Raw genomic sequence first — 288,358 nt, 5'->3', positions numbered from 1 at the left:
ACCCAGGCAAGTCCAGCTCACACAGACACGGGATCTCCCTGGCCTCCTGACTCCCTGATTAGCCTGTCCACGCTGTCATTCAGGCTGACCTGGAGCATTGGCCTCTCCCCATTGTTCCTGGGGGCTGTCAGTCTCAGGGTCCTGATTCCCCATCGAGCCTTCCCCCTTTTTAGTACTGGGAGCTAGCAACTAAAACACCCCCACTGAATGTTAGTAAGGGGGCAACAGTCCCCTTACACTAACAAACCTGAAGAAACCCTTCTTGTTACTCTTAACATCTCTTGCTAGCTGCAACTCCAAGTGTGATTTGGCCTTCCTGATTTCACTCCTGCATGCCTGAGCAATATTTTTATACTTCTCCCTGGTCATTTGTCCAGTCTTCCACTTCTCGTAAGCTTCTTTTTTGTGTTTAAGATCAGCAAGGATTTCACTGTTAAGCCAAGCTGGTCACTTGCTATATTTACTATTCTTTCTACACATCGGGATGGTTTGTTCCTGCAACCTCAATAAGGATTCTTTAAAATACCTTTAAAATTCTTCCTGTGGGAGCTTACCTACCAGTTCACTGAGTTGGTTAAAGTCTGCTTTTCTGAAATCTGTTGTCCTTTCTCTGCTGCTCTCACTCCTCCCTTTCCTTAGAATCATGATGTCTGCTCACAGCGCCCTGTCCCCTGACCGCCCCGGACCCCTGCCACCTGCCTAATTGCCCCCTGCCACCCCATCCAACCCCTCCTTTCATTCCTGACTGCCGCCCCATAAACCCTGCCCCATGGTCACTCTCACCCAAATTGCCTTCCACCTTCAGATCCACAACCAGTTCCTCCCAGTTTATCAAAATCAAGTCTGAAAGGGCTGTTCCCCTGGTTACTTCCTCCATTTTCAGGGGGTGGGGGAGGAATTGTCCACAGTACATCCCAACAACTTACTGGAAATAGTGTGGTTTGCCGTATTACCTTTCCAACAGATATCTGGGTGGTTTATGTCCCGCATTACTACCAGATCTTGTGTTTGGATACTTCTGTTGTTTGTTCTGGAAATGCCTCATCCATCTCCTTGGGCTCTGAAGGCAGTGAAACTACAGAGCTTCCTGGAGCTGGGGAGGCTCCCGGATGTGGGTCAGACCAGGCCCTGGGAGCAGCCTATGCAGGGGAAGAGGAAGTCCCGTCCCTCCCCAGCCCACCAAGACTAGCAGCTAGAGCAGGGGCGGGCAAACTTTTTGTCCTGAGGGCCGCATCGGGTTTCAGAAATTGTATGGAGGGCCAGTTAGGGAAGGGGGTCATGGCCCGGGCCCCACCTCCTATCCACCCCCCCCCCACTTCCCATGACTCCTGCACCATCCAACCCCCCCATTCCCTGACAGCCCCCCGGGGACCCCTGCCCCATTCACACACCCCTGTTCCCTGTCCCCTGACCACCCCAGACCCCTGCCACCTGCCTAATTGCCCCCTGCCACCGCATCCAACCCCTCCTCTCATTCGTGACTGCCCCCCCGTAAACCCTGCCCCATCCAACCACCCCTTCTCCCTGTCCCCTGACTGCCCCCGGAACCCATGCCCCTGACTGTCCCCTGCTGCCCCATCCAACCACCCCTTCTCCCTGTCCTCTGACTGCCTCTGGAACCTCTGCCCCTGACTGTCCCCTGCTGCCCCATCCAACCACCCTCTCCTTCCTGACTGTCCCCCCCCCCGGGAACCTTGCCGCCATTCAACCCCCTGTTCCCATCCCAACCCCTACCCATACTCCCGCCCTTTGACCACCACCCTGAACTCCCCTGCCCTCTAGCCAAACCCCCACTCCCTGTCCCCTTACCGCGCTGCCTGGAGCATCGGTAGCTGGCAGCGCTTCAGCCGCACCGCACGGCTGGAGCCAGGCCATGCTGCCACCACCACCATGCAGCACAGAGCACCAGGTCAGGCTGGGCTATGCAGCTGCGCTGCCCCAGGAGCTCACAGCCCCACCACCCAGAGTATTGCGCCAGCAGCGGAGCGAGCTGAGGCTGCGGGGGGAGGGGGGACAGCAGGGGAGGGGCCAGAGGCGAGCCTCTCAGGGAAGGAGCTCAGGGGCTGGGCAGGAGGATCCCATAGGCTGGATGTGGCCTGTGGGCTGTAGTTTGCCCACCTCTGAACTAGAGCCCAGCACCACGATAGACATTCCTGGGTGGGTTGCCCCCAGCCCTGCCCCTCCCTGGTTCCAGACCCAGTGCTCAGGGGTTAAAGAGGTCTTGGACTGGCTGGGGGGGGGGAGACCACATTGCCCCCCTGACCAGTTGCCTCCCAGAAGGCCTCCTCCCCAAAGTCATGACCCCCCCATACTCTGCAACCTTCACTTCTGTGCTGCTGGTGGTGGCAGTGCTGGCTTTAGAGCTGGGCGCTGCCCAACTCTGAAAGCAGCACCCCCACCAACAGCCACACAGAAGTAAGGGTGGCAATCCTGTGACCCCTTTACAATAGCTTTGTCACATCCCCCTGCCTCCTTTTGAGTCAAGACCCCCACAGTTACAACACTGTGAAATTTCAGAGCTAAACATCTGAAACTGTGAAATTGACTCTTCTTAAAATCCTATGACTGTAAAATTGGCCAAAATGGACTATGAATTTTGTCTGTCTATATATCTATTATCTGTAGTAGACCTACTACCATGACATCACCCCTATTTTTTACCGCTTTATCTTTACCCAGAGACTGTCAAATAGTCTGTTTCTCCCTTCTCCTTGTCCTCAGAACAAGGGTATACATTCTTGATATTTAATGCAACACCTCCTCCCTTGTTATCCTGCCTGTATTTCCTGAACTAGCCATACCCCTTTATACCAATATTCCAGTCATGAAACTTATCCCGTCAAGTCTCTGTGATGCCAATTGATTCATAATTTGGCTTATGGGGTAATACTTCCAGTTCTTCTTATTTATTCCCCATATTTCTTGCATTTGTGTATGGACAGGTACGATGTTGAGCAGTTGAGCACTGATTTCTCTTGTTGCTCCAATGATTCTATTGTAATTTTCCTTGTCTCCCTCTCCTCCCCCTGCCCAAACATCTAGTGCTCTATTAAGGTTGCCTTTTTATGCTTACCTCTGGGTTTTTGCCCTCTGTCCCTTTTGAACCTAGTTTAAAATCCTCCTTACTTGATTGGTGAGTCGGTGCACGAAGATGGTCTTCCCCTGCTTGGTTAGGTGGACCCCATCTCTACCCGTACTGAATCAAATCCCACATTTTGTCATGTGATCTGATTCAATAAAGCACTTAAGCACATGCTTAGCTTTAAGTACATGCTTAAGTCACACTGACTTCAAGTTAATGCATAAAATTAAGCATGTGCCCAAAGTGCTTTCATGAATATGGGACAAGGAACTGGACTTGAAACCAGCAGACTAATGTCCACTAGGTAAAGATACTTTCCATTATACAAGTGTGCTATGCTTCAGTGCTTCCAATATGTGTGTTAAAAATGAAAATCTGCCATAAAGGAAGGTGCACAAGTGAAGGCTGCCCCCAGGCAACTTAATTTAAAGGCTGAAAAGTAATGCATACTTTCTTGCTTACTAATTTCTTCAGTGAAAAGGTGTACTGATCATGGTAACTCTTTTATCATTCAGCACACATGGATAATCCTGTGCATAAAATAAAATTCATAAGCTCTGTCCTTATGCACTTTTTCATGATTCGGTTTCACCGTAATTTCAGATATGCAATGCAATAAATGATTATACATTTTCTCAAGATTAGTTCATGGGTGTACAAATACAATTTAGCAATACTCAAGATAGATAAAAGAGTAGTGCAAGCAGCATGCAAGGCTCCTTTAACAGCACACAGCAGTGAAGAAATAAAAGTAGAACAATCTATATACTAGGGTTTCTCTTGACAGATAATTGCCTCCCCAACCTTTGTTGTGTCATTCAAGCCACAAAAATATTACAGGCCAGAGCAGGAAAGAGAGTAATATTAGGTGTTCACATGAATCTGTTAGCCACATATTCTTCCTTTTAAGTACATATATGGTAATACTGTGATAATTTGGGAAGGAAAAAAGAAAAGTAGTGGCTAGGAGGATGATAGAGAAAGACTATTGCTAAGCAAGAAATAAGCATGTTTCCTATTATGGGTTAAGAAATAATCTTTGTTTAATATGTAAAATAATATTACATCACTTAACTGAGACAGAACACTCTTCTGTTCCTTTACTAAGTCCTTGATGGTTTTCCATCTTAGAACTGAGCAAGGATGCTGTTGATAAGGCTCTGAGCAGTATTCTGGGAGCCCGTAGCTGGCACTTAAAAGAGGCTAGTCTCTGGAAAACAGATAGAGGGTATTAGGCTGCAGGAAATCACCATTAGAATACAGCCTTCAGAAGAAGGCCAGTGAATTCCTTCAGTGGTTTCCACAGACTCGTAGGCACTCTGGGATCCCAGGCCCTGCACACTGGAAGCTGGCTTTTTGGTTTAGGACAATAGGGAGAACCTGCACTCTGATACTATTACTTTAATATAAGAAGCAGGAGGTCACAGGAAAGTGGCTGGACAGAAATTTCCTTTGCTCCTATTCCCAGATCATTGGCTGTAGAAAGAGTAGAACTTGTATTGCTGTCCTTGAATCACTGCCTGTACGCAGAAAGTCCACGGACACAGGAGTCTTCAAACATCTGGTGAGGGAGAGAGGGCTATGTTGTGCATAACTAGTGGCAAGACAGCTCTTCCAGCTTTGGGGATTTTTAACTGCTGGGGGCTGTGGAGAATGGGGGAGAGTGAAGGGCTCAGGGAGAGGTCCGGACATGAGTTCCCTTAAAAAATACAATGTCCAAAGAATTATTAAAAATAATGGCATTGAACAAACAAATATACATTGTGATTGGAAATATAAAACAGGAGCAGCAAGCCTATACACCAGAAAATAAAGATAGTCCTGTTTTAATTTGACCAGTGATTTAGTTGGATTATGCTGAAAGCATTTTGAACTGATGGTTCTCTTAAAAGGCCAAACCACTTCTTATTACTTTGAATTCATTGGAAAAGCTTCTAGAATTGACTTCTGGTGCTATACTAGTAACAAATAAAAATAATTAATAGGGGAACTAATTACTTAGAAGGTTCTTAAAGTTCTCAGCTTTGATGGAGGACTAAAGAGGTTTTATATTATCCTTCCCTGGATTTATGGAAGAGCTGCTGTTAATGTCAATGGGAGCTCTGTGCAGAGAAGAAAGGGGAAACTATGCCCCTTATTAGATTTCTTTACCAGACACCTAGGAATAGGTTTTCAAAGTAATATGTGGATATTTCATAATGTGAGTGCTATTAATATTAATACTAACATGGCTGCTACTCTGAAACTTATTAATATTAATGAGAATCATGTATCTAAATCCCCATATAGACTTTGAAAATATATCCTCTGCGCTATCAAGTGAAGAACTCTTAGTAACTACAACCACACAACCGACTGCTAAATCATAGAAATATAGTGCTGGAAGGGACCTTGAGAGGTCAGCTAGTCCAACTCCTTGCACTGAGACTGGACCATCCCTGGCAGGCATTTACCTAACCCAGTGGCTCTCAACCTTTCCAGACTACTGTATCCCTTTCAAGAGTCTTTGCCTTGTGTAACCCCCAAGTTACACCTCACTTAAAAACTACTTCCTTAAAAATCAGACATAAAATACAAAAGTTTCACAGCACACTAGTGCTGAAAAATTGCTCACTTTCTCATTTTTACCATATAATTATAAAATAAATCAATTGGAATATAAATATTATACTTGCATTTCAGTGTATAGTATATAGAACAGTATAAACAAGTCGTATGAAATTTGAGTTTGTATTGACTTCACTAGTGCTTTTTAAGTAGTCTGTTGTAAAACTAGGCAAATATCTAGATGAGTTGTTGTACCCCCTGGAAGACCTCTGTGTATCCTCAGGGGTACACATATCCCTGGTTGAGAACCACTGGCCTAACCTGTTCTTAAAAACCTCCTATAATGGGGGTTTCCACAATCTCCCTTGGAAACTTTATTCCAGAATTTAACTGCCCTTATGGTTAAAGTCTTCCTAATATCTATCCTAAATCTCCCTTGTTACAGAGTAAGGCAATTACTTTTTATTCTGCCTTCACTGGACATGGAGAACAACTGAGCATCCTCTTTACACAGCCCTTAATAAATTTGAAGACTATTGTCAGGTCCCCATTCCGTCTTCTTTTCTCAAGACTAACCATGCTGGTTTTTAACCTTTCCTCATAGTTCAGGTTTTCTAAACCTTATATCATTTTTGTTGCTCTCCTCTGGACTCCCTCCAAATGGTCCATATCTTTCTTAAAGTGTGGTGCCCAGAACTAGACACAATACTCCAGCTGAGGTCTCACCAGTGCTGAATAGAATGGGACAATTACCTCCGATGTCTTACACTCGACCGTCCTCTTAATATACTCCAGAATGACAGTAGCCTTTTTTTGCAGCTGCATCACATTGTTGATTCATATTAATTTGTGATCCACTATAAGCCCAGCTACTTTTCACCAGTACTACCATTATTCCCCATTTTGTAGTTGTGAATTTGATTTTTCCTTCCAAAGTGCAGGACTTTGTATTTATTAATTTTGAATTTTATCTTGTTGAATTCAGACCAATCTGTCAAGACTGTTTCAAATGCTGAACCTGTTCTCCAAAGTGCTCGCAACCCAACTGGAGTCACCCACAATTTGTATGAGCATATTTTCCACTCCATTATCCAAAAAGAAAAAGGAGTACTTGTGGCACCTTAGAGACTAACAAATTTATTAGAGCATAAGCTTTCGTGAGCTACAGCTCACTTCATCGGATGCATCCGATGAAGTGAGCTGTAGCTCATGAAAGCTTATGCTCTAATAAATTTGTTAGTCTCTAAGGTGCCACAAGTACTCCTTTTTCTTTTTGCGAATACAGACTAACACGGCTGCTACTCTGAAATCCATTATCCAAGTCATTAATGAAAAGTCGAATAGTACTGGACTCAGAAGAGACCCCTACCGGATTCCACTAAATACATCCTCCCAGTTTGACAGTAAACCATTGGCAAGTGCTCTTTGAATAGTCTTTCAGCCAGTGATGCACCCATCTTATAGTAGTATTATCTGGACCACATTTCCCTAGTTTTCTTATGAGAATGTCATGTGGGGATGTGTCAAAAGCCTTACTAAAGTTGTGTGTCTAACTATTTGACTTAGGAGCGTAATCTTCTTAGGCACTTCTGAAAGTTCCTCTAGGCGCCTGTCTGCATCTTTAGTTGCCTAAATAACATTGAAAATCTGGGCCTGAGACCTTGAATTTGAAAGGTATTCTATGGGAAGCCAGTGTAGAGTGGAGGACCAGTTTGATGTGCTCATGGTATATGGAAACAAAAGTTAAGTTAACCCAACATTAACTCAGCCACATGATATAGATAGCTTTTTTTTAAAATGACTCCTATTTTTCTGGTGGTATGAGTTAATATTACCGAGGGTCTGATCCAAACCCTATTGAAATCAATGGGAGTATTTTCATTGACTTCAATGAGCTTTGGATCTGATCCTTAGTTCGCTATGAAGTTATGTATTTGACTAATAAAGCAACATTATAATCACTTATGGAACAGTCTCAAAGTTGTTTATAGAAAGACATTAAAGCTGTCAAGACTATATTGTAGCTTAAAGGTAGGTGTCACCAGCCTGAACCAGCCTCTGATGGAATATATTTACATTGCAAAGTAAAGACAACAATGTAGATCAAAGGAAGTCACTCTGGAAGAGATTTCTGACATTATTTGCAGAAATGATTGCTAGTAAATAGATTTTTCATATAAATATGATTTATAAAAATCACATCTATGGAACAGTTTGTGGTTTCAACATCCCTTCCCCCCTCCCCCCGCCATTAATGGCTTTAGAAATGTTGGTTTATACCAACAAAATAATAATAATTCAGAGCACTAATTTTGTTTCCAAGGAGAGAAAAATCTAAAAGGCTTGTGTACAGGAGATAATTGCCAATATACTAGTCTCTCCTTCACACTTGTCTGCTTGCAAGTTTATATGTTCAATAATGATTGATTGATTGTTGGTCGTATATTCTATGGTCTAGTGGTGTCAGCACAAGATTGGGAGTTTCTGAATTTGTCTCCCTGGGGCCCAGATTCCAAAGAATTTTAGGAATCTCAGTTCCATTCAAATCAATGAGACACCTAAATACTTTTGAGGATCTGGGACCCTGTCACTTAGCAGTCTGCCTTTTTTTTTCCCATTTGTATGTCTATTTCTACTAATAATACAGTTGCATAAGGATGTCACGGGAGTGAATTAATTAATGTTTTTAAGCTCTTTCAAGAGGAAAAGCCTTATATAAGTGTTGTTTATTATTACTGTAGGTACTGTACTGCTTTAGTGCTTCTCTGTTAATTTATATTAAAGGACATTACTGGTTCCCAAATTACAAGTAAATCCTTCTTCTATCATGAGACATTGTTTTAGACTTTTTCGCCCCCCAAAAAGTCTACATGCTGTAATAGAAGAAAACATCATTGTTTTTGAGGCTGTTGTTGGGCACATGTAACAGATTACAAGTTTCAGAGTAGCAGCCGTGTTAGTCTGTATCCGTAAAAAGAACAGGAGGACTTGTGGCACCTTAGAGACTAACACATTTATTTACAAGGCGACACAGCACAGCAGCAGTAAAACTAAACAAATCAGTGCATTTTCACCAGGCAATGCCATCTAGTCGTGCAGTGTCCCATTCCTTGTTTCTGCCCGTAGAATCCAACCAAAGAAATCAGCAACCTCACATGTGTTCTGTTGCTACAGTTCTGTCAGTTCCTTTCTTTACAAAGGATAGAGACCCTGTTGCAGGGCTGTGATATTTTTCACTAGCTATTGAACCCAGGTGTCAGAACACTTAGTTGTTCATGACTTTGAATGAACAAAGTTTGAATATCTTATATTTCCATGAAGTCTGCTCACAGTCATGCAACTACATGGAAACACCTTTTATCCTCCTGGGTAGCTGGGCATGGGGAGTCGGAGGGCAGGGCCGGGGTGTGAACAGAGCCTTGCCTTTCCACTCACCACATGACAGCCAGCACAGCTGAGCCAATGCCAAGGGGGGAAAAGCAGTGCCTGGTAAAAGGCTAGCACTGCTTGCTTCCATATGGAGCAAGAGGAAAGCAGGGAACTGGAGTCACAGTACTTTCCCAGGTCTGCGCCTTACTACAGGCTCTTGGTAACTCCACAATCTAGCCCTTATAATTGATGATGAAATAACCCCCCAAGTTATAGAGTAGTTATAAATATTTCTTCTTTTGAAGTTATGGTTTGTGTGGACATAAGGCCAAATTCTGCCCCTTGCACTGATGGCAATTCAGAGCAATTGCACTGATCTCAGCTGAGTTATTCTGGACGTGTGTTGATGTAACTGACAGATGACCACTTGTTTCACTTCCATGATACATAAATGAAACCAAAACTTTTCATATGCTGCAATAAAGGGAAGTTAAATCAGTGGCAATCACCTCCATATTCCAAGTGGGTGGCCATTCATCAATGTGATGTGGAAGGTGGAATAATTTCTGCCAGTTACACTGTAATCTGGAAACATTTTTTAACTTTCCAGCATTTCCTTCAGTACAGAGTAGTAATGAAATGCTTCAGCCAACTCTAGAGTTGTTATAACAAATTATTTCTTACTGACAATCATGGTCCATTAGGATTAATGGCTACATTTAATTACTGCAAACTTATCTTTATAATAAAAAAAAGTGCAAACTTGATCAAGTTGTATTACTTTAAGTTTCATTTTAATACTTCTGTAACTTTCAAATAGTTTTGGACCAGATCCTCAGCAGTCTAAGTCGGCATAACTTCTGCAAAATCAGTGATACTACACTGCATTAAACCAGCTGAGTATCTGGCCCATAGTTGCTTTAAATATAATTTTTCTAGCTACTTAGTCACGACCCATTAAATCTTCCATTTACCACTTTGTCCTGCTGTGCCCTTTATCACTGCAAACAGAAATGATAGTCCAGGTCTTTTTTGACTGTTCATTACATTGATGCTCTTTAGCTTTCTTGGCAAGGTTCTTTATAGGGCCAAGCAGGTTCAGAAGGCATCAGTAAGATGTATCACTCAAAGTAAACATTCAAAGCATATTTCCTTGGTGATGAAAGATTTATACTAGTTCCCTGTTAAACAGCATATCAATCACAATGTTGCATTTCCACATTTCCCCTTCCATGTCATTCAGGCTGTCTTACTGAAGTTAATGCTCGGATGTTATAGATGGCAAGATTTGGTCCCATTTTTTTTAACTATCAGTCTTTTAAATCAATTGGGTGAAATCCTGGTTGCATTGAAATCAATGGGAGTTTTGCCATTGATTTCAGGGAAGCCAGGATTTCAGCCCTTATGTCTTATGAGCCAGACTGTGATCCCCTTACTCACCATACTCCACAAATGATCTCAAATTGACTTCAGTAGGATTGTTTTTTAAGTAAGGTGCTGTTCGATCTGTCTAAGAATCTGGCCCTATCTGCTTAGACCTCCCCTGATTGTAATAGATGTGAAATGAGGAGACACAGCCACTCTTCAGTCAGGCACAGTTAATCAACCCCTTCTCTATCCAACTCAAAGCTATTTATCTATCTTAGGTACCTAACATCTCACAATCTGTAATGGATTTATCCTCCCAACAACCCTTTGAGGTAGAGAGAGAGCCTCATTTTGCTGATGAGGAACTGAAGCACAGAGGCACTAAGTGACTTGCTCAAGGTGACATGCAGGAAGGGCTATGTTCACAATGAAATTTAGGCATGGAGAGGGTAAGGGGAGAGAAAGGTGCCCGAGAATGGGACTCTCAAAAGCCAGCATGCTAGCCAATAGCAGATAACAAGGCAAGGTGCAGCGCCTAAATCCAGGCTGCAGGGAGGTCCTTCCCTCTGCTTGGGATTGTCAGCTGCAAACCCTTTCTTGGAGTTAGGCACCTGTCCAGTTTTTGCAAGAAGCTGGGGGAAGGGATAACCTTGCTCATAAATTTGAGTCCAATTGTTAGGGGATACGGGAGACCTGGGGGGCAGAAGGGATTTAAACACAGATCTGCCATCTCTCAGGTGAGGGCCCTAGCCACTGGGCTAGGGGATATTCTGTTATGGGGCTCCCTCCGTCTCTTCTGTTGATGCTGTTCCACTGTGGACAAATAATGAAAGAATCATTGGAGCAGGGGGACTGGACCCTGGGTCCCTCACCTCCCAGGTGAGAGCCGAAATCACTGGGCTAAAAGTTGAGGGAGGTCCTCCTTCCCCTCTCCTCCCCTCCCTACCCCATCCTTCCGCAGATGTTCTGTGTAGGCTTGCCTATAGGGGCCTGATCCAATAGGAGAGCTCTGAGCATGCTTACCAGATCGGGCTCTTCAGGTGAATTAGGTGGAGGAACGCCTATCGTTCCCCAGGTCATGCACCATTCCGGGGCTTAGGCACCTAGATACCTGGCAAGGGACTGCCATGGGCATGTGCAGAGGTGCCAACGGGGTTCAGCAGCCACTAAGTGGGGGTTTTGTGAATCCCAGTGGGGCCTGATTCTGGAATTTTGGCTCCTAAGTCCTCCTGTGAATTGAGCCCAAAGACTGTTCCAGAGCAGAGACTTAAACCTGTTCCTGCCCTAACGACTGGGCCATTCTTCTCCAAGTGGCAAATCTAGCATATTACTAGAGATGAGCAAAGCTTTCAAAATAGTTTGGGGGCTAACAGAATGAGTCTGAGCTTGTGAACTTTAATTCCCTGTCATTTAAACCTGTTTTTTCCAAGAGCGCTTCAAATTTTTAAAAAACAAAATGTGTTTTTCTAGCTGAAGGAGAGGGGGGGCCTGTGCTATGTAACAAGGACAGAAGAGCCTACTCCTCACCCCTTAAACTAGCACAAACGAATGCACTTTATGACATCCTCTGTCACAAAACTTTTTTTTCTGACCCTCTCTACTTCATTTTTCACCTATCCTTTTCGTAAGATTATTTTTCTTGTTCCTCTTTAACAGCTTTTGCCAAGCAGAACATGAGAACTATGTCTTAAGTTCAAAGCAAGCTTTCAAATGGCAAGATGTTCTAGGGAGATCAAGTGATGCAAATCAAGTTCACCTATCCCTGAGTATATTACTGTTTGGCTAACGCCAACTAATCACAACTCCTTTTGTTCTTATTTGCCATGTCTATGTATAGATCTGAGATGTTATCCCTAATCTAGAGCTGCCATTCTTAAGGTTTGTAGCACTAGGTGTCATGGAGCTTTTCATTAAATTTTACATTTCACCTTTTGGGTATGGATTCCGACCAGGCATGTAGAACCTATAAAGCATTAGCAGAAAGGTGCATATAAATGTAATTAAAATGTGTGTATTATTTTACTGTATTAGAAAATTACATTTAGACCAGTGCACTTGCTTCTCCCATACTATTATCATGTTAGCGTCCAGGAGTCCCATATCAGGAGTGAAGTCCTATTGAGTTGGGCAGTATACAAAGAAACAGTCATTGCCCTAAAGAGCTTGCAGTCTAAATATTATATTTCACCTAATGAATAGGAATTGAAATATTTTCTCATGTTTCTAAGTATTACATCCTCAAGTAGGCACTGAACAAAGTAATAATTCAGGTAGTATGTTTACTGATACAGAAGCTGAGAATAAAGCTCTGTTTTAGATATTTGATTCTTCAACCAGCAGTATGTTTCCCTTGGAGAAGATTGATTAATAATTCTCTATACAATCTCAGCCGTGAGAGATCAGTAAGATTTCTCAGGGAATAAGGTACTACTCAGCCTTAATAAAGCTCTCAGAATCTGGCCCATAAGGTTTAAACTAGAGTATTTCTGTCATTTTAGTTTACATTTTAACACTCATGGGAGTTAAGGTTATAATTATGCTGGCTAAAATGGGAGCTGGTGCTGTGAAACATCCCCACAGAGCTCTACCAATGTGCCTCAGTTCTGACCTTCAAAGCTCTTGTCACTGATCTGCAAAGATGAGAAATTAACACTAGTCCTCCCAGTTCTGCCACCTTTATGTTAATTAATGTTAACCTCATACCGTGAGTATTCCAGTCTGCTTTGGTGGGGCTAGCCACAGGAAAAGGGAATACTCCTGAGCCAGGCTGGCAGAATCTAGCCCTCTGTGAGGTTGAAAATTATATGGTAGGAACTAGGCTAAGACCGTCAAACCTCATTTTCTCTCACGATAACACTCAGCTTCTCGCAAATGAATGGCTGTTGGTGGAAGACCGGGAAGGGCCTCAGTATCAGGGAAGCATGTGGACCAGCAGTGATGTCAGCGGGGATTTCCCTACACCCCCCCAGGAAGGGTATACACCCCCAATGAATTTCCCCAGTAACCCCCACCACCACCACCAGTTTTGTGAACTAGTTACATGCAGTGTTGACAATTTAGTGATTGTTTGGCCATTTGAATTGAAACTGAAACATTAATACACACTTTGAAAGCCTATAAAGTGTATGATAAAATACGTGTATCTGAAAAAGTATAATAGATTTGAAAAGTATGAACATAGACTAGCTTTCTTATACAGCTTTTGTTTTTATGACGTCAGTGCATTAATTTCAGTGATGTTGGCCAACCTAATAATTTCAAATGATGATTTGTAAGCAAAGTCTAAATGAGCTCTCCCTGACAGCTAGTGATGAGCTGGGAACTGGGGGGAAAGGCTTCAGGACCAGATTGTATTTACATTCACACCTAATCTACCTAGGTATCCACAAACAAAGCTGTGTTGCCAAATTATATATTTTGTCTGGAGTTGGGTTACAAATCACTTGAATGCATGGAGGCGGGGGGATAATGAAATGTTGTTATTCTTATTGTATGAGTAAAGGGCAGTAGAACTGTACTTAACCTGTGCTAATTGAGGGCATAAAGAGAGAGGGTGGGGACAGGTGTTTTGCTTGATGGTCTGCCTGAGTCACAAGTACTATTTGACCTGCCCCTCTCCACTGTTTAAAGGCAGAGCTGATTAGGCTCCATAGATAGTTTTTTGTTTTGTTAAGTGACCACAACAGCTGAAATCACTGATAATCAGGTTTAAGTGCTTAGACCTGTTGTGGTGACAGTGTTTCTGTGGAAGAGATGGCCCAGCCTGCACTAGCAGCAAGGTTCCCACACTGAGACATCAGCTGAAATCACTGAGAGCTCGTTGGAACCTCAAGAGATCAACTCGCATAGGTCACAGTGGCAGGTGGCAGCAGAAGGTGATGGCGCAGGGCCATTGGCAACAGAGGGATGGAGTAAACAGTGGCACAATGAACAACAGTGGACAGAGTGAACAGTGAGCAGCTGGAGGAATGAGCAAGGTGCCTTCTTGCCCCCACCTGGGAGGTGAACTCATGTGAAAGCACGTCTGAACTCTGAGTCTCCACTGACCAAGGACAACACCGGTGAGTGTTAATGAGGCTGTTAAGAATGCTGGAGACACAACACAGTTCATGCAAACAAACATGGCTGTGGCATCAGACTTCCTATTTAAGCAAGAGATACCACATACTACAAACTGGAGGCCAATGTTAAGTGCATTGTCACTTGTTCATCCTGAAGTTAAACACTGGTTCTGAACAAGACCAGCAAATGCTCACTATCTTTCTGCAAGAAACTCAACTGACTGGCTAGAAACATGTGGTGCAACAGTGAAAGACTCAACAGCTGGAAAAGGGAAGAACTCTCTCTCCACATTCAAAACATTTACATACATGGCTGATGAATGCACCGATGCAAATGGGCATCAAGTATTAAGTCATTGTGGATGTTATTTTGATGTCAATGGTAGGCTAGTAGATGCATTTCTAGATGTTGAAGTTATAGAAGACACATCGGCTGCATCTGTGACAACCCACATCTTAGAAGAGTTAAATGCATGTCAATTGGATCCCAGACAGATGGCTGCTTGTGCATTTGATGGAGCTGCAAACTTCTCTGCAAGACATGGTGGAGTACAAGCTTTGCTCAGAGAAAAGTGTAACCCTAATCTCTCCTACACACACTGCAGAGGCCATCTACTCCAACTAGTGCTAGTACAAGCTGCAGACTCTTCAAAAGACATTAAAAAGCTATAAATTTAATGACAGGTTTCAGAGTAGCAGCCGTGTTAGTCTGTATTCGCAAAAAGAAAAGAAGTACTTGTGGCACCTTAGAGACTAACAAATTTATTTGAGCATAAGCTTTCGTGAGCTCAGCTTATGCTCAAATAACTTTGTTAGTCTCTAAGGTGCCACAAGTACTCCTTTTCTTTTTATAAATTTAATGTCTTCATTATATTCTTTTTTCAGCAAGAGTCCAAAAAGACTGACCATCTTGGAAAATATAGATACACTGGGACTGAAGTTCAAATTAGTCCAACTTGGGAAAACTCTCTGTCTTTCTCATGAGCAATCCTTGGCTGTTGTCTTAAAATTACTCCAGCCATTATTACTGACTTTGGAAAGTGTCTACCAAGATGGGATGGATCTAAGTAGTGAGGCTGGTGGATTACTTTTGCTACTACGTTCAGAGAAGACTATTGCCATTCTCTCTCTTGTAAGTCTACTGTTGAAACCACTTGGGTCATTAAACAATGCCATCCAGGCATCTGCTACAACAGTAGTAAATCTTTGTCTAGCAGTAGAAGCTACATTTGGATCAATCAGAGAGCTGTCCATTGAAAAAGTACTGGAAGCAAAGGCTTCAGTCCAGAAGTTGACTAATGAAGGCATTTATATTGAATCCTTAAGTGAAGAGGACAAGAAGTGTTTGTTAAGACAACTGAAAAAGTGCACAGACTTGATTCTTAAAAATCTACAACAGCGACTTCTAGATTCTACTCAACCTCTAGGTAACTTTTACAGATCCCTGCCCTATAAAATACCGACAGTTGAGTGGAGTGAGGCACTCCCAGCAATGGGGTTTCCATGTGCTCAGGACAGAATAGAGAATTTGAACACAGAGTAGAATATCATATGACAAGTGAATGAAGATTTCACTTCAACTTCTTTTTTATCATCACTAGTGGCTCGACCCAATCTTTATACTATGTTTCCTGGGATGAAAGGAATAGGAATTCATCTCTTGCTACTCCCAGTCACAACAGCTACAGTTGAGTGTTCTTTTTCATCATTGAATAGAATTTTGTGTTTTGAAAGAAGTCACCTTTTGCCTGATCATGTGAATGAACTAATGAGCATATCAGTTGAAGGAATGGAAGTACCAGACACAGGAGAAGCCATCAAAGATGAACGCACTGCATTCAAAAAGTTCATTAACAGAGTTGTGCAAAATTATAACAAGAAACCAAGAAGGATGTAGATGTAGTGCTTCTTAGAAGGCTTGAGTAGCCAACTTTAATTTGTGTGATGATTTTAAAACATGAGTTAAATCTAATAAAATGGTTATGAAACATCTTTCAGTTTTTACTGTGGTGCCATATAGCCACCTTCACCCTCACGGTCTCATTCCTCATTGGCCCTGACCACCCCAGCATCCCTCCCCCATAAATTCGAACACACCCGCCCGTAATTTCAATTCCTGGGGAAAACACTGGATGTCAGGATTGTAATGAAAGGGTAGAGACTGGCAGCACCTGAAAGCAAGAACGCCTGGGAGCAGAAAGAGGAGTTGTCCCCATAAAGAGAGAGAGAGAGAAAAGACATACAGGTCTGAAAAATGAGAGAGCTTCCTTGCTATGAGAGGTGGAGTGTGCTGCCTTTGTCAACAGTGCACTTGGATTGTTCCCACATGAGTCAGCATCTTGATCATGTGGGATTCGATGTACTTTTAAACTTCTTCCATGGTCCCAGGGTCTTATGGTGATTGAGATCTGAGAAATAAATATATCTCCTAATAAGCCTGCAAAAATCCTGAACTGCTTCAGCCGCTCCACCTAGTGGGAAAGAAACAGGAAGTGCTGTGAGAGATCAGAGAGTCTAGAGATGGCCACCAGACACAGCAGACTCCTGGTTGTGCTGCTCTTGTATCAACGCTGGGGACTTCCTGAGCCTCCAAAGCCTTCAGAAGAGGTAAGAGCCTACCGCAAGTATAGTTAGTCTTCTCATCCTGTAGTAGCAAATACTGTCCCTTAGCTTCAGGAGATGTAAACTATAAATCTGCAAGCCAACCACCTGTTTCTTTGTTTGAGGTGTTCCCTTGGGTTTATCACGTATCGCTCTGAACAGTACAGCTCATTAGCACCTCCTTGTGTCAGCTTATCTTTGCTGGCTAGCTAAGGGTGGAAATCAGAGGCAAGGCACCTCTCCCCTACCTGCAGTGTATATGTGAGGCCATGCAGAAGGGAAAGCTGTTACACTCTTCCCAGTTCTACTGTCCACTACGCAGGCCAGCCCATAATCTGGCTCTGCTAATCACAAAACTCTTTGCTCCTCAACAAAATGGGGAGATCTGCCTTAAATAGGCATTTCCATTGAAAAATGGTAAGAGCTGAGCTATCTGTGCCCTGCGAACGTTTGATTCTACTTAGGGTTGGAATGTGTAGCAAAAGCCTGGATCATTTAAATGGAATTTTTTAAGATCAGTTATAAAATGGGTACTTCAATAGTTATGGGCTCGACTGAAAGTTACTTTCAGCTCTGTGTACTGTGCTTTAGAGCCCATCACTGGAATATGCTTTTCACACAACCTCTCATCCCAGTGTAGCATGAGCAGCCCTTGCTACATGGTTTTTGTGCAGTTACAATATAAAGGAGTTAGGCTTGTTATGAGCCGTCTACCTCACTCCTTGCACCTGTGTAAAACTGGAGTAATGTAGGAGTGAATCAAGCCCTTAATTTCCATTGCACACATACCAAGGTGGAAGGTTAAGCTAAAGTCTATCAAACCAGCTGCTGTTTGATATGCTAATTGTCTATTGATTTGCTCTAATATTTTTAGTTTGGCATTCTATCCTAAACAGCTTACTGGTTGTAACAGAACTGCAGTTTACCAGCTTATTCAGACTTATTTAATTATTTTGATCTACCTTAATCAAAATCTCTGTGTAATCTGTCTAGACCCTTGGCAAATGTACCCACCAAATGTACTAAAATGTTGATGTATGTAGCGTTCATATATGTAGTGCTATCTCATTTTCAGAAGCTGCAATAGAAACTTTATTTATTAGACCATTATTTCATATGGCCTGAATTCTATCCTTATTTGATCCCATGCAACCTATTGACTTCACTGGTGTGACATGGGTAGGAATGAAGGCAGAAAATGCTACAAACTGAGCAATTTGAAATGATTCTCTGAATTTCCTTTGCATTGAGATGGATATGGAGTAGTTATTACTCGCCGCTGAGTGTGCTGTCAGAAGGGTGCCTATTCTAAGAGCCTCTTCACCATCAGTAGGTTACATTGTTGTTTGTGAACCAGAAAAACAGCAAAGAATAAAATGAAACTGAGAACAGTATCTCTACACAGCAGTTAAAATGACAAGATCTTCATTCCCCTCAGCTCAAAAACTTGTGAGGGCCCACTTTTTCCCCATACATATTGTGTTTTGCTAGAAAATGAACTTCACTTTCTAAAGTTAATTCTCATATAAGGTGGTTATGTTAAAAAAATTATTGTGGAAGATGCCAATCCATTGTTCTCTCCATTGTTTCTAAAAGGAAAATGGGCTTTTCCCCTTGAATTCATGAATAAAAATATTTTGCCTGTATCCCTGTTGAAAAGCCTGAGGTGCTGGGACACATATTGGTATCTGCAGTAGCTAGATGTCCATTCTCAGCTGAATGTTGAGGCAAAGGTTTAGAGTCAAGCTCCATTTCTGATGGAAATCGCCTTTCCAATCTATTGGTAATTCCAATCTAATGGTAATTCATTGTCATTTTTGTATTTCTGTTTCAAAAAGCAGAAAAACAATTGAGCTTTAGCAAAAAGTAAATTAATAAACTGCTACATGACAAAATAACTTTTAGATTATAGGAACAATGTTTAAATGAGTCAAAGTTATGACATTAGAACTTGCTCCTACTCCCATTGGAATTCTGGACAAAACTCCTACAGACTCCAAGAGGAGCAGGATTAGAATGACTTTAGAATGACTCAACAACAAATGCATTTTGGGCCATGTCCTGCTCTTGTTGCTCACATGAATAGCCCCCACCCCATCACCACCACCCCGAGGCCCAGGGAATCAGTAATGTCAGGAAGGTGAGCAGGATTTAAATTTCTTTCTGGTCTCTGAGAAATTTAATGAAATCCTAGGTCAAAAATTGCCTTGTGATAAAACAGCGATACAGCGGAGCATTAGACAGCATTAGCTCTGGTTTATTGTGTTTAATTTTTTTTAACGGTCAGACATGGTAAAATAAAACTGGGACAGTTAAATATGACTCCGCCGCATCATTGTTTATGATGGATATGTTATTTTTACTGTATCAGTCCTGTGTGCTTGTCTTCTCATGTGCTATTATTTTATGTGTATAAGATATCAGCAATCCCAGCTGACAGGGTGGATCTCTTACAATAATATCACAATTAGCATTCAAGCCAAATTGAAATAGTTCTATGAGATGGCAGCTAGAAAGGGACTTTGCTGGAGATACTTAGTGAATTCCATTAGCAAAAGCCATATTATTTAGTATTGATGGCTCCTCAGACTATAAACATATTGCTTATAAAGAAAAGGAGTACTTGTGGCACCTTAGAGACTAACAAATTTATTAGAGCATAAGCTTTCGTGAGCTACAGCTCACTTCATCGGATGCATCCGATGAAGTGAGCTGTAGCTCACGAAAGCTTATGCTCTAATAAATTTGTTAGTCTCTAAGGTGCCACAAGTACTCCTTTTCTTTTTGCGAATACAGACTAACACGGCTGCTACTCTGAAACCTGTCATATTGCTTATAGGCAATGAGAGATTGACTGAATGTAATGCACCCTTGTTACTTCACATAAATGTGAATTAAAGCATCCAAGTTTTTCATGGACTTTAGTTTTGCTAACAATGCTTACAAAAAAGATTTCAATATAAAAATCATGTGTTAATTTCCAGCTTCCCAACTGTATAGCAGAAATGAGCACCATTAAAGGAAAAAGCAACTCTTTTAAAAAATCATTACACAGAATGATATGCTTTGTACAGTTTAAACAAAGCTCCTTCATTACCTACTCAGTAAAATAGCTTTCTTAGGTAACTGCTATTATTACAGGATTCTGTTCTTTCCTGAGTAACAAAGAATCAAGCAAACACTGTTCCTAAAAAGAGATTTCAAAAAGAATATTTTTACTTCTCCCAAATGTATTTACATGTGCCCTTTTGCAAAATAAATGGATTAAAAGTTTTGGAAATGAAAACTTTCCCTTTCATTCTTCATGTGAAATTTACTTAGAACCTCATGGTGCTTGTCAACCAATGACGAACTAATATAAAGCATTTGAGCAAGAGATCTAGACAATGGTTTAGGCTGGAACTGTCTGAGTTAGGTTTTAAAAGCTTTGGGGGAACTGTGAGGAGAAGCCTACATTCTACCAAAACTTTTGTACATGAGTCAAGTTTTGCTTGTCTGAAACATGAGAGTCAGCCCATTTACTTTGATTGGTTGACTCCCTTAACTAAGTCAAGCAAGATTTGGCACATTGAGGATTTTTCCCTCTATTAAAAGCAACAGACTTAATCCAGCACAATCTTTGGCTTCCATTTTGTATAGGACAGGAAACAAATGGACATGATAGCACTTTGGTTTTTCAGCAATGCTAGTAATATGTGTTTTAATAGGGACCTTGGAAACTAAACCACCACATTCGAATATAGATGTATGTTTAATACAGCTCGTTTATAATTGCCAGTTGCCTAGAGAGTCATGACAAACAAAATCCTTAATGTAAGAGAAAAAGTGTAGGCTGTCACTTTCCATTCCAAACTGTAATTTCAATTGTATGAGCAGGAGCAGCTGCATGCTGCTATCACGCGTAAGAAGTTTTTAGTGCTAAAAAGGCAGCTGGGCTGGAAATACCCCACAAGTGCACATCCATTTGTCTGGTTAACTTCAGCACTTAGACTATCAATCAGGGAAGCCTAAAGAAAAATGAATGACATCAGTCAAAACAAGAGGATACACATATCTCTTTGCAGTGATTAGCCCCATGTAGAACAAAAACTTAAATAATTTGTGCTTTGAAAATGTGGTGATTGATTGGCTTCCATTAGGCTTGGGTTTTAAAACATTCCATGAACTCTCAGATAAAATGGCACTAAAATGTTATTGCTATAATCAAATAAATCATATTAGACTATGGTGTATATAAGTACTTTAAAACATTATAGAGTCTAGCATTCTGTGTATAATAAAAAGGTAAAGAATGTAATCCCACTGGCTCTGTTCACTATGTGGCTGGAATCCTAGCCAAAGAAGTTCTAGCCAAAGAACCTCCGTGACATTTAAGGATGATTTGCTGTGAATCCAATGTACAGAGACAGAACAAAAAGTCAGACCTCCTTTTCATACCCACAGTTTTAAGCGGGCAGCATTACCAGCTCTCATAGTGTTATTGTTGTTGACAGTATTTCATGTTTATCTTAAAACCCAGCTCCTAGAGGCAAGTAGTTATGTGAGAATCTCAGTTTACTTTTTTTAAAAGAGCAAGTTGCTAGCACTTATGGTTGTAGAGAGAAGCCTAAAACAGTGAATCCTAAATGCTCAGAACCAGAAGGCAAATAAAAAGAATCTCCTCTTCTGACCTATTTTTAAAAATCTCATGATTTTTAAGTCCTTCTCATGATTTGGGGGGACCTGACTTATCATTTCTGAACACTTTGGGGTTAGCAATACAGTACTGATGCCATAGTAAAACTTAGAGGAATCAAAGAGATACAAATTGATATTCAGAAATTGGATATGTGGTTGTCTTTAAAGGCAAACAGACAAATATCTTGCTGATATAGCATGTACAAGCTTTCATGAATTCTTTTGAAACTAGTGAAAGCTAAATGGATCAGGAAACTCCAGGTACTCCTCCAAAATCATCTCTGGGAAATTTATATATTTGACTATATCACTTATCTCCTCCAAACAGCAGTCCTTCCTTCTAGGATGTCACTGCACCACAGGAAGTACTAGCCACAAACCCTATCATTCACAGTTTTGTACTTAACAAGCTGTCATTGATTGGAAGCACCATCATGTCCTGGAAGCTGCCTCAGGTACCGATGTCTTCATTCGTATGTCAGGTATATGTAAAATAATCAAGAGTAACATACTGGGTCCCTCTATATCTGTTTAAAAACTCATTGTTACTAGCAATCTAGAGCCAAGTACAGCTCAGTTTCACATACACACATCCCATTGAATTCAATGAGAAATGCCCACATATAAATAATATGTATAATTAACATTTATGTACATCTCCTGATTTCCACTTAGGTGATATATTGCATTATACAAAACACACATTGCTGCAGTATCACAAAACCAAAGTGGCCATTTGTTATTACCTGATATTTACAAACCATTATTACCTGGGATTGTAATTTAGGCTGGGCAGGAGAATTGATGCATCATTCTTTGTGCAGTAAAGCTGAAATTGACCCATGGTGCAGAGAGACAGCACAAAGCCTATGCATCATTTTAGTCCCACATTAGCCTTCAAATTAGGGTTTAACTGGGATTTAAGAGATGCATAGGCCTGGACTGGTCCTCTGCTCAAGAAGCAATTTTACCCAAAGCCCATATTGTTTGTGGAAAAGGCTATATGGGAGCTTATAAAATGAGGGCTTCTATTTTAGAGCGCTATGTGTATTTATAAGCAATCTTACACTTTATTTAATGTAGGGTTTGGGATTTTTTTGGTCTTTTTAGTACTTTGTATAGCTGGAGGGTGTCTAAAGGTCCATCTAGACCTAAGGCAGGTGAACCTCAGAAACTGGCAAAATCCAACCTAGATCTTGGGTTCTGTTGCATTTGCAGTTGCTTTCTCCTTCAGTGTATCCATTGTTGCTTGTTGACTTTTTTCTTATATTTGTGTTTCTATATTAGGATGATTTTTCTTGTCTTATTGGAAGCCAAAAGAGCCTGTGAAATCCTCATCTCCCATGATTCCACTGTTCAAGTATTCTTTCTGGGATATGAGTATCAACAGGTGTGGTTTGAGTGCTTGCAGATAAGATTCAGATTGAGTGTGATGCAGCACTCTGAGTTTGATCTGTAACCTGCTACTCCCTCAGTAATGCATAACATGCATAACTTCCATTCCTGACAAAGGGGGAAAGTAATTTTGCCAGTGAAAACTGTTTTTGCTCTAGAAGAAACCAGAAAAAGTGATTGCCACAAGGTCATCATGTTGCTGGTTCAGACAGGCTGCCACATCTGTGACAGCAGGGGCTCAGAGAAGGGTGAGGTAGCCCGCTCCTTAGCAGGGGATAGGTTTCAGTGCTAAGGTTTTGTGTGGTTTTTTGGCTGTGTATAAACAGTTTAATTATGTTCCCCCATCAGTCTATTGTCTTCTTTGGTTATTGTCTTATTATTATTTGTTTATGTTTATTGTGGTAGCACCTAGGAGCCCCAGCCATGGACCAGGACTCCATTGTGCTAGGCACTGTACAAATACAGAACCAAAAGATGGCCCCTGCCCCAAGGAGCTTGCAATCTAAGTATAAGACAAGAGACACAGCTGGATACAGGAGTATGTGATAGGGGCTCCTAGGTGGTACTGCAAAACAAATAATAAATAATATAATAATGTACTTTAGTGCCACATGATATGGAGAAGGCAGGAGTTGTGTATAGACTGGGAGTTGTGTGGTACTACAATAGTGTGAATTCTCTAATAATCAACCTGTCTCCCACTTTGTCTCAACGAGTCCCCAACTCTTCCAACTTAATAGGAAACTTTTACTCTATTTAAACAAAACTTTTGTAATAAATAACAAACAAAATGTTCCTTATAAAACATAAACATGTATAAAATAATACTTATTTATAGGTGAAACAAATAAAAACCTTGTAAATAAGTACACCATAAGCACTACAACATATTGGCAAATGAAATTATATCTAAATTAAGCTCAAATACAGGTCCTGTGTTTTTGTCAATGTCTGTGTCCTCTGAATGTGTAAGTAATAGATTCTAAGACAATATATACATTCACATGCAGAACCTATTCTGATACTGGAGTTACAGACTACTTTGTCCAACGTCTCAGTGTAAACATTCTTGCTATTGATAAGGTTAAAATTTAGATACAATAGAATGGGGTAAAGTAATGAAGGGAAATTGACTTTTGTGGGGAGGGGAGGCTGAAGACGACAAATGCTTACTGATTCTGACTATTAGGTGAGTGGTAAAGCTGGGAGGACAGATTTTTATCAGTTCTTCCCTACCCATTCTCCCAGCCCGCACAATTCTGACCTCCTCTATGGGATTGACTCCCCCACAGACGACATAGCAGAGCAGTTTGAGGCAGGCCAAGGTTTGTGCAATGAATTCTGAAATTTGCAGCCAGGTCTTCAGGTTTTGCAAAGGGTTCAAAAGCTGCTTGAACTGTCTCTGCTCATCAGTTTCTGAAGACAACCAGCTGGGTTCTTGCAGAGAGGGGTAGGATGTCAGACAACTTTATCTGGACTGTGTGCTGGTCTGCACCTGCCAACACTTGGATTTCTAATGGAGATAGTTGTGAAGGGTGCTGGTGTTTTGCAGGAGAAAAGGGTTTTTTTCACTTTAGAAAACTGCTTTTGATTTAAGTCTCTTGAAGTAGAATCTATGTGCCAGAAAAGCAAGTGTGCATGTGCACACACACAACAACACACCAAACTTTCATTTTGATCTAAGTGGGTGTTTTGTTTTGTTATTTTAGAAATATGAAATGCAAAGGCTCAGTTCTCTGAGGAATTCTTTGGAAAACTCAACCTGCTGGTAATCTCTCACTTTGTAATCCAGTGCATTGCCAACAGGTAAAACATACTCATGAGCTGGTGAGGGAAATTTAAGGGTGTGTCTAGAAGAGGTTTCACCAACACATCAGTTATGAACTTAATGAACCCTCCATCTTTTGAGAAACGTTACTAAAAGCTAGAGCACTTTAGTTGTCCCCAAATGGAAAATATTTTGGCCAGTCTGTAAACAAGTATATTTTCTTGAAAATGAGGCTCCTTTTTTGCTGTTTAGCTTCTTCTTTCAGTTCACTCAAATTATCTCAAATTTCAATTTACATTATTGTAATTTGGAATATTGCAAAGGTTCAGGTAAGGTAAGTTTGAATTTCCACTAATTTTTCTCATGCTTGTAACTTTCTCAAATAGTATTCTTTTGGAATGAAAATGTCCATGCTTGGTTTCAGCTCAGAATATTTTTGGAAGGAGTTGGAGGGGGAAGGTTTGCTTACAAAATAAGACCCAAAGTTTGTAGGTATTTCTCCTGCCGTAACCATTTTCATTAATTACTTTTTTCTACTTCTCTTAAAAACTATTTCCATATCAAAATAGATCAACATAGTTTATGGCTGCACTTATTGGTCTTTAAAACTACTTTTTAATGTCATCGTTTCATTATTAGATGGATGCACAATCCATAAAAATTTCTAACAGATCCTTTTTACTTCATCAGTTACGCGTTTGTATCTTTCCTCCAGGCCTCCTAGTGAAAATTGTGCTTACTCTCATTTTTCCCTGCACGTTAATACTAATGAAGCTTAATTGGAACAGAAGTAGTATAAGGGGCTAGGCAGAAAAGCAACCCCAAATCCCTTTCTTTTTTTAAATCAGCCCTAGTATTTTTCAAGCCACACCAAGGCAAGGACTTCAGCCAGAACGTTTACTATCAGGTTTCCAGAACCATCAAAAAATGGACTTTTTTTTTTATCCTCAGTGCATTTTCTTGTTGTCCTTTCCAGTATTGATTTCAGCTATGTACCTGAACAGTGAGTGCTTTCGGGACAGGAAAACTCCTTTTCTTCTCCTATAATTAAAACTTGGATTGCATGGAGGTATACACATTTGTATTTAGGATGGTGCTTTATTGTTTAACTTCACTTTCACTGTAACTTTTTCTCTTCAGCATGATGTTTATTTTGCAGCTGGGATGTTCTTGCATTCACCTCCTAGGGCAGTGATCCCATCCGGAAAAATGAGAGAATAAAATCAGAACTAAGTATACTTTCATTCCAGTTCTGTGTGCCCAACATAGCTGTGATTTGAGAGCTTCAAACCCCTTTTTCACAGGTTTTGAGCTCCCACAACTCCCACTGACTTCAATGCCTTTGAAAATCAGCCCCATGGTGTCCTAGCCTTTGAGACAAAGGATCAACTTCTAGACAGCTGTTCCCAAACCCAACTTATGTAGTGCACATTCCAACAGAGAATTTTACAGTAACTGCAGAAGGACTTAAATTGAGGGCACCTGCACATCACAGAAAAGAACTGAGAGATGCTTGAAAGGTGGCCTTAATTGTGTACATATGCTGCTGTAGAGGGTTCAGCTCCTCATCTAATGTTTGTACTTAGAGCTGTCACCCCTTTGTTACTTGATCCGGGTACAGTAACCTCCTCCAGCCGGGTACTGTGCATTCAGATTCTGAAGGAGAGACACAACACATGATTGCAGTGTCTTGGGGGAAGAATGCAATGCTGTTTCTCTGCTATAATGAGGGGAACTCCAGGGGTTGCCTAATGTAGTAAGCATATTCCTTAAAAGTCAGAGCATCTGTTTACACTTTTACAGCACGTTCTGCATCACAGCATGCTTTGTGAGGCCCCACTGGTTTGACTATTTACAGTCCGTTTAAGGTTTGATGGAATTTTAGCTGGTTTTAATATAAGGTGCTCAGTCCTGCCGGACATTTAAAACTACAGCAGTGTTGCTTTGTACTGATTCTTTCATCCCAAAGAACACCTTAACATTTACCATGTGGCTGTTTCCCTGCCCCCAATCTAATCATGCCATCTATACTTTACAAATTTAGAGAGGGATAAAATTCTCAAAGGCACCTAAATGACTTAAATGCCCAAAGGCCATTGACTTGAATGGGACCTCAGTCATGTAGGCATTTTTGGAAATATTACCCAGAGACATTAGCTGTTTGTCTCTCCCTAAAGGGCTGCTCCTGCTCCCAGCAAAGTAATTTAAATTACCAGAAGGTGATCCAGCAGATCAAGCATAGTAGTTAGAAATGGTGGTTTACTTACTACTTGTACCTCCAGGTGGCTAATACTGATCTACTACCTACTACAGGGGGAGACAGTGTTCCCTAGTGGGTTAGGACTCAGGAGATCTACATTTAGTTCCTGGCTCTGCCACTCACACACTGGGTGACCTTGGGCAAGTCACTTCAGCCTCTCTCTTGCCTCAGTTTCCCAATCTGTGAAATGGGATAATGATACTGATGTCCTTGGTAAAGCACTTTGACACTGATGGGTGAAAAGCACTATACAAGAGCTAGGTGCTGGTGTTTTCCACTGTGAAGTATAAGGACAATACTAGCTTTTTGCATGACATTTCATGTGCCTAATATACCTCTCATGGCAACATAAAATAGCAAAGAAAACCGGAACAAGTCCCTGGTGATACAAACACATGGAGCTGACATAGTATTTATTGAAATGTTTCAAAAGTTTAAGGAAGGGTCCAGAAATGCAATTAAGCCATTGGTCAGGGCTTTATCTACATAGCTGATTCCATCTGCCCTGAGTGTGTAAAGGTGCTCAGCACTTGGCTGAGGGTACATCCACACTGCAAAAAAATCCTCACAGCAACAAGTCTCAGAGCCCAGCTCAACTGACTTGGGCTTGTGCTTTGGGGCTAAAAACAGCAGTGTAGAATTCCCTCTCTGGCAGGAGCCTAGGCTTTGAGACACTCCATCCTCACCGGGTTTCAGAGCCTGGGCTTCAGCCTAAGCATGTCCACACTGCTATTTTTAGAACCAAGTTAGTTGACCTGGACTCTGAGACTTGCTGCTGCAGGGAGGTGGGGTTGCAGTGTAGACATACCCTGAATGGGCTTCGTCAGTGCTCAGCACTTCTGGAAAGCCAATAGTGAACGGTCATCCCTTTGCTAGGAAAGGGAAACTCAGATGCCCTTTCAGGGCAGAACACAGCAAGTGCTATCTCTCCTATACTAACCACAAATTACTACTCTTTCCCGCCTGTCTGCATCTTGTACATGACAGGGCAATTCAATGAGTGTACATGGGTTGACCTACTTCAAGTCGGTGGATCAAATTCACCCAGCCCACCCCACGTTCTCTGCACAAATAACAAGCACTTCCCCAGCTATTTCCCCTTTGATCCAGAGTGTGATCCAATTCTAGCCTGGTGAAATATGTTACAATCCTGGCAATTCTAGTTTTCCCAGTAAAATTGGAGCTCTCCATTTTAATGAAGAGGGGGGAAAATGCCAATTACCACACCTCTCCTTTATTATGTCACAGTTGGGCCACTCACCTGCAGTGTACCCAGTTATCATAGTTGTTGGGTTTTTTTGTGGGGTGGGGAAGTTGTGTATCCAACTTTTTTTGTACATCAGGGGAATCCAAGATCTGTAGCAAACAGAGCTGACTGTTCGGAAAGAAACTAGAAAAAAAGGTTGATTGACCTGTTTGGATGAAAAGAAAGCAGAAGAATCAGACACACACGGGTACTTTCATATCTGAAGTTACTATGAGACTTGTATCAACGTTTATCCATTTAATTTCAACTTCACAATTGTAGTCCACCTTCTATTTCTCTACACCCACCAATGGCATCATTACAGCCATGGAGTAAATTGGCCCTGCCATGCAATACTCACCCTCGGGCGGGGTGGAGGAAAATCAGATTTTTATACTTGAGTGTATTATGTTTAAAAACATCACATTTGTGTTAAGAGTGCTAGGCTGACACATCATTAGGCATATGTGCAGCACCGATAGTGGCGATGTATGGTATCCAGGATCAGTGGGGGAAAACACAGCTATATATGATGTGGAATGTCATTGCTTGAAAATATGCAGTTCCTGTAAAAATAATAGTAATGGAAGCAACATTGTATCTGTTAGTGTTTTCCCTTCTGGGACTTATTTTTCAAGAACAACAGTGTGTGAATACCATCTCCATTACAATTTTACTGCTGCAGGCTACATCTTAAAACTGCATAATAAACCACTTCTGCTTGGAATTAGCTGAATCTGTTCATAACAGATTACCATCAATTGCTTTATAGAGGTGATTATCAGTTCCAATTGTCTGCCAAGTGGCATTAGGTTTAGTGTTTCCATCCGCCTAGTCATTAAGCACATGTCAAACTCAAAGTAACTGCGGTAATTTCTGCAATTAAGGCCACCATTATTGTTTCCTTTACTTAAATTGGGAGTCCAAATTACATGGTTAAATGTAACCACCAGTTGCTCCCCACACACTTAAGCCCTGCACTGCAGAAGAGTCTTAAACCCATGGGAATACACAATTAATACACTGACTGCAGATTAAGTTTGCTGCTGACAGACAGTTTGAGCCTTAAAGGATCACACCCTACTGCCGACATATAATTAAGGCAAATCTCACAGAGGGGTCAAGGAAATGACCTGCGATCTGAAGAATAAATATAAGCTTGAAATTACTGAAGAAGTTGCCTGAAAATTCAAAAATGTCCCCATTTCCACAAACTGGATTAGCTAAATTCAAAGCAAAACAGGTATTTGACAACAGGATTTTTATTTTTATTTTTTTGCTGCAGATATTTATTAGAACTGACTCTTCACTAGGTCCAATGAAATATCCTTCAACTAAAGAGTTTGGTTTGGTTTTGTTTGTTTGCAGTTAGGTTTCTTAAAGGCGTTACCAAAGCTCATTGAACTTAATGGAAAGACTCCTAATTGATTTAAAGGGACTTTAGATCAGGCCCTGTGTTGACGTAGTGATTGCGACTGGTACCTGTTGGAGTTCTCGTGGAGCCCGAAGTCCTCTGCTGTTCCACAAAGAGAAGGAAGAGGTGAAAAGCAGGGTGGACAGTGTGCAGTAATCTCACATTGGATCCCTATGTGGAGTGGATTGCAGGATTCTGTGGGAGCCTCACAGATTGCATACCCTGCAGCGTGCAGTCTCACAGTCTGCATGAGTTTGTCACTCTCAGGGGCGGCCCTAGACTAGCTGCCAGCAACTGGCACCCTAGACGAACCATGCAATCAGTGCCCTCCACTCCCAAACCCCAAGGGCAGACCTAGGCTGAGGTTTTTGGGAAACTGGGAAACATTTTGCTCCTTTTTTCCTTTTAATGTTTTTTAAGCATTTTTTTTTAAAAAAACAGAGGCTTAATTATTCAGTTTGTCCGTCCATCCATCTGTCCAACCAATGTTTCTGAGATCAGATAAAATAGAGACACAAAATTTTCAGAATTGATTTGTACACGACAGCTAGATGATATTTCAGTCTGATTTAAAACAAAAATGCATTAAAATGTTAATTATAATTTTTATTATTACAAATCCAAAATCATCCATGATGCTATCCTGCTTTAACTACCATTACCACCACATCCAATATAGAAAGAAATAAGAAAACTCTTCAGGGAATTTTAACCTGTATTTACAAAACAATCCAAATAAAAAACACTCTGTGCTCTTAAAACATGACTTTTCTTGCTTTAAATTTTGAAAATTCAGTCACTAGTTCTTTTAGATCCAGTTTTCCAGCTATTTCATGCTCTATTGACATTGTGGTAAGTCCAACAAGTCTCTCTTGCACCATTGTTGAACACAGATATGTTTTTATCAATTTTAACTTTGAGAAGCTACGTTCCCCACTAGCCACGGAAACTGGCAAAGTTAAAAGTATGTGTAGAGCTATAAAAATGTTTGGAAAACTGTCTGTTAGTTTATTTTCACAAACAAAGTTCAGTAGTGGAATGTTTCTTAAGTCGTCTTGAAAAAGCCTGAAGCTCACTACACAAATCTGTAGCATCAAAGTCTTGAATTTTCATGAGTCAATGCTGACTCCAGTTTTATACAAAATTATCTTAGCTGTTTTGCTGTTTTCTTTTACAAGCTGTGGATATCATATAGAAAGCCAAATACTGACTCTAACTAATGGATCTGGTGAAATCTCTCATGAACCTAGTGAATAGCAGTATCAAGGACTTCACTTTGAAGAAATTCACTTTGAATCTTTGTTTTGGGTTCTAAATGGGGGTGTCTCGTCCTTCATACAAAAACTGCTGTTTCTTTTGCCGAATGTGAACTGGCTGTGGTTCAAATTCTGTCAGAAAATCTATTTCTTCAGCAAGCTCGAGAGAATCTACCAATGTTCTTTTGAACCCTTCATCACTTCTAAATTAGTCCAGAATATTTTTAGTTTGCTGCAGTTTTTGAATTGCAGAATGTATGGTCAAGTTCTTTTCCTGAAGCTGCTTACTAGTGAGGTTAATCTCGAAAAGGATATTATACCACAAAAAGAGTGAAGTCACAAATTTGAACTTGGAAAGGCCATTTGCAAGAGCTTCTGCATCTGAATGTGCCGTATTGCCAGATGATCCAGTAAAGATAGTATCATCAGAAATTTCAATTAGGGCATCATAAATGTTTCCAAGATCATAGTGAAGAGGCTTCAAAGCATCAGTGCAACTCTCCCATCTTGTCTGACTAAGTGGTTTCACAGTTAGAGAATTCACATTGCAAGTCAGACTCTCCCAATGGCATGCTGAACCTGAGAAAAACACATAAACATGTTTCACCAGGTCAAAGAAACTGCTTGCCTCCAAACCACATCTAGCAGCATCATTTGACAACCAAATTCAGAGAATGTGCACTGAAAGGGCCCCCAGGATTGATTTCCATCATTCTCATTTGCACACCATTGTCTTTACCCTTCATATTACTCCCATTATCATAGCCTTGGCCCCGTAAGTTTTCAACAGATAATGACATTGTTTCAAGCTCTTGTAGAATAGTTTCAGTCATAAATGTTCCAGTCATCTCCTTCAGTGGTATGAAACCCAAAAAATGTTCCTTTATGAGCACTTCAGCATTATCTTTGTCTGCAGACTTTTCCATATCCACAAAATGAATGATTATCATAATTTGTTCAACATGACTCACATCTGGTGTACAGTCTAATATTATTGAAAAATATTTTTCAGAATGGGCAGCTTCTACAATTTTCTTTTTAATGGCATTTGCTAGGATTTGAATCATTTCATTCTGCATATTTTTTCCTAAGTAATGAACCTGTGTTTCATGATCTGTTATTTTACGTAGATGTTCCTTCATGACTGGATCAAACAAAGCTAGGTATTCAACAAATTTTAAAAAGTTTCCATTACCTGGAGTGTATAATTTTTCATTTCTACCGCGGAATGCTAAATTTTGCCCACTCTCACTAAAACAATCAGACCCTCTAATATTTGTTGCCAATATTCTTCTTTTTCCTTGATCACATGTAAATTTTCTTCATCAATAGTTTTTCCTTTTTACAATCAAAATTTCAAGTCCTTTCCAATTTTGAAAACATTCCAAATGTTCTGTACTTCTTTCATGTGAAGAGAGAATTGAAGATATGTTTTTCCAATCCTTCGAACTATTTTCAGTAAGGGATGTACCAATTGCTTGATTTCTAAACAACTTGCAGCAAAAGCAAAACACAGAGTCCTTCAACACTGAATAATGTAACCAGTTTTGATGAATTTCTTTCCCATTAATGAGTTTTCTTTTGTAATGCTGAGCAGAGAATTTTCTTTTATTTCCATCCTTAGGGAGGGGAAATTCATGAACTTGTTTGGGTCCATGTTCCACAAGAATTTGCCGCACACTGTCATCACATCTGGGCCATTAAGTTGGGTCCCCATACTGCAGCTTGTTTGTAACTTCATCATCTTTTCTTCCTTCTTCTTCATTTACTTCAATTTTTGCATCTCTCTCTGAAGGTGAATAAATTTTCTCCACTTCCATATCAGTCTGGTGCTGTGAGCTGCCTTCATCTAGAAGTAAGTTTCCATCATCTTGAGTTTCCAAACTGCTTTTTTGTGGATGTGAGCTACCCTCATAAAAATTCCTTCATCTGGATGGTGTGAACTGTTTCCATCTTCATTTGGATTAAAGAGAAGATATTTCAGGAAGGATCCCTGCTGTTTTGCTTGGTCCTTTTCCTTCTCAGCCTTTCGTTTACGATACTCAGCTCCTGAGGGTTTTCTTTTTCCTCTTTCTGCCACAGGGCATTTGAATATTGTTGTGTACTGTGCTCCCGACTGGAAGCATGATAGCGTTAAGGATGGCTGACACACCCACCATATGGCTGGCAATTTAAACCACATTGCAGCCATCCCAACATGTCTTTTCACTGCTTAAATGTTCAATGATTAGTAACATACACTCACTTACATATTAAAACAGTTAGTTACAGCATTTACATGGAAACAAAATGACCTTTTTCAACGTTATAACCCGACACTGGTTGTTTGGAAAGTAATCCCCTTCCTCATGGTTACCCGCTTGGAGTGTGACGTCATCACTTCCGTAGTCTATTAAGCTTTAAAATGCTATTACTTTTCTTTTATGGATCTTATTTATTACATGTGAACCAGTTATAACAAAGAAAAGTTCATCATTATACAGCACAATTATAACACTAAGGTTTAATAACGCTTAAAGATATTTGCATTTTGGATTTATAATGCTGAAAGACATTATTCTTTATTCTTTGGCACCAAGAAACACAGTTTTCCACAGTATTCACTTGATTCTTAACCATCTACCTGTGATGTGTGTTAAAATGACTGTTTGACATGTATCAACTCGCTCTACATGAATTTCCGGCTATGCAACCTTGATGTATATTCAAGTTAGGTGTCACTAGCATTGCAGTTCTTGCCGCTGGCAGATGTGTTTCATTGTGGCTGAGTTATTGCTTATCAAAATTGCAGAGTGGGTCATCTTGACCCTATGTCGCAAATTGAAAAAAAATTCACTATAATATTATTTATTTTTTGCAGTAAATAAAAGATTTGACATATTAATAAATTCTCAGAAATGTAGAGAAATGAATTATAATTCATATTCCCTCCGTACGCGCATGGGAATTGAAATAATGACATCTTCATTATTTTATTTGTATTTTTTTCATTTTTCCTTTTTTTTCATTTTATTTTTTTATTTGAATTTTTTCCTCGAATTTGGCATCCCATTTAACTTGGCACCCTAGGTGACCGCCTAGTTCACCTATTTGGACAGGCCGCCCCGGTCACTTTTCTCAACAGGCTGTGGATTAGTTACAACAGCTATGTGAGTATCTCAAAAAATAATCTACAAATATTTGTTTGAATTTGAAAAAAAGAAGTTTCCTGTGAGTGTGTTCCCCTTCCATGAATATTCTAGTAATGAATGAGTTCACAAGAAAGTTAGTTTATGGAAACAGCAGAATTAGGCCCTGATGCTGCAATTTACAAGTAGGTCTCATGTGCTCACATGGAGCTCCAATAATGTCTGGGGGGAGGGGCTCCACAGAGATGCAGGGGGTCCTCCCACACATTGTAAATTGTTGTTAAAATTAAAAGAAACAGTCACAATGGTGAAATGCCTGCAAACTGAATGGAGACTTTTTAAAAACACCATAATAGAGGCTCAAATTAAATATATCCCCCCAAATTAAAAAAAAAAACAGTAAGAGGACCAAAAAAAAGCCACCCTGGCTAAATAGCAGAGTAAAAGCAGAAGTTAGAGACAAAAAGGCACCCTTTAAAAATTGGAAGTCAAACCCGAGTGAGGAAAATAGAAAGGAACATAAACTCTGGCAAGTCAAGTGTTAACATATAATAAGGTAGGCCAAGAAAGAATTTGAAGAGCAGCTAGCTAAAGGCACAAAACTAACAGCACACAAAAAAATTTAAGTGCATCAGAAGCAGGAATCCTGGCAAACAGTCCGTGGGGACACTGGAGGACTGAGGTGCTAAAAGAAAAGGAGTACTTGTGGCACCTTAAAGACTAACAAATTTATTAGAGCATAAGCTTTCATGAGCTACAGCTCACTTCATTGGATGCATCCGATGAAGTGAGCTGTAGCTCATGAAAGCTTATGCTCTAATAAATTTGTTAGTCTCTAAGGTGCCACAAGTACTCCTTTTCTTTTTGCGAATGCAGACTAACACGGCTGCTACTCTGAAACCTGAGGTGCTAAAGGAGCTCTCAAGGAAGAAAAGGTCATTGCAGAGAAACTAAATGAATTCTTTGCATCAGTCATCACTGCAGAGGATTTGGGGGACATCTCCCCACCCAAGCCATTCTTCTTAGATGGCAAATGTGAAGAACTCTCCCAGATTGAGGTGTCCATAGAGGAGGTTTTGGAACAAATTGAATAATTTTAAACAGTAATAAGTCACCAGGAGCAGATGCTATTCATGACAAAGTTCTGAAGGAACTCAGATGTGAAATTGTAGAACTACTAACTGGGGTATGTAACCTATCACTTAAATCAGCTGCTGTACCAGATGACTGGATCCGATGAAGTGAGCTGTAGCTCATGAAAGCTTATGCTCAAATAAATTTCTTAGTCTCTAAGGTGCCACAAATCCTCCTTTTCTTTTTTGCGAATACAGACTAACACGACTGCTACTCTGAAAAATGTAATGCTGATTTTTTTAAAAGGCTGAAGAAGCAATCCTGGCAATTGCAGGCTGGTAAACCTAATTTCAGTACCAGGCAAATTGATTGAAACTATAGTAAAGAACAATATTATCAGACACATAGATAAACATGATATGTTGGGGAAGAGTCAACACAGCTTTTGTGAAGGGAAAACATGCCTCACCAATCTAATAGAATTCTTTGAGAGTGTCAAAAAAGGGTGATCCAGTGGATATAGTGGACTTGGACTATCAGAAAACCTTTGGCAAGGTCCTTCACAAAGCTTTTAAGCAAACTAAGCAGTCGTGGGACAAGAGGGAAGGTCCTCTTATAGATCAGCAATTAAAAGATAGGAAACAAAGGGTAGGAATAAACGGTCAGTTTTCACTATGAAGAGAGGTAAACAGCGGTTCCTCCAAGGATCTGTACAGGGACCTGTTCTGGTAAACATATTCATAAACAATCTGGAAAAGAGGGTGAACAGTGAGGTGGCAAAATCTGCAGACAATACAAAATTACTCAAGATGGTTAAGTCCAGAGCTGAGTATGAAGAGTGACAAAGGGATCTCACAAAACTGTGGGACTAGGCAACAAACTGGCAGATGAAATTCAATGTTAATAAATGCAAAGAAGTGCACATTGGAAAAAATACTCCCAACTATACATACACAGTGATGTGATCTGCTGTTACCACTCAAAAAAGGGATCTTGGAGACTTCGTGGATAGTTCTCTGAAAACATCCACTCACTGAGCAGCAGCAGTCAAAAAGATATATTAGAATTGGAAAAGGTTCAGAAAAGGACAACAACAATGATCAAGGGTACGGAACAGCTTCCATACAATTAGGGGGATGGAACAGCTTCCAAGTGAGGAGAGATTTTTTTAAAATTTAGGATGGTTCAGTTTAGAAAAGGGACAACTAAGGGGGGATAAGATAGAAGTCTATGAAATGATGTAGGGTATGGAGAAAATGAATAGGGAAGTGTTATTTACCTTTTCACATAAGAGAAGAACTAAGGGTCATCCCATGAAATTAGCAGGCAGCTGGTTTAAAACAAACAAAAGGAAGAACTTCTTCACACAATGCACAGTGAGTCTGTGGAACTCATTTTCATGGGATGCTGTGAAGGCCAAAAGTATAACTGGGTTCCATAAAGAATTAAATAAGTTCAAGGGAGATGGATCCATCAATAGTTATTAACCAAGATGATCAGGGACACAACCCTATGCTTGTGGTGTCCCTACACCTCCGGCTGCCAGAAGCTGGGGCTCGGCAACAGGGATGGATCACTCAAAATTGCCTGGTTCTGTTCATTCTCTCTGAAGTATCTTGCACTGGCCACTGTCAGAAGACAGGATACTGAGCTAGATGGACCTATGCTCCAATCCAGTATGGCCTTTCTTATGTTTTTAAGATTGGGACCTTACTGTGAGTATTCTTGGAAATTTAATTCCTGGAATTTAATCTTGAACTCATAAATTCACACTGGAAATATGATTCTAAGAGAGACACTCAGCCAATTGCATAGCAGAAACAATATCATGCTACTTGTGTTGGTTAGTTTTTATTGGGCACACAGTTTAACTATCACATGTTCCCAAAAAACTGCTTGCAGGGAATCTACAGACACACAATTATTCATAGAAATATTTAGTGAATAATGAACAAAACAGAAAATCATAATTTGTGAGCAGTGAAAAAAAATATCTATGCATTATTTGTTCAGTTCTTAAAGAGCCTGATCGAAAGCCTCTTTGATTTCAATGAGTTTGGGTCAGGGCCTTAATTCTTATTTTTCTGAGAGTCTATCGTAGGTGGATCCCAGATCACTGGCTCAAAATATTCCTTTGAAATAAGGGACTAATTTAGGGCCTGATTCAAAGACACCAGAAATCCATTTAGTAATTTTTCCACTTCTGTGATGCAGTTCCTCTCTGATAGACTTTCTCCCAACTCTTCAGTTCACTGTCCAGTATGTGAGAAGGTTTTTTCTCATGTTATTCTCCAGTACAGTTTGTGTTTTCAAGTAGAACCTTTATCTCATTCAATTTTTCTTGTTTGTCATGCTCCCAGGAGGTGCGTGGATTTCATATCTAGACAAGAGTCCCACAACTGGCTGAGTGGGTCCACAGGGAGCCCCCTTGATTTCAGTTGGGTTCTTTGTGGATGCAGGTGAACCCAGTTGTAGGATCGATGCCCTAGTTATCAGCATTATGTTTTCCAAGCCACTGATTTATATTTCTTCATAAAATAAACACCTCAAAATGTTCTCAAAAGTACAACCATGCAAATTACTTGAGTCTAAGCAACTGTTGCATGAGCAATACAGATCTAGCTTTACTGTTTTCAGAGGATGCATTCCTCTGTCCCAGTTGAACAAATTGGGATCCTCCAAGTCCCAATATTGGATTGTTATTTTAGGACGTGAGTCAAGACACACATTCACTGCAAGACACATCCTCTACCACTGGGCAACACCTGAATAAATGAGCTATATTCAGGGGCCTGAAAATCTCCTGAGGGCTGCAGTAGCACCCACATTCCCACTACATGGAGTGGGTTGCTTTGTGTACTCTAGACCCACTGACCATGTCCTTAGCCCTCTCTGAGCCCATCCCACCCCTAATATGCCCCAGACTTCGCTCCCTCCACACTGGATGCAGCAACGAGATGGACTTGGTGGACCAGAAGTCTGTCCTGTAGACTTTGTTATATATAAAAAAAATGACCTAAACTGTACTTGTATGAGAGACTACACACACAGCTACTATAGTTTAATGGGTAAAACATTAGCCTGCCATGAAATCACGTGTACAAAAAAATTGGATTTGCCAGATAATTGTGATGGCTTTGAAAGAGAAAGTGTTTGTTAATCACCAAATACCCAATAATCAGTATGCTGATTACTTGGCATATATTAACAACAACAAATCTGTATTTACTTTAAAGGTTGATAACTGTTTTTAATAAGTTTTCTGAAATAGTTTGTTTTTCCTTCCAGTTTCTCACATCCAAGCAAGGAAGTCTGATACAATAAACAGCTTAAATAGCAACAAGAGCCCAGTACAAGCTGTCAAAAGCCCCAGACTGAATCACAAGTTAAAGCTGATATTCTGTTTTTGTTTTACAGCAGTGCCATTTTTTCTTTACAAAACAGGGCTATCTAAGAACATAGTGTTGCTCCCTCCCTTTGAATTTTTCTGGCTTTTGTTGGTTTAAGCTGGAGCTGTAAGTTATTTAAATGTAAGTTTCTGTATTTAACTGAATGGGCCTTTAATGAGAGAAGTAATGTTTTCATATGAGTGTGACACTATTTTTCCAAGGGAAAACAAATCTATTAAATTCATTAAAACATATGTGTAAAAGCCACAGTGATTCTAATTTAATCTGAGTATTTGCAACCAAAGGTATATTTAATAGTTTTTAAAGCTCTTAAGGGATTTTGTGTTTTGTTTTGTTTTATTTTTAAACAGAGGGGTTTTTTATGGACAAAATATTATATCACCAGCTCTGACCACTGAATTCTATTCCATGAATTGAAAAAAACTCTTCAAATTAAGGATAAATATTTTGGGTCTATCCCCCTCTCCACAGGCTGAATCCAGAAATCTGTAGAAGTGGCAAGATGGGGCATTTACACTCCAGAAGGTCTCATAACTTGGCTGCATACTCAACACACACACCCATAAGGAAGGTAGGTTTGAGCTGGGAAGAGAAGGGGGATGCACTGGCTATGCAGAGTGCTGGAGCAGTCATTCAGAGATGGGCAGTTCATGTAAACAAGTTCCCTGCTTCCCACGCAGCTATCCCCCTATCCTGATTCATCTCTCTTCCTTCATGGGACTACTGTCATATCCCCCTGACTGAGTTGTGTTTCTGAACTGTCAGTTCAGGGAATGCCGTCATTCACTGTAAGGCTACTTCACTGTGGAGAAGGGATCCCTGAACGCATATGGAGAATGTTTTCAACTGAATGTGTGTGACATTTATGTCGGCTTCATCCTCCCTTAGTACCTTTAAAAATCTGGCCCTGAGTGCTTTGCTGTACTGGGGAGAAGAGCTGGATTCTGCTCCCATTCAGTGTTTTCCTCTGACTTCAGTCGGAGCAGGATTGGTACCAAGAAAGTGACCTTATCCAGGGGGTGGGTGGAATTCTGGTCCCTTTGAATTCTGTGGAAAATCTCTCATTGAATGTAATCAGGCCAGGATTTCACCTGACGTATTTTGATGAAGATATTGTCCCTGAACTCAAGGAAGAGGAAACTTGGAGCCAACCCTGCCTCAACGGAAGTCAGTAGAAATTTTGCTAAGATGCTGAGTAGAAAATATCCCCCTCCCTAAAGACACAGCAATATAATACCTCCCTTAAAACACAACCACATCTCTCTACCTTGAGGATAAATATTGATAAAGCTACTCTGGCAACTAGAGATGTGTAAGTGTACTAAAGAACTGGAGTGGGAGGGGAACATATGAGAGCAATCCAAATTCTTGACAAACTGCAGACATAACAGTCCACTCAGGCACTTGTTACAAGCACATAAACACTTGCTGTTTCAAGATATGAGAGAAGGGCAGCAGCTGAAAACAAGCTAAATCAGAGGGCCTGTGTGACTCTGCTATTTATCAACTCCTAATTAACTGTTAATTTGCCGGTCTCTGAGTTCAAGCACAGCCCTAATTTATCACAAGCTATAATGGCAGTGTCAAAGCCTGGGGGATGCTCTGCACAGCACTTTAGCTGTGCACTCTTTTCATTAAGAAAAAAACATTATTTGAATCAATTCATACGGCTGTCCAAGGCAGAGATAGCAGACTGGATGTAAAACATGGACATAAACCTCTGTTGCTTGCAGTCTTAATATAAATGTACACTGGTTAGTTACTGAGCTCCCTGTCCTGGCATCAGTTATATTTTAGTCTTTGAGATAAAAACCATGGCCCCAGTTCTGCATGTGACATCACATCAGAGGAGCTATGCACAATAGTGCTTGCAGGATCAGGGCATATGGAGGTAATGGTTTGTGAGGTTCATTGAAATTCTTTTTCTTCTTTCCATTTTTCTTCCTTCCATTGTTTTCCTTCTTTCCATTTTAAAAATCTTTAAAATAAAACCTTCTCAACATGAAAGAAATGCCATGGAATAGCAACTAAAATAGTATATAATAAAACTACTACCAAAAATCCAGTCTTTGAAAATAAGGTTTAAAGTCTGCCTCTACCCACAATAAGACTGAAGTCAACTTCTTAGGCCCATATTTTAAATTTGGAATTAGCTCATCTGCCAGATCCCTTTCTGAGTCCCATCTTCAGCTACTAACTATTTAACTCCATTTCTTCTCCATCAGACCGCCTTGGTCAGGAATACTTACTAACCAATCATGTTCCTCCCCTGAACTTTTGTCCCATCTCTTGTGTTCACCTGGTCTGTCCTAGGGCTTCATCCTGCAATCGCTACTGAGGGTCAAGCTTAGTGCCGTGATCAGCCACAGGGAGTAACAACCAGTGGACAGTGTTTCAGGACTGGGCCCAGAGACCCAAGTTCTGCAGATGCTTATCCACAAATTTAGCTCCATTGAACTGCTTATGTAGATAACGTTAAATTCGTATGCTTGTGTAGAATTGGGCCCTTAGATTGTAAATGCTCATGGAAGGGAATGTCTCATATTATGTTTGCAAAGCATATATTTGTGGCACTCTAAATTAACTTTTATTATAATAATTGTTTGCTTTTGTCATTGGCCCCAGTTTCTCTCATTCTCACTGGTACTGTCTGAGCTGTCACCATACCATACCGCTATTGTGTGCAATGTTAGAATGATCAACTTCACTCTTTTATCAACATATTTTAAAATGAAGGGGGGGGGGATGCTTCATACAGAGAGGGGAGTATAAGAGAGACTTTTAATGCAGAGGCCTCTTGGAGAGCACCTGACATTTACACAACTTGTGCCACCTCATATTCCCTTGTTATAACACCTAGTTAACATTTCCCCTTTATGGTCTTCCAAGCCTAGAACACCTTATTAATGTCAGGCAACATGCTCTCCCTTACTAAGGTTGGCTGCTGTTTGTTTAAATGAGCTCTCCCTGCCAGAGGATAATGATTTTGGTTGGGGTTTTGAATTAAGGCTGGGGGTGGGAAATTACTAGTTATAGTGCTTTTCATGCTCTGATAACCTAAAACTGCATGATCATTTATGCGGAGGCCAGGTCTACAGTACAGACCTATACTGGTAGAACTATGTCACTCAGGGGTGTGAGAAACCCACACCCCTGCACAATGTAGTTACATCAACCTAACCCCCCGCGTTGACAGCACTAGATCAGCTCTCCCGTTGGCGTCAGAGTGTCTTCACTAACAAGCTGCAGCATTGTACGTGAACACAAGCCCTGAAACTTGGCAATAGTGAGATTCTGAAGAAGACCCTGTTGGGGAAAATTCATCTTTATTACACAGGTAGCTATGAATTTATACAATAAAGAATATAATGCATGTATTTATGTTGTTTACATCAACTCCAATGCAGATTTCTGCCAGGATTTATTTATATATATATATATATTTTTTTTTTCAGGGAGTGGGTTCAAAATATGTGCCCCCTGCCCACACACACACACAATCAATAGTTACACATCACTTCTGTGCCAATGGAGCTATTCTGTCCATGGCATGACCTCCTTCTTCTATGAGTGTTTGGTTAGACCACCATTTAAAATGTGTTGCCTGTTAGGTCCCATTTACAGTGTAAATCTTACCATATTACGGGACCTGGTTACAACCTTGGAGCCCCTGGGGACAGTTACAACACTGCTGGGGCTTGTAGCATAGATGGGGCTGAACAGGGCATAGCTTGTATTCCTTAACTGTACTACAGCTCCCCCCAAAAAGTCCAGTGGAACTGGACACAACAGCAGACTTATACGGTGGTACATGCATGGGTAATTCAGGGCTGGTTATGGGCCAGAACCTGGGTTCCGTGGTCCATAGAAGCTTGTCCTTTCTTTCCTTCCCATATGAGATTGCTATTGAGCTCAGCCACCAATTTTCAGCTAGCTGAGCTTGATGAGACGTCAAGAGATGGAAAAGACAAAATACTGTGAAAAATTGAAATTCTTCCTTGGAATCAAGGAATCCTGTAAAACTTTGATTATACAGTATGTGAAGTACCGCAGTTACAGCTAGTATTTCAGTGAAATTTCAGGTCTGTGCGCAGTGGGTCGAAACATTTGTGCTACAGTCAATGGTTTTTAAAAGGAACATTTCTCCCTTTTAGGATGGTGGGAGTGCAGTATGGATTTTCAGCACAAAAAAGGGCGAACAGACCTTTCTTCCATGATAGCCTCCTTTTTGGCTCCTTTTGGTGGGGGGAAGGGCAGGGGAGTATAGGTGCTGTTTTGTACTCTCCTGAAAGTGATGAATGGCCTCACACCTTTAAAGGAAGGAAATGTATTGACTCTGTGGAATCACTCCTCGGCAGCAAATCTCAAGTGATTTATGCAATGGTAAATACTTGGTCTGCTCAGTGTGCAGACAGAACGCTGGCAGCGCTTTATAATCCTGGTTGTGCTGGGCGCTAGGATGTTAAACTTGGGCACAGTCAGAGAAGCTCAGCCTCCTCAGACCACAATAAAGAGAAGAACAGGTTTGCTCTTTGGGCACTTCTTTCTCTCATCACTCCACACTTGCAGGCAATTTCTTAGTAGATACTCCACCCATTGCCAATTCCAGGTTGCCAGATAATGCATACGCAAAGAGCGACCACCCACAAAACTTCCTCCAAACCCTCAGAGCAGTAACAGAATCTAAGAAGCTTATTTAAAGTTCTAAAGAACTATTTACAGTGTGATGCTGTTGGCCAGATTTGTCTTTATGACCAGCCTTTTTGCACCACTGAGATCCCTCCAAGTGGCCAGATTCTGCTCAGAACTTGCCAGTAGAGAATTCCCTAGTAGAGAAGAAGTCCTGTGTGCCAGCTGTCCCACCCTCACCCCATCAAAGGGGGCATGTTGTAAGCAGAGTGGCTCTGCTTTGTCAATCCTCTCCTGGTGGTGGCATATGTTCCTCTAGTCCCTAGACTGCTTTAACTCATGCTGGGGCAGGAGTTAATGTAAACCAGCTCACAGGAGCAGAGAACCACAACATTGGAAACTCCACTGGCTTCTTTCACATGACTCCTAATTTTTCTCCTCCCTCCCTTCCTCCCAGTGTGCATTGAGAGAAGAATCAGCTCCATAGTAAACATTTGTATTTTATAATCACCCTGCACTGGTGTTATGTGCTCATTTACTGACTTTTTTTTTTTAAATGTAGGTACAAAATTGGAGGTACATTTATTTGCAGTTGCTGTTAAATCAGTTTAGCCGTCTGCTTGTGAGATTATAGTTAATTCATAGCTATTAATTTTACCTTCAGGTTTGGGCCCACATTTAATTGAGAGTGTAGGCATGTGGCCATCCTGTCCTCCAGTACTGGCAATTTTATTGGCAATTTAGGGTGTGCATGATATTGTCTCTTTCTTCTTTACAATGACCATGAACAGTTAAAATAATTCATTTCTGATTTAAAAAACAAAACAAACCCACAAGCTGTAGTCAGTGTAAAAGTAAGTGTGTTGCTGAGCTGCTAGTGCACACTTTTCCCATCATGCCATTCACTAATGAGCTAGGCCGACACTGAACTGCAGACAGAATGTGAAAGGTAGCTATGGTCAAATAAGCCCCTAACTCACTTTGATGACAGCTGCAGTCACCTTAATGGGTGCAGCCCACCTAAATGGGGCTGTTGACAGATGAGTACTATGAATGGAGTGGGAACAATGGGGCCTCTGGATATGCTCATTTTCTACAGGATAAATCATCTTTTATTTGAATGAATGTGGAAAATTTTCCACAATGTGCAAATATTCTGTTGCAAGGCTATTCTCTGCAGTATGTGTCTGCATGAAGCAAAGTAAGTTACTGAAGCTTGGTTTCCTATCAGAAGTGCAATGAATAACCATGAGCAGCAAACACTTGAGCTATGCGTGTGAACTTGAAACACATCCTGAGGAGTTAGTATCACTTTTGATGGATGTTTCCTAAAAGGAATTTTCCATCATCTTCTAGTCCCTTAGCTGTTGTGCCATCTGTGATTTATTTCTGCATCTGTGAGAAGCAAACCTCAGATGGCATTTATTACATACATTACCTATATGATGATGATGATGATGATTAGGGATAGAGACTCTCCATAATGGCTGTAGAAGAGGAATGATGATCTGTGGTTAAAGCACTAGGCTGGGACCCAGAAGATCAGGGTTCCATTCTCAGTTCTGCCACAGACTTCTTCTGTAATGTGAGGAAAGTCACCTAGGCTTGGTCTACACTACAGAGTTAGGAGAACAGGAGTACTTGTGGCACTTTAGGGACTAACAAATTTATTTGAGCATAAGATTTTGGGAGCTACAGCTTACTTCATTGGATGGATGCAGTGGAAAATACAGTAGGGAAATTTTATATACACAGATATCATGAAACAATGGGTGTTACCATACACAATGTAACAAGAGTGATCAGATAAGGTGAGCTATTACTAGCAGGAGAGAAAAAAAAACCTTTTGTAGTGATAATCAAGATGGACCATTTCCAGCAGTTGACAAGAACGTGTGAGGAACAATAGGGGGAAAAATAAACATGGGGAAATAGTTTTACTTTCTGTAATGACACATCCACTCCCAATCTTTATTCAAGCCTAATTTAATGGTGTCCAGTGTGCAAATTAATTCCAATTAAGCAGTCTCTCACTGGAGTCTGGTTTTGAAGTTTTTTTTGTTGAAGAATTGCGACTTTTAGGTCCGTAATCGAGTGACCAGAGAGATTGAAGTGTTCTCTGACCGGTTTTTGAATGTTATAATTCTTGACATCTGATTTGTGTCCATTTATTCTTTTACGTAGAGACTGTCCAGTTTGGCCAATGTACATGGCAGAGGGACATTGCTGGCACATGATGGCATATATCACTTTGGTAGATGTGCAGGTGAACGAGCCTCTGATAGTGTGGCTGATGTGATTAGGCTCTATGATGGTGTCCCCTGAATAGATATGTGGGCACAGTTGGCAACGGGCTTTGTTGCAAGGATAGGTTCCTGGGTTAGTGTTTTTGTTGTGTGATTGCTGGTGAGTATTTGCTTCAGGTTGGGGGGCTGTCTGTCAGCAAGGACTGGCCTGTCTCCTAAGATCTGAGAGAGTGATGGATCGTCCTTCAGAATAGGTTGTAGATCCTTGATAATGCGCTGGAGAGGTTTTATTTGGGGGCTGAAGGTGAGTCCAGATGATGAAGATGTCATCAATGTAGCACAAGTAGAGTAGGGGCATTAGGGGATGACATCATCATCTGGACCCATGAAAAAGAAGCCCTTGAGGAATTCCACCATGATTTCAAAAATTTCCATCCCACCATCAACCTCAGCCTGGACCATCCACACAAGAGAGCTACTTCCTGGACACTACAGTGCTAATAAGCGATGGTCACATAAACACCACCCTATACCCGAAACCTACTGACCGCTATACTTACCTACATGCCTCCAGCTTTCATCCAGACCACATGACACGATCCACTGTCTAGAGCCAAGCTCTACGATACAACCACATTTGCTCCAACCCCTCAGACAGAGACAAACACCTACAAGATCTCTATCAAGCATTCATACAACTACAATATCCACCTGCTGAAGTGAAGAAACAGATTGACAGAGCCAGAAGAATATCCAGAATTCACCGACTACAACACAGGTCCAACAAAGAAAGTAACAGAACACCACTAGCCATCACCTTCAGCCCCCAGCTAAAACCTCTCCAGCGCATCATCAAGGATCTACAACCTATCCTGAAGGACGACCCATCACTCTCTCAGATCTTGGGAGACAGGCCAGTCCTTGCTTACAGACAGCCCCCAAACCTGAAGCAAATACTCACCAGCAACCACACAACAAAAACACTAACCCAGGAACCTACCCTTGAAACAAAACCTGATGCCAACTGTGCCCACATATCTATTCAGGGGACACCATCATAGGGCCTAATCACATCAGCCACACTATCAGAGGCTCGTTCACCTGCACATCTACCAATGTGATATACGACATCATGTGCCAGCAATGTCCCTCTGCCATGTACATTGGCCAAACCGGACAGTCTCTATGTAAAAGAATAAATGGACACAAATCAGATGTCAAGAATTATAACATTCAAAAACCAGTTGGAGAACACTTCAATCTCTCTGGTCACTCGATTACAGACCTAAAAGTCACAATATTACAACAACAAAAACTTCAAAACCAGACTCCAACGAGAGACTGCTGAATTGGAATTAATTTGCACTGTATAAGCTTATGCTCAAATAAATGTGTTAGTCTCTAAGGTGCCACAAGTACTCCTTTTTGTGGATACAGACTAACACGGCTGCTACTCTGAAACCTGACTACAGAGTTAGGTTGACATAAGGCAGCTTATGTCAACCTAATTATGTCAGTGTACACACTATGACCTTGATCCTGCTGATGAAAATGCTCTACTACACCGACATAACTTCACCGCCACAAGAGGCGTAGGGCTTATTGCGGTGTAGTTAGGGTGACTCTCAGTGTTCCTGTAGACACTGTGTTACTTATATCAGCTGTTGGCTGTCATTCCCTAGTGGAGCTGTGAAATTGACAAGAAAGCTGGGTTGTCATCAGAGCAGGGGACGGGGCTCTAAATAGAACCTGGCTGCTCCAGGGTTGCTCAGTCCCAGCTGGGCTGCACTCACTCAGCTATCAGCTGCGCTGCTGCCTGTAGGATTCTGGCTCCCCGCGTGGAGCCCTGGTGCTGCACAGAGGTTCCTGTCTCCCCAACATATGTCAATTTATGTTTCCAGTGTAGATATGCCCTTAATCTCTGCTTTTCTCAGTTGCTCATCTGAGAAGTAAGGATAAATATACACGTTTTCCTACCCTTTGGAATGTCAATTGTCTGTTTAAGTTGTAAACTCCTCAGGCACGGAGGTTTCTTACTATGTGTATATACGGTGTCTAGCACAATCTTGGTTGAGGCCTCTAGGTGTTACTTGAATGCTACTTCTTCTAATAATATCATCATCAGAGTAAAAATATAACTAGTCTAAAGATCAGCAGCTCCACTCTGGCTTTGGATATGAAGTCAGTGAGAACTATGAATGTACTGCAGTTCAAATATCACCCTAAAGAAGTACAATAGGCACCATTAAAATCTTATGTAACTTTCACCACAGATACATTTAGAACCATTTCCCCATTCTAATTACTAAGAACACTGCAAATCCCATGATGCAGTAAATGCCCACATTTTAAATGGTGCCCACTGTTCACTGAGAAATTAAAACAGAGGACGACCAGTCAGTACTGCCCACCTTTTAATGGCTACAGCTACTACACCTCAACCTTTACTAAATACATACTGTTTAAAAAGGCTTTGTAACCTCTTTAAGTTCTGTGACCCAAGTCCCCAGATGACAGGCATACTTAATCCTGCCTTCATGTGGGGATGGACTAGATGACCTCTTGAGGTCCTTTCCAACCCTATATTTCTATGGTTCTATGGCCCTTATTTGCAAAGCTATTCAGGCTTAGTGACAAACAGGACAGTTTCAGTGTTTTGCTGAGTGATGTTTTATTTGGCATTTAGGCTATATGGGAAGCTGGGTTGTGTGTAGAAATGTTTTCTTCCCCCCTAATTTAGAGTGCATGCACACCTCTCTCTGGAGGGTGAGACACTGTTTCATGTCACTACTGTATAGATTTTCTCTGAAGTTCTATACATTACATAGGGCACCTATAGACGAAGCTTCTTAGTTGCTAAGCTATTTTTTCTAGATTCTAGTGAAGGAGATTGAGTATTAAAATTGGACAAAATATTTAGTTTGGTTAAATGAAAATTAGTTCACTTAAGGAAACTGTAAGCTCTGGTTTTAAAAAGGAAGAATCTTCAACCACTAAGAAAAGTACAATGACCAAAAATGGAGAGGGGGAAAAGAAATTAAAGCTACCAATTAAATCCTTTACTTGCAATATCTTAAGTGATACTTCATTTTCTCTAGATCTTCTTTAGAGTGACACTTAAATATATCAAAATGATTTAAGACATATTTCATCAATGCATTAGTCTTTCACTTTAACCAGTGCTGGAGCCTTAACCACTAATCTATTTGTCTGCTAAGGGACAGGAAGAGTCCTCTAGGTTTCCTTATCTCTCCCCGCTTTAAAGTTCTGCAGTAAAGTAGAATTCCCAAAGGCTCTCATTGTGAATGAGTAATCGAGCTAGCTCTGGGGATGAAAGTGTGAACTGCGGGGCGCTCCCTAACTCCTCCTAACGTCAATGATTTGAAGAGAGGCAGCTTCTCACAGAATTGATTCCCTAAAACAGGGGAAAGAAAGTGTGGGTTCCACTCCTAAGTAAAGGGATATTGGTTTTAGTTTAATTAAAGGAAAGGTGGGCAATTTTTCCTGTATATTTTTAATAAATAGTAGTTAAATCTCTGAGATGCTGGTAGCTGTTGAACTGGTTATTACGTCAATACTGTATACTCTGTATACTCACTCACAAGATCTGTATAAAGAAAAAGGAGTACTTGTGGATCTGTATACTATCTCACAGGATCTAAATTGGAACACTTGCTCTCCACTCTTCCTCTAGCCTTATCTCCATCTCAGCCAAGGCTAGAACTCATCACCTTTTCTAATCAAAGCATACTATCTAGGCAGTGGGGTTAGAAAACACTCCTGCATTGAGGTTCCTATGTGGGACCCTGGAATTTGAGCCAGTACATATGAATTTGGGAAACATGGATTGGAAACCAAGAATTATTTAAAAGGAGAGAGATTTCTGAATCTGGACTTTTCCATATCTAGAATATATTTGATTTGAGTCCATGTCCCACCCCTAAGCAGAAAGGTTATGCAAAGTCCAGGCCCAGAGACAATGTTAAAAAATGCTTTTCTGTGAAGCCTGTTCTCTGACTCACCCAGACCAACCTCTCATTAATCTTTTTCTCACATGGAAACTTATCTCGGAGGGGCAAGGGATGGGCGGAGGGTAGTGGGGAAGGCTAGGAGGATTGTGAATCTTTCACTCCTGCCCCCTCTAAGCCCCTCCCCCCCCAGAAAATCAAACCCAAATAGGAATCCAGTATAAATGAATGTACTCTAAACAAACCTGAGATAATTTCTGTGAAGTTCCCCTTTCACCTGAAGTCCCAGGGCAGTTGTTAGCTTAGGATTCCTTGGCAACTTGACTCCAATAGAATATGGACATCATGGCTGCATGTGTGGTGTATATTTAATTATTATAATAGGGATTAGCAAGATTAGTGGTAATTTAATTTTAACTGAAAGGATTGTTTACACCAGTGGTCTCCAAACTTTTTTGATCATGCACCCCTATCAGTAAAAAATTTGAGTATGCACCCCTAATATAGGTATATTTATGTATAAATTATATAAATGTACTACTGTACTAATATATTATGTACATTATAAAACATCACAAAAATAGAAATTAAAAAAGAATGAGATAAAATAAAAAATTTAAAAATAGTTTCATCTTTATTAATGGTACAAAAAACTTTGCTCTCACTAAAAATTTTATTAATTTTTTTTAGTGAGAGCAAATGTGATTGAATATGCTTCATTATTTTTGAAAATCTTGGTTTAACACTTTGTGATACAGCGATTCGAAGATCTGGTTCTAAGTTCAGCTTATTTCGCACCTTAGTTTTAATGTCTGTCATAGCGGAAAAAGATGCCTCACAAAGATACTTCTTCCATTTGGATCTATGTAAGCACAGCCAATGATGCACTAAATCATGATACTCATTTTTCAATCCCATCCACTAATTATGCAAAGTTTTTGTTGAAATTCGGCTAGTAAATTTCCATCTTCCCTGATGTCAATCAGTTGTTCTTGCAAACTAATTGGAAGGTGTTGCATTTTTATATATTTTTAAAAAATGGATTCAAAACCCACTGAAACTCTTCGTTGGGAAGATTTTTAAACAGGTTAGAAAATTCTGTTTCCAAGCTTTTTAAGTGGGCAGATATGAGAGTTTTATAGGTGACACACTTACATTGTTTTCAGGAACAAAAATCACATAATGAAAGAAACATTTCCAAACATCCGTTTTCAAAATGCTCTCTCCATAGCATGAGTTTCTTTCGAAAAGCATTTACTGTCTCACTCATTGTTAAAACATCACCTTTACCTTGAAGGGACAGATTAAGTGTGTTTATTTTTTAAAAAAATATCTGCTAGGTAGCATACTACTGACAGCCTCTTGTCATCACAGAAAAGGTCAGCATAGAACACTTGTCTTTTTGTAAAAGAAAAATGTGTAACTCATCTTTAAGTTCAACAACTCTTTTAAGCACTTTACCACGAAATAACCAGCGAACTTCTGTGTGGTACAAGAGATTTCCATGGTCACTCCCCACCTCATTACAAAGTATTATAAAGATTTTACTATTTAAAGGTCTTGTTTTTATAAAATTAACCACATTGATGACATCCTGTAGCACTTTGTGCACTCCTGGCTCCAACTTCTTTGCTGCAATAGCTTGCCTATGACTGGTGCAGTGAATGAATTTCACGTGTGGTGCTATCTCTGTAACCTTACCCCAGAATCCTCTCTTTATTCCAGTCAAAGCAGCCACTCCATCACTGATTACACTCACACAATTTTTCCATAAAACATTGTTTTTATTAAAGAAGTCATTTACCGTTGAGAATATATCTTCTCCAGTACATCTTTCCTTTAGTGGCTCACAAAAAAGTAGTTCGTGTATTTCATTATTGAAACAGAATCTAGCAAATACCATAAGCTGACACGTTAGAAACATCTGTACTTTCATCCAACTGTATAGCAAACCTCCCACACTGCGTAATTTGTTCTAATACTTGTTTCTTCAAATCTTCAGCAATGTCTTCTATGCGTTTTTCAACAGTATTTGTTGACAAAGGAATGCATTTTAGTTTGTCACCATATTGTTTTCTGTGTATTATTTCATCCATTTTTACCGCGGCAGGAAGAACAACTGTTTCCCCAATGGTATGTGGCTCTTTATCTTTCGCTATTAAGTAAGAAACCTCAAAAGAGGCTTCTAAACATTTAACATTAAGTTTAGTGAAATTTTGTAAAGTACTGGATTAAGTATGGCATGACTTTAAACATCGCTGAAAAAAATTGTAGAGGTTTGTCTTCATGTTCTGGATGCTTAGTTTTTAAATGTCTTGCTAATCGTGATGGCTTCATACCATCATTAGCTAATATCTGAAGGCACAATATGCACTTAGGGTGAGGTTCATAGTTAACAATAGTGGATGTAAATCCATATTTCAAATAGTCTTCTTGATCATTTCGAATTTTTTTGGCCGACCTCTTGTCAGATCTGATTAGATAGTCATTGTTTTTACCTCGTAATGTGGCTGTTGAAGAGCTCGTACTAGGAGTAGGAGAACTGTCAGCTCTGCCCTTTTCTTGTTGTTCGCTTGTGCTCGCATTATTAGTATTATCTTCAATCCGCGGTTTCTTTGCAGGAATCTTTTTAAGCCACTTGTCTATTTTGTGAGGGTTAGTTTACTTAAAACTAGATAATATAATCCGTAACTTACCCGGGCACACGTAAACTGCAATATGTCGCAATACGCTGACAGCAAACAAAAGAGTGAGGGAGCCACGGTCAACCCCACTGTGTTGTGAACTCCCACTCTTCCCTCAGGATACCTCGCAGGGCTGGCTCCAGGCACCAGCATAGGAAGCACGTGCCTAGGGTGGCACACTGTAACGGGCAACATTCCAGCCAACCTTAGGGTAGCTGCCCTTTTTTTTCCTCCCCCCCCCAACCCCCACGGCGCTCCTCCTGCCGCGCTGCCCTTTTTTTCCTCCCCCCACCCCCTTCGGCGGCACTGCTCCTGCCGTGCTGCTCTTTTTTCCTCCTCCACCCCCTTCCGGCGGCACCCCTCTGTCACGTTGCCCTTTTTTTTCTTCCCCCCCGGCGGTGCTCCTCCTGCCACCCCCCCATGGATTGCTTTGCGCACCCCACTTTGGAGACAACTGGTTTACACTATAGCATCTAAACGATACAAATAGCTATAAATATTATCTGCCTTTATTTACTTCTTGATAAATCAATATTTTCTTACACTGCACCAGATTATAACAAGTAAAAAAATCTTGTTTATACCAACAATATTTAGCCAAATGTAGAATGTTTATAACAGTAATCCAGCAGTGTTTTTCATGTACTATAAACAACCACGATGAACATTCAGGATGGCTCCCCACTCCTGCCATTGGCCACGAGTCCAAGAATAAAATATGTTTAGTGATTTTAAAAATAAATGAGGCTCTCTAACTCACGTTGCAGGTAAAAGGTGGCATTGCTGGAAGGAAACATGGATAATTATAGCAACAAAGTATTCATTTGGGTAGTTGAAGATGAACTTTCCACCCTGTTCTAAACAGAATCTCACACATCATTTGTAGTCCAAACATACCAATAAAATTAAAACCCCAGGAAAAGTGTAATTTAAATAACCACAAAATGAACTGCACCTTCAATTTTCTCCTCAGGATTGGCTGTTCCTAGGACGACTCCACCCTTAACCCTGTAGAAGCAGATTTAATAATTTTATTAAGATAATGTTGAAGTAAAAAGAAAACGGTACAGAGTTTAGGCATAGAAGTTTCTGGTTATCAGGGAATAAGGTACAGATTATCAAGGGGTGCAAAATTCAGTTTAGGAGTGGGTGGCGTAAGGAATACATAATCTGCAGTCTCCCCGATTGGGGGTAAAAGTTTAATGGGTCAAAGTACAGACATTGAAATATGGGGGTATGTTGTCCATATAAGGGCTATGTTCAGGTGTGGAGTATAATGAGCGGATGCCATGATGAGGATGGATCTACCCTCATTTGGTGGGATTTAATGTTCAGTGAGTTTATGGTTCCAGTTCATATGGTCCAATGAAAAAAAAAGTCTCAGTCCCTTTCCCATGGTTGATGCACGATGTTGTACCGGCTCACACCTCCTGGTACTGTCGGTGGCCGGTGATGTGTTCGATGTAGATGTCCCTGGACCATCGGATTGTGTCCGAGACCACGAGGCGCCGCATGAGCCGTGCGTACCGTCGACCGATCCCGCGGGTCCGCAGCACACGCTCGTTGCAGGGGTCCCAAGCGCCCAGGGCTCCGACAATCAGGGCATCCACCTGCACCTCGTAGCCCTTCGCTCTCAGGGTGTCGGCCGGGGGGGCATATTTTTCCAGTTTACGAGCTCGGGATTCGCGGAAGGCCAGGGTCCTGTTCTCAAAGGAGACCGTGATGTCAATGAGGATGATCTTTTTCTGGTCCTCATCAGGTCACAACTGGCTGTTCATCCAGGGGATGGTGGAGTTCATGGTGACCTCCCCCAGGCACGGTGCGATGGCTTTCACCAGGCGATTCTGGATGGTGTTGTGGCGCAGCTGCCAGGCTCTGGAGTGGGGCTTGCAGCTGCACAGGACATGGGGCAGGGTCTCGTTGGAATAACTGCACTTCCTGCAACGCTTGTCTCGGTTCCCGTGGCGGATGGCTCCGTTGAGCGGGATGCAGTTGAGCTGGGTGTGGTGGATGAACCGCCAGTTGGCGAAACGGGTGAAGCTGCCCCCGGCGAGGAAGTGGTTGCTGGCATCCCTCTTGCTGGTCACTTTGAAGACTTTACCCTGGTCTGGTTTACGCTTCAGGGTTTCCATGTACAACGAGTGGATGGCCGCCTTCAGGGTCCTCTCCAGCATGCCCCTGGCGCTCGGGGAGACGATGGTGTTGTCGTCGGACCTGATCTGCGACACCAGGACTCCCAGCTCCTGGCGCTGCTCGCACCACTCCTAGCACCAGCCGATACAACCCTCTTTTATCCTGGTTGGCACTAACAAGGTCCATCTGGAAGCATGAACTAGCAGAGAGCATTGTGCATTTGAATTCAATATTCTACTATCTGAATAAAGAATGACTCAAAGAGTCCTCATGTCCTGTGACCTGCTCGTATCTGAGTGTTTCAGAATCACCTGTTTGAGAGAACCCAGCTGAATGGAAATTGTGTATCCAGCCTGTGAGAAGATATGGGAATACCATGTGTTGTTCTCTCAAGGTCACACACTCTTTGGGGGTGGAGGTGGATTGTTTCTACTGAGCCATGTCACCTGTAAGCTGTCGAATGTCACTGAAAGAAAGCCAGTTGGCAGGCAAAATGCCTCCAGCTTTACAGAGAGCCAGGCCATATACCATGAAATGCCACAACCTTGACTGCACATTGCTGGCCAGGTACATAGTATTATTGGCTACAGGTAACCTGGGATTTGAACAGTAACTACAGATTTAATATATGTGCGTGCTGTATTTCCTGCTCGTCCACATCATTCTGCTGACTATACTGACAGGACTCTGTGGGTTCAACTCAAGATATGTTTATTCATCACATGATGCTAATCATATTACCACTGGGATGAGTGTAGCGAGGTAATGACTCACCAGTGCAGCGCTTCCTGCTGGTCATCTGGGAATTAGCTCTTTTCCAGCATACAGAGCGCCCTCTGCAGGCCTGTGTCTCGACTGCTGCTGCCCCCGTGTCCCTCCCAGACCCCGGTGCCTCTTTACCTCAGGGTTCTGCCCCCAGCAGTACCCCCGCACTCTGGGTCTCCCCTCCCAGGGGAACTCCACCCTCTATCCCCACCTTGCCTCAGTGGCTACTGCCAGTCCTCACCTAGCCCCCACTCACTGGGGCAGACTGCAGTCTGTAATGGCCACTCATCATTGGCAAGGGATTAGGACCTGCTGCCTTTGCCTATCCCCAGGCGGCCCCTCTGCAGTTCCAGTACCTTTTGGCCTTCAACAAGGCCTGGGGGTTTACCAGGCTGGAGCTCCGCAGCACAGTTTGTTCCCAGGCAGCTAGCCCTTCCCACTCCAGGGCTAGAGTGAGACTCCTCCAGCTCCTGGCCCCCAGCCCTCTTATCAGGGCCAGCTGGGCCCTGATTGAGCTGGCCACAGCTGTGGCTGCTTCCCCAATCAGCCTAGCTTGGCTGCTTTCAATCCCTGTTCTCCAGGAGTGGGGCAGCCACCCCACTACAATGAGGTTGAGCAAAATGCTTTGGTCCATCCTTGGGCAAAGCGCTCACTAACTATAGCGGTGGCTTAGCTTGGTTAAGGACAGATGGTTTCTGCCAGGGCCCCAGAGCCTGTGAGGTGGCATAGACATTCTGTATTGACCACCTACAGATCCTCCAGGACCCATAGTGTTTGGGAGATGGCCCCTCAGCCTGTTCTTTGGGGGGAAACTTAGCCCTTGCCAACAGACCAATGCTGGGGAAATTGAGGTAACCCTCAGTGTTTTCTGCCCCTTTCCTGATCTGTAAGGACAGCTGGAAGGGTTGTTTTTATAGATGATGCAACCTGAAGTGCCTGGAGAGGGGCTGCACAAAACCTTTCAAGTGCTGTACAGTTAAAGATATCACAAGTCAAGCAATAAAATATTTTACCAGAGTGGGGAGAGGCCTAATATGGTAGTCCAAATTATGTTGGATTGGGCAGCTGGAGAGAGACACCCATTACAGAGTGAAAACCCACATATTTGATGATACAAATATGGATAGTGCTCATCCAGTATATGAGAAGCACAGCTACGGAAACCTTACACACAGTCTAACATACTGTGACTGAATGCACCCCTTGTATTTGCACCCTATGCACTATTGGAATAATTTTAGTATAAAATATGCCCTGAAAGATATCCTATGAAAATGAATAACTGGCTGGTCAATAATGTCATGTATGGAGCAACATTATATGCAGAGTTATGGACATAAGCTGAAATTATGACTGAAGTGTGTTTACCAGGCAAGTCTTGGAAGTGTGTAAGCCTGTTTTTCAAAGACAAAGGATAAGTTGATGTCCAAAGCCAGGTGTCATCAAAGCTGTTGAGCCATCATCTATCAAGAGGCCATTCTTTGATAAGGAAGGAGGGGAAAGGCAAGAGACAAACAGATCTGCATCTTAGCAAACAGCTGTGAAAAGCAACAGAATAACACCTTTTCCCCACCAGATTCCATGTCTTCTTGCTCTCAGCTGGAAAGAACTTTATGTAGGGATCACTCACAGGAAAATGCATTTCAAAGGGTGACTGACCTAGAAAAGCGAGGGGAAAAAACACCCCCAAGGTATCTCTTCCTATCCACCTTTGTCTTTTCACTTAAGAAGACAAAAGAAATAGCCATTGGATCTTGGGAGCAGATCCTGGCCTGAGAGTTTGATCAGCAATGCGCTGGAAACGTGGAAAGAATTTCACCTTGAACCAATTGACAGGTTTCAGAGTAGCAGCCGTGTTAGTCTGTATTTGCAAAAAGAAAAGGAGTACTTGTGGCACCTTAGAGACTAACAAATTTATTTGAGCATAAGCTTTCGTGAGCTACAGCTCACTTCATGCATCCGATGAAGTGAGCTGTAGCTCACGAAAGCTTATGCTCAAATAAATTTGTTAGTCTCTAAGGTGCCATAAATACTCCTTTACCTTGAACCAAGTTGACTTTGTTAAGTTTAGTACTAGGAAGCATCGTTATTTTTCTTGTATCCATTTCTGACTTTAATGCTTTAATACTTGTACACACTTAAAACCTATCTCTTTGTAGTTAAATAAACTTGTTTTATTCTTTAATCAAAACCAGTCCAGTGTTGTGAACTGTGTGGGTAATTCCATTAAAAGTGGCAAATTGTTATATACTGACCCCTTAGAGGGCTGGACAGTGCAGAACACATATTTTGGGGAAAATCAAGGACTGAAAATGTGTTGGGGTCATCCTGCAAGTGGTACCAAGGCTGGTGGAAGCCGGAGTGTGACTGGAGTGTGCTGGCAGGCTGTGAGCTATGCACAGACACTCATGGTGTGATCTGCATACTGGCAGGCTGTTTGTGAGCAGCCCAGGTGGGAGCTGAACAGCGAAGCATTGTGAGGCACCCAAGGTTGCTGGGGTGACACAGCCCCTCACTGGTCTGAGTTGCCCCCGGAATGCTGTACATGAATACACGGACTGTCCAAAACAAAGAGAGCACTGTTTACTGTAAGCTTTGCTGTCCTTACAGTGAAGAGAGATGCCCCCTAAGTCTTCCAACTCTCAAGTTCTTTTTCAAGAAGGTCAGAATCAATCCTTGGCTATAGATTTAGTCGAAGGCTGGAACATCTCAGATACAGCTGTGTGGTTTTGAACAAAAAATTGAATTTTGTCCAAAATTGTTCATCTTTACATCCCTGGTTCTTGTTTCCCAAACCAGATACCTGACTGATATGATTTTGCAATCTCAAAGGCACCCCTGGTTTTGTCTGGCTCTGTAAATAATTACACATTTCATACCTTTGAAAAATAAACCCTACAATATAATTCTTCTTTTAATGAAAACAAACAAGGGAATTAAATATGCAATAGTTTGTGATTAGAGCTAAGCAAAGAATTTCTAGCAAACACCATTTTTATTGAATTTTGTGTTGATCTTTGTGATTTTGTGTGAGCACTCTACAAATGCCTTGAATGTACTTATTTATTTTCATGGGGAATATTCTATATTTGAGATTCAGGCAGTTTTTATTGATACAGAAGTCACATGATATTATTTCTATTATTTGATTGGATGAGCATGACTCTTTTTTAGAGTAGACTTTCTATGCATATGCTTACGTTTATGAATTAAAAATTCCATTTAAGCAAATATTTTCAAATACTCAGTTTAAATTCACTGCTTCCCTGAACATTCCTGCCACTCAGGATGTTTACCCTTAAAGTATCTGAAGAAAGTGAATTCAAAAAGGAGACAACCGAAAATGAAGTGGTTTGGTTTAAAAATTTTAATATCCATGTAAAATTTTTAACAGCATTCATCCAGCTCTATTCATAATGTTAAGCAACAGTAGTCACTGTGTTCAGAACTAAAGTAACACTCCATTAGCCCATGCTGTGTGTACTTTTTGTTACACTGCACCATGAATTAAGACTGGAGTTCTAGCTCAGCCTTAACCTTTGTTTCTGGGCAGTTTAAAGCAGCCCTTAATGTTAGTTCAGTGTACCAGAAGTTCTTACATTTAATAGCATAATGTCTATGTTTGATCAACATTAGCCACTTTTATGCTGTTTTTGCAAACTGCCATCTTACAGTGTACCCTTTCAGGGGAAAGTGCTTTTGTAAGGACAGTATTCACCACCTATGAGAATTATTTTTCTCTCTTCATCATAAAGAAAAGGAGTACTTGTGGCACCTTAGAGACTAACAAATTTATTAGAGCATAAGCTTTCGTGAGCTACAGCTCACTTCATCGGATGCATGTGATGAAGTGAGCTGTAGCTCACGAAAGCTTATGCTCTAATAAATTTGTTAGTCTCTAAGGTGCCACAAGTACTCCTTTTCTTTTTGCGAATACAGACTAACACGGATGCTACTCTGAAACATCTCTTCATCATGTTTCTGTTTGATATTTTCACTCTCCAAAGCAACTTGAATGAAACCCGAAGAGAAAGGGGGCACAGGTTTTTTTTTTAAATAAATCAAAATTGAATATAAATAACACTTTGCAATTATGAGTGTTTAAATTCCAAATTTTTTAGGCTAATCACTTTCAGAAACAAACAAGAGATTGAATTTATATCGCCTGCAGTTGTTGTTGGAAAGGTATGCCCAGAGATTGCTAAATGAAGTTAGTCCCAGTGCAATTATGATCACTCAAGCATGCTTTCAACGTATCGTGCCAAATTATGTAGATTTGAGCAATTTGACTTCCTGTAACAAATCTCTAGGGTACTTTTGAGAAAGTACAGACTGTTTACAAACACTCTCAGATTTCATGAGTAACTCTCTGCAACAGCAGTTCTAGCAGCACACACCTGTCAAACCGTGACAGCATGGACTTTTCATGCCACATGTGCTGGAGAAAGACCCCAGTTCTCTAGGTTTTGTTATCCTTTATTTGCAATTTTAAAATTGAAAGGCCACCAAAGTTTTAATTACCTTGGACTGAGTCTTTTGAAAATCAAAGTGCTACAATCTGTTAAACGTAAATATTGTCGGCCTCCAGTATTACATTTTATATTTGAATTAAATTTGGTTACTGGAGTCAAGCTTTTGCTTACTTTCTAAAATGAATAAGCAGAGACTAAGCACCGTGGAACAGATCCTCAGTTGGAAGTCAGTGGAGCTAGGACAATTTATCCAATATTTTTCAAAAGAGCTTCACTCCCAAAAGCTCCCATTGAGTCAGCTTCTTAAGAAGATGAAACTGAAGTTTGCAGAAGGGAATCAAATTGCAATAGCATCTATAGTCCCCAAGTTTTAATGTTGCATGCTTTTCAAGATGGAAATCAAATTGCTGTGAAGAATCCAGAAGCAAGCAGTGAATAACATTTTTTTTCCTACTAAATAATAATTATAAATTTTTCTGGATACTCAGTCTCCTGGATCAGGGCCATACTGCTCAATCCTCTAACTACTTAGTAGTGAGTAAAGTGTTTACTACTCTGTAGTGGGTGTTTTCATGTTCAATCCCTTAGGGCATGAGTCAATAGGACCACTCACATGCTTAAAGTTAGGCATGTGCCTAAGTGTTTTCCTGGATCAGGGCCAGAGTGCTCAGCATCTTAATGATCAAGCACCTAAGGAGGTGATGAAGTGCTTACTCTGCCGTAAGCATACAGCATTTTAATGAATATATAGTCTTTTTCCTAATTGCAGTGTATAGCATGCAGCTTCTGCAACACTGCTGGTGTAACCAAGCTGAACAATAAGTATTACTGTCCTGTTCATCATTAAAAGTTGCAGTAAAATCCCACAATTGTTGGCTCAACGTGTATTGCAAACAAAGCACTGCTCCTACAAGTGCTTTTCTTTTGGGGAAGATGGTGTACCAAGCAGCTGGACTGAGCTAATGGGGTTGATGAGGCAGAATAACCATGTCTACACTTTCCCTTGTGCAGAATGCCTGAGTGGAAGTAGAGTCCAATTAGACTTTAACACTTTCCAGTGGCAACTTTTCCTGCAGACCACTGTAGGAAATAAAAGAACAACCCAGTATGTAGTATTAACAGTTAGAAGTGCTACCACTAAGTGCAGGGCAATAGTTTTGTCAAAACATGATAATCCCATTTTTATGCTTATATCTTCCTATTCTGATAACTGGATTACTGAAAATCAGCATTGGTCCTTACAGCTTCTTTATTATTTATAAGTAGTCTTTTTTCCACCTCTTTCCTCCACATTTAGCTTACAGGTTGTTTTTTAACTAAATGTTAATTGATTTGCCCTGCCAGCCATATTTTCTCCATAGCTTTATACCTAAGGTGAAATCCTGGTCCCATTGAAGTCAATGAGGTTTTTCCCAATGACTTTAATATAGGCAGGATTTCACCTCTTGTGTATATGGAAGCAGCTCCAATGCTACCCTGGCCTCCTACTGAGCCACTCCATTAATCCACTAATGGGCTCCCTGTCTACTCTGTGTTGACCGAACTGTTCTCTCCCCTATCCTTTGTTTCTTTAGCTACAACTATGCTTCCCCTGGGATATATGCTGCTCCTTTGATTCTCTCCATGGAACTTGCAAACCCTTTGCCGTTGTCAAATCATCTTCTTCTGAACCCCAACACGCCTACTCTTCACGCATACCTTGCTCTTCCATCAAACTCTGCCAAATTCCAAATGGACAATGTCATGCTTCCTGGGGTAGTGTAAACTGAATAACGTATCTCTTGCCTTCTGCCCTATGTTCTGCAGTTTTGCTGTGGACTATATAATGGACGTTACCCTGTTTAGAGAGGTATACAACGTTTTTGTTTCGGTCATGGGCAGAATGAGCTCTTCCTAATTGGTTTGTAAAGTTTCTAGAGATCCTTTAGATCTCTGATTAAGACATATAATATAAATGCTAGTTATTTACTATCATTTCATTCTTCAGGGCAAACTTTCTCTGTCAAGTGTAGTATTAGTAATGGCCTACCATGTTTGTTGTCCATTCCTGGTCTATACATGAAAGGTTCATAGAGCCGGAATGTAACATGTGAGTAATGTGATATGTTGGTCCCAGCATCCTCACCCACAGAAAGCCTGAATAAGTGGGCTTTGCACAGGGGACTTCAATGGGGGGATGTGGCTACTACTGAAATTCATGACTGTAAAAGTACCCACTGTGGGCCTCCCATGCTTAGGGTGTTTTAGTCAGTGGGTTGGCATAGTTGCAGAACCATTAGCTAAATCATTTTTAATCAATTAATTTCAAGCTGATAATTTCCCTTTTAACTATGCAACTGTAACGTTCATGTTAACAAACTTCTTCCCTCCCGCCACCACCCCATAAATCATTTTATAACATCTACAGCAACACGCAGCTTGTGGACCCAGAGACACATGTTATCCATCATGCCTAATGAATATGTGGCCCTGAGCGTGCTGTGCTAGAACCATGGCACTTAAGGGATAAAGAACAGGAGGACTTGTGGCACCGTAGAGACTAACACATTTATTGGAGCATAAGCTTTCCTGAGCTACAGCTCACTTCATCGGATGCATTCGGTGGAAAATACAGCAGGGAGATTTATATACACAGAGAACATGAAACAATGGGTGTTACCATACACACTGTAATGAGAGTGATCACTTAAGGTGAAAAGAAAAGGAGGACTTGTGGCACCTTAGAGACTAACTCTACAGTGCCACAAGTACTCCTTTTCTTTTTGCAAATACAGACTAACACAGCTGCTACTCTGAAACCTGTCACTTAAGGTGAGCTATTACCAGCAGGAGAGCGGGGGGAAAAAACCTTTCCATGCAGCTAATTGATATCAACAGCTTTGTATTCTGTGGCTGGTATAGCCTTAGCAGCTGAAGCTTGAGAATATATTTTTGTGGACCAGAACTAAGCATTACGCTGATTTTGGAGGGCCTGATCCTGCATTCCTAACATACCCAAATCTCCCACTGTGTTAAATGGGAGGGTTTACAATGGAAACAGGATGGTTGCATGAATACATGTCAGGTTTCAGAGTAGCAGCCGTGTTAGTCTGTATCCACAAAAAGAACAGGAGTTCTAGTGGCACCTTAGCGACTAACACATTTATTTAAGCATAAGCTTATACAGCGTATGTATATAAAATCGTCCTACTGTATTTTCCACTGCATGCATCCGATGAAGTGGGCTGTAGCAATAAACAATAATAGAATACCATTTATTTCAATATTTTTGTATGTTTTCTACATTTTCAAATATATTAATTTCAATTGCAACAGAGAATACAAAGTGTGCAGTGCTAACTTTATATTTATTTTGGATTACAAATATTTGCACTGTAAAAACAAAAGAAATAGTATTTTTCAATTCATCTAATACAAATAATGTAATGCAATCTCTTTAGCATAAAAGCTGAACTTAAAAATGTAGAATTATGTACAAAAAAAGCCTGCATTCAAAAATAAAACAATGTAAAACTTTAGATCCTACAAGTCCACTCAGTCCTACTTCAGCCAATCGCTCAGACAAACAAGTTTGTTTACATTTGCAGGAGATAATGCTGCCTATTTCTGGTTTATAATGTCATCTGAAAGTGAGAGCAGGCATTTGCATTGCACTGTTGTAGCCAGCGTTGCAAGATATTTACATTCCAGATCTGCTAAAGATTCATATGTCCCTTCATGCTTCAACCACCATTCCGGAGAACATGCGTCCATGCTGATGACAGGTTCTGCTCAATAATGATCCAAAGCAATGTGGACTGATGCAGTTTCATTTTCAACATGAGTCAGATGCCACCAGCAGAAGGTTGATTTTATTTTTTGGTGATTCGGGTTCTGTAGTTTCTGCAACAGAGTGTTGCTCTTTTAAGACTTCTGAAAGCATGCTCCACACCCTATCCCTCTCAGATTTTGGAAGGCACTTTAGATTCTTAAATCTTGGGTGGAGTGCTGTCACTATTTTTAGAAATCTCACATCGGTATCTTCTTTGCGTTTTGTCAAATCTGCAGTGAAAGTGTTCTTAAAACGAGCATGTGCTAGGTCATCATCCAAGACTGCTATAACATGAAATATATGGCAGAATGCGGTTAAAATAGAACAGGAAACATACAATTCTCCCCCCAAGGAGTTCAGTCACAAATTTAATTAAAGCATTATTTTTTTAACGAGCATCATCAGCATGGAAGCAAGTCTTCTGGAACGATGGCTGAAGCATGAAGAGGCATATGAATCTTTAGTGCATCTGGCACATAAATATCTCGCAACACCAGCTACAACAGTGCCATGCAAAGGCCTATTCTCACTTTCAGGTGACGTAATAAAGACGTGCGCAACATTATCTCTAATAAATGTAAACAAACTTGTTTCTCTTAGAGACTGGCTGAACAAGAAGTAGGATTGAGTGGACTTGTAGGCTCTAATATTTCACATTGTTTTGTTTTTGAGTGCAATTATGTAACAAAAAAAACCTACATTCACAAGCTGCACTTTCATAATAAAGATTGCACTACAGTACTTGTATGAGGTGAATTGAAAAATACTATTTCTTTTGTTTATCATTTTTACAGTGCAAATATTTGTAATAAAAATAATATAAAGTGAGCACTGTACACTTTGTATTCTGTGTTGTAATTGAAATTGATATATTTGAAAATGTAGAAAAACATCCACAAATATGTAATAAATTTCAATTGGTATTCTATTGTTTAACAGTGCAATTAATCATGATTAATTTTTTAATCACAATTAATTTTTTTGAATTAATCGCATGAGTTAATTGCAATTAATCAACAGCCCTACATCTTACTGCTATTTGTATTTCTTACTGTGATTATTGGGGTTCATGAGTTTCTCCTTTTGGGAGAAAAGAGTATCATTTGGCATGTTATGAAAAAGTTTACATCTTATATAACTTAACTTTTACAAATTTTTTTAAAATATTTTCTGAGGTAATTTCCATGGGGGGAGAGGGGGTTGTAGCTAATATGTAAACATTTACCTTGCAGAGTCATTTCTCAGTTTTGCCATTTGTTCCAATGATACTAAACACTCTATTTCAGTGACAATCTAACTCTCTTCTGCAGGAGGCTGGCAATTCATCATCTAAATGCATTTGTTCTCAGTCTGTTGTTTTTCCAAAATATACCTGCTGTGCCTTTAACGTATTTTTATGTTAAATTGTAAAACAAAGAAAATATTGATCGTGTGTTTCTTAAAGCCAATTATTCCAGTTATTTTGGTTTGCAAATATTTATTGGCTTCTATTTCACTGTGTTTATGCAATACTAATCTGGCTTGTTTTATTGGAGATAATTATGTAGTAACATGTTTTAAAATTAAAATAGCAGATATGTGTTCCCTGTAAATCTATCATCTGATATGATTGCATTAGATGCAACCCAAACAGAAATAGAAGGGCTTGATTCATCACTCACTGATATTAGATTAACTCCACTGTTTTCTGTGAAGATACTCCTTATTTAGGCTAATGTAACGGAGCAAAGTATCAGGACCCAAGTGCTTGAAACAACTTTAGTTTTGTTTAACTCTTTGTTGCCTTACTTGGTTTCTTTGTATAACTGCAGGTATCAATTCAGCAAAATATTTAAGCGCATGAGCTTTAACTTCAGTGGGAAGCTCAATAGTGCTTAAAGTTGAACTCATGCATAAGTGCTTTGTTTAATTGAGGCCCTTGTCTCGAAGATCAATCTTGTCATAGTCATCAGCGTTGCTCAGCATGTTCATCATAGCAGCGACATTGTCATATCTGAGATGAATCTCGTAGTGAGCAGACTGTAGCTAAAGGGTAAGCAGAAAGGCGCTGAAGAGTCTAACAGCGCCACTGTTAGTTTTCAGAACTGTATCATGTGCAAAACTGTGTTGTGTATGAACAAAGAGCATGCTAATGAGTCTGTTATAAAACAGAGGTAACGATGTGCAAAGTAGTTCCAGTCTAGTTGCTACTGCCGTGGCTAGCCCTCAAGCTCCTTCCCATGCAGACTTCCCAGGCAGACCAGCAATTCTGAGCTCAGGAGGGCTTATGGAGCTCTGTGGATTCCAAACCCTCTCTAGGAGACCCTTAAAAGGTTATTTTAGCATTTGTGGAGTGAAGGGGTTGCCACAGGAGTGAGAAGTAGGTTGGAACTATGCTTTCCCCAGGAGCAGGAACTAAGGGATGGATTGGGGGCTGCAGAAGTACTCTAACCTGTGACAAGGAAATGGAGGGACTGAGAAGCAGGTTGAGGTGTAGAGCGATGGCCCTCAATGAATGAGGGAGCAGGTGGGAGTGGGACCCTGACTTACCTTTATTCAAACAGTACCCTCTGGGGCCATGGATGCCTAGTGACCCTCCAGACCTCTGCCTTATTTAGTGAACTGTTCTTTGAAGGCTATTTTAAACCCTGAGGACATTGCCTGGACCCCAGCACAAACAGCTGGCTCTGCTTCCATTGCAGGAGAGGAAGTTGTCTGTGGCCCCAGCATTCCACCCTCCCACCTTCTGTTTTTATTTAAAAAGGGAATTTTAGTTTGTGGAGACCATAAAGCGTTCTTGTTTTGGGATAGGGCACAAAATGCAGTCTGCTGGGCCACCCAGAACTCTAAAGACTGGCTCGTCAGCCCAAGTTACTGAACAATGTCCCTGTAATATATTTGATAATCGACTTAGATTGCAAACACTTTAGGGCAGGGACCATGTTTTTGTTGTGTTTGTACAGTGCCTAGCACAATGGGGCCCTTTTTCATGACTACTAGGCACTGCCACAATACAAATAATAATAATACAGTAAATATAAATAAAGTTGTATCTGTTATCACAGTAGGGCCTGGATACTAGCTCTCAGTGCTAGTTTCACGGTTCTACTATGCTCACAGCTCCATAACAGCTCTTCATCTCTCTGATTTTTTCTGTTTTAGTTCAAATTTAGGATTCTGAGTATAGCAGATGATTACTAACAGATAACATCAAGAGGTTTTTCTAATTTCTGAATGTTTTGCCAAGAATTAGAAAGGTCAAGTAGGGCAGAAAAAAAGTTATCAACAAAACTGATTTCAGGTTCAAATTATCCTCTGGATCAAGGAGTGGACTGGTAGCTTGAAGTCTTACTCCAAGTGTTCCATTTATGTTCAGCATCATCATTTCTTAATTTCTTCTGATAAATAGATTTTAGAGAATACATTTAACAGGCATCCCACTAAGGCACAAAAAAACCCCACATACATTATTTAAAAACATTAACTTTTATAGTATCCAGTAAAAGTTATAGATTTCATTAACTAGTAGACACATTATCTGTAATGACAATCTGAAAGACAAGCAGAAAATATTTTCCTTTGAATTAATGAGCTAATTTATGGATTACACTCACAGCTGTTATTACATAGACTGGTTTTGGTCATTATAATATGTTCTGATAGTACGCATAGCAACAAGTAAAGCAGTTCCACAAGCTACAAAAAGTTCAAAGCTTTTGATTACCCCCAGGTCCTTGAAACTTCCAATCAACCACTTTCTAGCATGAATGCATTGGTTCTGAAGCAGCACCCAAATGACAGACGGCTAACTTCAGACTTGCAAGAAGGCCTGCTTGAGCAATTCGTTCAAGATGTCTGTAATCAGCTACCAGCAGACATTCCAAGCACCGTACTGCAGCCTTTGCCATACAGGTTTCAGGATTGCTGTGTTTCTTCATGAATCATTAAACTTAATCTCGATAATTTAGAACCATCAAAAAGAGATCCAGACTTGTCATACGTCACATTCTTTTCTCAAGACAGGAGTAAATATCTTTTTCTTCAGCCTCTAACTTTTGTTTTGAATTATATGAGAGCCCTAACTTAGTATATTGGCAGAACCTAACCCTGTTCTCCTTACACAACTAAAACTTTAAATGAGAATTTGGCCCAAGTGAGAGCTGCAACATTGGCCTCATTGTTGTATTGACCTCCTAAATGACTAGAGTTCATATTTCTTTGCTAAACCTGTACTTCTGTGGGGCTTCAGGTCCCCTTCATTCTTTGTGTATTATACACTTTCCATTAACGGACACCACATGTTAACTGCTTTAATAGAGCTTATTAGATTTAACAGGATGATGAGGAACTGAGGGCAAGTAGTAAGCAGTATGATGGATAGTTTTTCATCCATTAAGAAAGCTTACTTTAAAAGTCTTTGTCGGTGTTTCACCTGTGTTTAAATCATCTCTAAAATGATCAATTAGCTAAGACCCTTTAAACACTTTTAAACCTGACTTGCTGCCTAACAAAAAGTTCCTATGAAAGATAAATGACTTTTGTAAAGCATCAGCATTTATACTAGCTAAAATACCAGAGGGTGAGTGCATCATTTTATAGTTTTTCTCACACATAAAAAGGAAATCAATTGTTTAAGTGTAGCAAAGTTAAGTTGGACATAACAGCAGTTTGCTGTACTCTGCTCTAATAAAATGTCATTTGCTTAGAATAATTTATTCATGAAACAGTTGTGTTCATGAACCATGAATATAAGCAAAGGAAAATATTTTATGATCTGTTCTTTTTCTCATTCATTCCAAATGCTACGTGTGCTACAGTTAACTTTGTCATAAAGTGGTCTGGCTTATAAATTTATAATTTAAAATAAAATCAAACCAGAAGTCTACCATGCAACCAGCTTTTTCCTCTTGCTCTTCATGGGATTATAAACCCTGGGAGACAAGGATCTTGTCTTTATATCAGACAGTAAAGCATCACAAACACTTGCAGGGCTTGTACACATAGTAATTAAAGCAGTCTGTTTAACTTTCAGATTTTAACATTTTAAAATACTTTGCACCGTTTTTTCCACCAATGTTTCTCTGAGTTATTCTAGGAAATCTGAGAGACGGCAGTAATTGTTACCCATTGATTGGTGAATCTAAACATTCAGGAACTGCGCTGATTCCAAAGGGGTCTGCTAGTGGCTTAGAACAAAGATGATTCACCACCTTAATGGTATTTATCAGTAATACAATGTTGGGTTGCAGACTGATAAATTCTAAACCAGCATCTCATTCTTGGGCAAATAATCTGACAGTTTTTTACTGAGCTATACTGTATATTAGTTCACTGTGATGCCAGGTGATTATCCTCACATTTTTATGTACTGAATGAATCTTTCTGTGGGTTAGATTGTGACGTATGAGCCCCTGCATGAAACGGGGAATCTACGGAGGCCCAAATCCTAGCATATCTCAGAAATACTGTGCCTGAGAAAGGCAAAGAAGGCCAGATTTCGAAGGTATTCAGTGTGTACAGTTGGGGTCAGATTTTTGAGAGCTCAGTACGCAGTATAGTGGAGGGAGGGGGGGAATTTCCAGATGAAGATTGAAGTTGACTGAAATATTTCCCAAATTCATGTCAACTTCACCACATTGTTTTGGTTAACAAAAATTATTTTTTTTAAAGTTCTGAAGCAATCAAAATGTTTTGTTTCAATATTTTCTTAACAAAAAGGTTCAATTTAAAACTTTTAGTTTCAAATTTTCCTTTATTTTTATTTTCAAAAATTAAAAAAGCTTGAAATTGAAACAAAATGTTTCATTTCAGATCAAATAAAATGTTTCATTTGACCCTTTTTTTTAACTGCCAGCAAACAAAGGAAAAAAACAGTTATTTTCACAGCTATAGTGATGAGCACTTTGCAAATATCAAATCCTTAAGGAACAAACACAACTGGGTATTGGCCAGGGCTCCTAGACCCTGATTCAGCATTCTGCAAGTATGTGACCCAAAGTCTGTAAATTTAGGGGGAGTTTGGGTAAAAATTCAAACTTAAAAGCCAAATCCCGAGATCCAAATGTGGGAAAGGTTTGGACCTAGATCCAAACTCTAAGGCCTGGGCTCTATCTCTAATTTTTCATCTTTTTAGATACTTGTTGACTCTTTGAGCCAAACTTTTAATAACAGCCTCAGAACTTTCACTAATAGTTTCACACACTCATCTGCATCCTGTAAAAGCCAAAGTGTGTGTGTGTGTGTGTGTGTGTGTGTGTGTGTGTGTGTGTGTGAAAGAGAGAGACCACAATCAGCTTCAACAATGGAACGCTACAGACAAGCATATTCAAGAAACCCACAGATCACCACACCTACCTTCATAGATCCAGTAACCACCCCTAACACACCGAGAAATCTGTTCTCTACAGCCAGAAACTCAGATACCACAGAATATGCTTCAAGGAGGAATTCTGGGATATACAATTTAATACACTCAAAACTGCCTTCACCAAACAAGGATGTTCCACCAGAGACGTAGATTGCATAAGGGAACAGGCCATCCGAATACCACAAGAGAACCTGCTTCAATACAGAAATAAACCTCACTCTGAGTGTATACCCCTTGTTGTCAACCTACCACCCCACACTGGAACCAATGCTGGGTATCATCAAACAACTACAACCCATACTCGATGGGATCCCCATCCTGAAATAAATCTTTCCTGAACCCACACTTCTGGCCTTCAAACACCCCCCAATCTCTCCAAGATCATCATCAAAAGCAAGCTTCTCACTGACCAGGACACACCAACTCCCAGCGGCACCAGACCTTGCCAGAAAAACAGATGCAAAACTCCACAGCACACATTTCAAGATCCATGGATCCTACACATGCCTTTCATAATGATAAACCTCATCCAGTGCACTAAATGCTCCAATAACATCTATGTGGGTGAAACTACACAATCATTACGCTCTCGAATAAACTCACTTCGGAAAATGATAAAAGACACAAACACCACATCACCTGCGATTGCTCTATAGCTGACCTATCGGTCATCATCCTCAAAGGAAAACTGCACAATGCTTTCAAAAGATGAGCCTGGGAGCATAAATTCATTACTCTGCTGGACACTAAAAATCATGACCTGAACACAGACACTGGATTTAACTGATGACTGCAGAGGTGTTAATGAGCCACTCTGCCTTGAATGGTCCCTGTGACTGTCCATCCGTATGTCCATCCCTTTTTCATGATTATGATAAATTTTATATAAACTATGCCTTGTAAGGTATCATCTGAAAACTCATGACTTGCTGATCATTATTGTCCTGGTAAAATAGGTGTGGTAACATTGTATGTAAAGTTATAAGATTCTACTTTATGATGTTGTTAAGACATATTCCAAATCTGGGGAAGCAGCCACAAATCCGTTCCTCAAAGACAAAAGGCAAACTGACTCCTCAGACAGGTGTCAATGAAATCATATGGACCATCTCTTGGTTAAGTGGCCATTCTGTGGCAGGAAAAAGGTTGTGAGGGAGAAATTCACATCTTGGCAAAGAAACAGATGGAGGTTCCCACCCCCACAGACTTTCTATCTCCTGAACCCCAGCTGGAGATGATTCTTAAAGAAGAGGAAAAAGTATAAGAATATGCTGCCAGCAAACAAAGAATGAACTGATGCCCCAAAATATCCCTCCCTTTCTCTCTACCCATGGCAGCCACAACACCTGAGGAACAAAGAAACAGCTTTGGACTGAGGGAGGGATCCTGACTGAAAGATTCAAACAGTAAAATTGTTAGAACATGTGGAGAGAGAGACTTTTGCTTTGAATTCACTTAGCTTGTTAAGTTAGATATGAGTTGTATTTTACCTTTTATTTCTTTGTAAACAGTTATGACTTTTATGCCTCATTACTTGTAGTCACTTAAATTCTTGCTTTCTGTGGTTAATAAACTTGTTTTATTCTTTTATCTAAACCAGTGTGCTTGGACTGAAGTGTTTGGGAAACTCCATTTGAAATAACAAGATTTGTGCATATCATTTTCTATTAATAAAATGACGGACATTATATGAGCTTGTGTTGTCCAGGAGAGAGCTGGGCAGTACAAGAGGCATATTTCAGAGGGAAGGACTGGGATTGGGAATTTGCTGGCGCTCTGCAGTGTAATTCAAGAGTGGCTGGCCAAAGCACCGATACGGTATAGCTAATTTACTTGCTGGAGGCTGGGTGTGAACAGACCAAGTGTGGTTACTCTCACAGCAAAGCAGTGTAAAAGGTACTCCAGGCTGGAGAACTAAGGGGACACAGCGGTCCAACAGTCCAGATTGTACCCTGGATAATGTCCCAGTCCTTTCCAATATGTGCTAACTACTTATGCTAAACAATCTGTTCCACTTTGCATTTTGCTGTGATGCTGGAGTAGCTTTCCCCTATCTGAACAAGAGCTCTGTGGGTATGTCTACACAGCAAAGAAAAACCCACAGCTGGCCCAAGGTAGTTAACTCAAACTCACAGGGCTTGGGCTGAGGGGTTGTTTCATTGCTGTGCAGATTTCCAGGTGCAGGCTGTGGGGTGGGAGGGTCCCAGAGCTTGGCTCCAGGACAGGCCAGTTGTGGATTTTTCTTTTGCTGTGCACACATACCCCTGTGTGGCTCAGAAGCTTGTCTCTGTCATCAACAGAACTTGGTCCAATAAAAGATATTACCTCACCCACCTTGTGTCTCTGAAAGAGGGAGATATTTGGCTGCACAAATTCTCTCTCTTTCTGGCACATGTGATCATTTGCATGTATGCAAAAAGCAGAATTATGGTCCTTTGAAAAAAACAGTCCCTTTGAAAAAGTGTTCATAGTAGAAATGGCCTCAAGCTGCATCATACTGATCCGGATCAGAAGTTTCCCAAAATTCAGGGGGTGTTAAGACCCAAGGAATTAATTTAAGTCCATATCTATTTAATACGCTTTTCATAAATTGGCAGCTTCAGTACTAATTACTACGTGCATCAGAATTTACGTCTAATTCTTGAGGTTCCCCTTTGAAGGCAACTTTGTATTTGCTCTTTTTCTGAAAGTATCATTCATTATCCCAGTTAAGAATGATTCTTCTTTAAATCACAGAGTCTGAGCAAGCGTTTTTTTATATTGGGTCAGTTACTTGCATGGAAAACAATGCACTTGTGTTTGTTCTAATGCATTATTAATTTCTGTCTGCTGGATTTCTTTTCTTCTGGACCATGAACCAATTGTCAGGAAATATAGGGGGAATGTTGTATATATTTTAATGTATACACATTCTTGGAAAGTTTGAAATAATATGATTTGTATTATTTCCAGTATATTTACCCAGGAAAGCTTGGCTCACATACAGCATCTGGTTTTCTGGGTGTTGCTAATTTTTAACTTAGCTGAGCTGATTGAGACATAAGGAGACCAAGTGACATAAGGTTATATGTTGGGTCTGTGACTCAGCTGGAATGAAGAACCAAGATTCTCCTGTTGCCTTTTGCTGTCTGTGTGAGAGCCAGAACCCCTTTGTCCCATTGATGAGCAATTATTTGCACATGTTGTCCCCCTGAAGTCCATGGAACTATTCTTGTAAGTGACAGCTCACCAATGAAAGTCCAAGAGTCACAAACTGGCCCTAAACCCCATAATTTGTGTCAATCCAAACTGTCTCTTAGAATAGAAGGACACAGTAGCTTATGGATACAGCAGTACTTTCTAACCTTTTCCATACTAAGACTCTCTTCCATACTAGGACCCCTCTCCCATCTACTTGGGATGTAGCTGGGACACCCTTTCCATTCAGCAATATGGGGAAGGGCAGGATGGTTGTCCTTCTGACACCTGTTTGTGACCATACGTTGACAGCTCCTATACACACACACAAATGTAACGTGCAGATCTTCTATACACAGAGATTCTGAACCTGGTGACCACAAGTTGAATCACTAACAAGTTTCCTTGGAGTCGCAAGGTCACTTCTAGACCTGGTGATCTGCTCTCTGCCTGATCTTAGCCAGAGAAAGTGGAATGCTGCTCTAATGTGTTTGTAGACAGACCTGGAGTTCCTATCTTCCCACAGCCCAGTAACCACTCACCTCGCACTAAGAGAATTAGCGACCAAGACCCCTTGAAGTGGGAGAAGAGAAACTCACTGCAAATGAGCTTCCTTTCCTAGCAGCTGTGACAGATGGAAGAAAGTGTAGCATGGTTTCTCTTTCCCAGGAACCTGTAGAGAGGAAGAGAAAGAGAGCGCCACTTTTCTAGCAACCAGGAGGAAGAGAGTGACTTCCTGCATCCTAGGAACAGTGGTAGGGATGCTCCCCATCATAAGCTAGCTAACCTGGATTCAAGAGGAACAAGAGACAACGGTTTTCAGCCTAGTCTAGGCAGCTAGACTGGATGGAGAGTGAGATCTGATGAGATGAGATCTCCCCCCATCCCACCCGCCCTCACCACCACCACACAGCCAGGAATCTTTTGAAATGCAAAGGAAATTGCCACTTCTCTTGAAATGTTGTGGGATCTAATGCAAAAGATTCTGTAAGGTGGGTTTGTGGGAGGAAAAGTGGTTGAACTGAGGCCTTGTCTGCAGGGGGAGGTTTTACCAGTTAAACTAGTGTATAGTGATATTGGTAAAAAGAAAAGGAATACTTGTGGCACCTTAGAGACTAACAAATTTATTAGAGCATAAGCTTTCGTGAGCTACAGCTCAATTCATCGGATGCATGAAGTGAGCTGTAGCTCACAAAAGCTTATGCTCTAATAAATTTGTTAGTCTCTAAGATGCCACAAGTACTCCTTTTCTTTTTGCAAATACAGACTAACATGGCTGCTACTCTGAAACCAGTGATATTGGTATAACTCACCATGTGAACACTCTTATCCTGGTATAAGGGTGCCTTTTTCAGGTTAGTTTGAGTCCATTCCCAGGTGACATAAGCTAAACTGAAAAATGCTTTCTTATACCAAGACAAGAAAGCCCTCCCAGAGGTTATAGTGGTAGAACTTATTGGTTTAAATTCACACCGTAGTTTATACTGGTATATCTTGCCCACATAAACAAGGTTTGGCTTTTTGCTTGATGTTTTACGCCAGATTCAGAGGGTTCATGTTACACTTCAGTAAGTAATTGTAAGGGTGTCTGAGTCTAAGGGATCAGAGTCCAAAGGTAAGTCTAAGTTGATTTTACATATTAATGAGCTGGACAAAAGCAAATATTAAAGCAGGAAGTGGCCTACTTCAATTTAAACATACTGTGAGTAACTTGCTTTTTCTGCTTATACTTTTATGTCAACCCCTTGGCCTGTGGGTTACCTCATGTTAGGCTCCCTTGGCCCGCTGAGCCTAGCCAAGCCTAAGCTCAGAGATGATGTATAGAAAGGAGTAAGTTATTTGTTGGGAAATGGCTGAGAGTCTAAAGATATAACGCACACACGGTGTGTTCTAAGATCATGTAATATGCAGGTTGAGGGGGCTGGAAGAAGGTATACACCAGCTTGAATACTCACCTCTGAATTTAGCCCTAGGTGCTTTGTACCAATTTCTTTACATTTTAAAGTACTGTTCTGTTTTTCATGCTTGACTTTCGGTGGCATACAGAACATTCCAATTATTAACTAAATGATTTAGCTCAGTGATTTAAAGGCCAAGGGCCTGATTCTCATCTGACATATACTTGTTTACCCTAGGTAGAACTCCACTGACTTCAGTACAGTTATTACCTGGTTTACTCCAGAGTAAATGAGAGGAGACTCGAGCGTCCAGTCTTAAAAAAGACTTTCACTGGGTCTGATTCTCAGCTGGTATAAATAGGTGTAGCTTCCAATTACATCAATGTAATTGGGCAGTTTTACACTAGCTGAGGATCTGACCATTAATTTTTCGGCTACATTTAACCTAGAAACCTACCGACTGTACAATAAAAATCATGCTACATTTTCAAAGCAACACATTCAGTTTCTATGCTATATCTGCTACCAATTAGAGAAACATGGTACTTATTTGAACTAGAATAATTTTAATCTTCCTATGCTAGTAAATTCCTAAATCCTGATCCAACATTTTGACAGTTCATTTATTGTTTGTTTTTTTTATAACAGGCATTCTGTAGAACATCACTGCTTAGGACATGCACTTTTCTTTAATCAAAAACAGGGCTGGAAGTAGAAATTGTAGCTGTATCAACCTCATAATTGATGGGAAATAGGTAATCAAACTGATTTCATCATAGAAAATATTGAGACAATATGACCACTTTCCTAGAGTGATTAGGAAGATCCCCACCCACACAGCCACTTAAAGAAGTCTATGCCCTTATTTCAATTTCTTCCCACTTCAGCTTGCAGTATGGAATCTTGTTTTGTAGGAGGGGAGAATGGGGCGATGAACAACTAGGGGAAATTGTGGATTCAGTCATTGTTTTTATCATCCTTCCTCGTCCTTTTCCTTTTGTCTGTATTATCCATCCTTTTCCACACACATTTATATAGTCTCTATTCTGTTGAGATTTTAACTTGCTTTTTACTGAGGGGTAGATTCTGTCTCTTTCATATCCTATGTGTGGAGATGATATCTGTGTGATACCTTGCATAGTCAGGTAATTAGATGCAGAATTGTCCAATAAACTGAAGAGCCCTATAACAACATTATCATGAACCTGGGATATACCCACTAATTTAGTGTTTCTCAACCTTTTTGATATGAGGGACTGGCTTGATGCCTTCCTAAACTGTGTCAGGGAGATGTCAGGGACCTGTGCTGGTCATTGAGAAATGCTGCACGAATCTGTCTTCTCTGGGATTTATTCTAACACTCCAAACTCATGAGCAATTTCAGATACACGTGCAGTTTTTTTGGTTTGTTTTAATCAACCTGCCAGAGAAATATTTCCTTCTTCCATTCCCACATTACACCAGCCCAAGGCCCAAATCAGTATTTGAGTAACTCAGGCAGCATAGGTGGTATTTGAACCTAGGCCAGTGACAACTTTACTGTACATAAAAATTCATGGCTTTAGAGTGGCAAGGTGGGTGAGGTCATCTCTTTTATTGAACCAACTTCTGTTGGTGAGAGAGACAAGCTTTCGAGCTACAGAGCTCTCTTCTTCAGGTCTGGGAAATATACTTAGAGTGCCACAGCCAAACACAAGGTGGGCATTGACTTTAAAGACCAAAGTCTTGTGACACTGCAGAGCTAGGACATTGTTATATCTGTGGAAAGGGGAAAATTACCAGCACCCATTTCTTGGGGAAGCCCCAAGATGTTGGATTTTAAAATTGTGCCAATTTTATGCATTGAAAAGCTATTTTAGATGTTTTTATTCCTTTCTGAGCTCTCATGGAACAACAGCACATGGCTTTAGAGGTAGAAGGATTTTTTTTAAAAAAATCTCAATAATTAATTATTTTTAAAACTCTGTAAAACATTCCTAAAATATAGTTTTTCTGTAATATATAGGCCACACAAGGAGTTCAAGAGAAAGTGGTATAAAGTTTATTGGCATGAATTTGGGATTACTCCTGAGTTATGAAGACCTGAGTGAATTATTGAGAACAGGTTTTTTTGCTTTTGGATTCCTGGTTGGTGGATGTGTAACATTTGCTGTCTAGTATCCTGTTTAGTAGGATGGGAGAAGAGGAGAGTCTATGACAAACACAATTACCAGCACAGAAATTGCCTATTATGTAGAACTATTGACCACATCAGTAGCAATATCTCATATTCAGTTCTGTGTTGATGGTAAAAACAATATGCTGGTTTTAGGCTTTATTTCTCTCATTTTTTTCTTCAGATGTGAACATCTAAAACTGGGTACCATTTAACTTGCCGCACTCCCTGAGATGTGTGCTTGATTAAACTCAGGAAAACATGCAAAAGAAAGACAAGGCCTGTATTTGGAACAGTTCTGGCAGTAAGCTTGTTACAAGTTTTCTTTGTAAGGCTGTTGAAATTTACCTGTTTGTTTTTTAATTAGGAATCTTAAATTATCTGTGAAATATGACTAACATAATTTCTAACAATGTCCTTTAGACATACATAATACTATCCCCAGATTATATGTTGTGTGAGAGAGATATAATATATATACAATATAGTGTATATAATGTACATAGTATTCAGGATCCCATGTAAACAAATTTAACAGTTATTTGAAATTTTAGACTTGTACCCCAATAACTGTGAGGAAATAGTTCTTTCTGCAAATCTCTTCATCTTTGCTTAACTTTAACATGGCTGACACCATTCCTTTAATCACAACCACCCATGCTTAGACACATTACGAGGCCTCTGTTTCTTAGCAGATGCCACAGTCAACTATCAGAGTGTGAGAGTAATTGACATGGGCTGTGCATCTTTGCTTTGTTCTTCCTTTTAACTTTGCAGTCCCCATTCCCCCTCCTCCTCTCTCTCTGTGAGGACTGAAAGTAAAGTTGTGAGGCCACCTGATCAGCTAATTAACTGATTTAACATACATTATATTTTTAGCATTTAAAAGGTTCTTTAAAGTTATAAGAAGTGTTAAAGCTATGATTGATTGATTGTAAAAAAACTGACTTGGGCCCTGATCCAGAAAAGCACTTAAACACAAGCTTAACTTTAAGCATATGATTTCAGTGGGTCTATTCAGGGGTTAAAATTAATCATGTGCTTACATGCTTTGTTGGTTCAGAGCTTTAATGCTTAAACAGCTAAGCAAGGAAATAGTGAGAGGCAACAAACTACAGATTCAGTATGCCTCATTCTTCTCTGGAATCTCCATACATCATTTCACAGAATTAAGAACAAACCCCTGGATTTTGACTCCCTGGAATATACTGTTTCTTTAAAATCCAAATCTTGCAAATGGACCCTGTCTTTGTGATGGTCTGACGCAGCACCTCAGATCAGAGGGCTCAGACGTTGGGATGTATATAACCTGGATCTGAATTTTGCAGCTTGAGCCGGTCTCTATTCATACAAAACCTGAGTCCTACCAGCATAAAGCCTTGGTCTGGATTTCCAGGACGACAGGGCACTGCAGTGATACAGAGCCACACTCCTGTTCTAGTTCTGTCTATGGACCTGGAAATCAAAGTTGTCAAATTAATGTTTTTTGGGGGGGTGGGTCCAAAAAGAGGTACGCATCCACAGACCTATCCTCAAACAAGTCACAGGTGACACACAATATTTTATACTATTTTTGGAATCAATTTTCTGTAGGCTTCACAGTAATGTCTTTTTTTTTTGTATTCTCTGCCAAGATCCCTCATAAATTTCAGTAACACATTTATGTTCCAAATCTGCATTTAATTTAGATTTAATAAGACGTTTATAGTACAGCATATTCACTAAATACTAAGTGATTATTAAAAGCTGTTGAGGATTAGCAACTTTGTAACCAATACTGGAGATACCCTATAAACTATTTAACTTGCTTACGTATATACCACCACAGTTGGAGTTCAGCTGAGGCCCTTAAGCTAACAATTCTCCGGTTTAAGGAGCAAGGAACTGATAGAGACCGTCCCCAGTGAGGGGCTCTTGATTCCAAAATTCTCTTCCTCTTTGGACCAAAAGAACCAGAGTGAAATTCAGGCCCTGTTGAAGACAATGGGAGTTTTGCCATTGAATTCAGTGGAGCCAGGATTTTACCCCTAGACTTTGCTGAATTTCTGTCTTCCTCAGTAAATAAGTAATGAACTAATCTTTTTAAATCTTTTTATTACTGACCTTGGCACAAAAAGTGGGAGTGTGCTAATAAAGTTTGCGGATGATACAAAGCTGGGAGGTATTGCCAATTCGGAGAAGAATCGGGATATTATACAGGAGGATCTGGATGACCTTGTAAACTGGAGTAATAGTAATAGGATGAAATTTAATAGTGAGAAGTGTAAGGTTATGCATTTAGGGATTAATAACAAGAATTTTAGTTATAAGCTGGGGACGCATCAATTAGAAGTAAAGGAAGAGGAGAAGAACCTTGGAGTATTGGTTGATCATAGGATGACTATGAGCTGCCAATGTGATATGGCTGTGAAAAAAGCTAATGCGGTTTTGGGATGCATCAGGAGAGGCATTTCCAGTAGGGATAAGGAGGTTTTAGTACCATTATACAAGGCACTGGTGAGACCTCACCTAGAATACTGTGTGCAGTTCTGGTCTCCCATGTTTAAAAAGGATGAATTCAAACTGGAGCAGGTACAGAGAAGGGCTACTAGGATGATCCGAGGAATGGAAAACTTGTCTTATGAAAGGAGACTTAAGGAGCTTGGCTTGTTTAGCCTAACTAAAAGAAGGTTGAGGGGAGATATGATTGCTCTCTATAAATATATCAGAGGGATAAATACAGGAGAGGGAGAGGAATTATTTCAGCTCAGCACCAATGTGGACACAAGAACAAATGGGTATAAACTGGCCGCCAGGAAGTTTAGACTTGAAATCAGACGAAGGTTTTTAACCATCAGAGGAGTGAAGTTTTGGAATAGCCTTCCAAGGGAAGCAGTGGGGGCAAAAGATCTATCTGGTTTTAAGATTCTACTTGATAAGTTTATGGAGGAGATGGTATGATGGGATAATGGGATTTTGGTAAGTAATTGATCTTTAAATATTCAGGGTAAATAGGCCAAATCCCCTGAGATGGGATATTAGATGGATGGGATCTGAGTTACCCAGGAAAGAATTTTCTGTAGTATCTGGCTGGTGAATCTTGCCCATATGCTCAGGGTTTAGCTGATTGCCATATTTGGGGTCGGGAGGAATTTTCCTCCAGGGCAGATTGGAGACGCCCTGGAGGTTTTTCGCCTTCCTCTGTAGCATGGGGCATGGTTGACTTGAGGGAGGCTTCTCTGCTCCTTGAAGTCTTTAAACCATGATTTAAGGACTTCAATAGCTCAGACATGGGTGAGGTTTTTCATAGGAGTGGGTGGGTGAGATTCTGTGGCCTGCGCTGTGCAGGAGGTCGGACTAGATGATCAGAATGGTCCCTTCTGACCTTAGTATCTATGAATCTATAGAGTACTCAGAAGTCTGTGGCTTATATGTATACAGTGGATTAAGTAAAAATGGATACAGTTCATGTGATCTGTATCTGGAGGGTCAGGGTCTCTGATTTGCATTGAGCGGCTAAATAGGGAAGATGTAGTGGAATTTCCAATATGTAGAGGGAGGGTAGATGGGGCAGATTGTGCTTTGAACCTCAAACTGGAATAACGTTTGGGAAAGAGCTGAATCTCTGGTCATTATGAGGGTAAAAGGTAAAATATTGGTGCTTCTAGTCCATAATGGATGGGTAAACTGAAATATGGCCTTTGTCATATGAATAGTGGGTTGTTAGTAATGAGTCTGAAGTCCTTATTTGTAATTCAATTTGGGTGGCTGTAAAGAGGGTCTCTGTTCTATAAATTGAGGCTGGGCAGGAATATAAAGTAAAAGTTAAGGTTGTTCTTGGAATGTGGGATTTTTTTACATGTGTACATTTATTAGAGAATTGTTTGAACTATGAGAATATTTGAAATATTTATCTATCTTTGTTTAGTGCTTAAGTTTTATTTAATGTAGGTTTTAGTAAACTATCACCTTCCTTGATCTAATGTCTACTAGAAATCTTAGTTAATTCAGATTTCATCTATTTATAATGCACATGCCCATTTCAACTCACAAATCCACTGCTTATAGGTTCCCTTACTGACTTTTGGCCCCTGCCCTCCTTGACCCCAAATTCCCAGAGGGCGTCTGCTTCGTGCCATGGCTACTTTCTCGTGCCACAAAGGCCTGATGATTCCTGCTCTCTCTTTGCAGATGTTGGTCTTGTGGATCAGACTACAGACGTGGAGGAGGAGCTCACACTATGAAGAGCTCTGTGTCAGAAGTAAATCAATTCAATACTTTTCTGGCAGCCTGTGCAAAGACTCCAAAACAAGCATCCCAGCTAGACAGACAGAAGACCTTCTAGCTAAGTAAGAGTAATGTAGTTTCAAAATAGTGACAGTTAACTATTGCTGTTCAAGATAAAGATAAATCTTTTGACTGTTCAACAGTCAGGTTACAATAGCCACGTATATTTTATTCTTGTTTTAGGAGACCTACAATATGATAGACAAAACATTAATAATATTAGACAAAACAAAGGGGCAAAAACTTAAATTTCCCTTTCAAAATATCTATTTTCATTGTTCATTCTAGCTTGACAACTTCTTTTAGTTTGCTGCATGAAAAATGAAGATTATTTCTCTCAGCACTGAAACCAGGATACAGTGCTTCAGTAAATCAAATCAGTCACAACATGCAGAGTTCGGTATTACAATTTGATAACATCGAGCCATTAAATCTTTCAAAATACCTGCTAACAAGTCAGTAACAGGAAGCAGCTGAAATGTTGATCGACTGATAGCATCGCAACATTCTGTTCATAAAAGCACAATAAATTTATTTTTTACGTGACCTAGGTAGTAAGTGGCATTTTACTAGCCAAACTGTAAAAGAAGCCTTTGTTTAAAAACTGGAACAAAGTGCTTAAATCATTCTTAAATTAGTACCTGATTTTGGCAGGTTTATCTAGTACTATGTCTGAGGTCTTCAACAACGGTGTCTCTATGTTTAAAAATAATAGTGTGGGTGGGGAGACCAGGCTTTTATGTGCAGTTGAATATATAATTATTTAAGGCATTAATAACAATCTGACTTGATACTCTCATGCTGTCTCTTCTGAACTTTTAACCACATCTGAATATTTGCTATGTTACTAAAACCCCTGTCTTGCCTGCAAGTACAGGTTGTTATTTAGAGAGCTATATATAATTTAATAAGGTTTCAGCTCAGAATTGGAGTAACAATAGAGAGGAAGAAAATGATTCAGCTGGAGTTTGAAAGGAAGCTCAGTTTAAAAACTACTATACCAAGAATGGCATGAGAAGTACGTGACTGCTGTTCATATAGGCCCCACTTCAACTTCCATGGAAATCAAGGGAGAGACATGCGGTGACTTTAAAGAGAATTGGATCAGAATCCTCTTTAACACTCTCATACAAAATTAAGCTATGGAAAAAGAGAACAAATAGCTAGCATTGGTGAGATAAATTTATACTTCTGAAGACATGGTCAAACCGGACTGATGTCCCATTAAAATGAGTTTGGTTGTCTCATTTGTGTCCCCATTTGTCCCTATTTAAAGCTATTATACAGTTAGTCTCCATTGCTTGTCATTGTTTAGGATAGGAAGGATGGTGTAATGAATGTGGTACTGGACTGGGAGTCAAGAGGTGTGGATTCATTTCCCAGCTCAGTCACAGACTTGCTGTGTGACGTTGAGCAAGTCACTTAATCTACCATTTGCCTCAGTTCATCATCTGTAAGATGAGGAAAATTCTTTCCTAACTCACAGACATGTTGTGAGGTTAAATCAATGAACGATGCTGAGGTGCTCAAATATTGTGGTGATGACAACCATATCCACCCCTAAGAATAAAAAAAATCCAGGAAAGGCCCCGAAGTGGAATAGGTTCTGTATTTTAGCAATTATCTGGAGAAGTTTGCAAAAAGCCTGCCAGAACTTTATTTGGATCTAGCCCAGTGCTATTATGCTTTCCTGAACACTTAATTTCCCCAGATTTCAAATAAAGAAAACTACCATTCTTCTAGTTGTGGTGACCTGGTAACAGCAGGTTAATTGGTGAATACAGTCTGTGACATAAAAAGTTCTGGCCCTTGTCTCTAATGTCTGATCAGCCACAATTTTTGCACAGACTTGCAGAGCCATGAGGAGAAATTTCTGTCAGTGCCCCATTAGTGTCCTGGATATATTGATGGGAAGGCAGGTATCCAGGGGCCCATGAATAAGCTATATAAATAATGCATTTTTGAGCAAAAGCCAATAAGGAATGTTAATGAACAAGTGTCACAAAATCAGGGGGAGTCAGAAAAGCTGAAATGGACCCAATAGCTGTCAGGACTGGCAGTGCTAATAGATGGTTCGCAAAGTACGTCATCTGACTGGAGTGTGTTGATGCTACTGAACAATAATGCTGCCACTTTAGGAATCAGTTCTTTAACATGACTAGAACCTTAATGGTCAAATTTTCAAAGGGCTTCAACTCCTGTTTTGCAGGTACAGTCAAATAGCTAGACTCCTAAATACCTATCTTTGTGTCTGCAATTAATTACGTGTACAAAGTTGCACCCACAAAAGATGTTCAAATATCAGACCATAAATGCTACTCATCAGCAGCCATAACCAAAAGCTGAGATGCATTCCTCAGGCACTGAACGCAGGCAATTTGATAGGTTTATTGTGATCTGTTTGGAGGAAGAACTAATATTAAAGGAATTCTTTTCATTATCAAATCTTTCTAGTCTGTTAGGATTTATTCCGGCATTTAACTTTCATTATTGTATATGGTTACATTCCCATGTGTCATGCCGTTCTGGAATTTCATTCTTGGATTTTCTGTAAACCATTCGTGAACTGTTGGACAAGAGAAGGGGGTAGTGGGGGAGAAATGCTACTATCTTTTAGCCGGGATTTTTTTTTCTTTAAAAACAGAAATTGTACCATTAAGTAACATGCCAGAAATTAGGAAGTCTTGAGGCTTGGAACAAACCAATTCAGCCTTTTAACAACAGATTTCTTTCATTGCTTTGGCATGTCAGTGATTATTCTAATGCAGAGCCTTGATGGAGACAGAATAATGACAGCAGGTACCCGCTGGAGGCAGTGATTTTCCTAAAACAGGCCCCCAATTAATTATGCTTAACAAGTTCAAAGGTCAAAAGCACGGATCTCTGTGATTGGGCACCTTACGTAGAGTGCACAATCCGGGGAGGGGCCGTTGACATCTTTGATTTTTCCCACACACAAACTGTTGGTACAAGATGTAATCTGTGGAATGAAAGGGCACTGGGCAGGATGATTGGGGACAGCTGCTCCCCAGAGGCCTTGAACTGCAGAGTCCTGCTACACTAATAATAATGCTCACTTTCCATGGCCCCAGGACAGGAGAGGTGTCAGGCTACAAAGAGACCCAGATGGGAGTGAATAGGATTAAGCGGCACTGATTACATATAAGTATTTTTTCACTAATATAATGGCAACACTTTAAAAAAAAAAGTTAGCCCTCTCAAAGCTGGTCCGTTTGTTTAAATAATTACAAGGCCAAGTCTGAAAACCTCTCCCCTGTCTGGAGTCTCATCCCCCACTGGATCCTATTTTGAGTCCAAAGAAAATGAATATTTCAACAGATGTTTTTCCCTTTTATTTTTGATAACTGAGATAAATGGGCTGCGATTTTGATTCTGATATTTGTGTGACTACAAGGCCTGATCCACAACCCACTGAAATAAATGGTCTGACCCCAATTGACTTTAATTGGCTTTGTGCCTGGCCTGCAGTGTGCAAAAACTTCCAGTTCTTTAACTTTTATATAAAGGGCAATTCCACTTTTTATTTGATCTAAGGGAAGAGCAAGTAAAAAAATCTGAATATATTACTGCATGTATTTATTGATTCTCTCTTGTTCCCAACTTGATAATCTAGTTACTTAGTGCTAGGGTTGATGTTGTACATACAGACACATCCTGCTGATTTCTTACTGGGAAGGCATTTTGTTTACTTCATGCAATTTGCCTGACACTGAGTTTCTGGAACAAAGCCATAGATATGGCAGAAAGAGCTGAATAGCAAGTGTAGTTTTCTCTTGATTCCATCGTTTGCTTTGGTGGAAACAGATGGGTTTGTTTGCCGTGCCCGTCACTGTAGTATCTCAGTGCCTTCCAGTAGTTCATTAAGTGTCGTTATTGATATAGTTTGGATATGCAGCATCAACTTCTTTCATACCCATAATCAGTTTATCTGTTGCACAACTTGAAATTTTGCAATGTACTTGCTGCTTTAAAATGACAGATTTCCTATTTTATTATTGCATTCAATGTGAAAAGTGTAACTTTACATTTTGTTAATCAGCCTTTGCCATGGCATACATAGAAGCAAGTGATCAAGTAGAATAGTTACATATAGCCTGAAAATTCCATTATCAGCATTTTTTGAACCTCACTGGCCATCCAACTACAATGACACTCATCTCTCTCTCTCTTAGCCTAATTTAGAAATCCTTATCTGGATGACATTGTATTGTATTGAGTGCAGTACGATCTGTTTGGTTGTTTTCAGATATAAATTTTACAGAAGAAGAAAGAATATTGGCCTGCAAGATTCTTCCAAGTTGTGTTAAATTGTGTTCAGGTGGAATTTAAGAGAAGGAGCTGATTTTACAACTCTCAGTGCTGTGTTAGCTAATGTATGTAAAAAGAAAAGGAGTACTTGTGGCACCTTAGAGACTAACAAATTTATTTGAGCATAAGCTTTCGTGATGAAGTGAGCTGTAGCTCATGAAAGCTTATGCTCTAATAAATTTGTTAATCTCTAAGGTACCACAAGTACTCCTTTTCTTTTTGCGAATACAGACTAACACGGCTTCTACTCTGAAACTTAATGTATGTAGTGATTCAGTTTGATTCCTGCGTTGCATGTTAATCTTGCTAACAGTGTGAATGGAGCATTGCTCAAGCCAGGTATGGAGCATTCCCCTGGAATCTATTTAGTCACAACTCTTTCATTCTCCCATAATGATTCTATTTTCTCGGGTATTTTATTATAGGAAACAGCAGGAGGATTTTCAATCTGTTCTTTGAATAGTTCATAACAAACAGTATGCTAGTACAAAATCTCCTTGTGTGTGAGTAGTTACTATCAGAGTCTATTATGTGGTTGGCTTTACACCAACTTGGGTGAAAGTAGGAATGGGAAGTTTCATTTAAACTGTATGTGTAGAGCTAATGGTATCAGCGTGAACCAAACCCAGAGCAGAACATTCATAAACTTTAAGGGAGCAGAGTTCTATATTCATATCCAAACTTGGTGGCTTATATACATCTCTCAGTAAGAACGACAGACTTATTAAGGCATCAGGATTATAGATCAAAGACTTTATTGCGACTCTAGTGAAAATTACTTCACAAATTATATTAGGTAGGACCCTCACCTTCAAATAGTTTGTGGTCCAAAGCAACTGTTCATGTACTAAAATTTCCAGATTATTATGACATGAAGGTCACACACTAGATCTAAGATCTTATTCAAAATTTAGGGCAACATACATTTCTGATTGATTAGGAGTCCATATTTTGACTCTTTATACATTCATATATATGGTACTGTCTGAATCCCAAAATTACTACTGCAATTCCCCAGGAATTAGCAACCAATCCAGTTGGAAAATACATTTTCAATTGGATTATTTGGCAAGATTTCCATCTGGAATTGTGATTGTTTTGTCTTTATTATATCAGGCCCAATGATAATTTTCCATTTGGAAATCACAATTACTTTGGCATTTAGAGCTATGGAAATTGCTGGCCTTATTTCTCTCTCAAAGTATCTTTCACTTTGTTTTGCCTCCTTATTGGAAATGCCATTGCACTGAACATGCAGATGATTTTAATGCAGACTGGGTTTCAAAAGGCAATAGTCCAATCATTGAGTCCATACAGCATCTGAGTAAGAGCCAGACCAAGAGGATAAGCGCACTGGAACAATTTGGTATGCTTGGTGCCTTCACTATTTTAATACAGCTATACTACAGTACAAAAAAAGATGAAGGAAATCTCCCACTGCACAGTACATGATATTTACATTAACATAAACAATTAAAAAGAATAGAAAAACAAAATGGTCCTAATCAGATAGGTCAACATATAAGAGTTCCAGCCTTCAGGCAAACAATCTTGTAACAATCATTCAGTTATTACTGTTGTATAATACAATAAAATCATTGGTTAAAGATGTATGTCAAGCACCATTACAACTGCAAACTATAACAATTAAGTACATCTGGGCAATAACAATTCCTGGATTTCATTAAAATATCGGGTGATCTAGCTAAATGAATGTAACATTAATTCTTATACCTTCTTGCATCTTTCTTTGGATATAAGAGTTGCATACTGTAGCAGTGTCTTAAGAACTAATGACTTGAAATGACTTGGAGGTTTGCTTAAATAATCACAAGTTGGAGTGCTTTTCTGAATCCACTCTGAACTTCCTAAGTCTGGCAGTCTTGGAAGAACAGGTATTCTTGTGCTATTTCTGGAATCATAAGGCTAGAAGCAAACAAGGATAGCATTTCTCGTAATTATTTGTTTCTTCTGCTTCTATGCCCAGTTGGAACTTTGCAATGTAGAAGCACAAGAAAATGAAAATAATGGGCCTGATTCGCCACTCTATTACTTGGTTTTGTGTTGGTGAAAGTCCATTGCCTTCAGTGCAGTTACAGTGGCATAAAAACTTGAATAGCTTTGTAGCACCTATTTAAACCTCAAAAAAAATGTGTTGGGTTTGGTTTGAGTTTTGAAAAGTTCGGTTTGGTTCTCATTTTATCTAAACTGGTTGAGTAATTTTGTCTTCATTGTATGGGGTAGTATTTTGTTTTGTTTGTTTGGAAATGGTTTAAATTTTTCTATATCTGAAAAGAGGAGAATGAGTGATTTGATTTGTTAATAAGAAAATTACATTTTACATTGCATTACAAATGAATTGTGCAATATCTGTCCATTCCCACTACTGAATCAGCACTTTGCCCCCACAGCCTGACTGTAGCCTCAAAAGTGATGGGACATTGATTCTGTCAAGCTGTATATTTTGTGTGATTTGAGTGAGATTTTTAAATAAGACAATACCAAGACACATCAGGTATAAGCAGTGGCGATTTCATGGGCACATGGCTTGCTTTTCTGACATAGGCAAACACTGACAAGCTGCCAGTCTTACCATATTTATTTAGGTAACCTGCAATGCTGTAGTATCCCAAACTTCATAGGGAGTTTTAGCTTCAAGCACACATACAATTTATTACTTTGTTCCTGCAATCAGATCTACCTGGGCCAGCCCTTACATCTGTGAAGAGCCTCTAAAGAGAATGGGACTCTGCACAGGTGAAACAGCCCACCTGTGTGTACCCAATGGCAGGACTGGAGCCTCTCTTTAGATTCCCTCTCAACACCCCTCCCAGAGTACGCCTGTACTGCCATCATGGGGTGTGGTTGCAGTTTATATAGACGTACTCAAGCTAGCGTTAATCTGGCTATCTCAGTTACCGAGCAATGAAGTTGTGGCAGCACACACTTCAGCACGGGCTATACAAGCTTACCTTGAATCCTGGGCTAGCTTGTGCTGCTGCAGCCTCACTGCTCTCGTACCCACGCTAGCTAGATGAAAGCTAGTTTGGGAATGTCTGTTTAAGCTACCCTGTGATTGCAATATAGACATACCCTCAGAAACTATTGCCATTTCAGCTCCTTCTACCCTTTGGCCTTTGCACTCTACTGTCTCCTTGTCTACGTGCTATTGCTCTTAACTGCTCACAACTGCATACCACATATGAGGGTTTGTCTACATGGCGCCCGCAGTGTGGACTACCGGAGCATGAATTGCTGTGTGCAATGAAGTGCTGTGCTGTAACTATCCTGTGCATATCTTGCTAGCGCAGACTAAAAGGTACATAAATTTCAAATGGGGCTATGTTAATATGAACTAGGTACCATTTTGTTCATGCTAGCAGGGTCTACACCACGTAGTAACACTTCAGTGCACATTCCAACTCTCACACACTGCAGAACTGTGTAGAGAAGCCTTAAGAAGCTGACAAAGGTATGCTAAGCCTGTGTGGTTCTGGATATTTACCTCTCCTAGTGTCCACTCAGTGTTGTGATGCTAAATTGAATGGGAAAAGCTGTTGTTTTGGAAAGTGACTGGAGAGCAGATTTCTGTGTGAATTACTAATTGTTATTGAATGAGTGCTTGTGACTGATTGACAACACTGCCTGGCTCTGTCCTCAAAGGACATACACCACTGGCAATTGCAGTTCAGTCTTACCCAAAGTCTGTCTCTCTCTGGGGTACTTATAGGCCCATCAGCATAGTACCTGGGTGCCTCACACTGTTTAATGTATTTATCCCCCTGCCCTGTGAGTCAGCACAGTGGTATTATCCCCATTTTACCAAGAAGGAACTGAGGCACAGAGAGGCTAGATGACTTGTCTAAGGTCACACAGTAAGTGTGTTGCAGAACAGGGAAATGAATCAAGGTCTCCCAAGTCCTAGGCTAGTGCCCTATCCATTGGACAGTCTTTCCCCACCTCCTTCCTTCTTACGTCGCCAACTCAATTGATTACTGGAGGGACTGCCTGTAATGGTGAGAGCACAGTTCACCCTTTGTGCGCATCCAGCCCTTGGGATGTTGAAGGTGCCAGGTGCAATGGTAGACTTTTTTGTGATGAGGAAATATGTCCACTACTAACTGGACTGAGATCATCAATTCATTTCAGAAGCCTCTTAACAGCCAAAGAGTAGAAGTTTCACATTCCATTACTAGTCATCCAAATCTGGTTTTATATCTAAGTTTAATAGAGACATAATTGCCCTGTTTTTTACAAATAAAGCATAAAAAGTTCAAATTCTTTCTCCACTAGCCATTTTTAATAATAATAAAAAAGACATAATCTCTCTTTGATGGAAGATTTTATTTGTGCTTCTTTCTTACCGCTTGCTCTATACTTTGCCTGAAATGAAACCAACACTATTGAAGTTTAGAAGTGTGTGCAACAAGAGTGATGTCATGGTGGGAGTCTGCTATAGACCACCGGACCAGGGGGATGAGGTGGATGAGGCTTTCTTCCGGCAACTCACGGAAGCTACTAGATCGCATGCCCTGATTCTCATGGGTGACTTTAATTTTCCTGATATCTGCTGGGAGAGCAATACAGCGGTGCATAGACAATCCAGGAAGTTTTTGGAAAGCGTAGGGGACAATTTCCTGGTGCAAGTGCTAGGGGAGCCAACTAGGGGGAGCGCTTTTCTTGACCTGCTGCTCACAAACCGGGTAGAATTAGTGGGGGAAGCAAAAGTGGATGGGAATCTGGGAGGCAGTGACCATGAGTTGGTTGAGTTCAGGATCCTGACGCAGGGAAGAAAGATAAGCAGCAGGATACGGACCCTGGACTTCAGGAAAGCAGACTTTGACTCCCTCAGGGAACAGATGGCCAGGATCCCCTGGGGGACTAACATGAAAGGGAAGGGAGTCCAGGAGAGCTGGCTGTATTTCAAGGAATCCCTGTTGAGGTTACAGGGACAAACCATCCCGATGAGTCGAAAGAATAGTAAATATGGCAGGCGACCAGCTTGGCTTAATGGTGAAATCCTAGCGGATCTTAAACATAAAAAAGAAGCTTACAAGAAGTGGAAGCTTGGACATATGACCAGGGAAGAGTATAAAAATATTGCTCGGGCATGTAGGAAAGATATCAGGAGGGCCAAATCGCACCTGGAGCTGCAGCTAGCAAGAGATGTCAAGAGTAACAAGAAGGGTTTCTTCAGGTATGTTGGCAACAAGAAGAAAGCCAAGGAAAGTGTGGGCCCCTTACTGAATGAGGGAGGCAAGCTAGTGACAGAGGATGTGGAAAAAGCTAATGTACTCAATGCTTTTTTTGCCTCTGTTTTCACTAACAAGGTCAGCTCCCAGACTGCTGTGCTGGGCAACACAAAATGGGGAAGAGATGGCCAGCCCTCTGTAGAGATAGAGGTGGTTAGGGACTATTTAGAAAAGCTGGACGTGCACAAGTCCATGGGGCCGGACGAATTGCATCCGAGAGTGCTGAAGGAATTGGCGGCTGTGATTGCAGAGCCCTTGGCCATTATCTTTGAAAACTCGTGGCGAACGGGGGAAGTCCCGGATGACTGGAAAAAGGCTAATGTAGTGCCCATCTTTAAAAAAGGGAAGAAGGAGGATCCTGGGAACTACAGGCCGGTCAGCCTCACCTCAGTCCCTGGAAAAATCATGGAGCAGGTCCTCAAAGAATCAATCCTGAAGCACTTAGAGGAGAGGAAAGTGATCAGGAACAGTCAGCATGGATTCACCAAGGGAAGGTCATGCCTGACTAATCTAATCGCCTTTTATGATGAGATTACTGGTTCTGTGGATGAAGGGAAAGCAGTGGATGTATTGTTTCTTGACTTTAGCAAAGCTTTTGACACGGTCTCCCACAGCATTCTTGTCAGCAAGTTAAGGAAGTATGGGCTGGATGAATGCACTATAAGGTGGGTAGAAAGCTGGCTAGATTGTCGGGCTCAACGGGTAGTGATCAATGGCTCCATGTCTAGTTGGCAGCCGGTGTCAAGTGGAGTGCCCCAGGGGTCGGTCCTGGGGCCCGTTTTGTTCAATATCTTCATAAATGATCTGGAGGATGGTGTGGATTGCACTCTCAGCAAATTTGCGGATGATACTAAACTGGGAGGAGTGGTAGATACGCTGGAGGGGAGGGATAGGATACAGAAGGACCTAGACAAATTGGAGGATTGGGCCAAAAGAAATCTAATGAGGTTCAATAAGGATAAATGCAGGGTCCTGCACTTAGGATGGAAGAATCCAATGCACCGCTACAGACTAGGGACCGAATGGCTCGGCAGCAGTTCTGCGGAAAAGGACCTAGGGGTGACAGTGGACGAGAAGCTGGATATGAGTCAGCAGTGTGCCCTTGTTGCCAAGAAGGCCAATGGCATTTTGGGTTGTATAAGTAGGGGCATAGCGAGCAGATCGAGGGACGTGATCGTTCCCCTCTATTCGACACTGGTGAGGCCTCATCTGGAGTACTGTGTCCAGTTTTGGGCCCCACACTACAGGAAGGATGTGGATAAATTGGAAAGAGTACAACGAAGGGCAACGAAAATGATTAGGGGTCTAGAGCACATGACTTATGAGGAGAGGCTGAGGGAGCTGGGATTGTTTAGTCTGCAGAAGAGAAGAATGAGGGGGATTTGATAGCTGCTTTCAACTACCTGAAAGGGGGTTTCAAAGAGGATGGCTCTAGACTGTTCTCAATGGTAGCAGATGACAGAACGAGGAGTAATGGTCTCAAGTTGCAATGGGGGAGGTTTAGATTGGATATTAGGAAAAACTTTTTCACTAAGAGAGTGGTGAAACACTGGAATGCGTTACCTAGGGAGGTGGTAGAATCTCCTTCCTTAGAGGTTTTTAAGGTCAGGCTTGACAAAGCCCTAGCTGGGATGATTTAACTGGGACTTGGTCCTGCTTTGAGCAGGGGGTTGGACTAGATGACCTTCTGGGGTCCCTTCCAACCCTGATATTCTATGATTCTATGATTCTATGAAGTCTCATTTGCAATTCATGCAGACATGTAAATCACCTTCTGGTTAGGCAATGGATCTGGGATTGAAGTAAACACTGCATAGAATTATGCCAGTGTAAACTTTTCCATTACACATCAAATAATAATTTTAAGCATTGTCAAATATAATGGAAAATAGAAATAAGATACCCTGATAGGTCATTGGTATGCAAAATGTTCCCTTTGGCATCCCATCTGCAGACAAACACAACTAAATGCTAATTTACACATGTTCCTAAAGACAAATTGCAAAGCATCTGATATCAGCAATCTTGCAATATTTCTCAGAAGAAGGCTTTTATATCACAGGTGGGTCCCAGGCATTTCTCATGTAGGTCACCAGGGAGATTGTATTTCAGGTCAACATCTTAATGACTAGTTGCTTTGCCATGCTAAAGAATTCCATATGTCACTTCTTTCCTACTTAATGCTTTATGAAAACTGTCAGAAACATCTCTTGGAATTTTTCAGAACTGTTGAGGGTTTGCAGAGGTAAATAACTGTAATTGTACTACACAGTTTGTGAACAAGCACTAGCAATAATTATTTTTGTATAGTGCAGTGCAGCTTTTCTGCCATTTGAAGAGAAATTGACAAGTTATTATTTTACATATTTTGGTAGCGTATGAAAAGATTTTCCATAAACACAGCCTCACTTAATTGTTTACCAGAATCTCCTATTTTGTTTAATGTAAGTACAAGCAGCTACCACATTTGTTCTTCCAAATCAAGAAGCCACTGAAATGAGGATGATGGGCTGGTCTTCCACTTATTTCCCGGGAAGCCAGTCACCCGCACCACATTGGGAGCTAATTGTGAATATATTGTGATCAAAGAGCTATAAATCTGGTGCACAGGTGCTGCACATTTTAACTACAGGAACAACTACCTAACATTTGAAAGTATGAAGAATTCACTTGATGACATGTTTTTGAGACTACTTTGAGTTTTGTTTGGCTAATGTTAGTGACTGACAAAATATTAATGCCAAAAAATTTGCTGGCACAATTTTTTTTCTTTTCTGTTTTCTTTTTGGATTTGGGGCTGAGGGGAGTTTAGAAGGGATAGACTCCAGATGTCAGCTGGAAAAAAAATTCCAAGCTGATCCCAACAGAGAATGCTCTGAATCAATAGACTTTATATTCTAACAGTGTATGAGGTTCAAACCAGACTTTCAGTTCTGTTTAAGAAGGGCATTATCTGTGCCAGGAGCTATTCTGTTTTCTGACTGTATTTGTATTACAAGCTTATTCATATTCAGAGGAAATGCCCTAGGTCAGCAAGTGTTCAGCTAGGTAACCCTGAGGTCAGGTTTAATTGCCCTAAAAGGTGGCACATGGCAATGAATGAGCTGTAATGATTTAGATAGTATCTATTTCACATCAAGAAGTTTCCACTCTGAAGAGACCTAATCGAAAGTAATCTGAAAATTAGGGAAAATAAAAACCATGCCCACAGTTACCTAAATACCTATTTCCTTGCATTTTATGCCCTAAATAACCTCATTCCTGAGAAGTTTAATTTTTCCCGTCTGTCAATATGCAATTGCCTGGGAGAAATGTTTGATCAGAATCAAGCATTTTAAAAGCTGTGACTGTTAAAATATTATTGTTCCAATGAAGAATATCAGAGGGAAAAGTGTCAAATAAAAAGGAAGGGAAGCTAGCAAAGGCTAGCAAAGAAAACATTATATGCATGTTCCATGGGAGTTCTACTCATGCACTATTACTTTAGTTCTTATTAAAATACACCTAAAGATATAAGACATCCAGTAGCCTTCATTTAACCACCTTCCACTCTCACAAATAAATAATAATATATACTTATAGGCAAATTTTTTATTTTTTTTAGCTACATTTAAATAGGGCTTGTGAAAAGCTAGCGAAAAGCCTCCTGAACTGGATCTGGACTCTGCCAAAATTTGAGGTGTATAATTCTGAGTATTGGCTTGATCTGTCTCTAATAAGAAGCGATGTAGCTCTTCTCATCCTTATTACTCCTAGGAATCAGACAGTGTGTATTTATCTCCATTTTTACATCTATGTATGTTTAATTCCGCTTCACATCATTCTCCTCTTCTTCTTTCAGGTGTGAGAACAGGGAGAGGTGGTAGTATGTATGACACAGTCGTGATCATGTAAAGTACAAGTTGCTAGCACTTAGTGTATTTGATTTGGAAAGCTGATCATTTCTTCTTTATGGCTCTGATTCATCAGCCTTTAAGCATGTGCTTAAATTTAACTGCAATGGGACTTTAACATGCTAAAGTGCTTTGATGAATTGGGGCCTAGTAGAAACAAATTTTGAAAACAAAAATATGTGTATAGTTGGGGGGAAAGGAGCAATTTGGTTTCTGTCTTGTCATTCATGACATTTTTCTTTAATATAGCTAGACGGGTAGCTGTTTAGCTATGTAACAACTCATCATATGTTCAAAGGTATATGAAGAAAGCTAACATATAAACTTATGGCTGCTTTATAACACCAGCAATTTATAAAATAAGGTAGGATTATATTAACCCTTGGAGTGCCATGCCTGCAAGGAGAGCATAGTTTGATATATGGGAACTGGGTGAATTTTCAGACGTAGGAACCAGTATTAAGCTAATGTGGGCTATAAACAAATGTGTTACTGGTTTAAATTCCAGAATAAAATCTACCGGCTGAAGACTGTAGTTATACTCTTCAAATTTAATTTATAGTGTACTGTCAACAACATTTATTTAAGTTTGTGTTTTGGGACCAGACAGGAAAAGCTCCTGTCAATGATGTCTTACCTCTCAAATTTAATAGAAGGGCAAGCTATTTTTATTTGGAGGCAGACATAATTATCCAGCAGTCATTGTTTGGCCAGCTAATTAAATTAATCCCTTTTTTTAAACTTTAAGGGATCACTTAAAAAGTAAAAAGTACTAAATAAGTAGAAAGAGAATAGAAACTTGGGGGGGGAGGATCGAGGTATTTCTAATGTACTGGGGAATTGATAAACAGCTACTGATTTTCTTGGTGTCTGAGTATTTGTTTCTTTTATCAGTTTAAACCAAACCATATTTTTAGCCTTTTGTTAATCAGTCCAGTTTATTGACATAACTATTTTATTTCACCAGCAACCATAATTTTTTATCTTCTTAAATAATTGCAGCCTAACACTTTTAGTCACACTTGGCCATGAGGGTTCTTTATGGTATGTATAGTGTACATGTTTCTAGAATTTGAAATCCCAAATTCATCGTGCTAGCTGGGAAGTCGTTATTGTGTACTGAAAGAAACAGGACCATTTCTGGTCTTATTTACACCAGTCACCAGTGAGATCAGTGGAGTTACTCCACATTTGGCTTATAAACTTTGAATGGTGACTCTGTATACTAAAAGACAATTTAAATCCTCAAACTGAATTAAACCAGGAGATAGACTCACCAGGTCTGTACAGGATGGTATAAATTATGCCTCTCTGTGTCAGCTGATACCCCTGCAGCCTCAAGGGGGTGGGGTTCAAGCCAAGAGAGAGCAGGTGGTGTTCCTGCCACCTGTCCTCCTATCGGGTTTCTACTAGGAGAAAGAGCTTTAAGTAGCAGTCAAGGACCTCTAGGAACTTTGCCAGTAGAGACTGTTTAGGTGATGTACTAAACTAGGGAATCCCATGCCCTTCCAGACCACTGCTGCCCATATTATGGGCTGTGCTATTCCCTTGAAGGTTCACCAACAGAAGGGAGGTTTGTGGCAGCAAGTGTATTTGGGGTGTTGCAGGTAGCAAAGTGTCCTCTGATATTTCAGTGTAAGACTATCAGCCATCATGCAGATAATGGAGCACATGCCGGATGCTCTAACTCAGAAATGATCATTACAGTATTGACCAGAATTCTTCCACATGCCACTTTGACTCTAGCTCCAAAACAATTGCACTAGAAATCACTACATTTCTAAGTTTCACTAGGTCAAAGGTTTCTCCTTCACTTCCTCCCTCCCCTGTTCAGAACCACATTATATCCTTGAAAATTCCTGTGTAATCTAATGGGTTTTACAACTGTTATTCTAGAAACCAATAGAATCTGCCTTTCTGCTAATTTTACGGAAGCCCCAGCAATGCTGAATAATGGGAGAGTCCCATCATGCAATTTATACTCGTACAAAAATAAAACATGGCTCTCTTGGTTATTCGTTTATTAAGCCGCAGGAACAAAATATTAATTCCCATTCCCTCACAAATATGTGGTTGTTACACAAGATTACATTAAAGAAAAGAAGAGAATATTGAATATCAGAACCACTCAGATAATTTTATGTGCTTGAATGAGAGCTGGACCCTCAAGCTTAAAATAAAAGGGGGGCCTGGGAGTGGTTTAAGTAATAACCTGAAAATTCTTTGAAGGTCTTCCAAGAAGTATTGAAGATAAGAAAATGGAAATAGTCTAAGACATGCTGGATACTTGTTGCAGAAAGGAAAAGAAAAGTATCAGAATATTTCTACAGAAAAAGTCACTGGCTGTACAGTATGCAAGATGATTAGCTTCTTTTCATTCTGAAATAATCTTTTTGTCATGTTTCTTCTTTAATTTTATCTTTGTTGTATCTCTTAGGACAAATGTCAGGAAGGGCTGGTGGCTTTAAGGAGTTCTGTGTTTAAGGAAACCAGGGAGTTTGTGGCTACCAGCAAGTCCCTCCCTTCACTCAGCTGCTTGAATTCAGCCAGTTAAAGAGAGGTCAGTTAGGCTTGTAAAGCACATAGAGTGGAAGAGGCCTTCTGTGCAGACAGTGTGAGGAACTTGATGGGGAACAGCATCAGCTACTAGTTGGTTCTAAACCTATTTTATGCTTACATGAGGGAGCAGAATTTGACCTGGTGAATGGTAGTATGTTATTTTTTGTGACACACACAAAAAAATGGTGGAGTTAAGCTTGCACGCTGGCTTGTCATTTTTTGATGTCCCCCTGAGTGCTTTTGTCAAAGCAGCATTGCAGTATGTGTGCACATTTTAAATTATTTAAATCATTTGTGGTTCAACAAATATTCAGCTTTTATCTTTTTATGTAAAACAGGCACAAATAGTTTCCAAATAGGGACTATGAGTCCTTGCTGTGTTATAAGGACATGAATGAATTTAGAGTTATTGAAATCCCCTTCACTTAGCACCTGAACACAAGGATTCTTCCGGGCTTTAAAAAATGCTGCCCTTACACTGCTTACACTGCTTGTTTCCTTCAAGCCTTCAATGAAATTTATCTTTTTATATCACATCACTGTGCAACTTCTTTCTCAGTGGGTCAATAGATACCATTCTGTAGATGTAACCATAGCTATTGCTTTCAGAGCCGGCCCTAGACCAAATGGCGCCCCAGATGAGGAGCATCTTCGGTGACCCCCCACCTTCATTTGTTAAACTCTTGAATGCCTTATTTTTATTGCATTTGTAGCCCATTTCATGACTTTGATGCACAATTTGCATGCAGTATTTATCCCTGTCATATAAGATGATAGATTTGCACACTAGGATCTGTAAATCTGTATTTATTCATTCAACACAGAGGTCTTTGTCACTGATGTCCGAACATTCCCCATGTGTCAGCATCCGGTGAAGGTCAATACAATTGTTCAAGAGTGTTTTCCTCTCCACCAGCTGCTTATTAAGCAGCTTACCCAGATCTTTTTGTGGTGCTTCATTTGTCCAAAACTTTCTTCAGTGGACACTCAAGCAGTGTCAATAAGTGAGCAAAAAAACTCGGTCTTGAATTTTTCTTCCAAGCTTCTCATCACCTCATCTCTGCCCTTGTAATCAAACTCTCTTCTTCTGATGAATACGAGTTTCCTTGAAGACAGGCTCAACTCCTAAGTTTTCCACCATTTCTTTGGCTGTAGTGATGGTATATACAAATCCGCTTTCTCTGTAGGCCACAACAAAATCAAGGCAGCTTCTCATCAAAGTAGGAGCAATCGTGATGTCCAGTGACTGAATTTGTAACACCTTGCTTACAACGATTACTTGAAACAGACAAACCACAATTGAGAGCAGAAATTTGAGGTAAGTGATCTGGTTTGCCAGGCTTTGTGCCTCGTGTCAGATTCCAGCCTCAGCTTTATTTGACTGCACCAGTTCCATCAGGGCATTGTAAACCTCAGTCACTTGGAACCTCACTGGCCTTACGCTGTTAATGTAGCTCTCCCAGCAAGTGTCACTTAGCAGCTTCACAGTCAGTTTTGTAACATTGTCCATGAGGATCTTCCACCTGATAGCTCATGCTGAAAACAGGACATATCTCCTTTGTAGGACTCCAAAGAGAGATATTGAATCTAAAGAAGATGATGTTGCATCTGACACAACCAGGTTGAGGGAATGGCAGCCATAAGGCATGAAGAAAGCTCTTGGATTCAGTGCAAGGATCCTTGCCTGGATGCCACTGTTTCTTCCCTTCTTAGTCGCACCATTGTCATGACCGTAGCCGCAGCAGTCCTGACGCTTTATTTTATTCTCATTTAAAATATTTGTAAATAGATCTGTTAGGCCTTTTCCAGTAGTGTCATTGACAGACCAGAAATGATAAAGTGTTCCTTTACTCATAGGTGCCTACTCTGTGGGTGCTCTGAGGCTGGAGCACCCACAGAAAAAAATGGTGGGTGCTGAGTACCCACTGGCAGCCCCCTATCAGAACCTTCCCCTCCCCTCAGCGCCTCCTGCCCATCGGCGGGCACTGCCAATCAGCACCTCCCCCTTCCTCCCAGCGCCTATCACCTGCCACAGATCAGCTGTTTCGCTGCATCTGGAGGCTCGGGGGGGGAGGAGCAAAGGCACAGTGCGCTCAGGAGAGGGCGTGGAACTGGGCGGAGAAGGGGCAGGGTGGGGGCAGGAAGAAGTGGGGAAGAGACTGGGTGGGGGTGGGAAGAAGCAGAGTGGGGGTGGAGTGGGGGCTGGGGGGAGCTGCGGGGGAGCACCCCCCAGCAGATTGGAAACTTGGTGTCTATGCCTTTACTTGGATACAGCCATCCTTGTTGTCAACAAATCTTATTGTAAATGACAGATATTCACTGTGACTAATGTTAGGAATGCAGTCCATTATTACAGCCTAGTACTTTGCTTTGCTGAGCCACATCTGTTATCAAACATCTTCCTTGCCATAAGGTCAAGCAATTTGAATTGTTTTGCTGCAGTAATGGCCCATAGCTTCTTTACGAACTACTTGACATAGGTGGTCACTCATGACATCGTCGTATTTCCGAAGAAGCTCTACCAAACCAAGGAAATTACCCTTACGTTCAGTGAACAACTAATCCGACGAGCATCAGAAAGCCAAATTGCCCTTTGCAAGGAAGAGGGTAATGGAGATTAGACGCTTGAGCCAGTTCCTCCAATACTAGATTTCTACATTAATAATGCACTGGTTTTCTGCATCATTGCATTTATTCAGCTTGAACCTCAACTCCATCCATTTGGAGTAGGCTGTAAAATGGCCAGGTGACTTTTCATGTTGCTTCAGAGCATCTGCTAAATTATGCCACTAATTGTACCCGGGAACCTTTGACCTAGTGAAACTTTCATAGATGCTGTATATGATCAGTCAAAATGAATTAAATGGAATTCCATCAAATTTGCCTTACATGCTGTCATATATTCCTGTTTTTGTGTCTTTTTGTAACTTAAGGTTTTGCCTAGAGGGATTCTCTATGTTTTGAATCTGATTACCCTGTAAGGTATTTACCATCCTGATTTTACAGAGGTGATTCTTTTACCTTTTCTTTAATTAAAATTCTTCTTTTAAGAACCTGATTGATTTTTCATTGTTCTTAAGATCCAAGGGTTTGGGTCTGTGTTCACCTGTACCAATTGGTGAGGATTATTATCAAGCCTTCCCCAGGAAAGGGGGTGTAGGGCTTGGGGGGATATTTTGGGGGAAGATGTCTCCAGGTGGTCTCTTTCCCTGTTCTTTGTTTAAAATGCTTGGTGGTGGCAGCGTACTGTTCAAGGACAAAGCAAAGTTTGTACCTTGGGGAAGTTTTAACCTAAGCTGGTAAGAATAAGCTTAGGGGGTCTTTCATGCAGGTCCCCACATTTGTACCTAGAGTTCAGAGTGGGGAAGGAACCTTGACACATGCCTGTCATCTTTAAAGCCTGATGTATTTTATGACCTTTAAGTTCTGTGCTCCTCTTGCCAAAGTTATGTTCTTTGGAATAGAAATCTTTCTTTTTCTCTTTTTTAATCTGGAAAATACATCTGCCACACGTGGAGAAATTCTGTGACACAAGACAGTGGGGAGTGGAACCATCAGCCAAATACCTCTGAACCTTCCTATATTAGAGAGTACATTTGTTACTGTTTCTTTTTCTGTTACCATCCAAGCATCTTGTTGCAAAACAGGGACATTTTAAATATAATTTGCATTTGTTAAGATATTGATCCCAGTTGCACTACTTAAGGCCTGGGAGTTTCCCCAAATACAATAACTATGTTTACATGCAGTAGTCAGAGAGGAAATTACATGTGAAAGCACTCTATATGGAGATGGTATTTTGTTCCAATTATACATAAGCCATGTGTTTACATGGTGTTTTTAAGGAGAATTCAAAGCATATCTCCTTTTTGTGATGCATCAACAAGCATATCAAATGCATGTTCAAAAGGCTTGTACTTTTTTTGCAAAAATAAAAACCAAATGGCTGAGTAATTTCCAACAGAAAAAATTTGCTATAGCAATTCCATGGTCTATTTAGAACACTTTTATAAAACCTTTTAAATAATAAAACTCTACACTCCTAATTAAAAAAAACCCTACTGACTCTGTTGGATTCCATTTTCTAAACATTATGCATTGTGAAGCCATTATATTAAATGCACAACTTTTTTCCTTTGAAGATCATATATTCCACTTTTTCCCTCCATTAACCCTCCCGAATCCCTTCATGAGGATTCATATGGTGTTACTTTAACATACGATTGCCTCAGTACAAACAGGTTCTTGAGGGGCTGCCATTTTGAATTCAGTCCTCTTTGAAGCAAAACCCCTCCACTGTTTTTTTAAAGGTTAGGGCCATTGGAACTGTGCTGATTTACACCAACTGAATCTGGCACCTAGCTTTGTTAGTGCTCGTTTTATTATTGCCCATGCTCAAACGTGAATTTCAAGCAGAGATTCTTCTATCCCTTACTTACAATCATCCCTTATACTACAAGTCCCATTGAGTTTAAGGGGCCCTTTCAAAATCAAGAGTAAGGATCTGCTCCTGTGAAGCAGCAAATATAGACTGGAGGCTCAAGAGCATGTTCCCTCTGCTGATTTTTGAAGGGTGGAAGAGCTTTGCTTTCATTTAGTTATATGTACTTGAGCATGGCCATGGTATTCTATTACTGCTGTACTTTACCATAACCGTATAATTCTAAAATGTCATCTTGCCAATGTGAAATTAAAGACTATATACTGTGATACAGCATGGCCAGAAGGCAGCAGGAGAGTGATATAGGAGAGATATGTAAGTCCCAGGATGAGGAGAAGCCTTATTCCCTGTAGAGGGAAGAAGGGTTTCTATAGATTAATTAAAAGCACCTGAAGCCAATTAGAGCACCTGAAGCCAATCACCTTATAAAAACCCCCAGCTTCAATCAGCCAGGGGAAGGAGCTGGAACAGAGTGCAGTTTGGGAGAGCTGAAGTAGAGGAGAGTTTGGAGATGTGCCATGACTGCTTAGAAGACCAAGACTCTAGGTAAAGAGACACCTGGCTTGTGCAGAGAGAGGGCAGGAAGCTGCACAAGCTGAAGAGCAGGAGAAGGAAGTAGCCCAGGGAAAGGAAGCACTAGTTCAAGTGGTTTGCCACTGTCCCTAGGGCCCGTGGGCTGGGACCCGGAGTAGAGGGCAGGCCTGGGTCCCTCCCTCTCCACTACCCTTCTCTGGGTTACTAGTGGGACAGTAGATACGCTAGTTCAGGGGCAGGAAACTGTGCCCTGAAATCCCCCTCGCCCCCAAGAAGAGGAAGCGTGAGACCCATCATAATCGTACCAGCAATTTGCCACAATACGTTCTCCATTCCAAACACTGAATCAAGTGCAGTTGTTTCTCCTAAGACAGAGAGAGAGAGAGAGAGAGAGAAATTGTGCATGGGCATTGCTTTGTCATTAAGTGGTGTCACTAGATAGTAACTTAAGTTTTAATTAAATCTCTTTTGTCAGACTAGCTTTCTTTTCAGTGGCCTCTTCAAACTTCCTTTCAAGTGTAACACTTGTAACTAGCCTTGCTTCAAGATATGTTTGAAGAACAAGTCTAACTTTTAGTGTCATATTACAAAGGGCCCATTAAGAATGGTTCTCTTTTTATTTAACAAGACGGTCTGGTAATTTAGCCTCAAAACAAACAAGTTTAACACATTGCAGACTAAAACCATAATCTTTGTACTCCCATTACAGCAGTAGACCAGCTAACATCATTGCATAAACAAACAGATTGGTTAATTCTTTTGTACTGAAAACAGGATGCACACTGTGTTGTTGGCAATGCACCTCTGTTTTTGAGTAAGTACAGCTCACCATACCAGTATTTGAAAAACTAGTGCATAGCCATTGACAGTAAACAACTAGAATTAGAACACAATTTAATCACCTATCAGAGGTTATTTTGATAGCCAAATTTTTAGCAGTGCATGCTTGCAAAATTCTTCTATCCAAATATTCTTATGTGCATGCACAGGTCAGGGTTTTGACATAAATGCGTGTGTAGAAAACCAGATTTGCACATGCTCACTGGGATATCTGCATGCTTAAACTGTATGCATTAAATATGCATACAATTTTACATGTGCCTGTCTGAAAACTTGGCCAATCAGGTGCATGACAGTAGCATTGCAATTAAATAGTTTGAACATTTATGTAAAGGTTAGTATTTCCCATTATTTGATGAGGCAGTAAGTCTAGGGAAATGAGCATAGGTTTGGAAGTCAGGAACTCCTGAGTCCTAACAAACCTGTAAAGTGCCATATTATATAAATACAAATATGATTATTTAGAGATTCGGGAGACAAATTGATTTACAAGGTATTATGAATGTTCTATTTAACTCATTTACAGTCAGATTTAAATCCTAATGGTAAAGGATCAGTGTTAGAAAGGAAATAAGGAGATGCATTGGGATTTTTAATCCAATTTATTCTGGCATGACCTGCTGCTTACTCTTCTCACCAGACCAGAGTCATTAAAAATGGAACAGACTCAGTAAATCATTGAGTCTATTCCAACTCGAGAGCAGAATATAGTCACTATAGTGTGCTTTATTTTAGCCTTCCTTTTAGTTTCACAATCTACATTTCTATTGTCTAACAACCAGCATATTGATAAACTACAGACTTCTAGCTGAAAAGGTTGGGATGGCCTTGCCCTTCACCAGCTAGATGTCTATTAGAAGATATCTGTAACCTGAATTCCTGCCATCCCCCTCAATAACCAGGCTGTCCCAGACTCTCAGCATCTGGAAGCACCTTTGGGACTGGACACCCTCCTGTTGTACACTTGTGAACAAGAGTGCAGATCAGGTAAATCCTCCCCCTCCACCTCTAGCCAGAGGTCAGACATTTATTTTTCTTGTTTTCAAGAATAGCCCACAGTAACTGCACAATAACTGCCTAATTCCAAAAGTATCTTAAAGTAAGCAATGCCACTAAGAAAGCTGAGAGAAAAATCAATAGTATGTGTCTAGATATGTATCTAGTCTAAAGACTGGCAACAGTCTCACTCATTAGGCAGTGTTGTAGTGCCAGTTAACTTTCACTCTCCAGCTCCTGTGTTTTTCCTAGCTCTGTTTCCTAGCAACTCAGAAGGTAAGTCATTTCTTCTCTGACATGGAAGCTCTCCCAGAGTCAGAGATTCAGCTTTCTCCATCCCTGCTGCCCTTTCCATCACTCCTCCATATCTCCTTCTTGGGTGAGACTCTTTTGACTCCTTTCATTTTTAGGGTGTACATCCAGTGTTGTCAGTTTAGACGGGTATTATTATGCATATACAATGTTATTTCTCCATTTCAGTAAATTGGAATAAGGTTTTGCAGGTTGGTTCTGCTGGCACAAGATGCCATTATATATTTAATGTAAGCGGACCTTTTTTCGGAACATGTGGCCATATTTTTCAAATTACCACTCACATAGCACATCACGTTAGAATGGGACTCTTCAAGCCTGACTTGATGTTAGGTAAAGGCATATAAACATTTTGCATGTCACTGGATTAGAATAAAGTCCACTGATTGATAATTTTTCTTCTTTTGGGGTGATTTACTGCACTGGCCCAAATGATTAGATAAATTAAAACTCCTGTAGTCCCAGTTTTAAAATGACATTATTTCATTGTATATCAGATATGATGTCTCTTGGATGGGTATCTGTACTGCCACAGGTAGTATCAGTCAGTGCTACTCCTTTTAGCACTCAACTGGATCCAAGGTTCATGTCCCAGAAGGGATGGATTATGTATATTTGCCATCCACTTCATGATCTGAAACTCTTGTAGGGAAATATGATTTAGCTAAGTAGTCATACGATGGAGCAGTGTACAGATGGAGTAGATGCAAAGTATACATTGTGCCAGAGCAGCATTTTTGTTTGTGCATTCATTTCTATAGGCAAAACAGGCCTGGAGAAAATACTTGATGGTCTTACCCATCAGTGACTAATGGCTTGGAGAGCATTTCAATGAACATCTGGAGATCTCTCACCTAATCAATTCCCTGCCACTCCAGGGGCCATGGATGTTGGTGGCATTTTGGTCTCTCCCTGTGACACAGTTTAGTCTCCTGAGAACTGAAATGCATTAGTCTAACTAAAGTCTTTGGGCTTAATATAGGAGTGTATGGGTGAAAACTAATGGCCTGTGATACAAACGAGGTCAGACTAGATGATCTGATGGTTTCTTCTGGCCTTAAATTCTATGAAGCTATGAAATGTAATGACTAATGACCTCTAATGGAGATAATCTTTTAGCTCAAGCATGAGCTAAATATTATTTCCCAGATGTATTATTTTGCATTTGTTTCAAGTTAGATACATGACTCTCCGTCTGCCCTCACTAGTCAAAACTGGACTTTTGATCCTCCACCACTGTATTTAACTAATGACTGGCTCCATCATTCCCAATAACTAATTCTGGTCTTCCTACCTCCCATAAATAAACAAATACTGGACTCTTCTGGGGCTACAGGGCTGCAGGATGTGTAGGAAACTGTCTGTATTAGCAGCTCTTCTCCACATGTATCTGTTTTCAGGGACAAGCAGCAAGGGTTCCTGCCTGCCCTCCTGTAAAAGGCACCTGTGCCATTGTTTCTCTGCTTCTCTTTTGCAACGGTGCTGCAGCACCTATCACGAGGGACCAATGGCTCCTTTGCTTGTATTAGCCCACTTGCCTGGGGAAAATTTCTGGGGGAGTAGTTTTTTCAAGTCCTGTCTAGAGATAGCAGCCATTTTGCTCTCAGAATTCCTGTAGCCAGTTACAAATGAGACATGTACACCCCATGGATATTTTACTTTTGTTTTTTCTTGTTGCTGTTTCCCTTGATCTAAAACAAGGAAGTAGTGCAGACTGAAAGTGAATGGAGTATGGAAAAACATAAGGGGATCAGCATTAGAGTCCAGGTCTCGTCACATCTGATCCCAATCCACCTTCTTGGTTGTCCTTGAATGGAATGATTTGCGGCCATCCATTACTGTTTGAAACTGAGAGTCACAGAAATATGAATGTGCTCTAAATAGCCTGGCTTTTCGAAAAGGAAAAACATTTTTTTGGTTAGGTTCAGGTTTAAAAGTCTTTAATCCAATCAGAGAAAGCAGTTTTGTTTCCTACAACCAGACTTCTCTGATCTTCCCCTCCCTCCAGAGTTTGTCACTTTCAAAGTGCCAAAAGAACACTAGCAAGGACTTGTATTATATGGAGGGGGCAGGAGAAGGAATTCAATGGGGCCATCCTAAAAACCTCATGCCAATCACTTGTTTATTTTCTTTTCCTAAATGGCACCTTTCTTGTCAATCTTCAGAACAGTACATTAATTTTTTATTTAATTAAGTACATGTAATTAAATCATCTAGGGTCTAATTCCTCCTGAACTTCGTGTAGGTGAACCTGAAGATAGGACAGAAGGATCCTTTCCCTTATAAAGGCCAAGCAACATTGCAGTCCCTGAGCCATGGTGAGTGTACGGTACCTTAGAGGCAGGGAGAAGGCCGGGCCACATACAGGCATCTCTTGTCCACAGTGATCCTTGAAATATGGGACTGGCATGCTGAAGGGAGAGGTTTTAGTAGTGGCTGTGCAGCCTGTGTATACCTGGGGGTTCTAGGAAGCATTCTGGCTTCTGGAGGGCAACATACCTCCCCTGGGGTGGTGCCATCTATTGTAGCTCTTCCTCTGTAGTGGGCCAAAACTGCATAGTCTCACCCTTTTAAACTGAGCAATTACTTTTTAAATAGTCTTGTTATTTTGCCACACAAACAATTGTAGCTGCCGCAGGACGTTACTCAACTGTCAATGGAAAAAGAAGTTGTCCAAGAGACACTCTATTAAGATGTGATCCAGGCAGTGAAAAAGTTGGGGAGCCCCTGCTTTAGATCATCACTGATTTTTCTGCCTGTTCCCTCATTTTATTGAGGATTGAAGTTAGGTTTTCCAGCTAGCCATTGCAGGGCTTTCTATCTTCCTCTTTTGAAGGATTTTAATGCTACTTTTGCATCTGTAGTTATGGAGTGCTCTTCTAGACAGGCTGTATTTGCACAGCATCTTGTACGTTGGGTCCCTGATCTTGTTCAAGGCCTCCCAGTGATATAACAATATAAATATTAAATAAAACCAGCTAACTCTTCTGTTAACTCCCCAGGAACTGGGCCTTAAATCTGCTAGCAGGAATCAGTCTATGAATAGCAGAGATTCTCATCTTTCTGAGCCTCCAGCATCAGAATACATGCATAACCTGGGGGTGATTATTTAACCAGCATCAATGCAAGAAATACAAATTTTAAATCTTCCACATTTGGTATCCACCAAGCCAGAAAACAACACAGCTGTGTCAAATGCCAGCTTTGAAGTTTGGATAAAATTCAAACTTTTCAATGCTGCTTTTTTTAAAATATAGGAACTATATCATTCCGATGTTAAATTTAGGCAACTCCAGGTCATATTCTATGCCACGTTTGTCTTCAAGGAAATGGGATGTTTATAGTTATTCAGACTGATGCTGATGGATTATGCTTTTGTTCTATTTAACAGCTGTTTGGAGCATTGCACACTACAAAAGAAGATAGGGTCCAAAACATTGTAGGTTTATACAGTCAATAACAGCAGTTTAATAGCAATAACAATGAGCAACAAGTTGAACTATGGCTTTTGGTTATTGTTATGTCTCAGATTAGTTTGTAGTTTAAGAAAATTATAGGGACTATACTCTAGAGCAAATTGTCTTTCCCAAAAAAAATTAACTCTTCAAGATTTTTCATCCTGATATTACTAGAAATGTTTTGAAAACAAACTATTATAATGTACATTGCCAATCGGTAACCAGAATTTAGGCCTGGTTGTCTTGGAATTCACACCCTCGAGACATGCTCCAAGATGTGTTTAACAGTCTTGCTGCAGTATCCAATCATGCATAAGGCTGTTCAGTCACGACAGCACTAACTGAAATCAGAGATGTGGCAAGTTTTACTAAAGAGGGAAAGTCACACTCTGGGGTGAAATCCAGACCAGTGAGGAATTGTCATCACCTGCCTGGTAACCCTGGGTGCTTTAACTGCTCTGTGGCTATGACTCGCAGCCTGGACACCAACAGCAAGCAAACAAGCATGCAGTTCCTTGAGTGTTTGTGTGCTATGCAGCCCCAATTCAGCGCTCTGATCCCAGCAGCCTGCCTACAAAATGACAGCCCCATTCTAGTCTCTCACCCAGTTACCTTATTCAGAGGTGATCCCACCACACTCCCAGTCCTGAATTTCCCCAAAACCATCCACCATGAAGTGTCCCCCTCTCTCCTGGAACACTCGGAGAAATAATAATGTTCACTTGCTCCTCTAAAGAAACAAAACACATCACAGCTCATGAACTTAATGGGGGTAAATGCTTCCTTCCCTGGGTGGCAAAGTTTGCTTTCTTAATAACCGTGTCCAAATGTGGGGCAAAGAGTGGAAGACATAATGGAGCATTTAGAAAATCAGGGGCAGGGGGTGCAGACTAACATTGAGGAGTGTTTTATTAATTTAGTTGGAATAAATGGGCCAAAGGTGTTAACATAACTCAGTCACTCTCCAAGGTTAAACAATGTTAAACCAGGTTTGAGGTTTGGTGTACAGAGGCCTCAGCTTGCTTAGTACCATGGCGCAAACACCATTGAAAATCCTTTCAACCTTTTATTAAAGATACAGAAAAATCCCTTGCTCCCTTTAGCTGGAGAGAGGTTTTAGGTGGAAAATACCCTGTTTGACAGTCTCTTAGGTGATATTAAAGATGCTAATAACTGTCTTTTTGGGGAAGAGAGAAGTGAGTTGAGATGGGTTGGAGCTGTTGTCGTTGCTGTTGTTAAAGTCTGATCCCATTTCCTGAGCAGATAAAATAAGACAAACACTCACAGAAACCACAAAGATAGAAAATGCAGCTTCTCTCACTTGCAGTCTCACTGCTGGAAAAACACAGGCAGAGCACACATTCTTATCAGCCACTCCGAGACCTGGTAAACTCATACCAGGACCAGGCTATGTAAGGCAGTGCTTTTAGCTGACTCTTTCTGGTCACAGGCTTACAGTAGTGTTGCAAAATATGCAGTCTTGGCCAACTAAGCCTGACTCTTTTAAACAGAAGAAAAAAGGAGAGGGTAGGAGAGAGAAGAAATAAGATGGCGGACACAGAAGGAGGGTGTGGCAGGCGTGAAAAAGTCACATACCCAGTGGTGGTTGGGATTCAGTAGAGGTGGCAATATCGTCTGGATCTCTTTCCCTGGCTGGTCTGGTCAGGACAGCTCTCAGGAGTAGGATGAAGAAGGTCCAGGGTCCCAGGAGATGGTGAGGGTGGCAGCCAGGATAGCGAAACTCACTCCAGTAGCCAATTTTTCTCCTCAAAGTCTCTTTCTTTAAAGCCCACAAAGGAAATGGTGGACATGATAGCCCATCGCCTCATTATTTTGTCCACTAATTAGGCCTAGTTTCTGACACACCAATTTTAGTTCACTGATTTCTGGTTCCACACTTCTCTTGTTTGCCAGGTATGATCTTAATGCTGCCCTTGAGTTTTACCTGGAGGCCTTGTTGTTTGGACTAATTCAGTCTGTCTATCTTTCATACCTTTCCCCAGGAGCATTAGCTGTTATAGGTTATGGTGACATATTATGAACTTGTACCTACTTTTTACATGTGAGCTCACAATTAGAGTAAATTTGTAGGCCCAATTTTTACAACGGGGACAACTGCCTCTCTAGTCCCACAGCAAATGATGCCCCTGGGGCTGTGCTGTTGAGATAAGCAGGTGCTTAAGAACATAAGAACAATCATACTGGGTCAGTCCAATGGTCCATCTAGCCCGTATTCTGTCTCCACCAGTGACCAGCATCAGAGCTTCAGGGCAAGTGTACAGAACAGGGCAATTCTTGAGTGATCCACGTCTGTCTTTTCCTCCCAGCTTCTGACACTCAGAGGTTTAGGGTTGCCCCCAGCATGGGGTCACATCCCTGACAGTCTTGGCTAATCATCATTGATGGTCCTGCCCTCCCTGAGCTTATCTAATTTGTTTTTGAACCCAGATATATATTTGGCCTTCACAGAATCCTGTGGCAATGAGTTCCACGGGTTAATTGTGCAGTCTGTGGAAAAAGTACTTCCTCTTGTTTGTATTAAACCTGCTGTCTATTAATTTCATCTGACCCCTGGTTTTTGTATTGTAGGACAGGGTAAATAACACTTCTTTATTCACTTTTTCCACACCATTCATGATTTTATAGACCTCTATCCTGTCCCCCCTTAATCGTCTTTTTTCTAAGATGAAGAGCCCTAATCTCTTTAGTTTCTTCTTGTCTAGAAGCCATTCCATACCTTTGATCATCTTTGTTACCCTTCTCTGAATCTTTTCCAGATTCTACTGAATCATTTTTGAGATGGGGCAACCAGAACTAGAGACAGTATTCAAGGTGTGGGTGTGCCAGGGATTTATATAGTAGCATTATGAAATTTGATGTCTTAGTTTCTATCCTTTTCCTAATAATGCCTAATATTCTGTTAGCCTTTTTGACTGCTGTTTTGCATTAAACTGAAGTTTTTAGAGAACTATCAAAATGACTCCAAGATCTTTTTCTTGAGCAGTAATAGCTAATTTAGACCCCATCATTTTGCATGTGTAGTTAGGATTATTTTTCCAATGTGCGTTACTTTGCACTTATCCCCATTGAATTTCATCTGCCATTTTGTTGCCCAGTCAGTCAGTTTTGTGAGATCCCTTTGTAACTCTTCACTGTCAGCTTTGGACTTAACTATTTTGAATAATTTTGTATCAACTGCAAACTTTGCTGTTTCACTGTTCACTCCCTTTTCAAGATCATTAATGAATATGTTGATAGATCCTTGGGGGATCCCTGCTTTTTACCTCTCTCTATTGTGTAAATTGACTATTTATTCTTATGCTTAGTTTCTTATCTTTTAACCAGTTACTGATTCATGAGAGCACCTTCTCTCTTATCCTATGGATATTTATTTTCCTTAAGAGCTGTTGATGAGGGACCTTGTCAAATCCAAGTACACTTTAAAACTGAAAATCCAAGTATACTTTATTGACTGGATCACCCTTATCCACGTGCTTGTTCACACCCTCAAAGAATTCTAATAGATTGGTGAGGCATAACTTCCCTTTACAAAAGCCCTGTTGACTTTTCCCTAACAAATCCTGTTCCTGTATGTCTGATAAGTCTGTTGTTTACCACGGTTTCTACCAATTTGCCTGGTACTGAAATTAGGTTTACCAGCCTGTAATTTCCAGGATCACCTCTGGAGCCCTTTTTAAAAATTGCCAGTACATTAACTACCTTCCATTTATCTGGTACAGAGGGTTGTTTCATCAATAGGTTACATATCACAGACAGTTACATACTGCTATTGTAGTCGCTTATCCTGTTTGTTCCTAATTCGCCCAGACCTTAGCAGTGGGTACCCACCCTGCACTGATATGTAGTCCAAGTCACAATCTAGCCTTCAAAGCTCAATAGGCCAAGGATCATCTCACTAACTAGGAGTGCTGTCTGAACTCCATAGATGGGGAAAGCCACACATTAATTCAGAGCCACAGACTGAGAGGAGGGGAGTGTGCATACAGAAGTCTATAGTACCATACATTTAGCAAAAGAAATGTCAACCCCAGAAAATGTATAGAAGGGGAAATTAGAGGGGGACAGGATTTCTCTGGCTTCCCCATATAAATAAATCACTGCGGAAAAAAATGAACTGTAGTTGAGTATGGACCATACTCATTATTGGCTGGAGCTAAGAGGGAAGATAATAACTCTGAAAATGTGCTGTTAAGCCATGAGGCCACCTTTCTTTGTATACATGCTCAAAAACAAGACTATACAGGGAACATTACAGCATATGAAATTTTTTTTAAGTGACTAGTTAAATCCAAGGAAAAGGGGTGGTGGGGGGGAATCCTTAAATTCTGATCCTGTCTGACAGGTGGCTTACGTCTGATCCCACCTCCTAATCCCCTGAGTTCTGTTGTATTCAAAACTGTTCTAGTCTATTTTAAGCAGAAGTTAGGATATATGGAAAGATTTATTAATTAAGGAGGGATATGTACTTCTGGCAAACAATAATTTTTTTAAGAACTGCAGTGAATTCAAGATTGGAATGTTTATTTGTTGAAGTACAGGGGATGTTGGAAGGCTTATCATTTACACAGACTTGCCAGAGTGGTGGTTTGGGTCGGGGAGTTTTTATTAGCATTAACTGACACGTGTTTAACTGTGTGCATATGTTATGCATGTATAATTATTTTTCTGTACTTCCGAATGTCTTCAAGTATTTCTAAGGTGCCTATTACCAATGTAGCTAAAGCAGAGATCACAATAATGCATTTTTATAAACTGGGAGGAAATTACATTCTGAGAGGATGCAATGATGTGTATTACTCTGTAGTGCCACCTAATGGTGATGGTGCATGAGATGCCATTGAATAAAGATGACTGACTGATTGGAAGTCTGTCTTTGAACGTCTCATGTGTGGTGTAAGAAGTCAGGCCTGTGGATTGGGAGCCAGTTCTGCAAAACCTTACTCCACAAGTAGCCCCTACTCGTGTAAATAGTGCCATTGACATCAATGGGGCAAGGTCTATTTATGTGAGTTAGCCTTTACAGGATCAGTCCTTCTGCTAGCAGATCTATGTAATTTCATTGCTAAGTGGCAGTAGGCAGTAGTGCACCTGTTGCAGAGGGAGCATATGCAAAGCAACAGCCACCCCAGGCATTTAGCATAAGCACAGTAAGTAACCTAGTAAATCAGCAATAACAATAAATTATTGCTTTCATGTACTTCCCAAAGGCTCTCCTCTCCCCCCTGCCTCCATCAGGATTGGGGGCCCACTGTGCTAGGAGCTGCACACATTCTCGGGAAGATGCCAGCCCCTCTCCAAAGAGCCTGCTGTCTAGTTAAAGAGAAAAAGCAACAAGCAAATGTCATGAGCCATAGGAAGGAAAAGGAGACCATGGATAACATAATGTGGTTCCATAGACTAACAGCACAGGCAACTTGGTGCTCCTTTAACATCCCTTCCCTTCCTAGAAAAAGTGCCCCTGTGCTCACTGTGTATTGTTTGTATTATTTCATTTATGTGTTTGTTTGCCTTTCCCTTCTATGGAACTGTCCCCATCAGCCTTTCTTCTTAGCATTATTGCATTTAACAAATGAAGATAAACTCTTTCACAGCTACCTCAAAGGACAGGCTCCTTCCCCTTTTCCCTGGTATCCCTGCCCCTTGTGTGGCAGGGAGATCACCAGAATCCCACGTGCTCTTTGCTCTCTCTAGTGGGGCCCTGCTGGGTTCAGGTGCAAGCAGGCAGAATGTCTGTTTGTCTGCTAAGAAGCACACGTGTTGATGGGCTTGTGGCAAAGCTGCCTTTTATCCAATCCCCTGTTCAGCTGCTCCATATCTTGCCACATCTCTCCCACCCAAGAGTCATTCTTCCAACCCCACAAATGAACTGGCACCTGTGGAGCTCCCAAGGCTGTAAGTGGGCTGGCCATGCTGCTGCTGGCACCATTTCTGTGCAGCACTTTACAAACTTCCAAGGTCGTATTTGCAAGAGACAAATGTGTATGTTAGGGGGACATTTTTGGAACTAAGCCCTGGCATCCCTTTTTGTTCATAAATCTGCCATTCAAAACACAACACTCCTTGCAATAAGGAAGTTACTCCTAAGGTGAAAAGGTAAAGTTTTATTATCACACTCTGCCATTATCAGGACAATGAGCCCTGTCAGAAAGAATCTGAAGCAAATGATTTTTGGCTCATTGTCAATGCTCAGATGCCTAAGGAGATCCATTTGCACAAACAGAAAGAGGTGTACTAACATTGCTGAAGGTAACAGTTCATAAGCCCTTTTTTCAATGCTAGTTGAGCATGAATAAAAAAACCACTTTGCGTGCATTTTTGTGACAGATTTATTTTGTTTCCCCTGCCTCCTCATTCAGTGGCCCAAGGTTGTTAAAATAAAGATAAACATTTTATGCAGTGCTCTGCTTGTTGAGTAAAGACTGTGTTGTTGTTACTGCCTAATAGGCAAGATCAACAAGCAAGGTCAAAAATATTGTAGCTAGGGTATAGCTGTATTTATATCCAGTGTCATGAGTTTGCAGGTTATCCAGCCCCTGGGAAAGAAGTTGAAACATGGTCTGTGTCAACAACATTCTGATTCCTAAAGTGCTGCAGTCATTTAGTGGATCACAGAAAGATCTGTTTAAGGTTTGGGACTTATCCCCATTCAACGACAGTAACACTTAAGCAAACACTGCTTTCTTTAAAAAGAAATGTAAACGCCTAAAGTCTTCAGTTTCTTTGCAAACTGAGCACGGCCTTCTTCCCATCACTCTTTCCATCCTCAAGTCATTTTTGTTTGACAGCGTAGACCTGTCAGAAGAACTGATAAAGAATATTCATTGCAAGGGGTTCTACTCTGAACCATTTGGGGCAGATATTGTGCCTTCCGCTCACATTGATTTCAAGCAGGAGCTAAGGTACTTAGAACCTCACAGGAGCTTAACAGAAACAGACCCTAATTCATCACAATAGCCAAGGCCATTTCAAAGTACTTCAAATGCTTGTCTCCTGTCATAGTGCTCGTTGAGGGTCTGTCACAAGAGAATTTAATTGATCTTCTGGGATTGCTCTTCCAACCATTCCCCCGTCCTCCTATGATTCATAATTCAATCAAAGATAGGTCTGCACTGGGGAGGAGAGAGGACTCTAATAGTTTCTTGTATGGTTGCACAATTTTTATTTTAATATTTTTCGGCAAGCTGATGGTAGTGGATCAAATATCACTTCAGTTTTTGTAGCCTTAGACTCACCTCAGTAGAGACAGGTTACTGGAAATTATATAAAAATGATGCCAGGATTTGAACTCAAGCCTGCTTTACCCACAAGGATAATCACTGCCTTGGAAACAGCCATTAGAGGTATTGGACCAGATTCACTCCAGGATTCTTCTGCTGAGCTGCAAGGTCTACAGACTTGGGACAGGTTGTTCTATAGAGATAATTACCGTAACCAGAGCTGGCCTATGGATCCCATGAATCGTGCAGCCTCATAAAAGAGTCCTGAGAATGTAAAGGTGAATCTCCACTTTTGTTTTATAAATACTAAGCGCCTGACCCTAAAGCCCATTGAAATCAATGGGAGGTTTTCCATGGACTTCAATGGACTTTGAAGTAGGCCCTAAGTTTCTAGCCCTTTTTCTTGGGAGTATTACCTCAGCTCATAAACCAGTTGTTTTAAGAAGCAGCCAGGCTCCCATCCTGCAGCAGGAAACCAGGGGGAACTTAAATATTTCCTGTATAAATGAGTCTACATTAATTCTGTGGTGTATCTCACAGAAAAATCTTCTCTTCCCAAAATCCTGAGATTGGCATTGTGCGGGTGGTGTAACAGTGATTGCTATGAATTGGGGTTGCTTTGGAGGCAGGGACAAAATTGTTTTGCAGGTTTGCTCAAAACCAACTGTGATAACAGAGCTCTCTTTCTCTTTTGGTTTGAATTACTACCATGATCATCATCAGTAAAACAACAATTGACCATTAAGGCCACATTTAACATTAATAACCACATAATCAATACATTTGTATGCCGCGGTTGTTAATCCTCTGTAAATATGTTTGGAAGAAGTATGTGTATTGTAGCCTATTAAATCTTGCTCTCCAGCTTGAGCGGTCTTGTAGTTAGGGTGACTGCATCCCTTTCCTCTATCCTCCTCCCTTAAAGAAGGAAAGATTAATTATGTACTTTCACTTCTGAGAGAGTGTTGGACAAGCACCATGGACACTCCAGATCAGTGAAGCCTGTTTGCATTTGCAGTGACAGGGCAATAATATAGAGCATAACTCTGTGGTATTTTTGCACTATGAATAAACTTGAGGAGAGCACAGTAACTGTCTGGATGTGGAAGAGTTCAGCAGGACTGTCATTCCTCACCTTGAATGAGCACTTCCTAATATAAATGGGAAGCACTTGTCCAGTGCTTCCAAACAGGGTTTATGTTTTGGCCAGTAACAACATGCAAATGTTTAATGGTTGTGATTATACTTCCTGCAAGTGCTCATTAGTTAGATGGTTTAAATCAGGAGGAATCAGTTTAACCACACTGCATTCCCTCTTTAAAAATATCCAGCAGTGTTTTTTAAAAGAAATACAACCCAGCACTCTGTGATACTCCCACTTTGAATCTTCCAGAATAGGGTTGGTTTCTTTTAGGAAAAAAGGAAAAAGCCAGATTTCTCAGAGAAGGGTCAGATGTTAGGGCCAAGCCATTTTCATGAGATAAACCACCATATAAACAGGATCCATCTGATGTTGTTTCCTGTTCAGATGTTACTGCACACAGCTAACACTTATTGAAGCAAATTGCTATGCTCGGATGGCTTTTATTTTCTGAGCAATGCAGTTTTGATTGTCAAAGAATTTATCCCCAGTTACACCTTTATTATAGAAAATTCTCCTTTCTTTACCTCTAATTATTTTTATGACACTGCTTGTGTAATAGTTAATCATAATGTACCGTATAACACACTTCAATAGCAAAAAGCCAAGCATCTTATGAATGCCACTGTGGTAACTGTGCATATTTTTAACGCACCAGTGAGGTGGATTAGTTTTTCCTTAGTATTTCATGAGTAAACTGTGGTGCTTTTCACATAACTCAACTCCTCAGGCTATGAGAAGCTGAAAGCCTTAAGAACTCAAAGATCTTGGGGCATTCAGCAGGTATAAATCTACCAAATGAAGAGGTGCTTATGGGCCAATCCAACTCCCATTTAAGTTTTTCCATTGACTTCAACAGAGCTGGAATTGACCCTGAGTGTCTTCAAAGCAAGGTGAAACCACTCAGTTAAAAATGTCAGGGTAGTGGCTGATATTGCAGTGCATGCCTGATTTCTGAAGCCAATCCAGGGCTCCCCACACTGCATTACTAGCATACACTGCAGATCAGTGAATCAAGTATAAATTATGAAACAAGCTTCTGGGGCTGGATCAAATTAGTCAGTTGAACTCAGACAAGAGTTGAGTCTGAGGGTGTCATTCCCATCAAGAGTCTCTTGAGTAGATGCCATACCTCCAAGATGCTGTATTTGAAGCAGGCATTTGTTAGGCACCTGTTGAGAAGGTAAGCCCTTGAAATTCACTCTCTGTACTTAAGATGAAGCACTTGGGATACACTCGGAAAACTCAGTGGTTGATTTCTTCTCTGAGGAGTTATCCTATTAAATGACTCAAAAACTCTGCCTTCACACCCTGAAATGAACTCTCCCACTTTGCTTATGAATTCCTGCCCCAGCCCACAGGTTTTCTTAACGTCTTTGCCTCTGGGCAGTCCCCAATGTGTATTCCTTTCTGAAAGGATGCTGTCAAGGTAATCTTGGTTTGATTTACCTCTAGTCAATTAACTCATTCAAACGGACATCTCTTTGTAAGATGAATCTGTCACTGTCCCTTTAAAAAAAGAAAAGGAGTACTTGTGGCACTTTAGAGACTAACAAATTTATTTGAGCATAAGCTCACTTCATCTTATGCTCAAATAAATTTGTTAGTCTCTAAGGTGCCACACGTACTCCTTTTCTTTTTGCGAATACAGACTAACACGGCTGCTACTCTGAAACCTGTCCCTTTAAACAACTCACTTTTCTTACTGCAAGTTAGTGTGCTGGAGCTGCAGATCTGGATGCCTCAAGCTCCACTTCCCACTTCTCATTTTTTGAGTGACAGTTTGGTTCCAGGTCTGTTCCTGAAGCAGCACAACTATGTGCTGTCCCTTACATAGAACATGTGGCAAAGCCCCAGTTAATGCTTGTGAGAGGTGTCAAAATAAAAGTTACCACGTGTCTGCTCATAATATATTGTGTAATGTGACATGAGAATCCTATAGAAATCTGGTCATAGTTCCTTGAGCCCTTTCTGACCACTGAAAGATGGGGTTAGTCAGCTATTGAACCTTCCCACCCTCGCCACTTGAGAGAAGGCAGTTCTGGAAAAGCAGGCAGGAAATTCTATCAAACGATTCTTTTTTTTTTTTTTTTTTTTTTGTAAACTAGTGTCATCACATTGATTTCATCTAGAGGGGTTTGTTAAAAAAAATAATAAATTAGCAATGGCTTTCAAATGACTCTCTGGCAGACAAGATATGATGAAAACAGCTGGGAATGAAATGGTATCTTGGTAAATGTAATGTTTTTAGATGTAGAGAAAGAAAACTTTCCTTTGTCTCAAATGCAGAAAAGTTCCTTTATCTGATGAATGTTTAATCTGTGCAGATGGTCTGAAGCCACAGCAATTTTATTTATTTTTTTTTCCAGCATCTGTTGAAAAGTTTTCATCGCTGCTTATGCTGAAGAGTGGACAGGGAACAATTTCAGTTAAAAACGTCTTGAAGATAACAAGCCTGTTAATAGCTTATACTTTCTTTAAGTGGGCAAGGTACATTTAGCCATGACAGTTTTCTTTCATTGGAATAAGAGCCATTATCAGATGTGACAGGGAAGAATCAATGGAATTCAATGAACAAAAGTCCTATACAATGGGAGCACTTTAGTTCTGGAAAATGTCTAGGTTGTTTCTTGCTTCATAGAGGCCACACCATGGTGAAGCTTACAGTAAGATTCTTTTCTCCAATTAATACTTAATTCCCATCACAAGTTTCAAGTAACCCCTTGAGATAAGTTAAAGATTTGTGCATTTTAAGGAAAATAACTGGACTGGTGTGATTGTATTAATAAATTATGTCAAAGGGCACTGCTGTGTTCTTTAACCTGGGTTGAGGGACAAGTAAAGCATGCTGTATTAAAGTGTTTTGTTTTATATCTTGGTCAATGTCTTATTTTATTAGTTAGTCCAATGTAATGTAACTGCTGCTGAGATATATTCATGCACACCTCTTTCCTTTCCAACTCCTCTTGACTGGGGCGTGTCATATTTCATTTTCTGTTTTTCTACCCAAACCCACTGAATATATTTTATGACAGCAATAAAACAAAGTGGCTCTGTGGTTAGAACAGCTGAGTTCAGCAAGTGCGGTTAAAAATTGGACAGAGGGAAAGTGTTTACACTGCCATCATCAGTGCGAGGAGTCTAGATAAAACTGTTTGACAGGTCAGTTTCCCTCTGCGGCAAATAGCTTTATTATACATGGGAAGTCTGTGATAGGCTTACAGAAGCTGGATGCTGTGCTGTATATCCACATAGTCATTCGGTATTTGTCATCGTAACTAGAAAATCACAGCAGAGTAATGAGCAAGAGCACTGTTTTCCTGCAGGTAGCTAAATAATGTTACATTTCAGATATTCAAGCTAGGAGTGTCTAGGGAAGAAGCAGCTGAGGAAAGGACCAAACTGTTCTTTCTGTGGCTGGAGGTTCAAAGCATTAGCATTAGTGAAATGGAATTGCTTTGTGATTTCATGGTCTTATTGGCCTACGAACATGAGATGTATTGAATGCTTCAGTAGAATTTGGGCTTTCCAAATGCAATGGTAATAGTTCTATCTGCTACATACATTGTCAAGAGTAACCTACCTGATGATTATCCATAAAATATTTGGGCATTAAGCATTGTGCAAAATGTTTCTGAATGTGGAAGAGTTTTTCTAAGTGAGTAATTTCGTTTGCTCTATGATTAATATGACAGGCATAAAACAGTTCTCTAAAACATAGCTTTAAACAGGTTTCAGAGTAGCAGCCGTGTTAGTCTGTATTCGCAAAAAGAAAAGGAGTACTTGTGGCACCTTAGAGACTAACAAATTTATTAGAGCATAAGCTTTCGTGAGCTACAGCTCACTTCATCGGAGGCATCGTAATGCATCCGATGAAGTGAGCTGTAGCTCACGAAAGCTTATGCTCTAATAAATTTGTTAGTCTCTAAGGTGCCACAAGTACTCCTTTTCTTATAGCTTTAAACAGTTGCTCTGACTCAGTGGTTGTATTGGTTATATACCATATGGAATGGTCCTGCCATGCCATGGTATTTAATGTATGACAAACAAGAATGCAGCAGCACCAATTCAATACACATTGTAGTATTTGGGATGAGTACAGTAGAAATGCTAAAAAAAAAAACTTGCAGAGATGAGCTAATCTAGCAGTGTCTGGATCCATATGCTACCAGGCTTAAAATTAAAGGTTTGAGTTTTTAACTAAATTCCAATAGCGGCCTGGATCTGAAATTGACATCCAATCCAAAATGTATTATTGTACCATTAATATAGTGCCTATTGTTCTCATTTAATTCCTGCTACCTCCCCACTGGCATACTTCCTTTCCCCTGGGAATCCCTGTTCAATGTTACTGTCCTCTGAGATAAGGGCCCTTGGAATTCCAAACCTTTCCTGGTTTCAGAATAGCAGACGTGTTAGTCTGTATTCACAAAAAGAAAAGGAGTACTTGTGGCACCTTAGAGACTAACACATTTATTTGAGCATAAGCTTTCATGAGCTACATCTCACTTCATCGGATGCATCTCTAAGGTGCCACAAGTACTCCTTTTCTTTTTGTGAAACCTTTCCTGGGCACCCTAAGGGGACATCAGCTAGTCACTCCTCCTTCCACTGCTCTCTCTTTAGGTGTGGGCTGCCGGGTCAGGCCATCACCCTGCCAATCCAATGGGAGATCTTTCTGTGTTGGTAACTGGTCTTATCCCCACACCAACTAGAGCTGCAGGGAATGTTTCTCATTGCTGGAGCTGTTATGAATCAAATGCTTGTGCCCTCCCCAAACATAGCCCCTTGTCAGAAGAGGGTCAGTCTCCCTACTCCCTGCAAAGGGCAGGAGGGGAAACAAAGGCACAGAGCAGCGAAGTGAGTTGTCCAAGGTCACATGGAAGGTCAGTGCCAAAGCCAGGAATAGAATCCAGACCTTGTGACTTCCAGTGTAGTTCTCTATCCACTAAGCCAAGCTGCTCCCATCCCCACCTCTCTTACCCATTTTCCTCCCCACCCGACATCTTCAAGAAATGGCTTCTTAACTTGCTACTTAGGTCCTAGTTGAACTCTCTTGAGAGCCAGCTGGTAGGGCAGGGAGAGAATTATTTGTACAAGATCTAAAAGGCTGCAGGTATGTTAAGACAAATGATTACATCTGTTTAATCAGTATTTATGAAATAGTTTACCTCTGAGCTTATCATGTTTAATTTAAAAATAAAACATGCCGCTATTGTGCAGAGAGAGGCATTTAATCCATTTAATGGCTCCAGTGACATTGATATACCGCTTGTTTCACTCTCATGGTTCATGATATCACCAGGATCTTTTGATGGAATCACCTCCTTCTAATGCATCACTGGATTACATTAGCCCCTTATGTTATGGCAACTGGAACACTTAGGGTAAAATTTATTTTTTCAGTAACTTGACATAAGCATGCAAAATAAACATGATCTGTTTACAAATTCAGGCCCCAATCCTGTAGACACCTATATGCGTGAGTAACTTTATTCATATAAGTTGTCCCATTGACTTTAATGATACTACTCACATGTGCAAAGTTATTTGTGTGTGTGTTTGTGTTTGAAAGAACAGGCCCTCCATGATGTCATCTGAAGCATTTATTTATTCTAAAGCCATCATTCATGTTAACGTTAGTATTGCCTAATGACTCTCATTAATCTGGTGTTTGTATAGTTTTGATCTACATATCAAAGCATCTGGCCAGTTTAGCTTTTGTTTCTTTTAATCAGTCACTAACTACTTAATGCTGCAGGATGCAGTGTCTGGTTTTCAGTGTTTTGTACAAGCATATGAAGCCAGCTCATCCCTGGTATAATGGCATTAGTCACTGGAGCTACACCAGGGATGATTTGGATCCATTGTCTTTCAGAGTGTATAACACAGATAAGTAAAAGTGCAGACAGTGCGTGAATAATATCCTCCTTTGAGTCCTTTCATCAGTGTTAAGGAATCTCTTTTGGCTTGTCATTTTGGTAAACCAAGAGCATGTTAAAAAGAAATTGGGGTCTACATTTGCACGACATTTTTTGTGTGTGGAATTATCTGCACACACAGTTGCTCCCTAAAGTCAGTAGTGGAACTTAGCCATCTAGCTACCTGACTGGCTGCAAACCTGACAGGATGCAGATCAGCTCTCTGCAGAGGGCCTCTTGCAAGGCCTGTGTACCACATAATTCCTACTGAAGCCTTCTTTTGAAGATTTAGGTGGTATTTACATGTGAAGCACAAGCCTTGTGTGGTGCCCCTGCATGGGCTTGAAAGTAAATTCTGCTGTTTGGACGTCCACCAAACTGCAGGAACACATTTAGATTCTATTTTTGAAAAATCAGTCCTTAACATTGTTTGAACATTCTAGTTTGTAATTTAATTTTCTGCAAGAATATGAGCATTCGTGCAAGAGATCTTGGGAGCTCCCCCAGTCTGTCATTTAAAGAGTGTCAATGCATCACCTGTGGTGGGTGAGTGTGTGTTATAGTTTCCCCGCGCCACCACCCCCATGCCCTATCCCTAGAAGATATGAGCTATAGGCCCCACCTAGGCAACCTGGACTCTTTACCTCAATCCATAGCACTCGTGTTTTTAGCTCTGAAGGTCTCCAGTTTGTCAGCCAAAATGGTGCAAGTCACAATTGTGCAGATAGACAACTATAAAAATGAGTGTTTGCGTTGAAGAGCTGTAAATAACCAGTATGCAGTTTCACTGGTAGAATCCGTGTTCTAAGAGCCTGATTCAAAGATTACTGAAGTCAGTGGAACACTTCCATTGAATTTAATAAACTTTAGATGAAGCCTTAAAGGAGCTCTGACTGTCTAGTGTATAAATTGAGTATCTGATCATGCCATAAACAGTATGGAACATTACACTATGATAATACAGAGGTGTGTATTAAAAAGTATAATGGACAAAATTGATACCTTGGACAAATTGTTAAATTTGAAGATTGAAGTCATTTTTGAGTCATCAAGGAGGTAAAAAGCATCAGATGAAAATAAACTTCTATTTTCGTCTTTTTGTGTTCGCTTCAAAGGAGCTAAATTGATTTCTGGAGGCTTTGAAATAAAACTCCTAGGATGCAGGAAATATAGAGTCTGAGTCCAGGATAGGTGTTTCTTATTTGGTTAGAAGAAAAGGAGTACTTGTGGCACCTTAGAGACTAACAAATTTATTAGAGCATAAGCTTTCGTGAGCTACAGCTCACTTCATCATCTTATGCTCTAATAAATTTGTTAGTCTCTAAGGTGCCACAAGTACTCCTTTTCTTTTTGCGAATACAGACTAACACGGCTGCTACTCTGAAACCTCTTATTTGGTTAGGTACCACTGGAAAATGGCCTTTAATTCCTGGGTAGAGGTTGATCTGAAAACTATCATTCTTATGAATTTATCCCCAATCTCTTAGGAATAATTTCCTATGTTTATATTCCTATACAAAGACTATATACTTCATACAACAATTTGCTAGGATGCTGCCTGTAAACAATGGGTGGATATGTCTGTGTAATGATAGAGCCATGTTACTTCATCAGAAAATATATATAAAAGATAAATGGTAAAGGTGAATCCAGTCTAGGACAGAAACAGATTGAGGTCTGGGGGGCTTAGTGCAGACCCATCTGTAGTGCAATGAAAAAAAGGGCTTATAGACTGGGGAAAGAGTTTATCACACACCCCAAATTTAGGGAAGAAACTCCATCTCCAATGTAAGCTGGTTCAAGAGCATCCGAGGGAAATGAAATTGAGATGAACAGTGGATGGATGGAGAGTCTTAGTTGAATGATCCTGCCATTCATAATAACTGGCCTTTTGTTTCTGTAATAATAGTGTGATTTGGGCACGTACATAAAATTGTTCTGATTTCCAGAAAGTGCTGATTGCCTGCAGCTGCTGAATGCACATGCCCGGCTTTAGGAATCAAGTTTGATAATGATGACCCTAGATTTGTTGATAAAAACATAACGTCAAAGGAAAGCTGGGGGATGTAGCTAGCTCATCATAGCAGACTCCATCTCTTCAAACCTCAGTGTGTATTCTTATCCTAACACTTAACCATCCAAAAGGTAGCAATTCAGCCACTTCCCTAGGGATATGTCTTCACTGCAGAGTTAACATGGGTTCTAATCACCCAAGTCTGAGCACCCAGGTTGACCCAGCCTAGATATGAGTGGCCACCTTTCATAGCCCAACCCAAGTTACTGCATCCTCGCTGGTGTTGGACTAACCTCTGTGTGTTGCTAGGGCTTCTGGGGGCATATCCCGCTGTTCTTTGTGCTACAGTAAGCTGAGCTGCTCTATGATTCTTTCCCATTGAATTGTGGGAGAATTTGCTTGCCCTTCTGGGGCCCATGGAGGTAAACATGGAAGATTATCAGTATTGCATTCTATTGCAAAGTGGGAGGGTTACTAGTGCTAGGGAAAGCAGCACCCAAGCTCTAGCCTATGTTTCCAGCCATGCCATTTAGCCCCAGCCCCACTATCGAACTCATTGGTAGAGGTTTCTGTGTGTGGACAGTTAGGTACAACACCTGAGTAAGAGCCTGAGTTAACTCTGCAATGAAGACATGGCCAAAGCAACTGCCTAGTCTCTGTTGAACTCTTCTGTGCAAGTTCAAACACTTATTGAAGTAACTGCGGGGCTCCATGTTGATTTAAAATTGTTGACTGTAACAGAAGTGTATTAACAACACTAAAGGCCTGATCCTGAGAGATACTGAATGCCAACACCAAGCACTTGGAATTGTGAGTGCTCAGCATTTCTTAAGGTCAGCCCTTCAGACCATTTGCATGGACTGAACTAGAGTAATGAGCAAAATGCTTCCTATTTGACTTCACAATGAAAAGGTTGAATCGTGTTTTATTCAGGCTGTCCATGAAGGACTAACATAAACATAAGATCTTTTAAAATGTGTACTCTTGTCACATAAAGTGAGAGCTTCATATGAATTTGATAGCTTAGTATGAAAAGATGTCTTCAGTCCTTTTTTAACCACTCTTTATATATGATCTGTTTATGTGCACAAAATACAGTAGTATAAAGGAAATTATAGCCAACTTTCATTTGTTATTAAGATTTCTACATGCCCTTATCAGAAAAGTGCACAATGGATTTAAATGTTTAGTAAATACGGTTAGCTGGGGGAAAGAATTATTTAAAGTTTGAAATAACATTGGCCTAAAAATTGGCCCAACACCACCTCTTTGAAGTATATTAAAAACAGAAGGCAATCTAATTAATTATAATTATTATACTTTTAAGAGCAGAAGAGAAGCAGACTATCTCATAATGTACAGAAAACAACTTCAAACTGTTTACACAAATGCTGTGAATTCTGCTGTTTTGGTACTACAAATCCATGTCAGATGTTAATGGAAATAACATCATTTTTATGTCAAGATGGCAACATGCCATTGTTTTAAATAACAAACATGCTTTCTCTAATTCAGTTGGACTGTGCAATGACTTGAGATGAATGTAATGTCTGCAAGGTTTATGTGGGACTGTGCCAAGTGTCAGTTTTGGAAAGGCTCTCATTGGTTTAAATAGAGAAACAGTAGAAACAAAAATTTTATTAGTGATCATTTATCAGGAGCAAGTGACAGCTTCACCACATATAATCCTTATAGAAATTACCTCCTCAGTAATGGCATCCTTTGTTGATAAAGCAGTGGATTTATGAAGTGTTTCCAGTTGCTGGTCACCATAAAAGTAGATTTTAAAGTGCACTTATTTTCCCCCAATACAGCACGTTCCATATTAGCAAATAATTAATGAATATTTATTTCTTTGGCTAGCTAAAGGCCAAATTAATACTTTCCATTATCTGAATCATAACCACACTAGAATATTGAATGCCTTAGGCTGGGCAAATGATGGTTCTGCAACAGAGACAGTTAACACAATTTTGCTCTTACTGATATTTCTGTAGCTTAAAACTGGGTAAGCATTGTGGTCAATACAGTTCAGTGTTGCTTCTGGTCCAACAAGCAATCATAAGCATGATTAATCATTATATTAGCTCACTGCCAAATAGATGCTAATCTAAGTATCATAAATAGAGACATGCCCAGACAAGAATCTCAGGTCCAAATACCCCTAAACTTTGGGAGACATTGCAGATCAAGATCTGAACTTTGCACATGGTCCTTCTCCCTATAATAGACCAAACCAGAATCCCACATCTGACATCCCATCCCTACCCTTGGGGAAGCTGGAATCTGCATCTTGAGTCCTTCTGTAACTATACGTGCCAGCTATACTAGTGTTCCAACCATGGGCCAGATTCTGTTACGCTGACTCACACTGAAACCAATGGGACTACTTGTGAAGCGAGGTGCTGCTCAGTGTGAGTAAGAGTGCCATAATGAAGACTTGCAACTCAGAACCATGTTGACATATGTTTTCCCTGGCCTGTGTTGACAAGTTTGAACCAGAGCAGTACATGAGCTAAAAAATCTGTGTTACATCTGTGGTAGTACCTGTTGGCCAGCAAGAACTGTTTTGAAACATGACTTTTGCAAAGGTGATATGAACCCTCATATAGAAAGAGACTGTGTCTCGGTAAGAACCCAAAGGCAATCTAGAATTGAGTGAAATTACTGTTAGTAAAAAGAAAAGCAGTACTTGTGGCACCTTAGAGACTAACAAATTTATTAGAGCATAAGCTTTCATGAGCTACAGCTCACTTCATCGGATGCATCCAATGAAGTGAGCTGTAGCTCACGAAAGCTTATGCTCTAATAAATTTGTTAGTCTCTAAGGTGCCACAAGTACTGCTTTTCTTTTTGCGAATACAGACTAACACGGCTGCTACTCTGAAACCTGTCATTACTGTTAGTGTTTCTCTAAGGATATTTCAGGTTCATAGTAAGTTATAAAGTGAGAGGAACTGGAGGAGTCATTTCATGAAAGGCCCGCAGCTGTCTTTCTGGTGTAATTGTGAGCTGATCATCTTGTTCCAGCAAGACTTTATCATGAGTTAAGTTCACTGGAAAGTTGATTGGTTAATTTCTCAGTTTTCTAACATGATATTTCTTGCAGGAAAGCCAAACTGATTGGCTTGTATGATGACTCCATTTTCTTTGTTATAATAGCTCTCGCTATAGTCTGGTGGATTGTCCACCATGTTTTCAAAATGGAAGTGAATAAAACTATTGTTCCCAGCTCTAGTAAGTGTGCAGCTAATGTTATAAAGAGGAATGTGCTCAAGTCAACAGACTCTTCTTGATAATGGTTTGGTGACATGTTTGTCAAAAGCAGATATACACCGCTTAGCCTGCTGTGGAACGGGGATGATCAATGTTTTTTTAATCTTGCATTGACTGACCTTTCTGTCTTCAAAATATGCATCACTGCAAGAGCCTGTGATAGCACAGACTTTCCTGTCTTTTTCAGTAAATCTGTCTCGTCTTTTGCTGTCTTAAAACCATTATTCTATTTGGAGGTCTCGCATGCATGACACGGTTGTTCTTTTTTTGTTTAAATTGTTCGTATTGCAAGTATCCATTCACAGGACATGTATGAACAATTCTCCAATGATATAGATGTTACTGGACAAATTTTATTTCTCTCTCCTCCCCCCAGCTCCCCCAAGATAGTAGCTTAGAACATAACTGCAGGCCTTCCCAGCAAAGAATCGTTGTTTAGTTGAAAGTGTTTGGATAATTTAAGTCTGTAGAGTTATCATTGAACCTATTGTCATTGCATTTGGTTTTGAGGAGGTTGCTGAGCATGTGTTTGTAGTTCGTGGACTATTGTACAACCCCCCTGAGTCTGGGCTTGTTAGAGCGATTGCTAGCCACAGGTGTCAGGACACAGGAAGGCTGGGCGATGTGTGGCTATTGCTGTGACAACCAGGATTTGACTCTGGAGATTGTGGAACCAAACTAGTTATTACATAATTAGCGTCTTTATCCACTAGCACCCAGGGGTGGTTCTGCTCCTCCAGAGGCCCGGTTTACAGCCTCACATGTAGCTGGAGAGAGGTCTGTCTTGCCCCCTCCATTCCTTATCTCCATTGTCTGTGTGTGGGGTTAGGTGGATAGGTGCATGTCTGGCTGCACAGCGGAACTGCTTTTGGGACTCAGGTGCCTTTGCTACCCCATCAGTAGGATCTCATTTGTTTAAAAAGCCCTTTTTCCTTATGAAGTTTGCTTGCTGATGGCAGGGAAAAACATATATAAAAGTAACCACCTAGAGATGGTTTAAATAGCACAGTTACAATAATCAGTCTGCTGAGATGAAGATTTTCTACCACCCCACTCAGATGCATTGGGAATGAGAACCAGAACTGAATTTCTTGCTGCCAACTACTGTTTAAATATACAATACCAAGAAATGTAACATATGGGGGCCAAAATTATAAGACCAAAAAAAAAACTAAAACAAAGATTTTCAGAGTTACTACTGTTCAGGGGAATAGTTTCATAGTGATTGTCAAATGGGATATTTACATCTTTGTTAAAACCACTGACCAGAAAGAAAAAAGAAAGATTAGTTGCTAGTAGCAAGCTGGAATCTTGTAATCTTGTGATCTTCTAGCACAATGGAAAGGTTGGCAGAGACAGAAAGGCATAAGATAAAAGATTACAAGAACTTTCAGTCAGCCCTTTAGCACCACAGCAAGACAACTAGCCTGCTTCAACCAAAAATGTCATCGCATAATTACCTGATGAAAGCCATGTAATGGACATTTGTAATGCCTGTGTTGAAATCCTACAAGCGGCTACAGACAAAGGAAGAAAAGAAGAGCTTTTGAAATTATAAAGAGACTTTCAAATTGACCAGTTTTGACATTCACCCAGTTAGTTCCACCTGGAACCTCCACCTATCTGATAATTAAAGTTGTTCCATTTTGTTGTTGTTTCCATGAAGTTCTATTACTATAGAATGATTAAAAAGAAAAGGAGTACTTGTGGCACCTTAGAGACTAACAAATTTATTTGAGCATAAGCTTTCATGAGCTACAGCTCACTTCATCACGAAAGCTTATGCTCAAATAAATTTGTTAGTCTCTAAGGTGCCACAAGTACTCCTTTTCTTTTTGCGAATACAGACTTACACAGCTGCTACTCTGAAACCTATAGAATGATTAGTGTCTCTGCGAAGAATCCAACATAGAGTAGTTGCCCTTGATTGGTTTGTTCCATTATTGATGCATTTTCACCATCTGCAAATAGCCTCCAGGAAAATCTGCATTTCTTGAGCTATGACAGATCAAAGCCTCCTGTAATTCTAATTGTTCCTTATTGATTTTACTTTATTATCTGTGGTTTCTTCCTTGTCCAAAACAAACCTTGTGAAAGTTAGGCTATTCTTGGGGGATTTTCAGTGAACATTAATGAAGAACTCCCACAGCACCTCATCCAGCACTAACTTTAGCTGAATTTAGAGCTCACATGAAGTGGGTTTTAGCCCACCAAAGCCCAAATAAATTTGTTAGTCTCTAAGGTGCCACAAGGACGCCTCATTGTTTTTGCTGATACAGACAAACCCAGCTACCTCTCTGAATCCTATTTACCTACAGTTATTAGGTATGCGATATGGCATGTTTTACATGATTAAAATAAGCCAGTGCCCATGGACCATAGCTGCTAAGCTGTGCTCCATCTTAGGTCTGTCTGCCTTTTACATCTGATTAAACATACTGTTCTGCAAAGGTTCCTTTTTTATTTCTTTTAATTTGGGAGCAGGGGTGGCTCTGTGTTTTGAAAAATTAGTGGTGTCTCCACAATTGCAAAACTTAAATCCCATTAAAACATTGCATGTTTTTCTGTTTAGACTATGGCAGATCATCATGTGAAGCCAGAAATCTGAATCTGCACTGTCTTTTCATGTTGTTAATATTTTCATTACTATATTTCGTATCTTTTCTGCACTGATTTTTTTAATTGAGAACTCCCTCAGCTGGCTACCATCTGCAATTACAACGAGCTGTCTTATTTCCCAAGGTTGTTTTAATAAAGATGTTCTTAAAAATTAAAAATCAGCTTACTTAGAGGGAGAAAGTTTTTAAAGTACAAAGAGCTGGTTTTCTGCTCACTCCAGATCCATGTTTGACTGTGATCCCAAACTTTGCACATCTTCAAGAATATGCTCTAGTACAACCTAAATGTAACAATTTTGTAAATATGGGACTGTGTTTCCTAGAAGGATATAGCATATACTTCTCCATACTGTTGCTTCTAAAACCACATCTATACTAGCATTCTTCTGTCAGTCTAGCTTCGTGTACACTGGCAGTTAGGTCAGTATAGCTATTGCACTTAGGGGTGTGGATTTTTCACACCTCTAAACAATTTAGCTATGTCAACCAAAATTTTAAATGTATACCAGGCCTAAGTGTGCAAAGACAAATTCTGCCCTTTGTTACTTATATCCCATTCAAGTCTTTTGAGATCCTGAATATAGTTCAAGTGGGCTGGTGAGTGACCATTCAACAGCGGACGTAAGAAGTTAACTGTGTGGTCCCAAGTAGCTTAATTTATGCCATTAGTAATGCGTTGTAAGATGCTTTAAAGAAAATACAAATGAAAGAAGTCACCTTTTTTTCACTCTGCAGCAAATGTTCCTGCTTGTTCTCAAGGGCCAGATTGCGAGCTCCTTACTTACATTGATGAGCAGTTTCTCACATAAGTAGTTCCAGCAAAGTCAACTGTACCACTTGTGTGGAACTTGCTCACCAGTGGCAGAAAGACACTCCACAATCTGACCCTAAGAGATTAAGGATGAACACGGGTGAAAGAACGCAAAGAAATTAGGGAGGAGCTCAAACTGAAATATCAAACGCCAAATCACTTGAATTTCAGAAAAGTTTGAATCCAAATGTCATTGCTCAGGCTCCTCTCTTGCTTTAGAAGAATAAAAAAGAAAGAAAGCAGAGAGAGAGAGAAATGCATGGACAAGTGTTTACTCATAGAGAATAGCAATGTTACTCCATTCCAGGCAATCCGCAGTAAAATGTGTTCCGTAGTAATCATGATTTGTAGGGATGATTCTGCTCTTCTCCCCTGTATTCAGTCAGAACTTGAATGGAAACAGCACTGCTCAGTGGAGGAGCTCCCAGGCGTGATCATTGGCTGTCTTTATGATGCACCCTTTAGTCCTGACCATTTTGGAGTCTTCTTTCCTTGCACTTTTGTACTTGCTATGCACTTTCCCTTTTTTCTTTGTGCCAGTGGGGAGTTTATCCCTTTTGGATGGTGAGTATGGCCCAGCACCTCAGAAGTATTTAGGCACCTAACTCACATTGATTTCAATTGCTGATGCTGACTGGGTTTGTCATTGTGCCAGATCATGTTGATATTGTCTGGTTGTAACTGTTGGGCTGTGTGGTTGGCTTTTTAAAGGTATTTTCCTATTTTAATAGTTTGTATTGTCTAGTTTTATACAAAAATCACATTAGCCTTCTCCTCTGGCTAATATATGCCTGTCCTGATATGGAGATAGGGCAGTGAGGTCCTACTAACCTGTTCAGTACATCAGAAGTCAGGTTCTTCTGAGATGACACTTCCATTCTCATTTCAGTTATTAGTAGATTATTAGCCTCTCTTTGAATTTCACTGTTTTATTGGGTGACACTAGGGCAGATATGATATATCTTGGCCAGAAGATATCAGTGCCATCTGTCATCACTTTTAGGAAAATTCTGCAGCAGTCGATTAGGAAAACGTGTGCCAAACACGTGTGTGCTTGCTATCTCAATGTGCTCTTGCAGTGCTGTCAGTTATAATAAAATGGGATAAAGACCTTGGGAGGCAAATTGCATACTGATTTGGTCTTTCAGCTCTCACACTACAATGACTGGTATATGAGCTTTATTAAACCCAGGGAAACAATTTAATTCCTATAAAAGCCAGGACCCACAGGAATATATGCCATGCAAGTATTTGATGGAAGGATAGGATCTTTTTATATGTACAATTTTGTTTTGTGACTGTATTTCTTATTGTACCGTATTGTATATACACAATCAGTGACTTTTGTTTATTTGCTTTAATCATAGTGCAGGAGATTCTAAACCCTCATTCAATAAGCAACAAGGCACATCAGCATTTGAATTATGGTGTAAAAATTCATGCCTGGTACATTTGATAGGCAGCTTCCTGTTTTTGCCAAGGGAGCAGATCATCCAATAGGCCTTCCATCCATTGGTCTGGATTGTCTTCCTTGTGCCAAATCAGCAGCCATCAGGGCACCTGTGGGCTTCACTGTGGGATTGGGATCCACCCTTGGGTAGAGGGCGGAGACTGGGTGCATTGGTAAAAGGAGAGAGCGGGTCTGTTGGGGCCAAAGGCTGCATGCCATCCAGCCTTCTGCCCAATGCAGATTCGAAAGAGAATAGGATAAGCAAAGCCCCAGCTGCATTTTCTTTTCCACTAAGCTCACCCCCTGGAGTCAGGATGCTTCAAAGCTGGAGGGAAGGGTTGATGTGGACCATAGCCAGAGAGGAGACACAAAACCTCCATGCAAATGTCCCTGGTCTTCTGTGGCTCCTCTGGGATCTGTATGGAACCCTGGTGGTCTGTGAGGCTTGGGTAGGTCTTGAAACCTTTTTAATGGCAGGGTAAACTGACCCCCGACAGGGCAAAATGGTGAGATCTCAGAGCAGGAGCCCCCCTAAAGATTTCTTCCTCTACAATACACAAAGGATTTAAAGGTTTAATGTATGTTTATTTACTTAGAGAATCCCAGCTCAGATAAGACATCTGGTGTTCACTGATTTCAGAGTGGTAGCCATGTTAGTCTGTATCAGCAAAAACAAGGAGTCCTTGTGGCACCTTAGAGACCAACAAATTTATTTGGGCATAAGCTTTTGTGGACTAGAACCCACTTCATCAGATGCATGGAGTGGAAAATACAGTAGCAGGTATATTTATACATAGTACATGAAAAGATGGGAGTTGCCTTACCAGCTGGGGGGTCAGTCTAACGAGACAATTCAATTAACAGTAGAATACCAAGCAAGGAAAAATCACTTTTGTTGTGGTAATGCAGGTGGCCCATTTCAAACAGTTGACAAGAAGGTCTGAGTAACAGTAGAGGGAAATTAGTATGGTAAAATTAGGTTTTGTAATGACTCATCCACTCCCAGTCTTTATTCAGGCCTAATTTGATGGTGTCCAATTTGCAAATTAATTCCAGTTCTGCAGTTTCACGTTGGAGTCTGTTTTTGAAGTTTTTTAGTTGAAGAATTGTCACTTTTAAGTCTGTTGAGTGACCAGGGAGGTTGAAGTGTTCTCCTACTGGTTTTTGAATGTTGTAATTCCTGATGTCAGATTTGTGTCCATTTATTCTTTTGCGTAGAGACTGTCCAGTTTGGCCAATGTACATGGCAGAGGGGCATTGCTGGCACATAATGGCATATATCACATTGGTAGATGTGCAGGTGAATGAGCCCCTGATGGTGTGGCTGATGTGGTTAGGTGCTATAATGATGTCCCTTGAATAGATATGCAGACAGAGTTGGCACCGGGGTTTGTTGCAGGATTTGGTTCCTGGTTTAGTGTTTTTGTAGTGTGGTGTGTAGTTGCTGGTGAGCATTTGTTTCAGGTTGGGGGGGGCTGTCTGTAAGCAAGGACTGGCCTGTCTCCCAAGGTCTGTGAGAATAAGGGATCATCCTTCAGGATAGGTTGTAGATCCTTGATGATGCGCTGGAGATGTTATAGTTGGGGGCTGTAGGTGATGGCTAGTGGCATTCTGTTACTTTCTTTGTTGGGCCTGTGTTGTAGTAGGTGACTTCTGGGTACTCTTCTGGCTCTGTCAATCTGTTTCTTAACATCACCAGGTGGGTACTGTAATTTTAAGAACGCTTGATAGAGATCCTGTAGGTGTTTGTCTCTGTCTGAGGGATTGAAGCAAATGTGGTTGTATCTTAGAGCTAGGCTGTAGACAATGGATCGTGTGATGTGGTCTGGATGAAAGCTGGAGGCATGTAGGTAAGTGTAGTGGTCTGTAGGTTTCCACGGCCTCCCTTGGAAGTCTATTCCAGAGCTGAGCTCCCCTTGGAGTCAGAAAGTTTTTCCTTGTATCTAATCTCCCTTGCTGCAGATTAAGCCCATTACTTTTTCACCTCTCTTCAGTGGACATAGAGAGCTAATTAATCACTGTCCTCTTTCTAACATCTTTAACATATTTGAAGACTATTGGGTCTCCCTCAGTCTTCTTGTCTCAAGACTAATGATGTCCAGTGTTATTCTCTTGCTCTTAATATATTTAAAGAACCTCTTCCTATTGCCTCTTATGTCCCTTGCTAGATGTAACTCATTTTGTGCCTTAGCAATTCATCCATGTTTCCACTTTTTGTGGGAGTCCGTTTTGATTTTCAGGTCCCTAAAGAGCTCTTGAGGGAGCCATACTTGGTCTCTTCCTGACTCCAGCTGACAATATGGCACTATATCTTTTCTGACTTTTTACAGATTTTTATTGATAAGATTGCTTCATTAATTTCCCCTAAATGAAACTATTTGTAAACATTTAAAATGATCCTTCACAAACAAGAAATTATCCAGAACCTACACAATTTACAACTTACTTTTTAAAATGAGAAGTGCTGCAGTCTTGTCTCATTATTCAGGAACTTCTGCACATATGTTCTTATATTTTGTGTGAAACTCCTTTTAAAGGGGACTTATTAAGTTTGACAGGTCCAAAATTTAACTCGCTGTCTTAAAATAAATAAATAAATAAAAATTCTCACCTCATGAAATTTTTTGCCAAACTAGGGTTGCCCTATAAATAAGTAAACAAATCAGTCTGCTGAGGGACCCTACAATAACAACTCCAGGATGGCAGGTTTATACACAAGCACATGTGTTGTGCTTCCTCGAATGTGGGCAGGTTTCATGCATGCACAAGAGTTCTGCCTTCAGAGAACAGAGCACATGGGTTGAAGAGCAAGGCATGAAAAGCACATGCCACCAACCAAAGCAGACAAAATTCTGGCCTACAAGCTTTTACGGCATCACCTTGAGGACCAAGGGGTGTTGCAGGCTCAAATCTCCATCTAGCAAGATGAGAACATTCTTTCAATTTCCTGTTTTTAGTGTAGGATCTACAGCAGTTGGTGGGTTGTTTTTGTGGTGGGGTGATTGTCGGTTTTTTTTGACTACATGCTAATCTCTGCTCTTCAAAGGAAATAGTAGCAGTAACTTCTGAATCAGCAACAAAGCTACACAAATAGTGACAGCAAACAGGCTGTTTTATGACAGACAGCTTGCGTGGCACCAACTTGTTATGTTTTAGAGAGACACTGGTGAAATGGCAGCTAACTGTGTGGAAGTAAATTAGTAATGGGTCCAGTACCGAGCCTGTGAGTAAAGCCCAAGTAAAAAGGCTTTGGCCATCTGAACAAAAAGGGAGAATTAATTATAACTCTTAACCAGAAAGAGGGCCGTGGCAGAAACTCAATTGGGCTGTATCCAGTTACTGGTGGGTATGGGTAGTGGGTGCAGTGCCCTTAGATTTGTGGCTGAGTGGTTCCTTGCTGTGATTAGGCCCATTCCCCATGTCACTGATGTGGCCCAACCTGCCGAAGTCTCCCTCTGCAGAGGCACTGCCTGGTCTATTTGGTGTTCCCATGCACAGGGTCTCTTGCTGTCTTTGTCCCACTGCTACAGAGCTGTAGGGGGCAAGTGTGGACTTGGGGGCACTGCCAGAGGGCAGTGTCCTGAAGAGGATGCCATGAGCTGGGAGCAATGCAGGTCCAGATGCCAGCAGGGCGAGAGACGGATGGGACACCACCAGCGGAGGGCGCTCCACATGGACTGAGCTAATTCCCGGAGGTACCAACAGGAGGCGCTGCGGTGGTGAGTCCCAACCCCATCACACTCCCCATTTGACAGCACTCCAAGCCCTAACGTCCCCATTTGATGGCGCTCAGTCATTCGGGAGGCACCATGCAGACATGAGAGTTGGGACTTTGCAACTTCTAGCATTTGAAACTCAGGGTATATCCATCCTAAAAATGCTGCTATGTAGACACTCCCTGCTCCTGTAACGGTAGTTAATCCATCTGCCTGAGCAGCAGTAGCTAGGTCAACAGAATAATTCTCCCGTCAACCTAGCACTGTCTACACGGGGGCTAGGTCGGCGTAGGGGGTGTGGCTTTTTCACACCCCTGAGCGACATCATTATGCCAGTGTCAGTTTTCAGTGTGCACCAGCCCTCAGAATGAACCGCTTCCAACACTCAGTTGTAATGACTCGTGGCTACAGTGAATGTGGGGGAAAAACTGTAGCTTTCAATATAGAACTAGTCTCTTCTATTGTCTAGGAGACCGTAGAATAGGATTCCCTGGAGAAGATGAATATCACTCATTTAGGCTAATCTAAGTAAGCAAATAAGTCTTGTAATAATGCTCAGATCCTATGCCAAGCCTGCTGGCAGCACATAAATGAAGCTAACCCTTAATGTTTGTAAAAATAAATTCAGTCTATCTCCACAGAGCCAAGAGAACCCTCCTGTACATTCTGCACATGCCTGCAGCCCAGGGAGGCCCCTTTGGGCTCACGCTTATGTGAATTTCTGAAAGGAAACCTAGCCAATGCATTCTAACCATGCCCTGGCTCGGGGAGATGTGTTCTCTTTCACACATTGTGCCAAGGTAAAGGCATGTGCTCACTTACTCCTAGTCTAACTGTCACAATTAAAGGCTGTTGTACCATGCTGAGATCCTAGCACTTTATCTGACTGCTGTGTCATAGTCCAATTTATGTATACTGGTGAAAACCACAGACAAATTCTATGCATGGTTTATTATGTTAGTTAGAACGAGGGCTGTTTCTTGCAAACTTAGTGGCCCAAGGGACCATGACTAAGGATACTGCATCAAATAAATAAAGGGATTCACCCCTAGAAACCACAGAGAGTAGGTGTAGTACTTAACTTTTGACCAGGCTTGGCACAAGGTTTAGAAAAACCATTAAGGGGTTGGTTTTGGCCAATGCTGCCATGTGAAGCAGAATAGTAAAAGGAGGTACACACGCCCAACTGGCAGATCTAGCAATTTTTGCCTTATGCAGTAGTAGTTTCTCCATCTGGTTCTTCTTAGAGAGAAATATAGGCCTCTGTGGGATAGTCTACTGCCTGGAGGTGCATGGAAGGTAAGGCTGGTATTTCTTGCTGTTCCATTCCACGTGCAGATGGAAGTAGGAAGCCGGTACCGGCCCATACGCAGCCCATGTTAAAGTGCTGCCGCAGCACTTTAACATTATTGCCCCTTTTGCCTCCCCCAGGCCGCTGACGGGGGGGCAAAATGGGCAGCTGTCCGTGGGCGGCCGGGAGCCCCAGGCCCTTTTAAATCGCTGCCAGAGCCCCGGGGACCATGCGGCGAGAATGGGCTGGCTGGGGGAGGCTGACCCACCCCTTCCACCCCCTTCCGGGGGCTGGAGCTGGCCCCCATACCAGTAAGAATTTAATATTACTTTCACCCCCTGTTCGTAGTTGACATACTTCACTCTTGAATTCATTCCAGTTGTGGCATGTACTTTGTACTCCACGTTGGGAGAAGGCAGGAGGGAAGGGGCTGTTATCGGGCAATGCTTTAGCAACCTTTGTTCATCACAAGTTTAGGTTGTGTGCCCTTGGAGTCAGGATCTGTATTACCATGAGACTAGCATGAACCTCCTGTGGCAATTTCTTGTAGGGCCTCGAGCCGGTAACACTCTTCAGCATGTGTTTACATTTAAGTTCCTGAGTAGTCCCATTAAAGTCCATGGTCTTAGCTGCTTATAGTTTAACATAGTCTGAAGTATGTGGCTGAATCACAGCCTAATTGAGCCGTCACGCTGATAACGGGTGGTCTAGTGTTTTTTGTCTAGTATTTTTCCCTACGAATTCTTCTCTCTGAATGAGCTTTACACTTGCCAACAAGCCTTTTGTTATTCCTGCCGGGATTTAAGATGCGCACATGTTCCAAGTTATAGAATACTTTTAGTCAAATGGATTGGCACATTTTGTCATTTCTCCCACTCTATCATCATTTTGGTTTTACATTTCCTCGCACTATGCAATAAATTCCTCGCTGAATTGCCACATGTCGATTTATTTTATCTACTCCTTTGATGGTTTCCATGGAGTTTTTGTTGGTTGTAGAGGTTCCATTTCTGCAGGACCTTCTGCATACGCATGGCCCTTGATTTCCCACCCCCCGCCGCCCTGCTCATTCCTTTATTGTAAGCTGTGTCAAGCCCATGGAGTGGTATTTGAATGAAGAACAGGGATGAGTGAATCAGTCCATATAAAGACCCAATTGAATCTTTTCCCCAGTGGAAAAATTAAATTTTTTCATTGTTGTAGAGCTTGTTGGTGTTTCTAAATGGTCACATTCCTTTGGACATCTTGGTTTCTGTCAAGCCCCAAGTACTTTAAAAAAAAAAAAAAAAAGCTGGATCTTGCCCTATTTCCTGCCAAGCTGGCATCAATAAGTATCAAGAATCTCATGTGAAACTAGCGATTTGGAGTGGAACTGGCCATCCCTAAAATTCAGGTGTTTTCAGCTCTAGTTCCTTCTCTCTGAGAAACCCTGGTTGTATTTGAGAGCTCCAGCTCTCTTCAGCTTAAAATGAGCACCCAGGGCTAGATCCACAAAGGGAACTTCAGCTCAGTTGTTGCACTGCCTACTGCGAGGCATGCTTCCTCCTTGTGGAAGCCACAGGCAGCTGTGAAGGTGCCCTATATACGGCACAGGGAGAGTCACACCCCCCAGCATGCTGAGTGGAGTGATGTCTAATCCTGCTAACAAGAAATGCTGAGGAGAGAGTTGTAGCTTAAACCTTGCCTTTAAAGGCAGTTAGGCACCTACCTTTGGGCTGGATGACAACACCTCCCTCTGCTGGGAATGCTCAGCCATGAAGCTTCTCCTGCACATAGGCACCAAAGCAAGGTCCATCTTTTTTCATTAATAATGAAGGAGCAGGTGCTGTTGGTGACACCCTTCCCTCTGCCCAGTAATTAAAACATCCCAGGCTGCCTGATTAGAGAAGGGATTTGCCCCCAGGTCTCTGGGCATCCCTGGGAGCACTCTAGTCTGGGGTGGGGCTTTTTCTCAAGCTCTCCGGTTGAAGCTGTTTCACACCATAAGAAATACTTCAATATTCATTAGGCTAGCATGACTCTATAGGCCAGTGATTATGACAGTCTCCTAAATGCTAGGAGACTCGGAGTCAAGTGCCTACTCCAACAGTTAAGTCACGGCTTCTACTGGGGGGGCAGAGCTCTTGCTCAGTTTCAAACTGTGGTAGCTCCGCAACTTGGGCACTCACCAGGTTGATAGGAGACCTGGGTTCAAATCCCTGTAAGGCATCGGGCTGAGTGTGGCTGTGAGTCTCTTACATTTGAATTAGTGCACTCAATGCCAGAGTTGTATAAGGAATGCATCTGATGAAGTGAGCTGTAGCTCACGAAAGCTTATGCTCAAATAAATTTGTTAGTCTCTAAGGTGCCGCAAGTACTCCTTTTCTACTGGCAACACTGGTGCTGGAATACCTAGTTTGGGATATGTTCCCTCCCCCTGCCCCCTTTTATGTTCATCTGCCTATTTTGGAAAAGGTTAAACCATGATAATATCATGTCAGGGTTTTGTACACTAAATCAAATGGGTCACTCTAAGTCAAGCAGGCCTTCTAATGAAGAAGTAGAGTGCCATCTAGTGGCTAGTTAGTCCTTGGTTTAACACATTAAACATGCATGCTTACAGCAGCTCTTGCTTTAAAACCACCTGTCCTATGAACAAGGTCAATTTTCTGAACTTGAACTATGGTGTTAGATGTGTGTGACATGGTAAATTTACATACACACATTTCATAACTTTGGAGTGGTCCCACAGCCATTTCCACTAGGCATAGCTTGCACAATTTCATTTACACTTTGGAAGCGAGACTAAATAAACAGGTTTCAGAGTAGCAGCCATGTTAGTCTGTATTCACAAAAAGAAAAGGAGTACTTGTGGGACCTTAGAGACTAACAAATTTATTTGAGCATAAGCTTTCGTGAGCTACAGCTCATTTCATCAGATGCATCACGAAAGCTTATGCTCAAATAAATTTGTTAGTCTCTAAGGACCCACAAGTATTTTACTAAACAAACAAGTTATAAAACTTTAAATGGGGGCGGAGGGAACTGAGGGCTCAAAGGCCATGTTCTCCAATGATTTAATTCTTTGATGCAAATATTCTGCTTTATTACTAGCCTCAAACACTGAACATAGAGAAAGTATCTCCTCAAAGCAATTGAGACACAGATCATCAAAATCTACTGAGCATGAAAGTAGGGTTCAGATCCAATAGAGTAGGGAGGGGTGTGGGGGGGGGGCTAGTCCCAGCTCTAAGAGGGATGTGCCCAAAAATCATATGCCACCACTGAGGCTCCGTTTTCCTAGCTGTTAGTTGGGACTAATGCTGCTGTCCTAGAAGTGCTGGTGTAATTCGTACACCTCCTGGGTGTGGTGTTCTGTAGCAGCGAGACCACATAGAGAGATTAATGAGTTTGCTCTACAGCATTAGCTAAGGAGCATATGGCTTTTAGCTCATGCAGTAGAGGCTCGTGCATTTAGCTCCAGAGGTCCCAGGTTTGATCCTGCTCGCTGCCAACCAGGGTCTGTCGGTGTTACACTGTGACGTTAATCAATGCGAGTAAAGTGCTTGAAGACTTTGGTGCAACACTTACTTAAGCAAGACAGCTCTTCCAATGTGTAAGTTAAAAGTACTGTTAAACAATATACTACGCTGACATCAAAACACAGGGGCCCACCTTTCTCTCTGATAAAGTGCCACTGAAGTCAATGGGATGAATTTGTGTGTAGTTTACACCTCTGAATAGGAAGGTGATGAAGACATTATGGCAAAACAAACTCGCTAATACATCACCCCCTCCCCCAATAAAAAGCTATTTTATGGCATTCAGTGGAATTGAGGTTTCTGACTCTGAAGAAGCATTATTAGTAGCCTTTAAAATGTTATATTAATTTCAAGGGCTGCCTCCAAATTATCCTACCGCCTATTGAAGTAAATGGGCAATGTGCTTCAACATGTGCTGATTTAGGGCCTGATTCATCAAGGTACATAAACACAGCTTGAGTGGTGCTGGTGACTTTAGCGGGACTCCTCACTCCTTATATCTGCATGTCAAACGTGCTTTAGTTCCTTGATGAATCAGGAACAAAAATCCAGGTCATGGTGCAGAACTATTTCTGTATCTTTTTGCAGCACATTATGCAACATGTGTGATGCCACCCTTACCTTCTGCACTGCCTTCTCTTCTGTTTCCAGCCACGGATGTGCTGTATTTTTTAACCCAGTGCTAGTTGCACCTGTCACTGATGAAAAGGGAGGGCCCTTTGCTCCTTTATTAGTTTTTCAGGCATGTAGTCTTAGAAAGTGCTCTTGGCCCATATATGAAAATCCTGTATAAATTGTGCAGAGTTTTCTTTACTGTTTTAATTGTAAAGTAGGTTAGTAGTTTAACCTTTTGAGAGGTGCCACATTTTGGATTTGTCAAGGTGCAGGGTTTTTTGTTTTGCCTGCATGCTGTTTTTTAAAAAAAAAAAAAAAAAACTGTAATGGAGAAGCTGCACCAAACTCAATCCTGATTACTGACGCCTCCAGCAGATGGGGGCCCCTAACACTATGAAAACAATGAATTCAATTAAATGAAATGTTAATCGTTCTGTTCCATTGTATCTAACATTTAGAAATTATGTTGTGGCTGTGATTATATCTAAGGTATTGCTAGAGGAAGCTGCTAATGAAGTGAGAGAGGCTTTCTGGGAGCAAAAGGCAATGCAGAATGGGGAATTTTCTTAATCCAAGATTCCCACTCTCCTCCCTGCCACTGTAAACCATCCTCCATCCCCTGGTCTGTACACCTGATGCAACCAGCTCTTCTCCCACTCTTGCTTCCTAACCCAGTCCACAAGACCAGGACATGGCCGCTTGTGCAAGGTAGGGAAGGCAAGTGGGGGAGATGCTGGAAGCTGTAGGTGGAGATTACGCAGCTAGTGACAGGATATGATACTGAGCTCGGTGACAGATTCCAATTACTACTTCAGAAAAGACTGGCTAGAAAACAGCATGAGTTGAAGCTGGGAGATGGGTTGTTAGACCTGATATAAACGTATTGGAAAACTAAGATTTTCCTGCTTTGCCATGTCACTGCTTTCAGCCTTGCCTTATCCTCCATGGAGTTATTTCACTGCTGGAAGCAAATCTCGTGTATTTTGTGCTGGAGATTAGAGCATCCAAGCTGTCTTCTTTTTAATGTTTCTATTTATTATTTTTTTTTAACCTTGGCCTCTGGTTGTTTATACCAGCGTTGGACTGAAAATACATTTGGTATTTTTAGGATTCAAGCAGGGATGGGTAAACTGGTTCAGGAAAAATAAAAGGCCCTGATTTCCAAACCGTCAGCACTTCCTAGACTTGGCTGAGTACTGCGAGAGCCTAGTCCCAGGAGATTTTTCAACCCCATTTTGCAGATGTAGATCCCAATCCTGCAATAAGAACTCGCCCGTGAGCCACTGTGTCGGCATGTAACCCCACTGACTTCACCATAGCTCCAGCTAAATGTGGGGGAGGAGGGGTAGCCATGTGGAGCAGTCTGCATGACTGAGGCCTTCTGTAGCTAGCAGAATTTCCAACCTTATGAAATTCTTCATCACTACAGTATTCTCAACCTTCCTCAGACTATCTCTACCCCAGTCGTGGCTGCCTTCTCTAACCCATGAGGAGCCACCATAGCTTAACAGAATGAAACAAAGAACCATGTTCTGCTCTGTAGTATCTATCCCATTCTATCTTATTGATTTCAGTAAGATGACATGTGTATAACATTGAATCATTGGGCCCCTAACGATTAATATGTAATAAATTAACCAAACACGATGCTATACAAAACCTGAAATATTTTACTTTTTTTTAAACTTTGATCTAAGTTTACTCAGATTTCATGGACTTGATACAAGAGCATTTGATATGAATCAGTAAATAAAACACTGTAATAGATAGCCACAATAAACTTTGTTAGAAATGTACATGTTGCGAAAATAATAATAAAAAAACAGCATGATGTCTGGGTTATATTATATAAATGCTCAACAAGAACAGTATACTAAGGAAGCTTAAAAACCCTGCTCTGCATAAATCTGGGGCCCTATTCAACTAACTTTCTCAGACTCCTAGCATTCAGAATCTATGTCCCACTGTAATAGTATAAAGGTTAGTTAATAAGGCCTCAGTTGTTTCCTGTAGCTGTGTGGTGTTTTTTTGTTTTTTTTTTTGTTTTTTTTTCTCTCCCATGGACATCACATCCAGGTAATGTGTGTGTGTGTGTGTGTATATAAACAAAGCTCATAAGAAATGTACAAATATAAAAAGCTACAAACATTAATAAATTACATCATCACAATACACAAACACTTCACAAGGTGCTAGTAAAATAATTGTATCCCCTCATAATACAAGAATTAAAACAAAGAGCTGGTATTAAAGTTGAAGATTATTCTTCAAAATGTGTCTTAAATAGATTATTTTGTACTATTTGATTCTGTATAAGACATTTTATAAGGCTGCACAAAGTTTTACTTGTTTTCCAGGCAACGCCCAAATCCCAACCGCCCCCTCCCCCCCCCGGAAAGTGAAACAAAAACAAAAAAACCCCACCCAACCCTTTTAAAACCAAACTAAAATACAACTGATAATACTCAGCAATGACTTGTATAAATGTTAATGAAGTAGTCTATAGAAAGAAATGTCTAAAGATACTTTACTTTTATAAAAAAAGTTATTTAAAAAGCTATTTACAAGCTACATTCTATGAAAAATATGCCTTAGTAAACGCATCTAAAAATTAAAATACGGGATTGCCTGAGAAACAAATTTAACCCCTCAAGTGTTTATATGCAGACAAGCAGTTTAATGTAAAATAATGCACTCTACACCAAACACTAAAAGAGTTAAAAGACAAAAAAGTATCCAGTCAAATTGTCAATAAGCTAAACTTTCCCACTATCTGACACCTGGATGCATGCAGCCCTCGTTCCCAAAGTAAGTGTATCTGATAAGAAGTGCTTTGATATAAACGTCAAAAACTGCATGTGAAGAAGCAGAGCTTGACCTCATGTACTGCAGTTAGTGACTGCAAGGTCTGCAACACATCTTTGTGTGCTTTGATTTCTACACTGACACAAGCTATTGTACCATCATGTGTGTCAGTTAGCTACAAAAACTGGCCCTTGGGCATAGAGCTAAAACTTCCAACCAGTTATAAACCAAGCAGTAAACCAGCTCCCACTGTGCATAACAAATGCTGCCTCGTGCACCCAGTGTTGTCCAACCAGCAGCTATCTGAGATGCATGGAGTAGTGCTCAAGTGCAGTAATGGCTCCTCCAACACCTCTAGATCATGATCAGGGTGAGATAATGAAGTTTCACATTATGCAGACTACCTTCTTCATTCGCTATAGCATGGGGAAATGTCTCCAGCAATCAAACTTAAGGTCCCCCACCTTTTAATATTGTTTGTTAGACAAATGAAGAATTTTTAAATTTAATCTCCTGCTCTTTGACCAGATACCTCTTTAAAGATAGTACTTTTTTTTCTTAAGTGAAATCTAACTGAAATGGATGTTCATTCTGTTAAAACAACTGGTTTCTACTTATGAACAAGTTAAAGGGATACTTTCCTAAAACTGGAATGATCCTCAATTTCTTGGATTATCATTAACTTTTTGCGAACTAGTCACTCTCAGCAATTTGAGAAAGGACATCTATATTAAAAAATATTTATAGCAGTATTCTGTACACTTTAACTGCTGAAAGTTAAAAACAATTATTAAAGTGGTGGCAAAAAGTTAACTGGTATTGTCCCTAAGATGATGCACAATACTACTGAAGTCCTTCAAGAGCTGAAGAGTTAGTGTCAGCTCAGGAATTACTGAGCTTTGATCAAGTCCCAGTTTTCGAAATATTAAAGGAGAAGTTTCCCATTCCGATGGATTTTCAAAATCTTCCCAAGCCTCTGTTTTGCGGTAGCCATGCCCTTTTTTGTACGTTTTCCTGAAAATTGAAAAAAAATGAACATGTTAAGTAACAGCAGCCACAGCTATGTAGAAACAGCCAAGCAGGCTCACTCGGTATAAAAACAGAAGCACTACCTTCAGAGGTGGTGCAATCACACTGATGTCTGATTTCCACCTGAAGTAATTACATTTTGGATATGTATACTACAAATTCTCAAAGTTAACATGGTGTGTGTGTATGACACATCAATCAGAATGCTCTGAAGAAAACCAAGCATTGTCATACATTGCAATCTGTGCTGCGTATCCTAACCTATACTATATTGTCTTACTATGGATTTTAACCAAGTTTCATTAAGAATGAAACCGAGATAGCACAAAAATCCTGAAAGTACCATTCCCTGTTTAACTGTGTTCGTGAACCAAAATACCAAAGAGATGTGTTTGAAAGCATGCACGTATTTATTCTATTGGGGGCTCTCCAAGTGTCTAAAACTCAGTGCCAGATAAGTGCAAACTCACTCGCCAGGTTTAAATGAATTTAAGATGGTTCCCAACCACTGTGCTAACGCCTTGTGTGGTGGAATGGAGGCATTCATAAGAAAAGTTGTTTTTTTTTTAAAAAAAATTCATCTAGATTAGACAGTTTAACTGTTCACTGTTCAAAAGTTGTAATTGTATCTCTTGCTGCATTAGTTTAAAGGAAAAAAAAACAGTGTGCAGTTTCAAAGACTGAGGTTCATTTTAATTGTATTTATTCTGTTTTACGAGGCTTTGATTAAATTCTATAATAGCTAGCAGCATTGGTATAACTTGTTCCCTTTTCATCTGTGACCATATTGTGACATTCATCATCTTCACTATGACACATCTAGGAAATATAGCAACTTCGTCCATGATTTTACACAGGGCCCATCACACTGTCATGTACTTGTTTTTTGCTTTTTTGCTTGCACTTTTGTGTAACCTACTTCCCTATGGGCTGTCATAAAGTGACACACAAATGGATTTTTTTAATCCATGTACAATCAGACAAGAATCCACTAATGCAGGCACTATGTCCAGGTCATCCACTCTTACCCTGGTAGCATGATTCTGAACTAGCAAAATGGCAGGAAGGCTTATGCTGAGCCTAGCTTCTGATCTTACTCTTACTCAGGTGAATGAGATTCAGCTGTGCAAAGATTGCAGTATCAGGCTCAACCATCTCCATGTATTTCCACACTTTAATAATATGGATATAGTCGTGCCTTTCTTCTGGGCAGTTTTGGAACCAGAAATGTATCATTTTCCACGTTGACAAATTGGGAAAGTGAGGAACAAATAAATTATGACTTGCTCAAATCCACAATGAGCCCAGAAGTAGAGTTGAGGACAGATCAAGTCACGTCCCCTGACTCCCAGTCCAGCACATGATCCACCAGACCATACTGCGGCCTTTCATAAATGTACATAAGCATAATATTAGCTCACCCCAGTGTTCTATTTCAGCAGTGAAACTACTGCAACTTGGTCACCCTTGTGTTCACCCAGCTGGGAGAGAAAGCAGTTGGTGGGTACAAATGTATCCTTGACACATTGCTCTCCTACGTAATCATCCTATACTGTTTCACAACAGCTCTGACAGAGTGTGAACAAATCTACATTCTGAACACTTAAAATGCTATCGAAGTAAACACTAAGAAGTCAGGTTATGGAAATCATGTGTTAGAAGTTACAGTTAAAACCTATTCATGTATAAAGTTGCAGGTGCTGTTTTTATGCCCCCAGCATATTTTTTTCTCTAGACACTTGTCTTCTGCTGCCTCAAGAAACCACAGTGAAAGTGTAACCAAGATCTTAGCTACATGTCTAGTCAAGAACTGCATACTTTCTGGTCAGAAAAGTACATTAGTAAGCACACTTACCTTTACTTTTCATAATGTGTATGTCATCTGGATCAGGCCCTTGATGCGCATGTGCACACACACACACATATATGCAAACTATGCTCTCTTATTTTTGTGTATATAACATACATACACACTCAAATAAGGGAGCATAGCTGTGTCTGTTTGCACATAGTTATTCTCCATGAAGGGCCTGATCCAAGCCCATTAAAACAAATGGGGGTCTTTCCATTGATTTCAGTGGCTTTGGATGAGGCCTCAAGGTAGGCAGTGACCCTGAGTGTACTGTTTTTACTGAGTTTAACTGAAGGTGAAAAGCCTCTTTGTGGTTTAAAAGAAAGGGGGAGGGGAAATCATGCTGCTGTTTTAAAAATATTTTCTCTCTCCAGCACTGGACTGAGCTCTCTCTGATATCTCCAGCAGAGCTGTGATGGCCCAACACTGCTGCCTGCTTTGGACTGCCCTTAAATCCCCATTAAATTCAGCCTTCTAGGCCCCGTTTTACTAACCACCACATGGCTATCTTACAAAGGCATCCTAAAGCCTCCTTCTATTAAACAAGCACCCAGGGATGTCAGAAAGAGCTGTTCATTCACTTTCCTTTCCCAGAGAGGTAAAGAATTTGCTTATTTGGCAGACTGATTGATCACTCAGTCAGGGAGTAACCGTCATGAGCACAAAGCTTGGACACCTTGCCTGCTGTATTTTGCGTTATTTCTGATTTCACTATATAACCCGGTTCATTTCAACAGATTAACATGTGGCAGAACGTGAACACGTTAAGAGGTAAATTGAATGAAATGTTTCATTTTGCTGCTGTTTGTGCCAATGGCCACAAGTATTAAAAAAAATTCCTGTGCGTCTTTCTGACTTTTAGTTGGCTTTGTTTTCTGGATCCAGAGTTTGCAATAAATAACATCTTGTTAAGAAAATGTTACTGACAGCACATTTAGTGATACAGATGTTTTCAAGTTAAGCACATAGCATACAGGACTATGTGAAATCTCATGCTATCTCCACTGTATTCATACAGTTATAAAACCACGGAAAATATAGTCACTTAACTTATCATCAATTGCATCATTGCTCAACTTTGACCGCTCTCTCTCTCTCGCACTCCCCTCCACCTTTTTCTTGACTTATGACTTTCATGTGGGCTCAGAGAGGGATAGCGGAAGACAGGAGGGGAAACTTTTGACTCAAACAAGATTCCAGTTATTCCTCAGTGTAAAAATAAAATTCCAATTACAGAGAGTAAACAAAAATATTGAAAAACAAGTTGATATGCATGGGGTTTTTAATGTTGTTTCCTTAAGCACAATAATTCCTAAAAGTAGTTTAAATATTTGCACTCTTGAAATTCAAGAAGCATTCCAATGTAAGAAAGGCAACTTTGTGACTTAAAATATTCTGTGCATGCACACATACAGATTAGGTGCATTGGAATTTTATCTGTACTAAGATTTACAGTTGAAATCCTGACCCCACTGAGTCAATGGCAGAAAAAATATATAGAAGAAAGTAGAAAAACAGAGTTTCTGAACAAGCGAAGGGGAGAAGGTAACAGGCTCTGTTGTGAATAGTTTTTTAGATACTGGAGAAGCTGGACTGTCATAGAGATGAGTTGCTTTAAAACAGGGAAGATGACCTATTGAGTTCACTTTGGCAAGTATTATGGATTGTTTCCTTCGTAAGACACCCACACACAGTGGAACACATAGGCCAACAATGCTAACCCAACTCAGTGGTCATAGCCAGATCCCCAACTGGTGTAAATAAACCTAGCTCCACTGAAAGAGTACAAGGACACAATGGAAAAGGGACTACACTGTAGGGAACAAGTTTGCCCTGTCATGGAGATGGACATTTCCTCTGTGAATATTTACAGTACCTTTGGCAGCTGCATTATTCTGTGATGATGAGGGTCTCCTCTGGGTGAGGAAAACTCCAGGTGCCATAGGTTGAGAGCCTCTGTTTACTTGGGCGACCCCAAACGTGCTTGCCCCGGCAGTGTATTCATGATCTGCTAGGCTGCTGGCATGGGACTCCAATTTGGGTTCAGGAGAGCTGCCTTCCTGAGAGAGTTTATTTGTGTTGTTGGGGGACAACTTCTTTTTGGCATTCTTCTTCTTCTTGCCTTTTTGTTCCTCCTTTCAATAAAGCATAGAATCCCCATTCAGCTACTGTGACAACCAGTGGCATTTGTTAACATAGTTACACTGAGTATCACGTCAAGAATGGGAATATTGTCAGAACTGGATAAAGACACAGAGCGAACAGGGTTGATAGAAACTCAAAGTGAGAACTGATCACAACAGCATTGTTTCCTCGTCTGTTAGTTGCATCCACCTGCTGTATCTTGTCGTAAATTGTGAGCTCTTAGGGGCAGGGACTGTCATTGCATTGTGTTTGTACAGCACCTAGCACAATGGGACCTTGATGCATGTCTCAGGCCCCTAGGTGCTTTAGTAATACAAATAATAATAATGATACAAGATAAATATAATGGGCCTGCTTTTCAATTACACTAAGGCCCCTTTATGTCACTCTGGCAGTATAACAAGGCCTTAGAGTGGGCAAAATTGGCCCCCTAAGGACTTTCCTAGTGCAGGTGGTCTGGCACCCAGCCAGTAGAGAGCTGGTGTAAAGATATAAACTGGCTCTTCCTCAGCTCTCTGTGTGGGCTGCCTGTCAGGATAGTGGTCTGGGTGCACTGCTCTATGGCTATTCTGTTTCCCAAAGGTACACAGAGGCCTGGTCTACACAGGGGGGATCGATCTAAGTTATGCAACTTCAGCTATGTGAATAACATAGGTGAAGTCAACGTACTTAGATCTACTTACCATGGTGTCTTCACTGTGGTAAGTCCACAGCTGATGCTCCCCCGTCGACTCTACCTATGCTTCTCACTCCGGTGGAGTACCGGAGTCGACAGGAGAGCGCTCGGCGGTCCATTTATCACATCTAGACTAGATGCAATAAATTGACCCCCGCTGGATCGATAGCTGCCCGTCGATCTAGCACATAATGTAGACATGCCCTATGGGCTATGGAAGACAGAAGATAAACTGAAGTAGACCTATGGTTGCTCTAACATACACTGAGGGCTGGGCAGGTCCCTGTGCAGTCCCAGTATATAGGAGCACAAAGATGGCTTAAAGCCACTTTTCCCTCGTCCATTCCTGATCCAAGTATAGGAATAGAGTAATTGAGAATCAGACTCAATATTTTTCATCTGATGGGGAAAAATCAACATCTGTGCAGAAATTAGCTGGGAATAATGTCAATGTAGAGCGCAACCCTATGTACATAAGCCTGTAATGGCTCTCTGTATCGTGGTGAATTTCACTCACAATGAAGGAACAATTTAAACTCCATAAGGATGATAGCAGGCTGATATTGGAAAAGCTTTAGTAACCTGTTAAAAATGAGATTACTAAACTGCAAAAAGTAGCTGAGTTCTAGGTTGTATGTTGACACAGCTGTCTAGTGTTTTTGGTACTTAAAAAAGGATTTAAAGATTATCGTGTTGAGGCAATGTAGTTTTGAACAGTGGGTACTGCATTTGGCCCTACTTCCTATGAGGATTTTCTGTAAGCATCCTTAAGTTCAGCATGTTTGTATACAAACATCCATTCTCGTAACTGAATGTAAGTTTACAGGATAAGAAAAAGCTTTTTCGCAACTTTCAGAATTTAACATAAAGAAATTAAGTTCAAAGAGATGATGGAAAAACTGGCATAATTGTCAATTTTGCATTACTTAGAGTAACATTTTCAAAAACACTTAAGAGACCTAGGTGTCTGAGTCCCATTTTTGAAAGGGACTTAGGTGCCTAACCTGCTCAGGAACTTTTGAAAATCCCACTAGGTGCCTATGAGCATCTTTAAGGGCCTAAATACCTTTGAAAATCTGGCACCATATACCTGAATCACATAAGCACATTTGTAAATTTACTCTAATCTTCTTAAAGTAAAAGATGCTTACACTGAAGCTTTCCCCCAAATACTACTTTGTTTACCTGATCTGCCCAACTGATAATTCCGTCAGTGTGCTTAAAGCACCTAATTGAACTAGAAACCTCTAATCTGCAGTGTCGTTGGAAATCTGAAAGTGTGATTTAGAACCTGATCCTGTTTCTATTGAGGCCACTGGGATTTGTCACTGAGTACAGAATTGGACGTGTACAGTAATTAAACATGAGCTGTTACAACAACATAGTTAATATTCAGCGAGCAACAGGAGAAGATGGGGAAGTGCTATGGCTCCATTTGAAAATAAACGTATTTTCTAAGGAAAAGCTACCTAGTATGCAAACTCACCTGCTGGGATAATTTGGCCGCTGCTGCTGCCAGTCCAGTTTCAATGGAGGCAACTCTTGTACCCTCTCGGACAGGTCTGTTTTGTCGAGGTACTGAGGGGCCAACTCTTGCTAAATGTAAGAACAAAATGAAAATGCAGTATAACAGTCACTCTGTGTAGGGGGAGCACTGCATTCCTACAGAATGAAGGGCAAGGGGGGTGACAAGGGCAAGACAGAGCTTATTTTTAAATGGACATTCTACTTCAGTGGGGCAAACATCTATAAGTGCCAAGCATTAGTAAGGCCATTGAGTGGCAGATGTGGAAACAGAGCTCAGGACTCCACTTAAACTAGGTAGCTTTTGGAAAGAAACCCATATTCTCCTCCAGATTTTCCAAAACTGATCATATTTAATGAAAAATCAAACATTCATGGAATGTGAATTTATCCCAAATGAACAGGCAAAATGCTTCACAGGGATTTTCACAATCTCTTCCCACCCCACTTGGCCAAGGGAGAATTCTTCCAGGGCAGATGCTGTACAAGGCTCCCATAAGCAACCCTAACCCTGTCCCTCGTAGCCCCACTAGTGTAGCAGGTAGCACTGAACACTATGGGCATTCTGGGCTGCTCAACTGACAGCCCGGGTCAGGCTGCTGGAAATTAGAACATTACAAATTAGAGCTCTCGAATATACACCAGGAGCTGCATTGACCCCCAGTTGGCCCACAATCTGGGCAGTATAAAAGATGGTATTTCCTGTAAGGCACAGCACAGAAACTGTCCCTAGCAGTTATTCAGTTTTACTGAGGTTTTGATGAAAACAGTGGGAATAGTTTATATTCTCTATTTTCTTTGTTAATGCTTTTTATATATAAGGTGTGGGCTGCCTCAGAACTGCTAGATTTCTCCATTACATCATAATACTAGCAACACATCATCAACTTCACTGGCAGGATGTAAAAGATACCTACAACCTACAGGAGATTACCTTTTATTTTTAAAAGGTAACTGAAGAGAAATGTTGTCCAGAATGTGTTAGATTCAATTTTAGTGTTCACTACAGTGGAACTATTTAAAAAAAAATAGTCTCTCAATTGAGAGACCTAGACGAGCACAATATTTATGATAAAAATAATAAATCTCATTGTTCTTTTCTAGGTTTTCAATTTGAAATATCTTCCCCGAGTCTGAACATCCAAGACATAATGGACTTACCTGTCGGGCTGTAGGGAGCATCATCAGAACTTTTTCTTTTCTTTGATCGTGATTTGAATACTGGATTATCTTCATCGGATTCCAAAGATGGGTAAACTAAACCAGGAACAAAAAATAGCTTTTATTGCAGCAGTATTAAACAGGAGTTTGAGGTAAGTATGAATCACCCATCAGTGTAGAACTGGACTAGCACAGTGGTGAATCAGGCCTAGAGTATCTATGTAATACACTGCGGCCAAGGGTAGCACACAGAGTGAAATGTCCGAAAGGGGGATAGGGCATTAGACTAGGAATGGGCTCTGTTCCCAGCAATGCCACTGACTTGCTGTGTGACCATGGGCAAGTCACTTCACCTCACTGTGCCTCTGTTTTCTCTCCCCCCTTGCCTGTCTTGTTGGTTTAGATTGCAATCTCTTAGGGGGCAAAGACTGGCTCTTATTCTGCGTTTATACACTACCTATCACCATGGAGTCCCTAATCTCGGTTGGAAGCCTCTAGGTGCTATTGTAATGAAAATAATAATACCGTTTTTTGTTCACAGCGCGTTATATTATTCTTGGCTTGGAAAAGCCAGTCCTCCCCTCACATAAAGCTGTGCCTATTTGGAATACCTGTCACTATCAGGTGCATGGGGGGGATGTTACTCCCTGATCAGATAGGTCAGCACATAGGTTATCTCAATGGATATTTGGTGATCCTCACATGGTGTGAAACAGAATTTCCTACACGTCTAAAACACAGGCAGAATGCGGTACCGTTAGGAGAAGAAGCTAAATATGAGTAATGCTGTTGCAAAAAAACAAACATTTCTAGGATGTTAGCAGGAGTACTGTAAGCAAGACATGAGAAGTAATTCTTCCGCTCTACTCTGAGCTGATTAGGACTCAACTGAAGTATTGTGTCCAGTTCTGGGTGTCACATTTCAGGAAAGATGTGGACAAATTGGAGAAAGTCCAGAGAAGAGCAACAAAAATGATTAAAGGCCAAGAAAATATGACCTATGAGGGAAGATGGAAAAAACTGGGTTTGTTTAGTCTGGAGAAGAGAAGACTGAGAGGGGACATGATAAAAGTTTTCAAATACATAAAAGGTTGTTACAAGGAGGAGGGAGAAAAATTGTTGTTTTTATCCTGTGAGGATAGGACAAGAAGCAATGGGCTGAAACTGCAGCAAGGGCGGTTTCGATTGGACATTGGGAAAAACTTCCTAACTGTCAAAGTAGTTAAGCACTGGAATAAATTGCCGAGGGAGGTTGTGGAATCTCCATCATTGGGGATTTTTAAGAGCAGGTTGGACAAACACTTGTCAGGGATGGTCTAGATAATACTTAGTCCTGCCTTGAATGCAGGGGACTGGACTAGATGACCTCTTGAGGTCCCTTCAAGTTCTATGATTCTAATATCAGGACAAAAGTGAGGCCATTGGATACCCCCACAAGAGGCGGCTGTTTGCCAGTTTAATGAATAGCACTATTTTGACCACATTGGTTGGGTGAGAGATATGTGATTAATGCCGCTTCTTAGACCTTTCTCGGAGTAAACAGAGTGCTAGACTCTGCCTTACATGGGCCCAGGGCTAATCTTGGTCTGCAGGAAAACTCCTTCTGATTTTAATGGGCCTTGTGTGGGGCATGTGGAATTTGGTCCAGTTAAGCCACAGACAGAGGCTCTTGGCCAAAACACAAGGCTATTCTCAGATTATTAATCATTAAAATTATTACTCCATAAAACCCCCACTGTACTCAATAAAATGCTGCTCTGTTAAACAACACTGAGATGGCACTGACACAGCTCGCTCCCTCAAGACCTCTTTCCCTCTCTCTGCTCATTGTAAACCACACGTCTTACTGAGTGACTAAAAATAAAGGGTCAAATTGTCCCCACTTGAGGAAAAACAAATTTAGGAAACAGAAGACACAGTGAGTTTTCACTCATGAGGCTCCTATCGGAGGGAAGAGGGTTGTCCGTCCATTTAATGAGAAGGGAGTTCATCGCCCCTGTGCTCATTAGTGTTCCAGGTTCAGGGTAGATCTCAGGACCCTGGCTAACTGTACTGGTTCTCATTGGTTCCTGCTCCCATCCAGTCCCAAGGCAAACAGATCTATTCCCAGCTCCTTCCACCTTCTGGATCCAAAGCTCCCCAACCTGGGAGCCCTAGCATGGAAAGGCTTGGGAGTCAGGGGAGGGAATGCTATATGAGAACTTTTGCCTTCTTCTTTATGTTTGGGGGATTTTCCTCCCCATTTGGGATTTGTTTGTGGTCAAAAGATTAAATCTGACTGATTCTTTGGCAGGGAGGGGGAAAAACAGGGCTGGATTAAAGCACAGGCTCACTGCAGGCCAGTGCCGAGGACCCCTGCTCCTGGACTGATGTGATCACATCAGAATCTCAACTTTCATTTTAAAAAAGGTAAGTTCTAAGCCCCCCATAACTGTGAAAACAGTTTGAAAATATGACCCACATGTAACCAATGCAGTGATGCTTGCCTGAGCCTGCAGGCAGCCTGAAACAATAGCTCTGAGAGGACTGAACAGGTTATTAACTCTTATGAGCCACTCTGGAGAGTCCCAGCAACACAATGCAGCAAACAACTGCATATACTGGAGGGTAGGAGTGCAGCAGGCCTAGCCAACCTACCCATCCAAGCAGCTACTGGGGTAAGTCCTGAGGTGCCCCTCTCCTGCCAACTCTGCCTTTCTAGGGGAGAGCGCAAAGCCCTGCGGCTCCCAAGAAGGGGGAATTGCCATTCCTAAGGTACAGAAAGTGATCCCATGCTACCGCCCTTGTTGGCCTGAGAGGGGACAGGGAACCTCTGCTGCTCTGTGTGTGTGGAGATGGGGGCAGAGGTCAGACAGGGCCACAGGAGTTGGGGGCATGGTCACAAGTGTTGTGGTACGCCTAAGATTGTCTTCATTCCCCTTCCCGCCCCCCACAAAAAAAATTCAGATTTGTTTTGTTTTTTTTCCCCCAGTCATTCATTAAATCACACTTGAAAAGTCAGGTATATTGTTAAATATATGAAGAAAATCCTAGCTCATGTTTGCCTGAACCAGCGGTGTCAGCAAATATTAGGGTTCTGTGAGACATTCAGAAACACTCAACATATCTGCCTTTCACTTTCACTAAATTTCATTGGGTTTTGCACAAAAATAGATGCAGTTGTAGAACCTTCAAGAGGCAACAGGATCTAGTGGGCAGAGAATGGGACTGGGAACCTGGGACTGCTGACTTGCTTTGCCACTCATTCAGTGTGTGGCCTGGAGCAAGTTACTTAACCCTTCTGTGTTTCCATTTCCCCTTCAGTAAAAGGTGGATAATTGACCAACCCAAATGAGGGGAAGGGCAAGAGAACTTATTAGGTGCTATCAACATGCTAAATGTCATCAGCGTTACCTTGTATAACATCAAACCCTTCAAGTCGCTCTGCAAATAACTCAGAGGTAGTGAGATAAATGGACTGAGGGAGAGAGGGCAAGTGGTTTTATGAAAACCTTGAAAATGGTTTTCTCTACAGCCACATGCCACCTGAACTATTCTCTCCATGAACAGTTACAGTTCTTTTGGGTGAATGGTAACAATTTGAGTTTTATTCAATCCTGTATATATACACACTCAGACTCCTTGATAGAGGGTTTTTTTTAAACATGCATTTAATTTTGATTTCAATGTTTGTCTGTTAAAGCCATGTATGGTTATAATGTTACTGCTTAATTTAGCCCCTGAACTGAAAATCTGCTGACCAGATGCAGTACAAATGGAGTCTTTATAAACTCAGACTGCTTACGACAAAGAAAACCCATTAAATAGTAGCATAAATATATAATTAGCAAGAAAATTGGGGTTTAAAATATCACCCTGTCTATTTTCCCATTGTCACATGTAGATCATGTCTATAAATTACACTTTCACAAAATTTGTCATGTAATTTATCCTGACTGATACGCCCACAAGGTGCTGTAACTGCAAACCAGCAACATGCACTTAAACATGTACAATATTTTCAAAATGTCTTGTTTTCATTAAACTTCTGAGTATTTCAATTTGAACTTTAATATATGTGTATCTAATAGAGAGAGCAGATTTCAAGGACGTTTTTAAGGGTCACAGTCAGCAGCAGCAATTTAAAGTAACATCTTTATTATGTTGCTAAAGAGCTGCATACCCTTCTTGAGCCCTTCATGACTATGTGGTTTTATTTTTCTATGAGTGTTAGTATTTCTACCTGCTCTCTCTCACTCGCACGCACGCACACATATAGAGGCTGTTTTTTCATATTATTAAAAAACTCACTTCCAGAATATAGTAAACTTAATGTAGTGGTCTCAAAAATCCCTCTTTTCCTTTCACTGCAGAGTTTAGCATTCTTGGCATCAAAACTTAAAATCATGACCTCATCATATCTAATTCAGGGGTTTTTTACTGACAGCTTCTCTGATAGTCATTTCATTCTACCTCACTGGCATATAAGTATCACAGTTTCAGGGTTCACTGCATAAAGTTCTATTTTTAAATTAAATATATATGATTTAGGATTTGACTAATATTGGTGTCAACTCCACTGCTGTGCTTGTTAAAATCTTTTCCCTATGCTACATAAAAGTGTAATATGTTTGTTTGGGTTCAATCGTAATAAAATATCAGTTTAATCTGTTTATCTAATCTCAACTATATAATGTGTTTGTTCTGATCTAATCTATCTCTTTAATCTAAACTCTCCCTTTAATCTTGCCTACTTGATACAGACTAATCTAGCAATATAGGCCCCCCAAGCATGCAAACACTGAATAACTGTATGTACCAGAGCAGTCCCCTTGATTTCAATGGGACTAACTATTAGTGTCTAATTAAGCAAATGCATAAATACTTTCAGAATTAGGGCTATAGAGATTAATTTGTTTTCTCTCACCATAATCAGAATCTTTAAAACAGGCATCTAAGTGGTCCTGGTCATCATAGTCTTCAATGTCAATGCTGTTTTTTGTGCTCTTCTTCAGTAAGTGCTTGCCTGCATTTTTGTTGTTACTGCTCCCAGGTTTTTTTGAGTTTTGGGCTGAGATAGTGTTATTTTTAGCTTGGTTGGCACTCCATGAAGTCTGCAGGCAGGAGTCAGAAGACTGGAGATTTGCCATTGATAACATTCCTTGGATTGCTTCCTGTGTGCTGGGAGATGCAGGTGGCTGACTGAGGGAAAACATAAACAAAATATAGAGCTTTAAGCTAATTATCGAATCAACGACATGAAATAAACAGTATTCACTGTAAATACAGCTCAATTTAATTTCTGGAGTAATGGCCTCACCACTGTGTAGGTGTTTAGTATGGGAAATCAAGTTATACCAAGAATAGACCCACCAAGCATAGAAGGTTAGAAGGGCAAACAGAGATTTGAGATAAAAATCAGGAAATCTTCAAAATTTAGTTACGTGAATACTTTATCACAAGACATATTTTGGGCAAGTGAGGAGAGTAACCAAGTGACTCTCCCCACAACAAGAAGCTGGTAACCCAAGGACAATATAATCAACAAAGTCATATCTCCAGTACCCATTTTAGAAGAGAATGATCATGAGTTACATATTAACCTGTAGATTGGATGGGCCAACCTCCAAGGTGGGTCGGCCAAGACTCAACAGTAAATGAGGGGCAACATTTAGTAGTCAAAAGAAATAAACTGGAGACTTTCTACAAAATCTTTCTTGGCTAGATCCTCAGCTGGTGAAAATCAGAGTAGGTCTACTGAAGTCAAAGGCCTTATGCCTGTTTTACTATCTGAGGATATGTCACTCTGTTCTTATTCTGAACTGACTCACTGATATCTTCCACTGTGATCAAATGGCCATCCCTGTGACCACTCGAACACTGTGTCCACTCATGGAGGATAGGTCCATCAGTGACTATTAGCCAGGAATGGTGTCCCTAGCTCTGTTTGCCAGAAGCTGGGAATGGATGACAGGAGGTAGATCACTTGATGATTACCTGTTCTGTTCATTACTTCTGGGGCACCTGGCATTGGCCACTGTCAGAAGACAGGATACTGGGCTAAATGGACCTTTGGTCTGACCCAGTATGGCTGTTCTTATGTTCACAGTGTTTGCTTAGAGTTTTGCAAATTTGCCAAATTCATCACAAGTAAACTAATGGCATGTATTTTACTTCCTCTTCTATAAGTGGAGCAGAGTAGGGAGACAAAAAAATTAGGGTAAAATATTCAGAAGCGGCCTCAGTGACTTGAGAGCCCAAGTCCTATTTTCAAAAGTGATTTATGAGTCTATGCCCAGGGAAAGTCAATGGGATTCAGTGGGCTCCTAAATCACTGACATGCTTTTGAAAATTTCACCCTTAATCTCAAACAAGACAACAAAAAGAGGTTGCCCATCACTGCTGGGCAACCATCTTTCATTTTCATTCACTACCACCCCACCAAAGAAAGGAAATCTAGGCATCTGAATCTATCCAATTGAAGAACTGAGTTACAATAGCGTTCCAAGCATCTTCTACACAACTGTCACATGCACGGCTGGACCACTGCTAGATCCTGAAGGTCACAAGTGCAGTATGACAGGGTTCAGGGGACCATGCAGCTGTAGCTCTATGAACACGGTGAAAATTCTGTTCTATGCTGTAAGGCTTGGATCATATGTTCAGAGATGACATTTTGCACTAGAACATAACACATGGCTTCTCATTTGTGATGTGTGTTTGTTTAGACATTCTGGATCTTTTTGAGGAGTAAAATTTGTTATTAGTGGTGTTTGAAATTGCTTTTTTTAAATTAGTTTTAAATTATTTAAATTAAAATACTGGCCCAATCTAAAAGCCCCACACTCCTGGAAATGAGTTCCTAGGCTTTGAGCCAGCAAGATAGTTAAGCATATTAACATGATTTCCATCACTGCAGAACTTGTACATTTCAGGTATTTGGGGTGTTTGGTTGGATAAAAATCTATTCTTGGATAAGTGCACTGGCTTGGGTTTTTATAACTTAATATTTGTAAATAGTCCTTCTCCCTGACCACCACCCTTAAGGGTGCTCAGGGTACTGTTCAAACTACACTGTGCAATGATACAGTTAGATACGGATCACGACAAAACACATCACCTTCAAATTACACAGGTAACACCCAATGTAAAGGGCTTTTTATAGATTTCTACCATAAACAAGAAATTTAAATACATTTATTAAAAGATCAGTGCTAACCCTTTTTGCTGCAGTTCACAAACAGTACTGAGAAATCCAGCACAGGCTGGGATGGCCTAGGTGACCATTTCCAGCTCCAATTTCTGTTATTCTCAATAGGCAAGAACAGGGATTCAGAACTGCTGCTTTCTGTAGACTACAATGGACTTCTTACTTCCCCCTATCCCAACATATGCTCCTGGAACGGAAGTCAGGATCTACTGAAAAGAAAGAGGAAGGAAGGCCTTCCTTGCGCTAGAGTACCGGCTGAAAGGACTGCTATATCAGGAGGTCATAGCTGCTTGGAAGAGAGCTGAAGTGAGAATAAGGTGGGATCTAAGTACTTCCAGACAGAGGGTAAAATGAGATGTTTCAGTTAGGGGAGAAAGTGATGGAATATTAACTCTGAGTGCTCACAGGACTAAGCAGCAAATTTCCTTTGTCCTCTGACTCTGTTGGCCTAAAATCCCTTTCCCTACACCTTTGCAAGTAACTTTTGCAGTCACACAAGGATCTATTCTTCATCTATATTGAATCCCTCATTAGCATCAAAGGGAGTTAGTTATACCCCTATATTTAGAGAGGACTAGACCCTCTCCTTCCCCAGAGAGGACCAGAAACTGCTTAAAGATGTAAAGACTATCTCAACTCCATAAATTGGAGGAATTTTATAGCAAGGTCAAAAGAAGCCCAACTTTTAGTGCTAGTGTATGAGACGCCCTTTCACATCTTTTACTTTGTTCCTTGTGGCCCAATCAGAAGAACAGAACTTCAGGAAACAGAATAAACTGCTAGACCTTGTGTCTTATCCCAACAGAGACAAAATATAGGATAAGTTGAGAGGAAGAAGAAAGATTCAAGAAAGTGGGAATATGACTAGAGTTATGCATTTATTACTGGTTTTGCATTACTACTGGTGTCTGATGGACAGAACAGCCAGGAACAGTTATGCACCAGTATATATAGACTTATAAATATAATCTGCAAAGGAATTTTAGAAAATGTAGACCTACACTAGCCCTGACAGATAATCATAGCTGTCAAAAATGCAGTCAGGCTCAGAGTGATGTTAAGCAAGATGATTAATATTTCACCAGAAAAATTTAGCTTTTATAAAAGTTTTATGCCTGCAGTGGTAGGTTGATGTCAAAGGCTACGTAAAAATTCTAGAAAAGTGGTAAGCTAAAAAGGAAGTGTTCTACATAGCACATAGGTTTAATGAGGGGAGAAAAACAGGTTCACTAGAATGCAGAAGAAAATTAATCTCTTCAGACAATACAAGAATGCAATTTTTGAAAAGGCAGATTCTGTGAACTCAATACTTACAATTCTTTAGAGCTCAGGAAAACAATAAAGTGCAAAAACCACTGACAAAATGAAGATGTGTGTGGTTTTTTTAAAATCACTATTCAGTAGAAACCACTAATACCAAACATTTCCTGGGCAAATTAGCAACAACATGTCACATTCTCTTATTCAATGCTAACTTAATCCCCTTTAAAGTTTTTTAGGATTCCAGATATAGTAATATGAACACATTCAGCAAGTTTCTTGAAACTAGTCACAGTCATAAATAATCCTAAAAATGAGTTAAGCCAGTTTTAGCAGCTAGTGAATCAATGAAAAAGAACATCAAGACATTTATTTGGTGAAGTACACTTTAATCCTCCCATTATCATGTCAAACACCTTCGTTTCTGTCTGTTGCATTCATATTGTACATAAAATGTACAAAAAATTAACTTATTTTCTTCACATTTTGCTCAGCAGTTTGTCTCAAACACTAGACTCTCAAAACAGTGGAAACAGACCATCAAAAATGGGAGAATTAGAGAGGAATTGCCTAAAGCAACACAAGCTTTAACAAATAAACTGTGGAATCTGATCAAAACCAGCGGTTCTGAAAGTCAAACCACAAACTCAACATGTGTGTAAAAACCTCTTAAAGAGACAGACAGTTAAATATAAGGCAAAGTGTTTCTCATTAGGCCATGTTCTTGCAGATTTGCATTATGTCATTTTGTTCTGCTTTCTAAACCAGAAAATGTAGAAGAAACAGAAAGCAATTAACAACCTCTGGAAAGCCGTATCCCCTTTCTATAACCATAGAAATTATTTTTTTTAAAATACCATTTATAAAAGTAAACTTTCTGTTAGTTAAAAACCATGAAGACACCCACCTTGAAAATGGGAACAGAGAACCTTACAGGCAATAGTACAGGCCCCCAAACTGGATGGAGCAACTAAAATACGCAGCAATGTGCAGAACTAGTTGCTGCTTTGTCACTGAGCATATTCTGTTGTTTCACTTGCATTAAAGGAGAGGATTTGGGGAGGGTTAGAGAAAAGGATATTTTTGTGCAATTTACTGGATTAAAATCATGCCTTTTTGCAAGTGGTTTTGCATTTTTGTAACTTCCTCTGCTGTATTTTTTTCTTTCCCCTTTTAAAAGATACTTTACTAGTGCTTGGAAAGTTGTCACCCTTGAGAGCAGAGGGGGAATTAGCTTACGTCAATAATTGTTCACTGTGTAGTAAGCATCTGGTGATTTTCAGCTGCTTACATCTCAGCAACCGAAAGAGGTACTGCACTGAAAACTGTCAGCTCACACAGAATCTTGATCTGTAAAACATAGTAAAATTTAATAAAACTTGGTTCAGCCATTGCACACTCCATATGCAAAGGAAATGTTCAAACGGACAAAAGAGTATCAATACAGTAGGTGTAACATCACAGCTCATTAAAACGATATAGATGGGGGAATTCTCACACCGAATAAGAGATTTTAGGTTCCAGTTAGCCCAACCTACTGTGGGCACAGGTGTGGCCCAGGTTCTGATCTAACTCCCACTGGATCAGTGGATCAAGACCAGTTTGACTAAGTAGTGGTTTGTGGCGTGTCCAAGAAAAACTTTTCCACTTTAGCTGATTTGTGAGGAAGAAAAACCAAACCATAGAAAGATGGGAATTATTAATACATGGTATGAAAACCAAACAGTACCACATTTGCATTGTGCAGCATTGTAGTATGTGTGTATATTCAGGAGTTTGCTTATTTAAAAAAAAGGCATGTTTATATGTATTTAATAAAAAATGAGTGATAATGAAATGAAATATAATAATTTCATTAGGCAGGAGCTTTTTTCACTCAAGCTTACACCCACACTACCAAAACCCAATTGTTTATATAAGAGCCAAAAGTGATATGACATGATCCCATGAAGTTACAACACACGGTATAGTAACTCATGCAGAATTTAGTTATTACTGCATTTTAGACTTAGATTTCAGAAGCCATAAAGGCTATGAATGCACTGGATACAGTGCCTGGTATAAGGGGAGGAAAAATGATAGGGCTAACTCCTATTCTGTTATTGAACGGCTTTGTGACCTATTGAAGTCAATGGAATAGCATCAATGCCAGAGTCTTTGAGGATTATTGTAACTTTCACAAACGTTTCTGTCTGATACATTGCAAACAAGCACCCAGCCTCATTATCTGTCATACACCCAATGTAACAAAAATGGCTGAACCAAATTTTAATAATTCTTATGTTTTATAGACTCTATTCTGTTGTCACATCCCACTGCAAACACAGTTGTAAGCAACTCTTGTAACGTTATGCCCTCTCAGTAGGATGCATTTAATAATTTTGAGAAACTTAAATGTAAATATGAAAAAAGACTAAACTACATCAGGGTGTTAGGTGAAAATGGAATTAACAAACATTCTCTAATCTGATGATGAGTTCTGATGTAGCATTTAGATATGAGATGGCTTTGAGGGGAAGAGCAAGAAGAAAAGAAGTTATAGGTTAAAAGGTGTATATTTATTACTAATTGTAAAGGAATTAGAGATGGGTCCAAACCAAACTCTGGAAAAGTGCAGACCAGGAATCAGATCCAAACTTTGTGACTCAAGTCCATCTCTTAAAACATGTCTTTTAAAAGGTTGTTACTCAACTCTGCAAAAACAGCCTTTAGCAGATGGTAAGCAGTAATTGCCTCCACCTAGGCAAAAGTAGCAATTAGCTAAGACTAGGTCTGTTCTCTAAGAGATACCAGCCTTCTCTAATCTAGGTTCCCTTCCTCTTCCCCTTAAAACCCTCTTCTTCCCCTGCCCCCCATTGAAAAAACAGACCTTGTTTACACACGGTCCTGGCATTTTTACAGCTGTGTAGCCTTGCTTTGAGCCTTGTCTACAGTAGTAGCCCCACCACTGCCAGCATCCCTGGAGCTGCATTGATGTTAAAGTGTTAAGATGAAAGTCTGCACATTTAGTTCGGGTCAGTCAAGTGACAAGGTTTCCCCCAAAACACTGAAAAGATGTCTCAGAGTTTAAATGATACATGTATCACAGCAAGAGTAATTTCCAAAGAGCTCTTCTGTATCAGAGTTCATTTCCTATATCTCTCACGGCTGTCTGAATGAATGGCAGAGTAAGCAGTAAGCATAATGAATTCCTGAAGGGTAAAAACTCCTTTAGCTCTACAAGACTCCCTCCTTCAGGTTTATCTGCACCTCTACTGCCTTTCTTGGCACTCTACACTTCAATCCTGTCTCATCACAAAGCGAACCAATTTTTTTTTAAACTCACTGATACTATTTGCTGCTACAGTTTCAATTGGCAACTTGGCAAAGTTCACTACAGAGCGTGAAGCACCTCTGTTGGAATTCTCTGCATTGCTCTTAATTTCCAGAGTTTCTTAATGGATAGATAGTATCTTCTTCTTCTTTGGAACCTGCCAGGGAAAGAGCTCATTCCAATCTACCAAGGCCCTTTCATAACTGCAAGCTGCAGTTTAGTAACTGTGTCAAGAAAAATGAAACGCCCAGTGGAAGGAAGGAGAGGGTAACAGTGACAGCACTGATCACCTGCACCTTCTGAGCTTCATGCTCCCTCCCAGCTCTCCCATAAGCCCCGTGTTGTGTTCAACCATATTTACTCCAGTCATGGATCCTGAGACAACATGGAATCGGCAGGAGGGCTGGAAAGAGAATGGCTGCTGCAGACCGACAATGATACAGCCGGAGGGCTTCCCAAAGATCCAGCCTCACAGCTGACATTTCCAACCTTTGTGCTTTGTGCTTACAGAATACTGTGGTTAGCGTCTGTCATACACAACTAATAAGCTTTGTGAATTGTGAAGAGGGTGAAACCTGTTTTGAATAGCTGACAAAAATTCATTGCTTAATCTGTAAAATGGGGCTAATGATACTGCACTCCTTTGTAAAGCACATCGAGATCTGCTGCTCCTAAGTGCTACTAATAAATTGGTCCTCTAATAGATGTGAAGCAAAGGGTACTCAGTACAGTCTGCAATACACATTGGGGTGGTCTCTGAAGACTGGAGGTTGCCTACCAAAGGTGGCCTCTGGACCAGGTTTCACTCTATTAATTACATCATCATCATCAAGTCTGCCTGGAATGACAATGTTCAGGGTTTTTTTCTGCGTAGTCCCTGTATCCCTGTTAACTACAACAGTTAAGCATCCTTGAATCCAAACTACTTATTTTGATTTGCTTTCTTTCCCGGGGTCAGTAAATCCTGTTTACTGAAGGAAGCCATCTGGGCTAATAGCTTCCTGGATTCTCCCATACTAAGAATCAGATTGTACAAGCCTTTTAAGCAGGCATAAACTCACACTGATTTCAGCAGACATTGCCTGAATAAGTTGTGCAGGACTGTTCTCTAACCCCCTTAAGGCTTTTACAGGAAAGCACTCCACTTATCATGCACTCCTTGTTTTTGGTACATTCTCCCAAAATTGCATTTTTACATTGTCATTATTATTTGTGTTACCATAGAACCTAGATGCCCCAGAGCTCCATTGTGCTAGGCACTGCACAAACACATGTTAATAGACAGCCATTGCCCTGAAGACTTTACAGTCTAAGTTAGGGTGACCAGATGTCCCGATTTTATAGGGACAGTCCCAATATTTGGGGCTTTGTCTTGTATAGGCTCCTATTACCCCCCACCCCCATCCCAATTTTTCACACTTGCTGTCTGGTCACCCTAGTCTAAGCAGACAAGACAGACAAAGGACAGGAGAAAGGAATCATCATCATCCCTATTTTACAGATGGGAAATGGAGGCACAGAGGAATTGAATGACTTGACCAAAGTCACAATGGAAGTCTGTGACAGAGCCAGGCACTGAAACCAGGTCACCCCAGTTCCAGTCCAGGGCCTATAAAAAAAGAACTATTCAGCCTTTTACAGAATTATTTTTAAAAATGTGAGCAAGACTCCAAATCACTATCACAGCACAGTGGTATAGTTAATAATTACAAATACATGGTCATTTTAAAATAAAACACTAGTAAAGCTGTTCTCCCTTTATGTCCGTAACAAGATGTGAGTCCAAGTTTCTGTTTCTCTGCTGAAAACGTCAGATGATGTCAGTACCAGCTAAACAGAACATATTTCTGCAAGGTGCTAGGCATTCACAGATATTTTTATTATTTGTACAGCACCCCAGGTCCTTCACCTAGGTTGTAGGCCCTAGACAGCATGGCCTTTTACAGACATAGCCTTTGCTGAAAAGGAGGTTAGAAATGAAGGGCCAGATTTTGCTTTCTTTATTCAGTGGGACTGCAATTGTGAGTAAGACAAGTAAGGCTGGACCCAGATTAGATGGATGATCATACAGGTGATGGGAGAGAAGAGAAAGCAAGAAGGGGAAATTGTTCTGACATGTACATGGGAGGGATTTGTCTTGCTCTTTTTAAAGGACATGAGAAAGTGGACAGTGCCAGGGTGGAGTGAAGAGATGGGGTCCCCTCCTGATCTCAACGGGCTGGAGACCCAGAGCCTGTATCAGCTCAAGCAGGCTCATTGGGGCCGAAAGCTGATGAACAGGGCTGCTCTGCAGGGGAGCCAAAGCAGGGAGGCCCCACAAAGGTAGGACACACACAGTGTGTGTCAGAGAAGATCACCATGGTGAATTTCTGTGGTTTCCATTAGAGGGGAAATACAGCCTATCCAGGACCATGGATTCACTGGGGAGCAGGCACAGCACTTTGCATCTGCTACTTCACCCCAAAATCGCTAGTAGTTGTGGCTCTCCTGTAAGGCACTATCCTGAGAGTTGTTCCTTGGGCTGAGCTCACAGGGGACCAGATCCAGCAGGTATTAAGTATGTGAGCAGTCCCATTAATTTAAATAAGATTACTCGCATGCTGAGATTAGGCATGCATTTAAATACCTTGCTGGACCAGGGGATGGATCCATTTTGCCTTGCATTGATTTGGGATATTTAACATGTATGTTTTAATTGAGATGGGCCTGAACTCAAGTCCCAGGTCCAAACAGCCCGTAAGTCTGGGGTGTTTGTGATTTGGATCCACATTTTGCAGCTCTGATTTGTAAAATATTTTCCTTTCCCGTTAATAGTTTCCAGTTTGGGGTTTAACACTAGTGTAAAAAACCTCCCAGCATTTCTCACTATTAGCCAGACCTCAACGATTTTGGTATCAAATGTGATATCCCACTTATAATAGCCTCTGCTAAAACATTTCCAGCACACATACAGCATTGTAGATGAGCAAGGCCCCAAACTCATCCAAGAAGACCCATTTATGCTTAATGTCCTCTAGAGAAATTACTTCTTACAGCCATTTGTTGCTTCCTAAATTTTTTCTTTTTCCAAACAGCCAATAATCCAGATTGTGTGGACCGTACCAAGCATTATAAAATGGATGCAAGTTGTTTGGTGCATAAATTAATGTTGTCCTCAAGCAGCATTAACTGAGCTGTCTCCTTTTGAATGAATCATCAAATTTATTGTTATTGCTTTGGTGGATTTTCAGCATTTACAGCTGGGAATGCCTCTAATTTTATAATTATACCACCAGGACCTTTTCCACCAACTCACCTCCAGGACTTGGGACATAGAAGGAGCTAGTTTACTGGAAAAAAAGTGATTACTAAATTGCAAAATCCTGTGTTAGTTGCACACATGAAACAGAGCATTATTTTGCTTTAAGAGAGGGATCATCAGCCAGGTGTGCCTACCTGTTGGTGTTGTACTCTAAACCCCCAACTTCCTTGCTCGCCTGCAAAAGATCTAGAATTCCTGCCGAACTTCCACTCTCTTTCTTCACTTTGGAGTTACGGCCTGGCTTTGCCTCTGTGTCAATATGAAGCAAATCTTCATCTGATGAGTCATCACTCTGTCAAAGCAAGGTAAAAGCTCAAAAAAATTGAAACAAGCTACATTAGTCAGCAAGCTGTCAAATAATTTTGCAGCGTGATGCTACTCTTTTTGTCCCCCCAAAACTTGAGAACAGAACTGTTACTTTGCTTTCCCCATAAGAGTTAGGGGCACAGTTTGAACGGGTCTCTTTACGGCTTTGTTGTTATATTATCTTTTCAGAGTCAATTTAATACTTCTGAGGAGTGCCAGACTTATGGAAGTCCCCTATTTATCTATCATCTAGGCAACAGTACTGCAAGCTTCTCCACGCTACCTTTCCAATGTGCCTCACTCTTCTTCTGATGGCATCCCTGCCCCCAAGTTAGAGAGTGTTCTTTCTTCAGGCCTATCCAGTCCTTTGTGTCACTGCTAAGACCACCAAGAAAGGATACCAATTTCTATCAATTATGGTGCTGGTTTTGTATTATGAACATTTGTGCTCTAGCATCTGCACTGAGACCATCACCTCATTTCACTTCAGTCAGGCACACACATCAGATGGGAATGAGAGCTTGGAGAATTTTTTTCAGTCAAATAGTAAATTTGCCAAAAAATGAAGTTTTGGGGCAACTGAAACTATTCATGAATTCAAGTTGAATTCGGCCGATGGTTTTGGGAAAACAAAAAATTCGGATTTTTTTTTAAAAGTCAAAATGGTTCATTTGGACATTTCATTTTGAAAAAATTCAGTTTCGGTTTGAAATTAAACAATTTTTTTCCAGTTCAAACACTGAACCAAAAAAATCAATTACTCGCTCAGCTCTAATGGTAACAATGTTGAGTCACTACTAGACTGTAACCATGAATGAATGTACAGGTGAGAAGTTCTGATTGCCCTTAAATATCCTTGAGCCATCATGTCTCCCCAAACACAGTTTAAGAAGTCTACACTATTCATGAAATCTGAATGTCTTGGATATATACAGTTTATGTCAACAGTCTACCTTGCTTGTTGCAAGTGATTCAAATCATATATATAATCATCATGCATGCAAATTGTCCCCTATTTAACCATAAACATGTGCTTAAACATTATCCTGAATAGAAATGGACCAATGCATGTGCTTAAGAGCTTTCCTGAACTCCGACCATAAACAGTCCCATTGCAGCCAGTGAGAGTGCTCAAGTGTTTTAACATTAGGCATGAACCTAAGTGTCTTGCTGAATTGGGGGCATTATAGATGTGAGAGAGACTACAAGGAAAGTTCCTCTTATGTACTCAGTAAATAAAGCCTTTAGTTACCATGTAATAGGAATCATGGGCATCCTGTAATATAAAACACCAACTATGCTAACACGCTGCTCACATTACTTTAAGATTAACTTGTTGAAAGTACTGTGTAGAAATGGATTAGTGCTGACCAGTGCCCAAAGAAAATGAAGTAGGGGAGCTCATTTACTGCTACAGGCCAGGAAAGAGGCCTGGAACAGAGCCAGCAATGCAGTGCCGGTGTGAGCACTGCCTAGCGGGTCCCACTCATCCTCCAGAGGAGGACATGAGCCTTCATGTTCTGTCTCCTTCTCTTGTTGTTACCTGCTTACAAAGTTGTCCATCATTCCTGGCCATGTCTCTGTTTTGTATTACTTCCCTTTTCACAGTGAAAGGGAAGGAAAGTGACAACATTTTGTTCCCTTAAAGCTATTTCCTGTTCATTTCTTTGTCTTTTCTTCTCCCCAACCAGCCCTGCCCCTAAACTCCCCGAAAACCTGCCAGCCCCCTCATTTTCCCACAGTCTTCATTTCCCGCAGTGCAGGTACCATCAGTCTGGATAAGGAAGAATGGACAGAACTATCCTTGCAGTCCACTAACTCTGCTTCTTAATTGTCCAGAGGAATTGCTGTCAGTGACACATACCATCTTCCTTCCCCACACAGACTGAGCATGCATCTGCCACAGCTGTGCCAACCTATCATGAGACACCAGATGCCCAACCCTGCCACCACTGGGAGTTCCTGGTGTCCTGTGGCAAGAGAATTGAGCCATACAACTCATTTGGGTGGAGAGGTGTCTAACAATAAAATTCTTGACAGGTCCTAGACTCCATTTACATTCACTACTGCAGAGGACAATATATGAGCAATCAACCTACAGTAATAACTTATCCCGATCTGCTACAATATATTAATGCAATCCACTGCAGACATGGCAGGTCACCTCTAGTTAACTATGAAATGAAATGAAACTAATGAAACTAATGAAAAGACATTACAGTTGGATACAAATAAATCGACAAAGTCTTTAGTACATTAAGGGTCTGATTCTCATTTACAGTAAGGCCCTTTTACACCACTCTGGCACGTGAAGTGGCTTTAGAGTGGCAGTAAACGTAATTCAATGACTATTTCATTGAGACTACTCAATACTCACATGTGTTTACGTGGATCAAGGTCAGAGGACTTAGCACCCCATAGGATCAACCCCTTAATGTATTTCTAAATGTGTGGAATGGCACACAGATACAACAGGGAAAGGTACGATAATAATAGAATACCTTATACAATACTGACTCCACCTTTGGCTTCTTAACTGGTGTGTGCTGTAGCGTTTCCTTTTTATCTGATAAAACTGAAAAAAAAAAACCTGTTAAAGTTGAGACAGACCTTTCACTAACTCCAGAAACAACCTGTACGGCCTCAGAATACAATTTGAGTCCATTGTATTTATTTTAAATCTTGTGCTGCAAGTAATATGTACATGTTCTTTATTTATTGTAAAACTTATAATAACTTTAAAAAGTAGTTTTGAAGAATTGGGATACAATTTAATTGCACAGATATAGACAAAACAGTATGCAGTCTTACAAGGTAAATCTCTCTTCGTAGTGTTTTTCTTTCTTCTAATTGGAAATTCATCAATTTTCAGTTCGCCATCATCTGATACATACTCATATTCATCTCGCACAGGTTTTGTTTTATCTTCTTTAAAATTTTGCAGTGACCCAAACACACCAGGATTCAACTGGGTTTTGACTCCCTTGGAACTATAGAGACAAATATTATAAAATCTGAAATGATAACATTTTCACATGGAAAGCGTATCAAGGAGACACACAGCCACATATCAAGGTAACATTTCTTATAAATGTAGGGAATCAGAGCATGGTAGTTTTCAAGATAGAGTGGCAGTTCACATTGGTTTGCAAGTGTATTGTTTTGCACAGGTTTCACAGGACCAGATCCTCAACTAGCGCGAATCGGAGTTGCTCCACTGACTTCAAATGAGCACTACGTTGACTTCAATTGGTTTGTACCTTCTGAGGATTTAGGTCATAATACAATCAATACATATGTAATACACACACATTACATGAAATCCATGTATTCCATTTTTAGTTGATTTATGTATTTAATTGATTTATGTAGAATGTGCCTAGCCTAGTCTCCGGGGATAGGTAGATACAGTGTAAAATAAAAACTCAAACTGACAAGAAGTCAACTCAGAAAAATATCCCTCCAGCTGCAATTAAAGCTTAGTCCAGTTAAGGCACCATCCTCAAGCATCTGCCAGAATGAACAGATAAACCTTTCAAATTGCCATTATAGCCAATAAATCTGGACTTTATCAGATCAAATTCTAGAGATGAGCATGCTCTGCCTGGATTGGGAACAGAGCAACTAACAAGCACTCAGATGTGGTTTCCATTAGCAGGTGTGCCAGTTTGTCTCAGCGGTTGAGACGGAAGGGGCGGTCTTTAGGGCAGGAGCAACACAAGCACTTCCTCATAATTGATAAATGTTGATAGAGCCAGTGGGAATTGCTGGTGGCCAGGACTGCTCAGGATTGACCACAGTGGAAATTTTCCCCAATATTGATGCCAATAGAACAGTAGCAGCCAGTACACCTGGTAGAGTGTCCCAACCACAGCTACCACTGACTCATTCTCATTTCAACCAATAGGCCTGCAATAAAATGAACTGTTGAGGAGGAGAAGACAAAAAAAGGAAGAGAAAGGGAGATAAGGAGGACAAAGCAAGAGGAGAGAAGAGGAGACGAGGGCACCCCAGCTGCACCCGGTCAACTACAAATAGCACACAGGGATAGATCACAGTGCAGAATCAGGCAGAATGTGTCTCTATAAGGAGCATATACATTGTGTACGGATACACGCCCAAAAAGCTGGAATAGCTCCAGTGAAATGCTGCACTGACTACCAGTTCAAATATTTTTTTTAAAAGTGTGTATTATTTATTCAGTGATCCAGGTCTCATTTAATCAGGTAAATATTAGAACCATGCCAGAAAATAGGGGATTTTTTTCTTTTATTACTGAGAAAAGTGAAATTAAAAAAAGCGTGAATGAAAAAATACTGATATTTTAGCCTAGGGCAAGTTTTTACAGCCAAGATATAAACTACTGGTAATAGAGATTTATAATTGACACATTCTAACTAGAGAACCAATGTAAAACAAAATACATACAAAATAAACAAAATAAACATACAAAATACATACAATACATAAATGAAATAAATACATAAATAATACATACAAAATAAACACATACAAAATAATCTGAACTGCTACTATCTCTGTAAAACCACTAATAGGGATCTGATTTCATAACTAAGAAATATTTTAAGCATATTGTAAATAGAATTTACTTACTTAAAAATAATAAAAACGTAAGCACAATTTTTACTTTTGAACGTAAGGCCAAGTTTGTCACCTCCCTGTCTAAAAACCTGCCAAGCATATGGTACAATTATTCTTTATAATTCAAAGCGTACTGCCATATTTTTACTTACCCTAGCAGTTTCTTGTTAGAGAAAGAAAATGTAAATTTATTGTCCTTATTTCCTGATACAGGTGTCTTTTCCAATTTGTGTTCCTCTTCCATTTTTAATAATGAATCTGGTTTACTGTTCTGCAAATCATGAAAACAGCAACAAAATTAGATTAATATATTACCAATATTTTTAGATTTCTAAGCAAATTCTGGTATTTATTACTAAATAATTAGGATACACAGAATGTGTATGCGTACGCGCACGCTCACACACAGAAATGTTTAGTTTAGTTTTCACCTCAGTAGGCTCAATTCAGGAAAGCATCCCCGCTGAGGATAGCACTTAAGCACACACTTAACTTTAAACATATGCTTAAGTCCCTTTTAAGACAATGGTTGTTAAGCACATGCCTAAAGACAAGCATGTGCTTAAGTGTTATCCTAAATGGGGATAGTTTTAAGCATGAACTTAAGTGTATTACTGAATCAGGCCTTTACCCAGGTGCTCTTCCCAACGAAGTCCATCAGATCTGTACCCATACAACTAAGGGCAAAACTAAGCATTGGGTCCATGATCTTGCAAAGAAGCACACGCTTAAATTTTCAACAATATTTCCTTGGTTTCATTTTTTGGGAAGAGGTTTTAACCACACCTTGACATGTGAAAAATCCAAAGTATGTATTTGTTCCCCTTTACTAATATTTTGCAGACTAATAGCAGTAGAGGATGTTAAGGAATCAAAGACATCACAATCAAGTTAATTTCATTGCACCAGTTCTGTTAATCCAAACAGTTCCTTGGGGTTACCCACTGACAGAGGCTGTCTTTGTGGCAGAATGATATTGCCATAAACTGTTTTCAAATACAGTTTAAAAAGGAGGATACATCTCCCTCCATTATCAATATTTTGAACTTGTTACATGGAAGAAACTTGAAAACTGGGATCTGCCTGGATCCAGGGAGTCAAAAGCAACAAGGAACAATCTTTATTTTGGCTCCCTCAAGCTGCAAGTCTCTCTCCGAGACCTGCTCACTTAGAGAATGTGCTTTCACGTCACACATCTAACAACTTGGCAGTTACAGGCACCCTTTTTTAAAAGGATGGGATACGATAATACTTCCTTTTCCCTCTGGAAGGGAAGCTTCAGAATTTGCCCTTAATCTACAGTAGAAGCAATGATAATTATTACATTACATGTTTTATATTTTTGGATTTAATATCAAATCAGTTAGTTTTGTTTTGTTTTTTAAATACAACCCTAGCTTTCTTCTAAACTGTATGGGCACTATCCTCAACTGGTGTTTATTAAAATACATTACCACCACCAGTCATCATCTGGTGATCTGGCTCAACGAGAATAGCTTCTTTGCTAGTAACAGGAAGATATAGTCGTTCTCTCTCTTTTATGTATTTTTGGCAGGGGTGTGTGTGTTAGGGATGTGGGGGGGGGTAAGTTAACAACAGTTTTGTTTCATTTTAAGGAATGATGAATCCTTTCTCATAAGCAGCCTGTAGAATGCTCTGAAATTAAGACTGCAGCTATTACAAAATGAATGTTATGGATTACATTCTTTGTATTGCTCCAAAATGGTCTGGAGTAAGATTACTGCACTCCAGGAGTGAATTCAGCCTACATTATGTATCTCAGGAGCCTGTCTCAATGAGGCAAACTTTTAAAAATATAGTGCCTGATTTGGATCTCTCTCACTCTGGTCTGACACCATTGTGAGTCTACTGATTTCACTGGAGTTACCGCAGATTTAAACCAGTGTAATTCAGATCAGAATCATGACTACAGAGTAGGGGTAAGATTATTCAGAGCTGTCTACAATTATTATCTGACTGAAAATCTTTCTTTAATTTTCCATAATTATTCTAACATCTTTCCATAATTCTGGGGGGCCTGATTCTCTGTGTGCTTACACCTCTGTAAATCAAGAGTAACACCAAAGCGCTCAATGGAGTAACACTTTGTGAAACCAATGAACAAGTCTGGGATTAGGCCCTATATTTGCATATTGTTTGTACTATACTCTGCTAGAAGATACACCGCTTCTTCCCCAATTTCTAGTGTTTCCCATTGCTGTGTGCTACTGTACTCCAATGTGGCAGCACAACTTAACAACAGACTTTACCTTATATTTCCATTTGGCTTCCGTTTTGCTCTTATTGTGCTCTCGAATTTCAAATTTCTCCACCTCATTTTGCTTATTAACAACTTCCTTATTGGGAACACTTAAAACATTCTTTGCAGCCTGTAAAAAAATCACCACATACTCCTAAACAGGAAGGAGATGAGCTCCAATTTTCCCAAGTTAATTACCCCTCCCTTTATAAACATATATCTGAATCGGCTGGAAGAAAGAAATATTTTATGCCAAGCAAAAAATCACACTGACGCTGATTCTTTTTGACTTAATAGCTGGAGTTTCAATCAAATATTAATGCTCAGAGAAATTAGAAAATTTGTTTTGTTTCTCCCTTGCCAAGGTCACTATAAAGAATGCTTTGATCTTCTACCTATTGCTTCAGAAGCATGTTTCACAAACTGCATACAAACTACTTTTTAAAAGCCTTAGTATTATTTCTTGTAGAACCAAATTTAAACAATTAAGTGAAGTGGGGGGCAATCGGGTTCCATTGCAAAACTCTCATTACGTCAATGGAGCCAGTATTTTAATTTTTCCTGCATGAGACACCTGAACATAAGCCTTATTCCATGCTACTTAAAAACCATTGAGAGTAGTTAGAACAATGTGACGCACCTTCCCCTTCTTTGGCGTTTCAATTTTTGTCAGAGCCTCTTTCGTGTGCGCCTCCAACAGGTCCAGATTTGGAATGGCAGGTGGTGGGCTTTCCTTCACTTTCTTTCCTTTCTTCTTCCCTTCTCCCTTGACTTTTGGAGTTTTGGGTGGTTTGGGAGGTTTGGGGGGCTTGGGCGGTTTAGGAGGCTTGGGGGTTTTCACAGCTTTTGGAGTCTTTTTTTTCAGAACTTTTTCTACGGGTGGTGGAGGGGGAGTCACTGGTACAGGCGATGGCACTTCCTGCTTCTCCACAGGACAGATTTCCTCTACTTTCACATTGGCACTGACTTCTGTTTTGTTGACTTTGAAAGCATTCTGTAGTTTGGCAGAACATGGAAACATATTAGGTTCCAACTTCAAGACTGTTAGTTATTCTGCAGCATCTCCCTTCTCTCATGGGAAATAAAACCCCAACACCTTCTTATAAAGATAAGAATGCTTATGCCCAGGCTGGACAGGAAATATAGGGGAATCCTCAGGAAGCCTACGGCTTTCCAGCATGCTCCTGCACGGTCCCCTCCCAGCTGCCAGTGCAGAGGCCAGGTAAAAGGGATGAGGCTGGGGTTCCCTTACAACCAGCTGATCCCCACATCCCAGGACAATCCCTGGGAGCTGCTGACAGCCAGCACAGGTGACAGTGCTTTGATCTCCACCAGAGGGTAGACTGATACTTAGGGGACTCAGGAATGGTAGCACAAGGGTGCCATTAAAAAAAATGCACCACACTAGTGACTCCGGTGGGGTGATCCACTGCCACTCTGGATAAACATACTAATTATCAGGCTTATTTGTAAAGCTGCATTTGATTTTCTAAAGTATCGGGATGCTTGTTTCAAACAAGACCAGTCACATAAGCTATACTTCCATAAGCAAAAAGGCTGGTTTCATATCAAAGCAGCTAATATTAATTAACTACACTTTAAGATGCAGATATTTATTTATATTTCCTTAGTTTGGTCTCTGGATTTTATTTGTCCTTTTCTTTTATCCAGAGAATTCCAATATGGAAAAAAAAAACTTGTGACATTAGATGGTCTTGTTTAAAATGCAAATCAGACATAACAGAATACATTTCAAATTAATTCAGCTGTGATAAATGCAGCAGAACCATGTTTTAGACCCCCGGGTAAAATAAGCAGTAAAAAGCTGCATAGTTAAAATTAACAGCTTTTGACAAATTAAAAAGAAATTATTTTCTGCTTAAGTTGCCTTTCTGATTTTACGTAAAAAGGCATAAAAGGAAGAGATAGATTTCAATGTCAGTGATTTAAGGCATGAGTAGGAAAGAGATGGACCAAAACTAAATGTCAGTCTCAAAACACAAGAGAGAGCTTTATAGTGCATGTCATTAAATATATGGGGCTATCTATTACTCTAGATCCACTGTAGGACTCCCACCAATATCAATGGGTAGTGTGCATGTGTATTAAGAGGCATACTGTATATGGCCTATAGGTTTAGGTACCACGTTATTATTATTATTATTAATCATATTTATTCCAGTAGTGGGTAGGAAGCAGTTGAGTTAGGCACTGTACAAACAGAGTAGCAGTAGACAGGCCCTGCCTCGAAGAGTTTACAATCTTAACAGAGAGCGCAGATGGTATGGTAGGGAAGGGGTGTAACACACGAGCAAAGTGATCAATAGGATCATGGCAAACGTCATGTTAGTTCCATGATTTTTTTGTGGAGTGAGTTAGGTGGGGATTAGCTAAAAAGAATGTGAAGGGAGATGGGTGAACAGAACAGAGCAGATGCGAAGAGAAAGTGAAGGAAAGAGGAGAATAAGGAGGAGCAGATGTGGATTGAGGCTGAGGAAGAGACTATGAGGCAGGGTGAAAGGGGGTTCGACGCAAACAGCCAATCAGCACAGGAGAGAGAATGCCTTAACAACATCACTGTTCCTAAATTTCCCATTAATTTTCCTGATAGGAATGTAATGAGAAAGCGATTCACTTATTTCAACAATCCTCCATTTTATGCTGCAGTTTATGAAAAATGCATGATGTAGTTAATATTATGGAAAGAACACAAACCTCACTTAATCTTATTTCTTTGGCAAGGTCCTTGATAAGTTGTGCTGGTTTAAAATGTTCCGGGAGTTCATCTTCATGGTCAGCTAGAGCCTAAAACAAAACACAGCCACTGTGCTGTTTTCACGTCCTTAATATTATTCTCACACACAATCAAAAGACTTGTCAACTGACCCATCTATATTTTTTCTATTTGTTCAGATCAAGTAACACAAACAACATTAGATGATGCAGTTCAACTAAGAGACAAATATGTTTTTACCCTGTCAGTGTGTTATTTCTGCTCCCTATGGATAACTACTTATAAAATCAATAGTTCTTTTCAGATAGCATGTGTGATTTTACAACTGTAGCACTTCCTTTCTTTCCTCCCTCTGTGCCTTCTTTTTATAAGTTCATTTCCTACAGCTTCACCCAGAAGACTGGGTAGAGAACATCTCAGAAGAGTATCTTAATTGAGGATAATAGGTGAATCCCTTGCTGCCAGAGTGGGTTGGGAGCTAATGAAATTTGCACTCGCATGCCATGTTATAACATCCCTAGCTCTGATGTCAATAACTGCACCAGACCTCTATAAATTATTACTTGTTTGCACTTTTTTTTATCCCACTATTTCATATCTGCTTACCAGGTTGACTAGTGGTTCTCAACCAGGGGTACACATACCCCTGGGAGTACTCAACTCATCAAGATCAGTGTTTCTCAACCTGGGGGTTGCAGTTCCTGGGGGGTCACGGGACAGGTTGAGAGGGATCACAAGTGCAGGGCTGACATTAGGTGGTGGCGAGCAGGTCAATTCCCAGGACCCCACACCACAGGGGACCCCGCAAAGCTAAGTTACAAGCTTCAATCCTGCTGCCTGGGGTTCAGGTTTCAGACAAAGCTGGCAAGTGAAAACCAGGCTCAGGTCTCATGCTGAAATGTAAGTACAATATTTATATTCCAATTGATTTATTTTATACTTATAAAAGTAAAAAATGAGAAAGTCAGCAATGTTTCAGTAATAGCGTGCTGGGACACTTCTGTATTTTTATGTCTGATTTTGTAAGCAAGTAGTTTTTAAGTGAGGTGAAACCTGGGGGTACGCAAGACGAATCAGATTCCTGAAAAGGGTACAGTAGTCTGGAAAGGTTGAGAGCCACTTTGGTAGACAAGTAAATAGGGTGACAATGAGGAGAGAACTTCCAAACCAGAGTCCGCTCTGACACCCAGAGGACATGGACTGCAGGATTCTAAGGACCAAAGTTTGAGCTCGGCATTAACCAGTCCTCCATTGCTGTGGGCTGATTGCATGCAAATAAGGCACAGACATCTAATTGATCTAAACTCTATGTACAAACCTGTGCCCTCCATTGCTCACGCCCTGCTAAAACAGAGCCCAGTGTTTGAAAATCTGACCCTACATCTGTCAATCCCTGCTATAGGTTCCCTAATTGTAACCCTACAGGTATGCTGTGATGTACTTGGAAATTCAGCAGCTAATCTTAAGAGACATGGAACAAGTAAATCAATTCTGTGTAGGAACAATTATGAAACAGTCACACTTTATATTAAGGTTCCAAATAGCTCATAAAGGATAAATCAATGAGTAAATGACAGCTTCATAAATTAATGAATTGTTATAGAATCCAACACATCAAAGGGTGGCTTATTACTCTGGCTTAAAACCATTAATAACATCTATTGATATGCTTATAACCACCTATACGAACATACTACTCATGGCTGTGACATGCTTATGACATCAATTAATCATTCATTAACCCTTTATAAACTATTTATAGATGGAAACAATATTAAGTGTGACCCATGAAATCAAAACTGAACTTTAATGAGTTGCAGCAATATAAGTGAGGCGGAGTTGCTCTGACAATATGCATTTGTGATTACAATTCCTGTTGCTTTTCTTAGTTAGGAGCAAGAAGCCAAAGCAGAGAAAACAAACACCCTGGAGGTTTTTCGCCTTCCTCTGTAGCATGGGGCACGGGTCACTTGAGGGAGGATTCTCTGCTCCTTGAAGTCTTTAAACCACGATTTGAGGACTTTAATAGCTCACACATAGGTGAAGTTTTTCATAGGAGTGGGTGGGTGAGATTCTGTGGCCTGCGCTGTGCAGGAGGTCAGACTAGATGATCAGAATGGTCCCTTCTGACCTTAGTATCTATGAATCTATAAAAACCTGACTGGAGCTAGAAATGTCATTTTTCTCTGGATTGACCCGCTCCCTTCTCCTTTTCAGTTTGCAACTCTCTAAATGTTTGTCCTTGTGGGGACCACCAGAACGTGTGCACAGCCTTATCTCTCTCAGAAGAAGTGTGCCCTTCCCCTTGAAGTTCCCACCAGTTGAGACGACTTCCACAGACAGACAGGATCATTTGTAGTAGCCTCTTCTGAGACCTTTGTAACTTCAGTACAAGTCTCTATATTGATTGTAGGCACCAGTTATTCATAAACTCTCCTCCTGACAAGTTTTCAGTGTGGCAGATATCTTTAACTCCTACACTAAAAGAAGGTAGCAGGCCAGATGTTTATCTGGTGTAAATGGGAGTATCACCATTGACTTCAATGGAGCTGCTCTGATTTACGCCAACCAAGAAAAGATGTCAGAAACAGTTGAGTAGTGTTTACATCAATGTATTTCTGACACTATCCTCAAGAGTTACATCAAGGAAAAAAATGCATAAAATTCAAAACCAAAAGGAATTAGACCGATTAAAAGAAGAAAACAGTGATTACTGGGATCACTCATAATGGGGCTCCCCTTTAAAAACGGTGTCTCTTAGAAACTAAAGGTTAGAGGACTGGTGATGGAATATGGTGCCTTTTTCTTCTATATATGGTTCAACTATATACCAGGTCAGTAGTTTATGAAAGTTATGTCCATTTGACATTTGTTGGGTGACCTGTGAGCAATGAATGGTGGTGTTAGTTCTGCTCAGCAGACTTCATCACAACACCATGAGCACAACTGATGCACAGTTGGCAGACTCATCAGAAAAGCCAAGGGCTGACTGGGTATGGAGACCCAACTAGCCTTGTACCTCTGCAAATGGTTCCACTCAATTAGGGCTGAGCTACACTGGATGAGCAGACCATACCATCTGAGGAAACTTGCAGTGCTAATATTTCTATTGCTCCTGTTTTGTGATTGAACAGAGGAGTTCTGCCTCCTCGCTAAAGCTCCTGTCCTCTCACTTAACACTGGTGTAAATCAAGAGTAACTTCACAGAGGTCAGTTGAGCTACAACTGGTGTATCTGAGAGGAAATTTGGGCCTGCAAGGTCTCCAATCTTTTGAAGTCTTTCTAGCTCCAAGGTGTATAGCTTGTTGTCAATTCATCTTCGTTTTCAAGAAGCAGGGACAACTTCCACTTTTATGCACATAATTATATGCCTGACTTTTTTGTATCTCAGGCTACCAGCTGCTTCACTAATAATATAAGCCCCTATCTCCCTCTCTCCAAGAAACTAGGATTACTGATTTTGCTACATGGATGCTATTTTTGTTCTTCTGTCCTATTCTTTGTTCTTGCTACAACACAAACCAATGAAACAGGATATTTAAAAAAAAAAAAGACATTTTCCTACCTGTTTTTTAGTCCACGACCTGAAAGCACCATTAAGAATTTTTGCCCCTTGGACTAAATGAGAAGGAGGCTGCTGCCCAGCTTTGTGCAAACCTAAGCAAAGGAAATATTCAATAATATTCAACCATGGTGGCCAATTTTCTATTTAAAGTTCTTTACTAAAAAATGTCTAGCTGTGCACTGAGGTGGAAGGCGAGAGGGTGTTTGGAACCAGTTGGACATATCCACTGAAACCAAATCATGGCTATAATTTCTGCAGTAATAGGGAGTATATTTACTGTGCTATAATCCATTCCTCAACCTGCCTCGACTCTGCTCTGTTCCTGTATGTTATGTCTCCATTTGAGTTTAGGGCTAGAGTGAGTTGATTCCCAGTTAGCTCAAATTAGCTACCAGGTTTGTACATGCTTGTCTGGACACTCCACAAACACTGGTCTTAGGACACAAACGTTTGTGGTTTACCTTAGTGCTCAGACTCTCATTGACTTTGGCGGACTTTAAATCAGGCCCTTACTTTGTATATCTGCTGCTTTCTTTTATTTCTGCTAGAATTAAATGATACTGTCAACTCTGGTCACTCTGAATAAAAAAACTGGTATCTAAAATACTTCATTAAAGAGGGCTGCCACAGATTAGATGCCTATAACATAACACACTGCTTTCATCAGGCAAACAATTTATCTGTTCTTTTGGAGATATAAGGTACCCCAAATAATTCTGCTCATTATAGTTTTGTTCATAGCTAAGTCAAAAGGAGACCCCGTTGAAGCCCACATTCAGATGAAACTTTGGTTTTACTTATTTAAATTATATCCATTTATTTTATTTATTTAAAAAAATCTCTGTGTTTCTCTCTCTCCAGACGATGCTGTGACAAGAAATTAAGATGAAGAGCAAAATAATTACAGTAAATAAAACGTGTGTGTGGTATCTATGTATATAATGTGTCTGTTAACTTTGAAGCAATTCAGTTCAGCAGCTCTTGTGCTCCCAGAAAACTTTACTTTTCAGCATCTGTGAAGGTCACATTGACATTACCAAATGACCGAATTCTACTGCCCTTACAACCAGGTAATTAGCACCTTGTTGCACAAGTAGTTCTACTAAAATCAATGGAGCACTTGAGAAATGAGTCACTACTCAATCTAAGGTCGGCAGAATTTGGCACTAATTTAGACAGATCATAGGGCATGACTGCAAATCTGGTACTCAGACTCTCTGGAAAAGCGATACTACCTTACAATGCCGTTGCCCTGTGATATAACTGGTGGGACCTCAGTTCTGTCTTCAACTCTGCTAAACTGTTTAGGGGCTTTAGCATAGGTAAGAGACAGAGAGAAGCTCCTCTCTGCACTACAAAATGTAATAATCCCTTTAAATGATTTGGGGGAAAATTACTGTATTATAAGATGGTGACCTGACATGGTTGTACTAGTAGGTCAGTACTTTCCAAATTTGTGTATGTTCTTTTTAGCCTACACACCAGCTAAGCACATTTATCTTTACCTTCTGTTGATATCTTAGGTAAAATGCAAAGACTTGATTCTGTTAGATCAAGAACTGGTGATTTTGGCCTCTGTCCATCTTTTGGCTTGTACACCAACGGAAAATAATGGTAACTCTATCCTCACATAACCACAGCTGAGAAAACAGAGTGCATGGAACAGTGTTCTACCTTTGAATGTCTCCAGCAGATGCTTTCCCATATACCAACATGCCGTTTCAAAGTTTGGAAACTGGGTTAGGCTGACAATTTTCAACCGCCTTTCCACTTCGTACGCTCTGTGATACAAAGCAAAAATGCACTTTAAGTGTAACAGACTGCAAGCAGCATTACAAGTGAAAAGAAAAGTATAGCTCATTGACACATTAGAATGCAAATGCCTTATGGATTTATTTCCCAGATTTGTATTTTTTAATCAATAAGGCTGGAATCAATCCTAAAACACAACATTAAAATAACACAAATAAAAAGAAACAGTAAATTAAAGATGGAAAATGGTCTCATTGCACGATTTGTCTGACCTCAGAAAAGACCTTTACTTTACACTTGGTAAGGTCCCCAGCTGGGCAGTTAGAAGGCCATATTCAGAAGGGTGCACAGTGTGTTGTAAGGTACATCTCCCACAGTAATGTAACATATCTCTTTTCTTCTGGTGCCCTCGTGCGTAAATTAAAACGTACTGTATGTCTACACTGCAACCAAGGAGTATGTAAGCAGCATGTGTAGACATACCTAACTAGCTCATAAACTGATAGCAGTGAAGCCATGGCAGCACAGACTTCACAACAGGCTGTGACAAGCCCACTTGGAACCCTAGATAATTACTCGGGCAGCTAGCCCATATTGAAGTCCATGATGTGGCGGCCTCATCGCTATTGGAATGTGAACTAGCGAGATCAGTAACACAGTCGAGGGTAAATATGGCTAAAAAGAGTTTACCCACTTACTTCTTGTTTGGGGAACATGGAGTTTAGTTTAGGTTAATTCACCCACTTCTTTTTTTTACCAATACACCACTGAGCCAGATTGGAGCTACCCTGGATGTGTCTACACATGCTGCAATTCACCAAACAATTAAAGTGCAGACATACCCTTAGATACCCTTGCATTTAATTAGATTGAGGGTACATAATGTCTTGAGGAGTCTAAGCATAAATGAGTTTAAGAAAGCGGAAGTGTCTAACTTTTGCATTGCTTCCAATTTGGCCCATAACATACACGGACATAAATATTAAATATTCAAGCTAATTCTTAGAAGAGAGTATGGCTCAATTCATGGTTTTTTTGACCTGTAAAGGAAACCTTAAGTTCCTTACAACTAAAATTAGCCCTTAACCAAAATTTCAGATCCCAAATCAACAAGTGATTCCAAATACAGAACCTCAATCTGAAATCAAAGTATAGATAAAATTGATAAGGAAAAGCTGAAAACATAGACAAAGTACCTCATCTGCATTTCAACACTTAGGCTATGTAGAAAATGTCCCGCAAATGCTAGGCAGTCTACAGGTGTGAGAGTTGCATAAATCCAACCTGTAAAAAACAGAGAAATAAAAGAGACACTTTGAGTAAAACCTGGAACTGTTATCACTGGTAACTTGTTAACAGCATGCTGCTGCAGTCCATGTAGTATCTTACTTCCTGTGTGGCCATCCAGATCATGGGCCCATTTCAGCCCTTTTAGCGAGCAAGGGTTATTCTATTGTAGTAAATAGAGTTGCATGTGCTTAAATCAGGGCTGAATTAGCACCCGCTGTTTACATTGTACATAAGGGCCTGATCCTGTAACGTGCTGAGCACCTTCATCTCCCATGGAAGTCTTGCTAATTCACTTGCAGCAAGATCAGAGAGAGAGAGAAGATGTTGCACAGATCATTCAGAGAGCTACTGGTTTATTGTTACTCTGAAAATCAGAAGCAACAGAACGGTACCTATTTTCAGACCATCAAGTGTAAAAAACCCCAAGTGTTGACGACTCCTGATAAGGGCTTCAAGCATGGTGCTATGAACAGGTGTTTTTCAAATATTTCATTTTCATACCAAAAAGCTACTGCCACTTGAACCCCCTCACATAGTGGATCCCGTATACTGCTCAGTGTTTACTCCACCAGACAGTATCACATATGGTCATCAGGAAAATGCCTACTTTCTACTTTTTATGGTCAAAGCAAAAATTCAAGTGCGTAATTAATTCTGACTACACACAGAGAAAGAAATGGATGCTCTGGATGCTGCCTGTAAAGCATGAGTACCAGGATTATTATTATTAATAATTGTTTGTGTTACTGCAGCACCGAGACATGCCAACTCAAATAGGAGCCCCATTGTTCTAGGCACTGTATAAAGAGAGAGAGAGAGAGAGAGAGAGAGAGAATCCCTGCCCCAAAGAGCTGACCGTCTAAAGGGGTGGAGGGGAAACTAACGCATAGAGAGGGGAAGAGGCACAAGCAGGTCTGAGGTAGAACCATGAATAGATTCCAGATCTCCTGAAACCCAGTGCAGTGTCCCATCCACTGGACCGTGCTACCTCTCATCAGGCTGCATCTCTATAAAGATGCCGGTGCTGAGAATATAGGGGTTGAAAAAGCAAAATCTACCATCCCCAATCTGCAGCTAAGGTTTGAATGTATAGTGCAGCATTCACGCAACTGCTTCTCCAGCCTACGGGCTGGAGTGGAACAATGGCCAGAGACACAGACCCTTAGCTCCCCAGTATCATAGGAAAACAAGGACTCTGAAAAGGACTTAGGAGTCTAAGGGTGTGTCTACACTGCAATAAGAGACCGATGGCAATGGTGGCTGACTCAGGCTCGCAGGGCTTAAAATTGCAATGTAGACATTCATGCTCAGACTGGCACCTGGCCTCTGAGATCCCACGAGGGGACTAGGTCTCAGAACCAGGGCTCCAGCCATAGGCCAGGGCTGGAGCACCCATAGGGAGAAAATGGTGGGTGCTGAGCACCCACCAGCAGTCCCCCTGTCAGAAATTCCCACAATGCCTCCTGCCTGCCGGCGTCCCACCAATCAGCGCCTCCCCCTCCCTGCTCGCCACAATCAGCTGTTTCGCCACTTGCAGCGTGCAGGAGGCTCTGGGGGGTGGGAAGAGAAGCGAAGATGCGGCGTGCTCGGGGGAGGGGGAAGAACTGGGTGGGGGTGGGAAGAGGCAGGGTGGGACCTTGGGGGAGGGGTGGAATGGGGTGGGGCCTGAGGCAGAGCCGGGGGTCAACACATTGTAAAGTTGGCGCCTGTGGCTGCAGCCCAAGCCTGAAAGTCTACACTGCAATTTTTAGCCCCGCAACGCCGAGACAGCTGACTCAGACGCTGAGACTCGGTGCCACAGGGTTTTTAGTGCAATGTAGACATATCCCAGTGGCCAAGCAACTCAGCATGAGCTCCCAAGTACAATGCTGTGCCAACAAGGGCTTATGGGAATCCTGGATGTATCAATGGGGGTAGTGAGGAGTAGAGAGGCGATTTTACCTCTGTAGACGGCATTGGTGAGACCAATATTGGAATACTGAGTACAGTTCAGTGTCCACATTACAAAGGATGTTGAACAATTGGAGATGGTGCAGAAAAGAGCCCCTAAAATCATTTGAGGGCTGGAGAAAGGGCCTTGCAGCGAAGGACTTCCAGCATGCAATCTGTTTCGCTTCTCAAAAAGAAGATGGACAGGTGACTTGATGACAGTATATAACTAAGTACTTGCATAGGGTGAAAATACAAGGTACTAAAGGGTTCTTTACTCTCGTGGAGAACGGCGGAACAAAAACCAGTGGCTGGACACGGAAGCCAGACCAATTCAAATTAGAAATAAGGCACCAATTTTTAATAGTGCGGGTGATCATCCACTGGAACATTCTACAAAGGGAAGGGAGGGATTTTGCATTTTTTCATATCTTCATGTCAAGACTTGACGCCTTTCTGGAAGACATACTTTAGCCGAACATGTGACTGGGCTCAATACAGAGGTGACTGGGGGAAATATAACGGCCTGTGCTATACAGGAGGTCAGCCTGAATGATCTGATGTTCCCTTTTGGCCTTCATAAACTCTCTGAATCTATTACTATTCTCTTGAATCAGTTCTCGTGTCTTAATTCATGACAGAATGCCATGCAACTCATTTTAGGATGTCTAAAATGTGTAATATATTAAAAAAATTTCTTCAAAGCTGCTAGGTGGTTTTATAGAAGATCTTATTAATGAAATGAAGGCCTCTAAATATCTATCTCTTTTCAATCTGAATATTTCTGTTTCACAGAACGGTCCAAATTAGTGATGGAAGAAACTTAACAGATCGCTTAGTCCATCCCTGTAACAGTGCAGGATTGTCCCCTGAGGTATATTTTCTAATGCTTTGTCCAGTCCTGTTTTAAATGTCTTCCATCACTGCCTTTGGGAGGCTTTTCAACAGATGAATAGATTTCACCCTTATAAAATGTTCATGATGTTCAGACAAAACACTCCTTTGCTTAACTCAACCCAATTACTCCTAGATCATCCTAAATAATTCTTCTCTCTCTCTCTCCCGGGAGTTTACTCCTTTTAAATATTGGTATAGTACAATATTATTTGGCCAGAGTCTGCTTTCCTTTGCACCTCCACAGCACTAGGGAAGTCAACACTATAGAAGTGGTCAACATTTTTCAAATTTCTCAGGGGGGGACTGCATGCACCATGGAGGTTCTGCTTCTCTACCTGCACTCCTGATTCAGGAAAGCATGCATAATTGCTTCCTTGAATGGGTGTGCTTTCCCAGGTGGTCCAGTGGTTCAAGTGCTAGCCATGGATTTGGGAGACCCAGGTTCAATTTCCAGCCCTGCCACAAACTCCGTGTGTGACCTTGGGAGAGTCATGCAGCCGCTATGTCTCAGTTTCTTATTGGGAAAATACTTCCCTACCTCACAGGGGTGTTGTGAGGATAAATACTCTATAGATCATGAGGCGCTCAGACCCTATGGTAAAGGGGGCCACACAAATACCTAAAGTAGACAGATTTCCTGCACTGAGGCCTCTGTTAATTCTTCCTCCCACCCCATCCTTTTGGCATGGAAAGCAGAGAGGAACATGGAGCTCAGTTAGAGCAGAATATCATTGAAACGACAGACAAGTAATAAGGATCTCTGGTTTAAATTACAATAATATCTGCTATTCAGCATGCATCATGTAAATGACAATAAAGCAAGGCACACAGAATCTGTGCTTCATCTGATGAGGCCAATTGAGTAAGTATATGAAATACCATTTTTCCCCAGAGAAGAGAATAATTTATAATTAGGCAAAGCTTGCACGCACAAAGCAGCACTTGTTTTTAATATTCCAGGGAATACTCTACACAGATCACCTTTAGCAACCTACTCACCTGATGGGATAAAGAGTGTTTGTCCTTGCTTAACTGTGCATTTATAACATTTATCCACTTGGTCTGCAAAAAACATCTCACTGTGATTTGCTGCTGACTGCCAGCGTTCATACAGGGAAATGTTTGCAGAGGCCGGTTTGATGAGATAAAATATCTTTTCTCCCTGAATTGAAAAAAAAAACGCAGTTAGCAACAAACATCCAAACCAAATGAAACTGCAACAGAATGGCTGTTGGACCGCATATTTTAACACTATTTAAATAAGGTTTGCTAGACTATTTTGAATAGAATCCTGCTATAGTAACATGACAGAAAACGGAATCACATACAATCTAAGAAGTTTTTTTAAAACTCATGTGTTTATATACAAACCTTTACAAAGTTCATTATTAGTAGATAATTGCTCAGACTTTGGGATCATATTAGTGACAGATGGAAAAGACCTACTGTATCAGAGTAACAGCAGAATATAATAATACTAATAATATTTAGCCTTTATAGAGAGATTTAAATTTAGAAAGTACTGCACAAACATTAACTAATTAATCCTTAAATTAGAGTTCTCTGAAAGAGAAGATTTAGACAACTTATACATTATGGGCCATATCCTTGATGTAAACTGGCATAGCACCAACTAATGGTGCTACACTGAGTTACATCAGTTGAGGACCTGGCCCTATATTTTTATTACTGTTACACTTTACCTTAGCCAAAGAGCTCCGAAGTGTTTCATGATGGTCTAAGAATTGAACTGGTTATTAAATGGAAGTAAAATGTAACTCCTTACTTTCAGCACGTGGTACCAAGCCGATGCCCCTCCAGAGTCTATGTGAAAATCTGTGTAGCTGTCCTTCACACATATCAGGCAGTACTTGGTCACTTTTGGTTTTGCCAGCAGAGCATCATCAGGCCAATAATTCTCCACCCAAGACAGCTTTTTAACGATGTCTGGTGGTTCTACAAAACTGGACATTCTTAACAGAGGGGATAAAAAACCTTTTAAATAATGATCAAAATAACCATCATGTACAGAAAGGAAAGGGTTGGATTCTGATCTTTTACATCAATCTGAATCTGGAGTAACTCCATACCTGTCAATGGAGTTATTCTGAATTTAGAGCAAAGTAATTAAGATCAGAACCTGATCTGGAATATTTCAGGCATAAGGAAACTATACTATTACAATAAGCTGAAAAATGTTCATAAGCAGAAGTTGGTAGGATTTAAATCTCTTCATGAAACATGCTGATCCTTTACTGGTCTGTGGACTTATGCTGCTGGCATTATTAATGTTGTTTAATTAGCTCATGGTTTACAGTGTCAATATTCAGAGTAGCAGCCGTGTTAGTCTATATTCGCAAAAAGAAAAGAAGTACTTGTGGCACCTTAGAGACTAACAAATTTGTTAGTCTCTAAGGTGCCACAAGTACTCCTTTTCTTAGTGTCAATATTGTGATGTTTAGGTTTAGTATGGTGGCATACAGTAGGTGTGTTACTTTTTGATGTCATGGATAGGAGAACAAGGTGGACTGAGAAATTACTCCTTTTCTTGCAAAGTGAGCTGGCCATTCTTAATACAATTAATGAGGGCTTGAGCCAGTTCTGGTCTCAGTAATTTCTCAAAAACTTCAAATGAGGAGAAAGTATTATTCAGGGAGATCATTCAAGCATATTCAATCACAGATTGACATAAAGAACTGAAAAAGTGACTATGTAGTGCTCGAACTAAATTAACCTTTTACTTAAACCAGGTCAATACTTAGAACAAATATTTGTTTCTCCAACACAGGGCACTTTAAAATGTCACTTAAATGAGAGCATCTGAACATCAATCTAAAATTATATGCTCCCGTTTGACAGGCATATATCATTTATGCTCACCCGTCAGAGCCTGATAACATTGTTCCAGTTAAAATGGCAGGGAAAGATGGAGTGTGAGATTCAATTAAAATGTCACTGTCTTTGTTAAGAAATAAAATATTTGGTCGTTGATGTCTAAATCAGCAGCATATGAGTGATGGCTCCAGCAATCCTGAGAATAAAAGACCTCCCATCACTGTTGTCAACTAAAAGTGGAAAGCTGTAAAATCCCTATTGAAAATACTTATAATCATTGAACTCTGAAATTACTTTAGATTCTTTATGTGGAAACAAGCTTAAATCACTAAGGGTATGTCTCCACTATGAAATTAGGTCGAATTTATAGAAATTGATTTTTTAGAAAGCAATTTCATACAGTCGATTGTGTGTGTCCCCACACTAATGCACTAAGCGCATTAAGTCGGCGGAGCGTGTCCACAGTACCAAGGCTAGTGTCGACTTTCGGAGCATTGCACCGTGGGTAGCTATCCCACAGTTCCCACAGTCTCCGCCGCCCACTGGAATTCTGGGTTAAGCTCCCAATGCCTAATGGGGCAAAAACAATGTCGCGGGTGGTTTTGGGTACATGTCGTCAGTCGCCCCTCCCTCCTTGAAAGCAACAGCAGACAATCGTTTTGCACCTTTTTTCCGTGCGGGTGCCATACTGCTTTCAGCAGACGGTGCAGTAGGACTGCTAACCATCATCGTCATCCACCGCTTCCACTGCCACTTTGCTCTCCTGATGCTATGAATCCACCTTGTAGGTCCTCTCTATGACCATCGTCATCCACCGCTTCCACTGGCACTCTGCTCTCCTGGTGGTCTCGCAGGGCCGCTTCTGCTGCAACTCTGCTCGGCTGCTCTTGTCTCGCCATACCATGGCAAGCGTGCAGCCAGCTTAGCTGTTGTGTCCTGGCAGCAGATGGTGCAGTAGGTCTGCAAAACTGGTCATCCAACCACCGCTTCACCTGCAACTCTGCTCTCCTGCATATGCCATACCACGGCAAGCCTGGAGCCTGCTCAGATCACTGCAGCAGTTATGAGCATTGTAAACACCTCGCGCATTATCATGTAGTATATGCAGAACCAGAACCTGCAAAAGCAGGCGAGGAGGCTACGGAAGCGCGGTGATGAGAGCGATGAGGACATGGACACAGACTTCTCTCAAAGCACGGGCCCTGGCAATTTGGCCATCCTGGTGGCAATGGGGCAGGCTCGTTCCATGGAATGCCGATTCTGGGCCTGGGAAACAAGCATAGACTGGTGGGACCACGTAGTGTTGCAGGTCTGGGATGATTCCCAGTGGCTGCGAAACTTTCGCAAGCATAAGGGAACTTTCACAGAACTTTGTGACTTGCTTTCCCCTGTCCTGAAGCACAAGAATACCAAGAGGAGAGCAGCCCTCACAGTTCACAAGCGAGTGGTGATAGCCCTCTGGAAGCTTGCAATGCCAGACAGCTACCGGTCAGTCAGGAATCAATTTGGAGTGGGCAAATCTACTGTGGGGGCTGCTGTGATCCAAGTAGCCAACGCGATCACTGACCTGCTGCTATGAAGGGTAGTGACGCTGGGAAATGTGTAGGTCATAGTGGATGGCTTTGCTGCAATGGGATTCCCTAACTGTGGTGGGGCGATAGACGGAACACAGATCCCTATCTTGGGACCAAGGCAGCCAGTAAATAAACCGCAAGGGGTACTTTTCAATGGTGTTGCAACCACTGATGGATCACAAGGGACGTTTCACCAACATCAACGTGGGATGGCCGGAAAAGGTACATGACGCTCGTATCTTTAGGAACTCTGGTCTGTATGAACAGCTGCAGCAAGGGACTTAGTTTCCAGACCAGAAAATAACCGTTGGGGATGCTGAAATGCCTATAGTTATCCTTGGGGACCCAGCCTATCCCTTAATGCCATGGCTCATGAAGCCATATACAGGCACCCTGGACAGTAGTCAGGAACTGTTCAACTATAGGCTGAGCAAGTGCAGAATGGTGGCAGAATGTGCACTTGGACGTTTAAAAGCACGCTGGCTTAGTTTACTGACTTGGTTAGACCTCAGCGAAACCAATATTCCCACTGTTATTGCTGCTTGCTGTGTGCTCCGCAATATCTGTGAGAATAAGGGGGAGATGTTTATGGCGGGGTGGGAGGTTGAGGCAAATCGCGTGGCCGCTGATTATGCGCAGCCACACACCAGGGTGGTGAGAAGAACATAACAGGGCGCGCTGTGCATCAGAGAAGCTTTGAAAACCAGTTTCATGGCTGACTAGGCTATGGTGTGACAGTTCTGTTTGTTTCTCCTCCATGAAAACCTGCCCCCTTGGTTCACTCTGCTTCCCTGTAAGCCAACCGCCTACCCCTCCCACCTTCAATCACCGCTTGCAGAGGCAATAAAGTCATTGTTGTTTCAGATTCATGCATTCTTTATTAATTCGTCATACAAATAGGGGGATAACTGCCAAGGTAGCCCGGGAGGGGTGGAGGAGGAGGGAAGCACCAGGTGGGGCTGGGGAGGAGGTAAGGACAAGGCCACATTGCACTTCAAAACTTATTGAATGCCAGACTTCTGATGCTTGGGCAGTCCTCTGGGGTGGAGTGGTTGGGTACCCGGAGGGCCCCCCCACGTTCTTGGGCGTCTGGGTGAGGAGGCTATGGATCTTGGGGAGGAGGGCAGTTGGTTACACAGGGGCTGCAGTGGCAGTCTGTGCCTTTCCGGCACCTCAACCATAGGCCAGAGCATATCATTTTGATCCTCCAATAGCCTCAGCATTGCATCCTGCCTCTTCTCATCATGCTGCCACCACCTTTCCTCTTGATCCCACCACCTCTCCTGTTGCTCCCGCCACCTGTCCTTGAGTTCATTTTGTGCCTTCCTGCACTCTGCCATTGTCTGCCTCCACACATTCTGCTGGGCTGTTTCAGTTTGAGTGGACTGCATGAGCTCAGAGAACATTTCATGGTGAGTGCAGTTTTTTTGCCTTCTTATCTGTACTAGCCGCTGGAACGGAGATGCTAGTCACAGCGTTGAAACATCTGCAGCTGTGGGAGGAAAAAAAGGGAGAGGAAAATTGAAAAAGACACACTGGACATTTAAAAGGAGGGGCTGATGTTTTCAGGTTAACGTGCAGCACAAACCCAATTAACCCCCCCACACACACACCCAATTCTCTGGGATGATTGCTTCACCCCTCCCCTCACCGCATGGCTAACAGCGGGGATGATTTCTTTTCAGCCACAGGCAAACAGTCCAGCAGGAACAGCCACCCCAGAATGTCCCCTTAATAAAATTCCCCTATTTCAACCAGGTGACCATGAATGATATCACTCTCCTGAGGATAACACAGAGAGATAAAGAACGGATGTTGCTTGAATGCCAGCAAACACTGGGACCACATGCTGCCATGCTTTCTTATGCAATGATTCCAGACTACGTACTACTGGCCTGCCGTGATAAAGTGTCCTATCATGGAGATCGCAATAAGGCTGCCCTCTTCAGAAACCTTTTGCAAAGGCTTTGGGAGTACCTCCAGGACAGCTTCATTGAGATGTCCCTGGAGGATTTCCGCTCCATTCCCAGACACATTAACAGACTTTTCCAGTAGCTGTACTGGCCGCGAATGCATCCCAAGTCTTCAGGGCAAATTAATCATTAAACACACTTGCTTTTAAACCGTGTATTATATTTACAAAGGTACACTCACCAGAGGTGCTTCTCCGCCTTCAAGGTCCGGGAGCCTGAGTTGGGAGGGTACTGTCTCCAGGGTGATAAACAGTTCCTGGCTGTTGGGGAGAACGGTTTCTCCACTTGCCTGGTGTGTGCGACCTTCAACCTCCCCCTCCTCATCATCTCACTCGTCCCCAAAATCCTCATCCCTGTTGCATGAGACTCCCTTGCAGGAGTCCATGTATAGGTGTGGGGTAGTTGTAGGGGCACCCTTTAGAATGCATGCAGCTCATCATAGAAGCAGCATGTTTGGGGCTCTGACCCCGAGTGGGTGTTTGCCTCTTGGGTTTTTTGGTAGGTTTGCCTGAGTTCCTTAAGTTTCACATGGCACTGCTGCAGGTCCCTGTGATAGTCTCTGACCTTCATGCCCTTGGAGCTTTTTTCAAATATTTTGCATTTTGTCTTTTGGAACGGAGTTCTGATTCGTCTCCCCATATAGCAATCAGTTCCAGTACCTCCCGTTGGGTCCATGCTGGAGCTCTTTTGTGATTCTGGGACTCCATGGTCACCTCTGCTGATGAGATCTGCACGGTCACCTGTGCTGATCAGCTTGCCACGCTGGACAAACAGGAAATGAAATTCAAAAGTTCCTGGGGCTTTTCCTGTCTACCTGGCCAGTGCATCCAAGCTGAGAGTGCTGTCCAGAATGGTCACACAGGAGCACTGTGGGATAGCTCCTGAAGGACAATACCATCGAATTGCATCCACACTAACCTAAATTCGACCTGGCGATGTCAATTTCAGCGCTAATCCCCTCATCGGGAAGGAGTACAGAAATCGATTTTAAGAACCCAAAAAGTCAATAAAATGGCTTCATTGTGTGGACGGGTGCAGGGTTAAATCAATCTAATGCTGCTAAATTCGACCTAAACTCCTAGTGTAAACCAGGGCTAAAACAATAAATAAAAGAGCACAGGCGAGAAATCTCTGGATATTAAAAGAAATGAACTTGCAATTATCTTTCCACCTTTTTGTAGTCTGTGTTAATTATTGTTGTTTTTTTTTCTTTTCAGCAAGATAGAATGTCTTCTAAAATCATAACTGTTTATTTTTCTGCTGGAGCTCATCATTTTCTCTGTAGTGATGTGGTCTTTATAAAGGGTCCTTTTCCCTGGTGACATTTTCTTTATACATGTCTAGATTACCCAGAAGGAGTACAAGGCAAATCTAAAGGATTCATGTGGCTGCATAAGGTTCAGGATTACATAAATTCAACTCCCCCACTGAAGCTACTCCTGGGTATAATCTCACTCAAAGTCCTGAATATGGTTGTATAAACCAAAAAAACAGTAATTTGTACTTTCAGATATAGAGGGGACTGTTAAGAGCCTAAAACACAACATGAAATACAGTGCAGAATAGGAGATTCCCCACCTCTGAGGTTTATAAAACTGAAATTCATTCAATCACTAAATTTTGCAGCTAGCTTCAAATCAGTGCTATAGCAGGGACACATATTCAGGGATGAAGTGAGCTGTAGCTCACGAAAGCTTATGCTCAAATAAATTTGTTAGTCTCTAAGATGCCACAAGTACTCCTTTTCTTTTTGCGAATACAGACTAACACGGCTGCTACTCGGAAACCTAAACACCTGTGTCACTGTCACATAAGGTCAACTTCAGGACAGACCTGGAGTCAAAGAGATAACAGATTACCTGCAAACACTGAAGCAGAGGCATTCACACCCTCCACAAAATCCCCAGACTATATTCATTTTAACCCTGCTCTAATTAAACCCTGAACTAAATTAAACCAGAATAACTCCACTGTGTATTATTTAATCCATGTGGAGTTGCACTGAATTTGTACCAGTGTACTGAAATCAGAATCTGGTCCAGTGTCTACAGGTACCTAGGATGGCTTTACCAAATATCTATCAAGGGCTTGCCTACCCGCCATTTTAGTACTCTGCTCTTGGGGACACATACAAAAATATAATCAAGGAAAACAGACTGAGGGTAACATTTTCAGAAGTTCCAATGTGACTAAGGAGTCCAAATTCCAAGGACTCTCAGGTGCTATGGATAATTTTATCTTACAGCAGATTTCCAAAGACCATTTGCCCCTTTTTATTCTGGCTTTGTTATTTAAAAAAAAAAGCCTGAAAGTGCATTTTGCTTCTGCCTGGTTCAGTATTGTGGTGAGCTCAATTCAAGAGGCAAAAAGACTTCAGCTCAACACTTTATCAACAGTACAAGATCTTTATTTGCTCTCTCTTGTTTTGAAGTGAAGAATTGCCTGTGAGGATCCATATGGCTGATAGGTTGGGATGCACTATCACTAATGTTGTTTATTAATTTTGCACTGATAATGTGCTTGGTGCTATACTCCACGCAAAAACAGAGCCTTGTCCAAGAGAGATCTTACATTTGTAACTTTCTCTAATTACAGTTTTTACATCACAGAAGATTCCTAGTGTGTCAGAAATAAGCTTGGAAAACAAGACCTTCCCTCCCCACAACATCCCTTGAGAAGTTCATTTGGAGGACTTGGTTAATCTACACATCTCTCTGCAGTTTCATTATGCCTTTGCCTTATCTCTTTTTTTGTCCTCCTACCAACATTTGACTTGTTTCATATAAGTATCCATGTCTACATGGGAAAAATTTTTGGTATAATTGAAGGTGTGAATTTAAGATATCATTAGACCAATACAATTCCCCAGGTCATTTTCAGTTTAGCTTACGTCGCTTGGGAAAGAGTTTAAAGTGACACTGAAAAAAGCCACTAGTATACCAGAAGAGTGTCCACATGGGGAGTTATAGCAGCATAACTATATCTCATTGGTATAACAGGTCAAACTTTCCCCTGTTGACAAGCCCTAACTGACCACACAAGGGGCAAGGCAGTGGAGAATCAGACCCACTGTGAAATCAGTATGCTGAGGTCACAGCACCTCCAGCAGAGAAACCTGCGGGAGAGGCCAGAAGGGACTCAAAACTCCACTAGGCAAATCTCATGGAGCTTTTAGGACACCATACTCTACAGGGGGAATGGTTCCAGAGTCTGTGGAGTGGGCTGGTCAATTATTCTCTCTTACCTTGTATCTGAAAATTCCAAGTTAGTTACGTTGAGAACTCTTTTCCTGTTGGTACTGTAGTAGTAATCAACAAACTCCTTCAGCTTCATCTTGCAGTCTTTCTGTTTGGTGACATCAGTGACATCAACACTTCTTTCTGGTCCTAAGAAATTAATGCCAAGAGAAAATGGGAGTTTTAGATCACTAGGAATGAAGGACTGGACCATTATGTACAATGAGTGGATGAAGTAAAGTTTCTAGAAGCACCTTAACTTGTGCATTTCCCAACTGTTTCATGTAATCTTAAGGTTATATTAACAATAGCGTTTGTACTTATCTCCACTGAGCTTTTAATTTTAAAAGATTTTATCTGAAAAAGATGAGTGTTAGATTAGTTTTAATCTCTCTACTTATTTCATTGTGTAATTTCCACAGTAGCATAATCAAAATCCTATGGAAATCCACAACGAAATAGCTCTGCAAAACCAACCCTATGCGATTAACTAACATTTATATTTTCCTAACATACTGTATAATACAAGGATAGTAGGGATATTATACAGCACAACTGATTTCCCAATTGTTTCTTATTCCCATTATTTTTTTAATAAATTTTCAAGTTGCCAAACTGAAATAAATATTAGCTATCAACAAAAATCAGCCCCCTAATATTGTTCCCATTTCTAAAGTACAGTAATTTGGAGTAACAGGTGCACCTAAGAGTCTTACCTTTTCTGGTTCATTTTGTTAAAACTACCCAAAAAATCCATCTTTTCCCCAAACACAGAAAACAAGTCACCAGAACCTCCATTTTGCATTTCATCTAAAAGAAATTGGACCTGATTCAGAACTCCAGAGATAACACTAACCCTAGAGTAACGCAACGGAAGCTGGTGGAGTTGCACCAGGGTAAAAATGGTGTAAGTGCGGGAAGAGTCAGGCCTAGGAGCTCTAATAATCCTTAATGAGTGTCCATTTTTAAGTCAACAAGTTAACATTTTCTCTAATCTGCTGTCCTGAAAAGCGACCCTACTGTCCTATATTTCAGTGGAGTTTAAATGTGTAGCCTTCATTTTCTCTCCTAATGTCCCTGTTTATAGCTTTCACATTTTGGCAGATATAGGATAAATTTCTTTAGTCACAACATGGCTTTCAGTGCATAATTCCAGCACAGTAACAACTTGTCTGGCTCTTTAGTTTGCACAAATTACTTTCTCCTCTGCTGCTTCTTAAATAGACTCTTCTATGGCCTATGGAAAATCTTAGAAAACAATGGGCTAAATTCCTCCCTGATATAACCCCATCAAAGCCAAATTATACTAACGTTATACCAGAAATTTGTTTTGTCCCATTCTCTATAGAAACCAGTTCCAGCTTGCACATTAAATAGCGTGTATTGCTCTCCTCTTTGGCTGTTTATTAGAGAGCTTTTTGTATGTAGGGAGGGTGGATTGTTTTAGCTAGGAACTGGGAGAAAGCCAGCAGATGCTAAGGAGCACTCAGGTCAAACAATACAATCTGCTAAGGACAGCAGATGGACAAGCAAAAACACGCTTCCAGTAGACTAGAGAGGATGGAAATTACAGTAAATTAAAGGTTATTTTAATACACCGTTGTTTGTGCAACTATCTCACTGCACACAACCGTTACAACTATGGATATGTTACGGGATGAGGGTATGAGGCTGGGGAGGGACAGCATACATGGAGAAACACAGAGGGCTGGTAACAATACACATTAATACAGTAGTTGGCAGCTAATTGTTTATAGTGGAGAAGGGGCAGATTTTGCAGTATTTATAAGACAGGATGGAGGTGCAGAGTCATGGCAGAGGAGAGAAGGGAAAGGAAGCACGTGGGGTAGCAGAGGGACTGGGTGAGGTGGAAGGGCAGACAAGAGGCAGATGGAGGAATGAGGGCTTTGAAGGCAAGGAGAACAAATTTTGCAGTGGTTACAGAGCTCCTTCAGGATGGCTCCAAGTGATCATTCTGAGTTGTGTGCTGAAGAGGTCTGAACAGGCTGGAGTCTGCAGAGAACTTGAGGAAGTCAATCAGATGATCGGGAAAGTGATACAGCAGGAGAATATCACCAAAGTAATGCAAATGATCATTAGCAAAAGAAACCACAAAACGCCTAACAATATCTACTGCTATAAAGCTAAACTGAGCAAACTGGAATGCCTCGTATGGGCAGAGGACTTCAGTCTAGCTGTATGTCTGATACATGGTTAGATGGTAGTAGTCAGCTAGGACTAGGGCTGTCAAATGATTTAATAAATTAATCGCCATTTTAATCGCCCTGTTAAACAATAATAGAATATTTAAATTCATTATAAATATTTTGCGTGCTTTTCTACAGTTTCAAATATATTGATTTCAAGTACAAGACAGACTACAAAGTGTACACTGCTCACATTTCGTTATTATTTTTATTACAAATATTTGCACTGTAAAAAAGATAAACAAAAGATAGTACAATCTACAAGTCAAAGCATGAAGGGGTATATAAATGTTTAACATATCTGGCACATGAATACCTTGAACGCCGGCTACAACAGTGCTATGCGAACACCTGTTCTCACTTTCAGATGACATCGTCAATAAGAAGTGGGCAGCATTATCTCCCATAAATATAAACAAACTTGTTTGTCTTAGCGATTAACTAAACAAGAAGTAGGACTGAGTGGACTTATAGGTTCTAAAGTTTTACATTGTTTAGTTTTTGAGTGCAGTTATGTAAAAAATTAATTCTACATTTGTAAATTGCACTTTAATGATAGAGATTGCACTACAGTACTTGCATGAGGTGAATTGAAAAATACTATTTCTTTTGTTTATTTTTTTACAGAGCAAATATTTGTAATAAAAATAATAATATAAAGTGAGCACTGTACACTTTGTATTCTGCGTTGTAACTGAAATCACTATATTTGAAAATGTAGAAAAACTTCCAAAAATATTTATAATAAATTTAAATTGGTATTCTATTATTGTTTAACAGTGTGATTAAAACTGCAATTAATTGCAATTCATTTTTTTATCTAGTTAATTTGTTTTGAGTTAATCACGTGAGTTAACTGCGATTAATTGAAAGCCCTAGTTAGGATATGGTTTGGAGAACCAATTTCTTAATACCATGACGACTGCTTCTTGGAATAGAGTGCTCTGCAGTGCAACAGAAAAACCTTGCTCTCACTCTCTCTAACGCACAGGATTTGCCCAGGAAACAATTGTGGTTTAACTAGTAATTAAAAGCTACCACTGTGTAATGAAGTTTGGGAGCCCTGCAGTATGAGGGATGACAGCAACATTTTACATTTAGCACAGTTCTAATTTTAAGACAAAATGTTTTGCAAACTAACACACTACTTAAACGCAGCCAATTCTGGACGGAGGGTGGCAGCCAACCAGCACGCAGAACTGCACTACAGTGGGAAGAGAAATTCACTGAGCAATCTCTTCCCATAATTGTATAGAAAGTGCCACAGAATCTCTAGGGCCAGCCTCCTCGTACCTTGTGTGGTCACTTCACCTGCACAAAGTGGTGGTAAAATGCTACCCTATCCCAATGGAAGTATTTCACACCCACTTTACACAGGTATGTACGACTGCACAAGGGGTAAAGCAATGTAGAATCAGGTCCTTAAGGACAGAACCTTGACTCTACTTGAGCATCCTTTTCACTACTCCAGTAGCACAAAGCAGCCTTAAAGTTGGCCTAATTGTGCAGCTGGGGGATCCCTAGGGGAAGGGGGTGTGCCAGTGTGTTGAGTGGGGTGTGACCAGAGTTTGCTGCATTCCAGCAATTCCCAGCTACTGCAACAGCCATTTGGGCCACTATAGGTTGCAGGAAGACAGAGAAGCCTTCAGGGGTTGCTATAGCTTATGCAAAAAGGCCAAACTGGGATCCCAGGGCCCTGGGAATCTGAGGAGTACCAAGGTGCCCACACAGACACCATTGCCCCTCCTGCCCCCCACAGGGTCATGCACCAAACCCAGCTCGGCTAGACCCAAACATCAGGGCCAGCATGTCTATGCAGGTCAGACGAGATCTTGATTTTTAAAAGGGACCTATGTTTGCCCCTCTTTCCTTCCTGATGATGTTTAAGAAGGCCTGAAATTATTTTATCATCATTTTCCCCCCAATTCCTTTTTATTGATTGATGCCAGTGATATTATGGGCCTAATCCTTGATTGGCATAAATGGGATTAGCTCCGTTGACACTGATTTACTCCTGTTAAGGATCTGGCCCATCAAATCTCACCTTCCCTCAAAGAAGCAGACGATGAGAGTGGGGAGGGAAATCGCTCAAAGAGTTCTTCTTCCAAGCATTTGTCAGGAGCTTGATTTAAATAAGTATCAAAAACCAAAGAGGCCTGATTCCCTGCTGGTTTACTCCAGTTTTACACATTACAGGATGAGGCTGAAATGGCATGACTGAAAGCAGCAGCAAACAAATATTATGCCACTCTCTAGACAAATACGTACCAACGTAGTTTTCAACATCACTGACGTAGAATGTAGGTGCGGGTACTGCTAAGCCCAAGCCATCCTTCTTCGGAACCAGGATAGGCTCTGTGAATCCATTTTCTTCCAAGTAATCTGTTGTTAGCTGGCTTCCGGCCACTTTGACTACCACATCTTCAGCACTAGAAACACAAACACAGTTACCGTGCTAAGATATTTCACATCCAAATTCAGCATCTTTTTGATTTCTGTACTGAAAGGATAAGCACACAATTATATACAAGTCGCTCTAAGTGATAAGATAGCCAGTGATAACTTATCCCTAGTACCTCTTGCTTTGTTTAATCAGGTGGCTTGATATTTTTGAAACAATCCAAAGCAATGTCCTTGGCTTCTACTTCTATTGACGAAACGCTGGGATTTTCAAAAGAGCATATGGTAGTTAGGTGCCCAAATCCCATTGAAACTCAATGACAACTGAACACCTAACTCCTTTAGGCACCTTTAATAGTGTAATGTGAATTTTGCTATTGGAAACTAAACAATAGGAAAGAAGTCATGGTTCTACTGAAGTAAGTGTGTCAAATAAAACTGAATATGAATTTTGTATGCTGGATCTTATGACTGGTAGTTTAATACCTCATCCCATTATATGTAAGTACATGTATTCAAAAACAGTCAAAAGCACATTCTTTCAACAGCAAGTACCTGTGTGGTATTTTTTAATCTATCTATCTATCTATCTATCTATCTATCTATCTATCTCTGTCTCTCTCTCACATACACATTTGCTTGTTTTGTTTATCCAACAATTCTAATTTATAACTTTTCTCTGATAAATTTAATAGACAAATTCTTCTTTCAGTTCCTGGCGAGGGTATAATTCTGCCCAGTAATTGTAGTCAGTTATTCACTGGTCACAAAAGGTAAGACTTCGCATGTTGCCACTAAAATTATTACATTTCTTTTCTTATTAAGGGCATGATATGGAAAGTTCCCAAGTACCCCAAAATCCCACTGTCTTGAATGAGAGTTGTAAGTGCTCACGGCATCTGAGAATCAGGCCAAAAACCTGGATCTATAAGAAGAGGAGCCCAAACCAGTAATAGTAATAAATCTTGAAGTCTTTTGGAAATTAATTCATAACAGCTAGAAATTGGAAGCCTGGATCTCCACTCCTAGCACTTTCTGTAGTCATTCACACCTTTGCAAGCAGTGTGTTAAATGCATAGTATTTTACACCGACGTTGAATAGATTTAAGTGACTATACAAGGTAGTGAAGAATCAGGCCTCTTTGTGACTAGATAGCTAACTGCATTCCACTGAACTCTATTCAGGTTCACATTTGATTGCAACACTCCAATTATATGCATGAGACTGAAATCATAAATCAATTTATTGCAAAATATGTGAAGCATGCTTAAATATTCCAGAATAAATTCATGTGCCTAAACTACTGAAAACATCAAAGATAACACTTTGTGTTAATGAACCAATTTCAATGGGTGTGGAGAACAGTTATCAGTGCAAAATGCAGACACATCAACAGTGTTAAATATTCCAATTTAAAGAAGCCAACATTCAAAATGTTATGTAACGTTAAGGAAAATTATTCACTTAAACTCTTTAAAACTCATAGTCAAACACTAAAGTCTTACAGTAATTAACAAAAACTGATACAATGCAACAGTTTTACCAAATATAGATAAACTAAACTCAGAAGTTTCAGAAATCCAACCTCTGGAGCTTCTCACTTCTAAAATATTTTAACAAACATTTTCAAAGGCATGATCGCTGTGAAAATGATTAACGATTCTATGACTACAGGTCCCCATACAGTAACAGTCCTCTAGGAAAAGCTCTAACAAATGCTATTTTCTCCTCTGGGTCTACCTAGGCATATGGGGAAATTAGTTACTTGGACAAGTATGAAGTTTCTTTAAGCTCGTGAAGATATTTTTAATAGTGCACTACTGTGTATATCGAGAGATCTATTCTCCCATACACAGTGGGCACACAGGCACCAACAGCCATAAAAAAAATTCATACTTGCACCAAGCGGGGGGATAATAGACCCTTCAATACAACTCCAGAAACACTTAAGACTAATGTTTGACTGCCCTCTTCTGTGTTAGTTCTGAACTACAGCTGCCTGAGTTAGTAACAGCTGAAGCAGGTATACAAACACTAATACTGCCATGGTGAAGTGAAAAGGAGTACTTGTGGCACCTTAGAGACTAACAAATGTAAGCATAAGCTTTCGTGAGCTACAGCTCACTTCATCGGATGCATTCGTGAGCTGTAGCTCATGAAAGCTTATGCTCAAATAAATTTATTAGTCTCTAAGGAGCCACAAATACTCCTTTTCTTTTTGCGAAAACAGACTAACACGGCAGCTACTCTGAAACCTGTAGCTTCTCAGTGTGTCAGTGCATAAGATACAACTATGGCATAGTCCTGACTGGAGTTCTTTGCTGAAAGGTGGGTTTGTTTTGAATACAGGCAAGCGGTTAGGAAAGTCCCTTTCTTTGTCGCTCTAATCAGGACACTCATAATGGGATTCCAAAGTTCAAATGATGCTGCTGTTTGAGTACCAGGATCTGGGGCTTTTTGTGCATGGGTGAGTAGATTTTGAGATCAAGCTCCACTGAGGATAGCTTAGTGCCAGTTGGAAGCAGGAGAAAGTGCACTCAGTGTCAGACGAGTGAATTTCTGAATGACGTTCTGGAACTCTTAACTTTCCCCAGGATTCATGAACCCAACTGAAAGCCTCACACTGGAGAAAGTGAGAAGTTTATTGATGCATTCTTTAGCCAGATGGCCATGCCATGCTTAGAGGACAAGAGGACTAGATACAAATAGGAAAAAAATGAAGACAGTGGTAACCACTCTAAGGTGCCAGGCTGTTTCTGGAGCCTTATAACGAGTTCCAAGCACTATGTAAATTAGTGGAAGATGATCAAGAGGTAAACTGAAAATTCCTATTGGGAATATTTCAGATACTCAGTGCACAGACGGGTAAGGGCACTGGAAGAGGATTTTTTTCAGAAACCACACATATAAAAGCCAGCGTTCTGATGATAACAGATCCATATGGTATGTTGCCAGGCATGTGTTCACGTAGCAGATATTACTTCCTTGGTAGATACAGTTTAAGCCAGGGCTAGTAAGGACAGTGCTTTTCATGCACCTAGGTGCCATTAAGGTGCAAAGAGTGAACCTTGAGAATCTGATCTAAGGACCAAAGCAGTTGTGCAGGAGATCAGACTAGACGATCATTATGGTCCATTCTGACCTTAAAGTCTATGAATCTAGTAAGTCAACTTACTAGCAGATCCCCAGAGCAGATCCCCAGAGATGGCCTTCTGAGAAATTAAGTGCTATTAGTCCTAGATGGATATCTGGTGCCCCAAAGTGCAGAAGAGGTGGTATTAGCTCATGGAGGGTTTTATGCTTTAAAGAACAAGGATACCTCTTGAGGTAAAAGATACTCAGCTAAAGATGAGCTCCACCTAAACTCTATGCAACCTGTGAACTTGAAGAGGAGCTATTTAACTAGGAACAAGAAGCAAAGTGTGGAGCCATTAAATTACAGGAGAGTGTTAAATGGAATGAGCCAAATTCACCTGTCCCTGGTGTAAACAGGTGCAGGTCCCATAAAAGGTCCTCTGACAAATTCATTGGTGATGCAAGCTACACTGTGAGTGTAAATGGGACATAAAAGGAGTGTAAGAGACATAAATTGTGCAACTTGCACCAATTTGGGAATGCAAAATTAAGATAATCTACACATGTTAAGGAGGTGCAAATGGAAGAGATGTAGCAGGAACAGTAACTAACAGGAAACTGCCAGATAAAGTATGGGTTGGATGCTTTATATTCTTCTTTTTTTAAATTCTCCTGTCACTTTTCTGCTATACATGCTCTGCCACTCAGCATAGAAATTACATTCAGGTTATTCACTCAGTGAATGCCCAACTGGTTCACATTACATTAGTTTACCACTTAAACCCTTATGCTTGCATCACAGCCCAGGAACACCCCACACGTAACTCGCATGTCTAAGTCACCAATGAATTTGGTCCTGTAAGAGTCCACAGAAGCTCACAGATAGGAAGGAGCTCAATGAAAGGAGCTCTGTATCCACCATAGCAGTTGGCAGCTGTTATTCAGAAACAGAGACCTTGTCAACTAGGTTGAGGCACCTGAAAATTGTGGGATTTAAAGATTTTCATTTAATGCTACTTTGGTATTAATAATGTAGGAGCTGAATCCCAGTCAGCCATGATAAGCCAGTCACAATATGTATTACTGAGCCCTGGTGGAATAATCTCTTCCCCCCCTCCCTTTCCCCTAAATACCCCACTGAGCACCAAAATATGGGTTCAAGCATCTCAAACGCATCATTTACCTCTCCCTGCTACCAGCCTTGCCTCCAAACTGATCTCCACTGTCAAATTCTAGAGCAGCTCCGCCCAGATATCCAACCTCATTGCCTGACGTGATATTTTGATGTGTACTTTGGGACCAGCACGCTGATTTTAAAATGTAATTTTTTTTAAAAGTGTTTTAGTGGTTTTGTTTAATGTATTGAATTCAAGGCTCTTGGGAGATATTGATTTGTTGTTTGTGGGAGAGGCGAAGAAATCGGTAAAGACCCAAAATAAAAGTGTAAAATCAAGCTGACAAAGTTAACTCTTTTTAGGCCCGGAACACAGGAAATGAAATGAGCACATTGTCACAAGGCAGAGTTCCATTTTTGTCCCATTTTCTTTTTTGGCTCTCCCCTCCCTATTTCCTCTGATCTCAATCGGTCCTTGGATTCCTTGACCACAAAGTTTATGGCTTTAGGTGGGTTTCAGTAACACAATTTCATCTCAGCTTTGTGCTATGACACAGGCAAGAGGTTTCAACTTAAAAATTTTAAAAAAGCCCCTTTGTGGGTTTGTGAGATCTGGAGAGTTAGTGTGGGTTTTGGTCTGTGAACGTCTGCACCAACTATTTTCATTATTAAGTCAGTCTTAAAATAGCAAAGGGCCCAAAAGTTTTTTGTTTTACTAACATCACAACTGTAAATGGCTGAGGGATAAATCCTGTGATGAACTGTTTGCAAACTCCTCCTTGGAACCTCTGCTTCAGCACTGGGGATTCTCTTTTGTGCACGATCCATCTTAAGCAGAAAATGGTGAAAACAAACTGAGGGCCAAATTTACAGAAGCCGCAGAATTACTCAAAGTCAAGAAAGATGCAAATGCAAGACCTACAACTGCATGCGAACCTCCCTGATTTGGGAGCACACACACGGATGCACATGAACATGGACCAGATGAAAGTCAGACTCCTGATTTGAATAAATCAGTGCCAGATCCCTCAAGCTGTTGATCACCCCCTTTTAAGGTGTCAAGTGCCTTCACCTCCCACTGGAGTGACTGGCAGTTGAAGAGATCCAGTAGAGATCACCCCCCCCCCAAAAAAAAGTTTGAGAAGGAATTTGTCAATCTGCTCCAGCTAAGCAGTTTAAATGTGACCACTTGATATTTTAAATCTGTTGAATATTCTATTGTGTTTCACCTAGTAATTGAAAGAACCACGTTGGTTAAATTCTGTGGCCTGTGTTAAGCAGGAGGTCAGACTAGATTATCATAGTGGTAGTTTCTGGCCTTAAAATCTATTAATATAATTGCAAAATTTGGTAAACAGTTTTAAGTGACCAGTCCAAAAACGGCTAAGCTGAAAACCAAAGAGTTCAAAGGTCTAAAATCATACAAGTAAAATTGCTAAGTATTAAGTTAAGTGAAAAATACACCTATACACAATGTTCACAAAAGAGAAGCTTTGGCAAATAAATTTGCAGCTGATTCCCCATAGAGTAATGATTTTGGGGCAGATATTTTAAATTAAGGCAATCTTCTCCATAAATTATAGAACTTTTGTATTTACTCTACCTGCCTCCAAACATGATTGTGAAATAGTCTCAATTATTACTTAGATCCACTTATAAGAACCAGAAAAAATAATCATTCTGATGAATAGAGGTTCAGAGTTACAAAATAAATGTGTAAAATGCCCACTATCAATACCTCAAACAAGTTTTTGTTACTGTAGCAACTAAGGATGTGGCTACTTTTCTGTTCAAGCTGAGATGAACTTCAGAAAAGTCTGCACTATTCTTGAGCACTGAACGTAATTCATCAGGTTTCTCACCTAAGTATTACTGTGTGGCAATGTCGTAGGGCGTGACACTCCAGCATGCACGCTTGCAGCCTGTCATGGCCCTGAAGGCTCGTTGCACTCAGCGATTAGTTCACACCAGATTAGTTCAACCACTCTTTGTGGGGTCTGATTTATTCATGCCTTCTACAGAGAGCAACTAACTTATTTAGCTGCTCAAGTCCATGCCCTCTCTAGGTCCATGCAAGAGACTCGGTCAATTACCTCCCCTGTTTAGGAGGTCCCAGCCCTTGTCCCAGAGCTGGGCTGTACTTTGGACAATCCCTGTGTCCCTCTCCTTAAGACAGGAGCCTCCTAGCAATTCCTCCTTGGAGCTGGAGTTGTACTTTAGGCCAATTGTAGAGCCTCAGGCAGCTGCTCTTCCACCTGGCCCTCTTCCCAGTCAGCCCTTCCACTCTCAGGCAAGGAAAGTTCAGCAGGCAAAACTTCCTTCGCAGCTGTTTTCTCCCTGATAACTCAGGACCCTAGAGGAGCCTTCTTACTCCCTGCCGTGTCCACAGGCATCTGTCCTGCTATGAAGGAAGCACCATTTATGCTGGCCCCTTCTCCCAGCTCATTCTTTATTGGCTGGGTGAGAGTGGAGCCCCCACCCCCCTCTCTGCAAGGCTCCAGGTCCTTAAAGATATAGTAACAGGATTCCTTCTAGATGCTACTTCTTCCCAGGACCCCTTCAGCGCCCGTTTTACAGGTGTTAGTAGGGAACAGGACCCAGCTAACTGGGGAAAGCCTTTTTTAATAGTGCTGCACCAATGTAACTGAGAGGAGAATTCGGGCCATTACACATAATGACAATCACTAAAGACTTGAAGTCTGTGAAATTAGCTTAAAACTAGGTCTTTACATGGCAAATGTTCATATGGGGAATTCTCTTTCGTTCACTCCTCTCCCTATGCTGTATATAAACTAAGCAAACAACATTCACCACAGTTCCTCCTCCACTTGAGCACAAATTATAATTGGCCACATGCATCACAATAATCGCACTTTTACTTACATAGCTGAATAACCTACCTCGGAAAAGTTCGACTTCGAAGTTCCTTTATGAAGACTTGACTCCCATTCTGTACGGGTTTGACCTCTGTTGACTGCCCGGTATCGTGTTTATGCCAATTTCTTTTCTTTTTTACTGAAAGAGAGTGAATTGGACAGCACCATATGCTAAGTAGGAGATCTTTATTAAGACATTCTGTGAGAGAAAGTTCTTAGTAGTATTTTCTATGCAAGCCAAGAAAAGAGAAGCCCACTATGCAGCACTATTAATTTTAACATTGTGTTCTGATTCACCATTAGACAATTACACTGTAGCCTGAAGATCTATTACATACTGAACCATGCTCGTTTGTAACATAAGGGAAACCAGACGGATAATTACTGAGCTCTACGGCTATCACAAGCATTAAGCAAATGCAGGCTCTGGATAACATTTTGTACTTGCCAGACTACACACTTAATCTTTATTGTAAACCTCCCAGAAAATCTTCTCTTCTGCTCTCTCAATTTGTAGCATAGATCATTATGAACATGCTCTTTCTTTGCCACACCTCTCCAAGGGCCTGAGCCAAAGTCAGTGGAAGTCTTGTCATTGAATTCAAGTGGCTTTGGATCAGGCCCTAAATACAAAATGCCTCATTCTGGCAAGAAAATCTAGTATCCATGTTCAGTGTAAAAAGACACAAATTCACATCCAATCCAGTTTTTGGAGCGCCTTTCATTACCATGCTTCGAAATGCAAGCCAGACTCATACTATGTTGATGGGGCAGAGCAGAATGCCCCGGCTCATGCTCTTAATGAATCACAGACATTTAGGCAAGCTGATTATGGAAATGGGATCAGCTGAAATATGCACAGTCAAATCAAGTCACATGTCAACTTGCTTCTGACTTTTCTTTTCAACAGACACTTAACACTGGCCAAGAAGAACCATTCCAGTTTTTACCAATTATCAGCATTAAATCTCTCAGCTGCTCCTGCTTTTAGACTCACGTGGGGTATTTATTGCAGTAGGAAATTACTGACATCAGAAATGCAGTCTCCCCTCATTTTAAGCTGTCTGCCCTCAGAATTTTCACTCTCTTCTTGTACCCTGGGTTCATATTGTACCTAAAGGTGGGCAAGCTGGTTAGGACAAAATATGAAACCTGAGACTCCACAAAATCTCAAAGCAAACCCAAACTTTTCTTATGTTCAAACTAGTTTTGTGGAAGAAACACACCTGCCTCTATCACCATGACTGGACATGTGCCCTTCTACAGCCCTCCCCCTCCCCCCACACTTACTCTTTGACTACCAAAGGAGCTGGGGAGATGGGAGGCCCAAACTATAACATCCTGAGACCTGGAAAAGTCACCTCTGTAGGGTGGCCAGGACTTTGGAAGTAGAGACATCTACCAAAGAATCCTTCCCAGGTTTGTACAACACACGCTGATTTTATTAGTTCCATGCTGCTATCCAGCCTAGCTGGATATAGTCATTAAAGCTGCTAGTTCTTTATCTTAATGGCCCTCAGGCTTAGTGTATTAGTTCAATACTCACAGTAACACAGGAATCAACCCCAATATGTATACCACTCCCTCCCTCCCACTTTTCCTTCCCATGACCCCCCCCCCCCATCTCCCCACCTCCTGGTTCTGTTCCATATCAACTGGCCCAGCTAACCAGGCGGGTCATTAAAAGGATTCTATCATACCCCTTCTTTTATTTTTCCTCAAAATTGCCTACATATCTAGACAAAGTCAAGAAGCTGTAGATTATAATAAATACTCGTTTCAACTCTTTTCAATCAGTCCACTCTGAAATAACATTGCAATTAGGGCGATATTTTCACAAAGGGCAGGTAACTCCTATTGAAAAATCTATAGATTCCTAATTCCCATTTGAAATCTCCCTCTTAGAGGCTGCGTCATGTAGTACAGCATTCTATCAAGGATTACACAACCAGTATCAGCCAATTTCTTTACTACATGTTTGTAGAATGCGTTCCACAGTGAGGAATATATGATTTGGGCCTCTGGGAACAACTACAGCAGAAATGTAATATATAATTTAAAATGATAAACAACTACCAGAGCTGGCCAAAAAAAATGCAGGGATGTGGGGGGGTTAGCAAAGAATGCAGAAATATTTTTTGCAAAACTTGTCCATCAAAATTTTGAATTTACTAAAAATTTCTGTAACACTAAAAGTTCGCTGGCAAAAGCTTTTATTTTTTGCCTTTTTTTATTTTTTGAGAAAACTTTGTGAAAAAAATTGTCATCAAGGTATCAGATTTTTCAACCAGCTCTAATAACTATATTCTCCAACTTCTGTCTCAAGCTGAATAAACCACATGAATTCAGATGTATACTTAAACGTACATAAATATATTTAAAACCAAAGTACATCTATTAGCTCGTTTTGTTATCTTTTGATTGACACTATTTCAAACATTTGAGCCTGATTCCCCTTTTATTTATATCACTGTAACTTCATTGATTTCAGTGGAATGTCTCCTGATTTTCACGGGTGAGAAGGAAATCAGGCAAAACGTTTTCCCCGTGTTATGAAAATGAATAAAGTTTATCTAAATAGAGCACTTAAATTTAAGTAACATCAGAAATGTATTTGTGAACATGTATATTTTTTTTTCTCCAAAACAGAAGTATCACCAAATTTCATTAAATCAAAATGACTTTAAATGTCACAAGCAATTTTCTGAAATAGTATGTAAGGGGACTGTTGCCCCCTTACTAACATTCAGTGCGGGTATGTTAGTTACTAGCTCCCAGTATTAAAAAGAGGGAAGGGTCAATGGGGAATCAGGACCCTGAGACTGACAACCCCCAGGACAAATGGGGAGAGGCCAATGCTTCAGGTCAGCCTGAATGACAGGGCAAGCAGGCTAATCAGGGAGTCAGGAGGCCAGGGAGGTCCCGTCCTCTGTGTGAGCTGGATTTGCCTGGGTCAGACAGAGTGGGGCCGAGCTAAGGAGAAAGCAGGAGCCCAAGCTAAGCTGGGGAACAGAGCTGTGCCAGATCCAGAGGGACCAGAAAAGCAGCCCAGAGAGAGCAGACCCTGTCCTGGGAGTAGAGCTGCAGCCCCAAAGCCAGAGGCACAGCCCAGAGAGAGCAGACTTGCCCTGGGAGGAGAGTTGCAGCAACCAGAGCCAGAGGGGCCAGAAAAGCAGCCCACGAAGCAGGTCCGTGCTGGGAGCAGAGTCACAGAAGCAGCCTGCAGAGCAGACCTGACCTGGGAGCGGAGCTGCAGCAACCAGAGGCAGAGGGGCCAAAGAAGCAGCCCAGGAAGCTGGAGGCAGAGCAGCAGCAGCAGCGCAGAGACAGAGTCGTGCAGCTGGGGCTGGAGCAGTCTGGAGGTGGGTGCGGTGACCAGCTGGGGAGACCAAGGGGGACCCTGGGCAGCGAGCCCAGCACAGGGAGGCGCCTCAGCCAAGAGGCTCTGCAGGCCAGGCTTGGATCATAACCCCGACAGGGCGGGGGCGACACTGGGAAGGGTCCCACCACTTAGAGCCTGAGAGCATGTGGCCACCACCGGAGCAAGTATCCAACCCACAGCATCCCTGCAGCACAGTCAGGGCCTGAGAAGAAGGCCTGGGACTTACAAGGAACAGCCTGTGAACTGCCCTGACGTTCCAGAGACACTGTTTGTGATGTTCCCTGCCACAGAGAGGGTTGATGTGTTTCCTTTAACCTTTCCCATTTTTCCTTATTCTTTTTAAAATTAATTGTTGATTAAATAACTTGCATTTGCTTTAACTTGTATGTAATGGTCAGTGGGTCAGAGAAGTGCCCAGTGCAGAGACAGTACCCTGGAGTGGGGACACCCTAGCCCCTGTCCTAGGTGACCACGGCAGGGATGGGGGTCGAGGCCCCCAGGAATCCTAGGCCCAGCCTTGTTGGGGTTACGAGGACTCTGCCAGACAGGAGAGTGGAAGAGGAGTCCTCAAGGGCAGGGAGGCCATTGGGTAAAGGAAGTGGGAATGAGGACTCAGATCCTTTCGCTAGCCCACTTCATCGGATAATGCAGAAGCCAAGAAAGTTCCCCACAAGAGCGGGACTATTCCCCCGCTTACAAGTAGTCACCAAGTGACACTGGTAAAGTGGATAATGTAAGAAAAGGAAAATGATTTGTAAATTTGACATCTGGAGAGCATGGAATGCGTTCACCAGAAGTATAAATATATTTAAAATCCATGCAAGTTACATAACAGAGACAATCAGTGAATATGTGCTTCTCTTTGCTAGCCTTGCAATAATTAATTCTTGGCAGTGAATTATCATATCTGGAAAAACACCTACTCATTTAATACAAAACTGATACTGCAAAATAATCCAGCTAGTTTACACATATATTGTAACCACTGTTCTCTCTAAGCTGTGTGCGCACACACAGATCCTAAACCTCACGCACGTGGCAAAACACCGTGCACACAAAAATTTGCACAGAAGCATAACAATTTGCACAGAAGAATTTTTTTTGCACACACGGCCTGTCAAAAATTAGAGGGAACATTGATTGTAACAGTTAACCACAAATGAAATTCATAATCTCATACAAGTCCGGGAACACGCTGCATACAACTGTATGACAGAATAACTTAACATAGGGCCTGTTCCTGCTTTCACTTCAAGACTGGTCCCTAATTTTTCCACACACCACATGAAATGGTGGAAGGATCACAACCTGACATTTCATTTTTGCAACGTGACTTATACCCCTTTTATTTTATGGCTATAAGAACCTACATAATTGGGGGCTTTTTTAAAATGTTCTTGAAAATTGCTGTTCATTATGAAAAACTATAAACATACAGATCAAGAAAATCAGTTTGTGATATTCCAGCAATAAACTAAGATTTCAGCACTAATGTTGCAGGTCTTTACACTATTTCATTCTAATGACTGATTTTGTGATGTCATGATACGGTATCTTAGATAAAACAGTGAAAAAAACCCTCATAGCGTTGTTCTTGTAGTATGATGCTCTACTTCTGCCACAGCTGCAACCACATATGTTTACAGGACTGTTGCAGTTGCAATGTTTTTGATACAGCACCTTTATATCTACCATACTGTGCAATACTGACTATGGGAGACATTTTGCCAAAGGCAGATTTTGTTAAGGAATGGAAAGCCAAGAATTAGAAGTTAGCTGTTATTTCAGCTCTACTTGTCATAATTGGTATATTACTCTTGTAATCTTCTTATTGAAGCAGCCAGTGGTTGAATTCTAAGATTACACACCCATGTTTTCTTATGTAATTAAAATTTAATTCCCGATTACAGACTTATGCTTTTTGTGTCTGATTTTGTTTTTCCACATTGAAGACTAGGTGTCTTCCATCATTCATAATTTACATCCAAGTGGAAGCAAGAAAAGCATCAAATAGATTTTAACGTAACACAAGAATTTCACTCAGAGTCTAGAAAAATCATGCTTTATCTCTTACAATGAGACAATGATTGACTCTGCGAATCTTCAGTCATACCACTTATTTTCCAGACAAGCCATTTTATTGCTAAATGATTCACTTTAAGGATGACTTGTAGTTATTTGTTTGACCTATGCATGTCATGACCAATGCATGTCACTACAAATTTGAAAAATAGGCTGGGTGATGGTTTCAAACCCACCTAGAGGAAAATTAGGGTAATATTTTTCCTCTACATAGTTTTAATTGTAGTTTGTTGCATAACAGCGACAATCTCTGCCAATTGGTAGCATATTTATAATAAAATGCCTTTAAATTAAGCATTTAGTTTTTCACGACTGGGGAAAGGATAGTCTTGTATAGTAAACAGAATTCTTTAATTCATTTGATCAAAGCAAAAACATCCTGCAGTTCTTTATTAGGTAAAACCCACACTCACATCAGCAATCTTTTCATACAGGTAGGAGTTTTGCCTGAGAAAGAATCAGCTCCCACAATGTACCCTAAAATTTTAACCAAAATTGCCATTTAACCACATGTGCATGCCAGACATAATACAGTGTTTTTTATTCTTGTTATCAGATGACAAAAGCCATAGTGTAATTACTATAAGTGACTGTATTAGATCTACCTACCTATCCAGGAACTATTACAGCCTGTACCTAAGTTCCTCGTTAGTGGATTTTATCCTCAACACCTCGGTGAGGTAGGGAAGTGTTATCTTCATTTTACAGATGGGGGACTGAGCACAGGGTAGATGGAATGATTTGCCCTAGGTTACATAGGATGCCTGGGCTAGGCTAAGCCGGGAAATGAATTCACATCTCCCTAGTCCCAGTCCAAATGCCCCATCTTTGTTACCCTTACTGTGTTTTGAATCCCACTGTAGCAGGACGGCCATATACAACAGTAAGAAACACACTTAAATTAAAATATATCTTTTTATAACCAAAAACTGAGAAACTAGCCATTGCTTAAACATAGAATATCTACTTGAGATGGCACAGGAATCAAGCATGTATACTTACAAGTAGACTTTCCATGGGTTTTCTCACAATTTGGACAATGATAGATATCAATATCTGGTGCCTCCTCTTCTTCTACGCCAACACAACTGGAATATTAAAAAAAAAATAGACCATCCTCAGTCTGGCTCTAAAGGTGCAAATACACAAAGTGATCAAAAATTTTACTCTGCAATTAATATGTAGCCATGTTAATCATTAAGGGTATATCAAGGAAAAATGTGATGAACCCTTTTTGTATGCATAATGTCAGGTCAAATGTCACTGCAGCCTACACGGCTGGGCTAGTGCTGAAAGGGGTGTCTCCCAGACACTTGTTTGCCAGTTCAATATAGGCCTTCCTTACAGAGTGGTAGAGACTCTGACTAAAATTTCTTTGCTCCATTCACAAAGACCACTTTAGCTGGCTGGGACAAAATAATATTCCCATCTACACACAGTTCTGGAAATTCAATCCACCCCAAAGGCAATAAACAAAATACAAACCCTTTTACAAAATACCTATGGAAGAGTTGTTAGACAGTAGGGCAATGCTGGCAAGTGACAGGGACACAATAATATACAACATGCACAACGTAAGTAGATTCCATCTCTATTACAATGTCATGAAGAAGAGAAGGAAAGGGTTGACACACAAAGCTCACTGCACTTTTGGCTGCCAAAATAGGTTGTATTGTGGCAGCTGCTCAGAACACCCACTGAGATTATTTTGGATGTCACAACATATGTAACAATACAGTGCAGCCTGCGGGCACGCTGTGTGAATGCAATCCAATGGCAAACCAGAGCACTAGGAGGAAAACAAAACTAAATTACAAAGGAATGAAGTACCCAAGATAAGAAGTTGTTGTACAGTCAAAGTAGAGAGCAGCCAGCCAAATAATCAAACTCCACAAGGAGCAAAGGCAAACAGGATTTTTTTCATGCTTGTTCTGCCTAAAACAGCCCAGACTATGTAAGGCAAATCTGAAGCACAGAAAAGAGAACTTCAGTCCTCCATGAATCAGGCTGGAATCCTAAGGATACAGCCCCCCCATTCCTTCTTCCATAGAAGCTGTGCTCAGCACAGGACCCAAGGCAGGGGGAGAGACAAAGGTAAATCTATACCATCTTTGCCTTGATCCCCTGGGCTGCCAGGGACTAGTTCAGTCCCCAACATAAATTAGACAGTCTCAGGATTGCTCTAACATACACTAGTTACAATGGCCACAAAGGGCTGTTACACTAGCCAAGGATTGCCAGAGTGCCCTGACTGTAACCTTTCTGCAGGTTATGCCCCCTATGCCAGAGGAAGGAGGATGGGCTAGATCCAGGAAACTCCTCAGCTGTAGAAATCCAGTGGCACAAAGGGGACATATCGTGGGTCAGAATCTGATCCACAATCTTTAACTGACTATTGGTAAAGCTGAGTGCATTCCTCCACTATAAAAATGAGTGAACTTCACTTTCACAGAGACAGGCAATAGGGGTTTGTCACAGCGCCACTTGTGCCAATAAAATTATGCTCTCCCAAGTCACTCAACTACATCAGTACCAGCATGGGCCGTCTCCTTGTAATATCTGGGGAAAGTGGACAGTCTTACTAAAACATGGATGGAGAAATATTTGACTCCTGAAATGCACTAAAGCCCTGACCACACTAGTGTTTGCAAAAGTGTGCCTGAAACCATTTTTGAAACCCAGTTTAACACAACTCACATCCATATCTAACATGATTACAAACCCTGTGACTACCACATTAAAAACATCTGCACCAGGGGGTGGTCTATAGCATGGCTTCCTTTAGCATGGTTATTGACTACCATCTCAAAAAACACTGTCCCGATTTCTGCCAGAAATCTTCTTGTTTTTCAACATTTGCACTAACAAAATGTGACTCGCTATGTGAATAGTACCCCAGGCTCATTTGGAGTTGAACTGTATATGTTCATCTAAGCTCTGCAACCAAAATAATACAAAACATGCTTTTCTCCTGAAAGAACCCTAAATAATATGAATGCTAAAAGTTATAATAGTGCAAGGGAGAGGAGAAGTGGATCCGTGCAAAACAAGTTCTATCACGTTAGCCCATTTGTTTGAAGGTCCAGCCCCTGAGTTGTATTGCTAGCATTATCTGGTCGGTATGGCGATACAAATTTTTTGACTCCTGTGTAAAAATATAGATATGGCTGTATCTGTTGGCATTGCTCTAATACTTCAACAAATACAAAAGAAACTGATCTCTCTAAATTGTTGACTTGGAAACCCACAGAAAAAAATTAAGGACAGGAAAATTATCACAACAATCCAGATCATTAGAGTCAAGGATTTTACAAAAAAAAACAACAAAAAACAAAGTGTCCCTGTGGCACTTTGGAGACTAACAAATTTATTTGGGTAGGCAGAAAAATGCCAGATTAGCCATCAGAGAATTTAAACAAACCTCATAAATGAGCACAAGTAAAACAAAATTGTAGGATTCATATCTCCAAGAAGCTGCATCAGCTGCTTATGCCACTGCTTTCAACTTGTCAAGCTTAGTAAAGGTATGGATTAGGCTCTAAAGTGGTGCTTTGAAAGTCTATATTTAGCTACGCTAAGCAGCCCAGAACAGGGGAAGCTACTTACCTTGCTTTATGAAGAGGTATGAAAAGCTACTAATAATGAGGCTAAGGCTTGAGGGCTTGAGTGTATGGAGGAACCTGTTGCTCTTATGGCAAGAAAAGTTATTTAAGGAGAATCAAATAGGAAAATAAGAATAATGTACAGCAAGCAGGATCAGGCTTCATCCTCACACTGACCCTAGATAAACACGGTATCTGATGATCTTTCAGTCATGTTGCCTCACAAAGGGGCTAATCAGTTCAACTGCTTCACCTAGAGTTAGGGTGACGAGACAGCAAATGTGAAAAATTGGCACGGGATGGGGAGGTAATAGACGCCTATATAAGACAAAGCCCTGAATGTCGGGACATGTGGTCATCCTACGTAGGGTATGGTTTCTGCACAAGGTGTGCATTTTTATATTTACTAAGGCTCAGACTCTGCCACATTCATCGCATGGAGCAGTACCTTACTCCAAGGGTAGTTCCACTCATGAGTAAGAGGGCAGAATCTGGCCCTAAAGTCCCAGAGTGCCTTGCTGCAATGATTCAGACAACCTTTATCCAAACTCTGGGCTACTTTTGGAGCCCCTTCCTCTCACTGAATAGTGCCTTACTCCACAAATAATCCCATTGACGTCAACTGGATTATTCATATATGAACAAAGCCTTCCATTCAAGACATGCAGACACCACCACTCCCTAAAACCTCATCTACACTACAGAAGGTTAGTTAAAAACGGTTCCCTCCAGTGCTGCCAGCAATTCAGCTGCACGGACTTACCCCCTGTAACCTCATTTTGGCTAAAGACCTTGACTGTAGGGATGGGAAACCCATGTAGATTTCAAAAATTTTTGCAAAATTAATATGTGTTCATTAACTGCTTTCCCTTTTAACACCTTATTTTTCTCAAGAACAATGTCATTCTTTAAAAAAAGTGTTTTTCTAGCTAAAAGAAACCCTCTGCTCTGTAGAAGAGTCCCCCTAAAATGTGGATGGCATGAGTGCCTGCTGTGCACTGTATTTATTTTTTCATGAGCATCTTTTCTTTGCCCCTCTCTGAGTCTTTTTGCACAGTCTCTTTGTATTTGTTTGTCATGCTTCTCCCCCCGCCCTCCCAAACTCTCTTAAGAGTAAAACACATTTCGCAGTGCTTGGGTCGAACATTTGACCCCACACATACAGTGATCAAGTGAGTTCAAAGTTAAACAAAGTGAGATCAGATGTAACAAGTGTGGTATGGTAGCAGATTACAGCCAAAGCCATGCTATAGTGATTTCCACATCAGTCTATTGCTACGGAACCTGGACATGATAGCACCAACACAAAGGACGGTGGCACCCTTGACCTATTATGCATATGAAGAGATGCAATCAAATCATACATGAGAGGTTCTGCAAAGCAACTGCAAATCCGGCACTGAAACAATAGTTATAAAAACGCAGCCAATGCTGAAAACAGCACAGCGAACTGGAATCCTAGCCAATATCCTGGGATCGCAGCAGCTGCCAGCCTCCTCACTGTCTGTTCCCCACTTCCAGAGGCTATGACTGCAAGGGGGCCACAAGCTGGCTTCTCCTTACTCTGTGCAGTTCTGCTCCTTTAACTGCTTGGGATGCTTGCAGCTGAAGTCCAGGAGCTGGTTTTCAGAAGGGATTCAGGGAGGGCACAGACGGCAGAATAGCCTCACAAGAACGTAGATGAGAGTAAGAGAGAAGAGCACTGCTGTTTCCCAGGTCTGGGGAGGGAAAGAAGGGACAAAGCAGTCTCTGAGGTGCTGCTCCTTTAAGGGAACAAGAAGCAACAGAGGGTGCAACAGCAGGAGGTGGAGCTGGGAAGCAGCACTCTGGGCAACAGCAGATTTATTTGACTCATTTGGGTTAGTGGTCTGAGAATCAGTTTTTAAAAGCCTATAGACACTATGGAACAATATGTTCACGTCTCAGCAGGATTCTCTCAGCTCCCAAATCACACACAGAGTACCATGCAGATTACCCTTCTGAAAGAGACCTTTACAAGCGTGGTACTGTTTGCAATGCAAGGACACCTAGGGTCTACCTAATTATCAAACACAGAGCCACTTGTGTGTGCAATTAGGCACCTACTACAATTGTGCACACAATCACCATGAGTGCATTCCCTAATAAGGTATTGGTAGATCCCCAGGCAGTCCCCATTTCTCTGGCTTATGAGCTGTCCCTTGCTACATTTTTGACATGGTAACAATTATGAAGCTTTGCAGGACTGGACATGTCCTCCTTTTGGAAGGCACCAGGTTCCCCAAGCAAATGCAGAGAGAGTGAACTTTTAATTGGTGAAGGATCAAGAGGAGGGAAATAAATGCTCCTGAGATGTCCTGAAAAAGAACCTCATTCATTGTGACATTGATATTAACATGTGAGATGCTACAGCAGTAAACATGTCAGTTGGGGACCAAGGAAACATCTGGTGCAGAAAGTTATGATGATGCAAGGCATACTAGTCAGGCAACAAGACAACAGGGTTTTTCCCAAGCAGAGAGAGAGAATCTTATAAATTCAGCTAAAAATGCTATTCCATTTTCTTGCCCAACCTGCAGAAAAGCCTGCAAAGATGGAAAAGGACATTAACCATCTATGTGTCCAAAACAGTTTCTTGTTACACCAGTCTCCTAGCATGAAGGACAACCAGACTGGGGTAATTTTAATCAAGGCAATTTAAATAAGTGACTTAAATCACTTGAAAAAATATGTTTAAAGTTTTAAACCATATTGACGCTTTGTAAAACTTGTTTGAAATTTGTGCTACTGCATCTTTCAATTAAAATTTAAATGCCGTTATAGGCCGGATATCTTATTTGAATTTTACAAAACTGCCGTAGGCAAAAAATAAAACCAAGAAAATTAAGGCCCTGATCCTGCAACCATTTGAGCAGGTACATAACATGTTTAAAGTTAAACAGCTGCAGAAGTGTTGCAAGATCATGGGCTGAAATTGTATTTTAATTAAAAATTTCTCTCTTAATGGTACAAAATCTGAGTCACCGCAAAACAAAATTGCTTCAATGTTAACAACAAAAAGTTATTAGACTTTCAACGCACTAACAAAAAGTTATTGTGAACTTTTTTATACAGACCCAAATTTTTCAAAAATATTAGCCAAAAGTTAGGCTTCTAAACCCATATTTAGGCACCTACGCATGGGATTTTCAAAAGCATTTAAGTGATTTAGAAGCACAAATCCCATTGACTTCAAACTGCAACCCCATCAGAAGAGTATAGTCTAGCCAAAGCATTTCAGCTTTCCTGACTCGAGGAAGCTCAATGTATTGGAAGGTGATGCTGGTTGCAAATATAGCATGAGTGATTTGCTTGTCAATTTTTTGAGTTTGTGGTGTTTGCATAAGCCGTGGACAGGTCTTTTTCAGCATGGTAGCATTTTAAATGTGAAATTTCTTAATAAAAAAAACTACGTAAAATCTTCTATTCTACTACAATTCAGAAATATAGACACAAGTAAAAAAATGTTAGCAATTTTAGCAACATAAATAAAAAGTCTGAATTTAAAAAATATTTAAATAAAAAAACCTGATTTTTTTTAAACAAATTCATATTTTTATTCACCCTTAGGACAATTCTTGGTAACGAAACCTGCAAAGCTACATTACGTTTTAGAGCTTTTAGCACAGAAGCGGGCCCTTTAAAGTAGTCTTATTACCTCACCCCCATTCTAATAAAGCAATCTAGTAAAGAAATAGTGTGACTTCTTAGGACACCCACAGCTCACTTTTGAACCGGATATATTATAGTTGCTTCAGAACACACTTACGTGTGTCATTTTCACCTGTTTACTTTCAGATGTGATCAGTCTCTTCTGATAAGTATTATATTACACTCTAGTATTCCCTGGTACCTAATATTTGTCAAATAGTTTATTTGACAATTTGGGGGGGGGGGATTTTTTGTCACATATATTATTTAACTAGCTCTATAAGATGATTAGGCAGTATTCACTGCATCAGTTGTTGAATAAAGTGTTCACGATTTTTTAATTTGACTAGCACAAGATGTATAAATCAATATAAGCCTCCTGGGTCTGAATTCTGCTAATTTAATTAAAACTTATTTTTAACTCTTTTCTGCTTTACCAAAATAGGACAAAAGGCCTAGAGACTTTTAACGCTGCCCTAGAGCAGGCACTTCACTCTTGTATTTCACAGAACTCCAAAAATATGTGTGTCTTATTCTCACACTCAATCAGCTCCCACCCCCAAGTAGTAACACTGAGGGTGCTCCAGCCTCAGACCTTGGGAATAACCCAGCATGACACTGGTGGGTAGTAATACAACAATACTTTGCAGTTCAATAGCAGCTTTCATCCAAGATTTCAGAGTTGCTCTACAAACATCAATCAATTCTCACAGCCACATCCTGGTTAGGTATGTATTACCCTCAGCTTATGGACAGGGAAACTGAGATACAAAGACGCAACAGTACAAAGCAAGGCCCCAGTTCTGCCATCAACATTAATAAAAATCAGTGACAAAGCCGCAAGCGTGCGCTCATGGAGTCTTGATTCCCAGAAAACCCAGGAGATGGAAAGGCGGTGGTGTCAGACAATGTTCCAGCTTACTTTTTAAAAAAAAAAAAACTTTTTGTGGAACAAATGACTGCCAGAGTCAAGTTTAAAACCTCTGAATGCAGCCTCTCCCACCCTCTGCCCTCCCCCCATCCTCTCTCTGACTCATCCCCTTAGCTTCATTCCACCTTTCCTCTCCCATTCACTGACTCCCTCTCCAGCATCATTCTGGATTTCTCCTTCAAACTCTTCATTCATCCTCCACTCACTTCCTCTCCCTCTTTCAGTGTCCCATTCCCTTTCTCTGCCCTTCTCTTACCTTTGGGGGGGGGAGCTAGGGATGGCACCTAGAGGTGTATTTGCCCAGAGTCAGCAGATTGAAACCCATTTTCCCGTTTACTGCAGCAGGAGGCACTGTTCTCAGGCCTGGCTAGTTTATATGATAGTGAAGGCAGCACACATGGGTATGCTGCTCAGGGCCTGGTGCTGGCTCCCTAGCAGCAGGAGGGCTATGGGGCCACTCTGAGCAGCAGAGACTGAGTCCTGTGTGACACATGCCTGAGAGCTGAGGATACAGCTTCTAACCACATGGTTTAGAAAAGTGATAGCAAAACAGACGTGTGGTATTTTTATGCCTAGTAAAGGTGGTGATCCATAATTCACCTGAACTCCCCTCCTATCTAATAGCAACACAGGATCTAACGGCACAATGTCCCTGCAAGACATTTATCATTCACTGAGCAACAGTGTTCTTCCTTTCGCTTGTAGCTTATGTGAAAGGTAGGATACTCTTGCCCCTCAGGGCTTTGTTGGAACACCACTCCTATCCCAATTTCAGAAGCCTCCACCTCAGCTATAATAAGAGTGGAGAGAAATCAGGATTTCTCAGAAGTAGAAAGAATCACGATTTATCCTCCCATGTTTTATGGTTATCCGGCACAGCCGCATCTACTTGATCAAACTTTTATAACTCTTTTTGATCAGATCTGACATTGTATGCAATTTCAGCAAAACTGAAGTATTTACTTGAATGCTAGTCAGCCTAGGGAAAGCTCTAACTTGCTCGATGCAGAACTTTTTCAGCAAGGGCTTGCTTTTTTATCCAGTTTACCAGACAGGTTGACACACTGATTCTCACGTGACCAAATGATGACATCTGAAAGTGCTTTAACCATATGTCAAATACCATAACGGAGGCAAGTGATGTTATAGAATGGAAAGAAGAATGAGGATGGGAGAATAGAAAATCCAAACTATGGCCCAATTCAGCAGACTGTTTAAGCACATGTAAATTTTAAGTGCATAAGCAAGCCCATTGACTTAACTGCTTTGCTGAATCGGGCCTAAATAAGAGCGAACTCTGAATATACCAAGTAATCAATATTCCATTTAATTGGAAGGGGTATACACCTTACAGATGAGCCAGTGTAGGGAGAAAATACATTTGGAGGTACAGATTTCAGCAACTCCCTCATTTCAAAACAAACTCTATCCCCTGAATCCACCTGTCAATGTTTGTGCTAGACAGCTGCTTCAATGACTTGCTAGAACAAAGCCATGTAAAGCACATAAAATCTGTAATATCCAAGTCTCCTACGTGCTAATCAAAAACAAACTGACAGGCAGGATTTCCAAGAGAGTTAGCATAATAGGTTCAATGTCCAGGTGCCCTCTACAGTCTGATATTTTTAAGATTCTAATGCCATTGCCATCGCCATCTGCTGCTTCGTCTTTTTGCACCAAGTGCTGAACTCTGACCATGCACTCCCCGTCCCTTGCACCTGACAGGGCAGCAGTCCTTGGACTGTTTGGCGAACATTCCAGGGGAGAACAGAATGCATCCAGGGTCACCCTGATATCCTGTTACTTTCAATGGAACATCAATGGGATCATGGCAGCACATCAGTGAACCCAGAGGACCCGAACCAAGAGATGTGGAGATAAAAATAAACTATTTCATAGTACTGAGCACGGGACTAGGAGCCAGGAGTTTCTCCACTGTTTTACACCAACTCCCCCGTGTGGTGCCAAGCAAATTACTTAACCTCTTTGACTCAGCTTCCCCATCAACAAAACAATGGTACTTGCCTGCCTGCCTCAAAGGGAACTGTGCAGATTAATTCATTAATATTTGTGTAGGGCTTTGAGGAGAAGCTCTAGGTAAATGCTCAGTGGTGCAATTGAATAGTGCTCTTTTAATTGCTTTCCTTTAGTGTGTGGGCTCCATTGTTTGGAATACTCTTGTAGGAGTCTGTAAATAAAACATTTTGTCCTTTTCCATTGCACAAATCCTCAGATTTTCAAAAGATTTCCACCAGCTGCATGATCTGGCCCTTGGTTCATGTAGGGACAGAGCCTCTTTCATTGCTCATTGGAACCATCAAATGATGTCAGCATCACTCTGTCTTAACCAGGTATATGTTACTGTATAGCCAGCAGAGAGAGATGTAAACGTTGCTATTTTAATAGCTGTTTATTTTCTGTAGTCTCAGCAATAATAGCAACTTTAAAACAAACATACTCAGTATTTGGAACTCGGAGGATTTCCCCCAAATCAGATTATAAAGATCTTTCAGGCAGTTCATTTTCTGTTTTAAAAACTTTGACTATGCCTCTTTGAGTTGAGGGTTTTATAATATAGTAAAGGGGCTGGAGAGAAAAATAGCACAATGTATAACTAATGTGGTTATTTGTTGCTATGCAGTGTCTAAGGGAGTATGCACTAAGGCGTATCAACCTCAGACCGGTTCTGCGCTGTGGACATTTCCAGAAAAATTCCAACCGGTGTATAGAGTGATCCAGGTGAGCCAGTGTTAGCACAAGCAGGAAGCATGATGGAGACAGGGCTCTGGCAGCCGGACCTGCTTTTACCTCTATTTTAGTTAAACCTGCTGAAAGCAAATCTAAGCAAAATGGTGGTTAAAAGCATGTCCCATCTACCTTGCTGGCATATTTTGTACACAAGGAATATGCTTTTGAGCTAAACAGCCATGATCCAAATCCTGGGAGGTACCAAGCACCATTAAAGTCACCGAAGTCGATGGGAATTGTAGGTGTACCGTTAAAAAGTACTCTTTGTCTCTAGCACATGCTCTAAAAGTTAGGCAGGTATTGTTTGCGTAAAGAGGCACAATGTTACTGCTACTGCAGTTTGCTCCTGATAAATACAGGTGTGTGTTACAAAACATATCCAGAAAGTAAAGCTAGTCAGAATGCAGCAGCCTGCTTGGTAAATGGAGCATCACAGCGTGAGAACATTCAAGTGGTGCTTTGTAAACTGCACTGGCTGCCCGTAGGTTTCCGAGTTGAATTTAAGGTGCTGGCGTTAACCTACCAAGCCCTCAACAGCCTGGGACTTACTCATTGGAGAGACCGCCTCTCTCCCTGTGACATACAACTAAAGCTGATTGGGCAGGGGGGAGCTTTTCCTTTGGCATATGCTCCCCCTTCTGTTGACTCTTCAAGCACCCTGTAAAACTCATTTTGGAGGGAGCCGTTGGGGAAGGAAATGCTGGTCATAGGGGAATGGTTAACAGAGGTGGGGGAATAGGGATATTGATTCATTTTTATTTTATTTGCACTCTGTGATTCACTGGGGATTTTGAGTGGTAGCCATGTTAGTCTGTATCAGCAAAAACAATGAAGAGTACTTGTGGCACCTTAGAGACTAACAAATTTATTTGGGCATAAGCTTTCGTGGGCTAAAACCCACTTCATCAGCTGCATGGAGTGGAAAATACAGTAGGAAGATATATATACAGAGTACATCATGTATACATATACTCTGTATATAGATATAGATATATAGATAGAGATATATATCTTCCTACTGTATTTTCCACTCCGTGCAGCTGATGAAGTGGGTTTTAGCCCACGAAAGCTTATGCCCAAATAAATTTGTTAGTCTCTAAGGTGCCACAAGTACTCCTGGTTGTTTTTACTGGGGATTTTGTTATGCATTACAGGGTTGCTGCCATCTTTCTTTTATGTTCGCAACTGTGCTTTAAGCTGACTGTCAGGGATGCCTAAAGTATAAGATAACTTCCCCTTTTCATTTTAGAAAAGTAACTTAATAAAAAGCCATATCACAGTTCTGTACAGAAATAGAAGCTGGCGTGAATGACAGTGAAGAGCTGCTTGCGGGGCTTTTTACTAGACATATTCCTTTTAGCTAGTTGTACAAGTTGTCCTATCTTGGATACACTTTATTCTTTGGATGACTGTACCACCTTTTTTAAAAAAAAAAATAAAAAAAAGCTTGCTCACAATTGTGGCATGTGACAGAGAATTAGCCCTTTGGGAGGCAGCATGATTCACTTGACCTCTATAAAACTATTTGTGAGACTAGGTGAAATCAGGACCTTTCTGAAAATCAAATGTTACACCCAAGTTAATCTTTTGAAGAATTATTTTAAAATTGCAAAATGGGATCTAACAAATCACATTATCTAAACTGATCAATCTGTGGCATTGGTACAGACCCCATAAACTACAGTATGCAGGCACTAAAATACACTCTATATCTATCCATGTATCCTGAATAAAGACATACCAAGGAAGATCTAAATATTAAGCTCCTGAGACCCAGTGATCTGAAATGCCAAACAGCTTGAAAGAACACCCAGCTGCTCTTACTGATTTTCTAAAAATGATAACCCACGAGAAACAGTGTCTACAGCAAAAATCACAATAATAATTTTGAAAAACATGGGTTGAGTGTTTCTCAGCAGGAGCGATACAAGCCACGAGGAGAGTTAAAATAACAATGGATAAAGGATCAAAACACTGATGCCAACAAGCCCTTGAATTTCATGTTTTATGTAATCAACAACATCTATATTGTTCAAACCTGAATCATAAAACCAGCTAAAAAAACACCAGTCAGATTATATTTACCAACCCGTATTCAGGATATTTTTTTCCTAAAGTATAACAGCAGCCTCTCATTATATCCAATAGCATTCATCATAATCCTTCCCCAGTCATCATATTTTTGAGCATATTATTCATTGTGGGAAAAGCCCTTCTGGTATTTCAGACACCAACAGACTGATCCAAAACTCACTGGGAGTCTCTCCATTGATTTCTGTGGGTGTTGGATCAGGCCTGTTCAGGACAGATTTCAGTTTGGAAGGAAACTGGAGTTTACTTCATCCTGCAGAAAGTTGCTAGCTTTATTATTTACATTGCTATTGTTCTTGGGTAAATAATGTTGCAGTGCCTAAAGGCCAGATTTGTAAAAGTATTTCAGTGCCTAACTCCCATTGAAGTTCAAAGATCTAGCCCTGCAAATAGATCACTGCCTCTCAAGCACTTCCTCAGGGCACAGAGTAACCTTACGGCATCCCTACCTCGGTTTCCCCTCAGTGACTTGGCTCTCTGGTTCAGCCATTAACAAAAAGTCCACAGCTTCCAGCTTATAAAGGTCCACAGCAAATAAAGTCTTAGCGCTCATTTCAAACCGGGTCCAGCTCCTTCTTCCCGAGGGGTCTGTCTCCCCTCTTCTAATTCAAGGACTCTTCTACCCACTCTATGAACGCAGCTTTCAGCCCTTTCCCATCTCTCCCCTTAGCCCCTCCTGGACTCCTTTGGGTTGCTCCCTGCTCCTTCCCAGGCCTCCCTGACCAGGAGTCTTTCCCTGCTCTTGCTCTCAGCAGGAACTCCCAGACCTTCCTACCTGGAGTTCACCACTGGCTCACAGCGTCCAAGTGGCCCTCCAGACCCAAACCCTCCGGTCAAAGGTCTCCACAGGACCCACCTGTTCTCTGAAGCAGCTTCCTTTTCCTGCTCCCTTCTGGCTCTTCATAGAGACCAGCTGACCTGCATTAGGCCTCATGGAGAGGTCGTTAATGAGGCACAGTTGGGCTCGACCTGTTCCCTCTCAAACAGCCCAGTCTACCCTGTGACTGGCCCTAAGTGACTTAGGAGCCTAACGTCTTGTCTACACATTTAGTTCTCGGCCATCAGGGGTGTGACTCTACCCACATGAGCCTGCTGGATGGACCCTGCTGACGTGTCTGTGCTTTGATCTAGTCCTTTTTGAAAGAGGGCTTCAGAAGTGACTTAGGCTCAATATGCCAGAAGTGACTTAGATTCTTCTGAATCGTCTGTTTGCTGGATAGGAATTTAAAAAGCTTTATGTTTTCCACTACGTATATTTTTTACCTCTGAAAGGAAAATATTAGAATAAAAACATCCTCTCTTCCCCCCTCCCCCAGGAAAGCAGAAAATGGGGGATAAACATACATGGAAGATGGTTCAGTGACAGTTTTCTCTCCAAGTTAAATGAAAAAGAGTAAAATTTTCAAAAGCATGAAAATGATTTAGAAACCTACTTCCCATCTTCAGCAGTTCATGGGAACTTAGCAGCCTAAATCCCATTGACATAAACTCAATATTATCTTCTCAATATTCTTGTTATCTATATAAATATCCAAAAGCTGTTTGATTCTTGCCAAACTCTTGACCTCAATGCCATCCTGTGGCAATGAGTCGCACAGGCTAATTGCAAAACTGTGCAAAAAGTGTTTCCTTTGATCAGTTTTGAATTTGCCACCATTCAATTTCAAAGAACACTCCCTTGTTCTTGTGTTAGGAGACAGGGAGAAAATTCCAGTTTATAAAGACATCTTTATTAGGTTTTTCTTTTTACAATGTACTGTATTGTTTCCATCTAATATAAGCTCCCCTGCAAAAGGCTGTTTGTGGCATAAATGTTCTCACAGGAGACTCAGTGATGGAGCTCTTTGCTTAAGTCTGTGCAAAGAGACAATCCTAACACTTCTAGCTGTTTTGTAAAGCCAAGGTGCTGTACAGGCAGGCCCGTTTAACCTAGTAGCTTCCATCCCTCCTATTATATCTTTTGGAGTGGAGTGAAATGAAAAGGACTTACCGTATATACTCGTTCATAAGCCGAATTTTTTTAGTAAAAAAAGGGAAGCATCAGAGAAGGGGGTCGGCTTATGAACGGGTATAGAGAGGGAGAGGTGGGACAAAGCCCCTCCCCGCAATAGAGGGGGCAAGGAGAGGCAGCACAGCCAGCAGAGCTAGAAGGGAAGAGGCGGGTCCAGAGGCTCTCCGCTTCTGGCCACACTGCTCTCCCCCCAGCCTCCGAAGCAGCTGCAGCTCTGGGGCTGGCAGGCTGCAGTTGTGCCACCTGGCCTTGCGGAGCACGCTGCGGCCGTGCCGCTCAGCCCCACCCGCCGGAACATGCTGCGGCTGCACCACGCGGTCTGGCCCACTAGAGCAACTCCGGCCAGGCCAGAGACATCCTCCCCTGGCCCGCTCCAGCTAAGGTGGGAAGGGAGGGGATGGAGAGAGTGTGGGGATCCCGGGCTAGAGGTGGGGTCGTGTGGGAGGGTGGTCACAGGGATTATTCCCCTGACTCCCAGCTTCTCCCCCCTCTTCCCCCGGCAAATTTCCCCAACAGTTGCTGTCCCGGCCCGTCAGGGTAAGCAGCTGGTGGGACGGTGCACTTTGTTCACTTAGATTTACCTCTGTGCCTGCGGACACTCGACGTAAACAAACCATCTCAGCCTGCCAGCGGCTTATCTTGATGGCCTGGGAGCCAAAGTTTGCCGACCCCGGAATTACAGGATCGACTTATGAATGGGTCATAAAAATTTTCCATTTTTACTTACCCATCTTGGGTGGGTCGGCTTATAAACGAACTGGTTTATGATCAAGTATATACAGTACTCTGATTCTAATGAAGAGCTTAGCTGGTAAATTTCCTAATGTCATATCAGCAGAAGTTTCTCAGGACCTGATACTACAAATCTCTCCTTATGGATGCTGTTCCATGGATTAGGCACAACTCTCATGAGTAAAGATTACTAATGTAATTCATAGTTTACAGACTAGGGGTCTTGATACTTAATAAAGCATAGCTCTGGTTTGCTTTAATTTTTCATTTTTGAATGAACAATTAGTAATTTAACGTACGAGCCGGATTCTGGCTCCTGTGCAGGCCCCTTTGGGCTGCTCCAATGGCACAAAGGGATTGGAAAATTGCCCTAACTGGGGAATTCCAGGCTGGCACAGAACCAGGCTGCATAACAAGTAATAAGAATAATATATCTCAAAAAGATCTCAAAAGCAAGATTCATTTAATTTACCCATCTTGAATAAATGCATAATTCTTGCAGGTGGTGAACTGCTGCGAATCATCCCCTTTACATATTTAATGTACAGATAAGAAGACCAGAGCCCTTGTGGGCTGTTATAAAAAAAGAAATTATCCATTTCAATCAGTACAATTGTTAATTAATGTAATTACTAGATTCACTGGTCCCAGCACTTGGATACAGACGAGAAATGCACAATGCAACTCAGGAGGGGATGCAAAAGTGGCTCAAACCAACCTCTATGATCCTCTGAACATGGGCTAGCTGTTCACTTGGCCAGTCTTCTGGCTAAGTTAGAGCAACCTGAAAGTTGATCTAAATTACACTGATTGCCAATAGCCCCAACGGGGAACAGCAGCAACTGGGAATAACTGAAGCCAAAAGAAACCCCAGATACTCTCCATTTTCCCTGGTGATGCCCCCTCTACTGGCTGTACAGCTGTTACACCACTAGATCTATGCTTTGTGATCCTTCTACAATGGGCTAACCTGGCTTTTGAGCTCATTTGCACACACAATGCAATATAAACTGGCTTCAGTGCAGACAAGGATGAGGGCCTTTATTTTCAGTCTAGATGACTGAAATACTAGGGCCTCAAATCCTTGATCTGGATGCTCACGTTGGCACTAAGGTCCCTAAATGCCAGCTTTCAGTGCCAATTTGACTGCCAAAATGAAAGATTTGGCCTCAAGATTGAAAACTTGACTTCCAGTTAACAAGTTAAACTTTAAAAGTCAGTGTTTACATTTAAATTTAAGATGTTTTTCCCCGTTATAACAAAACATCCAGGCTGCAGGTTCATAATTGTATTTATTGATTTTGTTTTGTAGGTTTTTTTCTCCTCAGACATCTCAAGATTATTTCTCCATTGCTGCAGCTGCCTCAGACTTGAATACCAATCAACACATGGTCCTTAAATTCTTGCTAATCAACACATCGTCCACAAGTTCCTGTTGAGCCTGTTATTTCTCCTTTATAACCCTACTCCCTTCTCACTACAGGAGTCAGTCAATATCGCTGTTCTTACCCAGTTAGCATAAAGTCTCTCTTAAGAAGAGCGGAGTAAATATTTACTGAACTGTGGCTTGCATAAAAATATGATTTTGCTGATAATGTGTTAACACCCTCCCTTTATGTTTAATTCCTGTGAACGTTCTAGCAAATGAGTTTAGTAGCAGGAAAATTCAGTGAAACAGTTCACTTTAGATGAATATTAGACAATGTCCCTGGAAAGCAAATTTTTAGATTTGAGTTTTTGCACAAGAAGCCTGATTCAAAGCACATCCATGCAATCACAGTTCACAAACATACTATGTGACCGGCAAAATGCGTCTGATCAAACTAACCAGCGTACCTTGAACTATGACTATCCCGGAACTAGTATTTGCAAACAAAGAACAGATCAGGATTTAGTCCCAGAAATTATTCTGCAAATAATTTTTAATAATGAATAAATCTAAGAAAATGATAAACTTTGTTCACAAAAAACCTGCAAACAGTAACAGAGGCTAAATTCATCTAAACTTATTTCATATGAATTATTTGTTCAGCTCTACCTCTAAGCTGCCCACTCATTAACTCACAACATCTATGCAGAACACAGAAACGAGTACTCTTCTGTGACATGAATCTCTTTCACCCTTCCTACATTAAAGATTGAATTGACTCCCCTCCCACTGTGCACCCAACGTTCTAGTCTTTAACCAGAAAAAGAGTATTGTAAAGATCAATGTCTGATATTTTTATTGGACACAAACACAGGCATTCTGAAGCTCTATGAGAAAAACAACTTCTTTCATGGGCACTACAGAAAGCCATCCTCCATTCAACAGGGAGAGTTCAGTGTCTAATTCAAAAGCGGAAATGTTGATAGTACACATCCACAGAACTGCCTGGAACACAGGTGTCTTCCTCCTCATTTCAACATGTTAGTGGTCACTGATTCTTCACTGCTGTAGCCTCCTATGTTCCTCCCAACAGCCATTCCAATCAGAAGGACAAAAAATTCTCCAAAACCAGGTCTGGCACAGGGACAGATGGTCTTATCTAGCAATGCATCCTAATAAACCATTTCACTCAATAGCTCCTACAGTTACTAAAGTCCTGATTCAGATTTTAATTCTGGCAAAGTTTCTCTTGAAACCAGCTTCAAAGTTATTTTTCCTGAGTAAGGAAGTGAATAAAAATGATGTATAAGGACTTCAGCAGTTGTACCTGCATGTTTAGTGACTGGATATTGATATAAGAGCAATTTCTTATTCCATGCAAACAAAGATATACAGTTTTTTCAAGACAGCAGTAAATAGGTCAGGAGAACAACAGATGTTCTCTCTCCCTTACCCTTTCCTTTAAATGAATTGTATCACTTTCTGAAAAGGAAAAAAATGACACCAAAGAAACAGAAAACACAAGCAGAAAAAAATACTTTAAAAAATTTGCATAAACAAATTGGGGAAAACATGTTTATTCTACAATAGTGGTTTCTCTTAGAGCAACATAAAAACTATAGCAATTCACATTATACACTGAGGTATGTGTTTCTTAAAGTGCTCTGATTTTCTGAGGCTGAATACCTATCGCGATGCAGGAGTTGCTATGGTACAATAGAAACAATACAATTTTCAACTACTGAAGTGGTGAAAAAATAGAGTTATATGCCATGCAGAATGTAAATTCACAAAGAAAATGCAATACTCTGGACCAATTTCTGTTCTCAGATGTACTGACTTCAAAGGAAACCCCTCCATGGATCTGAGAGAGGAATTTGGAACGATTTGTATCTTACTAATTAAAGGGACTTAAATATGAATAATGAAATTAAAAGAAAAAATCCTATTCTGAGACTGGTTAAAAGAACTTTTTAGGTCATTGAAGTGCATCTCAAATATCAACAGACCTATCCCACTTCTCATCATCAGACACATTATTCCTTCTGAAATCTTTTTTTCCCTCTCAGGTGTCAAGAGATAGTTCTGTCTCCACCCTTAATTAAAGGGACTATAAATCTAAACATTCTCTCTTTAATTTAGCCCGATTCAGTTGAACCATTTTTTTTTCTTTTCAATTTCATTGTAAGGCACCCTTAGTTCACGGGACACAGCATCATGGGCCATATTCTGTGCATGTTGAAGACAATGGCAGGCTCTGTCAAATGTCTGATCTGGCCCCACATTATAGCAAAGATGATTAAAAAAAAAAAAGATTAACCCCTCATAGCCCTAAACCTGCACAAAACAAACAGAAACACTCTTAGTCGCAAGCAGAGTTTTTAACTGTGAATAGGAAGAAATGCCAGAGACTCATTGCAGTCCGCTCAGGACTTCACTATTGTTACTGATTTTACATGGAAGGTGCTCAGATATCATGATGATGGGTGGCAGTGTAAAAGCCTAAGATTTAGATAGACGGATTAAACAGTTTACTGCAATTTATCTAGGGCCTGGTCCAACAGAAAGACCCTCATTGACTTCACTAAGCATTGGATTGGCCTCTAGGTCTAGAGCCCAGGACCCACGATTCACTGATTAAACTCTAATTTTTTTAAGTTAAGATTTTAAGCAGTAGTGACAAAATGACCCGTTTTTTCTGACGAGTTTAAACAAGGGCATCGAATGACTGCTGGAGAAGTAAGTTTTCATTGCAAAAAAACAAACAAAAATAACCCAAATCCTTAGTCTTTTGCCCTTTTCCTTAAAAATCTCAAAATATAACCCAATTCCTAGGAAAGTTCTTCAGTGGAAATTGTAGTCAATGGGACAAGCTGTTTGTAAATCACGACACAATCAAAGAAAAAAATCTTCTTACACTTTTTGGCTAGATCCTGGCTAAAATAACAGAGTGGGAGACAATGAAGCTAAGTGGATGCATGTACACAATGCAGGGATTTCTCCCTGCTGGCTGCTCCTCAAGTGCTCCAATACCCCTCCTTCAGGCCTTAGTGTTCCCTTCCTGGAGGGCATAGGAGCAATGCAGAGAGTCTGGGCGGGGGGGGGGGGGGAAGAGGGGAGGAGGAGGGGATTCAGCATGGTGCTGCAGTGGAGAAAGGGGATGCCAGCAGAACAAGGGAAGGGGGCAGTGGAGAAGGGAGGGGAGAAAGGCAGCTGAGAAAGGGGTGAGTCGAGAAGAGAAGTGTGGAAGGGGCAGCAGAGCAGAGTGGGCTAGAAAAGGGAAGCAAAACAGGTGGCTTCAGCAGACTTTACAACAAAGCAATAGGTGCCGTAACTGTTTTTGATTATTGTCTCTGGCAAACGAAACCACACATTTCGAACACCACAGTGCAGTATCGCAACAGAATCAAACTTCGTCACTGGCATCAGATTAAGAACAAAGTAACAACTGTGCTGCATTACCCCAGTTCTGTCAGTTGGGCCTTGGTTTAAAATAAACATTTAGCCACATACGTTCAAAAGCAAATCTTGTATTGAGTTTGTCTCTACCTGAAAGCAAACAACACCGTATATACAAGAAATAAGAAAAATATCACTCCATAACCATGCTCAGAGCTATTTGTGGGAAAAGCCAAAGTTTATCTACCTGGCATGGTAGTTTAAGATCTCCAGAAAGCTCTGAAACATGAGTGATTCATGCCAAGTTCAGAGCAACTGGTGAGAAGGGAGGATCACTGCAAAATGACAGAGAAGCCATGTAACACTGAAAAGTAAATTATTATTATTAGACTTACCATAGCCCCTGGGTGCCCTAGTCATGGACCAAGGTCCCATTGTGCTAGATGCTGTACAAACAGACCAACAGATGGTCCTGATTACAGATATTTTTGCTTTAGTCTTGTAAATGCCTCAACAAATGGAAAATTCTTTGCTAAAGTGAAGTGAAGGGTGCATGGCTGTAAATTCAAGGCTATATTCTTACAAGAACTTTGGAGCTAAAGAAACTACTTTTAAGCAAGCAGATAATTCAGAGGTAAACTTACAAGAAACTAAAGCATTGGAAAGTATGAACATTCAGTTAAAAGAGTGAATTATAAAATAAAAATAGCAAAAACAATAAAAATCGACGCAAGCGTCTCACTGGACCATCTCATCCAGACGACTCCAGTAAACTGTGTCTTTTCTCTCTCCCTCTTTTATTTTTTTGCTATAAAGTCACAGATTGTTTTTTTAGATTCTCATGCGCTCTATTTTTAGGATATTATAAATTCATGATCCCCTTTGTCCAATTCATTTAACATTTGGTAAAAACTATTCTACCTTACGCCCAAAATTGACACCTATATTTGTGTATTTTAGAAGAGGAGTGGAAAATCTGGCTTTTAATTGCAATTCAGCTGCAACTTTAAGTTTGGAGCAGCTAGTACCACTGCCTAATGCATTACAGATTTAAAAGAAAAGGAGTACTTGTGGCACCTTAGAGACTAACAAATTTATTAGAGCATAAGCTTTCGTGAGCTACAGCTCACTTCATCGGATGCATACAGTGGAAAATATAGTGGGGAGACAAACACGGCTGCTACTCTGAAACCTATCATTATGCAAGATTTAAAAGAGTTAGTGAAATTTGCCAGTTCGAATTTTCAAATTGACGGAGTTTGTGCAAAATGGCAGAAAGAATCAACTGATCAGTTTAAAGTGGAAGGCATCAGAGCTCCAAGAATAAAGCATCATATAAGTCAGCTACTGTTAAGCAAAAAGAAAAGGAGTACTTGTGGCACCTTAGAGACTAACAAATTTATTTGAGCATAAGCTTTCGTGAGCAGCTCACTTCATCGGATGCATCCAATGAAGTGAGCTGTAGCTCACGAAAGCTTATGCTCAAATAAATTTGTTAGTCTCTAAGGTGCCACAAGTACTCCTTTTCTTTTTGCTATTACAGACTAACACGGCTGCTACTCTGAAACCTATTGTTAAGCAGAATCCCAAGTCCTGCCAGCCCACAGTACATAGCTCTCCCATTGACTTCACACTGGACTTCAGTGAGAGCTCTGTTTGACAGTTTACAGGCTTTGGGTCCTAAATTACAGCATTTTCCTATTGAATTCCCTTGCATAGGAGGTGGTATTCTCCGGGGGCCAAACCCTGAAATCTTTATTTAGGGCCCAACTGTGCCCCCACACCTTTACATGGCTGTGTAGTGCGGGCTGGGGAAGGAAAGAAGCAGCTCCCCTTCACTTTGCATGGCCCATATAAGAGGGGACCCAAAACTGCCTTAGGTGGTATAGAGTAACTCCCCGAAGGAGGGGGGTGGGAGTAGGTGCAACAATTGTTTCACCTCGCTGTGCACTAGGCAACCCCAAGTGGGTAATATATTGCAGCCCATAATGGGGGTCACAGAGTGCACCCCCTCCAAGTCCCTGAAGCAGAATGCCTTCTGCTGCTTGCTTGGGGTACATAGCTCTGCACTGTCCCTTTATTATAGGCACTGTGCTGTTAGCACAATCTAGCCCTTAGAATTTATTCCACCTTACTTAGGCAAAACACTCATTAACTTCATTTGTCTTCCTCTAACTTCAGTAAAAAGAAAAGGAGTACTTGTGAATACAGACTAACACGGCTGCTACTCTGAAATCTAACTTCAGTGGAACTGAGCCCCAGATTCATGGACACTGGATCTGAGCCCTAGATTAATGACGCCTGGATGCAAACGGCTTGTAATGAGCATGTTGCCAGTTTTCATGTCATAAAATCAAACACTTTGTGGGAGGAAAAAAAGAAGGAAAAGAATGATGACAGGACCAAGTTTCAGATAGGTTTTGTTTCTTAGAATTCAGCTGTTCTGTCAGCAGCAAGCAATCAAATGATAAAAGCAAAGAAATGCACCATAAAACAATGGCAGGTTCTTTCAGTATTTTCCTGTTGTGCCCTTTTGTACCATCATTTGTTGTTATTTCTTGAGTCGTTTAATTAGTCTAAGCCCTTTATCTTGGTATTGGATCCAGAGAGATGAACCCTGAGCCCGCACAGAAACCTATGAGCCCAAGAATTCACCCACAGAGATCCAACTGCAAGATCAGGACCTTAAATTCCAAATTCCTCAGAACGGGGACTTTGAGCCCGTTACACTTACAGCAGAGTCCTTACAAACAGAATTTGGCCTCTTGTGTTTTATTTCCTTGTAAAGTCCCATGCACCCCTATGACATTTCATGTAAAATAGAGAAACCCACTTAGATATTGGGGTACCCCCACATGCAAGAATCATAATTCAGAGGTGCAGCACAGTAACACAGAGCATGTGTGTCATTTAGCCATATTTGGTTATAGCTACATGATAATTTTAGTGCTTATAAACGATGCTGGATTGACAGCCCTTAAGACAAACGTCCTCTGTCCGCAGAACAGGTACAGTACAAACAGCAGAAGCTAATTTACCTCCACCTTGATTAGAGAAACTCCCTCTAGGGTTCATTCTCCATTTCGTCTTTGGCCCCTATGCTGAGCTACTAACAAGGTTGCCAATTAGTGTCAAATGTGATAGTAACAAATTTATCTGAGCATAAGCTTTCGTGAGCTACAGCTCACTTCATCGGCATCCAATGAATAAATTTGTTAGTCTCTAAGGTGCCACAAGTACTCCTTTTCTTTTTGTGAATACAGACTAACATGGCTGCTACTCTGAAATGTAATAGTGTTAATAGTGTTAATAGTTAATACTTAGAAGGCCATGCAGAGCACAGTGCGTGTGTAATTTTCTGTGGCGGGTGACAGTAAATGAAGGAAAACAAAGAAAACACACAACCGTGTGTTGGGTATAATTAAAGGATGATTATTTAGGAAAAGAGAACAAGATGTCAATTTGATGAGACGTTCCCCGGTTTAGAGCTGTTGTAGTTTACTCTATTTCACAAAGGGCACAAACTAATTGAGGAAACACTTTTTTGGACTAGAGTGCCCTCAAAAGGTCTTAATGACAATGAGAAAGAATAAGTATACCTTGGACTTTACCGCTACATGAAAAGGGTTGAATTCATCCGTGGGGTAAATTCCATTGAGTTACCCCAGGGATGAATCTTGCCAGCTGTGTTTGTCTGTATTTGAGGCCTGACTCTCTGCATTTAAAGTTACATGTATGCATTAGGGGAATATTGGCAGCATCACTTTAACACATATTGCAGGCCAACATTTGAAACACCTGTATTGTCCAGGAGAGATGTTGCCAGGTGGTGCAGACACTTTATATTCAAAAAGACTTACAGGCAGCATCTAGGGCAATGCATTACATTACATTCTGACTTCACCCTATGTATATGGTCCTCAACACTCTCGTATCCATGCGCCTCACAACCATTCATGTATTTACCCTGTGAGGTAGGGCAGTGCTATTACACCCATTTTACAGATAGGGAATGGATGCACAAGGAAGTGATTTGCCCAAAGTCACACACACAGAGTCTCTGGCTGAGTTGGAAATTGAGCCCAGTTCTCCTTAGTCCTGGATAGCATTCAGATATTGCTAGCCGGGGAAAGGATCAGAATAACTAATCAAACATCTCACTTCCATGCGATGTTTCCTCTAAAGGTCTCCAAGAGATATACATCCATTAATTAGGCTCCATGCCCCTAACCACTCAAGACATCGCCCAAAGCCCATAACATCAGCTGGCAGTCTGGAACCACATCTCTGACCTTTTCTCCTTCGCCCATCCCATTTCTGGTGCCAATGCAGGGAGGGCAGAGATGAGAGAGAGCCACAGTCTGTATCACTGCCACTTTGCATGGGAATCAAGAAGCTCAAATGAATGATAGTTCCACCAGAGTAGCGCTGCAGCTCCTGCCTCATGTGTGCCAGATCCCCTTTGCTGTCCCTGCACACCAGGCCCTTGCAAAGGGCTCCACACTGGCCTATAAACACGGAGCAGGATTTGGTGCTGTATTTTTATTTGCTCATGATTTAAAAAAAAATAATGCAAAAGTCAGATAAAAAAATCAGAGTATTTCACTACTTCCACTGTCAAAGGAAAGGATGAAAAAAAATCTGTTTCCTTGCAACGCTCAGACATTTTAGTGCACAGGCCGAAAGGTCTTCCTATGCCACTGCTTCTCAGTGCTTCCACTCATAGCAGCAAGTTGTTTGCCTCAGGGACTGAGCCCCATTTCGACCAGCTGTTCTATGTCTGAGCACAACAGTGCCACAGGATGTGATGCAGTTTTTCACTCATCGTTTTAATTCCCTTCAAAATCCTGCTTAATTTTACACAGTTATGATTTGTTTAAAGGAATCAAACCTTAAATTTTCATAGATTTTCACTGGCCGCTAGCCACACAATCCCCATTGATTGTAATGTTGGTCATCTGGCTAAAACATTGATTAATGCTTTAAAAACATCACTTTTAATAAAGACAATGCCGGGGCAAAATGTTTCTGCATTTGGTTTAACAATAACCTATTATTATCTGAGCCCTCCGTTCATCATCATCTTGTGGCAACTCAGAGCCTGCTTTGGCTCTCACACTCACACGAGTGAATATGTCAGAACTGCCAGTTTTGAAGTGAATGAAGTCACACCAGTGTAGCAGGGATCAGAATCAGAGCCTCTAAGTTTCAGTATGCAAGACCACTCAATAATTAAGAGGTTTGTCCTTGGCTTTCTGCCAGCTTCAGTCTGAAGCAAACACTCAGCCAGATACTACTGAGCCATGAATGGTATCTGCTGTCAGTGCAGAGCACTTGTGTAGACAGACACCTGTTTAGAGGGAGGTGTGGCCAAACATGGAAGCATTCCAAAGACTCACAGCTATAAACTGTGGTCTGGATACTGTGTCAGACAAGTTTATCAACTCCCCTTTGCTTATGCAGTTACAGTTTTGCTGGTTCTTGTTCTGCCCCTTTTCCTTTCTGGGTTGTCCAGAAACACACAGGAAAATAAGTCAGGCAGGAGAAGAATGAGGAAACGGAAGGGAAAAGCAGGAACATTCAAACCTTAGGCAACAAATCATTGAAATTATCACAAATTAAAAACAAATCACCCTGTGTTCCTTCAAAGAGCAAAAAGGTATATTTAACTAATAATGTAAAATAAAGCAGAATTCAAAAAAGCAAAAAACATCTCTGCAAAAGTCACTGCTGACGCAACTCCATTAATGATAGTGGAGTTGCTCCAGGGAAGAATCTGGCCTCAAATAGTTATAAAATTTCTTCCATTTAGGTGAGCTGTCTTGGTGTAAAGTAAATGCTGGAAAGTGCAGAAATACCCATCATCACCCTGTGGAATTCATTGCCGCAGAAGGTCAGAAAGAGAAATGTGTTGGCTAGAGCTAGAGGACTATGCTATTACATAAACATTAACAACATTGCATCATATCTAAGCTATGCAAGATGAAACTTTGACAAGAGTAATGCGTTAAGCTGTGAGCTGATAGCCTACAAGTGTCAAGAAAGAATTTACACACACAGGGGTGCACACTCTGTAATGGCCTTAAGTGCACTGCACTCAATTTTCTGTTTCATCTTCTACTGAAGCACCAGGGACTGGCCAATATCATTGAGGCAAGACATCAGACAAAACGGATAAATGGTCCGGCATGGTATGATGATTGTTATGTTCTTATGCTGTGAAATGTAGTTAACATTAAACAGAGTCAGCAATATTCAAAATATCCTTTGTACTTTAGTGGCACTACATAATTATAGAGGCAGAGCTGGGTTGGGGAGATGAGACACGATCACATTTGCGTCTGTACTTCTCCAGATTAATAGTGCCAGGGCATCACAAGGGAGCAGACACCTACATGGAACTTTCAGAATAGCTGTGTTAGTCTGTATCCGCAAAAAGAAAAGGAGTACTTGTGGCACCTTAGAGACTAACAAATAGTCTCTAAGGTCCCACAAGTACTCCTTTTCTTTCTACATGGAGATGTGGGTCACCGCCCTGAAAGCTACATGATACAAGTCTGTGTTGAGCAAGGCACAGAGATCTGGTTGAAGTTCCCACACGTGAACTATCCTAGTCTTATCTTTACTTACAACCCCCTCAGAAGGGTTTGGAGAAGTGGCATTTTCATATGACCTGAAGTGGTTCTGTGTCAATGGGATACAGGATAAAGCCTTCAATTTGCAACACTACTCAACAGAAAAGGAGCATTTTAAGGGTCTTGGTGCAGAACTTTTAGATCCTTCAGCTGCTTTTGCCCAGCGTTACCATTTTACAAACTGTAAGACACGGTAAGGAAGAAAGAAACATGGAATTCCCCCTACGTGATGGATCAGTGCCACATGCTAATGGAAAGTAGCCTTCAGGCACCTGCAACAACAATATAGTCACTGTGGCATTAAAATTATCTTAAACCATAGAAGAAAATCCTTACTAATTCAAAGACTGTAAATGGGGCCTGATCCAAGGCCACTGAAATCAATGGGAATCTTTCCACTGGCTTCAGTGGGTGCTAGATCAGATCCTTGAGCATTAAAACCAAGAGCTAACATATTCATCTTAGACCCACTTGATAAAATGAAGACCTCTTTTCATATCACCTAGGAAACAAAATCAGCATCTTTTACTACACAGTCAAATGACGTAATGAAACAAACTATGTAAATATATAGATAGATAGATATAGATAGATATAGTAAAGTGAAGGAGCCTGGAGTATCCTGAAAAGGCTAATGGTGATTCTTGTTACAGTCCAGGTTACTGGGGAGCTCCTCAAATCAAGGAACTGAGACTGGATAGAGAAGTCCATATACTGTGAGCTTCATTAATCACATCTGCATTTACACAGCACTGACTAAGATTCCAAGCTCTTTTCCCAGCATGCACAAGGCTCAGGGTAACTCTGGGGTGGATCCTCACTCCTTAGGTTGTTCCCCTAAAGTCCTGGTCAAGGTTCTGGAGGATAGGCCCCCAGAACATTGCAAAGCCCAAGACTGAACCAAGAATGAGCTGGTCTCTGGGATATAAAGCCCCACCATATCTGTGAAACATGTTCCTGTTTTGTTCAGATAAGAGAGCTTAGTGCCTGGTCATTAGTATACCTGAGACCCTCAGCAAGCCTGGAATGTCTGTAAGTGTTTCTGTGTGTGTTACAACAGTGCATCTGTTGTGAGTGGCAACTGCACTAGCTCCCAGAGAATTTTTCCAAAATGAGCCCAGCTTGTTTGTTTACACACAACACTACACCCAATATTTGAATCCAGTTGTAGAGGACGTCTGAATATCTAGAGAAGAAAAATATTTTTAGCTTTCTTTTCCTCTCAAACATTCACTGTGTGTTTTCTTTTTTTGCATCTGTGGTTCATCTGCTATTTGGAGAAACACAGAAAGAGGAACACTCGTGATAAGCACACTACAGAGAGGAAGAATGGTCTTGTAGTTAAGACTCTGGACTGGGACTAAGGAGATGAGGGTTCAACTCCTGGGTTCCTATGTTACTGGGGTAAATCACTTCATCTCTTGTTCCTCAAACCCCCATTCATAAAAAGGGGATACTATTTTCTTTCTTCTACCTTAGGTCTGTCCCATATATGTAGGCTATAAGCACTTTGGACAGGGATTGCCTTTTATTATATGCATGTACAGCACATAACACAATGGGGCCCAATCTCAGGTGGGGCCTCTAGGTGCAACTGTAATATACCTGAAGGCTAGTGGACTTGACCATCAGCCTGGGGAAAATAATCAGCCATGTCCAGTTCAGTTTGCAGCCCTGGCCTCTGTTTATTCTCAAAAACGAAGGGGGGGAAAAAAAAGGAAACATGGAATGACATGATGCTACAGTGCTGTTCTCAGCCTAGATTGTGGGGCCCCCTGGCCTCTGGCAGCTTAATGGTCAAGACCTTTCCCAGACTGGTGGGATCCAGAGGGCCTCTCACTCCCTCGCAATCCTCTGCTACAGTCACAGGAGAGCGTACTCTCAGCTCTCTCCAGCTCCTAGGCTCCCTCGTCTATAAATCCTGCCTGGTAATCATCAGAGCCAATCACCAGATGTTATCCAGGTGGGTTAGATGATTCCCAGCACCTGCCTGCCAAGCTCCTCTCCAGAACAGGGCTGCCCGGCTGCTCCCCTACCTTTTAAAGGGGCAGAGTGCCCTGTTACAATAATGTATAAAGAATAATGAGATGGAATGTAAACAAGTGGTACAGATTTGGAAGCTCTTAAAAATCTATTTAGCAACTTGCATTTTACCACAGATTCACTTCTCTCTCCTTAATTTATTTGTTCCTGAGCACACACAGGCAGATCTCTGCAACTGTAGAGGCCTTTCCAATATACGACATTCAACTGGACATTGCTGCTGGTGTTGAGTTTGACTGAGCAAACACAATTCATCGTCTAAAGATGGCACAGCACCAAGTAGCAAGGGAAGTCACTACAGAAGATACTCTTGAACTGGTAAATGTGCTCAATGTAGAGTCTCTTTCCTGGAATCTGGAAATGTGCTACTGAGGAAGCTGTTTTCTACACTGTAAAATGGGAAAGAGGCTAAGTCTATTTCAAGGAAGGGTCAGTTCATCTAGTAACAGCTGGGTGGAATGTCGGTTTTCAGGATTTAATTCTGACCAATTCAGCACCTTGAAGTGTTTAAGCCAGTATGCACTTTGGAAGCTAGTTAGCAGTTTACTACCCAGTTCTACTCTTGCAATCAGCTTGTGAGTGCAGGATGCACTACACTCGCAAGCTTTGTCCATGACTGCTAGTAAAGGCTCCTCAGTATGAGCAGAAGAGGCTTTGCCTACCAAGTTTGGAGTCAGATTTCTTTCCCGGCTGGCTCTGTGTCGATGTCTTCACAAGTCAGCTTTGCCCACTCACTGTCAGACACCATCAGTCTCCACTAGTCACAGCCCTTCGTCCATCTTTCAAGCCCAAACACACAAAAAGCAGATCACTTAGAGGCTGGACTATGAGCCCCTCTCAATATTGATGAAAGAGCAAACTCCAGGTACCTGCAGAGTTCCAGATGCTCTTAATAAAGGTTTCTGTGAGTGGTTTTTCCTTTCCTACATAAAGTACCTCTCAGAACACCAATATCAGATATCATTATGGCAGTGCTCATTTCCCTACGTAACACAGACCTGGACTCACCAAGAGGAGGAGACGGTCAAAGACCTATGGTGTCTTGATCCATAAACAAAAAGTCAATGAAGTAATTGAAATATACAAACTTTCATGGCTGCTAAAGGCATCAACTCAGAACACTGTAGAAAAGGAATTTAGTGGCATAGGAACATAATCCGTGTAACTGTCCTTCAGAGCAGTACGCTCCCCCATTACTGAGATCTGAACCACCATCGGGGCAAATTCTAGAGTCATCATTCTCCATGTAAAATTCCCACTGAGGTCCATTGAGAGTTTTGCTTCAGTAAGGGTCGACTGAAAGCTGAGTAATGACCTTTGGACTTGGCCTGAATTTACAAAAGTGGCATTATGCACAAAGGTTTCAGAGTGGTAGCCGCATTAGTCTGTATCAGCAGAAAGAACGAAGGCACTTGTGGCACCTTCAAAACTAACAAATTTATTTGAGCAAAAGCTTTCGTGGGCTAAAGCCCACTTCATCAGATGCATGTAGTGGAAAATACAGTAGGTAGGTGTATATATATGCACACACACACACACACACACACACACACAAACACACTGAGAACATGAAAAAATGGGGGTTGCCATACCAGCTCTAACGAGACCAATTGATTAAGGTGGGCTGTTATCAGCAGGACAAAAAAAACTTTTGTAGTGATAATCAGGATGGCCTATTTCAAACCGTTGACAAGAAGGTGTGAGCAGGGGGAAAATTAGCATGGGGAAATAGTTTTTAGTTAGTGTAATGACTCATCCACTCCCAGTCTTTATTGAAGCCTAATTTAATGGTGTCCAGTTTGCAGATTAATTCCAGTTCTGCTGTTTCTCGTTGGAGTCTGTTTTTGAAGTTTTTTTTGGTTTTTAGGTCTGTAATTGAGTGTCCAGAGAGGTTGAAGTGTTCTCCAACTGGTTTTTGAATGTTACAAAAAATCTTCCCCATCTTCTTGCCCATGGCTTCCTACTTCCGACCTGACTGCTTGAGCAGTTGTCAGGTGATCCCACAATCCTGGGCATGTGTCTGCATACACACACTGCAAGACTTTTAAGTGAACTATAGTGATGGATTGATCCAGAGGAGTCAGTATCTCCAATAGTTAAGTGATGAAGTATGTCTGTAAATCAAAAAGTGCTGGGTATTTAGAACTGGTTAAGAGTTGGCTAAAAGTATTAAACATATGCTCATTCCCATCTACCTGCTGAAAATCCCTGGGCCAAATTCTGCCCTGTATTGGGTGGGCATCAATGGGGTTTTCAATGGGCAGCAGCAAGGCAGGATTCCTGCCTGACACTCAAAAGGGCAGTCGGAGTGAGGCTTGGCTTATGAACCTACCCAATGCACACTGGTTCTACAGCTGTGTGGCCTGCTGGCAAGTGAGCCCCAGCAATTATGCTGTGGTGTGAAGATGAACTCCAGGAGCTCAACTGCTCCCTTTGGGAGCAGCAGGAAGGAAAGGCTGCCTAAGTATGCCCCCAATGCATCCCAGCTCATCCCACCTCGCCAGGACAGACTTGCTCTGTCACCCTCCCTGCAGCCAGCCCACATCCCTCCACTAGAATGCTGCAGACTGCCTGACAAAAGCTTTGTGTCAGTAAACAAGGACATTGCCTGGACACTGCCTTCTGAGTCCTAGAGCACTACAGTATTTTACATTGGATTTCTAGTGGATGTTTTAAAAGAAATAGGTAATACCACACAGCAAAATCAATAGAAAAGTAACACGAATACTGATATAAAAAGCACTGCTGGTGCTTGAATCTTCTCCTCCACAACTCCTGTCATCTGGACCAGCCTCTCTGTCTCTCTCGGCCTGATCAGCTTTGCAACTCATTTTGAAACTCAGAGGAAGATGTGTTATTTTTCCTTTCCCTTCAGCTATCAATACATCTTCCAATTTGCTATTATTTATTATTTAACTTTTCAATTGTGTTATTTTTCAATTACTTGATAAAATGCTTTGGAAAGCAGTTTGTATGAAGGATGCTATGCAAGATATTCTTGCTTTACAAATATGTTACAAAAATAACACACGGTTCTTTACAGTGAAGGATAGGAAGAAAGATTGTGATTCAGCTTCCATTTGTTTGCCTCAAAATAGCACTTTTTCACTGAGCACAGCTCAGAACTACTGGAGAGAAGTGTTATATACATGCAGCAAGTGGCCTTTAGTTCCTCAGCAGAAACAAAAATTGTTTTGCTTCATAAATGAAATGTTACATAGTATGAAAAAATGTAAATCAGGCCGAAAGAAATATGTAAGGCTGCAAAATCACAGCAGTTTAAAGTTATTACACCATCAAAAATTTCATACTGCTGAGTGCCCTGCTTAGACCTGGTTTACTCCAAAGACAAGTTTATTTCCCAGAGCCAAAAGTCAGACACTCAAAATCAGCAATAACAGCAATGGTCTGTTTATTGATTCCCTGCAGCAGAAGGCGACAGCTCTGAAGGACTGGTTTATTAGGTCATGTAATATTTTAGTTTTCATTATGTATAACCATAAGAATTGACCTGTCACCCAAAATAATCATTGGCAAAGACTTTATTGAGGATGGTCCATTTCCTGCAAACCTTACTTTGGGTTAGATCATGCCCTCTTGATGTAAAACTGGTTCTAGTGGGGATGATGCCAGTGCTTTGTCCTTACACGGGCAAAACTCCCATTGACTAAAGCAATCGATTTAAGTGAGAGTTCTGGCTAAGTAAGTGGCACAATATGAGTGACTGATACATATGGGCCCAAATCCTTGGCGCTACACCAATCTTTGTGCACCATTCCAGGGATGCAAAGGGGCTGGAAAACCAGCATAGCTGGCCAGCTGGGGATTTCCCCAGGGCAGGGTAATGCCTGGCTGGCATAGGAGCCATTTGAGGCACTGCCTCCTGTACCTCCTCTCTCCAAGCCCCGTGTGCTAGGGATGGGGTTGGGAGAAATGGGGTGTGATTAGCACGCTACTATGCTCCTGTAATCCCCGATCAAAGATCTGGCCCCTTGGACCATAGTTATATAGGGTGAAATCATGGCTCCAATAGAGTCAATTGGAGTTTTGTCATTGGCTTCACTGAGGCCAGGATTTCACCCCGGTCTAGCCTAAAAGAGTGGCTCTCAACCTTTCCAGACTACTGTACCCCTTTCAGGAGTCTGATTTGTCTTGTGTACCCCCAAGTGTTACCTCACTTAAAACTAGTTACAAAATCTGACATAAAAATACAAAAGTGTCACAGCTCACTGTTACTGAGAAATTGCTGACTTTTACATTTTTACCATATAATTATAAATCAATTGGAATATAAATATTGTACTTACATTTCAGTGTAGAGTATGTAGAGTAGTATAAACACGTCATTGTTTCTATGAAATTTTAGTTTGTACTGACTTCGCTAGTGCTTTTTATATAGTCTGTTGTAAAACTAGGCAAATATTTAGATGAGTTGATGTACCCCTTGGAAGACCTCTGTGCACCCCAGGGGTACATATACCCTTGGCTGAGAATCACTGGCCTAGAACAGTCCTGAGGCTGGTCTAAATTACACCAGGGACAAAGATGGCACAGAACTGGTCCTATGGTCAGGGCGTGACAAATAGGAGCTGCACCAGTGCTTACTGGGTACAGGTGACTGAGCTCATGAATTGTCCATCTAATACAGTGCTATAATGCCCTGCACCTTAAACAGAGCAAACACACAGCGTGCAACATTTATGGTGCAGCTGTGCATTTCCATCACTGTGTCTGTGAAACTGCTGAGACTAACTTTAAATGAAATAAATTAAAACAAGCAGGTAAGTGCATTACATAAGCTTTGCAAATAGGAAGGGAAAAGATTAGGTACAACGTCAGTAGTCCCTTTACACCTTGCTTCTTCATTCAAAACCAGCATGTCACAAAAACATATGGTCAGCATCACTGCAACAGGCTCACTTTGCCAGGTAAAACCATCGAATAAACACAGTCACACAAAGCCCATGACTTATTATAAAACTGCCCATGATGTAGGAATATTGTACATCTGCAACTGCAATTTTGATAGATTCCCCAGTGGTTTTCATTTTATAATATACTCTTTAACAGTAACACTGCACAGCATAACACTGTTCCCTTTAATTGTTGCAACATATGCTCTAAATCACGCAGAACTACTATGATGTGGTTCAAAAGAGTAATGATAGTAGGTACACACTGGCCTGTCTACTCTTGGAGATATCGGTTTCACTAATGAGCAAGTTAACATTTGTTTCTGTTCTCAGCTATAAGCAGGCATTAGCCCCTAGTGGGGGATGAGCAAATCACAGCGTCTGTATTGCTTCCATCCGTCATGAAAGAAGTCCCCTCTGCTGAGCTTACAAGTAACTTACTACCTTTGGTAAATGGCAGGAAATGTGCAGTTTTTCAGCTCTGCCTAGCCATTAGGAGGCTGGCAAGGATTTTAAGGGAAATTCCAGATAGCTCAAAACAGAAGTAGGAAAGCGTACATTAAGATACATTCCAGTCTAAACAGCTGCGCCATTCTGCGGTAATATTTGTATAAAATAATATACCTTGCCCAAGTCAAGAATGCTGGAATTATTAGTGCTAGGATCATTGCTACATGCAAAAGTTATTTTCTACCTTTACCTTTTTGGCAGTGAGCACCTATAACCTGCAAAGCACCATCATCATTCAGTGCTCTCACTCACATAATAACCCTATTCTCTTTCACCCTTCTTACTTGATTAGCTCTTCAGACAGAGCTGCAAAAAGAGAGAATGGTCTCAACAAAAGCCAGCTAAACCAATAGCCATTCAATGGCAGGTCTGCCTACTGAACAAATGCAGTTGCTTTCACTGACAACCTTATGTTCCTGCTCTTCTCTAAATACCTGTTTCATTTTAAAGACGCACGGGTCACATCTCAAGCTGGTATAAACTGGCATAGCTCCACTGAAGTCAGCTATGGCAATTTGCACTCATGGAGGATTTGCCCCATGGCTTTAACCATTCTCCCATTTCACTTCCTATCCACAATCCCCACTGCATGCACTTACACCCCTTCAGCTTCATTTCCTTGGCTCAGAAATGGGCAAACAGCTGCTTCCGAAGCTTACAGAAATGCTTCTCCTTGGCTGGCAGTAAGATGTGCTCTTGTGTAAAACAAACAGCTGTCTCCCCTAGACAGACCACATGGAGAGTCGTGATTTAACCTCTAGCTGTATAGGAAAAATGTATTTACCACAATTTTAAAACATCTTGCACTTCTTGCATTGTGACCTCTTTGTGGCTGGGACCAGATCTTCCTGTACGTGTTGTGTGTCTGGGTGCATTATGGGCACTGCCAGAATACAAGTTATTTGCCAATGAATCTTGCTTTGTGACAAATTACCAAGCCTATCTGTGACTAACACCCACATTTTCCGTAGCTTACAACTTTGCCAGGGGCTGACATTTCTTACTCTTGTTTCCATCTGGGATGCGATTCTTGTTTTCTGTGTGAGAACAACTGGTATTTTCCCAATGCTAAAACAGTGCTCAGCTGCGTTTTCAGTGTGCACTTAACAAAACTGGTTTCGATTTTAAACTCCAGGCTTGGTCTGTCTGAGATGTGCAGCGGAGGAGGATATTGGGTATGTTTGAAAAAGGAAAGTTAAGAATTAACCAAGCTGCGGGTGAGTGGAAATAGCACACCATGGATGTACCAGATGTTACTTTAAGTGGGTGCAGAGGGCTAAATAATGCCCCTCCCTCTATCCCTTTCACACCAATCCTGAGTACCAATCTGAGGGCTTGTCTACATGGAAAAATTTACCCATATACACATACTGCTGTGGTTATACCAACATAATTCTCCTTATTCCAGAATAAGAGTGTCTGCATGGGGAGTTACACGGGTATAATTACACCATTACTACTATGCTGGTCAGTTTCCCTGTGTATGTAAACCCTTAGTGAATGGGGAAGAAGAAACCCTTCCACCAAGCCATTCAGCAGCGCCAGGGCCACAGTAATCCCTGCTGTCCCTGCATCTCCACTCTCCTCTATGTCTAGTGGATCTGCATGACAGCAATCCTGTCCTACCCCAGTCCTGACCTGAGCCACCCTGCCCCCCCTTCAGAACCTAACAGTTCCTGGCACTCATGGCATAACCCTGAATAGTTCTGTGGCACACATGGGGTGTCTTCTGCATCAGCTACTCAGATCTTGCTCAGCCTTCCTATGTGCACACCATCCGGTTCTGTTACCTGGATATCCCTCACAGCCACACAGGAGGGTAAAGGATTTGCCATTGAGGGAAGATATCTAAATACATGCACATGCTAATATGCACCTATACACAACCACCTGCACACAGCTCTTGAAGCTCCAAGTCCGGACCCATCACCTTCCTAACAAGCTATTCTAACCCTGCAGAGTCTCCTCCTATTTTAAAATCGGTAGCAGCCCCTAGCAGGCCTTTTCTTCAGGAAAAAGGATTTTCTTAAGTCCATCCCTATTCAGTAAAGCATTTAAGTATTTCTTTAAGGTTAGGCTGGCTTTATGCAGCAGGAATGGACTGCTGAATCAGAGCCTTAGGGAGTGCTCAGGTTTTTAAGCCACTGTGTAATCTATTGATCACACAGTCAAACACAAGTTTGTTTGAATGTGCGATTGCTAAATTGCACTTTACATTTCCAGACATTTGTGCATGTAAAATCTTGGCCCTATTCTAACCTAACTTTTTGCATTTCCTATACTTTTTTTTAGAGTTTATCTTCCTAATACTCTAAGAATATACAAAGGCTCACTCTTTGACTCTCATTGCACTTAAAAATATATAGGAAAAAGCACACTGAGAATTGCAGTAGCAAACAAACAACACAACTGGGAACAGTGTGCATTTAAAATTTTGCACAACAGTAACTGTTCTCAAGGTAAAGATGAAAAAGCAATTGAAAGATACTCTTAGAGCCCCCAAAGAATCCCTTCCTTCTTCATACTTCCTGGAAATTCAGCTTTAAAAAGTGTTCAGATCGAGGTTTAAAAACCCTGATTTTGTTACAGGGAAAAATATAAAATATTCAAGCCTGGAAGCTTTACGTGCTTGGAGCAGGGGAATGGATAAAGCAAATATGGCTGACCACACCTTCTTTTTAAGATGAATTTTAGGAGATAGGGGTCCATGAGGATCTCCCACATTTCCCACTTAAGCATAAATGCTTGAATACCTTAGTTATCACTGCCACACAAATACAGAGACAGATTAATGGAAATCAATAGATATTCAGGTAGGATAAACTGTCCCCTTCAAATGCTCTGCATCAGAGTGACTCTCCACTCCAGATTGTCAGTGCAGCTCTGCGCATCGAGCAGAAGAATTTGTTCAACAAATTCATAAGGCTTTCTCTCCCCACCGAGACCAGCGTGCTACTTCCACACCACTTTGGCCACAAACACGGATCCCCAGCGTGGGATTGCATAGCGCTGCCAGTAAATTCCCCCAGCCAACCTTTTTTTTAAGAAAGTCGCAATTTGTTCAACAGCTTCTGCATGCTGTAATTTGCACAGAGAGCCATTCTTTTAGGAACACAAGATCTGCTGCACTAGCTCAGACCACCAATCCATCAAATCAAGTATTCTGCCACCAGCCCTTGGTAAAACTTGACACTACTTTGGAAGGTGAAAAAAAAAAGCATAATATACCTAATTCTTCAGTGCAACGCACTGGGGAAAATGTACCTTCCTGACATTCTACATATTATAAACATTCCAAAACAGGTGAGTTTACAAACAAAACAGATTGGGATTGGTTGTGGGTGTGGGTGTCTCTCCAAGTGAGGCTTTTCTGAGATTATGCATCTCTGGTTTGCCTTCATTCCAATGCCCGTTTACACCACCCTATGCACTAACAATCATAATATGGATAGGCATTATCCACTTAAAATTTTACTTGAAATAACACTGCAATGTTTGGTTGGCTCCAGATTTTACCTACAGTACCTTGCGCTTTTTTTGTTACATAATTTGTAGAGCCTATGCAACTGCTTTTCATAGTGTGCAGGCTTTTTTCGTTTTAAAATAGGTTAAAACCAACACACTGGAAACCCAAATAATAATAATAATGGTATGCAAAAAGAGGGGCAGCCAGGAAGGTATTTAGTAAGGAAATCATTTTCTCTTCCATTTTTCACTAAAGGATGAAATATAATTATATATATATATATATATATATATATATATATATATATATATATAATTATAATAACAACAACAATTATTTTAGAACATTAAGAACAATCTTGGCAATATCCTTTTGTATAAATTATTCAAATAACTCCCATAGCCATTCTTGGATATTTCTCTTCTTCATGGTGTAGCCTAACCTTATAGCATATCACTATCGGTACTCAGCATCCCTTTCGTGCCCTTCTCTGGGTATTTTTCAAGGGGTACAACATATTTTTAAAATGTAGTGACAAAAACTGAATATTTGACCCCAACCTGGAAATAATCAGAGAACTGAAATACCATCTCATCACAACATTCTTCAGCATCTATTTTCCCGCTCCAGCTGAGCCTTGAATTGGCCTTATTAAACTGCCTCTACAGGCTGTAGAGTTATGTTTATATGGGTATCCATTATTACTTCAAGATCCTTTTTCATACTGTTGCAATATAGTTAAATCCCTTCATTTTCAGTTTAAACTGATTTATACCATAAAAATCACATAAAAATATTATTTTTCCCCAGTTTTCATCCTACTTTGTATCATACATATATATTAAAATAACTTGTTTGATTAGGAAATACAATATATTACATGAGATATGTGTATTACGGTAATACATTATTCTGTGTGTATATGCAAACCTGCCTGTTGAAGTAATGCTATGTATTAGTCTAGAACAGTGGTCTCCAAAGTGGGGTGTGCGCAAAAGACCATCTGAGGGGGTGCATGGCAGGAGGAGCGCCACCGAAGAAGTGCTGCCGGCACGGTGGTAGCAGCGCTCCTGGACCTTTGATTCTTCAGTGGCATGCCAGCGGCCGCTCGGCTCTCCCCGCTCCGTCTTCGGCGGCACGCCGGCGGCAGCTTGGCTCTCCCCACTCCATCTTCGGCAGCAGCTTGGCTCTCTCCGCTCCGTCTTCGGCGGCATACCAGCAGCAGGTCTCTCTTTTTTTTTTTTTTTTTGCTTCCCCAGGGCTGGCCCTGGGGCTGTGTGATTCAAAAAGTTTGGAGACCCCTGGTCTAGAAGATACACACAACAAACAAACAGGCACGCATGCAAGCTCTGAAGCGCTTGCGCATCTGAACGTACAGATGAATCTCACACACAGCATGTACACATTTCAAAAACTGTTAGCAGATAACAGTTTAAAGATTTGACACACTAAAATGAAATGAAAATCTGTAGCCGAATACATTTCAGAACACAAGGAAGTATTCAAAAGTTTTAAAAAAAACAAAAAAAGGAGAAAAGAATGAAGTTGAGTGTATGCTGTGCAAATGTGTGGCCCAGTTATTAAATGTAAATATTTATAGTCTAATAGTTCCAAGTCTACAACAGTAAACTGTTTATTCAATTGAAAAGTTTTATTTGGGGATCAGAGATATTGTTTCTTAAACTCAGAGATGGCATAGTATTTTGAGTTGTGTTTTAGTTCTGCAGCAAACCACAGTGAATTCCCTTATCAAAGCATTCATCTACTGAATACTTTTCCCCCCATCCTTCCGTCCACCAAAATAAACCCCAATATTTACCCAGAAAAAACTGTTTTTTCCCCACTGATTTTCACCTGTTTTTGTTGTTGTAATAATAAACACTGATAAATCCCCAGGGAAAATTAAATAAAATTAAAAGGAAAAACAAAGGGCCCTAATATAGTCTAGTGCCAGCTGCCTGTCTGCCACAGGGTAGACCCAGCATGGGTGACCACTGGCCCTTCTGCCTGTGTGACCTTGAATGGTGTCACTGCAAAAAATTCCAGAACCCATCTATTGGTGATACCATAGTTCTACCCTTTGCATTTGATGCTTGTGTACAGAAGGGGCAGACACAAGAAGTAAGGGTGCTAGCAGATGCCAAGTCATACCTATTAGTACTAAACTTCTTCTGCATCACCATCCTAACTGCACAATCAAAGTAGTTGTGTGTTTGCAAAGGTCTGGTATACACTACAGACCTATATCGGTATAACTACCTATATCAGTGGTTGGTAGAACTACATCATGAAATATCCACACCCCTGAGCGACATAGTTATATCAACCTAACCCCCATCTTCCCATGTAGATAGTGCTATGTCCCACCGACATAGCTCCCCCCTCTCGGGAAGGTGGATTAACTATGCCAACAGGAGAGCTCTCTCCTATCAGCTTAGAGCATCTTCATTAAAGTGCTAGAGCAGTGCAGCTGCACCAATGAAGCAGTTTAAGTGTAGATGTGCCCTAAAGCATGTATATTCTTCACAGACTACTCCAGTTTTCTTCTGGTGGCCTCTCTCCATTCACCAGGCAGAACAGTCATAAGGATCAGCAAATTTGACACCACTTCTCTTGTTTTCCCTACATTTGATTTTGCAACCAGCTCCTTATTTGCGCTTACATTTTATCTTTAATCCATAGAGCTGACACATTTTCAAATCTTTCCACACACACTGTCTTCTTTTCACCACTCCTTCATGTCATGCTTAATAGAAATACCAACTTTTACCCCTTTCAACAACAGAGCTCCACGTATCCAAGAACACCACCAATTACACAAGAATTAATTTGGCATAGAAGTATCGGAAAGAAATTATGAGCAAAGTTGCTATTCTTATGCAATTATCATTATGATGAGGCGCTTTTAGATCCTAAACTGATACCTCGATCTGTTGGATGTAGTAAATATCACCAAATAAATGTACTAATTCCTTTCCAGGTCCAATTAAGAGAAAAACTGGAAATTCTCATATTCTCTTTTCATTCAGGTATGTCTACTTACTCCAATCTCAATGTAGTAAAATAAATGAGTGGTATATAAGTACATATCCTAATGCAAAGCTATTTTTTCTTTATGGACTGGCAGGTTTATTATTTGTGATTAGGTTCAAGGAGACAATATTAAGCAAAAACTTAAATCAGAAGATAATTTAATTTTTCTGCATATATGGGACTTTATCATCATACTGGTCAGATACAATAGCCCAGAAAAATACTGATGTTTTAGAAATGGAAAATTAATATTCAGTCAAAAAGAAGTGATTACAGATGTACAGTCTTTGTTTACTACAGTATTTCAAGATAGAGGACTGGCTTAATCCATCACTGTATGTGCATGTCTTTCATTCATCATTTTCTGCATCCTTGACAGACTGAACTCAGAAGCTACTTATTTGTAAGGCAGCGTATGGCTTCTCTGCTCATATAACATCCTCCTTACTAAACGGATCAGTGCAGGCATCTGCTGCAGGAGGCAGCTAATTGTCTCCTCCACTACGTCGGATGGGATGTGTCACAACGAGTCCTTTCATGTCTGACAGAGATCAGGTGGCAGAGAGAGAAAATTAAGAAGGAAAAAAGTGCTGCTGCTATTTGCACTTCCCCATGGCACAGAGCCAGTGATTTTTGCTATATCGGGCACTTACAACATGACTGACGGCTTGTCAGCAGGCATAAACTGATGTAGCTCTGTTGATTTAAATGAAGCTGCGCTGATTTACTCCAACTGAGAATCTAGCCCTGAATACAGTCTCTTCCTTGATTAACTGGTCTCTATCCTATGCTGCAATTAAAATATTTAACTTTTACATATGGCAAAAACTAGCAAGTTGACGATAATGGATTTAAAGAAAGACAGTGAAGCTTAAGATCAATGTCATCATGGGTGTAAATACAGAAAGCATTTTCATGATGGCAATGTGTATTAAAACACTGTGAAAAGTTATTTTCTCCTCTACAAGCAGATGGTGAAAATTATGTAATCTAATACATGACAAATACACATCTGCAGCTAAAGATCATTGCCTCTGGTCCTACTGGTGATATTTAATTGACCAGTTGACAATACAGCTGGTTTAAGGTATCATTACTAGTAAAACACATATGGACACTTAAAACTAAAAGTTTCAATCCTACAACCACTCTGAGTACAGAGCTCCCATGGACTTCAACAGGAGTTCTGCTTGCAGGATCAGGTCCATTTAAACATCATGGCTGAACACCTCATGTATCTAACCGTGCTGTATATCTCATGCCTTGCATGACTGTTATCTACCAAATCTTACAGAGCAGACAGACATTCTCACACTCTTCTTATACATTCTGACAGGTTATTCATTACAGCTCACAGAATTTTAACACAGACATTGGCATGATGCTTTGCAAAGAGAGAAATAGAATATTACATACAGCAGCAGTGTGAGCTCACAGATGCTATATAAATAACTGCTAGGATATGCTTGTTTTCAAACCAATCATGCATTATGCTTTACAGAACTATGTTCTGCAAACCCTACCCTTGCATAGTTATATGGCCCTGTCCTGAAAATCCTTACACATGTATTATTACTCATGTGAGTAGTCCTCTGAAGTCAATGGGGACTGCTCACATGAGAAACATGACATAATGTAGAACTCATTGCAGGGCTGGGGTCTCAAATTGTTCAGAGTGAGTAAAAAGTGGCTAGCTGTCATTTTCACCTATAGACATATGGTGGCATTTTCAAAACTGCTCAGCATGAAATGCCGCTAATTCTGCTCTCATGAACACCAAGGGGAGTTTCCTCACTGACTGCTGAGGGAGCAGAGTGGGGGCAAAACTGAGCGCTTTTTGAAAATTCCATACATTGTTGAAACTTGTTATTTAAACAAACCCCTTCAAACTAAAGTAAAAACATTATGTAAAGTAAATTTGCTTCAACAACTAAAAGAACGTAAACAGCCACAAGAGCTAGTTACAGGTTCGCAAGACTTTTGGAACAGTTACAAAAATTAAACTAAAATCTTCTGAAAATATATGAAAGAGCATAGCCATATATTTGCAGTCAAAAATGTGCTTAAATCTGGGGATTTTGATAGAACAAGGTAGCTGCCCCTTTGCCAGGCTGACAAAGTTTACTTTTCCTAGGCTGAACCTAGGATCCAAGGGGATGTTAAAACCTTAAAGATGACCGGGGAGGGGGGAGTTGAATGAGCTGTCAGCAGCAGCTAGAGGGGAATCTAACACAGACTCACAGGTTGCAACAATGCAGTCTGCTTTGTCCACCCCACAGATGGAGGTAACTGAGCTGAATGGAGCTCACTAAAGCTCGCAAGAAAAGATTAAGGGGTAGGTAGGGGAAAATATGCACATAGGCCTTTATGCTTTATCCCTTTGTACTGTACCTTTGGGTGAAAGAATAAATCATGCTTTGTTTTGAAGAAGCTGCTTTGGATTCACTAGAATCAGCTCGCTGATCTCAGATGCCCAGAAGAAAAGGGCTTACAGGTGCCAAACACAGTTGTCCCTGTCAGGTTGGCACAGTTGGTAAACAGGGGCCAGTAGCCCAGAGATCCAGGCTAAGAGTGGTTGGACCACAAGGTTCCACCCAGAGTGAGGTGGAAGAAGCTAGACCCTTCACTCAAGGACTGAATGAGGGGGACTGGAAGGGACCCTAAAGGGCAGATCACCCTGTAACCTTGACATCTATCTTTTGCTGTTCTTTCCTCTCTTCCCTCTTCATTCCTTTTGGGTGAGTTTATCTGGTTTCTTTACAAAAAACACAAACCTGGAACTGAATTTTAGCCCCTACTTAAAACTGATTCATTCTCTCTTTTTTCCAACAAAAGCATTGAATGCCATTTTAAAACTTTCACTGAAAGAATTTCCCCCTTGAAAACTCTTACACTTTTTAAAAAATTTAAAACTTTGTAGAAATATAAGGCTACTCTATTTTTCAGCTGTAATTATTTTACTATTTTTCCTCTCTCTCTCTCTCTCTCTCTGTGTTTGATAACAGTTAGCAAAAGTTTTGTCTAGCAGTGTGCATCACACTAAACCAAGTCCCTGGCAACATAACCCCAAATCCATATTACTGTGAACACTGTAGCAATAAACAGTAACAAACAATGTATGTGACTGAAAAATTAAGATGTCCTGGAAAAAACTATCCATTTCTCACAACTCCTCCTCTTAAAAGGGTTGCTTCATTTCCTTAGTTAAATTTACTGCTGGACAAAATCTCATCTGTTTCCAGAAAACTTTACACATAGTGTTATCTTTGTTATTTTGAATTCTTTCCTTTCCTGATTGGGCCCTGGTTCTGATGGACTCAGGACTCCTCAATGTGCATGAAGTTAAGCACAAGCATAAGTTTCCACTGAAGCAGTTCTTAACACCACCACCTAATTCTTAGATAGCACTTGCCATCAGTCCATCTCAAAGTGCTTTGCAGAGGAGGTCAGCATCATTATCCCCATTTTATAGTTGGGGAAACTGAGGCACAGAACAGGAAGTAATTTCTCGTTCAGCAAGTCAATGACAAAGCTGGGAACAGAACCAGGTCTCCTGAGTCCCAGTCCAGCATTCTAGCCACTAGACCATGCAATCTACCTGATTAAAACTAGTGGGACAATGCAGTACTATTGCTCACCTGGATCAGCAGCACAGAGTAGCTGAGTTCCTGCTGCATTGCAAGCTTCAGCATGAGCAGCACTCACACTTCAACCCCTCAGCCCTTGACGGACCAGCTAGCTCAAGTTTAAAGCACCATTTTACTCAGCCTAGTGACTGTTGTGGGTGCTTGGGAGTCAGGTTAGGGGCAACACTAGAGTTATATTCCTCAAATCGACACTACAGTGAAGACAAGTCCTAGGGTATGTCGACGGTACAATTGGAGGAGGCGTTTGCAGCTCATGTAGACATAGCAGTGCTAGTTTTAATCCAGCTAGCACAGCTAAAAATAGCAGTGCAGGCCTGGCCACAGAGGCTGTACAAGCCCACCCAGGACCCCGGGTACGGACTCGCACTGCTAGCTGATGTTGGAGCCTATGTCACCACATCTTCACTGCTATTTTTAGCAAGATTAAAGCTACAGCAGGTATGTCTACACGAGCTGCAAACTACACTTCCAAAGGCAGTGTAGACATACCCTCAGTGGCACTAATGCTTGAGACAAGATACAATCTCTTTAGCAAAAGGATCAAGTCTCTCATTTCTCTAGGAAAAGCGAGGTCATTAGTAAAAGACAATTCCTAGCCCCTCTGAAGTCAGTGGGGCCAGGATTTCATCCAGTAGCCGGCAGTAAATTTTGATTAATTTTTTGAAAAAAAAAACATTAAGCTCTCCTTTGGTTTTACCAAAGAAAAAGAATATTAATTTCCTTTTGCCATGAAGTATGCATTTGGTTACCTCCTGTAATTCTTAACCTGTTTACAAATTATTCTGTGCTTTAGAATTTGCTACTCTAACATCTATGAAGCTTATTTCCTTCAAGGGGGCATGAAAACCCTTAAATATTTTTTAATGAAACATTACTTTGAATTGCAGAGCAGCATATTCAAGTAAATAGGACTTAAAATACCTAGTAACATACATTGTCATTAGTAACTGAAGGATGATGCCCTTGAGATTGCACATTCTTATGTATGTTGGTCCTTGCAGTAGTAAATTGCTATTTGATTCTCCTGATTCAGATGTCTACAAATTGACAAACACTTACTGCACTCAATTTATGAAGCAGATTTCCATTTACCAAAGAATTGTAAAAAATGTAATCGTGTTACATTTTGAGACATGGATTAAATGTCTCAATAAACACATTGAAGGCTTTGATTGTTCACACACCTGGAATCTCTGTTTTTTTCAAACTACAATCCTCCTTACTACTTCTAACTGAAACTGCGGGGGGGGGGGGGGGTTCCTACAGCCTTTAGATGAAACATTTTCCTCTTGTTTTTGTGTGTGAGCAGTGCTTGTGTTCTGTTTATGTTTCAAAGTTATGAGTGCCCGAGTTCTAAAAGGGCATGCTTACTTGTTGATACAGTATCTCTGAAAACTGTAGGAGGAAGAAAACTATATTACCAAAGACATCAAATTCACAAAGCTGTTAAATTATCACATGGGAAGTAATAAATTCCCTCTTATTTCTTAAATCCATTGTAATGCAGTCTTACACAAAGAACAAGACAAAGTTTATTTAGCCTAATGTAGAAAAATTATACTAATCAATATAGGATTATGAGCCAATCTTTCTTTCCTTTTTCAGGCAAAATGCTCAGTGAAGCCTAAGTGCAGACTCAAGCCCTTCGTTAGGGGAAGAGATGATGTACACACAGCTATCAAGAATATAGATTCAGTTCCATCCTGGGAGACACACACACACATGGAACTTTGTGTTCCTCAGAACTATATATAGTTCATCAAGAGAAAATGCTCAAGCATGTGCTTCCATACTGGGGATTAAGGTATATGCTTCCCTTACCAAATAAAAGTTCCGTTTTTTAACATGAGGGAACTTGTGGACTTGTAATACACAATAAGTCTGTGGAGTGACAAACTCCTTCAGCAGCAGGGTTGCTGGAACAGTTTTTACAGTGGGGGTGTTGAGAATCATTGAACCAAACTATAAACGCCTGAATATAATGGAAAACACTTCAAGCGAGGGGGTGCAGTAGCACCCTTCGTTCCAGCACCTATGTTCAGCAGTGGTGGGTACTGACAGTTAAGAGCTACTTTAATTCTGGAGTTTTACTCGCAGCATTTATTTGAAATCACACATCTCATTTTTAAATGAAAAATCTTGTTGAACAGCCTAGCCTTTTGCACTCTTGCACTTTTCTGAGCACTGGCAGACAACAGCACAGCACTGCACAGATAGTAGAAAAGTTTCATTTAGGGCCAAATTCTGCTCGAGTGCATATGCAGCTCTCAGAAGTTTCCAAGGGAATCATGTGTCAGCATCAGCAGGCAGACGTTGATCCTTGTTCACTGGTCTCTAATTCTGGCTGTTCCTAACTCCTTGAAGAACTGCAGCATGAGGGAGACTGAATTTGGCCCAGTTCCAGTTAGTGTGCATTTTGCCACTGATTTCCGTGGGAATAGGAATGGGCCAATGGAGCTGAACCTTTCATGCAGCAAGTGCCTTCAGCTGCGTTTCATACTTAGGATAAACAGTTCTGCTTTGCACAGAATTTGAGAATGCAACGGAAAAGTACCATTAAGAAAACAGCACAAGACATGGACTACTTTCAACATGATTTTAAATCTTGCTTGTAAACAGTCGGAGAGGAAGACAAAAACAAAATACATCTTTGTTTGCTTCTGAATTCAAATTAATAGCTATGCAGGAGTGCACTCTGAACATCACTGCATCCTTGAGACCCGCACTTCTTTGTCTAATGTGACTTGACAACTCTCTCTCCCTCAAATATCAGACTCCTGAGAAATAGCCAACTACTTCAAGTACCATTTATGGCGACAAAGCTAATATTAACAAACTGGAAATCACCAACAGTTCCTGACATCAGTGCCTGCAATGGCAACCTTTGCAAACTGGCTTCTTTAAAATAATGGTTTGTGGCTGATGGAGAAAATAAGGTCCAAATCCTGCTCACCCTACCCAATTTACTGTCTTCAGTAGGAGTATTCCTATTGGTGAACTAAGGGAGAAGGATTTGGCTGTCAGTCCGTACTTAGGAAAGCCTCATTTTAAAGCCAATGCCAGCTTTACCTGAGTGAGAATTGCAAAATCTGGCCTCTGTGTGTTTACAAAGAGTTGATCACTATCCCTTAATATAAATGATAGGTCTACATTAGTTATGCACTTCTCTTTTCCCATCCATCCCTTTCTTCATTATTTCTAGCTTTAAAGTATAAAGAGACAATGAACATTGCTGCTTATTAATAACTTTGTACATTTTTTACTCTTTATCTGATTTCAAATATCATCAAAGCAGTTTTACTTCAGCAATACCAATACATGTATTATCTAGTTACAACAAACTGGGACAAATTCAGCAATGATGTAATTACATGCAAGTTACAACTGTGTTGTAAAGCCTATCTATTGGTGAGTAGGCTATCTAACAACCTAGTTATACTGTCAATGTAACTGCTTTATCTCAGGTTTCATAGTAGCAGCCGTGTTAGTCTGTATTCGCAAAAAGAAAAGGAGTACTCTCTCTTTGTTATTTGTCCAGCTACGCCTTCTCTTCCTGCCCCTCGGATTGGCATAATTGGGCACCAAAATTTCAGTGGAGTGATAAAATTGCTGTGATGGATATAAACTCAATGTCCAGCCAGACCACCTTAAGAACCTAGCCAGAGATCGATCCAGGTGACATTTAATCTATAAAGTGGCCATATCCCTTTGGGGTTTGCCACAAATTGAGGAGGATGATTTGGAGCAGCTCTAACTTACACAGGAAACCAGACTGGAGCACAACTGGCACAAAATCAGGGAAGTGCAAAGGTGAGTTTTACACCACCTCCTCCAACCTGCCCTGTGTACCACTACTGAGAATCTGGCCCCCGACAGATGTCAAACTGGTGCAAGTTACACAACCGTTCTGTTGACACCTGCTTCCTTACCCACTTACCACTGAGTGTAACTTGCAAAAACCATTTGCATCCAAGATGAATTTGGCACGAAGACTTCCATCAGAATTGTACCTAAAATGCACAATGAGAACACGGGGCTCAATTCTCAGCTGGTGTAAATTGGCATAGTTCCACTGCAATCAACAGAGCTAAACCAGTTTACAGCAGCTGAGGATCTGGCACCTATTTTGAATTGGGGTGAATATTAAAAATATGGTAAGAAGAAGAAAAAGATGATCAGTTCCAAATCCTTGAGCTGAATTTTTAAAAAATGAAAGAAAAATAAAAAATGTTGGATTGGAAGACTCCTGAAATCCAAAATAGCAAAGGGTGAGCAAATAACATTACCTAAGATTATGACAGCAGCATTCCAGAAGCTGAAAAATGTACACAGATTTGTTGATTCAAATAGAATGCATAACTAGAACTAAATATTCTGACACACATTCAGAAAATCACAGTAGGTTGTCACTTATCTGCTATGCCATATCACTGCCAAGCTGCATTGAAGCACAGTACATTCAAAAGGCACATACTCCCCTTTAAAGAAATCATTTACTTAAGATATTTAATATACATTCCATCTGCAGCAACAAGTAAAAGATTCCGTTGCATTACAAACTTGCAAGGCTGCCACCAGAAGCAAATTCATTTAAAACCAGCAAAGAACAAGAACACATACCAGACTCATAGTACAACTCAGTGCAAAGGAGGAGACATTCTATAAAGTTGGCTACAATGACAATTGGATAATTCAGAAGCAAGTGTGATCCTGGTGTTCAGCCAGCCAGGTTAAAATGGAATCCAGGAGAAGTCTAGGAAGACACTAGTAAAATAGGTCTTTATAGCATCTTGCAAGTTCTATCCTTCTGACACAGCAGTCCTCACTCCATCATTTTTCCCAGGTGTAAACAATTAGCTTTCCGCACTATGTCTAATCTTACTTACAGTGAAATTACAAATGAAAAGTGACAATCACTTTTTAATCCCAAGATCTCAGAGTACTTCCTAAGCATTAATTGAGTCTCACAACACACTTGTAAAACAGGTCAGTATTGTATCCATTTTAGAGATGATTAAACTAGAAAGAACAGAGAGTTTACCTGCTTTCCCCCATGTCTCCCAATGAGGCAGAGGCTGTACCAACAGCAGACCCCAAGAGTCCCATCTCCCTGTCCTCTGCATTAACCTCTGTGTTTAACCAATATACCTAATAAAGATAACCATATTAATACGGCTGAAGTGTTCAATACAGAGACTTGAACATAGTAATTTATGCAGAACCTGTAATCCATTCATCCACCACTCTACAAGGTTTACACAATTTAAGAACACATATGTGCACCAAAATTTGTATAGAGCTCCAGTGCACTGTTAAAGAACGTGTGCATTTCAACACAGACATTGCTGCATTTTAGCGGTGGGGGAAATACCACACAACACAAACAGGAAGAGAAAAATATGTTGTCCAATAGAAGCTGTTTGTGAAATTTAGACAGGCAGAATGTAATAACCCCCAACTATCTCATGCTCACATCACCTGGCCTAACGCCCCCATTCTTGCAAAAAGTGCTCTGACGATCACAAGCAGAGGACACCATCTCCAATGGTACAGTTCCTGTTAGCATGACATGGGGACCTTGGTTCAATAATGACTCAAAAGGCAGCATGTCATTTCCAGAATCCCCAGTACTTCCAGGAGCACACTGGATTTACCTTGTGGATCCCCTATCCAAGTACTACTTAAGGCCACAGATTGAGGCAGTATGAAAAGACTGTGCGAGTTACAATGCAAACTTGGATGTAATTTAGGCCACTATGGCTGCCACAGATAAGAAACTTGAAGATGTTGGAATAAAACTGCAGGAGACTCAGAAGAAAATTGAACGCAACAACAGATGGGCAAAATGCTGTTATTTCTGATAACAGTAAGGAGTGTAAAGTATTGAAAAATCAATTTGATGACCTTGTGGATGAGCTCAGAGAGTAGTATCATGTTAGATGGGATTGATGAAGGCACAAAGACACAGGAGATTGAAGTATTATTTTCTCAATAAATATAGCAGGTACCCTGGGAAAATTAATTTCATTTCCCTCTACGGCACATATTTTTCCCAAGAAAGCAATCAAGAGAATTTCCTGCATGGAACTCTTAAAAGCTAAAAAAATGTCCCAAGAACAATTCTCACTCATACTTCGAGGCACTGCAGATCTCTTTGAATGGTCAGGAAGGATTTTTTCTCCTACACCCTGTTTCATAGACTTATGCATTACAAAGTTTTTATGCACATTTTTTACTTTCCTCTTAAGCATCAAGTTCTGATTTCTGACAAATACGCTAGATTATATGAACCATTATGCCAATAAATATATTCCCAAACCACCACAATATTTTATATTTTAAAAGAGGCAGACAGTTCCTGAGAGGTGGAGGATGGCTGCAGAAAATCATGACGACCATTCAAATTTGACAGAGAAACTAAAAATACTTTGTGGTGCTCAATACATAATTTGCTCCCAGAGCTGTCTTTTGTTGGAAGTTACTTGTTTGGGCTGTGTTACAGTGACACTACAATTGTGATTAAATCCATTATGAGCCTATATTTTCAAGTGATTTCAAACTTTCTTCAGTAATTATACTCTTTGGATTGACATTTATTAATGCAAGTTCATAGTACTGCAGATGGAAAACACCCCCACAAGATCACAGAGTTTATCCCTTTACAAGTGCAGAATATACTTTACCCCTACCATACTGACACCATACCAAAAGGCATTTTGGTCCTGAGGTGTTTCGAAAATAAGGGGTAAAAATCTATTTGGCTGTTGTGGTGATATATAAGCATGAAAAAAGGTCCATGGTTTGATTTAATGAGCATGTTAGTAATTGAGGGTATAGGGTGAATTCAAGTGGGAACAAGTTACTGCTGAGTGGAAGACACAGGAAAATGGTCACTGTCACATGCTAGAAACTAAGGGGTTTCTCACTCTGTGAAGGGGAGGGGAATACAAGATTCTTAAAAAATAAATATATTCTTTTCTTCGGAGTCATTGGTTGGTCAATTTCCTCCTCTCCAGGGCCCAAAACAAACAATTTTAACTTCTTGCATTTAGAGAGAGAAACAAAGGGATTCCCTGTTTGCTGCAGTCAAACAGAGCCTTCATGGCTCACCCTTCTTAAACAAACAAATGTATAAGAAAGAACCTATTTGGGGAAGAGATTTCCAATAGCAGAGAACCGTTTAATCTATCAGAGTCAAAATAAAATCCAGTGGCTGGAAATTGAATCTAGACAAATTCAGTCAGGCAACAGGGTGCAAAGTTTTAACCGTGAGGGTAATTAACCATTGGGACCACTTGCTGAGGAATTTGGTGGATTCTCCTCAAGACTGGATGTCTTTCTAGATATGCACTAATTCATCCAGAAATTATGGTCTTGATGCAGAAATCTTTGAGTGAAATTCAATGCAGGAGGTCAGAGTAGGGGACCATACTGGTCCCCTTGTGGCGGTAAAATCTGTCAGGTCCTCTTTTCAGTGGAATGGAACTCAACAATTCAAGTACCCCTTTGAGGCATCTAAGCAAGTAAGAGACCACTGCTTCCAGGGCACAAAGTCATTTGTCCTCTCTGCCCAGTTGGAAGGAAACAAAACCCCTTCATCCAGGAGGCCCCTCCCAACAAACCCACCCCCCCTTATGACTGCCTATTAACAAGCCCTAACTGATAGGCATTCACTCCAAAGCTGGAAGGTAATGCAGCCATTCCCATGACTGAATCCATTCACTTTCCAGCTGTTGATCACACTGGTAGAAAGACGGATGACAACCAGGGAACTGACCCGACTACCCAAGGAAGGCCCCTTTCGAAGCAAGCACCCGACCCCAATCCTGGAAGGTTGGGCAGCCAAACCCCCGGGGAGTCCTAGGTGGAAGAAGGGGGGGCGAAAACCAGCGGGAACCCCAGAAGGAAGGGATTGGCCTGAGTGGGGGGAACCCCGGAACTAAACCCCCTAGCCCCCAGGATAAGGGAGTGATTAAAAGTAATTATAGATGTTATGCATGTGGGGAGTGGGGACACATAGCAGCACAGTGTCCCAGCACCAAGGAGCCTATGCAATGTAACTTGGGGGATTGGGCGGTCCCATGCTCCCTTATCCACCTCGCGGGGGTCATATTAGCCCCGCATAATTACACCAGGCCAGTGAGGATAAATGGAGCAGAGACTACAGAGCTTGTGGACTCTGGGAGTGCTATCACCCTCGTATCGGGTAAGCTGGTAAAAAGTAGTCAGCTGCTACGAGCCAAACGCGTAGCAGTGACGTGCATGCATGGGGCCGTGAGCCATTACCCCACCATCCCAGTGGAGATAGAGGTTCAGGGAAACCCATTGAGGTGACCGTGGGCGTAGTTCCTAAACTCCCATATCCTGTAGTCATTGGGAGGGACTATCCAGGGTTTGATAATTTACTCCCCCTGGAGAGGCTGGAGGGAGGGAGGTAGCCTGAGGACAGCGACTCGTCACTGGGGGAATGTCAACCCCCAATGTTCACTGAGATTTCTCAGGTTCTGTTCTCAGCCCCCCGGAAGACAAAAAAAGAGAGGAAGGCTGCGAAGGCCTTGGGAACCCGGATCCTGACCCAGGGCCAGAAGACGTCCCTAGTAGGCAGACGGACGCAAGCAGCCAACAGAGAAACTTCCACCACAGAAGGTGAGCCAGAAGCTGCCCCCAGCCATGATGGCGGTGAGCCATTGGAAGAAGCAGAAGCCGACCCCTGGGAGCTTGGGCAGATTAGTCCCGGGAGAAGACTTTTGGGCAGGACCAGGCGGAGGACCCCAGATATGATAACGCCAGGAAAGAGGTGGCCGAGATCGATGGGATACCTGTGGATGGGAAGATCCGGAGTCCCGGACCTTACTTTGTAGTGAAGAAAGATCTCCTGTATCGCGTGGTGCAAATGCAGGAGCAAGAGATACAACAACTTCTGGTGCCACAAAAACATCAAAAAGCCATATTGAGTCTCACGCACAGTCACCTGTTTGGAGGACAACTAGGGGTAGAGAGAACCCAGGCACGGATCCTGCGGAGGTTCTTCTGGCCAGGAGTACATGAAGATGTCCGGCGATACTGCACCTCTTGTCCGGAGTGTCAGTTACACAGCCCTCACCTGCACTTGCAAGCTCCTTTGATATCTCTTCCAATAATAGAGATTCCTTTCGAACGGATAGCCATGGATCTGGTAGGGCCCCTAGAGAAGACAGCTCGGGACCACCAACATGTGCTTGTTGTACTGGACTATGCAACCCGGTACCCGGAAGCTGTTCCCCTGCGCAACACAGCTTCCAAGACAATAGCTAAGGAGCTAGTACAGATCTTTGCCTGGGTTGGGCTACCTAAGGAGATATTGACTGATCAAGGGACACCTTTCATGTCCAAGTTGATGAAAGATCTCTGTTCATTGCTCCATGTACAAGCCCTACGGACCTCTGTATACCATCCGCAAACAGATGGCCTTGTGGAAAGGTTCAATAGGACCCTCAAGGCCATGATCAGGAAAGTGGTGAGCCGGGATGGGAAAGATTGGGATATCCTATTGCCTTACCTCATGTTCGCCATCCGGGAGGTTCTGCAAGCCTGCACGGGTTTCTCTCCATTTGAACTACTTTATGGGCGCCACCCTCAGGGCATATTGGATATAGCCAGAGAAGAGGAGCCAAATCCTGGAAGGAACATAGTTGATCATGTACTGCAGATGAGAGATCGGATAGCCCGAGTTACGCCCATTGTACGGGAACACTTGGAGAGAGCACAGGAGATCCAACGAACCCATTATAACCACCAAGCGAAGCTTCGATGGTTCCAACCAGGGGATCGGGTGATGGTACTGATGCCCACAGCAGAAAGTAAACTGTTGGCCCAGTGGCAGGGACCCTACAAAATAATTGAAGCCGTGGGAGAGGTGAACTATAAGGTGCGGCAGCCAGGCCGCCAGAAATCAGAGCAAATTTACCACATCAATCTTCTAAAACCTTGGAATGATCGACAGGCATGCTTAGTCATGCAAGAGACCCTTCCCCAGGAGGATAACTTACACGAGTAAATGAGGATATCATCAGACTTGACGCCAATCCAAAAGATCGAGGCAGCCGACATGATTAATCGCAACCGAGATGTGTTCTCTACAAAACCAGGGTGGACGACTGAGACCTATCACCATATCCGCACGATCCCCGGAGCCAAAGTAACATTGAGACCCTACCGAATCCCAGCAGCCAAAAGAGAAGAAATCAAGGCGGAAGTAAAGAAAATGTTAGAATTAGGGGTTATTGAAGAATCTTACAGTCAGTGATCCAGTCCCATTGTTCTAGTGCCTAAACCTGATGGTACCATGAGATTCTGTAATGACTTTCACCAACTGAATGAAATATCCCAGTTTGATGCATACCCCATACCATGCATCGACGAACTGGTTGATCGAGTAGTGCCCGATTCTTGACTACACTGGATCTGACAAAAGGGTACTGGCAGATCCTCTGACCAAAGAAGCTAAAGAAAAGAGAGCATTCTCCACCCCAGATGGGCTATTCCAATACACCGTTCTCCCTTTTGGGCTACATGGGGCCCCAGCCACATTCCAGCACCTCATGGATAAACTGCTGCGCCCCCATACTAGTTATGCAGCTGCATACCTAGATGATGTCCTCATCCATATGCCAGACAGGGGAACCCACTTGGAGAAAGTTGAGGCAGTACTGCACAGCTTAAGGCGGGCTGGCCTCACTGCTAATCCCACTAAATGCGCCATAGGGCTAGCAGAGGCTAGGTACCTGGGATATATTGTGGGAAGGGGCATAGTGAAGCCCCAAAAGAATAAGCTAGAGGCAATTCAAAACTGGCCCCGGCCGACCCTAAAGAAGCAGGTCCGTGCATTCCTAGGTGTTGTAGGCTACTACCGACATTTTATTCCCCACTTCGCCACTAGGGCAAGTCTCCTAACGGACCTGGTGAAGGCCCGAGGTCCAGACATGGTAAAGTGGACCGACGCAGCAGAAGGGGCATTTACAGACCTTCAGACGGCCCTCTGTAATGACCCCGTACTCATAGCCCCAGACTTTAACAGGGAATTTATTTTACAAACAGACGCTTCCAAGGCGGGGTTGGGAGCAGTTCTGTCGCAAATGGTGGGAGAAAAGGAACACCCGACCCTCTACCTAAGCAGAAAGCTTCTCCCAAGAGAACAGAAATACACAGTAGTCAAGAGAGAATGCCTTGCTATCAAATGGGCTATGGAGACACTGTGTCATTACCTCTTAGGCCGGCGATTTACTCTTGTGATGGACCATACACCGCTCCAGTGGATGCAGCGGAATACGGAAAAGAATGCAATGGTCACCGGGTGGTTCTTATCCCTCCAACCATTTCAGTTCCGCATACGGCACAGGGCTGGATGCCACCATGACAACGCTGATGGTCTGTCACGAGCATACTGCCTGGCGTCCCAAGTTGCTCAACTCTATGGTGTTGGGTGGGGGGGATATGTGACGGGGCAAGGCCAGATGGCTATAGAAAAGTAGTGGGAGATAAATATATTAGCTTCAGGCGAAACAAATCCGTGGTACCAGGATAAGTGAAATGGCAGCTGCTCCAGATCAATTAAGACACCTGGGGCCAAGTAAGAACTTTCCAGAAGGCAGGGAGAAGGCTAGGTTGATTGGGACACCTGAAGCCAATCAGGGGCTGGCTGAAACTAGTTCATACAGAAACCAGTTAGTCAGGTGGGTGTGCATGTCAGGAGCTGTGGGAGGAAGTTGCGCTGTTGGAGAGGCTGAGTAGTACACACCATCTCAGGCACAAGGAAGGAGGCCCTGCGGTAAGGGTGAACTGGAGCTTGAAGAAGTGAGGGCTGCTGTGGGGGAAGTAGCCCAGGGAATTTGTACAGGTCATATTTCTAAAAGGTCAGCTACCATAGCTGATACTATTAGGGTCCCTGGGCTGGAGCCCGGAGTAGAGGGTGGGCCCGGGCTCCCCACCACCACCTTTGACCCCTGATTAATCACTGAGACTGGGAGACTACAGAGACTGGGCAAGGAAGGATAACTTCTCCTCACCTCCCTCGCTGGCTTATGATGAAAATGGCTCAGTAGACTGTGACCCTTGACTCTAGAGAGAGAGAAGGGTTACATGCAGGGTCATGGTCTGCCTCTGAGGCTAGCGAAATCCGCCAGGAAACGCAGGACCCACGGAGGCAAGGACAGAGCTTTGTCACACTTTTTACAATGCAAATATTTGTAATCAAATACAAACTGAGCCCTGTACACTTTGTATTCTGTGTTATAACTGAAATCAATATATTTGAAAATGTAGAAAAAAGTCCAAAATATTTATAATAAATTTAAATTGGTATTATTGTTAACAGTCTGATTAAAACTGCAATTAATCATGACTTTTTAAAATCTCACAATTGTGATTTTTTTTAATCGTTTGACAGTGCTACTTCCTACCTTTATCAGTTCTGCATTCTCTAAATTATGATTGAGCCAAATAATTTTCATCCATTTATTTCTTTCCAGCACTGAAGTGAAGGAAGCGTCATCATTTAAGAAGTATTAGTGCATGTTCATGGTAACTCAGTTTCTCCCAATAATCTTATATGTATATATAAATATTTCATACAAAAAGCTCCAGGCAAAGAACATATATGGTGCAAAGTAAAGTGCTCATGCGGTGTTTGCACACCTTGACAAACACATGTGCAAATCCAATGAAATTCAGAGATATCATCTATTTATGGAAATTCACATTCCGTATACACATAACACATATCTACTGTGCCAGTGGAACACTGGGAGATTATTAGTATTAAATGTTTTAACAGTGAGCATGCATTAAATATGGGCTTCTTTTCCAGACTAATGTAAGGCAGGTATGACATATGGACTACCTCTTTATCAAATTTCAAGTTTCCAAAACCTTCCATAGAGGTGCTAAAAAAAGTCAGAACAATTGTTTCTTAGCAGAAAATCTGAATTTTTTCAATCCTTATATCTCTGAAATATGTTTGATGAAAATTTTAGGAGAAAAATGTGCTCCTTATCTGGGAGCAAGAATACCTATTTTTGCTGAAATGCTAAAATGTTGAGAAAGTTATAAGCAACTAAAAATGATATCTTATAACAGAAACATTTAGGTAACCTTAACTATAAGTGTTCCTACATGTGCCAGCTTTAATACATATGAGAACAGGTTGAAAAATGGAGGGGTGCGGAAAGCTTCTACAAATGTTTTCATAGAAAAAAGATCTGCTTTTCACTGGAGCATATTTCCTGTTAGTTTTTTGCCCAGCCCTAGCCATTGATATTGAAAATGATGGACGAAAGCACAGAATCCTGCTGGATTCCATGCGACAGGCCTTACACCGGATCCAGTAATGCACTTAAATATGTGCCTAGCTTCCATTATGTGAATAGCTCCATTAATTTCAATAGGCTACTCACACGCTTAAAGTGATACAGGTGCTCTGCTGGACTGGGGACCACATACATAGCATGTCTAGTACAGTGACCAGATAGCAAGTGTGAAAAATCGGGACGGGGTGGGGGGTAATAGATGCCTATATAAGAAAAAGCCCCAAAAATCAGGACTGTCGCTGTAAAATCAGGATATCTGGTCACTCTAGCTAGGTTTTGGAGAGCCTGTCTGAGATAGTGAAGAGCTACCACATTTACTTCTCCTAGGTCTCTTAGTCATTTCTTCAGCCCCTTACAGTCAGGGCCGGCCCTAGATCAAATGGCACTCCAGGTGAGGAGTGCTTTCAGCACCTCTCCCCCATTTTTTAAACTTTTGAATACCTTACAGCACCCCAAGCCCAGCACTCCTCAAGCCTGGCACTCCATGCAGTTGCGTGGGTCACCTGCCCCTAAATCCAGTCCTGCATAGTCAACAGTACTGAAGACTGCTGAGAGATCAAATAGTGCAATCATTAAGGTTTGTTTGCTATCCAAGGCCAAGAGAAAATCATCCATCAGCAAACTATGCCATATCCCTACCAGAAATCTGACTCCAAAGAGTAGAGGATATCAGCAAAGGTGAGAAACCATTGGAGTTTGGTCATCACCACTTTCTTAATGAATTTGTCTAGTTAAGGGAGCTAGGAGACAAGGTGATGATGGTGTCCAGTGTGGGTTACTTCAGAAGTGGCTGGACTACTTCATTCTTTATAGTGGTAGGTAAATTGCCTTCTTCAAAAGAGACAATGATGATTTCAATTACAGTAGCCCGGTAGCCATTTTTCAACCTTTTACATATCCTGCTATTTTAACAGTATCATCATAGATACAGATATAGCAGCAATTGTGTTATAAATCCCACAGGTTAAACACTTCGCTGGGATAATGTCACTGTTTTCTAGGATGAATTTAGCTCTGTGTGCGCAGGGGCTTATTACTTGGCCTTTCCATACTGCACTGACACTTAATTCATATATTCTCAGCCTAGGAATGCATTGTTTTAAAAGTGTTAACATGACTGATCTGTAATGGATTAGATTGTAAAATATCTACCATACTTTCGACATATTTAACAATTACACTTTACAAATAAAATTTTGAAGTCATTTAAATAAACTAATACATCTCTTTTTTGTGGCCTGAAAAGGGAGAAGAGTCAGAGATTGCATGAAGTCTACTAGGGACCTAGCTACTGCCAATCTGTTCTAAGGGTGTGCCTACACTTTGAGCTAGGAGTGTGATTCCCAGTTCGAAGAGACATACTCATGGTAGCTCTCACTGAGCTAGTACACTAAAAATAGAATGCAGCTGCAGCAGTGGGACAGGTAGCACCCCAATTACAGGCTGAAGGTCTCAGATAACACTGCAATGGCCACATTCTATTTTTAGCATGCTAGCTCGATGAGAGCTAGCCCAAGTATGATTCAAGATGGGAATCACACCTCTAACTCCAAGTGTAGACATACCCTGTGTGGAAGGTACTCAGATACTATGGAGATGAACAGCAATATGAAAATAACATACCTAAAACAGATGATACACTTCTACTATTTTCAAATACTAATTTAGAAATAACTGAGGGTTGTTTAAGTTGAGAGAGGAAATACTTTATATGTAAAATAATGAGGTCTAAGAATTTTTTAATACATGCACATTGTGTTCCATGCCACAGATTAGATGCATAAAATGGCTACTGTGAAAAATCTGGTCAATTTAAACAAAATTTAGGATACTTACATTGCAGCAAAGTCTCTGGAGTCATTACAATGCATCATTATACCAGATTTTTTAATACCATTCAACCATGTTTATCTAAATGTAGAGAGTAGATGCAAAACATTTTGAATAAACTCAGTTTCTGATTAACAGTAAAGGAAGTTATTACATCAGGGAAAGTTATTGTCCTTTGGCTGACTGGTAGTTGTATTAACTGGGATTATCAGAGTATTACACGACTAGTACAATTTTATATTTGTTGAGATTTCACATAGAATTTGAATGTGTAATATAATTAAAGTGCAATATAATTTTACTAATAAAAGTTCCAGCAAAAAGATCATTCACTTTTAAAACTAAAATGCATGCAGTGCTCATGCAAGGCACAGAGATTAACAGCACTGGCGAATGAAGTTGTCCATGGCCAGAACCCTGGCACGCAGCAAAGACTGAGAGTGAACCTTTTCCAGTTTCCCCACTGACCCCCCTCTACATCTGGTATCCCGATAGAGGGAGTGCCATTAGGGGTAAGATAGTAGATCATTCTCCATTGCTCATCCAAATCTTGGCCTCTCCACTGGGGCTTTCAAAATGTTGCCAACAGATATGGGGTGAAATTCTGATTCTACAGACATAAATAGCAAAACACTCATTGACTTCAGAATTTTGCCCAGGGTGGGTTTTGTGATGCGTTTCCTATCTATCTGTCACCTACGTAAAAAATGGAGCCCATCAACTCATTTCACAAAGGTCACTGAACAGCAATGAGCTGGTAATAACATCAGCTCTCTGTCAACTTTAACCAGACCCAAACAACCAACCTGGTGGTAAAAGGCGCTACACACTCATTGCCAATCTCCCAAGCTATCTAGCCCCCTATGTAAAAACTGGAATAATCATGAGAACCATGGAAGAACCATAATAGTTCCATTCAAATAACACAGGTTCAAACAGATCAACAAATGGTGACAGTGTTAATGGAAGAGTCTGCCTATTAGTAAGAGAAGGAACGGGTTGAGATAGCTGTTAAAAATAAAGGGAAATCATTTTTAATGTGTTACAATAATCTTGACAAAGTTTCTCTGTCCAGCAACAATTTTTTTCTCATATATGGTTAAATTGTTTTAACTGGTTTTGCAGAAATATTAAACAAAATCTCTACTCTCCCCCACCACAGACACATTCAGGTTACAAACAGTGGGTCAGCTAATCTACGTCCTCCTTGCTCACTGGCAGAATTTATTTCCCTTTACTAACTATACCTGGAAAATGATGTTGTTTGAACTCTTCTGGCTAAAAACTGCCACCTGCTTAAGCCCAATCTTGCACTCATTGAAATTAACAGACATTTTGTCCTTGAAGTGGGCCCCAGATGTGGTTCCGCAACAGATTTTTGGTTCATGGTGAGCACTGGAGCCTTTTGCTAGATTTTTTTAATTAAACTGGACTTGCGTCTAATATTCATAACATTCGCAAAAAGAAAAGGAGTACTTGTGGCACCTTAGAGACTAACAAATTTATTTGAGCATATGCATTCATTAGGAATGCATCCGATGAAGTGAGCTGTAGCTCACGAAAGCTTATGCTCAAATAAATTTGTTAGTCTCTAAGGTGCCACAAGTACTCCTTTTCTTTTTGCGAATACAGACTAACACGGCTGCTACTCTGAAACCATTCAGAACATTATTATAATTTCTGTTGTAAAATCCTTTTAACTTTAAAGGACTTTCACAAATACTATAAGTGCAACTGGACAAGTCTATTACTTGCTGTCAGATGCTAGTATCTCAGTAAACACTTGCAGGCCTGTTCCTATCATATAAGTGTCTACAGTTACTATCATTTAAATACATACTTTCTAAAATATCCACTATTTGGGGTTCCTTGACTTTTGAGCTCCCAAGCTGAGAGACTACAGGCTGCCTTTGAGAGAACTACTAAGCATTCATTATCCTATTTGCTATGAATAAAAATTGGGTACTTAGCACTCTGAAAATGAGGCTCAAACTGTCTCATGTTGGACCCTTTTGCAAATTTGGGCCATTATATATTTTAACAAACAGGTTTAAATACAAGACTTTACATTTCCAATCCCACACCTATCAATAAGGACCACTCTTTTTCACCATGCTATAGTGCCTGAGCCTCAAGCACCCAGGCACTGAAAACCTGTGAGCTTTCTAATCAACAGTCATACTGAGTCCTACAACAAAGCACTGTTCAGGAGTGAAAAGCCCACTCAGCTCGAAAGTCAGTATTATAGTGCTAGATGTCATGCTAACAGCTACTGAATACTAGTTTGATACCTGGGCAGTATGCCAAAAGGGAACAGAAAACCCAAAGATAAAAGAACTGACTATTCTGAGGAAGCTAATCCACTTTCTCCTTGCATGCGTATCTGAACATGGAGCCCGTACTTTAGAAATAAAGTGCTGTGTAACTAGTGAAGTGCTTTGCCTGGGGTTGTCAGTATTAGAATTCTGGCACCTCAGAGTTAAGGTCAACTTGCAGTTCCCATTGTAAACTTTTTATTTTTAGGGCTGAGTAATTCAACCTTTTTCCATTCACACCAAGTTTTGGCCCTTTGGCAATTTTTTTCTAGAAACTAAAACAGGATGCATTATTAATAATTTGACAATCCACAGTGTATAGGGAGAATATACTCTGTTTTTATTAATAAATGCATGCAAAGTAGTCTTGATATTATGACTGACATCACAAGGTCTCTGGAGATACTGGAGTATCAATCAGAAGTATCCTTCGGCATGTTAAGATTGTTATAGTTTCCACTGTAAATCTCTTTCCATAGTTACGTATCTCAAAACAAGCAAAATGGTGAAACAATTACCTCTGGGTCATTCTACCGGATCAAGAACACAACACTGACGGGCTTTACAATATGGTTTTGCTTTACCTGCTGGTCAGAGTTCATTTGCAGCTGAAAACTATGTTTTGATAATTAGTATGGGAACTTAATTCTGAATCCCATATTTATGAAGGAAGGCTAAGTACGGAGTTCCTGATCTGATTAGAAAGCCAATGAAAATTTGATCTCCCCTTAAAAGACTGCAACAAAAGAAGTACAGAGACTCCAAAAGGATTTGAATGTTAAGTGGTACTTCAAATTCTTTAAACTCTTTTAAACTTCCAGAATAATGTAAAGACCTCAGATAGCTAAAGTGATGCCAATTTTTAAAAAGGGCTCCAGAGGTAATCCTGGCAATTACAGGCCGGTAAGCCTGACTTCAGTACCAGGCAAACTGGTTGAAACTATAGTAAAGAACAAAATTGTCAGATACATAGAGATGAACATAATTTGTTGGGGAAGAGTCAACATGTTTTTTGTAAAGGGAAATCAGACCTCACCAATCTACTAGAATTCTTTGAAGGGGTCAACAGGCATGTGGACTAGGGAGATCCAGTGGATATAGTGTACAGCAACACCTCGCTTAACGTTGTAGTTATGTTCCTGAAAAATGCTACTTTAAGCAAAATGATGCTAAGTGAATCCAATTTCCCCATAAGAATTAATGTATTTAGGGGGGATTAGGTTCCAGGGAAATTTTTTTCACCAGACAAAAGACTATTATACACACACACACAGAGTATAAGTTTTAAACAAACAATTTAATACTGTACACAGCAATGATGATTGTGAAGTTTGGTTGAGGTGGTGAAGGGTGGAAGACGGGGGGATATTTCCCAGGGAATGCCTTACTGCTAAATGATGAACTAGCATTCGGCTGAGCCCTCAAGGGTTAATACATTGTTGTTAATGTAGCCTCACACTCTACAAGACAGCACAAATGGAGGGAGGGGAGACAGCATGCTAGAGAGAGACATGCATTGCCCCTTTAAGTACACTGACCTCTCTCTAAGTACACTGCCTTTTTAAATAGATCAGCAAGTTGAGACAGCAGCTGCTGCCAGCAAGCTCCCTCCATCCTGAGCCCTGTTATGTCTGTCCGGCCCCCCACCCCGTGGAGATGGGGTAAAGGAGTGGAGGGCAGGAGCAGGGGGAGGGGGACACCCTGACATTAGCACCTCTGTCCCCCACCCCTGCACAGCAAGCAAGAGGCTCCCGGGAGCAGCTCCAAGGCAGAGGGCAGGAGCAGCACATGGCAGTGGGGGGGAGGGACAGCTGAACTGCCCGGCAATTGATAGCCTGCTAGGCGGCTGCCACACAGGGAACTTAGAGGAGCGGGGAGCTGATGGGGGGCTGCTGGCCCACCCTGGTTCCAAGCCCTCACCAGCTAACTCCAATGGGCTGCCCTTCCTGCAAGCAGTGGACAAAGCAGGCAGCTGCCAAACAATGTTATAAGGGAGCATTGCGCAACTTTAAAGGAGCATGTTCCCTAATTGTTCAGCAACGTAACAACAAAACAACGTTAACCGGGAGGACTTTAAGTGAGGAGTTACTGTACTTAGATTTTCAGAAAGCCTTTGACAAGGTCCCTTTTAAGCAAAGTAAGCTATCATGGGATAAGAGGGAAGGTCCTCACATGGATTGGCAACTGGTTAAAAGATAGGAAACAAAGGGTAGGAATAAATGGTCAGTTTTCAGATGGAGAGAGGTAAATAGTGGTGTCCCCCAGGGGTATGTACTGGGATACATCCTATTCAACATATTCATAAATGATCTGGAAAAAGGGGTAAACAGTGAGGTGGCAAAATCTGCAGATGACACAAAACTGTTCAAGATAGTTAAGTCCCAGGCAGACTACAAAGAGCTACAAAAAGATCTCTCAAAACTGTGTGACTGGGCAACAAAACGGCAGATGAAATGCAATGTTGATAAATACAAAGTGATTCACACTGGAAAACATAATCCCAACTATACATATAAAATGATGGGTTCCAATTTAGCTGTTACCATTCAAGAAAGAGATCTTGGAGTCAGTGTGGCTAGTTCTCTGAAAACATCCACTCAACGCAACGGCAGTGAAAAAAAGCAAACAGATAATAAGACAGAGAATAGCATGTTGCCCGAGTCTATATAAATCCATGGTATGCCCACATCTTGAATACTGCATGCAGATGTGGTCGCCCCATCTCAAAAAAGATATATTGGAATTGGAAAGGTTCAGAAAAGGCCAACAAAAATTACTATGGGTATGGAACAGCTTCCGCATGAGGAGAGATTAATAAAACTGGGACTTTTCAGCTTGGAAAAGAGACAACTAAAGAGGGATGTGATTGAGGTCTCTAAAATCATGACTGATGTGGAGAGTGTTATTTACTCCTCATAACATCAGAACTAGGGGTCACCAAATGAAATTAATAGGCAGCAGGTGTAAAATAAACAAAAGGAAGTATTTCTTCACACAATGCACAGTCAACCTGTGGAACTCTTTTTGCCAAAGGATGTTGTGAAGGCCAAGATTATAACAGGGTTCAAAAAAGAACTAGATAAATTCACAGAGGATAGGTCCATCATTGGCTATTAGCCAGGATGGGCAGGGATAGCATCCCTAGCCTCTGTTTGCCAGAAGCTGGGAATGGGTGGCAAGGGATGGAGCACTTGATGATTACCTGTTCTGTTCATTCCCTCTGGGTCACCCAGTATTAGGCACTGTCGAAAGACAGGATACTGGGCTAGATGGACCTTTGATCTGACCCAGTATGGCCGTTCTTATGTTGTTCCTGATCCTACTCCCATTGAAATAAATGATAAAACAAACATTGACTTCAATGGAAGCAGGCTTCAAATGTATTTTTATATTAGTTTCAAACACCGCTGCACCAGGTTTCAAACAAACAAGTTAGTTTTTTTAAAAAGAAGACAATTCCCACTAAGGGCTTGTCTACATGGGGAAAATGACTGGAATAACTACTCCAGAATAGCTCTGCATGTGAATACTCTGTTCCAAAATAATTAGTGTGCTTTGTGGAACAATTTATTCCACAACAGCTATTCAAGTAAGTTTCCCTGTATAGACCAGCCCTTAATGCGGATTATTCCTTTAGGGTAGTCTGAAACACCTAAAATCTTTCAGATATAAAATTAAACAACTAAACATATGCAACTTTTTTTCATATTTTTAATTCCCTGTACTAAATGAAACACTGTTTGTGCAGCGTAAATCTGCAAAACACATTGACACTTGATAATATTGAAGGAAACTAGTCAGTAAGATTCAAAACAGGATTTATATTTATACAAACAGGAGTTGAATCTATGGTTACAATCTTCCATTGTATGGTATTGCAAACCAAAGTGCATTATGAGGAGTTTATACCTTAGTCCAAGCATCCAGAATTGGCCACTGTCAGACATAAGATACTAGACTAGATAGAACATTGATAGGAACTTAGACTTTCCATACCAAAAGAGAGCTATTTCCCAATAATGGTCAATACTCCAGCTGGTATTTATCTTAAGTATCAATGCATCAGGTTTAGCACACTCAGTTTTATTCTACCTGTGGGAACTCTGGGTGTTACCCTTGTCATTCTAAATAGCTAATTATTTTTTAATCTTACTAAGTTATTTACCGTGATGATTTCTTGTGGCAGAGGGTTCCACGGCTTAAATATATGTGGTGCAAAAAAAAAAAAAAAAGTATTTCCCTTTCTTCTTTCTATTTAGTGAATGATTGTATGTATCCCCCCCTATGGCATCTGGGTGCCTGATATAAATTAATGAAACACCATGTTAGCTGTGGGAGTTTAAGAGGATAAACAACTCTCCTTCCTGTACCTATCAACCTTAATAAATAAGCCAATATTGTTCCATAGTTAAGGAAATACTTGAACAAAAAGCCTTGCCTTGTCCTGCTCTAAAGTTCAGAAAACTTTAGATTCTGGCACACTTCCAGAATGAGCAAGTATGATAGCTGAGTCTTGCCACTGAACAGGTCTCCCTCCAGCCCTCAAGGGGTTTGCATTCATAGGCTGTCAGTCAAAGAACCTGGAAGGCATGGATCAGCATTTACGTCACACTCCCTGTCAGTACCCGGCCCGGGCCAGCTAATGATCCAACCAGAAATCCAAATTTGGTGATGAATCCTGGTCATGCGCTACCTGAGGCACAGTTGCGCATAAGCTAAGAAGAGTCAAAGCACCTTAGTTGATTTCAGCTGCAGCATGGGTTCACAAGAAGGGAGGCTCTCCCTAAGGCAGGCAGGTACCATACCATACATGGTTTTATAAATTAGAACCCACACCCTCCATTGCTCCTGGAAGCAGATGAGAAGCCTGTTCAGTTCACAGAGCCACCAAACCACTCCACCAAGTTGGAGGTCCACTGCATTCTACATTAGCTAAACATCCAAGTCATTGCTAAAGGTAGCCCAGGTAGAGCACACTGCAGTAGTCAAACCTGGAGGTGACAGTGCCACTTTCAAGAAAGGCGGTAACCTCATAACTCATCACAGATGAAAGACAGCACCATGAGCTACCACTGCTACCTAGGAAGCCAAGAGCAGCTAGGAATCTAAAAGTATCCCAAGAGAGTGAATCTCTTTGGGAAAGGACGGACATTTTCCATTAACAAACAGAGCAGCCAAACTCCTATCGGCAACTCCTCAGGTTGTTTTCCCTAGCCAACATGCATCACCTCCATCATTTGTGGGTTGAGCTTCAGCCAACTTGTTTTCGCAGGGCCTGGACTGAACAAGGAAATTATTCAGTCTCAATCTAATGAGAAGCACAAACAAGGAGGTCATCTTCATATTGGTGACACCGTAGCCCCAAACATTAACACAAACACTCTCAAAGGGCCTTGTGCATGTTGCAGAGAAGGGACAGCAGTATGGAACGACAGATGAGAAGGGCTTCACAGACCCTCTGAAACCATTCCAAAAGGAAAGAGCAGAACCAGTGAAGAACAGTTCACTCACCCCTTTTACACCCTGCCAACATATAAGGACCACCACCTGGGCAACATTATCAAAAGCTCTAGTTCTAACAAAATCATCAGACTCTTGACCTTTGTTTGGGCCAGGAGTTCATCAACCAAGGATATGAATGCAATCACTATAACACACCCAATCCTGAAACCAACATGATAGGAATCCAGGAAATAAAAAGATGCCTACTGAAGTGTAATCTTCCCCAAAAAATGAAAAGTTTGAAACATGGTAATAACTGGCAACTGGAGAGATAATTAACATTAAGTGATGGCTTCTTGAGAAAGGTCTAACTATTGTTTTTTAAGGATGTTTGGTATCTTGTCCTCCCAAGAGAAGGTAACAAACCCAAAAAGCTTCTGACTGGCTTTCACCAGGCATGAGAAACCTGGATCTCTCTCAGGTAATTTTGTCAGATAATAGCACGGAGTAATGATGTCCAAACTGGTGTCCATGGACCACTAGAGATATGCAGAGCACTTCCTGGTGGTCTGCAGAGAGCTGGCTAGTCAGTTAGCACTTGCTCCTCATTTTTATTTCCAGATGCTAAAGTACATTAAATGAAAGCCTAAAATAAATTTAATACTTTTCTAATATTAATTTCCTATATAAGCAATTGTTGCAGTTGCCACAGGGATGTTATTCAATGTCAAATGAGAGGAGACATTAGGAATGTGATGTGAAGTAGCCGATGAAATATCTCTATTAAGATGTGGTGCACGCTACGAAAAAGTTTGGAAAGCCCCATCACAGAGGAATCAGGAAAACACCTGAGCCATTTCCACAAAAACAAAATAGGGATTATGGAATTTTTAAGAAATCCCACAGCCTATCACGGTACTTGAAGAAATCAATAAAGTTCTCCCCTTCAAAAATTACTAATTTTGATGAGCTTCTTTGTACATTGATTAGTTTGAATATTAAGACAATGTATTAAGTTTGGAAATAATTCAGAAATAAAATGAACTTTTTTGTGACTATCATAAGTGCACAGAATGTGTGACTTGAGTTTAAGATTGTTATGTATATTTTATTGAAACAAATTACATTATTTTAAAAATAATAGTTTTCGGTGGTAGTGTAAAATATACACACACACACAAACTTGCAAGATTGAGGTTTCTAAAAGACACCCATGATTTTTTAAAAAAACTAAACCACCGGGTATGTTTTTTCTATTGATTACCTCTTTATGCTTGTATTATGAAAAAAGGCAAATAGGAGCATCCAAATGGCCTCTCTCTTCTATCATACCACTTCTTATGCATCTCTTCTTCAAAGTAAATACCAAGTCTTTTTAATCTCTCCTTGTGTGGATGCCCCATCATTCTCAAAGTCCCTAGTTATTTTTAGAGTCCATCTCTGAACCTTTATGTTTGCTGCTATTTCTCTTTAAGATCATTAAAACTGAACACAGTTTGCAAGGTGAAGATACACCACCAGTTTGCTATTACGTTCTTTCCCTTCCAATACCGCACAGAACATCCTATTTCACTATCACTGAGCTTTGTCTTCATTGAGCTGTCCACAGACATGCAGAGATCATTTTCCTGAGCATTTCCCTTCAAAACCCATCAGTGTATACAAGTATCTTAACTAGTCCCTTCTTACTTACTTGTCTATGTTGACTTTACTGTGCCACCATTCGGTCTTAAAACCCTGATAGTTTAGGTCCTACTTGAGTTCTCACAATCCTCTTTAGTCTTCGCTATTTAATTTTTATCACCTCCCTGTCACCCCTCTCTTCCAAATCCTTAACAAATATGAGATACTGCACACCACTTTGGAAATTTATCTAGTTCATAACCCTAGAGCACCCCACTACTAACATGTTCACCTACAAGAACTGGCCATTAATTCACACACTTTGCTTCACATTTCTGAACCACTTTTTAAATCCATGATGAGACTTTACCTCTCCCCTCCACAGTTAACAAGTTTCTATAATAGCCTCTTGGAAGGAAGTTTATCAAATTCCTTTTGAAATACCTCTATAAACTATCTCCAGCTCAGTCTCCATTAGTTGGTTTCGGACCTGCTCCAGTACCCACTGACAGCAGTGACAGTGAAAACAGGCCCTTAGCCTGCTCTAAGCAATCTCCTTTATCTGGTATTCTGTGAGAACTCTTCAAAAGAGTTAACAGGAGAGAGTCACAATTTACCCTTACAGAATACCTATCACCCAGTATGCACTCAGTTTAGGAGTTTAACACACTCTTTAAATGATTTCCCTATTATTTTTCCAATAGTTTTTAACTAAGCTACTTTGTTCTTGAATTCTTTTAGAACTAAGAGATAAATTACATCTTTGGCCCTGGTGATTGACTCTATTTTAATTTCACTTCTTTTTTGATACTTTGATCTCTCACAGTATCTGACCTTTACTACTTGTAAAGAATTGCTTTTTATGTCCACTTTTCCATCCTGAGGGACTAGCAGTCACACTGACTCTCCTGATGGTTTCCAACAGTACTCTAGATAAACTTAGAAGAATGTCTTATTATTTTGTATACTTCTGGCTATTTACTCCTCAAGTTTCCTCTTGGTTTTTCAAATAACTACTGAAGATGTTTTCTATTCTATTAGTATCATTTGAGTCAGTTTTTAAAAGGACACCATTTTAATTCTAAACCTCTGGTACCTTGCTATTCAACCCCCCTCTATGTTTCCCTTGATTTTAATTTTTGTTGATCTGGAGTACCCAAACCTTGTATGACTCTAATAAGTTTATTTTTAAACAATCCTCAAGGTGATTCTCTGAGTTTTAATCCCCTTAACTCTCTTTAGGTTATTTTTAACTAACTTCCCCATTCCTACAAGAAAAAGAAAGGTTCTTGAAGTTCAGTTTCACAGTATTTGTTCCTCTAAATAATACCGCCACCCCAGAAGAGCTCTGTTTAAGGTCTCTCAACAGAAATTGGTCCAATATCACAGGTTTCAGAGTAGCAGCCGTGTTAGTCTGTATTCGCAAATAGAAAAGGAGTACTTGTGGCACCTTAGAGACTAACAAATTTATTAGAGCATAAGCTTTCGTGAGCTACAGCTCACTTCGTCAGATGCATCCGATGAAGTGAGCTGTAGCTCACGAAAGCTTATGCTCTAATAAATTTGTTAGTCTCTAAGGTGCCACAAGTACTCCTTTTCTTGGTCCAATATCGTCACCTACTTAAAACCTCAACCATAGGTTCGATACCATGGTTTAGTATAAAATAAATAAAAAGATACGCCTCTCCCTTTGTCTGCTCCTGAACAAACTCTCCCGAACATCATTTCCCCCCTCCTCATGAAAGTTGTGGCGCTATAAAGTTCAGTCACTTTATATCTGACTAGCTGTAAGACACCTGGGGGCTCAGTTTTGTTCGGGCAATCCCTGTGATCCCAGAAACTTACTGTTGTGACACCAAGACCGTAGCAATGCTGTTGACTCAGCGGTAATGCAATGTAGTGGTTACATGACAAAGGGGCAAAGCAACGTATTCCGAACCCAGTAGCGATACAATGAGAGAGGGCAGGGGCGGCGGCCCCCGTTCTGCCGAGTGTCACTGACCTCAGGGTTAAACGATTGCAAGAGGTTAGTTTTGTTGTTAAATTGTTAACACGCTGCTAATTGTCAATGGGCTCCGAAGTCCCCTCCCTTTGCTCTAGGCACCGCTTGAAAACCGTGGGGTGACAGTCACAGGGGGCTGCTCTGGGACGTGGGGGGGGGGTCAGTCACAGCGGGCTGCTATGTGGTGGGAGGTCAGAGGGTTGCTAGGAAGTGGGGGGGTCAGTCACGGGGGGCTGTTACGCGGTGGGGGGTTTGGGGGCTGCTCGGGGGTCTCGCCCCCCCCCCACGTCCCTGGGCACGCTGGCGTGGCTCGGTGCAGCCCCCGCTCTCCGCGCAGAGGGGCCCTGCCGTGCTCTGATCTAGCGGGGTCTTCCCCCTCCCCTGCCGGGCGCCAAGCGCGCCCCGGGGCTCCCCTGCTCCCGGGGCAAGCCGGCTCCCACCGCAGCGGCCGGGGGCTGCCAGCCCGGCCCCTACCCGCCTCTCGGGGTCTTGCTCGCAGCCCGCCTTGCCGCTGCGGGGCCCGCGCTCGCCTGTCTCCGAGCCCCCTTCCCCCGCCCATGCGCCGCTCAAGCTGCTCCGGCCATTGTGCCCCCTGTCACACGGGCGCCGAGCCGCCCGCGCGCCACAGCGGAGCCCGGCCCAGCGGCCGCCGCCTCCCCGGGACACGCTCCCGCGAGCCCGGCCACAGCGCGCGCTACGTCCGCTGCTGCAAGCCCCCGGCCGGCAGCCAACCAGCCCCACCGTGCAGCCGCTTCCCCGGGCCCCGCGCAACGAGCCCACCAGGCAGCGGTGCAATGGTCCGGAAAGCAGGCGCGAGCCAGAGCCGCCGCCGCCACCCCCGCCCCCGACAGGACAATAGCCCCCCATGACCGGGGGGGGGGGGAGAAGGCATTGTGCTGAGAACCGAACATTTACAAAACAACCCCCCCCCCGCCCAAAAAAAAGCCCCAGCAGCGAGGGCCGGTGGCAGCGAGGCTCCTCCTCCTCGCCTCCAAAAAGGCCTGTTGGAAAACTGCACACAGCAACAGCAGCGGCGGCAGCTACGCCGCCTGCCTCCCTCTGCCCCGGAGAGACGAGGCGGCGAAGGGCGAGAAGGGGCGATCGCAGCCCGAGCGGGGTGCGGGGGAGGAAGGGGGGGGACACCAGGCCCGAGCCCTTTGTATTACCTGCCGTGGAACCAGTCCTTGCAGGCATCGCACTCGATCATGAAGCGGGTTACGTCGTAGGGCAGCCTGCAGATGCAATAGACGGGCACCGTCGCCATGTTAGCTGAGCTCCCTTCAAAACAACACTGGACTCCCAGGCAAGCGAGCAGGGCTGACGGCGGCTCCTGCCGCTAGGTAGCTGGCGGCTTCTCCTTCCAAAACGCAAGCAAAAAAATTGCAATGTCGAGAGACGGAGCGGGGAGGGGAAGGAGGGGGGGAAGAGAAGAAGGGTGAAAAAAATCAGATAATGCAATTACAGCTCCTCAAGGGCGAGCTCGCAATGTCAGAAAAATAATAAAGGGCTTCCCAAACTTTGGCTGCATGGCTCCTCTCTGGCTCTGCGAGCTCCAGGCGAGCTGGGGCTTTTTTGTGTGTTGTTGTTGGTAAATGATTATTATCCAAAATGTTTGGCGAAATGCATTATATTGCGTGCCCCCTGGTGACAGTACAGTACCGCGGCTTTTCATAAACACTCCGAAATGTAGCCCTTTCCTTGTAATGTCCTTACGTCAGCTTGCAACATTGTAATATTTCCTCCGATGAGGCTGGGGAGGGAGGCTGCAGAAGGGGAGGCGAATCTGAAAACTCAGAGCTTGGCACCGGGCAAAATATTAGCGGAGGAGGGGGGGATGGGAGGGGAGGTAACCCACCTTGCTGAGAAAAACAAACAGGGCTGGGTGTAAAAACGGGGACGAGTAAAAGGAGGGAGATTTAAAAGAAATAAAGGACGAATGGAGATGGGCTGCCCTGACTGCCAAGATCTCGCAATCATTCCGCACTGCAAGGAGAGACTTTTTAAAAACTGGCCTTAAAAACAAAAAACAGTCTCACGATTCGAGAGGGACAGAGCGTGTGTGTGTGTGTGTGTCCCATACCACACACCTGCAAAACAAGTGACACCTGCCAGCAGGGGCCGAATAAAGGAGGTGGGGGGATTAAATGAACCTAGCTGTTAATATAACAGGTCTGAGCGCGGGAATGTCCAAAAAGGGACCTAGAAGTGGGGCAGCGACACCGCTTTTAAAGGGACATAAATAAGGGCTTTAAAAAGTTAGTTCGTTCCATGCTGCACACAGCGCAGGGCGGCCAAGGAGCTGTGCCCCTACAGAGATGGGAATCGGGAGTGAATTCAAACAAGGAACCCACACCACCAGATCTATATTCCCTTGGGAAAGGATTCTGCACCAGGGAGGCGTCCGAGAGAGCAGCCTTCCCAACGTTGAGAAGGGCGGGGGGTTGCAGGAAAACGCTTCTGAAGACGCACAGCTTCCAGCCAACACTTTCTGAAACAGGCTTGTTTTGTTTGCGGTGCCCATCGCCGACAGCGCGTTGAAGGGAAATAATACAGCTTTCCGCGCGGACCAGCTGATCCCTTGTGTTCTGTGGCGCTTTATTGCTGCGATCCTGTTTGCAAACGAGAAACATAAAACATGTCCTGTACGATCAGTTTCTGTTCGCACCGGATGTGACACTTGCACAGCGTTGTTTCCAATATGCCTTGTCCATTGAATTCCAGGGGCCGGTTCAAACTTTTGTAAAATGTCACTTGTCCCTTTTTCTCATGGTGATTCCCAACTTCAGTCATTTGATTAATTCAAATTGTCATAAACCTTCCCCCAGAGCTATTAACATATTCTCCAGCACGCTCAAAAGCAGCAGTTTGTAAAGTACACTTACAGCGGTTGCCAAACTTACTATAGGTGATGTGTGTACACACACCCACATATACACATCATTTTAAGTTTAACAAGGATAATATAGGTGTATATGCATACACCCATAAACATAATTAAGTACAGCATGTAACTCTAAACCCAAAAACTTTATTTTGATGACAACCAACTCTATATCCAAAAGAGAGATGGTTAAACTTTGAAGTAACATGATTTTAACTCAATAATTGCACTGTAATGCCTAAAGAAACAAAAGCTTTAGAGAATTATTAGCAGGAGTCTAAGCAAGGTAGGGGAGGGATAAATGAAAGACGTATGTATATTGAAGGGAATACTTGTATTTGATGGA

The 288,358-nt window shown here is 41.1% G+C and overlaps 1 protein-coding gene and 2 long non-coding RNA genes across 6 annotated transcripts; 2 read left to right on the top strand and 1 right to left on the bottom strand.

Annotated features, from left to right (window-relative positions):
- The first annotated feature begins 102,138 nt into the window (after nucleotides 1-102,138).
- LOC122460918 lies at nucleotides 102,139-119,145 on the top strand. Its single transcript, XR_006282534.1, has 3 exons — nucleotides 102,139-102,226; nucleotides 103,957-104,041; nucleotides 118,569-119,145. It is a non-coding gene; the product is annotated as an uncharacterized LOC122460918 (long non-coding RNA).
- A 23,936-nt stretch (nucleotides 119,146-143,081) lies between these two features.
- Nucleotides 143,082-287,783, bottom strand: PHF2 (PHD finger protein 2). 4 transcript variants are annotated; one of them, XM_043518180.1, is made up of 23 exons: nucleotides 286,845-286,911; nucleotides 286,298-286,488; nucleotides 214,780-214,865; nucleotides 208,338-208,452; nucleotides 201,116-201,276; nucleotides 196,649-196,790; nucleotides 188,809-188,995; nucleotides 188,022-188,184; nucleotides 184,103-184,190; nucleotides 182,829-182,935; nucleotides 181,155-181,246; nucleotides 177,571-177,660; nucleotides 175,496-175,849; nucleotides 174,866-174,985; nucleotides 172,748-172,866; nucleotides 170,805-170,983; nucleotides 170,495-170,568; nucleotides 167,822-167,979; nucleotides 157,531-157,805; nucleotides 152,625-152,720; nucleotides 151,426-151,535; nucleotides 148,995-149,253; nucleotides 143,082-145,251 (listed from the first exon to the last, which is right to left on the bottom strand). In XM_043518180.1, exons 2-23 carry the CDS (start codon nucleotides 286,393-286,395, stop codon nucleotides 145,163-145,165), a joined length of 3,162 nt encoding a protein of 1,053 aa, XP_043374115.1. In that variant the 5' UTR covers nucleotides 286,396-286,488; nucleotides 286,845-286,911; the 3' UTR covers nucleotides 143,082-145,162. The 4 variants fall into 4 exon arrangements, with proteins under 4 accessions (XP_043374115.1, XP_043374114.1, XP_043374116.1 ...); XM_043518179.1 differs by lacking the exon at nucleotides 286,845-286,911 and adding an exon at nucleotides 286,594-286,833; XM_043518181.1 differs by lacking the exon at nucleotides 148,995-149,253 and having other exon boundaries at nucleotides 286,298-287,783.
- LOC122460917 lies at nucleotides 170,903-172,422 on the top strand. The gene is made up of 3 exons (XR_006282533.1): nucleotides 170,903-171,068; nucleotides 171,164-171,245; nucleotides 171,901-172,422. It is a non-coding gene; the product is annotated as an uncharacterized LOC122460917 (long non-coding RNA).
- Nucleotides 287,784-288,358: the final 575 nt, after the last annotated feature.

This window comes from Dermochelys coriacea, chromosome 7 (genome assembly GCF_009764565.3).
Source record: "Dermochelys coriacea isolate rDerCor1 chromosome 7, rDerCor1.pri.v4, whole genome shotgun sequence".
Classification (NCBI taxonomy): domain Eukaryota; kingdom Metazoa; phylum Chordata; order Testudines; family Dermochelyidae; genus Dermochelys; species Dermochelys coriacea.
Note: the sequence above shows the minus strand (reverse complement) of the source record. Positions and strands in the feature narration are given on the sequence as shown.

Bases quoted from the DNA above. Each gene is read 5' to 3' on its own strand.
- PHF2 (XM_043518180.1), bottom strand. From the start codon at position 286,395: ATGGCGACGGTGCCCGTCTATTGCATCTGCAGGCTGCCCTACGACGTA. The intron at 177,661-181,154 runs GTAGGAAAATGT...GTTTTGTTTTAG, and splicing joins GGTCGTGGACTAAAAAACAG to GCTCTAGCTGACCATGAAGA. The intron at 167,980-170,494 runs GTATTCTATTAT...TTGCTTTGACAG, and splicing joins TGGAGTCAGTATTGTATAAG to AGTGATGACTCATCAGATGA.